This window comes from Mytilus edulis, chromosome 4 (genome assembly GCF_963676685.1).
Source record: "Mytilus edulis chromosome 4, xbMytEdul2.2, whole genome shotgun sequence".
In the NCBI taxonomy this organism is placed as follows: Eukaryota; Metazoa; Mollusca; class Bivalvia; order Mytilida; family Mytilidae; genus Mytilus; species Mytilus edulis.
Genome location: NC_092347.1, coordinates 86,294,684 through 86,582,974, shown reverse-complemented (window position 1 = coordinate 86,582,974; position 288,291 = coordinate 86,294,684). Strand labels below are relative to the sequence as shown.

At 32.1% G+C, this 288,291-nt stretch overlaps 11 protein-coding genes and 2 long non-coding RNA genes across 26 annotated transcripts; 7 read left to right on the top strand and 6 right to left on the bottom strand.

Moving 5' to 3' along the window:
- Positions 1 to 1,596: 1,596 nt before the first annotated feature.
- Positions 1,597 to 12,335, bottom strand: LOC139520880 (THO complex subunit 3-like). Its single transcript, XM_071313902.1, has 6 exons — positions 12,133 to 12,335; positions 4,892 to 5,048; positions 4,045 to 4,249; positions 3,229 to 3,390; positions 2,492 to 2,592; positions 1,597 to 1,996 (listed from the first exon to the last, which is right to left on the bottom strand). Exons 1-6 carry the CDS (start codon positions 12,307 to 12,309, stop codon positions 1,830 to 1,832), a joined length of 969 nt encoding a protein of 322 aa, XP_071170003.1. The 5' UTR covers positions 12,310 to 12,335; the 3' UTR covers positions 1,597 to 1,829.
- Positions 12,336 to 12,517: 182 nt separating this feature from the next.
- Positions 12,518 to 29,887, top strand: LOC139520878 (CDK2-associated and cullin domain-containing protein 1-like). Its single transcript, XM_071313901.1, has 9 exons — positions 12,518 to 12,722; positions 14,926 to 15,052; positions 15,854 to 15,962; positions 16,867 to 16,965; positions 17,925 to 18,027; positions 18,436 to 18,525; positions 20,334 to 20,475; positions 25,590 to 25,684; positions 26,464 to 29,887. Exons 1-8 carry the CDS (start codon positions 12,617 to 12,619, stop codon positions 25,639 to 25,641), a joined length of 828 nt encoding a protein of 275 aa, XP_071170002.1. The 5' UTR covers positions 12,518 to 12,616; the 3' UTR covers positions 25,642 to 25,684; positions 26,464 to 29,887.
- A 32,685-nt stretch (positions 29,888 to 62,572) lies between these two features.
- On the top strand, positions 62,573 to 67,383 carry LOC139520877 (uncharacterized). Its single transcript, XR_011663966.1, has 4 exons — positions 62,573 to 62,850; positions 64,953 to 65,019; positions 65,542 to 65,601; positions 66,748 to 67,383. It is a non-coding gene; the product is annotated as an uncharacterized lncRNA (long non-coding RNA).
- Positions 67,384 to 75,470: 8,087 nt separating this feature from the next.
- On the top strand, positions 75,471 to 110,052 carry LOC139520875 (delta-1-pyrroline-5-carboxylate synthase-like). Of its 4 annotated transcripts, none has more exons than XM_071313899.1 (15): positions 75,471 to 75,568; positions 82,719 to 83,062; positions 83,367 to 83,507; positions 85,070 to 85,174; positions 85,894 to 86,046; positions 87,581 to 87,796; positions 97,991 to 98,150; positions 99,571 to 99,714; positions 100,581 to 100,798; positions 100,915 to 101,052; positions 105,618 to 105,813; positions 106,524 to 106,645; positions 106,940 to 107,126; positions 107,903 to 107,998; positions 109,802 to 110,052. In XM_071313899.1, exons 2-15 carry the CDS (start codon positions 82,727 to 82,729, stop codon positions 110,020 to 110,022), a joined length of 2,433 nt encoding a protein of 810 aa, XP_071170000.1. In that variant the 5' UTR covers positions 75,471 to 75,568; positions 82,719 to 82,726; the 3' UTR covers positions 110,023 to 110,052. The 4 variants fall into 4 exon arrangements, with proteins under 4 accessions (XP_071170000.1, XP_071169999.1, XP_071169997.1 ...); XM_071313898.1 differs by lacking the exon at positions 75,471 to 75,568 and adding an exon at positions 81,420 to 81,498; XM_071313896.1 differs by lacking the exon at positions 75,471 to 75,568 and adding an exon at positions 81,420 to 81,773.
- On the bottom strand, positions 93,340 to 95,893 carry LOC139520876 (uncharacterized). The gene is made up of 2 exons (XM_071313900.1): positions 94,147 to 95,893; positions 93,340 to 93,989 (listed from the first exon to the last, which is right to left on the bottom strand). Coding segments are annotated over exons 1-2 (1,692 nt in total). The 5' UTR covers positions 95,837 to 95,893; the 3' UTR covers positions 93,340 to 93,987.
- Positions 110,053 to 144,164: 34,112 nt separating the features above from the next.
- LOC139520873 (GRIP and coiled-coil domain-containing protein 2-like) lies at positions 144,165 to 232,294 on the top strand. Of its 11 annotated transcripts, none has more exons than XM_071313884.1 (40): positions 144,165 to 144,355; positions 154,747 to 154,911; positions 156,639 to 156,686; positions 157,286 to 157,426; positions 158,484 to 158,654; positions 159,757 to 159,828; positions 160,683 to 160,799; positions 162,751 to 162,879; positions 163,832 to 163,915; positions 165,983 to 166,048; positions 166,670 to 166,780; positions 183,035 to 183,157; positions 184,275 to 184,418; positions 185,286 to 185,948; positions 187,496 to 190,564; positions 193,206 to 193,312; positions 197,704 to 198,028; positions 199,683 to 200,594; positions 201,130 to 201,408; positions 201,766 to 201,837; positions 202,580 to 202,640; positions 206,178 to 206,368; positions 207,790 to 207,852; positions 214,838 to 215,321; positions 215,662 to 215,813; positions 216,169 to 216,234; positions 216,802 to 216,864; positions 219,828 to 219,923; positions 220,589 to 220,735; positions 221,448 to 221,624; positions 222,147 to 222,314; positions 222,704 to 222,826; positions 224,735 to 224,830; positions 225,328 to 225,453; positions 225,951 to 226,137; positions 226,465 to 226,743; positions 229,158 to 229,255; positions 229,740 to 230,093; positions 230,506 to 230,571; positions 231,308 to 232,294. In XM_071313884.1, the coding sequence occupies exons 1-40, from the start codon at positions 144,275 to 144,277 to the stop codon at positions 231,344 to 231,346; spliced, it is 9,915 nt and encodes a 3,304-aa protein (XP_071169985.1). In that variant the 5' UTR covers positions 144,165 to 144,274; the 3' UTR covers positions 231,347 to 232,294. The 11 variants fall into 11 exon arrangements, with proteins under 11 accessions (XP_071169985.1, XP_071169983.1, XP_071169986.1 ...); XM_071313882.1 differs by having other exon boundaries at positions 229,152 to 229,255; XM_071313891.1 differs by having other exon boundaries at positions 144,181 to 144,355; positions 163,832 to 163,954; positions 229,152 to 229,255.
- LOC139520874 (uncharacterized) lies at positions 209,187 to 213,515 on the top strand. The gene is made up of 3 exons (XM_071313895.1): positions 209,187 to 210,530; positions 212,195 to 212,234; positions 213,417 to 213,515. The coding sequence occupies exon 1, from the start codon at positions 209,272 to 209,274 to the stop codon at positions 210,526 to 210,528; it is 1,257 nt and encodes a 418-aa protein (XP_071169996.1). The 5' UTR covers positions 209,187 to 209,271; the 3' UTR covers positions 210,529 to 210,530; positions 212,195 to 212,234; positions 213,417 to 213,515.
- A 1,094-nt stretch (positions 232,295 to 233,388) lies between the features above and the next one.
- Positions 233,389 to 236,756, bottom strand: LOC139520872 (uncharacterized). The gene is made up of 3 exons (XM_071313881.1): positions 236,611 to 236,756; positions 235,660 to 235,786; positions 233,389 to 233,542 (listed from the first exon to the last, which is right to left on the bottom strand). Exons 1-3 carry the CDS (start codon positions 236,699 to 236,701, stop codon positions 233,413 to 233,415), a joined length of 348 nt encoding a protein of 115 aa, XP_071169982.1. The 5' UTR covers positions 236,702 to 236,756; the 3' UTR covers positions 233,389 to 233,412.
- A 2,044-nt stretch (positions 236,757 to 238,800) lies between these two features.
- LOC139520871 (uncharacterized) lies at positions 238,801 to 240,019 on the bottom strand. Its single transcript, XR_011663965.1, has 3 exons — positions 239,884 to 240,019; positions 239,325 to 239,439; positions 238,801 to 238,939 (listed from the first exon to the last, which is right to left on the bottom strand). It is a non-coding gene; the product is annotated as an uncharacterized lncRNA (long non-coding RNA).
- Positions 240,020 to 241,927: 1,908 nt separating this feature from the next.
- LOC139520869 (prostate-associated microseminoprotein-like) lies at positions 241,928 to 247,004 on the bottom strand. Its single transcript, XM_071313880.1, has 3 exons — positions 246,881 to 247,004; positions 242,976 to 243,087; positions 241,928 to 242,361 (listed from the first exon to the last, which is right to left on the bottom strand). The coding sequence occupies exons 1-3, from the start codon at positions 246,960 to 246,962 to the stop codon at positions 242,238 to 242,240; spliced, it is 318 nt and encodes a 105-aa protein (XP_071169981.1). The 5' UTR covers positions 246,963 to 247,004; the 3' UTR covers positions 241,928 to 242,237.
- A 5,211-nt stretch (positions 247,005 to 252,215) lies between these two features.
- On the bottom strand, positions 252,216 to 263,672 carry LOC139520868 (transforming growth factor beta regulator 1-like). The gene is made up of 10 exons (XM_071313879.1): positions 263,523 to 263,672; positions 259,793 to 259,839; positions 258,924 to 259,017; positions 258,113 to 258,183; positions 257,380 to 257,555; positions 257,052 to 257,194; positions 256,585 to 256,731; positions 255,112 to 255,209; positions 254,040 to 254,257; positions 252,216 to 252,427 (listed from the first exon to the last, which is right to left on the bottom strand). Exons 1-10 carry the CDS (start codon positions 263,670 to 263,672, stop codon positions 252,339 to 252,341), a joined length of 1,233 nt encoding a protein of 410 aa, XP_071169980.1. The 3' UTR covers positions 252,216 to 252,338.
- Positions 263,673 to 267,817: 4,145 nt separating this feature from the next.
- Positions 267,818 to 269,077, top strand: LOC139520867 (G-protein coupled receptor daf-37-like). Its single transcript, XM_071313878.1, has one exon. It carries the CDS (start codon positions 267,850 to 267,852, stop codon positions 268,864 to 268,866), a length of 1,017 nt encoding a protein of 338 aa, XP_071169979.1. The 5' UTR covers positions 267,818 to 267,849; the 3' UTR covers positions 268,867 to 269,077.
- Positions 269,078 to 273,979: 4,902 nt separating this feature from the next.
- LOC139520866 (acanthoscurrin-2-like) lies at positions 273,980 to 277,689 on the top strand. The gene is made up of 4 exons (XM_071313877.1): positions 273,980 to 274,178; positions 275,816 to 275,881; positions 276,230 to 276,775; positions 277,542 to 277,689. The coding sequence occupies exons 2-4, from the start codon at positions 275,821 to 275,823 to the stop codon at positions 277,550 to 277,552; spliced, it is 618 nt and encodes a 205-aa protein (XP_071169978.1). The 5' UTR covers positions 273,980 to 274,178; positions 275,816 to 275,820; the 3' UTR covers positions 277,553 to 277,689.
- Positions 277,690 to 288,291: the final 10,602 nt, after the last annotated feature.

Below are 288,291 nucleotides of genomic sequence, written 5' to 3'. Positions count from 1 at the left end.
TAACTCCTAAAGTGGTCAACTGACCATTTTGGTCATGTTGACTTATTTGTAGATCTTACTTTGCTGAACATTATTGCTGTTTACAGTTTATCTCTATCTATAATAATATTCAAGATAAAAACCAAAAACAGCAAAATTTTCTTAAAATTACCATTTCAGAGGCAGCAACCCAACAACGAAATGTCCGATTCATCTGAAAATTTCAGGGCAGATAGATCTTGACCTGATGAACAATATTACCCCTTGTCAGATTTGCTCTAAATGCTTTGGTTTTTGAGTTATAAGCCAAAAACTGCATTTTACCCCTATGTTCTATTTTTAGCCATGGCGGCCATCTTGGTTGGTTGGCCGGGTCACCAGACACATTTTTTAAACTAGATACCCCAATGATGATTGTGGCCAAGTTTGGTTAAATTTGGCCCAGTAGTTTCAGAGGAGAAGATTTTTGTAAAAGTTAACGCCGGACGACGGACGCAGGACGACGACGGACGACGGACGCCGGACGCCAAGTGATGGGAAAAGCTCACTTGGCCCTTCGGGCCAGGTGAGCTAAAAAATAACTAACTTGCTATAACTCAACTTTACCAAGCTACAGACCAATTATTTAATCATTTCCCTCCATAGAAGCCAATAAAACTGACAGACAGACAGAGTCAAGTGGTTACCAAACCTGCTTTTGCCCTCCGTGATGCAGGTAAAAATGATGACCCCTGAGAGACAGGTATGTATACCTTAACAATCCATCAGACCATTTAAAACTGATCTGTAAGTCAGCCTTTTAAAATTACCTAATCCTAAAATCTTCATCTGAATCAGTACTGCACCACAATGGATATATATGTACTTTACAGCTTGTCATCTTACATGTAAATGAAATGTTAATATGAACCTTTGTGCTAAACAGTCAGGTACAGCAAGATTTGTGTGTTCATATCACCTATAAACCAGGTACTGTATGCTGACTCGTCTACCAATTTTTTCTCTTACAACATAATTCTGTGTACATGTGCATATCAGAGAAGGAACATATATCAGTTTTAAAGTATAATGCATAGTTTTACCCATCCAAGGATCACACACAACCTATTAAATCAAGACAAGAATGCTTTAATGAGACCAATGAGGTAGAACCAATTATGAAGGTACAGCTCAATGTTGTGCCAAGATTGCTTTGATATCGGACTGCCTTTTTAAGACTTGCTGGGGCCATGGGACAATATTGGACTAATCTCAAAAGGAAATCTAAAGAATAAAAGAAGCAGATTTATAATTGGTGATACTTTGAAATCTTTTTCAATAAAAACATAAACTTAATATAAGTCCTTTAAACCCTGAAGAAGAGGTAAAACTGAGAAGTCCCTTTCCAGACAGGCATACATTGAATATCAAATATATTGCACTTAGATGCAGCAACTAAGAAATGATATGATATAATCAATAAAACATACAAATTACAAATGGATGTGAATTACCAATAATATTGCAGCATTGGTCTTTTGGCTCGGTTTATGACATAGTATACTACCTGTATTATGGGTTTAAAATCTTTTTTTTTTATCCAAAAAGTAAGATATAATAACATGAATAAAGAAAAAATCTTTCCTTACATTTTATTCTGTTCATTTGATAACAAGCTGCCATATTCAACAAATATTACAACAATGATGTAAAAAGATCCTGCAGAACATTGTTTCTACCACTGGTCAAGATCTTACATTGTACATGAGATAGACACAATGATATCTGTCTCTTTGATCACCAGACCAGTTCATCCTTGAACTGCCTGTACAAAGTACTTAATTACTTCCAGTATAACTATAATAAATCTTTCAGTCACTTGGGAAACCAAATACTCTAACAGTACCCACATCCCTGTCTCTGTCTCGTTGATCTCTCTCGTACTTGTCGTCACAAGCATAGGCCAATAAATATCTCTTAGGATGCCATGCTACAGTAAAGGTAGGTGTCTCACACGTCACTTCTGTTACCTTTTCACCTAAAATAAATAGTGTTATGTGCATTTACAATTTGTTAATTAAAATCAAACTTTTTTCGATCACTAAATTGCAATGATTGTTTTCATTCAGCTAAGTGAACTTAATTAAAATTGGAGTTATCTTCCTTTGTTTATAGTTTAGTTGAACTTGCACAACTTAATATAATTAGTAGTTATAACTTATACAACTTTGTTTGGCTATACACATCATTTTGTAACATAAAAATCTAAATAACTAAATTGCTCTACATTTATTGAGAAGGCGGGAAAGGATGTTGCAGGTATTTTGCTCTTCTACTTCGTGAAAAACATAGCATTTTTATTGTAATTGCAAGAATATACATGCAAAATTGTCTCCCCTTGCCTGTCTATCATGTATTTTGTTAAAAATTACAAATCTGGATTTAAAAATATGTTCAAATGAAATCCAAATAGAAATTAAAGAGATGTGTCTATAAATCATGCTTTATTTATTGTTTTAAGACCTCTGCCTACCGGTTTCTACATCAGAAATATCAATCACAAGGTCCTCTGAGGCTGAGGCTAACATTTTACCATCATGGCTAAAACTCAATGTTCTCACTGGCCATTCTAACCTACAATCATTCTAGACAATCATATATATATTCTAAGTGTATACAGTAATGCATTGCTGTATATAAGACAGTGTACATATATAATTTACAATGTACCATTTTTCTTATCATAAATTTCATGAAACTTGCTGATAATTTTAAACATTCAAAAAAATTTAATCATTGAGATTTGTATTAATAGCAGACTTCAAATAATAAAGTGGTTGATTCTGGGCTTTTTCATAGAATTTTGATCAATATACAAAGATCTTAAACACTTTTTCTGCAATTTCAAAAATAATAGTTCTTTTCAAATAATGGGGTCATGCATAAGTTATGTCCCTTTGCATCAAGACATGTTTGTATACAATTCAATACTGATAGATTAAAATAGAAATTTTTAATAATATATCTATCATAATAGATATAAGAGGATAATAAAATTTTAGACAGATCAATTAAACAGAGATAAAATTAGCTAAGAATTAGATAGAAAACAAGTTATCTGCCTAACTGTTCAATTAAAATAAAATTTAATGTATTTTCATATATATTCTACTTCAATTGAATAATTCATTGAAATTCAAAAACAAATAATAATAAATACAAATATAACACATTGATTAATCTCTAAAAAAAATAAATACCAATATTTACCTGGCAAAAGTTCTAACACAGACGAGTTCTCCCACATCCCAGAGACTACACAGAGCATCGGCACTTCCTGTGGCGAAGTATTTACCCATAGGATCAAACTCTATACAGATACAGTTTGCTGGGTGGCCATGTAGTAGGTGCTGCATCTTTAGTTCTGGATAACTGAAGTTAAATAAATAATTTCTGTCAATTCACTCAATTCAGAAATGCTTTGCAATGCTTTTAATAATAAATACATGCAAACGACATAGGTTTTGTAATAAAAAATATAAAGTTTCATATGAAAATTCATGGCTAATTTGTATGCAGCTTTTCCTGATTCAAAGAAACAATTGTTTCTCAAGTTCTGTCCATTGTTTACCAATAACAAGCAATAAGTGTACATATTTTTTTGGAATGAATAGTTTTTTATTTTAAGCAATAAGTTAACATGGTAACAATGACATAATAAATGTAAAAATTATAATAACTCCCAAGTAAATGTACGTTAATGGATGAAACCTAAGTGGGTCTCATTGGGGCCTAAGCGTGATGCAAAATTATCTGATTTTTCTTTAAAAGTGACACATGAAAGTCAAATTATAATGAATAATAACAGGAAAATAAGTCTTGCAGAACAATTGAAACTACAAGCTGGAAACAGGATTCTCAAAACAACCAAAAAACAGATTTGGGATCATAACTAAACCCTCCCCTAATGACCCCCCAAGCTAAGAGAGACTGCCATGGAGCAATATCTTATCATCATACATCATACCACAACTATATAAAGATGATTACCAGCAAAGCTTGAGTTAAAAATACACACTTTATTACCTCATTATATGAATGTTTCCTTGACCACTCGTTAAGAAAAATAGGTCTCCATCATTGTTCCATGAGATTTCATTGATTTCAAATTTAAACTGTTCTTCAGCTTTTGATCTGTGACTACGTACATCTATAAATGTTATCAGATCTTCTTTGTTTCCAACAGCTATTGTAGTGCCATCTGGTGACCAGCAAATATTAATGTTTTCACCTGCAATGTTAAAACATGGTAAAATAAAAATGAGAAAAAAAGTACATCAAAATCCTATGGACTAGACAGTAAGGCCATAAAAAAGTATAGGTTTGTTTGCCCAAACGCTACCTACCCAGAAAAAAGCTGCCTACTCAAATTCTTTTATTGTCCTGATTTGAAGAAGTTTTTTTTAATCAGATAGGCATGAAGACTAATATACACCCGATACTTCAATTTCTCTTTAAAAAAAAAAATGTCTCAACCTTTGGGTAGGGTTTGGGCAAACCAAAATATTTTTAATTGTGGCCTAATTATCTATAGGTATAAAGCTCTTCAATGACTTCAGAGAATGAGTTTTTAATCTGAACTTGAATTATGTCAATCATTTGGATGGACTTTTGGAAATAAAGTGTTCATGATCAATTGATGGTCAACCATCTGATCAAGCAAACTTTAGCTATGAAATTAAAACTTCAACTTCAACTTTATTATTTGATTACAAGCATTTATTGTTTAAGAACCTGAAAGCTAATATCTATTGACTTACAATAATCCTTCTACGTTATGCTACATGTACATTACATATATACAATTTTTAACAGCTTATATGTATAGAACCCATCTACATGATTTCTCATGTTCTGATAATATATGTCATACCTTTTGTGTTCACTGTGGCAACAGCCTTGTTTGTTCTAGCATCCCAGATTCTGACAGTTTTATCTCCACTGGCTGTTACTAGCTGATCTGGATTCTTAGGGTGCCAGCAAAGTTGGTCTACACTATCACCATGACCTCTGAAGGTCAAATCTTTACTCTACAAAAAATAACATGTACTATTATAAACTTGTGTATTATGCTTTATATTAATAATAAATAGTAAATGTTTATTTCTATTGTTGTAAGCTCCCTTTTGATTTTTGTAAGTTTTAGATTTTACGCTTCCGAGTTGAACAAGATGCTCCGCAGGGCGCATCTTTATACGATCGCAGAGGTAGAACCCTGAACGGTTGGGGCAAGTATGAACACAACATTCAAGATGGATACAGCTCTGAATTTGGATTGTGATTAAATAGTTGACACAGCATAGGTTTCTGACATAGAATGAATGTGGTCTAATGAACTTAAATTTTTTTTTGCTTAAAATGAAGAAAAATTAACAAAAATTAATGAAAATTGTTAAAATTGACTATAAAGGGCAATAACTCCTTTAAAAGGGGTCAACTGACCATTTTGGTCATGTTGACTTATTTGTAGATCTTACTTTGCTAAACATTATTGCTGTTTACAGTTTATCTCTATCTATAATAGTATTCAAGATAAAAACAAACTAGAGGCTCTTAAGAGCTTGTGTCGCTCACCTTGGTCTATCAGTATGTGCATATTAAACAAAGGACACAGATGGATTCATGACAAAATTGTGTTTTGGTAATGGTGATATGTTTGTAGATCATACGTTACTGAACATTCTTGCTTCTTACAATTATCACTATTTATAATGAACTTGGCCCATTAGTTACAGAAGAAAATATTGTTAAAATTTACAAAAATTTACAAAATTTATGAAAATTATTAAAAAATGACTATAAAGGGCAATAACTCCTTAAGGGGTCAACTGACAATTTTGATCATGTTGACTTATTTGTGGATCCTACTTAGCTGAACATTATTGCTGTTTACAGTTTATCTCTATCTTTTATAAAATAGTATTCAAGATAATAACCAAAAACCGCAAAACTTCCTTAAAAATTACCAATTCAGGGGCAGCAACCCAACAGCCGGTTGTTGTATTCATCAGAAAATTTCAGGGCAGATAGAAGCTGAAGAATTAATAAATCATTGGTTTAAGATGATTAAACAACCATTCTGGACAAAGAAAGAGAAGTCCAATTTATTGTCTTGACTACAAAAATGCTTGTTTTTGGCCTCTTTTTGGTCCTTTATTCCTAGACTGTTTGCCCCATAAACCCTAAAATATATACAATGTACAGTACAGCCTGTGACTTCCTCTTAGTTATGTCCACCCTCTTGCATGGTCAACATCCAATGGTGAACATTTATTGGGGTATTCAATCTTGAGATGTTAGCCATTTATTGGGGGTCATAAATCATGGGCAGATTTTTTATATCTAATGATGTTACCTGTTAAAATCAATCAGGGTTGAAGTTCTCAGCTGGTATGTTTCATTAAAATTTACCTGTACAGGTAACTTGGGTTTCTTTTAAAATTGACATTTCACCTTTTTTTGAAAATGTAGAATAAAGTATTGTTTTACTCTGTTAATTTATTATTATTTTTTGTCTTTAATGTTATTTAAATTTTTTATTTTTTAACTGTTTTTTTTTTCATTTTTGTTTGTTTTGTTTCTTACTTTTTTGTTTCTTATTCTTTTAATTACTTTTTAGTAAGAATCTTGAGTCGAAATGGCAAAAGTCAAAGCCAAAGTTATTGACTATAGCATTTGAAATAAACAGACTTTTAATTATTGTTTTTTAAGTAAAAGGTTTATATAAATGTACATGATGTACATTGTATTCAATTGTTTGTTAACATTATTAAATGATTTATCACTATTAATAATAACTAATAATCATGCAAGTGATATTTTAAATAAAAAAAATGAAAGTAATTAAACAATTTGGTTTCTTAACAAAATAAGATGATCAATATCAATCCGTTTACAATAGATTTTGATAACATCTAATATTATTCAGGAAAACTAAAAGTACCATTATATGGTTTAGGAAAAACTAATTTTGTTTATCTAAATTTTCTTCAAATCTCAAAACAAGAGTTGTGCACAAACAATCACCGAAAAGACTTATTTTCCAAATGTCCACCTAGTTATCATCAAATTTTGATAATTGTTCTTTAAAAATGCTAATCATAATGAAAAATGTTCTTATATATCTGAATCAAGTGAATCTTATGAAAAGAAATTATTTAAAGAAATTGTCTTGAAACTTATTAAATATGTTATCTTCAGTTTGGTTAATTTCTTTCAAAATTTGTCTCCAGAAAAAATAAAGTGACACTTTAATGGTCTATTAATTAAATCATTTTTTTTTCCAGTGTATTATATTGTCGATAGTGCTGGACTGGCATGATACATATTCTTGGTATACATTTACAAAGAATATTTCAATCAACCTAGGCCTTTTAGATAAAGTTAATAATTGCAGGGACTTGAATGAATTAAGACTTTTAAAGTCCTTAATAAAAAATGAATTTAAAGAAAAATCTAAAAATAATAACTTATGATAAAAACTGTATTAAAGTTAACTTGATTGTGTCAATTAAGGTAGAGAATTTTGGGTCATAATTTAGAAATAGAAAATAGTGGACAATATAAAATTCCTAGAAAGGATAGAATGTGTAAACTGCCTCTTGTAGGTCAATGAAGAACACCTATTCCTTGACCGTAAAATTAACAAAACAACTTTGAGATATAAATCCATTTGAAAATTATTTACCTTCTCATTATAATGTCTCTAACCCAAGAACAAAAAGTAAAAGAAATGCTTAACCTCTAAAACATGGATCATATTTAAAAAATCATATGACAATAAAAATATTATCAAATTTTGCTGTACTGAATATTTCTAATACTTATAAATATTTTATTCAATAAAGAAATATTGAATTGCCTTAATTTTATTTAGCGCAAGTCCTAAAGACAATCTTAATCATATGTTAAGATCAGTCTATCTACAATAATAAACCATTTTGATTTTTTAGAAAATTAATTTGAGAAACACCTTGTCAATAGAAAAAGGCAGGCATTGTAAATGTTTGCAGTATATTTGAAAATGAGATTTATTTATTCTTCACTACCAAAAAAATAGACTTAATATAAAAAATAACTTAAATTGATCAAAAATTATTTAAAAGGTATAATATCAAAACTAATAGTCAGGAGACAATTATTTTTTTTAATTAAGCTGTTTGTTCAACTACAAAAAGTAGTTTTATTGTTTCATTTTACTTTATTTTTGAATTTCTTGTCATAATCACAGTTATTAAATTTGACAAACATATACATGTATATTTTACCTGAGACACCTGACCTGTAAGTTATATAATTTTAACACTTCAATGCATTCAAGATTTCCCTTTATCCTTGACTAGTTTTTGAGTAATACCTTGTGTATTAAAAAAGCAACAGGGGGTATGACGATGGACATATAGGGCCACCATGGTGAACATATTTTTTATGGCCACCATTAATAAGATAAAGTCACAGGTAGTACTGTACCAACCTTGAGGCATCTACTTATGGTATTAAACATTGTGGTACAATTTCAGAACAATTGAAATACTTATACACAACTTATTGTCCTGACACCAGATAAATGCTTGTTTTGGGCCCCTAATTCCTTAACCTTAGGGACCATAACCCCCAAAATCAATCCCAAGCTGCCTTTTGTGGTTATAAACATTCTATTAAAATTTTAATGATTTCAATTTACTTATACTAAAGTTATTATTCGGAAACCATCCGTCTTAGGACGACGCTGATGACAATGACAACGACGTGATACCAAAAATTTTTGCGGTCGTATAAAAATCATGAAAATTTTATAAAAAAGGGGTGATTTTCAAGTTTTTGGGCAATAAATATGTATATATGTAGGACTCTAAAGTGCGATGGTCACGCTAAAGTGCGATGGTCTACGCTAAAGTACAATGGTGTCTCACGCTAAAGTACGACGGTTGTTTGTTTGCTAAAGTGCAATGGTATTGCTCGCTAAATTGTGATGGAACAAAAGAGAAAGACTCAAGGCCACTATAATGTTAAAATCAAGTCTTTTAATTTTGCAAATTCTAGTTTGCTATGATATAACATATAATGGGATAGACTTTTACTTTACCCGTAGTCTTGTGACTGTTTCTAAATTTAGAAGACTTAAACCTAGTAATACTTGCTAAAAAGGTTATTTAGGTGTCACAAAATACTATTATATTTCCCTTAAATGAATTTTTGACATTTAATTTAAATGCGAAAGAAAGGGGTTGTTGTTCGAGCTTTCACCTCTTTCTTAGCAAGTAAATGTTATATTTTACTACAATGTACACACTGATGTCTTATGGACAATTTATGATTTATGCTTGAAAATGTGTACCTTTATTTTACCGACGTTTATACTCGTCAATAAAATCGACAATATTTCAACGTAAACGTAAACATTTTAATTTGAACTGTTCGCTTCCATTATTTATTTCATCTTCCGGCATGTTAATTTTTGGTTTGTATAAGCGACTGTTAACGTCATAATTCAACTACGTTTCGGATGTCTATACTTTCGCGAACCATCGCACTTTAGCTTATGGAGGCATTGGACTTAAGCGTAGACCATCCCACTTTAGCATGACCATCGTACTTTAGCGTCCCTATCGCACATTAGAGTCCTACATATATATCATTAAAGTGATTAGAGCAGTTTTTATTTAGCTTAAACTGACTGATTTATATCTATTAAGATAACCTCCCTTTAGTTTTCTTATAAATTTCTGATATACATGTAGCATTGAGAAGTTATTGAACTTTATTGACATGATTGAAAATGCAACGGGCGTGTCATGGGCTCATAGCACAGATGTTTATTTGAGATGCTGATCTATCATATGCCTAATAAATGTTTTTACATACTTTTCATTTGTTTGTAATTTGCCAGACAGATTTAAAAGATTGAAGTGTAATTCATGTCTAACAGTCTTTTAATTCACATAATCCGTAAATTACCAATAATTTCATTGTATATTTCACATGTCATTCAAGATCTGATAAACAAGATGCAGGGAAGTGTTAGACCCAATTCTTCTGTTCCTATAACATGTACATGTATAATGCATATATTTACTAATTTACATTTGCTTTTTATTAATTTTGCTATTTTCTATTTTTTTTATTAATTCTTTTTGCAATATAGACAGAAAGCAGTGCCCATTCATAACAGGAGATCGCGGACAATTTGTTTACGCTCATTTTTTGCTTATTCTGTACTTGTCAGACAGCCATGTCTGTATACACTTATAGCATGTATAGATAAACTGTTTTCTACATTTTTGTGTGCCTTTCTATGATCAACGATCTTTCGGAGTCCAGATAGTCCACCTTTTTCAACATACAATACAATCTACATTTGTAGTTTCATTATCAGCAAGTCTGACATCTTGAAATATTTCGACCAATCAACGTTGATTTCTGGTAATATATGATACGAAAATATAAACTTTATTGTAAAATGTATTTCTTCAAAAAAAAAAGTTGACCAGACGGAATTCACATTACCCGATGTATGAAATATATTAAAATGATCTACACAAGTGTTTAGTATCTCTTTTTTTCTCTTTTTTTTATCATTAATTTAAACCAAGAAATCTTGTTAAGTTTTGTTTTCTTTACTGAAGGTGAGCGGTCAGTAAGAAGTATCTAATGATCTTGCCTGTCACAGTCACCATTATCAGCAAACCTCAATCTGTAAGTAGATTTCAGAGTTACATGTATAAAGCCTTCTGTTTTGAAGGTGTTTTTAACTTGTCTGGTGTTTTCAACTTGTCTGGTGTTTTGGGTGTTTTTGGAGACTGAGGTTCCAAGGGTAACTCAAATAATTGTTACTCCTTCAATGTTATTAAAAGGTCATAATGCAATACAATGTTGTTGTTTTTTCAAATGATTCAAGTTAATACCGGGATATTGGTGGTCTCACTTTAATTTAATTCATGTCAGCTATCTAGTTTTATCTACAAAATGAGAGCCAGTTTTGTATTCTTAATATTCAAATTTTCCAATTCTTTATTAACTTTGAGCCTTACGGCTCATCAGTATAAACAAGTACATGTACAGTGTATACATATGGCATAATACACACCCTCCATTACTCCTAAATCACAAAAAATACAATTTCTTTCATTTCTATTAGGGAGCTACCATGTGATTTTTATAGGGGGGGGCTAGGATGAAATTTGAAAAAAATAGGCAGGACAGGAATTTTGAGTAAAAAAAATAGTCAGGATGAGACACTTGCAAAAAAAAAAGTCAGGACTACAATTTAGGTAATAAAAAGTCAGGATAAACTAAAAAAAACAAAACAGCAGGACTGAACAGCGTGAAAAATAAAAAGGCAGGACAGAGATTACAGCTAAAAAAAATGCAGGACAAAAATTTTCATCCTAGCACCCTCCCCCCCCCCCCCCCCATAAAAATCAAATGGTAGCTCCCTTAGTACAAACAATAGTTTCAATACAAAGATTATGTGAAGACATTTACAAAAAAGTAAAGGAATTCAATTTTGCAATAAAGTATTCATTCATTCATTCAATTCACTGTAATCTTGAACTTTATCAAATTTCTTCTTTGATTGGATTCTAATTGCCAACTGATTATATGAGGTAATTCAATTAAATGAATTTGATAATGTATCTCAGGTGTGAAAACTTTAATGACATGTTTATTGGCTTGATTGGTGATTTATGACAAGTGTCAAAATTAGATTGTAATTTAATTAAATATCAGGTCTTCAAGTGTGCTGGTGAACTTATTCAATTCAACATTATGGGTTAAAGTTTTTATTATAAAGTATATATTTTTGTATAAAATATTTATTCTCTGTACTTATTGATCGAGCTTATTTGTGCGACAGTAAGTATAGCATGTATAGTATAACTATACAAATCCTTGATCAAATTGTTGAGAAATGGTGCACAATTGTAAAACTGACAAGTAGAAAAGGTGATGGATTAATTTGCCAGGAATCTTGGGTTTCATTCATTTTTATTCCCTGGTATTTCAGTGATAATTTGGGGTCTAAAAATAATGTCTACTCAGTGTTTGTGATCGTTCAATGTGTGTTTGTGATCGTTCAATGTGTGTTCTAATTTGTTTCAAGAGCAAACCAACCATCCGTTCTCTATCCAAAACAAATACATTGACAGTTTTGTCATATGACCCAGAGGCAAGTCTTTTCCCATCACTATTCCATGCAACAGAATGAACTTTTGCTGAATGTGCCTGAAGCTCTCTGATTCTGTTGTTACTGTTAAAATATTTTCTCGTGGTTTCATGGAAGGAAGCCATAGTTCTATTTTGAGTCCGTTGGTTCCGATCAAGCTACTTTTTTTAACACATATTTCATATTTGGCGAATATTTGACGTATGAAAATGTACAATATTTCATCAAACAATTGAATTCAAGTTTATGTTGTATTTTTATAAAGCATTGATTAAAAAATGGTCTAAGGAAAAATCTTCACGGATACGAAGTTTGAAATTTAGGAAGACCAAAGGATCTTTTCCGCAACCGACATTTTTCTTCAATTAGTTTAATGACTTCCGGGGAAAAATAAAAGCAAAGTAAACGAAAATCTTGCCACAAGTTTTAACGATGGATGAACCTATGGATGCAGAGGCTGACTCTACACAACCAGAGCTAGGCAAAGAAAATGTGTCCCAAGCTGAAGAACATCCACTTCTGCGACCTGGTAGTATGGGTATGTCTACATCGCCCTTCAAAATAAGTGTTTACCCATTACTTTCATATCATATGTAAACACATTTTTCCAATCATTTGTTGCCACAAGACGTTATTGAAATGACCAACCAACTGTAACTGGGATCATGAATGTCATTATTAAATTCATTGTCTCAAACATAAATCGAACCCAGGACCTCTGTAGCGTGGGTCTGATAATTTTTGGGGGTCTGATCCTGGATCTTGCTTATTGTTTAGTCATGAGAATCCTGTATCCGGCTTTTCGTTGCCACAATAGCGCATGTTATTTCACGTGTCTCATCTGACTTTGTATCCGGTTTTTACATTAAATTATTTTACTTTCATGTGTCACGCTTAAAACAATTAAGCCAATCCCACATCTCACTTAGCACCCAAGGTTTACATTACAAGGCAGGGTGTCTACGGAATGATGCTAAAAAAGTACTTCATTAGCTCAACTGCTACAGCTGATTGGTTATCAAATGTGTTTATATATGCACAGTTCCTCTGGCTGCTGTAAATGGAGCACTGGAATCGCTGACCAAACAATCATGTGACTTCTATATCTACAAGGATGGAACCAATATGAAATAGCATAAAGTTTTCCCAAAGTTGATGACTAATGTCACCAATGTGTTGTCTGTCATCCTTCAATATTTGATCTGAAGCATATAGCAGTTATACTGTTTGTTCATCTCTCCATCTGTCCCTCTGGGAGTTGGTCCTAAGTAAAAATATCCCTTGATGATCAGATGTAAACATGTTATCTCATTAATGATTGATAATTATTGCTTAAAACTTTACACACTTCTTAGTTATATTAATCTAAAGATCTGTATACTTTTTTATTTTTGAGTTATGAGGTCTTTTGTTAAAAAAAAAGGGGGGGGGGGGGGTCACATGTAAAATACTGTAAATTCAGAAATTATTGTGTGCATTTATTATTGCGATTTTGTCATTTTAAACTGTAATAATAAAAACAGTGCAATAATTTCTGAATTTACAGTAGTATTTTTTGTTAATTTTGGAACTTAGTATAGCAACTTTACCTGACCATATAGGAAAATAGGTATTTAGTCGGATCTTAACACGTACTTGTGATTTGGTTAAAACCGGTTTTGTTCAAAATATACGAAGAAATGTCGAAATGTTCAGGACTTAATTAAAACCGTATTTCGGTAGGATGGTGCAAGCATACGATTTTTATTGCGTCTTACACTTTGAGAAGCGAATAATCTTCAACTTCTTTATTCAAATATTGTGTAAAAACGTTAATTTTGAGCTATGAAAGTCAAGTGGCTCGAGTATTTTTCTAAGGAAGTTTTAAAAAATTGCAAAGAAATATTTTTACATTGGGTTAGCTTTCATTAGTCTTAACTATCTATAGATTAACAACTTTTGGTTATATTTATAATTTAGAATCATCATTGAAGGTGGGGGACGATTTCGCAGATAATTAATTATATTGATGTGCCATTTGTATGCAAGAGTGACATTTCGTTGTATTATGTGCCAATTCGAAAAAGTTATGCGAGTATTCTCTCCCCTTAACAGGTTCATTATTTTATAATTAAGTTTAGGTTTCTGATATAATTTTGAATAATTACAAAATGTATCAATTCAATATATTTCAGTTTTTGTTATTGGTGTATCAAAAACATTGATGTACGAATATAATTTCATAAATTTGAAACGTTTAAAATGATTACATACCAATATAAAGAACCGTTCATCATTTTTGAAAAAGACTATGAACGAAAATCGATTTATTTATCTTCCCTTGGTGACAGATTGATTGGGAAATGAACCAGCGTAATATAATGGTAATCACAGAGAGGGACCAGCAAGCATTTTTTAATTGTAGCTTATTCAACGTTAAAACAATTTTCCACTTTAAACGAATGTTACTTTATACAAATATAAGGACTTTGTTAGCTAAATCTACACATTTTATTAGATATTATGATGTTTTATTGCAATAGATTAATATGCTACTTAGTAGGAGATAATAGCATGTGTATTAGATAGTGGGTAAGTAATATAACTTATCCTTACATCTGAGTTCTCAGATTACCTACCTCTGAGTTTTCTGAGAAATAAGATTGAGAATAGAATTTTGATTTATCCTATCTCTGAAATCTCAAAAAGATCTTTGCTCCATACTTATGAGTTCTCACATTGAACTCATTTGATTTTTGTAGTGATGATGACCTTGACTCCTGGTGATTACGAATCTCAATATTGGCCAAAATTAGAGGAGGCAATAAATCATTTGCTGACCATGGCACCAGGTCAAGGAATACCTATATCTTATGAACAAATGTACAGGTAAATAACATATATTATTTTTAACTTTTGCATTTAAAAATTCTTTCATCATGTTCATAGCTGAGCAATACATATGAAAACCCATAAACAGATTGATTGACTAAATATTGTATAAGGTATATATAGTCATAGTCACATTAATGACAAAATATTATAAAATTAGCTTTAGCATTTCAAGATTCAATTTAATCATTGACCTATAACGAAAAGGCACTTGTCTTTTGTTGAAGACTATGTTGGTTTTTTTTTTATTTCATTGAGTTTTACCAAATATCTCTTTTAACTCATCATATCAAGGTACAGAAATGAGACCAGATAATTGCAGACAAATTTTAATTTGAATTTCTTTCTTTAGTAGCCTAAATGAACATGACGAATGAAATGTGCTTAAAACTCCTGTAACTTACTCAAATTTTGATACTCATTTAAAACTGCTCAACTTGTATCAGATTTGCTTTAATCTATCACACATTGTTGTGGATTGTCAGTGGTACACACTTATTAAAATAGCACACAGTAAATTTAAAATGTTAAGTATTTGGTTAAGAATTTTTAAGGAATTATGGTACATGGAACATGATAGTGATACATTTGTGTTATATATGATATACTAAACATTTGTTTATACAGACTAGCAAGAAAAAACAAGTACAGAAATATTCACCAAAAGAAATTAACCACATACAAATTGTATGACAACACAAAACTATACCACTATAACTATAGATGACACTCAGAACAAAACTGATGGCTTTATACTTTGTATACATGATGGAATGACATGTTTCTTCTTCTTTTCAGTTGTGTATATAAATGTGTATGTAAACAATTTTCTGAAAGGTTGTACTCAGATCTGATGCAGTACATGTCAAAATATCTTGAAGGAAAGAATGAGGAATTCCAGGCATGGGTATGTATTATTTTGGGGGACATCTGTAAAAAATAAAGATTTCCTAGATCACATCAAGTTATATTTTCCCCACACTCATTCTCATGTATTACAACTTGTAAGATTTCTTAGCATGTATCTGACATTTTTATGCCCTTTGCCGTAGCGGAGGGGGCATTAAATTTTATCCTTGTTTTAATTTGCTGTAACATCATGTTACACCCAGGGCCTTTTAGCATCATGGTAATGTGATATTTCTGAATGTGATGCTATCTGAATGGATTTTCTAATAGATTGTGTTATTGATGTGATGCTATAATTTTTAAAAACAAGATGGTATTTCAAATTTCCTTAATTAGCAGTATGCTATATGAAATATCTGGGGAGAACACTGACACGCATATTGTAGTCCGTGAATTGATGATTATAAGATAAAAAAATATTTTATATACTTAAATGTTAATAGGTTAAATGAATAATCAATATAATTGTAAAGATTTAACTCCTTTCCAAAAACAAAGATGAATGTCTTGAAATTATTCAAGCTTTCAACATTAATGTATCCGATGAAATAGACAGGTTGGGAATAGCATTTTATTTTAAATAATGCATGAGAATCAGTGTGGGAAAATAAAGTATTGCTATTGCTTTTGTTATCACTAAATATGATTCATGTTATAAAAAGGAATTATTTTAATCTGAAAAATTGATCAGAAATATATGATAAAATTTAAATGATATATGGAGGGTTCAGGTTATATTCAGAGATATCTCAGTACAAACTCTCTAATCCCTAGAAGATTTAATGGTCTTGCGTGGATGAATATTGCATCACACTTGATACAATGGTAGAATCTATATATATATATAACCATGAACATTATTTGTCTATCATTAATAAATGCAGGGTTATATATACTTGCAGGAGAAAGAAGATGGGAGACAATTTTTAGAGAAATATTATTCTGTATGGAATCAATATCAACAGGCATTAGCTGGTATTGTTCCAATATTTAACTATATGGTAAGAAAGCTTAAACTGAATACTCAAGGTGCATGCTCAATTTGTAAACATGTTTGAGGTGTATTCATGCTAGAGATTTATGCTCAATGTATAAACCTGCTTGAGATGTATGTCCAATCTGTATTCTTGCAGGATGACTATATGCTCAATGTATAAGCCTGTTGGAGGAGCATGTTCAAACATTGTTTAACATTTGTCATTCCTGGGCCTTTTATAGCTGGTATGAGTTTTGCTTAGAATGACTTATAGGTGTTAACTTCTTTAATTTGTCATGAGATCTCTTATTTGAACTGATTATCTATTTTCTGTAAGTCTGTACATTTATTAATATTGTCATGTAGTCCATCTAAAGTATTGCCCTTTTGGTCTGTATTAGTGATCTATCAATATTATTTCCCACCAAGTTATATATATAATGATGTACCCCATGGTTGTCTAAATGTTTGTACAGATTTGTTGGTCAAATTATGACAGTTTTTGTTAGATTTCTTTGTCAATAAAGGCCCCAAAAAAGTCTGTTGATATTATTACATGTGTCTGTTCATATAATGCACATATGTTTGTCACACATATAGTAAATATTTACTCTAAAGCCACTGCTACAGACTTTATTAATCTTGTAGTAAGCTTTGAGCTTTTACGCTATGACAGCAATTATTTGCATAATAATCAATTGAGTCTCATTTATAATTTTCAAGTGTTTTGGTTTTTGATGAAAAAAAATAACTGAATTATGATATCTTTTCTTCAAACATTAAAAATATCTTTTAAATTTGATGCGAGAAAAAAAGTTGGTTAAGGGGAGACAATCCTTTCTGAATATTGTGTTTGATGTACCGAATAAAGAAACAATTAAATGCATACAATAAGAATCTAATAGATAACTTATATATATATATCTTAGTACTCTAAATATAAATGTATCATATTCAAATAAAAATTTTGTTTTCTCATTTCAGAATAGATATTATGTAGAATCAAAACTGAAAACAAATTTACATACAGAATTAAAGAAACTGTTCCGAAAACACATTTTAGAAAAGCACCTAGCACACTTATTTTGTAAGTAAATGCATATCAAATTTAGGATCATAAGATCATAACACTTTATTAGATGATTGAATTCATATGTGATAATAATATATAAATAAACGTAGATAAAAGAAGTTTATAATCATTCATACAAATGTCTGTCTGGCAATGTTCCTTTGACCTTGATTTTTTTTCATGGATCATTGATAAGTATATGTGACATCTATAGTAAAACCTTGATCTCAAAGACATACAAGTTGACCATGATCAGTAAAGTATTCATTTGACCGTGTGTACTCTTGTTGCATGTCATAGTTCGATGGATTAATTTTCTATTCATGACAGAATCCTTGACATAAATTTTCATATTTAAAAAAATCCTTCCTACATATTAACTTATTTTCTTGAGTATAAATTTAATGTATTGATATATTTCAGCTGTCCTTGAACAAAGCAGTAACACACCTTTTATAATTCCTCCAGCCTTGATGTGTAATACAATACAAAGTCTTCATTCCATTAATCCAGGTAAAATACTCATCAAACATATACAATGTTTCTAATTAAGAATGGCACCTTTGGTATACATACAACTCTTCAGTGGCACTTCAATCAAAATAGTTATAAAAATAAATCAAATATAAAGTACACAAGCAACGAAAAAAAATCAGAAAAATAATGTAAAAAGGGGTAATCGTCCCAAATTTATATAAGCATACATGGTATAGCTTTAGAAAAAGATTAATAAGCTAATAAATTGTTATGTAGAAAATAAGTTTTTAAAACAAAACAGAAAAGCAAATGCTTGAAATAGAAATTATTTGCATTTATCATGTTTATGAAATGATACTTCAAAAAAGATAAGGCCAATTAAAATTAATTGCTAGATTTTCATCCCCGCCCGCCCCTCTGAAATCGTCCCGCCCCGATCTTTTTTATTTAACAAAAAAAAATACGATTTCCGGATTTGGTTCATGTCCGTTACAGGGAACCATCGATAATTTCGTTTCATTCAAAACTTCTTGTTTCAAATCGTTTTTGTATTTCTTCGAGTAATCTATTGAAAATGATTAAGTCGACATATTCTGCTGCTCTATGATGACAACATCATCTACCGAGAATAGAGATTGATAACGAGAAGGGCATGAAATATTCGAGTTATGAGTAAAACGCCTTGTCCTTGACCGCAAATTGCGGTAGTCACAAGTGAATCGAAAACCGTGTTTTTTTTTTATTTATTTATACAATGACTTTGTGTCAGGAAATTTGGACTGTGAATGATATCCAAAGCGCAAGAATCGTAAAACAAATTGGTACAAAAAACATGACTGGATTAAAGAAATTGACACAAGCACGAACTTGTTTGATTTATGACCGTATATTGAGGAAAAAAGTCGACAAACACGCGCGCGGTACGTGTTTTAATTATATTATAACAAGCCCTTATATTTACCCATGGCTGTTGTTTTTGTTGACAAACAGCAAACACCCTCTGTAACTGTCCCAATGCCCTCAATGTAGTCATTAAACAACAACTACTTTTAGGTTAAGTCCATGTTTTACATCATAATTACTTTCAACACTGAGTTTACATTTTATTCTGTACTCGTAATACTTGTGTTGCATACAATTGTACCAATACATTTTATTGATTTTATGGGGACTAAAAACCATTGCTTAGAACGCTAAATAAATTTGGTGTAGGTATAGTCCAACTGAAGAGAGCATTTATCTTCTTTTTGATGTATACTATAAATAGGTTTTAAAGCAGCAATTACATGTATAACAGTGGTTGCCAATCAGGGATTTTTATTTAAGAGTTTAAAAAAAAGTGTAGGTTTCCTTTAATATACAGCATGTATATACATTATACAAGCTTGTTTTCCACTAGCATATACCCCGCGGTATGAAGAACTCGTGACGAGGGTTTCATATGAAATAAAATTTAAAAAATAAAATCCTCCCACCCGGCCCATTTTTTTCAAAAATTTGGATGAAAATCTACTAATTAATTTTATTTGGCCTAACATGAAAAAATATGGCACAGCACAACAAACAACATCAGTATGGTTATGTGAGAATGGCAGATAATCTTATATCAAAAGTTGATAAAACAATTAAATTCTATGAAACATTAGATAAATAGAATCAAACTTCATATTTTCTTTTTGTCGCCTTGTATGTAAAGAGAGCAAGCTAAAAAAATGTCTTCACTATTATATGAATTCAAAATGCCATTTAATTTAAATGTTTCATCCATTCAAGTATGCCTGTTATTTGACCAATTGTGTATATTTTAAGATGTTTGATATAAAAGCCTGTTTTATCTTTTTCAGAATATGCAACATTAAAGCCTGAATTATTTTCGCGATTTATTCCAAACGTTCTACCTCATACATCAGTAACAGAATTAGACAGATATATAGAAGAAACACAAAATATGCAAATTGAAATGAGAAAATTAGATGGTTTTAATTCGTAAGTGTGTTGTATGCAAAATATGACATTGATGTTCTCAACAGTAAGAAAATAAATTTATCAGATTTTTTACTTTTGCATTTGCCCAGAAATGTGTTCAGGTTTAACATTTTTATACGACCGCAAAATTTGAAAAAATTTTCGTCGTATATTGCTATCACGTTGGCATCGTCGTCGTCGTTGTCGTCGTCCGAATACTTTTAGATTTCGCACTCTAACTTTAGTAAAAGTGAATAGAAATCTTTGAAATTTTAACACAAGGTTTATGACCACAAAATGAAGGTTGGTATTGATTTTGGGAGTGTTGGTCCCAACATTTTAGGAATTAGGGGCCAAAAAGGGCCCAAATAAGCATTTTCTTGGTTTTCGCACTATAACTTTAGTTTAAGTTAATAGAAATCTATGAAATTTTGACACAAGGTTTATGACCACAAAAGAAAGGTTGGGATTGATTTTGGAAGTTTTGGTTTCATCAGTTTAGGAATTAGGGGCCAAAAAAGGGCCCAAATAAGCATTATTCTTGGTTTTTGCACAATAACTTTAGTTTAAGTAAATAGAAATCAATGAAATTTAAATACAATGTTTATGACCACAAAAGGAAGGTTGGTATTGATTTTGGGAGTTTAGGTCCCAACAGTTTAGGAATTAGGGGCCAAAAAGGGACCGAAATAAGCATTTTTCTTGGTTTTCGCACCATAACGTTAGTATAAGTAAATAGAAATCTATGAAATTTAAACACAAGGTTTATGACCATAAAAGGAAGGTTGGTATTGATTTTGGGAGTTTTGGTCCCAACAGAATAAGGGGGCCAAAGGGTCCAAAATTTAACTTTGTTTGATTTCATCAAAATTGATTAATTGGGGTTCTGTGATATGCCGAATCTAACTGTGTATGTAGATTCTTAACTTTTGGTCCCGTTTTCAAATTGGTCTACATTAAGGTCCAAAGGGTCCAAAATTAAACTTAGTTTGATTTTGACAAAAAATGAATGGGTTGGGTTCTTTGATATGCTGAATCTAAAAATGTACTTAGATTCTTGATTATTGGCCCAGTTTTCAAGTTGGTTCAAATCGGGGTCCAAAGGGTCCAAAATTAGACTTAGTTTGATTTTAACAAAAATTGAAATCTTGGGGTTCTTTGATATGCTGAATCCAAACATGTACTTAGATTTTTGATTATGGGCCCAGTTTTCAAGTTGGTCCAAATCAGGATCTAAAATTATTATATTAAGTATTGTGCAATAGCAAGTCTTTTCAATTGCACAGTATTGCGCAATGTCAAGAAATATCTAATTGCACAATATTGTGAAATAGCTTTTTATTTTTAATTAGAGTTATCTTTCTTTGTCCAGAATAGTAAGCAAGAAATATCTAAATACACAATATTGTGCAATAGCAAGAATTTTTTTTAATTGGAGTTATCTTTCTTTGTTCAGAATCAACTTAAATCTTTGTTTTATACAATATACAATGTATATTCACTTTTTACTACCAACTGATAAATTAAAATAATCTTTACCATTCAGTGATAACAAGCAGTTTTTTTTACATCTTAATATTTTATGATGTATTTAAATGAGAAGTTATTGTTGCAAACTCCATTAGAAATTTTAATTGAGATTAGTTTTGGAATAAGGGAAAGGGGGATGTGATTAAAAAAATTGGGTTCAATTTTCTCATTTGAAATTTCATAAATAAAAAGAAAATTTCTTCAAACATTTTTATACGACCGCAAAATTTGAAAAAATTTTCGTCGTATATTGCTATCACGTTGGCGTCGGCGTCGGCGTAGTCGTCGTCGTCGTCGTCCGAATACTTTTAGTTTTCGCACTCTAACTTTAGTAAAAGTGAATGGAAATCTATGAAATTTTAACACAAGGTTTATGGCCACAAAAGGAAGGTTGGTATTGATTTTGGGAGTTTTGGTCCCAACAGTTTAGGAATTAGGGGCCAAAAAGGGCCCAAATAAGCATTTTCTTGGTTTTCGCACTATAACTTTAGTTTAAGTTAATAGAAATCTATGAAATTTTGACACAAGGTTTATGACCACAAAAGAACGGTTGGGATTGATTTTGGAAGTTTAGGTTTCAACAGTTTAGGAATTAGGGGCCAAAAAAGGGCCCAAATAAGCATTATTCTTGGTTTTCGCACAATAACTTTAGTTTAAGTATATAGAAATCAATGAAATTTAAACACAATGTTAATGACTACAAAAGGAAGGTTGGTATTGATTTTGGGAGTTTAGGTCCCAACAGTTTAGGAATTAGGGGCCAAAAAGGGACCCAAATAAGCATTTTTCTTGGTTTTTGCACCATAACGTTAGTATAAGTAAATAGAAATCTATGAAATTTAAACACAAGGTTTATGACCATAAAAGGAAGGTTGGTATTGATTTTGGGAGTTTTGGTCCCAACAGAATAAGGGGCCCAAAGGGTCCAAAATTAAACTTTGTTTGATTTCATCAAAATTGAATAATTGGGGTTCTTTGATATGCCGAATCTAACTGTCATGACTGTGTATGTAGATTCTTAACTTTTGGTCCCGTTTTCAAATTGGTCTACATTAAGGTCCAAAGGGTCCAAAATTAAACTTAGTTTGATTTTGACAAAAAATGAATCAGTTAGGTTCTTTGATATGCTGAATCTAAAAATGTACTTAGATTCTTGATTATTGGCCCAGTTTTCAAGTTGGTCCAAATCGGGGTCCAAAATTAAACTTTGTTTGATTTCATCAAAAATTGAATAAATGGGGTTCTTTGATATACCAAATCTAACTGTGTATGTAGATTCTTCATTTTTGGTCCTGTTTTCAAATTGGTCTACACTAAAGTCCAAAGGGTCCAAAATTAAACTTAGTCTGATTTCAACAAAAATTGAAATCTTGGGGTTCTTTGATATGCTGAATCCAAAAATGTACTTAGATTTTTTATTATGGGCCCAGTTTTCAAGTTGGTCCAAATCAGGATCTAAAATTATTATATTAAGTGTTGTGCAATAGCAAGTCTTTTCAATTGCACAGTATTGCGCAATGGCAAGAAATATCTAATTGCACAATATTGTGAAATAGCTAATTTTTTTTTAATTAGAGTTATCTTTCTTTGTCCAGAATAGTAAGCAAGAAATATCTAATTGCAAAATATTGTGCAATAGCAAGATTTTTTTTAATTGGAGTTATCTTTCTTTGTCCAGAATCAACTTAAATCTTTGTTATATACAATATACAATGTACATTCACTTTTTACTACCAACTGATAAATTAAAATAAATAACATTCAGTGATAACAAGCAGTTTTTTTTACATCTTAATATTTTATGATGTATTTAAATGAGTAGTTATTGTTGCAAACTCCATTAGAAATTTTAATTGAGATTAGTTTTGGAATAAGGGAAAGGGGGATGTGATTAAAAATATTGGGTTCAATTTTTCTCATTTGAAATTTCATAAATAAAAAAGAAAATTTCTTCAAACATTTTTATGCCCCACCTACGATAGTAGAGGGGCATTATGTTTTCTGGTCTGTGCGTCCGTCCGTCTGTCCGTTCGTTCGTCCGTTCGTCCGTCCGTCTGTCTGTCCCGCTTCAGGTTAAAGTTTTTGGTCAAGGTAGTTTTTGATGAAGTTTAAGTCCAATCGACTTCAAACTTAGTACACATAACCCCTATGATATGATCTTTATAATTTTAATGCCAAATTAGAGTTTTTACCCCAATTTCACGGTCCACTGAACATGGAAAATGATAGTGCGAGTGGGGCATTCGTGTACTGAGGACACATTCTTGTTTTGAGAGGATTAATATTCAACAGCATAGTGAATTGCTCTAAGAGAAAACAAAAATTTTAAGTTCATTAGAACACATTCATTCTGTGTCAGAAACCTATGCTGTGTCAACTATTTAATCACAATCCAAATTTAGAGCTGAATCCAGCTTGAATGTTGTGTCCATACTTGCCCCAACCGTTCAGGGTTCAACCTCTGCGGTCGTATAAAGCTACGCCCTGCGGAGCATCTGGTTTTGAGAGGATTAATATTCAACAGCATAGTGAATTGCTCTAAGAGAAAATAAAAAGTTCATTAGAACACATTCATTCTGTGTCAGAAACCTATGCTGTGTCAACTATTTAATCACAATCCAAATTTAGAGCTGAATCCAGCTTGAATGTTGTGTCCATACTTGCCCCAACCGTTCAGGGTTCAACCTCTGCGGTTGTATAAATCTACGCCCTGCGGAGCATCTGGTTCAAAATATTTTACCTACAACATCAGGAAAACAAATACCATTTCCCACAATTTTCTATCTGATTACATCATAAAGGATGCTAAATAAGTTTAAGAGAAAACTACACTTTGATGATTGATTATGGATCTTCAATGGCAGTTGGCTAAAATTTCTGACTAGTTAAATAGGTTGATTTTATCAAAAAGATTGAAAGTTTAGAATTTTGAATGAACTGCAATATGAAGAGAGCAACACTTACAAGCAACACGACGGGTGCCGCATGTGGAGCAGGATCTGCTTACCCTTCCGGAGCACCTGAGATCACCCCTAGTTTTTGGTGGGGTTCGTGTTGTTTATTCTTTAGTTTTCTATGTTGTGTCATGTGTACTATTGTTTTTCTGTTTGTCTTTTTCATTTTTAGCCATGGCGTTGTCAGTTTGTTTTAGATTTATGAGTTTGACTGTCCCTTTGGTATCTTTCGTCCCTCTTTTCTCTTCTTTTACAATCAAGTCACAGCAATTTTAAAAATAACAATATTTATTTTTATTGAGTGAGACAGAGAAATGATATGGAAATTATTACTGTATTTACATGTTTGTCTTGAACAAGTTTTTGTCATAATTGGATGGTCACTCAGTAAACTGGACAAACAGAAATATAATTTGTGAAAAATGTATTGCTGGATTGTGAAAGAACTATGTAGAACAATGAAAAGTAAAATCACAAAAATACCAAACTAGGAAAATTCTAAGCGGTAAGTCCCTAATCAAATGGCAAAATCAAAAGCTCAAATACATCAAACGAATGGACAACTATCATATTTCTAACTTAGTACAGGCATTTTCTTGTGTAAAAAAGATATTTCATGATGTATTCATCCTACTTTATTATTTATTATAGATGTGAGTCAACGAGAAAAAGATACAGAGAAGAAGAGGGACCAGTGAAGTGATAAAGGATACAAAATATACATCCATTCATCTGTGATCAATTTTGTAAGTGTGCAATTAGATTTTATATCTGTACGTTCTACTCTTAGAAGATTTAGTTGCAGCAGTTTGTGACCTTTGATAGCTTTTAAACTTTGTGGAAAGCTTTGTTTATTGACAATATCTATTGAGGTTAAATCAGCTCTCCCTATATCTTTGGTGATTAATATGCCTTTAGGTCAAATAGACCCTCATTGATTTTAAGGTCACAGGGTCAAAGTTTAAGGTTACAGCAGCATTTGATAGACTGGAATTTGGGCAAATAGTATTTTTTACCTGTGATATCTTTTGAACCATACATCCAATTATTACTATATTTATTGAGAGGCCACTTTTGATTTTTAGATCACTTGGCGAAAGGTGTCAGAGCAATCATTGACTTAAATTTTAGCCTTATTTTGAGTCAAGAATATATTTCTTCAAGAATTTAAAGGTTCCTGTTCCAGACAATATCATTTAAGACCTCATGAGGTCACTACAAATCATGGTTTCATTACATGTTATTTGCAGTGAAAAAGACCATTGTTGTTTAAGGATCTATTAGTTAAAGGTCAAGATGATAGCAGACTAAATATTTGGTATTTTCCAATCATTTTACATTAATTGTTAGCAAACTTTTTACAGTCAAGTCACTTAAACAGGTAAAAACTGTGCCTACATCGCTACTGTGTTTTACTTCTAAAATCTATGAAGATTGCAACTCATGAACTCTTAACTTCTGCATATTCATACATTTTCACTTGCAGTTTAATCGTAATCAAATTTATATTGGTTTTATTTTTCAGATCTTTTAGACGTATTGCTTGTGCTGTGACCATTCTGTAAAAATCCAACCATATAACACACTTTTGACATCGATATCTGAACTATATAATTATTGATTGGAAATCCTATAACAACAAATGACCATGACCCAGGATGCAGCATGTTTAAAATCATGTTATTATGTAAATACTATTTCGAACAAAGTGAAAAACTTCAATGTGAATGTGACCAATAACAAGAAATGTTTATTATAATCTTTATATTATTATGTGCATGGACTTAATACAGAAACTAGTGTCCTAATGAAAATTGAACTTAATGGTCACTAAAAGCTTTGTGTGCTATTTTTCTCATATATATAAGAGGGTCGTAATGGGGGTGGGGTACCTTCATGATGAAGAACAGTTCTTGCCAAATGACATAAATGGTAATTTTTGTTGTATAACAATAAAATGTACACTTTCTTTTAGACGATAAAAACATCAACTGATTTTAACGAATAACATTACTTTTTTCCAAAAATGACGGTAACCATAATTATTTGAGACCTCTGAAGAATCACGGTAAAATTTTAACCAATTTGCAGCTAACTGTAGCCGAAATGACTGTTTGACGCCTGATGTTAAAGGGCATTACTTACCCTAATATAAGTACAGATATATTTAGAGTTTTTAATATGACATTAATTTTAACATCTGATGCTTGTGAATATGTGAATATTTTTTATTATAATAATGTATCGTTTATAAAGATTGAAAATTAATATCATACATGGATGCTCATAAAACAAGGTTGTTTTGCTTCTTAAAATTAATGAGTGTTCTATGTGGTCAGCTGTTCCATCACAAACAGTTCTTAAACAGTAGTTGCCTGTCACTCCTGACATTAATAGTTGAATAAGTTTTAAAAGAATATTCATTATTTTCAGAGTTTACATGTATATATACTTGAATGGCTATGTTTCACTATAAAATATGTGTACATGGATTTTCTTTCAAAGGAAAATTCAATTATTTTTTGCCGAGTTAAATCAGCAAATAGAAACTCATGAAATATAGATAAAAAATTAAACGCTTATTGCATGGTTTATTTTTCACATGCTCCATAATTCTGTGTGGATTGTTAATTAAATTATTTAGCATGAAAAGTTTTCATAGAATGGAGTATTTTTTTGTCAATTATACATTATGGATAAGTAATAATTGTAAAAACTTGTGCTCAAAGGAATTAGTTTAGTATATTTACATGCATGCATTGATTCCATAATTTCCTAATCATTATAATTTCAAGAAACTCTTTTCATAGCTTGAGGTGGTACCTAACACTACAGGGAGATAACTTAAAAACTTCTAAACGTTTTAATTACATTGTGTTTCAAGGGAATATTAAGCTTCTCAATGATCAAAATAAGTGTTTGTCAAACTGCTATATAACAAGTGTATTTTATTCTAATAAAACAGTTGGTTCAATTTTTTTGAAATTTTTATATTTTTGTCAAGGGTCAAAGTAAATGCTTTGTCAAAATTTTATGAAAATTAAATGAGCCAAATTAATTTTAGTGAAAGTGTTGGGTACCACCTTAAATTATATATTATGAATGTTCAGTTGTGTTAAAAAGCCAATGTTTACCTTGTTTTAAAAACGTATTAAAAACAATTTGTAAGTTACATACACTAAGAAATGAAACCAATTGTATAGTTTGATACTATTTTTTGAATGAACCATGTATTTTTTTTTTTTTTTTGTTATTACATTTTTTCTGCTGTTCTGGAAATTTATGTTAGTTTAAAATCATGTGACAATTTGTTTAAAGAATTATAACCTTCATTTCACGTTTAGTGTTCCTATTTTTCTTCATATAATTGTACTTTAAGAGTGTCAGCATTATTAAAGAAATTCATTCAGAGGATAGTAAATGATAAGAGCCATCTAGTCAATAGAATTCTAGAAATTCTAAAGATCTGCAAATCTTTCAAAAATATTATGGAAATATTGTTAAATTTATGTGAATTAAAGTCTGTACTCTTTAAAACAGATGTGTTATATTTTATGTTACTATCTGACATACTGACTATAGTATATAGTTTGGGTTTTGTTCATTGTTGAAGATAGATCTGGAACCTTTAGTTGTTTATATCGACTTCATTTGAACAGTTTTCTAATTGGCAATCATATAAACTTGTTACACATATTTTTTTCTATCGCAAAATTAGATATAAGATACCTAAACATATACTTTTTCAACATAAAAATCTTTGTATTAGACATTCTGAAGGAAAATCTGGTAGGTAAGGCTTTGTTTCATATCTTAGTATTAAATACAAAACTTCAAGAAGAAAACAGTTTTAAACCTTAAAGCAAATGTTTCAAGTCATGAAATAATGTACTGATATCTAACAGATTGTAATATCTTGTGAGTCTATTCAATAGATTTATATAATATAATACTTTTTGATTTTTTATATTTAATTTAGGCCTTATCATATTTTTTCCTTTGGTTGGACATTGTTGGGTTTTTTTCAAATCATATTTAAAAATGTTCCCAAAACAATTGTCAGAATGACATAGTTTTGCCCCTTTTGTGTGTAGAAATATCATTAGTGATGTCACTGAGGTTTCAAAGACATGTAAAACAAACATAGTTGACATAAAATTGGCATTTTACATATTTGTTCTAATAAAAGTTTCATTATTATGTTAAACTCACATTAACCTTTTTGTTTAGATAACTTTAACACTATGTTTTAGGGATATATATGTTTAATACATGTATATTCAAATATTATTAAGAAGATGTCAAACTGAGGATACTAGTATTTTAAGAGTGTTATTAGTTTTGACTTAAAGGCAACAGGTTTTATGGCCGAAAACAAATACATGTAAGAGCAATATCCAATAGCATGACTACTGAGTAAAAGAAATGTTTTTGACCATGTTAAAAATGACACTTGAGAGTAAAATCCTTGAATGCTCTTTTCTTTGGAAAATTTCTGTACCAAGTCAGAAATATGACAGTTGTTATCCATTGGTTGATAAAGTCTTAAAAACATTTGATTATGCTAGGTTTTATGGATTTCCTCATTTACGAATTTTCCTTTTATTTCAGTATTTTTGATAATTCTTTTTAGTTCTTTTATTTTACTTTATTGAAAACCTAAAGCTAGATACTTATAACAAACTGTATGACATAATGTATATGTATTTTTTTCAAATATGTCTTTTTCAATCTATTGTTTGCCTATTCCTAAGTAGAATGTGAAAATCTAGGCATTTATTGTAACTTTTAGTGTAACAAAGGTTATGGAATAAGTTTTATGATGTGACTGTCCAAGCATGGAAATGGCTTGATGCTATAAGAAATAACAAAAACACATTGTTATGGTATTTGAAAATTGTTATTGTTATATATTAACATGAGATAAATAAATTATGAAGAAAAACAAACTTGTTATTTATGCATCATATTCAAATTTATTGTAGGTTTAAAGGAGTTAACATCCTATTTCCTTGGTCTTTCTTTAGCTCAAGTCTTCATTAAATTGTAAGAGAAAGTTTTGTAACATAAGATATATGTTTATCTTGTGCTTCCTTTGACCGTCAGCTCACTGAATAAAAAGGTCCTTGATTCAAAGCTGACATTTTACTGTATAAATCAACAGAACAACTGATAATTGGTACGTATGAGGAATAAAGTAGACCCTTTATTTAATAGGAAGTCCAATTTAACCTTTGAAAGAAGATGAATTTTCAGGCTTCATAGAAAGATATTATTTCACTGACTGTGTCTAAATTAAACCACACCGGCAAAAATTGTTCGGACTCAATGGTATCTAACATCTGATAGGTTTCTCATTATTTTCTTATTTTTTAGCTCACCTGGCCCAAAGGGCCAAGTGAGCTTTTCTCATCACTTGGCGTCAGTCGTCCATTGTCGACGTCGTCCGTTGTCGTTAACTTTTACAAAAGTCTTCTCCTCTGAAAAAACCGGGCCAAATTAAACTAAACTTGGCCACAATCATCATTGGGGTATCTTGTTTAAAAAATGTGTGGCGTAACCCGACCAACCAACCAAGATGGCCGCCATGGCTAAAAATAGAACATAGGGGTAAAATGCAGTTTTTGGCTTATAACTATAAAATCAAAGCATTTAGAGCAAATCTGACAGGGTTATAATTGTTTATCACGTCAAGATCTATCTGCCCTGAAATTTTCAGATGAATCCAACAACCCGTTGTTGGGTTGCTGCCCCTGAATTGGTAATTTTATGGATTTTTTGCTGTTTTTGGTTATTATCTTGAATATTATTATAGATAGAGATAAACTGTAAACAGCAATAATGTTCAGTAAAGTAAGATCTACAAATAAGTCAACATGACCAAGATGGTCAGTTGACCCCTCTAGGAATTATTGACCTTTATAGTCAATTTTTAACCATTTTTCGTAAAGATTAGTTATCTTTTACAAAAATCTTCTCCTCTCAAACTACTGGGTCAAATTAATCCAAACTTGGCCACAATCATCTTTGGGGTATTTAGTTTAAAAAATGTGTGGCGTGACCTGGCCAACCAACCAAGATGGCCGCCATGGCTAAAAATAGAACATAGGGGTAAAATGCAGTTATTGGCTTATAACTCAAAAACCAAAGCATTTAGAGCAAATCTGACGGGGTTAAATTGTTTATCACGTCAAGATCTATCTGCCCTGAAATTTTCAGATATATCGAACAACCCGTTGTTGGGTTGTTGCCCCTGAATGGGTAATTTTAAGGAAATTTTGCTGTTTTTGGTTATTATCTTGAATATTATTATAGATAGAGATAAACTGTAAACAGCAATAATGTTCAGCAAAGTAAGATTTACAAATAAGTCATAGTGACTGAAATGGTCAGTTGACCCCTTTAGGAGTAATTGCCCTTTATAGTCAATTTTTAACCATTTTTCGTAAATCGTAGTTATCTTTTACAAAAATCTTCTCCTCTGAAACTACTGGGCCAAATTAATCCAAACTTAGCCACAATCATCTTTGGGGTATCTAGTTTAAAAAATGTGTCCGGTGACCCGATCATCAAATCAAGATGGCTGCCACAGCTAAAAATAGAACATAGGGGTAAAATGCAGTTTTTGGCTTATAACTCAAAAACCAAAGCATTTAGAGCAAATCTGACAAGGGGTTTAATTGTTTATCAGGTAAAGATCTATCTGCCTTGAAATTTTCAGATATATCGAACAACCCGTTGTTGGGTTGCTGCCCCTGAATGGGTAATTTTAAGGAAATTTTGCTGTTTTTGGTTATTATCTAGAATATTATTATAGATAGAGATAAACTGTAAACAGCAATAATGTTCAGCAAAGTAAGATTTACAAATAAGTCAAAGTGACTGAAATGGTCAGTTGACCCCTTTAGGAGTTATTGCCCTTTATAGTCAATTTTTAACCATATTTCGTAAATCTTAGTGATCTTTTACAAAAATTTTCTCCTCTGAAACTACTGGGCCAAATTAATCCAACCTGGGCAACAATCATCTTTGGGTTATCTAGTTTAAAAAATGTGTCCGGTGACCCAACCATCAAATCAAGATGGCTGCCACGGCTAAAAATAGAACATAGGGGTAAAATGCGGTTTTTGGCTTATAACTCAAAAACCAAAGCATTTAGAGCAAATCTGACAGGGTTTTAATTGTTTATCAGGTCAAGATCTATCTGCCCTAAATTTTCAGATGAATCAAACAACCCGTTGATGGGTTGCTGTCCCTGAATCAGTAATTTTAAGGAAATTTTGCTGTTTTTGGTTATTATCTTGAATATTATTATAGATAGAGATAAACTGTAAAGAGCAATAATGTTCAGCAAAGTAAGATTTACAAATAAGTCAACATGACCTAAATGCTCAATTGACCCTCTAAGGAGTTATTGTCCTTACAGTCAATTTTTAATAATTTTAATAAAATTTGTAAATTTTTATTAGCATTTTCCACTGAAACTATTGGGCCAAGTTCATTATAGATATATAGAGATAATTGTAAGCAGCAAGACTGTTTAATAAAGTAAGATGTACAAACACATCACAATCACCAAAACACAATTTTGTCATGAATCTATCTGCTTCCTTTGTTTAATATTCACATAGACCAAGGTGAGCGACACAGGCTCTTTAGAGCCTCTAGTTTTATCATATGGAAGAACATATATACATATACAACTATTTTCTATTGTGAGATGCAATATTTTCTACAACCGTTCTATATTAACGGAGAAATAAGTAAATAGTTATCAAAGGTACCAGGATTATAATTGAGTACGCCAGACGCGCGTTTCGTCTGCATAAGACTCATCATTGACGCTCATATCAAAATAGTTTTAAACCAAATAAATACAAAGTTGAAGAGCATTGGGGATCCAAAATTCCAAAAAGTTGTGCCAAATACGACTAAAGTAATCTACTCCTGGGATAAGAAAATCCTTAGTTTTTCGAAAAATTCAAAGTTTTGTAAACAGGAAATTTATAAAAATGACCACATAATTGATATTCATGTCAACACCGAAGTGCTGACTACTGGGCTGATGATACCCTCAGGGACGAAATGTTCACCAGCAGAGGCATCGACCCAGGGGTGTAAAAAGTTATCAAAGGTACCAGGATTATAATTTAGTACGCCAGACGCGCGTTTCGTCTGCATAAGACTCATCAGTGACTCTAATATCAAAATAGTTGTCAACCAAACAAATACAAAGTTGAAGAGCATTGGGGATCCAAAATTCCCAAAAGTTGTGCCAAATACGTCAAATACGGCTAAGGTAATCTACTCCTGGGATAAGAAAATCCTTAGTTTTTCGAAAAATTCAAAGTTTTGTAAACAGAAAAATTTATAAAAATGACCACATAATTGATTTAAATACACGTCAACATGACGAATTGAGTGAACCTTGCCTCGAAATTGATTAATTTCTCGTTAAATTGTTCACATTGTATGGAAAGAAAGGTACGGGAAGATAGATACTGACACGGAGATTGCAAAACTAGTAATTATAAAAATCTCAATACTTGTATTTCTGAGTATGGAATGAAAGAAATGGGTCATGTTAAAATTGAACTGGCCGGTTTTATCAATGTTTATCACCCTGTTTTGTCATAGACTTCACAATGCATAACCCGGTTTGGTCAAATAAAATAAAAAAAATTGTAATCGCATCATGTTATAATTGATAATTTAACTTCAGCGTTGAAAAGGAGTTATGTGGGTCGTTGGGAAAGAAGTTCTTTCACAGGACAACGGCTTATTATTTATATGATCAGTCTCAGATTCAAATAAATAATAAGCAAACACTTAAATTCCTACTCTTATAGAACACAAATAATTTTAATTTTACTTTGCAAAAATTTTTTAACAGCAGAATAGATAGAAATGAAGGTTATAACGCAAATTGAGGTTAAAGCTCTCAAATATGCGTTTTCTATATATGAATTATGGAAAATATGTTTAAACTTGAATTAGAGTTTACGGTTTAAAAATCAAAACACACAACTGCATGCCAGTCATCGATAAAATTCAATAATAATTATTTTGTTGACCCAGTTAACCTTACTATAACTGTATATACATTTATATTTTGCTTTAAAAACCGTTAAATACATGAATCAATATAGTTTTGCAATCAAAGGTGGGGTCGGAGGCGTGCAACATACATGTATACGTCTTCTACATGTTCTAGATTCGCCACTTATCTTATAACGTGTATACCGAATTAAAATATTGCAAGAAAAACGAAAATAGGGACACCCGCGAAATCGTATTATGTGAGTATGATTATGTTTATTATAAACATTCTCATTGATATTTTTAAACAAGCGAGACCAAGTGATTCGAATTCATAGCGTTTTGACTGCATATGTCAAGAGTTAGAAGGTATGACTCCAACATGTACAAGTATGGAACACAGATCTAACGAATTTTTTTTTCTATTTGCCATATGTCCATTGCCCTTGCCCTTGACCTCATTTCTATATTATTCTTCCTTTGGCCACATTACGATTCATGGGATCATAAACTTATTTCCTTGATTAATTGGTGAATGTTGTTGGTTTTAATAATTATAATGTGTTCATGTCTATCTGGCAGGATTCATTAGACCTCGACTTAAATGAATCCATAAGCAATCGGTTAAGTTTCTGTGATCATTTATTTTATCTTACAGACCTTCAAAATAACTTGAATTGCGATCATTAAAGCATTTGTGACATGTCAGTGCGTACACTTAAAGTATAAATGATATGTCTTTTTTTGTTGTTGAAAAAAAAACGCCAGTGAAGTTGTTTGCTATGTCCGATTTTCACATCTAAAATCACTAAGCTGCATTTAACAAACCTTCTCTTAAATCATATGCTTTTTTTTTAAATTATAATTAGGATATCTGGTTTTAAAAAGTTTATTGTGACCCCGCTTGTCAGCAAAGATGGCCGTCATGGCTAAAAAAATAAACATAAGGGGACATGCAAGTGCATGATGTCAATAATTTAAAAACAGCCGTAGACATAGAAAATTCGAAAGGGCCAGATGATTATCTTCAAAATGTTGAGCTCGTCCATTTGTCCATTTACTTCAAAGCTTTCACATTACTTATTAACGGAGTTATTGCATTGCCCTTAAATTACGAATTTGAAGTTTTTTTTTCATTCCTTTGCGGTTTTTAAATTACACGGCCGTCACAATTTTGACAGGACGTCGTATTATTGTATACATCCATCCGTCTGTCCATCCTTCCATCACGGTCCGTACTTTCCTCCATCTATCAGTCATTCTGTGCGTCCGTCCGTCTATCTATCCGTTTAACCTTCTGTTCAGCGTAAACCTGTCGCACCGTAACTTGAGAACAGCTTATCTAATTTTCATGAAACTTAACAAAAAGCTATTTCTTATAATGGTCAAACGATCTGTAAAACTTAAGTGTAAATTAAATCTGTTTGAGTTAGAGGACTTTGTATACATGTAAGTAAAACAGGAGTGTGTTTTTTTTTAACATGTCGCGCCATATCTCAAAAACGATTTATCATTATTGTATCAAACTTTACACTTCTAAGTTATATGAATCTTAACTTCTGCATACGTTTTGGTGATGTTTTAAATTTGGTTTAAGCGGGTTTTTTTTTTTGGTTTTTTTTTTATAAAAAAATGGGGGGTCACATATTGCGATGTATCTCAATACCTATAAAAAAAAAATACCATAATGTTATAAAATAATTAGATATTGGTAGTGTTTGCTATTGAATATTTATATTCCTTTTAAAATTAGTTTGAAGATAAGTGAAATAAGGAAAATGTGTATTTAATTTACTATACTGATTACCTATATCCAACAGTGCCGTTTAAAATAAATTTAAACACGCCAAATTTACTTTGCAATAAATATATATTCAAATTCTGTCGACAGACGAACGCCAAAAGACGAGAAAAGCTCACTTAGCAGGGCCAGGTCAGATAAAAAAAGAACTCTCGCAAAGTATACCACTAAAGACTAAAGCAGGTCTTAGTACCAGCAGAAAACGACCATGACAGCAAAACATTGAATGAATTGTTCACTATAATTGTATCAACTAAGAAGACATCAACTAAATGGTTTCTTCCCGATTGTCCCACTTTTTGAAATTACAGGTAAAAAAGTAATGAAAATAATTTATGGGACAATCGGAAACATGCTTGTGGGACAATTGGGAAGTTTAAATGTGGGACAATTGGGAATTGTTTTGATAGTGATTAACTTATATTCATAGTTAGTAGAATAATGAAAATAATTCTTATAAAATATGAAAAATATGAAGAAAAAAAACATGAAAAAATTAATATTTACATATTTTATTTTGTACATAGTAGCAGAAGTCCACTAGTAATGGACTTCTGATAGAAGGTTTAATTGAAGTATCACCAAACATGGAATACAATATGAAAGTCATAAAATCTAAGTGGCCGACCATGTGTACTCTTTGATCCCATTTGAAGAGATAAGCCGGCCCCTTCAACTGTTTTTATAGTTTATTCTTATGTTGTACTGTTACAAACGGTCCCATTTTATTGGGAGGGCTAACACTCTAAAATAGGTTTAACCGGTGACATATAGTTTTTAATTTCTGTGTCATTTGGTCTCGATCTTGTTGGCAATCATACAACATCTCTTTTTCTACAATCATTCTGAATGTGTCTGTCCCAAATCAGGAGCCTGTAAGTTAGTGGCTGTCGTTTGTTGCTGTGTAACATATTTGTGTTTCATTCATTAGTTTGTTCAAGACTAGGTTGTTACTTTTCATGTTTGAATTGTTTTACATTTTTCATATCGGGGCCTTTAATAGCTGACTATGCTGTAAGGGAATTGCTCAGTGTTGAAAGTCATATGGTGACCTTTAGTTGTTAACTTCTATGTCCTTTTGGTCTCTTGTGGAGAGTTGTAACCATCTAAATATGTACCACTAAATAAACCATTACATCCAAAATGGAAAGACATAATAACTTAAGTATGGACGAGAACAAAATTAGAATATGGATTCAATACATAAAAGGTATGAGGTCCAGAAGAAATAGGCCATGGAATGTAAAAAAATATCCATAAAAAATATAAAATTAATTAGCAGCTATCATATCATTATTCACCAATTTTTCAACAATCATCAATACCAGCTTGCATTTTTGATACCCGATGAATGGACAACATGAGACATTTGTGCATTTCCGAAAATGAAGTATCTCAAACACGCATTCTCTGCCAGATGCTGCAGCATATATAGTATAGACAAACATAATGTGTTACCGTCTAGATTATTATACTATCATCAATGCTTTACGTCTTAGATGCACGATTCTTTTATTAGTTGTTAGTGGCCTTGCAAAAGCTGTCAGTTAACTGTGAGTACTCTCAGATCTGCACCTAGTGTCTTTTTGTTATTGGGATGTACAAGTACCCGGTCACGTCCACTTGTATTTGTGTCCATCTGAGTAGTTACGCCTTTTTAACGGATTTTTATAGTAAGTTCGTTCTTATGTTGTAATGTTAGACCACTGTCCCAGGATAGGGGAGGGTATAGATCCTGCTAACATGTTTAAGCCCGCCACATTCTGTTTTTATGATAATGTGCCTGTCCCAAATCAGTAGCATGTAATTCAGTGGTTGCCGTTTGTTTATATATGTTACATATTTGTTTTTCTTTCATCTTTTTTTGTATATAAATAAGGCCGTTAGTTTTCTAGTTTTAATTGTTTACATTGTCATTTTGAAACCTTTTATAGCTGACTATGCAAAATTGAGAGGAATTGAATTTTCAGAGAAGACTTAAGTGGCATAATATTTGAAGCAGCGTAGACAATTTGATTTTGAAAACCTTAGGACATGACGACGACTAACATGGTAAGGGCACTGTGCAAATCGTGTATATCCATGTAGGCTACTAATTGTTCGCCACTTTTTGCACATCAATTCGTATTTATTGATTGAAATTCTAGGAGATATATAATGCTTTTCCTATGTAAATACCAAACAGCATACTTCAGTATTGCGAGAAAGACTTTTTATAGTGAGAGATTTTGTCTAATTTTTTTTCTCATAAAATTAAAGTATATACAAGTTTCTATTCTAGTTCCCTGGTTTCCATATATCGGATTTTGTCCATATACCATTGTCCTATTAGGTTCCTTTTACGTTTTCTTTCCGTTATACAAAAAAAGATACAACGAAAATCACCAATACAGAACAACGCAACAAGATACACCACAACACCCATCTTGATTCAAGGCAATTAAGAAAGAAAAAATAATGCAGAGGATTTCCCCAAAAGTGTATTACTTGACAACCTATTTATAGAATCGAGGCCAATGTCAATCTTTTTTCGGCCTATATAGATTTTTTTTTGTGTCGTTGTGTTGCTATCTTATTGATATTGTTGAAACTTTTTTTTTTAAAGAAAAGTCGAACAGACTGTCCTGAATCGCACGAACGACGCACACATGACTTTTTATCAAATATTTCAAAAACATAGTCTCATCATCTCCTGGTAATTATTTCAATACTTTATGCTTTAAAATCTTTTAAATGCAATCCTCTGTTGTTTAATTTTCTTGTGAACATGTGTAATACTATATAAAACATGCCTATGTAGATAAAATAACCAAAAATAAAAGATGTTAATTCTTTCCGCTGTTTCCGTTTTCCGTTTCCGTTTCGTTTCCGTTCCGTTTCCGTTCCGTTTCCGTTCCGTTTCTGTTCCGTTTTCCGTTTCCAACGTTTAGCAACACCGGGTGGGGGGGGGGGGGGGGGGTCATAGGACACACATTTGTTCTTAGTCGACTTTAATATAAAACTAGCTTACTTTCCCATCTAAAACCATAGGCGAATCCAGCCATTCCCCCTTTTGTGGGAAAATTTTGGTTGGTTATATAGGGAATCACGGAAGCTTGACTGGAGCGGCCCCCTCTTAGGGCAGCACCCCCCTTCCCATCTTTATAAATATTTCTGGATCCGTCTCTGAAAACAAGAGTAAGTATCAAAACAATATTTTTACGAATGATTGTTATAAAATGTTTATATACTTTTTTTATTGGCGCTCTGTTGGATATACCATTTTTTAAATTTGATAAAGAGAGGTTGAGCGCTCACAAACATGTCAAACCATGCCAAATAATTTGCATGCATATCTGTATGGTTGCTTGCAGTTAAATTGTTACATCTGTTTTCCGTTTTATCATTGATCAACGCTCCCCCTTTTTGATATATGTTTTACAGATTGTAATGTTTGACGTTCAGTGACCTGTAATTGCTTTTTGTAACTATATATTGACATTTCATCCAACATTAGGAAAGACGTAGGCTGTGATTATATGATTTCAAGTCATGCCTTCATCAGTCAAGCTATGTTATTTTCGCTATAAAGATTTGTTTTGATTCCTATATTTAATTAGATGGTTCTTAAAAGCATACTATAAATTTTTTTTACAAGTAAATGTATCACTCCCACAATTTGAGTATCACTGAGGCCCAAAATCATGGAGGCGCACGTGTCAAGACAGAGGCATATATGAGGGTAGTAATGCCCTTTACCGTCAGTCGTCAAACGGTCATTTTCGGCTACCGTTAGCATCAAATTGATTAAAATTTTACCGTGGTTCGTCAAAATATCCTTACCGTGACTCGTCAGAGGTCTCAAATAATTATCGTTACCGTGTATTTTGTAAAAAAAAAAATTAACGTCGATTATTTCTTAAAATCGTCTAAAAGAACATGCACATTTTATCGTCATGCACCAAAATTTACCGTCAACGTCATTTGATCTCATTTGGCAAGAAATTTTACCGTTATTCGTCATGAAGGTACACCCCGCATTACCACCATCATAATTATATATACTATTGACGTGAACCTGGACTACAGGCGGACTGGTTTTGTCTTTTGTTTAAATGTGCCAAAGATACAACAACCCGACCGAAGAGCCAGTGGCGTAGCTAGGTCATTTTCAAGTGTACGCCCGAACCTCGGTCAGGGCCTAAAGGCCCTATTGGATCTAGGCCAATGAACCAGCTGGTAGTAGATGAGCGGGTGCTAAGCCTCCGGAAGTTTTAAAGTTATCGAGAATGACATACCATTCCTGTCATTGAAAACTCATATCGAATAACAACATTCTTTACAACAATTTATAGATCCTTTTTGAAAAATATTGGTGGCCCTGAAAAGGGACGTTATGTATAGATTCAAAATGGTTATTCTTTTTATGTTTAATCTATTCCTTGTTATTTAGAACTGTAAATGAACATGAAATGATTAATTTTCTGAGTTGTTCAGGTGCAATATTAAAATGTGTAAATAGAACCCTGGTTTACTTTTCGCCTGAAATTTCTCCCCGTAAAAGTTTATTCATTTATCAGTCCATTACAGGATTTAAATAAATCAAATATTTTCATTTAATTTCTGCATAAGTTTTATAACAAAATATGGAGGTTTATAAATTTATCATATAAATTAACTCGACATCATAGATACCAGGATGTGCTATACGCGTTTTCCTCCAAGAAAGTTTCATTAACTTTGACCACGGTTTTACAAATAATTTATATTACCAAATTTTAACCTCAGAATGTATTTTTTTCAAGAGATTCCTTTTAAAAATCCATAAATTACGGGAAAATTCATTATATGTAATTTCGTCATGGTGTGCTGGATACTCTTTTGACCATAAACAGTTTTTGTTCAGCTATCGTAAAATCATACGACGGTTTGACAAAGTTATTAATATATAAAACTTTAATCACATACTGAACCTACATCTACACAGTTATAATTAAGAAAAATGCAAACCACATTTCGAATCTAAGTACATAAGGAATTGCTTTAAAAAAGGAAAGCGAGTATAGAAATCACGGTAGATTTATTAGACTTTGATAGAAAATGAACAAATATATCTTATGTATAGATATGACACCAATTTTGTCATTTTTATTCGAAATTACAAGCAACTGAAGAAAGACATAGAAGGTTGATGTACTGTTAACCAATTAGATAAAAAAAAACATTTTTTTACCAAATTCAAGTGTACGCCCGGGCGTTTTGACCATGTTGACGTAAACGTAGCTACGCGCATGAGAGCAGAAACTCAACAGTCGATAGAATCCTGTTTTTTTTTGTTTGGTTTCACCGTGCACATTTCCCTATTCGCGGTCTATTAAGCCGCTTTCCATCTATTGGTTAATGTATTTGGCGGGTAAATTCTGTCGAGGCCGGAAGTCATGATCTATACACACTGGAACTGCAAGAAAATCTAAAACACGTATTTACGATTTAATAACTTGACTTTGTGGTTGGAAATTCATTATATTATCAGTCAGGTTAGTGTTTTTCTTTCTCTAATGACACAAAATGCCCCTGTTACTGTGTAATTTAATGTTAACCGACATTATGAATGTTTAGCTTGAATGACGAGAACAAGTAAAAATTTGTATGATATACCTCCTCTTTATGGCTAGATTATGTCTTATTTTTAACAGTCCAGATATTCATCTCAAGTCATAACTCCTGCCAATGAAAGTTAAATGATCAAATATGCGAAAATTAAAGTTGACATGTTTGAATGAGCTATTATATGGGAATCGAGTAGACCGCTATACATGTGGATGTTGATTTTGATTTTAAATTTTAAAGTGTATTTAAATCGATAAGTGTAAATAATTATATAAGAAATAAAATCACTTCACTCTGTTATTTTGTAGAATAATTATTTTTATAATCAACTGAGCAATACAAATTGCAATTTATACTACCTAAAGACTTCAGATTTTTATATAAGACCACAATTAAAAATGTTTTGGCTTGCCAAAACCCTACTCAAGGTTGAGACAGTGGGTAGGTAGGTCATTTTCAAGTGTACGCCCGAACCTCGGTCAGGACAAAGTCCTCCAACAAAGAGAAAAGGTTTTAAAAAATTGAAGACAGAAGAAGCATCAGAAAGTTAAAGACTTGAAGAAACAAAGTCAATGTAAGTATGATTAAATGATTTTGCTGCTGTTGGGGTTTCCTCAAAGTAGCTGGTTGCCTCCAAATGAGATGTCAGTCATGGATGTTGAGAAAAACATGCATGAAAAAAAGGGAAAAATGTCAAATGCACTTGGTCTACAACATTGTACAACAAAGAAATCTTTTTTTTTTTTTTTTTTTTTTAATTCCAATTCTACCAAGGAGGACAGAAGAAGCAGCTAAAGACTTGGAAGAAATAAAGGTAATGTAAGTAAACTGATTTAATAGAGATATGTTTGGTTGGCTTTTTATAAGTTATGTAAGTGAAAATGGGTTTGGTTTGTAAAATGAGAACATAATTAATTGCAGTGTTTTATTTCAAATTTAAAATCAACACAGAGCAAATATATTCGAATTCTTTTCAGTTTTTGGTATATTGAATGCATCGTGATAGATTGTAAAACATTTAATTGAAACTGATTTAAACAGTTGAATAAAATAAATTTTGCTCTTTTAATTTTCATAAAATTTTGACAAAATATTTACTTTGACTTTTTGACAAAAATATAAAAATCTCAAAAAACTTAAGCCACACACTTAATCAGAAAAAAATCATTTGATATATTGTCGCTGTTATGCAAAAACCTCTTATCTAAGGTTTTGACAATTTTACACCAAGCAGTAAAAACAGAAATCTTTTTATCGATTATTTAGAATTAAATATGTATGTTCCACTGTATGCAAAAATATCTGATCTTTTAACCAATCAATTACCAAGACGAGCAAAAATTTCTGCACCTATATTGTATTTTCAAAGCTTTTCACTATTTTTAAGCTAATATATTAGCTTTGAAAACCTAAAATTGATAAAACTGTACCTGTTATAATGTCAGCTGCAGTGTAAAGTGTTTTTCTTTTGAGATACAATATTTTCGCACAATAAAATGTCTTGCCAAACGAACTACACTTTTTCGTCACATGTCAGAATTTGGATTAATGATTGGTTAGAAGATCAGATATTTTCGCATACAGTGGAACATACATATCTAATCCTAAATAATCGATAAAAAGATTTCAGCAAAAAATTGAGATACAAGGTTTTTGCATAACAGCAACGATATAGCAGTTTGACAAAGACTATTTTTATCATTGAGAAGCTTATTTCTTCAACTAAAGAATGTGATTAAAACCTTCAGCTGTCTTTTATAGAGTTATCTCCTTACTATAATGTAGGCGTCAGACCACTAGTTACTCCCTCAAATTTAGAACGTATGTAAACGAAGGCCTACTCTAACACAAAATAGTGCTTTTGATGTCATTGTTTACTTAATTTAACCAACAAATTTGCAGAATGAAACTTTTGGTGAAAGAGAAATATATTTCAACAATTTTGAGCCAAAATTCACTTGTCTATCAGTTTGCATTAAATTTCAGCATTAATGTGCTCCATAGTATACTAATTTAAGATTTCCAGAAAACCAGGGCTTATGTTTGGAGTACCTCTGTTTCTAAGGTCAGATGTACCACCTTAATAGTAGAATTTTGTAACCAAATATTTATCTTAATTTGAAAACAATTTGCCATTGACAAAACAAATATCAAATGATCATTTCAGAAATACATTGTGCTTCAAGTGCAAAGTCTTTTCTAACAATTAACAATTAACATAGTTGTTTTCTGAGCTAGTTCTGATTGGTCAGGTTTTATTGTCTGTTTCTTGCTTTTGTTCTATGAATAGTTCAGTGGTATCTTGTTTTTCAGGATATGGTGTGTGTTATTCAGAGGGATCTTTTTATGTAATTTTGAAATGATATACTTTTGATATTTGATAGTAATTGAGATTGGGCCTGAATTAATATATTGTTTGTTTCCCCAATTCTGAACCTGCCAAGCCAGGTGTGGGTAGGTAGGTAGGAAAATAATTTTATTTTTCCAAAAAGCTTGAATATTATTGGACGATCTGTCAAGCCTGAAAATCAGAAATGAATAAAATAATATTCAACTTAGATTTGACAATAAAATTTTATGAGTAGCACCATTTTTGCAGGGTCGGTTGGGATTGGGGAAACAAACAATATTTTGTTTTAGGCCTTGAAAAGACCAAATATTATAGTGCATTAAGGTGGTACCTAACACTACAGGGAGATAACTCTGTAAAATCAGCTAAATGTTTTAATGACATTGTGTTGTTAAGGGAATATTAAGCTTCTCAATGATCAAAATTAGTGTTCTGATAAAAAGGTTGGTTCAAATGTTTTAAAATTTTTATGTTTTTGTCAAAAGGTCAAAGTAAATACTTTGTCAAAACTTTATAAAAATTAAACGAGACAACTTAATTTTAGTGAAGGTGTTGGCTACCATCACCTTTATTATGCTTTTAATTTTGTTTATAATTATCAGAATAAAGTTAAAAAAACATTTTGAATCAAAATCTAACATTGTGCATGTTGAAAAATGCGACTTAAACAATCATTAAAATAAAAAAATTTGAAGAAAAAAAAAATTTATGTTTTAAAAGTGAGGCTTGAAATTTTAAAATTTCACTGTTTTCAACAATTTCTCCAATATAAATTTTTATAAGGGCTGGTAATTTTTTTAATTTTTTTTAAACTAGGCAATGTCATTAGTCCTTTCTTGTCATATTGGAATTAATTATTTTTAAGGAAATTCCTATTTAATGTCAAACCTTTTTGGTTGGTTAATGGGTTTATTATTGGTTTAGTCATAGAATTTGTAATAGATTCTACTCTTTATAATATTCATATTCAAGTTCACAGACCAGTCCTTCAACAATGAGAAAATGTTTAAATAAAAAAAATTGTGTATAAAAATGTTTTGATTTGTGTACATTAATCTGAATAATAATGACTTTCTTTTATTTCCAATGCTACCAAGGAGGACAGAAGATTACCAGCCTACAGAGAAAGACTTGAAGAAATATAGGCAATGTAAGTATGATTAAGTGATTTTGCTGCTTGTGGCGTTTCCTCAAAGTAGCTGGTTACCTCCAAATGGGACAACAGTCATGGATGTTGAGAATGGCCCACGTCGCAGACTCGCGAGGACAGGCGGCCTCGGATGTTCGCTTGCGGCCTAAGACAGCTACAGGCTTTCCGCCCATGCCTGAAGAAGGGGACTTTGAGATGTCATGCTGAAGTTTTCTGGAGATTATCTGGTTTCATTTTTGGGAAGTAGTCCACATGGGAAAATGATGCAGCCAAACTAAAGATGCGCTCTATTGGCTCTGTTCTAACATCCCTGTTAAAGAAGCAGGAAAAAATAGACAAATAAGAGATGGAAAATGCCAAATGTACTTGGTCTACAACAAAGAAACGCTTTTATTTGAATGCTGTTCTTCATATTCAAGTTCACAGACCAGGCCTTCAACAATGAGAAAATGTTTAAATAAAAAAAAATGTGTATAAAAATGTTTTGATTTGTGTACATTAATCTGAATAATAATGACTTTCTTTTATTTCCAATGCTACCAAGGAGGAGAAGATTACCAGCCTACAGTGAAAGACTTGAAGAAATATAGGCAATGTTAGTATGATTAAGTGATTTTGCTGCTTGTGGCGTTTCCTCGAAGTAGCTGGTTACCTCCAAATGGGACAACAGTCATGGATGTTGAGAATGGCCCACGTCGCAGACTCGCGAGGACAGGCGGCCTCGGATGTTCGCTAGCGGCCTACGACAGCTACAGGCTTTCCGCCCATGCCTGTAGAAGGGGACTTTGAGATGTCATGCTGAAGTTTTCTGGAGATTATCTGGTTTCATTTTTGGGAAGCAGTCCACATGGGAAAATGATGCAGCCAAACTAAAAATGCGCTCTATTGGCTCTGTTCTAATGTCCCTGTTAAAGAAGCAGGAAAAAATCGAAAAATTAAGAGATGGAAAATGTTAAATTTACTTGGTCTACAACAAAGAAACGCTTTTATTTGAATGCTGTTCTTCATATTCAAGTTCACAGACCAGTCCTTCAACAATGAGAAAATGTTTAAATAAAAAAAATTGTGTATAAAAATGTTTTGATTTGTGTACATTAATCTGAATAATAATGACTTTCTTTTATTTCCAATGCTACCAAGGAGGACAAGATTGATTACCAGCCTACAGTGAAAGACTTGAAGAAATATAGGCAATATTTTTAATGTAAGTATGATTAAGTGATTTTGCTGCTTGTGGCGTTTCCTCGAAGTAGCTGGTTACCTCCAAATGGGACAACAGTCATGGATGTTGAGAATGGCCCACGTCGCAGACTCGCGAGGACAGGCGGCCTCGGATGTTCGCTAGCGGCCTACGACAGCTACAGGCTTTCCGCCCATGCCTGTAATAGGGGACTTTGAGATGTCATGCTGAAGTTTTCTGGAAATTATCTGGTTTCATTTTTGGGAAGCAGTCCACATGGGAAAATGATGCAGCCAAACTAAAAATGCGCTCTATTGGCTCTGTTCTAATGTCCCTGTTAAAGAAGCAGGAAAAAATCGAAAAATTAAGAGATGGAAAATGTTAAATTTACTTGGTCTACAACAAAGAAACGCTTTTATTTGAATGCTGTTCTTCATATTCAAGTTCACAGACCAGTCCTTCAACAATGAGAAAATGTTTAAATAAAAAAAATTGTGTATAAAAATGTTTTGATTTGTGTACATTAATCTGAATAATAATGACTTTCTTTTATTTCCAATGCTACCAAGGAGGACAAGATTGATTACCAGCCTACAGTGAAAGACTTGAAGAAATATAGGCAATATTTTTAATGTAAGTATGATTAAGTGATTTTGCTGCTTGTGGCGTTTCCTCGAAGTAGCTGGTTACCTCCAAATGGGACAACAGTCATGGATGTTGAGAATGGCCCACGTCGCAGACTCGCAAGGACAGGCGGCCTCGGATGTTCGCTAGCGGCCTACGACAGCTACAGGCTTTCCGCCCATGCCTGTAGAAGGGGACTTTGAGATGTCATGCTGAAGTTTTCTGGAGATTATCTGGTTTCATTTTTGGGAAGCAGTCCACATGGGAAAATGATGCAGCCAAACTAAAAATGCGCTCTATTGGCTCTGTTCTAATGTCCCTGTTAAAGAAGCAGGAAAAAATCGAAAAATTAAGAGATGGAAAATGTTAAATTTACTTGGTCTACAACAAAGAAACGCTTTTATTTGAATGCTGTTCTTCATATTCAAGTTCACAGACCAGTCCTTCAACAATGAGAAAATGTTTAAATAAAAAAAATTGTGTATAAAAATGTTTTGATTTGTGTACATTAATCTGAATAATAATGACTTTCTTTTATTTGCAATGCTACCAAGGAGGACAAGATTGATTACCAGCCTACAGTGAAAGACTTGAAGAAATATAGGCAATATTTTTAATGTAAGTATGATTAAGTGATTTTGCTGCTTGTGGCGTTTCCTCGAAGTAGCTGGTTACCTCCAAATGGGACAACAGTCATGGATGTTGAGAATGGCCCACGTCGCAGACTCGCGAGGACAGGCGGCCTCGGATGTTCGCTAGCAGCCTACAACAGCTACAGGCTTTCCGCCCATGCCTGTAGAAGGGGACTTTGAGATGTCATGCTGAAGTTTTCTGGAGATTATCTGGTTTCATTTTTGGGAAGCAGTCCACATGGGAAAATGATGCAGCCAAACTAAACATGCGCTCTATTGGCTCTGTTCTAACGTCCCTGTTAAAGAAGCAGGAAAAAATAGACAAATTAAGAGATGGAAAATGTCAAATTTACTTGGTCTACAACAAAGAAACGCTTTTATTTGAATGCTGTTCTTCATATTCAAGTTCACAGACCAGTCCTTCAACAATGAGAAAATGTTTAAATAAAAAAAATTGTGTATAAAAATGTTTTGATTTGTGTACATTAATCTGAATAATAATGACTTTCTTTTATTTCCAATGCTTCCAAGGAGGACAAGATTACCAGCCTACAGTGAAAGACTTGAAGAAATATAGGCAATATTTTTAATGTAAGTATGATTAAGTGATTTTGCTGCTTGTGGCGTTTCCTCGAAGTAGCTGGTTACCTCCAAATGGGACAACAGTCATGGATGTTGAGAATGGCCCACGTCGCAGACTCGCGAGGACAGGCGGCCTCGGATGTTCGCTAGCAGCCTACGACAGCTACAGGCTTTCCGCCATTGCCTGTAGAAGGGGACTTTGAGATGTCATGCTGAAGTTTTCTGGAGATTATCTGGTTTCATTTTTGGGAAGCAGTCCACATGGGAAAGTGATGCAGCCAAACTAAAGATGCGCTCTATTGGCTCTGTTCTAACGTCCCTGTTAAAGAAGCAGGAAAAAATGGACAAATTAAGAGATGGAAAATGTCAAATTTACTTGGTCTACAATAAAGAAACGCTTTTATTTGAATGCTGTTCTTCATATTCAAGTTCACAGACCAGGCCTTCAACAATGAGAAAATGTTTAAATAAAAAAAATTGTGTATAAAAATGTTTTGATTTGTGTACATTAATCTGAATAATAATGACTTTCTTTTATTTCCAATGCTACCAAGGAGGACAAGATTACCAGCCTACAGTGAAAGACTTGAAGAAATATAGGCAATATTTTTAATGTAAGTATGATTAAGTGATTTTGCTGCTTGTGGCGTTTCCTCGAAGTAGCCGGTTACCTCCAAATGAGACAACAGTCATGGATGTTGAGAATGGCCCACATCACAGACTTGTGAGGACAGGCGGCCTCGGATGTTCGCTAGCAGCCTACGACAGCTACAGGCTTTCCGCCCATGCCTGTAGAAGGGGACTTTGAGATGTCATGCTGAAGTTTTCTGGAGATTATCTGGTTTCATTTTTGGGAAGCAGTCCACATGGGAAAGTGATGCAGCCAAACTAAACATGCGCTCTATTGGCTCTGTTCTAACGTCCCTGTTAAAGAAGCAGGAAAAAATAGACAAATTAAGAGATGGAAAATGTCAAATTTACTTGGTCTACAACAAAGAAACGCTTTTATTTGAATGCTGTTCTTCATATTCAAGTTCACAGACCAGTCCTTCAACAATGAGAAAATGTTTAAATAAAAAAAATTGTGTATAAAAATGTTTTGATTTGTGTACATTAATCTGAATAATAATGACTTTCTTTTATTTCCAATGCTACCAAGGAGGACAAGATTACCAGCCTACAGTGAAGGACTTGAAGAAATATAGGCAATATTTTTAATGTAAGTATGATTAAGTGATTTTGCTGCTTGTGGCGTTTCCTCGAAGTAGCTGGTTACCTCCAAATGGGACAACAGTCATGGATGTTGAGAATGGCCCACGTCGCAGACTCGCGAGGACAGGCGGCCTCGGATGTTCGCTAGCAGCCTACGACAGCTACAGGCTTTCCACCCATGCCTGTAGAAGGGGACTTTGAGATGTCATGCTGAAGTTTTCTGGAGATTATCTGGTTTCATTTTTGGGAAGCAGTCCACATGGGAAAATGATGCAGCCAAACTAAAAATGCGCTCTATTGGCTCTGTTCTAATGTCCCTGTTAAAGAAGCAGGAAAAAATGGACAAATTAAGAGATGGAAAATGTCAAATTTACTTGGTCTACAACAAAGAAACGCTTTTATTTGAATGCTGTTCTTCATATTCAAGTTCACAGACCAGTCCTTCAACAATGAGAAAATGTTTAAATAAAAAAAAAATGTGTATAAAAATGTTTTGATTTGTGTACATTAATCTGAATAATAATGACTTTCTTTTATTTGCAATGCTACCAAGGAGGACAAGATTACCAGCCTACAGTGAAGGACTTGAAGAAATATAGGCAATATTTTTAATGTAAGTATGATTAAGTGATTTTGCTGCTTGTGGCGTTTCCTCGAAGTAGCTGGTTACCTCCAAATGGGACAACAGTCATGGATGTTGAGAATGGCCCACGTCGCAGACTTGCGAGGACAGGCGGCCTCGGATGTTCGCTAGCAGCCTACGACAGCTACAGGCTTTCCGCCCATGCCTGTAGAAGGGGACTTTGAGATGTCATGCTGAAGTTTTCTGGAGATTATCTGGTTTCATTTTTTGGGAAGCAGTCCACATGGGAAAATGATGCAGCCAAACTTAAAATGCGCTCTATTGGCTGTGTTCTAATGTCCCTGTTAAAGAAGCAGGAAAAAATAGACAAATTAAGAGATGGAAAATGTCAAATTTACTTGGTCTACAACAAAGAAACGCTTTTATTTGAATGCTGTTCTTCATATTCAAGTTCACAGACCAGTCCTTCAACAATGAGAAAATGTTTAAATAAAAAAAATTGTGTATAAAAATGTTTTGATTTGTGTACATTAATCTGAATAATAATGACTTTCTTTTATTTCCAATGCTACCAAGGAGGACAAGATTACCAGCCTACAGTGAAGGACTTGAAGAAATATAGGCAATATTTTTAATGTAAGTATGATTAAGTGATTTTGCTGCATGTGGCGTTTCCTCGAAGTAGCTGGTTACTTCGAAATGGGACAACAGTCATGGATGAAGAGAATGGCCCACGTCGCAGACTCGCGAGGACAGGCGGCCTCGGTTGTTCGCTAGCAGCCTACGACAGCTACAGGCTTTCCGCCCATGCCTGTAGAAGGGGACTTTGAGATGTCATGCTGAAGTTTTCTGGAGATTATCTGGTTTCATTTTTGGGAAGCAGTCCACATGGGAAAGTGATGCAGCCAAACTAAAGATGCGCTCTTTTGGCTCTGTTCTAACGTCCCTGTTAAAGAAGCAGGAAAAAATAGACAAATTAAGAGATGGAAAATGTCAAATTTACTTGGTCTACAACAAAGAAACGCTTTTATTTGAATGCTGTTCTTCATATTCAAGTTCACAGACCAGTCCTTCAACAATGAGAAAATGTTTAAATAAAAAAAATTGTGTATAAAAATGTTTTGATTTGTGTACATTAATCTGAATAATAATGACTTTCTTTTATTTCCAATGCTACCAAGGAGGACAAGATTACCAGCCTACAGTGAAGGACTTGAAGAAATATAGGCAATATTTTTAATGTAAGTATGATTAAGTGATTTTGCTGCTTGTGGCGTTTCCTCGAAGTAGCTGGTTACCTCCAAATGGGACAACAGTCATGGATGTTGAGAATGGCCCACGTCGCAGACTCGCGAGGACAGGCGGCCTCGGATGTTCGCTAGCAGCCTACGACAGCTACAGGCTTTCCGCCCATGCCTGTAGAAGGGGACTTTGAGATGTCATGCTGAAGTTTTCTGGAGATTATCTGGTTTCATTTTTGGGAAGCAGTCCACATGGGAAAATGATGCAGCCAAACTAAAAATGCGCTCTATTGGCTCTGTTCTAATGTCCCTGTTAAAGAAGCAGGAAAAAATGGACAAATTAAGAGATGGAAAATGTCAAATTTACTTTGTCTACAACAAAGAAACGCTTTTATTTGAATGCTGTTCTTCATATTCAAGTTCACAGACCAGTCCTTCAACAATGAGAAAATGTTTAAATAAAAAAAAATGTGTATAAAAATGTTTTGATTTGTGTACATTAATCTGAATAATAATGACTTTCTTTTATTTGCAGTGCTACCAAGGAGGACAAGATTACCAGCCTACAGTGAAGGACTTGAAGAAATATAGGCAATATTTTTAATGTAAGTATGATTAAGTGATTTTGCTGCTTGTGGCATTTCCTCGAAGTAGCTGGTTACCTCCAAATGGGACAACAGTCATGGATGTTGAGAATGGCCCACGTCGCAGACTCGCGAGGACAGGCGGCATCGGATGTTCGCTAGCAGCCTACGACAGCTACAGGCTTTCCGCCCATGCCTGTAGAAGGGGACTTTGAGATGTCATGCTGAAGTTTTCTGGAGATTATCTGGTTTCATTTTTTGGGAAGCAGTCCACATGGGAAAATGATGCAGCCAAACTTAAAATGCGCTCTATTGGCTGTGTTCTAATGTCCCTGTTAAAGAAGCAGGAAAAAATAGACAAATTAAGAGATGGAAAATGTCAAATTTACTTGGTCTACAACAAAGAAACGCTTTTATTTGAATGCTGTTCTTCATATTCAAGTTCACAGACCAGTCCTTCAACAATGAGAAAATGTTTAAATAAAAAAAATTGTGTATAAAAATGTTTTGATTTGTGTACATTAATCTGAATAATAATGACTTTCTTTTATTTCCAATGCTACCAAGGAGGACAAGATTACCAGCCTACAGTGAAGGACTTGAAGAAATATAGGCAATATTTTTAATGTAAGTATGATTAAGTGATTTTGCTGCTTGTGGCGTTTCCTCGAAGTAGCTGGTTACCTCCAAATGGGACAACAGTCATGGATGTTGAGAATGGCCCACGTCGCAGACTCGCGAGGACAGGCGGCCTCGGATGTTCGCTAGCAGCCTACGACAGCTACAGGCTTTCCACCCATGCCTGTAGAAGGGGACTTTGAGATGTCACGCTGAAGTTTTCTGGAGATTATCTGGTTTCATTTTTGGGAAGCAGTCCACATGGGAAAGTGATGCAGCCAAACTAAAGATGTGCTCTATTGGCTCTGTTCTAACGTCCCTGTTAAAGAAGCAGGAAAAAATAGACAAATTAAGAGATGGAAAATGTCAAATTTACTTGGTCTACAACAAAGAAACGCTTTTATTTGAATGCTGTTCTTCATATTCAAGTTCACAGACCAGTCCTTCAACAATGAGAAAATGCTTAAATAAAAAAAAATGTGTATAAAAATGTTTTGATTTGTGTACATTAATCTGAATAATAATGACTTTCTTTTATTTGCAATGCTACCAAGGAGGACAAGATTACCAGCCTACAGTGAAGGACTTAAAGAAATATAGGCAATATTTTTAATGTAAGTATGATTAAGTGATTTTGCTGCTTGTGGCGTTTCCTCGAAGTAGCTGGTTACCTCCAAATGGGACAACAGTCATGGATGTTGAGAATGGCCCACGTCGCAGACTCGCGAGGACAGGCGGCCTCGGATGTTCGCTAGCAGCCTACGACAGCTACAGGCTTTCCACCCATGCCTGTAGAAGGGGACTTTGAGATGTCACGCTGAAGTTTTCTGGAGATTATCTGGTTTCATTTTTGGGAAGCAGTCCACATGGGAAAGTGATGCAGCCAAACTAAAGATGCGCTCTATTGGCTCTGTTCTAATGTCCCTGTTAAAGAAGCAGGAAAAAATAGACAAATTAAGAGATGGAAAATGTCAAATTTACTTGGTCTACAACAAAGAAACGCTTTTATTTGAATGCTGTTCTTCATATTCAAGTTCACAGATCAGTCCTTCAACAATGAGAAAATGTTTAAATAAAAAAAAATGTGTATAAAAATGTTTTGATTTGTGTACATTAATCTGAATAATAATGACTTTCTTTTATTTGCAATGCTACCAAGGAGGACAAGATTACCAGCCTACAGTGAAGGACTTAAAGAAATATAGGCAATATTTTTAATGTAAGTATGATTAAGTGATTTTGCTGCTTGTGGCGTTTCCTCGAAGTAGCTGGTTACCTCCAAATGGGACAACAGTCATGGATGTTGAGAATGGCCCACGTCGCAGACTCGCGAGGACAGGCGGCCTCGGATGTTCGCTAGCAGCCTACGACAGCTACAGGCTTTCCGCCCATGCCTGTAGAAGGGGACTTTGAGATGTCATGCTGAAGTTTTCTGGAGATTATCGGTTTCATTTTTTGGAAGCAGTCCACATGGGAAAGTGATGTAACCAAACTAAAGATGCGCTCTATTGGCTCTGTTCTAACGTCCCTGTTAAAGAAGCAGGAAAAAATGGACAAATTAAGAGATGGAAAATGTCAAATTTACTTGGTCTACAACAAAGAAACGCTTTTATTTGAATGCTGTTCTTCATATTCAAGTTCACAGACCAGTCCTTCAATAATGAGAAAATGTTTAAATAAAAAAAATTGTGTATAAAAATGTTTTGATTTGTGTACATTAATCTGAATAATAATGACTTTCTTTTATTTCCAATGCTACCAAGGAGGACAAGATTACCAGCCTACAGTGAAAGACTTGAAGAAATATAGGCAATATTTTTAATGTAAGTATGATTAAGTGATTTTGCTGCTTGTGGCCTTTCCTCGAAGTAGCCGCTTACCTCCAAATGGGACAACAGTCATGGATGTTGAGAATGGCCCACATCGCAGACTCGCAAGGACAGGCGGCCTCAGTTGTTCGCTAGCAGCCTACGACAGCTACAGGCTTTCCGCCCATGCCTGTAGAAGGGGACTTTGAGATGTCATGCTGAAGTTTTCTGGAGATTATCTGGTTTCATTTTTGGGAAGCAGTCCACATGGGAAAGTGATGCAGCCAAACTAAAGATGCGCTCTTTTGGCTCTGTTCTAACGTCCCTGTTAAAGAAGCAGGAAAAAATAGACAAATTAAGAGATGGAAAATGTCAAATTTACTTGGTCTACAACAAAGAAACGCTTTTATTTGAATGCTGTTCTTCATATTCAAGTTCACAGACCAGTCCTTCAACAATGAGAAAATGTTTAAATAAAAAAAAATGTGTATAAAAATGTTTTGATTTGTGTACATTAATCTGAATAATAATGACTTTCTTTTATTTCCAATGCTACCAAGGAGGACAAGATTACCAGCCTACAGTGAAGGACTTGAAGAAATATAGGCAATATTTTTAATGTAAGTATGATTAAGTGATTTTGCTGCTTGTGGCGTTTCCTCGAAGTAGCTGGTTACCTCCAAATGGGACAACAGTCATGGATGTTGAGAATGGCCCAAGTCGCAGACTCGCGAGGACAGGCGGCCTCGGATGTTCGCTAGCAGCCTACGACAGCTACAGGCTTTCCGCCCATGCCTGTAGAAGGGGACTTTGAGATGTCATGCTGAAGTTTTCTGGAGATTATCGGTTTCATTTTTGGGAAGCAGTCCACATGGGAAAGTGATGCAACCAAACTAAAGATGCGCTCTATTGGCTCTGTTCTAACGTCCCTGTTAAAGAAGCAGGAAAAAATGGACAAATTAAGAGATGGAAAATGTCAAATTTACTTGGTCTACAACAAAGAAACGCTTTTATTTGAATGCTGTTCTTCATATTCAAGTTCACAGACCAGTCCTTCAACAATGAGAAAATGTTTAAATAAAAAAAATTGTGTATAAAAATGTTTTGATTTGTGTACATTAATCTGAATAATAATGACTTTCTTTTATTTCCAATGCTACCAAGGAGGACAAGATTACCAGCCTACAGTGAAGGACTTGAAGAAATATAGGCAATATTTTTAATGTAAGTATGATTAAGTGATTTTGCTGCTTGTGGCGTTTCCTCGAAGTAGCCGGTTACCTCCAAATGGGACAACAGTCATGGATGTTGAGAATGGCCCACGTCGCAGACTCGCGAGGACAGGCGGCCTCGGATGTTCGCTAGCAGCCTACGACAGCTACAGGCTTTCCGCCCATGCCTGTAGAAGGGGACTTTGAGATGTCATGCTGAAGTTTTCTGGAGATTATCGGTTTCATTTTTGGGAAGCAGTCCACATGGGAAAGTGATGCAACCAAACTAAAGATGCGCTCTATTGGCTCTGTTCTAACGTCCCTGTTAAAGAAGCAGGAAAAAATGGACAAATTAAGAGATGGAAAATGTCAAATTTACTTGGTCTACAACAAAGAAACTCTTTTATTTGAATGCTGTTCTTCATATTCAAGTTCACAGACCAGTCCTTCAACAATGAGAAAATGTTTAAATAAAAAAAATTGTGTATAAAAATGTTTTGATTTGTGTACATTAATCTGAATAATAATGACTTTCTTTTATTTCCAATGCTACCAAGGAGGACAAGATTACCAGCCTACAGTGAAAGACTTGAAGAAATATAGGCAATATTTTTAATGTAAGTATGATTAAGTGATTTTGCTGCTTGTGGCCTTTCCTCGAAGTAGCCGGTTACCTCCAAATGGGACAACAGTCATGGATGTTGAGAATGGCCCACGTCGCAGACTCATGAGGACAGGCGGCCTCGGATGTTCGCTAGCAGCCTACGACAGCTACAAGCTTTCCGCCCATGCCTGTAGAAGGGGACTTTGAGATGTCATGCTGAAGTTTTCTGGAGATTATCTGGTTTCATTTTTGGGAAGCAGTCCACATGGGAAAGTGATGCAGCCAAACTAAAGATGCGCTCTATTGGCTCTGTTCTAACGTCCCTGTTAAAGAAGCAGGAAAAAATAGACAAATTAAGAGATGGAAAATGTCAAATTTACTTGGTCTACAACAAAGAAACACTTTTATTTGAATGCTGTTCTTCATATTCAAGTTCACAGACCAGTCCTTCAACAATGAGAAAATGTTTAAATAAAAAAAATTGTGTATAAAAATGTTTTGATTTGTGTACAATAATCTGAATAATAATGACTTTCTTTTATTTCCAATGCTACCAAGGAAGACAAGATTACCAGCCTACAGTGAAGGACTTGAAGAAATATAGGCAATATTTTTAATGTAAGTATGATTACCGGTAAGTGATTTTGCTGCTTGTGGCGTTTCCTCGAAGTAGCTGGTTACCTCCAAATGGGACAACAGTCATGGATGTTGAGAATGGCCCACGTCGCAGACTCGCGAGGACAGGCGGCCTCGGATGTTCCCTAGCAGCCTACGACAGCTACAGGCTTTCCGCCCATGCCTGTAGAAGGGGACTTTGAGATGTCATGCTGAAGTTTTCTGGAGATTATCTGGTTTCATTTTTGGGAAGCAGTCCACATGGGAAAGTGATGCAGCCAAACTAAAGATGCGCTCTATTGGCTCTGTTCTAACGTCCCTGTTAAAGAAGCAGGAAAAAATAGACAAATTAAGAGATGGAAAATGTCAAATTTACTTGGTCTACAACAAAGAAACGCTTTTATTTGAATGCTGTTCTTCATATTCAAGTTCACAGACCAGTCCTTCAACAATGAGAAAATGTTTAAATAAAAAAAATTGTGTATAAAAATGTTTTGATTTGTGTACATTAATCTGAATAATAATGACTTTCTTTTATTTCCAATGCTACCAAGGAGGACAAGATTACCAGCCTACAGTGAGGGACTTGAAGAAATATAGGCAATATTTTTAATGTAAGTATGATTAAGTGATTTGGCTGCTTGTGGCGTTTCCTCGAAGCAGCTGGTTACCTCCAGATGGGACAACAGTCATGGATGTTGAGAATGGCCCACGTCGCAGACTCGCGAGGACAGGCGGCCTCGGATGTTCGCTAGCAGCCTACGACAGCTACAGGCTTTCCGCCCATGCCTGTAGAAGGGGACTTTGAGATGTCATGCTGAAGTTTTCTGGAGATTATCTGGTTTCATTTTTGGGAAGCAGTCCACATGGGAAAGTGATGCAGCCAAACTAAAGATGCGCTCTATTGGCTCTGTTCTAACGTCCCTGTTAAAGAAGCAGGAAAAAATAGACAAATTAAGAGATGGAAAATGTCAAATTTACTTGGTCTACAACAAAAGAAACGCTTTTATTTGAATGCTGTTCTTCATATTCAAGTTCACAGACCAGTCCTTCAACAATGAGAAAATGTTTAAATAAAAAAAATTGTGTATAAAAATGTTTTGATTTGTGTACATTAATCTGAATAATAATGACTTTCTTTTATTTCCAATGCTACCAAGGAGGACAAGATTACCAGCCTACAGTGAAAGACTTGAAGAAATATAGGCAATATTTTTAATGTAAGTATGATTAAGTGATTTTGCTGCTTGTGGCGTTTCCTCGAAGTAGCTGGTTACCTCCAAATGGGACTACAGTCATGGATGTTGAGAATGGCCCAGAATACATTCAAATTTTTTTCAGTTTTTGGTATGTTGAATGCATCGTGATAGATTGTAAAACAGCATAAATTTTTGATTAATTGAAACTGATTTAAACAGCTTGAATAAAATTAATAATAAGTGAATAATAATTTGCTTTTTTAATTTTCATAAAATTTTGGCAAAATATTTACTTTGAGTCTACCATAAATATAAAAATCTGAAAAATCTTGAGTCACACACTTTATGAGAAAAAGTTCATTTGATATATAGCAGTTTGACAGACTATTTTTTTATCATTGAGAAGCTTAGCTCCTTAGTGTTATGTAGGTGGCTGACCACAAATTACTCCTTCAAATTTAGAACGTATGTAAAAGTAAGCCTACTCTTACACAAAATAGTGCTTTTGATGTCATTGTTTACTTAATTTAACCTTCAAATTTGCAGAAATGAAACTTTTGGTGAAAGAGAAATATATTTCAACAATTTTGAGCCAAAATTCACTTGTTTATCAGTTTGCTTTTAAAATTCAAGCTTAATGCACTCCATAGTATACTAATTTAAGGTTTCCAGAAAACCAGGGGTTATTTTTGGAGGATCCCTGTTTCTAAGGTCATATGTACCACCTTAATAGTAGAATTTTGTAACAGAATATATTTATCTTAATTTGAAAACAATTTACTATTGACAAAACAAATATCAAATGATCATTTCAGAAATACATTGTGCTTCAAGTGCAAAGTCTTTTCTAACAATTAACATAGTGGTTTTCTGAGCTAGTTCTGATTGGTCAGGTTTTATTGTCTGTTTCTTGTTTTTGTTCTATGGATAGTTCAGTGGTATCTTGTTTTCAGGATATGGTGTGTGTTATTCAGAGGGATCTTTTTATGTAATTTTGAAATGATATACTTTTGATATTTGATGGTAATTGAGATTGACAAGACCAAATAATATAGTGCATTAAGCTTTTAATTTTGTTGATAATTTTCAAAATAAAGTTAAAAAAACATTTTGAAACAGAATCTATTTAACATTGAGTATGTTGAAAATGTTACATATCCAATCATTAAAATTAAAAATTTGAAGAAAAAAATGTTGATGTCTAAAAAGTGAGGCTTGAAATTTTAAAGTTTCACTGTTTTCAACAATTTCTCCAATATGCAAGCTAAAGGCTGGTATAATCTTCTTATTTATTTTTGAAAAAAATAGGCGATGTCACTAGTCCTTTCTTTTCATGTTTGAATTAATTTTTTTTAAGGAAATTCATATTTAGTGTGAACCTTTTTGGTTGGTTAATGGTTTTTTTATTGGTTTAGTCATAGAATTTAAAATAGATTCTACTTTTAAATTAACTTCAAATCCAAAGTTTAAAGTGAACTATTTCATTTTTACTTTTAAGTAGGGGGGCATGGAGGGACACATTCTTTATTTATTTGTTTAATATTTAGCATTTCTATGTTTTAAGGGAATTACTTGCTTACCATTTAAATAATTTAACCACAACAATAAGGAAATGTGTTAAATTACCATACAAACCATTGGTTTTTTTCCCCATTTGAATGGTTTCACAATAGTATTGTTGGGGTCTCTTTATAGCTTGTTCTGTGTGAGCCAAGGCTCGGTGTTGAAGTACCTTGACCTATAATGGTTTACTTTTATAAGTTGTTATTTGGATGGAAAGTTGTCTCATTGGCACTCATGCCACATCTCCTTATACCCATCATAAGTTCGTTGATATTTAGAAGAAAAAATTTGGTAGTTTTGAATACATTTTGTACTTTGGTTTTTTAAAGACCATATTTTTCTCAGAGCATAAAGCATCTCATCCTTGGAATCTAAATTAAATCATTTTAAAATTATTGCAAAATATTTTGTAATGAGATTTTTTGTATATTTATTTAACTTTACTTTCAATTTTATTGACACTATCTCTATATTTGTAGAAGACCCAATCTTTTTATGGCTATACCATGAGTATGTAGAACTATTTCATATCTAACTGCAGTATTTATGAATCAATGTTAGTATGATGGAATAGAAGTGGTATTGTATACAACTGTTCTTTCAGATTTAAGAAATGGTAGATGATTAATATTTTAAACGATTCAATTTTGCTGTGGGGACCTCGGTGGCAGAGTGGTTACTACTGTAATCACTAGCTATTCAACACTGAGGTTGTGAGTTCAAACCTGCTTCTGTGGGTGCGCTCAACTTCAATCTTAATAGACTAGAGAGTTGCCAGTTTCATTATCAAAGGTCAGTGGTGTCCTCCTGGCACTCCGGCTTCCTCTACCAATAAAAACTGGTCACCACGAAATATCCCAAAATTGGTGTAAAAACGCCAACAATTAATCAATCAATCAATGTTGCTATGCATTTTTTTTTTTTTTTATTTTTTTTTTGTCTAGTGTTGAAACATTTAAAAAGACACTTGACAAAATTAATTGATTTTTAATTTCATATCACCAACATGTTACTAACTAAATGTATCATACAAAAGCCTTTCATAACTGGTGATGTATTTCGGTTGTTGTGGTATTGAGTCCTAGCAAATTTCATAGTAGGTTGAAATTAAGGGGAGGTAATACCCCCTGTTTACTACTCATTATTTGATATTTTATGCATGAAATATTTAAAAGGTATTGGGTGCTGAGAAGTTATTTGGTCCAGTTAAAAAAGGTCAAAAACTGAAGCTGTCAAACAGAATTTTAGACCCCCTTAACATAGAATTGTCAATATTTCGAGTTTCAGCTGTTTAGCTTGTCAACAGTTTGATATTATTTATAACCTAAATTATTATAACCATAAGCAGAGTTCTAGATGATAATTTCTAAGGGTGGAAAAAACTAGTTTACAACGTATTTTTTGCAAATTTTCAAAATATTAATCTAATATTTTAACCCACACCTGGTACTTAATATGTAATATTATAATTTAATCCAATAAATCATCATGATTTGAAAAAAGAAATGAATTATAGCAAGAAAGAAATAAACATTTTTGTGACAAACTGTATATAATAAAATAATGTAAATACAGCTGACATTTCAGTTATTTAAATGGACAGTGGATTTTGATAGCATAAAAACCAATGTTGAAAAGCGCTTCAAAACAGCTTGAAATCAATATCAGCTCTAAGACAGATGGTTAGATCTTCAATCAAGTCTGAGGCTTAACCATGAACCAAATCGGGCAAGTATATTTAAGGGAGCTACCATTTGATTTTTAGGGGGGGAGGGGGGGGGGCTAGGATGAAATTTGAAAAAAATGGGCAGGACAGGAGTTTTGAGTAAAAAAAAAGGCAGGATGAGACACCTGCAAAAAAAAAAAGTCAGGACGACAATTTAGGTAAAAAAAAGTCAGGATAAACTATAAAAAAAAATGGCAGGACCGAACAGAGTGAAAAATAAAAAGGCAGGACAGAGATTTAAATTTTTCATCCTAGCCCCCCCATAAAAATCAAAAGGTAGCTCCCTAAGCCATACAATTTTTATAGATTTTATAGAAATGTAAATGCACATGAAAGAACACAAGACATCAAACAAGATATTTATTTGAATGTGTTTCATTCATATCTCCAAAAACGAGTGGATTATATAGGGAACTACTGAAGCATGACTGAAGTGCCCCCCCCCCTTTTTTTTTGGTCACTCAGTGGGTCCCCTTATAAAAAGTACTGCATCTCCCGCTGAGTAAACATGTTTGTGAATGCTGAACAATGCACTAACCTGGCACAATAAGAATAAACTGAAAAAATATGGTTCTATTGGCTATACACACTAGATTGGTACAAGGCACATAAATAACAACTAATATAGAAAGTAGACACATAGAAATAATGTTTTTTAACTGAAGTATCATTAGTATTCACAGACCAATTGATTTTCGTGGGTTGGAGCCAGGGATTTTATATGAAGCTAGATTTTTAAACAAGACAAAACTGTTTTTTCATCATTCATATCCTTTTGCCAAAAATAAATACATGATATTTTTTTTTGTAACTGAATATGTAGGTCATATTAATATTTGTTTAAACATTACAGATTAGCTTTTGGTTTGTCCATAAGGATTGAGACTGGAAATGACAATTGAATCAGACTTTTAACGTAAGTTTTAATCATTACATAGATTTTTGAATTACTGAACTCAAATAATTTAAAATGTGAATTTGTGTGGGGTATAATGTTTTTGACCTGTCTGTCCTGTCCATCAACCTGGTTCTTGTCATTACAACTTCTCTGAAAGCACACAACAGAATTTCATCAAAGAATTGAATAGCCCTGAGGGGAAAGACGGCCCTTGTTTCTATTTGATTTTTGATTTTTTTTTTTGGGGGGAGGGGGAATCTTTTGATAGTCTTCATATAAAGAATATAAAAAGACCAGCTAGAACATGAAGAAAGGTTGACACTATTGAAATCAATTTTTGTTTAATGTAATTTCGTTTCCTTAGTTTAGGATTCAATTTGGACCAATGGAAGAGATCTGCATCTTCTAAATCTAAACATTTGATTAAAGTTGATAGTTAATTATCTAAATTCAACTGAATTCTGTTATTTAACAAAAACTACAATATTTTTTGAAATCTTAATAGTGTACGACTGAACTGCAGGCTAGGGCCATTTTCAATTTTTTGTGACAGTACTCTTTTAAAAGATTTTTATTTTTTTTCTAAGAAAGTTAGGACTGAAAAATCTATTCAGTTTTAAATTTCCATTGATAAAGTTCCCAGTTACAACTCTCATCACTGGGATACAGGTAATAAAAAACAATATGATTGATGTAAACTGTGTGAAGCTTGTTTCCAAATCCTACATTTTGAAATATTTGTAAATTTATAGGTTTAAACTACAAAATGCAAAATTTGTAATTTAATTTTTGTTTGTTACAACTACAATGATTATGTTGGTACACAAAATTTAGTTTTAATGGAAGACTACTAATCATATACTAAATGTCACATTTTAAGTGTTTATTTTAGTGGATAATTACTCATCAATTGAGGTGCTCCTGAATTGGAGGAATATTCTCAAAACAGAGTTTTACAGAAAAAAAATGAAAAAAATCGTTTCTCTCCCCAATCTCATGTATCCCCACGGATTTTTTTACTTTGAAAGTTGTTGAACTACAAATTAAAGTATTGCATGTTGATGTTTGAATCATTTACAGCAAACATAATTATGTTTAAAGGAGTAAGTTCAGTAAGGGCCATATTTGGCCCCAATTATAAAGTTCATAGTTACAAGCCAATAAAGGTTTTATGTTGCCTTAAATACATGTAAGAAAGTTAAACAGAACCGTTTTTGTCAAAGTTTAAGTCTAAGAAATTGATTTTTACATCCCAAAAAGGTCAAAATAAAGGATTCTGGTGAAATTTGACAGAATGAGCTGGATTTCAACCAAACTAAGGACCAGGAAACATAGAGCGCAGGCGTTGACAAGCTTAAAATTCAAATAAGACATGTGAAATGTCTTCACACACATTATTTTAAAAGATCCTTGTTGTCGACGTATGCCCTCTATGTTTCCTGTCCAATAATCTATTGAAATTTACCATTTTTCATTGATTTTTTCGTGAAAAATCAATATGAGTGCAACTTGGGACATCATATTATAACGTAGAAACGTAAAGTTTTCAACAAAATAACTTATTTCCTATTTAGTCACTATATTAGCTTTAATTTATTGTGATATTGGTCAATAAATCCAAATTTGAAATTTACACTAAAAAAGGGGTCCAGTTTATGACCTTACTGAACATACTCCTTTAACAAATACCATTTTTATCTCACCTGGCCGAAAGGCCAAGTGAGCTTTTCTCATCACTTGGCCTCCGTCGTCATCGTCGTCCTGCGTTAACTTTTACAAAAATCTTCTCCTCTGAAACAACTGGGCCAAATTTAACCAAACTTGGCCACAATCATCATTGGGGTATCTAGTTTAAAAAATGTGTCCGGTGACCCGGCCAACCAACCAAGATGGCCGCCATGGCTAAAAATAGAACATAGGGGTAAAATGCAGTTTTTGGCTTATAACTCAAAAACCAAAGCATTTAGAGCAAATCTGACGAGGTAAAATTGTTCATCAGGTGAAGATCTATCTGCCCTGAAATTTTCAGATGAATCGGACATTTCGTTGTTGGGTTGCTGCCCCTGAAATGGTAATTTTAAGGAAATTTTGCTGTTTTTGGTTATTATCTTGAATATTATTATAGATAGAGATAAACTGTAAACAGCAATAATGTTCAGCAAAGTAAGATCTACAAATAAGTCAACATGACCAAAATGGTCAGTCGACCACTTTAGGAGTTATTGCCCTTTATAGTCAATTTTTAACCATTTTTCGTAAATCTTAGTAATCTTTTAGAAAAATCTTCTCCTCTGAAACTACCGGGCCAAATTTAACCAAACCTGGCCACAATCATTATTGGGGTATCTAGTTTAAAAAATGTGTGGCGTGACCCGGCCAACCAACCAAGATGGCCTCCATGGCTAAAAATAGAACATAGGGGTGAAATGTAGATTATGGCTAATATCTCTGAAACCAAAGCTTTTAGAGCAAATCTAACATGGGGGTAAAATTGTTTATCAGGTCATGATCTATCTGCCCTGAAATTTTCAGACAAATTGGACAACCAGTTGTTGGGTTGCTGCCCCCGAATTAGTAATTTTAAGGAAATTTTGCAGATTTTGGTTATTATCTTGAATATTATTATAGATAGAGGTAAACTGTAAACAGCAATATTGTTCAGCAAAATAAGATTTACAAATAAGTCAACATGACCAAAATTGTCAATTGATCTTCTTAAAGAGTTATTGCCCTTTATAGTCAATTGTTAACAATTTTCATAAATTTTTGTTAATTTTTGTAAATTTTTAGGAAATATTTTACTCTGTAATTACTGGGCTTAGTTCATTATAGATAGAGATAATTGTAGCAACAAGAATGTTCAGTAAAGAAAGATCTACAAACACATTACTATTACCAAAACACCATTTTGTCATGAATTTATCTGTGTTTATTGTTAGTATGCACATAGACCAAGGTGAGCGACACAGGCTCTCAAGAGCCTTTAGTTTTTGGTAGATAAAACTAGATAGCTGACATGATTTAAATTAAAGTAAGGTCACCAATTTCCTGGTATCAAATAATTTGAAAAAAAAAACCAATAATGTATTGCCATATGACCTTTAACATTGAAGGGTTAAACTTGCATTCATTCATGTTCAGACCTTTTAACAGAAAATAAAGGAATATGGAGTACAAGTATATTGCATTTATTATTTGTTTATAGGCTGATGCGAGGATTGATTTCATGGTGTTTGAAGTAAGAACTGGGGATCTGATACTGCTAACATATGGTAGGTATACCCAAATTTTTATCCCCCACATAACGCATAATCTTGGGACAAGTTCTATAATGGTGGACAATCAACTTTTTTTTTAAAGAGTTGTGCCCTATGGAAATATTAAATAAGTGCAACAAGTGGGACATTGGAACTATATTCTTTTATTTTAATCTAAAAGTGTTTTATGTCAATTTAATAAAGGTTCAGGTATCATGAAGATATCATGGAGATATTCAGCTCCAGAGGAAAGGGTTACATAATTGTCCAAGATAGTAAAGATACTGTCAAGCTTTGAAACAGAAATTATTTTTTGACTTTTTTTCTACTTATCAAGATTCAAACTAAATATCCACTGAATTTCTTTAGTAATTATGAACCACCAACTTAAATGTTTAAAGTATCAATTTTCTATCAACCAACTTTCTATCAAATATCCACAAAAATCAAAGTTTTCCTCAATCACAATGAAAATCATTTAATCCACTGTAGATTTTTTGAAGAGTTTAAATAACTGATTCAACTTTTGTATTACAGGTTAGCATCACAGTTTGTTCTTTTGGATACTGTCTGGAGTGGAATTTGAATCTTTTTGAGGTGAGAATATATTTATTTGTCCACATACAAGAGGGTGGTAATGGGGGTACCTTTATAACCAATAATGGTAAAACTTCTTACTGAATGACATTTACTGTAAACTTTGGAGCATGCAATAAAATGTAAAGTTTAAGATGATAAAAAAATCCAACATTAATTTTGACGAATCAAGTTTACTAGTTTTTATCCAAAAAATAACGGTAACAATCATTATTTGATGCTAACAGTAGCCAATGATGACTGCTTGACGCCTGATGGTAAAGGGCATTACTACCCTCATACAAATTTTATTAATTGATGTTATCTTATGGACAGTTTAAATTTCTATAAATCTTTATTATTTACAAACATATTTCATCTTTATATTTTCTACTGCAGCCTTTATAGATGTAAATCAGATGTTTTAATGTTCAGAAGGTTTATAGTTCTTTTTAACTTCTTTCTCTTATACCATTTTCAAACTATTACCTAATAACTGAATCAGTAAGAGAACCATTGTTTTTATAATATTAAAGAATTGTGAATACTTGAAAAGGGGAGATAACCTCACATTTATTTGCAATGAAATGGCAAGTGCTGTCACATAGATAAGATGTCTTAATCATATCAAACTTTGTTTCTTATTCAGTTCTCAGATTCAGTTTTGTATTTCTTTCAATACAAATTTCTAAATAATTCATTTCTTCATTCAATATATGGAGAAAAACAAAGTAAATGTCATAAAACTAAAACCAAACGATGAAAGATTATCAAAATATCCTAAATAATAATTTTATCATGTATGTAAATTTTTTCAAATTTTCAGCTTAATAGATTCTGCTCTTGTTTGGCACTCAATACATGATTAAATCGATATTAGTAATAGTGATTTGAACACCTTGAAAATCAAAATTAGCTTATTAAAATGGCTAATTTCCATTTTATAACAAATTAAGCTGCACAATCTCTATTGCAATATTTTTTGGTAAATCAATAAATATGAATAGAAAACAAGTATTTTTATATACAACAAAATCTATCTATTTTTTTAAAAGAAAAATTACCACTCAAATATTTAAACATTAACTTATTCATATATTTTAACATTACTTAAAAAAATTACTATGGATTGTCAAGAAATGAAATATCATTTTATTTCTTTTACAGGTGCCCTTGTGTGGTCAATCCAATGGACAATAACAATCATGCAGACCAGATATATATTGCTTTTTTGTTTAATAAAATCTTTTAAATGATAATTTTGAAAGCCAAATGATTCATTTTTTTATGTTGTTCTTTTTTCTATTTACTGTAAATTAACAAATTATTGTTTTTACATAATGCTGTTATTTGTTTGGCTCAAATGTAGTATACAGATATTTAGTTCCAGCTTTTGATATGTATTCCTATTCAAATAAAAACTTGTATTATAGTTTTAAAAATAGTTATTTAATACTTATCATTTTATAATGTAAATTATTATTTGATGAAATGGAAAATTATAATTGTAATACTAATGGTTGACAATTTGATAGAATAAAATAGTCCTTTATGGTTGACTGGTAGACAGGTGGACAGGTTGGCAAGTCAATGCCTATTATGGCTATATTAAGGAAGCTTGCTTGTCATGTTTTGGAACTTGGGTCAGATTTGTGGAATCCTCTGGTTTTATCTATTTAAATGCCTTAACAAATTTTGCCCGGTGACCCCCATTTTCCTTTTTAATTCTTTTACATGTATAATGATATGCTGTCTGTTAAAGTCTTATAAAATTTTAATTATTTTTTAATAGTTTTTGAGGACTTAAACTTGTCGATGATGAAGCTATGAAATGTCAAGAGAGAACATTTTCCCAGCAAACTTTCAATGGCTAATATATCAAATCGAGCATGGTGACCTATGTATTTTTTTTGCTCTTTGGATTCCTTTATTATTTCTCTATCAATATAAACTAGTCTTTTGAAAAGTTAATTATTTTGAAACAGAGAAGCAAACTCCCTTAAAATATTCTCTTTCTTTTTTATCTCACTAAGTAACAAAATATAGGGCACTTAAGGGGGTAGACCTTGGTTCAGGGAGATAACTCTTTAAATCAGTTAAGCGTTTGTAAAAGTCAAGTTCATCCATGTATTTTAAGCATTTACCTGAAACAGATTGAAAATAATCTATGTAAGCTAGAAGCTTAGAATATATTTATGAAAATGGGTGACACAAACGTACTGATGATTTTAAGAGTTATTTCCCTTAACCTAGGTCTACCTCCTTAATTACACATTAATAGAGCATTTCCTTAACCCTTAAACTCACTATCATTCTTTACTTTAACCATAACCCTCACCCTTGATCTAACCCTTAGGGAAGTTTGCAGCTCAGTTTTAAAATAAATAACTTTCCAAAAAATTAGTATATATTGATAGGGGAATAATTGAGGAATCAAAAAAGCAAAAAAAATATAGGGGTCAATGTGCTTGTTTCAAGATATTAGCCATTAGAATTTTGGCAGGAAAATGTTCTCTCTTGATTTTTCATAGCTTTATCATTGACCAGTTAAAGTTCTCAAAAACTATTAAAAAATAGATTAGATTTTATAAGACTTTTACAAATGGCTTATAATTATACATGTAAAAGATTTATAAAAGGGAAAATGGAGTTCTATGGGCAAAATTTTTAATGGATTAAACCAGAGGATTTCGAAAATCTGACAAAATTTCCAAAACTTGACAAGCAAACGACCGTTCAATATTTACCAGATGGATGGGCCAGTGCATACTTAATATTGTTTTATTAAAAAAGTTAATGCCCATCCTTTTAAATTCTGAAAAAAAAGTCCTTGCCCATCTAAAAAAATCTGTAAAAAAAACCCTCTAAAACTATAAGACAATCAATAATGATTTAAATTCTTTTTCTAATTTAAAGATTTTAAATTTCAATGTCTTGAAATCAAAGAATGACTTTGGTGTTAATATAAAATTTAAAATGTGCATGTTAATTCCATATATATGGATATATTTATGTGTGTATCAGAACCATACATTTTATTGTTTTTTAAAACCAGTATGAATATACATGTACAGATTTGATTTTATATGTGCCGCCTCAAATACAATATTGATTTAAAATAAAGGAAATAATTTAAATTAAGGGACAATAACTCTTGGACTAGTAAGCATATTGTCATATGCTGAATTACTAATTATTGTCCTAATAACAGAGCATGTTTATAGTTCAAATATCAATGTTACTTTATCTATTCAACTTTTCAAAAAAGAAATTATGGTCTTTTTAAGGAAATATAGGCAGACATGTTTTTGACTTCGATGCAGCCTTTTTCACCTATTAATTCCCTAAATTTGACAGCTAAACACCAAACTATCAAGCAACCTGGCATTCTGTAAGATTGATATAAAAATGAGATAGCTGTACAGTTATATGAAAATCTAAGTTGATTTGAAAAAGTTATAAAAAAAATTACAGGTGACCATCTGAATTTAGTTTAAACTTAAAATAGTAGCTTTATTTTTAACCTATTAACTAAATACATAAAAATGACAACAAAAAATTAAAGTACTAAACAGCCTGGTATTGAGTAAAATCAATATAAAAATGATATAGCAGTTGAGTTTTGTGAAAATGCAAGTTGATTTGAAAAAGTTTAAAGATGACTATCTAGAATTAGCCTAAACTAAAAATTTGAGCTTTTTTAAAACCTTTTTATTTAATCCTTAAGAATGACAGCTAAACACCAAACTACCAAACAACTTGGCATTCTATAAGATCAATATATAAATGAAATAGCTGTAGAGTTTATGAAAATCTATGTTGATTTAAAAAAGTATTTAAAAAAAATTAAGGATGACTATCTAGATTCAGCCTAAACTTAAAATTATAGCTTTTTTTTTTTACCTATTTATAAAATCCATAAAAATGACAGCAATACACAAAAGTACAAAACAAAATGGCTTTCTGTAAGATCAATATATAATTGAGATAGCTGTAGAGTTTTTTAAAAATCCAAGTTAATTTAAAAAAGTTATAAAAAATTTAAAGGTAACTATCTGATTTCAGCCTAAAATGAAAATTTGAGCTTTTTTTTCTTACCTATTTTAAATAAATCCATAAATTTTACAGCAATACACCTAACCACCAAACAACCTGGCTTTCTATAAGATCATTATATAAATGAGATAGCTGTAGAGATTTATAAAAATCCAAGTTGATTTGAAAAAGTTGTAAAAAAATTCAAAGTTGACTATCTGAATTTAGCCTTAACTGAAAATTTGAGCTTTTTTTTTCTACCAATTATTTAAATCAATGAATATAACAGCAATACACCAAACTATTAAACAACTTGGTATTCTTTAAGGTAAAAAAAAAAAAAGATAGTCCGAACAGAAAATTCTAGCTTTGTTATTCCTCAATTAAATTGTTAAAATTAACAGAAATGAACCAAGCTACCGGTTTGTTGAGACATGTTTTGAGTGCCAGCAAAACAAATTTCCTACACACCAATAAAATTGATGGTAATTTTTTTCCTATAAAATATGTTCTGGCCCATCCACTCAATATTTTTTTTACAGTTCTCTCCCATCCAAATATTTACACAAAAAAAGTGCTTACCTCGCCCTATTTTGCACTGGCCCATCCATCTGATAAATATTGAACGGTCCCACACTTGATGCCCTAACCCTAAGCTTACCACTAACCCCTGGAAACTTGTCGACCTATGTAGGTTGACATTTATTTGTAAAAGTTAATTTGTCGACCTGTCAACCAACGTTTTTGTTAATGTTAAATTGTTGAGCTGTGAATGTAGACAATTTTTTTAATGTTAAATTGTCTTCCTGTGAATTTAAATATTTTTTTAAAGATTCATCTGTCAACTTGACAACTGTATCACATATTTAACAAAAGAAGATAGTCAGCAAGGAACTTACTACATATACTCCAGTTTATCCATTTATTTTCCAATGACTAAAAAATTCACATTTTTTTGGTACATTTGTTTTTTAATAAAAATTGCTACACCAGTATAGATTTTACAAAAATAAAATTATATTGTAAATTTCGATAGCATGTTTATTTTGAACATGTCCTTAAATGACAACAATTATTTATTCTTTTTGTCCAATGTCTAACACATTACCAAGCAATAATTACTTGGAAATTTGGTTTGAATTTACAGTATATATATATATGTTTTTATTATTTATATATCCATGATATTATTGTACATTTTATTTTGCTTTATAATAAACAAAATTGTATAATAATTGTTATTTGAGAAACACCTTTTTTACAAAACATCCTTGAGACTTTCATCAGTTTACAGACTTCATTAAAAGTTTTGTATGTTGGCACAATGGAACAGGGTGTGTCCGTTGAAGGGGGTGTTGCTAAACGGCGGAAATGGAAAACGGAAACAGAAAGAATTAATATCTTTTCATTTTGGTTATTTTATCTACATGGGTATGTTTTATATAGTATTACACATGTTCACAAAAAAAAACATTAATGAATTTAAAATAAAAGATTTTAAAGCATTCAGAGTATTGAAATAATTACCATGCAGGAGATGATAAGACTATGTTTTTAAAATATTTGACTCGAGTTTCATGTTGTTAGTAAACATGCATATTTAGAGTCAAAATATGCCAACTTTCCTATTTATTTGTCTTTTGTTCATTGATTGCCCTTCTTTATTCTGTTAGCGTTGCATTCATTTTGTAATCAGTAATTTTGTTATTAACTAGATCATGAGTTTAAAACAGCACTCACAGACTTAACTATGTGAATTACATTTTTGCTTTATCTTGCATATTCGTCTTTTGATGTTGTCCCTGGAAACTTAAAAGTCTTACACTGAATCTGAGACCAAAATATTGTCAAAAAGTTATTCAAAACAGAACTTGCATTTTCAGTTTAAGAAAGGATCTGGGGAATACCCAGAAAGCATGATTTTGCATTATTTGTACTATAGCTTCTCGGGCCTTCAGCGGTTCCAAATCCCTTCAAAATTTGTTTGCCTCACTCCACTCGGCGAAACAAGTTTGCCAATAGTTTTAAAACAGCCTAGTTACAACCAAACTTTAATAATGTGTATGTATGCAATACATGTTTATGCAGTTGGATATATAAAAGATTCATTTATGCAGAGAATGATGATTAATTCTGATTAAATGGTACATAATGACTTGACATGTATTAATTATTATCAACAAATATTTAAAAGTTGTATGTTTTCGAATATTATAAATATAGTTGTGAAAATAAATAACTTCAGTCCCTTGCTTTAATGAAAATGAAAAATCTTGCTGCAATAGTGCAGAAAATAGATATGTCCTCTTACTAGTTTACAAAAATAAATAGCCGATCCAAAACAAATCCTCCTGCCGCTATTATTGGTCGAGGTTGTTTTTGATGAAGTTGAAGTATAATCCACTTGAAACTTGGTACACATGTTCCCTATGATTATATTATGATCTTTCTAATTTTAATGCCAATTTTACTAAAAATTGGAACACATTCTTGTTAAAGTATAATACACAATGATACATGAGTTTATTTCAGTGGTATGATATATATTATGACTGCAGAGTGTGGCACCATTTTAATGAAACTAAAATGTAAATATTGACTGTCAATGTACTTGATTTTACATAGAACTGTTAGGGAAAAACTGGTTTTATGACCTCTTCATTCCAATGAACGGTATAACACCACATTCCTCAAATAACAAAACAATAGCAAGAAATAACCACAGTTCCTTACATGGGACAGGCAAATGAGATTTCATTTGTTTTACTTTAATCAGTTGAATAACAAAAAAGATATACAAACACACTTTAAACTATAAAAACTATGAAATAGATATGAAATAGATACATGAAACAATTGAGCAGACAAGCTCAGTGTACTCCACCTAATCTAAAACTGATTTAGATAATTGATCAAAATCAGTCTTGTGAAAAACAATCAAAGGGTTTGGATATGTCCACCAGTACTTTTGCAACCTATTCATTTACCAGTATTATATATAAAGAGACTTTTAATATATAAATACTAGACTACTCCTCAGAATTTAAAAAAAAACTGTTTTTGTATGTCAATCTTATTAGATCTACTATGAATGTGTTAAGTGGATAATAGTTTACATGTTAAAGTATTGGCAATATTAAAATTGAGAATGGAATACATTATTATCAACATTTGCATTATACTGTCAAAATTATATACAGGTGAAGCATCTCTGTGTGTGTCAAAAGTTTATTCCATTTTTTTTATTTTTTTTTTAAATAAAAGTTTTATTTTAAAATGTGGCACCCACCATGCTGCTCATACAAGTCCGGTAATAAGTTTTATTCGGTAATGTCTACTCTTCATGGATTTAATCAAAATTATTGTATTAAAAAAGCTCCTGAAATATTTCATGACCTCCATAATTCGAATTCAGGATATCTATAAATCATTTGAGATCTTGTGAAATATGTTGGGTTACCCTGAAATCAAATTTAATACGCAGATCCTGAAATATGTCTTTGAGAATCATCAGAGACATGCATATATTGTATTATATGTCTCTGGAACCATTGATGAACATGTAATGCATTTTCTTTTAAAATATCGATTCTTGATTGGTCCACACAAGAGGGTGACATTCAAAAAAATTATCGGGGTATCTCACGCCCCCCCCCCCCCTTTTCGTGGGTAAAATTTTGTTGATTATATAGGGAATCATTGAAGCATGACTGGAACGGGGCCCCCTTAGGTCAGTCAGTGCCCTCTCCCCTTTAGGAAAGTTCTGGATCCGCCACTGATTATGCTGTTCTTGATCTGGTTTCCCAGGTGTTATACCCAGGTGTTATTTCAGGGATCAGGATCCTTTTTTTTAAATTTTACAAAACATGTATAGAGAGGTTCAATTTTCAGTAAAGTTCAGTGAAGGGTTAACACAATCCTTCAGCTCCACTGTTGGTGTAAAGCAAGGGTGCATTTTAAGCCCTACATTGTTCTCTCTTTATATAAATGACTTAGTTAACATATTTGACAGCTCTTGTGACCCTACTGTATTAAAATGATAAAATGTATCTTGTTTGTTATATGCAGATGACCTAGTATTAATATCGGAATCAGAGTCTGGCTTACAACAATGTTTAAACAAACTCAACACTTACTGCGATAAGTGGAATTTAACTGTAAATCTAAACAAAACTAATGTTATGATATTTAATAAATCAGGTAAAGTCCTGAAAAATTATAACTTTAAATTTAATGAACACACAGTTGATTTGACTAATGAATATAAATATTTGGGTATTTTATTTAAGCCCTCAGGAATTTTCACTTATGCTGTCAATCATCTGTGCAAAAAAGCTTCCAAGGCAATGTTTTGCATTAGAAAGCTCTTATTCTCAGATAAACTTAATATTCATCCACATTTAAAACTGTTTGAAAGTTGTTTAAAACCTATACTACTTTATTGCAGTGAAATATGGGCACTTAATATGTTAGTTAAAGATAATAATTCAAGTCTTGAATGTAGATATTTGTCTTTTTTACCATCAAAATTTCAAATAAAATTTGCTAAATATCTAGTTGGTGTAAATAAAGCTGCAGTAAACACAGCAGTTTTAGCAGAAATAGGTATGTTACCTATTGCTATTGATGCTGTTAAGGCTTCTGTTGGCTATTGGTGCCATTTGATAAATGCAAAAAAAGATAGTTATGCTTCAAATGCCTATAAATGTAGTTTAAATTTAAATAATGGTTTTGCAGTCAAATTAAAAAATGCTCTTTCAAAAATAGGGTTTAATCATGTATGGGAAAATCAAAGTACGTTCTCTAAAAATGCCTTATAAATGCTGTAGGTAAAAAATTAGCTGAAAGGTATACAGATTTTTGGAAAGACAGTCTTTTTAACGACCAAAATAACCCTAATGGAAACAAATTAAGAACATACAGAAAATTAAAAAAAGAATACAAATTAGAAAAAATTTTATTAATAGATTTAGATAAGATACATGATATCAAATTTTATAAAAATAAGAATAAGTAATAGTTATCTAAATATTGAACAGGGTAGACACCGTAAATTACCGTTGGAAAAAGATTATGTCCTCTCTGTAAAAAGGATGTAGAAGATGAATATCATTTTACTTTAAAATGTCAAATTTTAGAAAAATGTAGACAAAATCTTTTTCAAGAAGTAGAGAATATAGTTCCAGATTTCACCAAAATGTCTGATGAGGAAAAATTTGTATTTTTGTTTACTTTTAATGAGTATGACGTAACTAAAATTATTGTCAAGGGAGTTAATGACTTATATGTATTAAGGAACAGCCTAGCTGATAAGAAAAACTAGTGGATGTAAAAAAAAATTATGTGACTATTTTATATTTTCTTATAGTACTTGTAATGATATATTTTATAACAATTGCATTAATATGATTGTTTGTACTTGTACTTTCAAATTTGCAAAGGTATCACCTCCTCCAAAACATTTGAATATATCTATAATACTAAAATTACGAGGTCCAATTTGTTAGCCGTCATCACGTAAAATTAATATTTGGATTTTACACCAATAAAATGATTTGATTTGATTTGATTTGATTTGGGACAGACCAGTCAGTGTGGCCTCGATTGAAATCACCACCTAGGCTACTTATATGTTACTAGTTGATGTTTGATTCATTCTGCTTAATGATAAATCTAGTTGTTTAATGGAGTAGATAAAAAAACAAATAAAAGGTACTTAAACCTAAATTTTCTTAACATCACGAGCAGCTAGGATATACATTTATCTAGTGGTTTGTTAACCCATCATTACACAATTTATACGATTTTTTATGCACAATTTTCCATAAATACACTAGCAACGTGTCGGAATCAATAACGGTAATAGTGTGATCACGTGATAGACAGCTGATTTAGAACACTTATTGCATCATCACAATGATTTTAGATTTATAGATACTACTATTTCTAAAAGGTAAGTAGATAGGCTAATTACACTACTGTAATGTTTTATTGGAAAATCTTTTATTTTTTTATTAAATATTTGTTGCATTTATTGTGTAAGGAATGTTGTTATAGTCAGTTTAAAAAAAACAAGAAACAAGAATGAGGAGGTGTGATGCAAATCATTATTGAGCCTCTGAAATTTGAAAAAAATAGTATATATGTAATCGATCATTTTAAAATTATAGATCAAGTTCAATCGGCAGTTCAATCTTTAAAATTAGTTTTTAGATGTAGATGTGTTATGATTATTAATGAGACAACGGTCAGCCAGAGTTCAAATGAGAAAAATAAAAAAAATTGCAGGTCAACGTACTGCCTTCACCGACGGGAAATCCCATACAACCTGTATTGACATGTAGATAAATAAATGAGACGGCTCAATTTATAGCGGCTTAATTTATTAGTGTATGTGTCATCCGTTTGAGTGTTTGCTTCAACCTACCTTCCATCATAAATTAATATAGCAACTCGTATCTTTAATTTTGTTCTTTTGAAGTGAATCCTGTTGCAATTTTAGTACAATTAGAAAAATTTCCACATGTTGATTAATGTAAAAAAAATCTTAACATAGTGAATACAAGGTAATAAAGTGAATACAGCGACAGCATAAAAAAAAACCCGCCCCTTTTCGTGGGAAAACTTGAAAATTGTTTGATTATATCGGGAATCACTGAAGCGTGACTGGAGCGGGGCCCCTTAGGGCAGTTAGCAGGCCCCCTCTTACAAAAAGTTCTAAATCCGACACTGTAAATAGTCTGTCATTCGTATATATATGATTAAATCACGGGAATTTCTGTTGTGGCCATAAACTGTACCACAGGCACTTGTCTCAGAAACACATTTAAGAAAAGTAAATTCTGAGGCAGTATACCCTTTGCATATACATTGGAATGTGAAATACAGTTATACTGCAATAGAAACCTAATAGACAACTTTTTATATATTTTGACAACAACTTCTGATTTTCTTTTTCGGAGTTCGTGTAACAAATAGGAGGATACGAAATATATATTTTTGAAATTAAAATCTGTTATATTTTGAGAATTATAGCACTCAAACTGACTGTATTGATCAATGAAAAAATAAGTATGGCTCTTCAGTGATGGCGGAAGCATAAACAAGTTGAAACCTTGAAAGATGGTGGGGTTTTTTTTTGCCTGCATCGTGTAATTCCGGGTCCCGTCACGATTTTGAAACTACTAGTAACTGTCCTTCGTTTTTCTTATATCTGTGCGTTATATACAGGGTTAACAGTACTGTTTTTTTTTTTCGATTTTAACTCCCAAAAACTTCCCAAAAGATCTTGAAATGAACGCATGATAAACTCCGCTGGTCATTAAACATTTGTTGTATGAACAATATTCGTGGATTTTATGACGTGTGAAAGAATAAAACGAGACACCCAATTTCAATTCAATACAGATACATAGATTACGTTTATCAAAACCTAAAACGTACAACAGACCAGACACGGGCATAGCACGTGTCACGTTTGGTTCCAATTTAGATGTGTACCAGTAATCTTTAGACTCATAAAGGTCATTAAACGAATGGTCTGCCAGACTGGTGTTTATATCTATAAATATATTATCTGTACTTACATTTTAAACCTTTATTTTAAACTTATAAAGTAAAGATTCGTCTTTTTAGATTGATTATGAAATAAGATTGCTTATACTTTATTCAGTTTTACATTGGCTAGATGTATAGGGGGAGGGTTGAGATCTCACAAACATGTTTAACCCCGCCGCGTTTTTGTGCCTGTCCCAAGTCAGGAGCCTCTGGTCTGTGTTAGTCTTTTATTATTTTAACTTTTAGTTTCTTGTGTACAATTTGGAGTTTAGTATATGTCGTTCATTATCACTGAACTAGTATATATTTGTTTAATGGTCAGCTGAAGGACGCCTCCGGGTGCGGGAATTTCTCGTTGCATTGACGACCTGTTGGTGACCTGCTGTTGTCTGCATGCTCTATGGTCGGGTTGTCTGTTTGGCACATTCCCCATTTCCATTCTTAATTTTATTCTCATAACAGTAAATGAAAGTAACACTGCATATATAAATTTAGGGGCTTCCAATGCACATTTATGAATTTACTTTCACTTACCAAAGACGATCATAGCGGCCAAAAAATTTGACAGCCAGGGATTTATATATATAAACTTTAGTTGCTGTATGACTAGAAGGGGCCTAAAGAAAAGAGCAACTTATATAGAACCGTATAGATTGAAATGTGCCTAGTTTATAGCCTTAATTTATGTCTGTTTGATCATACAAGTGAGAGGTTTAGCCGCTTTAAAACCAGGTTCAATCCAACATTTTCTACATTTGAAAAGCATGTTCCAAGTCAGGCATATGACAGTTCTTGTCCATCCGTTTGATGTGTTTTGTTATTTGATTTTGCCTTTTGATTATAGACTTTCCGTTTTGAATTTTCCACGGAGTTCAGTATTTTTGTGATTTCACTTCATAGAATCATATTCAAAACAGTGTAGCTGTGGCCATTGATTGACAACCTTGAATTATCCCATTTACTGGGGCAGATTATGTGAACGTTTGTCTGTAACAACCGCTGCTCACTATGTACTTGTTAAAAGCACTTAAACTGTGGGGTCACAAAAGGTTCTCAACACCTAAATAAAGAAATTAGAAAAACTAATCAGGAATAACACGATGTTTTGATTTATATCAATAATATAAATCAAAACATAAAGTTATTCCTGATTAATTTTTCGAACTATTTTAATATTAAAGGCGTTAAGAACCTTCGGTGACCCCACAGTTTAAATTCTATAATAAGTAAGTAGTGAGCAGTTGTCGTTGCAGACACACGTTCACCTAATCTGTCCCAGTCAATGGGATACTTTAAGGTTGTCAATCAATGACCACAGCTACACTGTTTTGAATATGATTCTATCAGAAAACGGGAGCGATGAGAGATCGGTTTTTTTGTCGAGCCTGCAACTTTTGTTGCAGAAAGCTCGACATAGGGATAGTGATCCGGCGGCGGCGGATACGGCGGCGGCGGCGGCGGCGGCGGTGTTAGCTCACTTCTTAAAAGCTTTATATTTTAGAAGGTGGAAGACATGGATGCTTCATACTTTGTATATAGATGTTTCATGTTACGAAGTTTCCGTCAGTCACATGTCCAATGTCCTTGACCTCATTTTCATGGTTCAGTGACCACTTGAAAAAAAAGTTCAATTTTTTTGTAATGTTGAATTCTCTCTTATTATAAGTAATAGGATAACTATATTTGATATGTGCGTACCTTGCAAGGTCCTCATGTCTGTCAGACAGTTTTCACTTGACCTCGACCTCATTTCATGGATCAGTGAACAAGGTTATAATAAGTTTTGGTGGTCAAGTCCATATCTCAGATACTATAAGCAATAGGGCTAGTATATTCAGTGTATGGAAGGACTGTAAGGTGTACATATCCAACTGGCAGGTGTCATCTGACCTTGACCTCATTTTCATGGTTCAGTGGTTTTAGTTAAATTTTTGTGTTTTGGTCTGTTTTTCTCATACTATATGCAATAGGTCTACTATATTTGTTGTTTGGAATGATTGTAAGGTGTACATGTCTAGCGGGCAGATGTCATGTGACCTTGACCTCATATTCATGGTTCAGTGGTCAAAGTTAAGTTTTTGAGTTTTGGTCTTTTTATCTAATACTATATGCCATAGGTCAACTATATTTGGTGTATGGAAATATTTTATGATCTCAATGTCAGTCGCGCAGGTTTTATTTGACCGTGACCTCATTTTCACGGTTCATTGCACAGTGTTAAGTTTTTGTGTTTTGGTCTATTTTTCTTAAACTATAAGTAATGTGTCAACTATATATGTTGTATAGAAGCATTGTTAGCTGTACATGTCTGCCTGGCATGGTTTATCTGACCTTGACCTAATTTTCAAGGTTCATTGGTCTTTGTTTAGTTATCTTGGTTAATGTTAAGTTTATGTGACAGTGGTAATAAAGCTTAGCTTTATACTTTGGACTATCAACATAATATCAATGATTAGTATAGAAGGTGAGACATTTCAGTGTGTGCACTCTTGTAATTAGATTGGTGTCGCTCACCTTGGTCTATATCATGCATACATATATTAAACAAAGGACACAGATGGATTCATGACAAAATTGTGTTTTGATGATGGTGATGTGTTTATAGATCTTACTTTACTTTCTTGCTACTTACAATTTTCTCTATCTATAATAAACTTAGTAACAGAAAAAAATATTTTGTAAAAATTTACAAAAAAATCAATTTCTTTAAAAATTACCAATATGGGGGTAACAACCCCATAACCTGTTGCCCAATTCATCTGAAAATTTCAGGGCAGATAATTATTGACTTAATAAACAATTTAAACCCTTGTCAGATTTGCTCTAAATGCTTTGGTTTCAGAGTTATAAGCCAAAATCTACATTTTGTACAATGTTCAATTTTTAGCCATCTTGGTTGGTTGGCCGGGTCACCAGACATATTTTTTAAACTAGATACTCCAATGATGATTGTGGCCAAGTTTGGTTAAATTTAGCCTAGTAGTTTCAGAGGAAAAGATTTTGGTAAAAAGTTAACGACGACGGACGCCAAGTGATGAAAAAAGCTCGCTTGATCCTTTGAGCCAGGTGAGCTAAAAAAAGTTAATCCAAGGGGGGAATATGGACGGCTATATTTATTGAAATCATAAGGAAAAGGGAAATATGAACACTCATATCTACCGATAAAAGTATCAACTGTTAAATCCGATAATGCAGTTATAAAGTTTTTGATGGAAACTTTTGTTCATTTCGCTCAGAATTTTAGTATAAACTTGATATTGGAGGCAAAACATATGACATATGAAAATGAATGTGGTCAGAGACATATATACGTGTATATGTCTCTGATGTGGTATACGTGACTTTCATTTTGATCAATGAATGAATTTAATACCAGTGCTGATTAAAGCAGATGAGTCCATAGTGCTAACATTTCCAGATACTCGATTAAATTTGTTTAAATACTAGTCGATCAAAAATTGACTTTTAGTCTGCAACTGGTTAGATATTTTCTGGCAGCAGTCACAGACACAATTACAGGATTTGTTTGTTTTGCCATGTTGAGTCCTACTGGCACAAAAGTGGCCTGTATATAAAGAGGCATACGGCCTGAGGTGGGTTTCTTTTCAGATGCGGAACGTACAGATAAGGTAATAGGTAACAGGTAAATATACTATTGGTATCGGTAGCGGACTCGACCCGGAACTTCTTAATTATTGGCAATATTAATTACGTGGAAAACAAAAGGGCCTGGAGTGGTGTAATTTTTAATCTACACCTTTGTACTATATCAGTTATATATAAAGTTGAATTCTGTGATTCGTCGTTTTTACGTGATGACGGCTAACAAATTGGACCTCGTAATTTTAGTATTATAGATAATTAATCATTGCCGAGCGGAGATTACAAATATATTTTGGGCGAATTTATGTTAAAAAGTCATATAGATCACGTGAAATATGAGACAAACAAACAAAAAAATGACCAAAGAATGTGTGTACTCCCTCTAAAGCTATTTTGGGGTTAGTAACTTGTCTCTGGTAACTTCATATCCCAGGACATATTTCGCGGCAAACAATACAACTTGACATTTCGAATGTTGTGTTCCCGTATGGACTGATGGCGTTTTATTGTGTTTTGAATTTTACAATAGACAATTTTAAAACATATCTTAAAATATTACCCGTATCTTGTTTGTTTTTGCTCTTAACAATAGTTGGTCATAGTTATGATTATTTTTTCCACTTAGAAATCCGGAATCATTACATGTCCTTACCTTCTTTTTGTTTCACTTAATTAAATATGTCTGTTGTGAAGAAGTACATTTGTAAAACAGGCATATTATAGGTTATATGATGATTGTCAGTTCATTATTTCTAGCCTCGCAAGTTTCCCTAGTTTGCATGGATTTGGGCAAGACCGGGTTTAATACTTGTTTGTAGTGAAAACTGTTGTATTTGCCTTATTCCGGTACTCCTATGCCGGTACTTCCCTACCGATACTGGTCTAGACCAGTTAACTTCAGAATACAGAAATTTGGTGTATATATTGTCATGATTGTTATACACACGAATAGTAACCAAACCATAGACTCGGATACTAACTCTTTTTACAACTAAAAGGTTAGTAGTGGGTTGTTTTTTGTGCATATATACTGGGTGAGTAAATTTATCCTTTCAGCTGTTCAGGTTTCCTTTGTCCAGGGCATTTTTATGATTTTGGTAAACAAGCTGGAAACAGTATACATATAACATATATGTTCCAGTAAGTAAGTAATTTTATTTTTAGAGGGTCACACAGCTAGCATCACGTAAGGCAATTTACATTTAAGCTTTTAAAATTTTAAATCAGTATATGACACAGGCACTTGTTTTCTATCCATGGGAAGATCTACGTACTATCCCTATTATTACGAGTAATATATAGGGATAGTAGATCTTCCCATGGATAGAAAACAAGTGCCTGTGGTACATGAGCTCTGGGGTGAATTTAAAGCAGACAAAAGAAAATCACTAAACTATGCATATCAAAACATGCACAAATACTGCTAAGGACAGCTAAACTAACCATGCTAACCCTGATACAGCTTTTGTCGGAAAAAAGTTGTTAAATATAATATGTAATTCCTATACATTTTGCTATAGGGAATCACTGAAGAGTGACTGGAGCGTATCACCGTTTAGGCAGTCAGTCAGGGCCCTCAGTTGTGAAATTTTTCAGAAACCCTACACTAAATAGGCATTTAGATAGTAAAACACATATAAATAATCGCAAATGACTTGCCTTGCTAAAATCAAAGCACATTGACCTTAATTTTTGTATGCCCCACAAGGGGCGTTATGTTTTTCAATCTGTGCATCTGTTCTGCTTCAGATTAAATTTTTTGGTACATTTGTAGAAGGTAACTATTTTGCTGGATAGGTAGGGTTAGTGCAAAAATATAAAGTATATTCTTTATTATGGCCTTGATGCTTACCCCGCATCTCATTTTATTCATATTAATAATTAAAAGTTATAAAACTATAAATTAAATAATGAATTGTATTGTATAAATACTATTATTTCAGTTTAAAAGATGGCGCAGGCAAATACCAGACTACTTAAACTATGGCCACACAATACATTATGCCAATGTTATCAACAAAGCTCCTGGCCATCGCTATTATCGTATCACAGAAATTCTCACAGACACCTTAGTTCAGTCTCCAACAAACCAATTCAACTTTACAACCAGAAATCATACCCAAGCATTAGTGTGATTCCTAAACAGTTTTACAGTGGAATAAATTTATCTACAAGAGCAGATCTGCTAGAAGCCAAGAGAGTAATAATCAAATTAGGTAGTGCTGTAATCACCAGAGAAGATGAATGTGGGCTGTCCTTGGGACGATTGGCCTGTATAATAGAACAGGTATTTTTATGTTATCTTGAGAATTAAGTAATATTTTATTACAGCGACAAAATTACTGCAATTTGGATTTGTTTTTTTCCCAAAAATGCTTACAGTGAAGAAAATAAGTGTAGTACTGATATTTAAATATATTTCCAAGATCTGCAATTACACATTAATTTAAAGTCCCTTAAGTTTTTCACTGAACATGTATTCAAACTTTTTATTCTTTATATATACAATTCAACTCAGTTTGTGCGATAACACTGATGTAAATGTAAAACCCTGCAGAGAAGTCTTCATTATGGTTTTATTTTGTTACAAGGTTGCTGAGTTACAGAATCAAGGGAAGGAGATGATGATGGTAACTAGTGGGGCTATAGCTTTTGGTAAACAGAAACTACAACAGGAAATAATCATGTCCATGAGCATGAGACAGACACTTACATCAGCTGACAAAAATAAGGTGAGCATGAGACAGACTCTCACATCAGCAGACAAAAATAAGGTGAGCATGAGTAGACTCAAACAGAAGCTGAATTGAAGGTAAGCATGAAACAAACTCTCACATCAGCTTGCAAATATAAGGTGAGCATGAGTCAGACTAACATCAGCTTACAAAAAAAGATGAGCATGAGTCAGACTCTCACATCAGCTGATTATAAAAAGTAGGCACAAGACAGACTCTCACATTAGTTGACAAAAATAAGATAAGCATGAGTCAGACTCTCACATCAGCAGACAAACATGAGGTGAGCACGAGTCAGACTCACATCAGCAGTCAAAATAAGGTGAGCATGAGTCAGACTCTCACATCAGCAGACAAAAATAAGGTGAGTATATGACAGACTCACATCAGCAGACGAAAATAAGGTGAGCATGAGACATTATCTCACATCAGCAGACAAAATTAAGGTGATCATGAGTTAATATCTCAGACACTCACGTCAGCAGACAAAAGTAAGGTGAGCATGAGTCAATATCTCTTATCAGCAGACGAAAATTAGGTGAGCATGAGTCGGACTCTCACATCAGCAGAAAAATCAGGTTAGCATGAGACACTCTCACATCAGCAGACAAAATAAGGTGAACATGAGTCTGACTCACATTAGCAGACAAAAATAAGGTGGGCATGAGACAGACTCTCATGTACATCAACTGACAAAAAAAAGTTAGCATGAGTCAGACTCACATCAGGAGAAAAATAATGTTAGCATGAGACAGACTCTCACATCAGCAGACAAAAAATAAGGTGAGCATGAGACATTATCTCACATTAGCAGATTTAAATAAGGTGAGCATGAGTCTGACTCTCACATTAGCAGACAAAAATAAGGTGGGCATGAGACAGACTCTCATGTACATCAACTGACAAAAAAAGTTAGCATGAGTCAGACTCTCACATCAGCAGAAAATAATGTTAGCATGAGACAGACTCTCACATGAGCAAGAGTCAGACACACATCAGCAGACAAAAATAAGGTGAACATGAGTCAATATCTCTTATCAGCAGACAAAAATAAGGTAAGCATGAGTCAGACTCACATCAGCAGATAAAAATAAGGTGAGCATGAGTTTGACTCTCACATCAGCAGACAGAAATAAGGTGAGCATGTCAGAGACAGACTCACATCAGCTGATGAAAAAGGATAGCATGGAATAGTTGCTCATATAAGCTGACAAAATAGAGTTAAGTTTTAGACAATCCCACATCAGTTAACAAAATGTAATGTTAGAATAATTAGACTTACTCTCACATGAGATGACAACATTAAGGCTGCCTTGTAAAAGACAAAAACATTTGAGCATGAGACTGACTCAAACATCAGCTGACAAAGCTAAGATGAACTTGTACATAACAGAATTATTATAACCATTATACAAGTATTCTTATCAATAAACCAAAACAAACATGACTAAGGTGGGCTTGTGAATGAGAAACAGTTCAGCACGAAACTGACTCACACATAACACAAAAAAGAGGTTTCTTTGTAACCAAAATAAATAATGTTTATTTTATTTTTGTAGCAAGGTTTATTTATTGCCCCAAGAGCTTGTGCAGCAGTTGGGCAGAGTGGTTTAATGTCACTATATGAAGCCATGTTTATGCAGTATGGAGTCAAGGCTGCACAGGTAATTTTTCATAGAAAATTCAAGTGAATGAAAGGAGATATGGGCAAGCATGACTGGAAGCAGCAAGCCAACAGTACAAAAAAGTCATAATACATCTAGGTCTGTACAGGGTCTTCAACAGTAGACAATTATATACACTATGTAAAGCTTTAAATGGTCCAGAGTCAATAAGATGTGAATGAATTTAACATACAATAAAAATCTGCGTTCTGTTTAACACCAATTCAGAAATCATTATAGTACTAAAAAAGTTCACCAAGATCATGACTTTCAACAGGCATATAAACTTGCAGAGGAGTATATTTTGACTTCAGATTTTGGGAGAATTAATATCAAAGAAAATGTTTAATGTTTCTTTCTTGAAAATACATTGAGATCAGTGTGTGTGCTTTTGAGATCTGTCAGACTCCTATTTCTTGTTTTCCAGTACTACAAATTAAGATTAAGGGTATGCTACAATGGACAACACATGCATTCCTTTTTCTTGGAATATATTAAGTCATTCAAAACCAAATAAAATTTATCAAAACAGTTAAACATTTCTATCATCAGTTTGATTTCAGTTGAAAACCTAACACCATGTAAAAGTAATTTTATGCTGAAATTCTTTACACATTTCGTGTGTTATGATTAAGCACCCCTTTGTTAAAATGTCTCATTGAGGCATTCAACAAGGAATACCAAAAAGAATAATTTTAAAACATTATACTATTTTGTAGGTACTGATTACCAAGCCAGACATAGATGATCCTGAAAGCTGTAAAAATCTATGTGGAACATTGAATGAGCTGTGTCGTCTGAAGATAATTCCTATTTTAAACACAAATGACGCAGTGGCGCCACCACCAGCCCCTGATAAAGATCTTAAAGGGGTAAGTAACTAGTTACTGTTTCTTCGATTTTATCACCTATGATACTGTTGCCTACTATTTAACTCAGTATTTATTGTAAATACATGTATTTGGTCTTGTCCTGAAAAGCAAGAAAAAATAGCAGCTGGCCGCTGGTCTTAAAAAAAGAATAATAAAGCAATCAATCAAATTTGAAATTTACATAATTTGTCCTTGACTGCTTTTAACTGGATTGTTATAATTTCATATCAAGTCTTTTCCAGATAATTTGTTTTTTCTGTCATTTAAGGTGGTACCTAACACTACAGGGAGATATCTCTGTAAAGTCAGCTTAACGTTTTAACTACGTTGTGTTGTAAAGGGAATATTAAGCTTCTCAATGATCAAAATTGGTGTTTGTCGAACTGCTATATAACCAGTGTAATTTTTTCTGACAAATCGGTTGGTTCAAAATATTTGAATTTTTTATATTTTTGTTTAAGGGTCAAAGTAAATACTTTGACAAAATTTTATGAAAATTAAACGAGCCAAATTAATTTTAGTGAAAGTGTTGGGTACCACCTTAAATAAGATTTTACAGCTGTATGTCTTTACATAAAGTTTAATGGGATATACCTGAGGCTTTCTTATTAGTCACACTTCTGAAATTAAAAACTGTTGTATGCCATTTAAAGGTAAAGAGATGTGATGTATTTAGAATTTGAATAAATGCTTTCTGCATAATGAACTACAGTAACAGATTCAAGATAAGCAACCAATCTTAGAAAATACATTTTGAATAGTTCGAAGATGAGTATATATGCTCAATTAGGTGTGAGCATTCCAGTATATTATTAAAAGGGATTTCCAATAATATGCTTGCTTCCAATGAATTTCTTTCCATCAAAGTATTTGGTTTTAATTGCAATATAATTTGTGCATCTGTTGGTCAGTACAATGAGCAAGGGATGAATATCTCGATTTGGATAATTTATTCATCACAGCATACATTAATGGGATGCATGAAAAAATCCAAGTATTTCTGATTGATTGTTGGTTGCTTAATGTCCAGTGGCAAATATTTCATGCATATTCAGGACGACCAAATATTTCTGTTGCAAGGGTTTAATAATGAATATAAAAATATAGATGGATGCTTGAAAAAGTTGGAACAATGACATTATCAGTTCAAGAATGTAAGGATTCAGTCTGCCTATAAAACACCAAATAATGTGTGAAAAAAAGGGTACAGTACTGTGGAATCATTATTATTTGTTAGATACCAATTTTCGTAGATTTCCTGGATACTGATGAACCACAAATATAAATGTTCAAATAAATACAAATTTCTATAAAGTTGTTTCCAGACTTTTTCAGATACACGAAATTACTTATCTAATGCAAGGTTTCCGCAATCCACGAAAATTAGTACCCACTGGTATAGATAAATCCACAGTATAAAGAATTTTTCTGGTAATAGACATGATACTGTTATGTATCAAGCTTATTGATTAACACAACTGCAATCCTAGCATTTACAAAAAACAATTTAAATTGTACTTTTTCATTGCTTCAGGTCATTAGTCTGAAAGATAATGACAGTTTGTCTGCTAGACTGGCCAGAGAAGTCCGAGCTGACCTTATGGTGCTGATGACTGATGTCAATGGTATATATACTGGACCACCAGGACAGATTGGGTCCAGACTTCTCCACACCTATAGTCCAGATGATAGGACTAAAGTTACATTTGGTGCAAAATCCAGAGTAGGATTGGGTGGAATGGAGTCTAAGGTTAGTGGATAATGATTTCTAGTCTAGTAATAAAGTATAGCTCGCATCAATTATTTCTTAAATGTAAGATCTGGAAACAAGCTTCACACAGCTTATATCAATCATATTGGTTTTTATAAGTACATGTATCCCTGTGATGAAAGATGTAACTGGGAACTTTATCAATGGAAATTTAAAACTGAATAGATTTTTCAGTCCTCACTTTCTTGAGAAAAAAAATAAAATCTTAGAGTACTGTCACAAAAAATTAAGAACGGCCCTATCCTGCAGTACAGTGGTACACAACTAAAATTTCAAAAATATCGTAGTAGTTGTTAATAATAGAATTCAGTTGAGATTTAGATAAATGTAAACTTTCAACTTTAATCAAATGTTATGATTGAGAAGCATATCTCTTCCATTGGTCCAAATTGACTCCATCATGAATTTTTAACTAAGGAAATGAAACTACATTAAACAACAGTTGATTGCAATATTGTCAACCTTTCTACATGTTCTACCTGTTCTTTTGTTCATTCTTTGTATGTAGACTATCAAAAGATCCCCCCCTTCAAAAGTTTTTTTTTATTATTTTTTTTTAGAAATAATGGCTGTCTTTCCTCTCAGAGCTCTTCAGCCCTTTGATTATTTATGGGGATCTGTAATTATAGAGTTTTTTAATTTTCTAAGCATACACCTTTTACTTTTGATGACTCATATGTGTTTAGTTCCAGTAGCCTTTAAATGACATTTATCAACAACTAATGTAATGTATATCTTGAAATTGATAATTATTTCATCTGGTGCTAATATTCTTTATATATAAATATTTGAAAGCAGTGTGCAATGGTTTTTTTCTGTATAAACTCTGTTCTATGGCTACATTGAGGTCAAGTTATATCTCATATACTATAAGTTATAGGTCATCTATATAAGGTTTATAGATAGATAACTTTCATCTGACCTTGACCTCATTTGCATTGTTCTTGGGGAAAGTGTTGTGTTTGTGGTTTGGTCTATTTATCAGATATTATAAAACATAGGGCTACAATATTTGGTGTAGGGAATATTCATTTCTGTCTTGAAGTTTTATATGACCTTTAACTCATTTCATGGTTCAATGGTCAATGTCCAATTTTCATGATTATGTCAGATTATCAGATACTAAAAGCAATAGGTCAACAATAGTTGGTGTATGGTATTATATAGTACCTATATGTCTGTCTGGGTTCATGGTTTATTGTTCAATGTTAAGTGTTGTGTTTTGGTCTGTTAATCTGGTACCATAGGCAATAGGTGAATTTTATTTGGTGTATGGATTATAAAATGTACATGAACATCTTTCATCTGACTTTGACATTTTTTGGTTCTTCGGACAATGTTTTCTTGCTATTTGTATTTCTTATACACTATAAGCAATAGGGCCACTATATTTATATATCTATTTAGTCAGATAACTCTGACCTTGACTTTGAGCTTTGACCCCTATGATAGTAAAACTATGTCTGAGCCATATCTTTTGAATTGTACAACTTTTGTTACCGAAATGTTATATGCTGTTGCATCATGAACTGGGGGTTTGTGTCATCTAATAATGTCATGTCGACCTGACCTTGACTTTGACCTTTGACTCCTTTGATAGTTAAACCTTGTTCAATTCTTGTCTGGTGCATATACTTTGAACTATAAAACTTAGGATACTATAAGTAATAGGTCATCTTTATTTTGTGTATGTGATTATTGCATGGTTAACATTTTGTCTGGCAGGGTTCATCTGATGTTAACATCCTTTTAACGGTTAGTCAGTCAATGTTCTTTATTTGAATTTGGATCTTCTTCTAAGTTACTATAACCAATAGGCTAACTATATTTGGTTTATGGTATGTTTGCAAGGTGTAACAGTAATAACTGACTGTCTGGCTGGGTTCATTTGACCTTGACCTCATTTTATACATTGATGATGTTTTAAGTGTATGAGATACTTGTTGTAAAACCATCATATTACCACCTTTATCATTTGATCATGTACACTCTTGTTATTTCATCAAAATGTGATATCAGTTACTCTCTAAAGGTAGAATGAAAGAAAATTTTGGGTAAACCTCAATGAAACTGGATGAAAATATAACAAATAGAAATCTAGGGTGCAATACACAGTCTTAACAATGGATGCTTGTGGGTGTCAATACATTTATCAAAAACAACCAAAGATCTGCCATAACTACAGTATTTTCCAAATTAGCAGCAAATAATGAAAAACATTTAGATGTGATATAAAAAGACTATTGATTGATTCCCGACCTGACAGTCACATGAAAATATGACTTTGTATAACAGGCTTTTATTTCAGTGTAAGCTTTTATCATCATTAGTCCTTTATTTGTTTTTGATAGTCCATTTAAGGAGGCTCGCCGGTACAAAAAAATCAGCAAAAATTAAACATTTGTTTTCATTACAAATTTTATTTATTACACTTTTAGTTATTACTTTATAACATGGTACAAAAATCATCCAGACAAATCGATTTGGTTTGGCCACAGATGACTTTAAAAATGTTTATATCATTGAAAAGGCTCCAAATTATTGCCTTTTGGTGCAAAACTGTCATTTTTAACCGGATTTTTGTGACAAAAATGTCGGTTATTGATTTGGGGATGTACGTCGGGGTGGGCGGGGCGCTTTAGGCGGGCGGCAATCAAATGTTGTCCGTGCATTAACTCATGAACCATTCAACCAAAGCTTTTAAAATTTTAATATGTTATTACTGACAACTATACAAAGGTCAAGTTCAATAATGGCGATTTTGACTTTTACCGTTCAGGAGTTATGGTTCTTGAAAGATTGAAAAATGGAGTTTCCAGTCGTGTCCGTGCATTTACGCATGAACTGTTCTACCGAAGCTTCCCAAATTTTAAGATGTTGTTACTGATGACAGAATGGAGGTCAAGTTCAATAATGACGATTTTGACTTTTACCGTTCAGGAGTTATGGTTCTTGAAAGATTGAAAAATGGAGTTTCCAGTCGTGTCTGTGCATTTACGCATGAACTGTTCTACCGAAGCTTCCCAAATTTTAAGATGTTGTTACTGATGACAGAATGGAGGTCAAGTTCAATAATGACGATTTTGACTTTTACCGTTCAGGAGATATGGTTCTTGAAAGATTGAAAAATGGAGTTTCCAGTCGTGTCTGTGCATTTATGCATGAACTGTTCTACCAAAGCTTCCGAAATTTTAATATGCTGTTACTGATGACAAAATGGAGGTCAAGTTCAATAATGATGATTTTGACCTTTACCGTTCAGGAGTTATGGTTCTTGAAAGATTGAAAAATGGTGTTTCCCGTCGTGTCCGTGCATTTTCTCATGAACCATTCAACCAAAGCTTTTGAAATTTTAATATCATGTTACTGATGACAAAATAGAGGTCAAGTTCAATAATGACGATTTTGACTTTTACCGTTCAGGAGTTATGGTTCTTGAAAGATCGTAAAATGGCGTTTCCATTCACGTTGTTGCATTTACTCATGAACCTTTCAATCTAAGCTTTTCAAATTTTAATATGTTGATACTGATGACAAAATGGAGGTCAAATTTGATATTGACGATTTCCACTTTCACCATTCATCAGTAATGGTTCTTGTGATATTGCCAGGACACAAATAAATGTTAATAAATCCGGTTTGCTGTCGATGTGACAGCCTCTTGTTGATGTTTAAATTGAAATATCTTTTTTAACTCATCAGTGACCTATATTTTTTTATTATTGTATTCAAGCAAGCTATACATGAACTGAATAATTGTAAAATTTAAGCGGTTTCTGTAATTAAGTTCTTTTTTTATTTCAATATTACCAATATTTCTCAACCTTCATCCTCTTTAAGTAGAATTCACAAAATATACATTAAAGGACTGTTTTCTACTCTTTGGTCAGGTTGTTGTCTCTTTGACACATACCCCATTTCCATTCTCAATTTTATTAAAGAACATGCATTAAAAAGCAGGACAGGTAAGTGATTTACTAGAACTATATTATTCAGAATATTAATGCAGATTATGCTTATATGTATACCAGAATATGACCACACTATTTTGCTGCTTCGTTTAACCAGGAAAAAAAGCTAAAACCACAGACATAATATAATTATTTATTCAACGTTAGATAAAGGTAACTAACTCTAACATACATTCTATTGGTATAAGAAACAGGCAAAGATAATCCATCTACATGTGTAATTATCATCAATCAAAAAACTTATTGATTCAATGTACAGACTTTTATTATACAAAATATAGCAATAAATAGGTACACACAAAGTAATAAATTTTAATTAGATAATCAAAATGATAATTTTTTGGGATACGATTGCTTTCAAGCAATCTGTAGACTTATACTTAATTAATTTATAACTCATGGGATCTTTTCTATGTATGTCTGCTATTGAGGGTTATTGTTGTTGCATAATTTTAAATCATATGCGTCATTGAGATTAAAATAAATATATTCCACATCGTAGAACACCCCTTCAGGCGAAATGGAGTCTTCCATATTATCGTTTCGAGTTGTCTCCCTTCCGGCAGTAACTTCCGTGAATTCTGAATATAAACAAGACGTCGAGTATTAGCTCGTTCTGTGAATAAACGTATTATATTAAAAACAAATGCAATTTAAACCGATAAATGTGTACGGAAAGGATCCATGATGACTGAGTGACCCAAAGGAAATTAAATATTTAAAGAGTTAGGAATGGGGTTCCTCCTAGAATAGTCCGAGATTACTCTGACGTCCAAACGGCTGTTTTGCCAGACTTGCAAAACAGCCGTTGGACGTCAGAGTAATCTCGGACTACTCCTAGAATTAACGTAGGAAAAAAGGTGATAAGATACGAATTGAAATCTACATCTACTATTCTACATCTACATCATACGACGATCCATCAGCACATTGATGACTATACGTCGGCGCATCGCTAACAGACACTTAATAAAATATAATAACCAATGAGTGAAATAAAATACCTTCTCTGACATCTCTCACTCAGAGTCAGTCAGTGACTGCTGTGGAAAGTAAATTTGGTATTGATAGTACAAAAATAAAACACAATAGACCTAATTACATTGTTCATACACTTTTATCCGGGTTTGGCTATTTTGTAACTATTTTACATGTCTGTTTGTCATTTGAATTATTTTTGAAAATAATATTATCCAGCTACATGCATATATGTGTCAATGAAACAATGGCAATCGTATCCCTCAGAGCAATCTGCTCTTTGATTTTTAATTATTAGTACAAATTTCAAGTCCAATAATGTGTTCATACAGACATGTTGTAATGTTAAATATTATAAAAGACAAAAAATGCAGCTTTTCTCATGTATTAAGTTGCATATGAGTTAAAAATTGTTGCACACAAATTGGATATTAGATGAATCTAATTTGATTAACAAACTTTAATTTGAAAAGATACTTACACAACATACCACAAGATAAAAGATGTTATATTGAATGCTTTTTTTTTTTTTTTTTTTTATCATTATTCATAATTTTGAAAAACTGGGGGTGATTTTGAGCATGATATGTAAAAAAAAAACACCTGTGAGTTAAAGAATGTGAGTTATCTTCTTACTGTCTTTTTTGTTCTTTTCTGTCAATGAGTTGTTTCAATGACATATACCCCACATGATGGCCACATCTCCTTTGATTTCTATGAAAACTAAAACTGCACAGCTTTACATTCAGAAGCTAGAACATTAGTTTTATTACAAACAGTTTCAACTGTTTTGGGATTTCAGAGGAGATAATACATTAATTTAAGTTTATACAAGCAATGGACCATATTGACATGCTGGTACAAATATACTATCTATTAACTGTTACACTGGCTCAAGTGAGATTTAACTACATATGACAATAAATGTAAATGTAAACAACAAGTCATTCCAGGGGTTAGCAGTTTGAACATTTTGTTATATTGTCCTTAATCTAGAAATAGACTAAGTGTGTGTATTCATTTCATCTGATTAAAATATAAAAATCTATTTGTAATTAAGGATAGGATTGAATATTGTGTTACTCATGTACAGCCATCATCTTCTTTTGTTTATATATAAAAATGAAACAAAGTTACAACACAATTGCTGTCAGAAAATACATAATCTACTCTCGTTTACTGGTAGAATTGAAATATAAATGTTATATGAATGTTTTAATATCCTAAAATGGTCACTTCATACATATTTTGACATCCTTGGCTGTACTGTGTAATGGTCTACTATATCCTATGTAGAGTTGTCCTGTGAGAGAAAGCCAGAGAATATGGTAATACTATACATGTATATACATGTACATGTTATGTGAATGTTTTGTCAACATCCTGGTATGGTCACTTCATATAACTTGGCCTCCTTGGTTGTACTGCCTGGTGGTCTCCCACATCCTATGTAGAGTTGTCCTGTTGGAGTGGATGCCAGAGAAAATGGGAACATTATGTTTATGTCACTTGTTTTATAACATGTCATCAGTAGGCCAGCATTGTTCAGGATATGAAGTGTATGAGTAACGACATCAGCCACAATAACATTGTCTCTAGGTGTTGTCACTATGCCACTTGGTAAGAATGGTTCATCCTTGTTGATCTCTGTATCTCCTGTATAGATATTGATTATATCACCACCCTGTCCTAATACTACTACTCTCCATCTGCCTTTACTTACTTCATCCACCACATGAATATTGCCATTACTGGTACTGGTTATCCTCCTGGGATAGGTAAATATAGGTTGTTTATGTTGATCATGTCCATACACTCTCTCATGGTCTCCATTCTGATTCATTTGTATTACAACTCTTCTTCCTGGTTTAGGGTAGTCACTATTAAAACCTCCTACTAGAACTTTATTGTCATTGGTAACATGGACTGCAGTAGGAAGGAATGGTGACACATCATATAAGGAGTCTGTTGGTGTACCTGCATCACCACTGATTTGTTTTAGTTTTGATTGCCCTGTAGATATAAGTAGATTATTTGATTGAGTAACAGCCATTCTGTGTATCTCGATATTATAGCTGTTGAGTATTTTCAGTTTGGGTCCATCAGGTTTGACTTTTTGAACTAAACCAAAAGTACCAGAACTTAACCACAAAGACTGATCAATAGAAGAGCATACATTTACTACAGACTTCAGTTCAGTTTGATATTGTTTAATTATTTTCAGATTAATATTTGGTTTATAAGATAAATTTTCATCAAATTCCAGCACTCCAATGTTAGACTGGGTTATCTCCCCTGGAATGAAGTTTGGTAAATAGCCATAACTTGATCTTGATTTGGGGATTTGGATGTCAATAGATTTTTCTAAATTGTTGATTTCTGTAAAGAACTTGGAGGCATTGCTTATTTGAATGAATTCCTGGACATCATTGTTTTTATTGTCAGCTTGCTTTAGTATAACTGAGACGGCATTTAAATCAGACTTGACTGTGTTAAAAACAGAGTTGTGATTCTGATCTAATTTATCTCTAAGTTCTTTAAAATGCCTTTCTACCTCTGCTTTGACAGATTTTTCATGCTTAAGAACATCTTGCTTAACCTGGTCATATTTAGAATTTTCTGATGATAAAAGTTGGTTAAGCTGTTCTTTTCTTGAAACAATTTCTCTCTTATCTGTTTGAATTTTAGTTTGTCCTTTTTTCAACTTGTCTATTTTTATATCATATCCTTCCTGAATTTCTGTTAAATCATGTTTCTTGTGAACTTTTGACACACAGGTTGGACACACAAGAGTGTCACATGTCTTACAATAAAGACATGTATATTGTCCAGTATGGTCCTGACAGGGAATATTTGCAAAATCTAGTTCTTCTTTATATAGCCCAATTTCTTTGATATCAATTATTCTGTGATCCTTTGCAGTTTTTACTCTTAAATGTACCTTCTCCTTACAATGGTTACACAATAAAAGGTCACATTCTAAACACTTCCATTTAATGGGTCTATCAGTTTCACATAATCCACAATTTATAGGAATTTGTCCTTTTCTGATTGATTGTGAAAACGCCATTTTTAAGATACAGGTATATTACTTCCTTGATTGTGATCAGGTTACGTCCTTGATAACTTTATCCAGGGTTAATTATTTTTAGAAACATTTCTCAGTTTATTAATATAGAATTTTATAGATTGTTTGAATAAACTTTAAATCAATATTTAAAGTTTTATGACTGTTGTAAGTGATATGCATACATTTGTAGAATCTAGCAAATGATATGTTGGATGCATGAAAAAGAATACATTGTATTATAATAAACACAAAGTTTATTTGATTGATAAGCTTCTCAATGATCAAAATTAATGTTTGTCAAACTGCTGTATATCCAATAAAAAATTTCAGATAAAGTGTGTGGTTAGATTTTTTAGAAATTTATATATTTTTGTCATAGGGTCAAAGTAAATATTTTGTTCAAATTTTATGAAAATTAAACAAGATAAATTAATTTTAGTCAAGGTGTTTGGTACCTGTTACCTTAAAGATAAAAGATTTAGATAAATATTATAAAGGAGAAGGTTCACGAAGGGTAAATATTGGCCCTAAATTTTTGATGTTTTTTAAATCAAGCCAAAAATTTAGAAATTTTACATAGAAATACTATTAAGACAAAAATATATTTGTTTTCCACCTTCCTTTAAAATTTAAAACAAGTTATTATATTTGTGAATTCTGTATCAAAATTGGAATCGTTTGGTAACACAACATTTCAGATCTTACGTGACGGCCAAGGTTTTTCTAAAGCTTTTAGGTCTGAAAATTGTACAAAATCATCATATTTTGACAAAATGTCCAAAATGGACCTACTTTGGAGAATATTATGTACTTTAATGGAAAGAATTGATTTATTTAGCATTTAGGCTTTTAAAATAGACCCATTTACAAACCAAATTACGACCTTTGTGTTGTTTTATGATAAAGTTGATATTTTAGGCCATTTTGTGCCATGAGTGAACCTTGTCCTTTAAAGCTTTTCTGTTAAGTTAAGTTATAATTTAACTGTGGGGAAATATGTTTAGGATATCAGCTTGCTTCATTAAAATAGATTGGAGATAGGTAAATAACTTATTTTACATCAATTCCCCCTAAAAAACAAGTGCAAAGTCCTGAGTATTACTGTAAATGAGGATATTTGAAATAAATTTCTGTATGAAAACAAAAAGAGGTAAACTGCTATGCAAGGTTGGCAAAAAAGGTATCCAATTCCATGCCAACTGTAAATAACAGAAATTACTGGCATATACTGGTAATATAAATGTCCCTCTCTGGTCAATAACTGGGTAAATGGACAGATAACCACTTAGAATTAGGTTCTCTTGCGCTTAAAATTAGCCATGGAGATTTTTAAAAAGTATGCATGACTTTAAAATTGTTTGAATTGTATTAAAGTGTTATAATCTGGCGTCAGATATTAGACAGTGATCAGGAACTTTGAATAGTGAATTGAACGTTGTTTCAAAAACATCTTTTGAATTGTTTAAAAAACTTGACATTGTCACAGTTGTTTGTGATCTAGGAAGTTTTATTCAATTGCAATAAACACAAACATTGAAATACTACATCCAAGCATCCTTAATTTATAAGTTCATTCAGAGAAAAAAGAATGGGTTTCAGTACAACTAGAATCAAGTACATAAAATTCTTAAAACCAGAAAATGTATTCACAATTTTAATTTTCAAATGCATTTTTGCCTCAAATCCAATTGCGACACAAAGGGGTTACAATCCTTTGATGGCGGAAATAATTTGTATCAAGCTTAGAATTTCAGAAGGAATACGACCTGGATGCTTTATACCTTGTTTGTGGATACCTTCTGTTATAAAGTTTTCCTCTGTCACATGTCCGTTGTCCTTGACCTCATTTTCATGGTTCAGTGACTTGAAAAAAATACATTTTTTGTCATGTGAAATACTCTGTTATTATGAGTAATAGGATATTTGTTATCTAGGTTTCTTGCAAGGTTTATGTGTCTGTCGAGGTTTAACCTGACCTCAACCTCATTTCAAGCATCAGTAATCATTGTAAAGTTTTTATGGTCAAATCCATTTCATTTGATACTAAAAGCAATAGGTACACTACATTTGGTGTATGGAATATGTCCAACTGACCAGTTTCATCTGACCTTGACATCATTTTACTGGTTGATTGAATGTTTATTTTTATTTCAGGTTAAGGCAGCAGAATGGGCGTTAGACAATGGTGTTGCCACGGTAATTTGTAATGGTAACCAGGATTATGCCATCAGAGATATATTTGCTGCAAAGAAAATTGGCACATTTTTTACTAAGACCGAGAGTTCTGCTCCTGTAGAAGTTCAGGCTATAAATGGTATGTACAAAGTAGGAATGTAGTTATGCTCAACTGGACAGCAACCCGACTAAACAAGTAATCAAAAGACTTATAAAGGGCAACATAAAGTCTTGAACAAAAGACAGGGGTCATCATAAGATGACAACAAATTTAACTTAATTTCAAAGGTGAAAATGCACATACTTTTTTTCAGACTTTTATTCATGTATCTCCCATCAAAATGAGGTCAGTGGCATCTGTAAAAGCACAAGGGCTTAAGCCAGATATGGGAATTCATCTTTTGTCAAGAAAGAGTGTATTTGATTTCACAAACCTTTCATTTCAGAGTCACTAATATTTTTCAAAAAGTTTACATTTGTTGAACATATCATGTCAAGTGACAAAAAGAAAGCAGATAGGTGATCCTTCAGTTAATTAATTTCATATGAAAATAAAAATAACATTTTCTGGATTAAAAAGTAGCATGCAGGATAATCTTTGAAATAAATAATTGAAAAAATTGTTTAGCCATGTGAATATCCAAAAATGTCAAACTTCCAAGAGAATTCCTTGAGAGCTGTGCCTTCATGGAAATACCCTTTCATGTTGATAATTTCAAATCAAACCCTACTTAAATTGATATGTCAATATTACAAATGATTGTTTTGGTTTTCCTTTTATCACCCAAATTTGGGTTTTTCATGAATAATCTATACAAAATCTAACAATTTTGCTCAACCTGTACCATAAATAAAAAGCAGGGTGATTTCTGTTGTCATTTTGGTCTCTTGTGGACAGTTGTCTCATTGGCAAAACATACCACATCTTCTTTTTTATATGGTGACCCATACTTTTTCTTATTTTTGAAAAAAGGCATGATGTAAACTTTAATTTGACAAATTATCAAAAAATTCTATAGATTTAAATTAAGACCTTAAACTAATGTGTCAAAATGAGAAATGATTATTTTGTTTGAAAATATTTGTTTATTAGTTTGTCTTATCCCTTTCCTCCATAATGACGCCTTTTGACGCCACCCCCTTTACTCCATAACGACGCCTTTTGATGCCACCCCCTTTACTCCATAATGACGCCTTTTGACGCCACCCCCTTTACTCCATAATGATGCCTTTTGATGCCTGTGTAGTGCCTCAGTTGAAACGTTGTGACTACATAAAATCTGTATCAAACTTGATTAAATTTGGATCTAATATAAAAAGGATATTCATGAGAATATCTGACTAGAATTTCATTGATGAAATGTTCGTTTTCGCAATGCATTGATACTTAAACCTGATGATTTTTTTTTATTGAAAACATCCTATGCGAATCAAGTATGTTAAAACAAAAATTCAATGAAGGAAAGGGTTATTTAGTACAGTATCTTAATGTGTAAGACAAGAAAAACAGAATGATATAAATAAGAAGTTATTTACACTTTGATTTGAATTTGTTTCAGCCAGAGAAGGAAGTAGAGCCTTACAAGCTTTGACTGGTGAACAGAGAGCTATTATAATAAACAAACTAGCTGATTTATTACTGACAAGACAGACAGATATATTGAAAGCCAATCAAATAGATGTAGATAAAGCTTATACTGATGGTGAGAACTAATATAAATGTCAAATATGCATCACCTCTTGTTCATGCTGAACAATCAAAATTTGAAAATTATTATGGATTAAAGGAGTTGTGTAGTATAAGTCAATCAGACAGCAAGCTAACAATACAAAAAAAAAAGTAGAGGTCAACATACAGTTTCCAAAATAAAGAGAATTGTCTTTGAAATATAACAACAAAAAAATTCCCGCACTTTAACTTTAGTTTGCCTCATTTGTGTAGTGAGTCGCTTACTGTTCTATAGTTTTGCCCATTTTTTAAGTTGGAAAAGTGAAAATCTTGAGAAGGGGCATTCTTATTTAATTGATTTGTATGTCTATTTTCAAATGGATTTTTTTTGGCAATTATATGTACTGGTAGTGTGTTAATTATTATAACAAGAGTAGACAATGTGTTAATTGTTATTACAATAGTAGATAATGTGTTAATATTTTTACAAGATTAAACAATGTGTTAATTTAATAACAAAAGTAGACAGTGTGTTAATTTTTCTTCCAGGAGTAGATAGTGTGTTAATTTTTATGCCCCATTTAGGGGCATTATGTTTTCTGGTCTGTGCGTCCGTCCTTTCGTTCGTATGTTCTTTCGTCCGTTTGTTCGTCTGTTCCGCTTCAGGTTAAAGATTTTGGTTGAGGTAGTTTTTGATGAAGTTAAAGTCCAAGCAACTTGAAACTTAGTAAACATGTTCCCTATGATATGATTTTTCTAATTTTAATGCCAAATTAGAGATTTTACCCCATTTTCACAGTCCACTGAACATAGAAAATGATGGGGCGGATGGGGCATTCGTATACTTTGGATATATTCTTGTTATAACAAGAGTAAACAATGTGTTATTTATTATTACAGGAGTAGATGATGTGTTAATATCAAGACTTGTGTTAAATGAAAAGAAGCTGAAGACATTACATACAGGACTGAAACAGATAGCTAAAACCTGTGATTCCATTGTTGGCAGAGTAACCAGAAGAACTCAAGTAGCTGAGGGTTTAGAACTTTGTCAGGTTACTGCACCAATAGGTGTACTGATGGTCATATTTGAATCTCGTCCAGATGCACTCCCACAGGTATGCCATCCTTCCCAGTACTTAAATGTTTTAAGCATTTTAGAAAAGATACACAATTTGTTTTATTCTTGCCTTATTTTATATGATAAACACTATATATGTACATCTATTGTTAGGTTGCTGCCCTGGCTATTAGTAGTGCTAATGGATTGTTACTAAAAGGAGGAAAGGAAGCATCTAACAGTAATAAATTATTACATGAATTGGTGGAAGAGGCATTAGAACCTTTTGTTCCTAAAGAAACAGTAGCTCTGGTAAGTTTATATACTCTGTCAATCATGGGAAATAGTTAATATACACAATTAATCATGGAAAATGATAAACAAGTTGTTGATACATGCAATTTTTTAATATTCATATGTGTTTTAAAAAAAAAATCAATCGTTATGTGCTACTCCGATTTATGAATCAAAAGTCTTGTTTTATCAAATTATATTGACCTCAAATGATAGCAATCAACTTTGTCAATCCTAAGCACTAATATAAACATTGATTGACTTATTCATTGCTTGCTTTTGACATATCCTAACTACTTTCAGCTTACGATCTAGCATGATGCTTTTACTAGATAAATTATTAATGACTGAAAACTTATTTTAATAAGGAATTTACTTGTCAAATCAAGAAATTATAAAATTGTTAAAAAATACTATTTTGCTGTGACAGTTTAACTGAATCAACATACTGTGCTGTTTAAAGTTTGAATAATTTCCTATTATCTGGGCCATTTTGAGTTCAAAATATACCTTCTTTTTCAAAACTAAGTTCAAGTCATGAAATACTTATAATATAAAAATATGATGTGGAATGATTGACAATGATACAACTGAAAAGACCAAACAACTAAAGGGCAAGGATGATAACAATAGCAGGTCACATTATGGCAATCAGCATTGAGCCAAAATCCTAACAATATACATCTAGAAAGGACCCTGTTAAGGATGTTCGCTGCTCTTTTTTTTAGCTCACGGGGGGGCCCCTTTGGGCCCCATGTGAACTTATGTCATCACTTGGCGTTCATCCGTTGTCTGTCGTCGTCATCTGTCTTTGTAAACTATTTAGAAAATCCTCTCCTTTGAAACTACTGGGGCAAAATACCTTCAAACTTTAACTAGATGTTACTTAGGGTATTTAGTTTATAAATTGTATCTGAAGTTTTCATCCATCATCAAACATGGCTGCCATGGCTAAAAATTGAACATAAGGGTCAAATGCAGTTTTTTGCTTATATCTCAAAAACTAAAGCGCTATAAGAGCTAATCTGAAATGGGATAAAATTGTTCAATTGGTCAAGATCTAGAATTAATTGCATAACAGTGTGGTCGACAGTAAAACGTTTGTAGGTTGTAACTTGTTTGTCAACGGCTATGATTTTATGCTCACCCAGTCTGTCAGAGGCCTTCCAGTGGGGATTGAAATATTCACTTGTTACACATTCCGATACATAAAATGAAACTTTCTTTTTACAAAGCTTGAAAGGAATTTGTTTTAAATATTTATTATAATCATCACATACAACCGTGTCATTTATAAGAATAATAATGTTCAGAGATGATATTATTTAATAATGATAAAAAAATAGGTTTATCCATTGTAAAAAAAACTATTAAGTTGATGGGGTTAATTCACAAAATATCTCATTGATTAAGAGCACAACTACTTCTACGGTGTGATCATTTAAGAATGGCCTACTATTTATTCAATGCGTATACATGTGGGTTTTGTTTGTGAAGAGTTCTGGATAATTAAAAAATCATTTGATTTCTTTGTTTAAAACCATAAAACGATTCATTCTTTCAGATATTTGTCACTTTGCCTTATCTTCAAGTCCAACACAATTTCTCACGTTTCTTACAAAACTTATATTCTTGTGATGTATTCTTTTGTTGAAAAAAAAATGTATAGATATAGGAAGATGTGGTATGAGTGCCAATGAGACAACTCTCCTCCCAAGTAATAATTCATAAAAGTAAACCATTATAGGTCAAGGTACGACCTGCAACACGGAGCCTTGGCTCACACCGAACAGCAAGTTATAGAGGGCCCCAAAACTACTAGTGTAAAACCATTCAAACGGGAAAACCAACGAGAAACGAAAAACACATATGAACTACATAAACAGATGACATCATGCATTGTAACTTTTAAAGCCAATTAAGTAAAAAAAATAATCTGAAAGAACGTGCGATATCATATTAGGAAAATTGATGGTCAAACCATAACAAAAAATCAAGTAAAGAATTTTAAGTATTCAACCTTTATAGCTTGCTGTTCGGTGTGAGCCCAGACTCCTTGTTGAAGGCCATTTTTATTTATTTTCAAATTACAAAGGTTATTCCTGATTAGTATTTTTAATTATTTTATTTAGGCGTTTAGAACCTTTGGTGACCTCACAGTTTAAATTTCTATGATAAGTACGTCGTGAGCAGTGGGCATTACAGACGAACGTTCACCTAATTTTCCCCAGTCAATGAATGGCCATAGCTACACTGTTATGAATTTCATTCTATCAGCCCTGAAATATTCAGACAAATCAAACAACCCATTGTTGGCTTGCTGCCACTAAATTAGTAGTTTTAAGGAAATTTTGCAGTTTTCATCATTATCTTGAATATTGTTATAGATAAGTATAAACTGTAAACAGCAATAATTTTCAACAAAGTAAGATCTACAAAAAAGTTTTTGACCAAAATTGTCAAATGACAGCAATATGGATTTTACATAAAATGTTAAAAAATAAAAAGTCTGAGATTATGTCTCTGACAGTTTAAAATTAAACCTCAGAATTTATTTTTTAATTAATAAACTGAACAGCAAATTCTTTTAACTCGTTTTCAACTGAAAAAGGAATCGCAACTCCAGTTTTAACAAATGGGGCAACACATTTCATTTTCAGGTTGAAATGGTTTTGTTTTTAAGTATTTATTGCCCTTTAAAGACAATTTTACACAATTTGTTCATCAAGTTTGCTTACATCTTAAAAAAAAATCCTCTGAAATGCAGGTGAGCGATTTAGGCTCTTGAGAGCGTCTTGATTACTATTTGTCAGATATTTGAAATCCTCTGATTTTACCCATGTTGCAGTAATACAATTAAAAAATTTGCCATAAAAAAAAACCTGCTTTTTTGTCATAACTCAAATTAAATATCCTTTAAAGCCATTTTTGGTAATCTTTTTAAATTCTTCTTATTTTGTCCGACATAGTTTTTGAAAAAAAAAAAGTGCTTATTTGATATATATAATATAAATCAAGAGAAAACCATTTTCCTTGAAATTTCCTATTGCTAAAAAAAAAGACTATTTTATGCCCGTGCCTTAGATGGGGGACGGTAGATGGGGGAAATTCAGTTTTACCCTTATCCATCTGTAAGTCACAAAGGTTCTCTAACTTTAGTTTGACTCAACCAAATGTTATGAAATTTATACACCATGCTTATTTCCACAAAACACAGATTGAGTTTGAATTTTGGGTTGTGCACTTAAATTATTCTAGAGTTATGCCCCTTTACGTATGGAAAAATTGCTGAAAAAATTGCTGAAGTTTTCATATCTGTTTGTTTACTTTAGTTTGCCTCAACCAAATGTTATGAAACCTATACATAATTCTTATTACCATAAGACATAGATCTATTTTAAATTTTTGTGGCGTCACATCTACCAATCAAGATTTATGCCCCTTTACAAATGGAAGAATTGCTGAATTCATCGTTTTTGTTTTTTCACTTAAGTTTGCCTCAACCAAATGATATGAAACTTATACACAATGCTTATTACCAGAAAACTAAGATCAAGTACAAGCGGGGGCATCACCATGGACACATTCCCCATTTATTTTTTTCTACTGTATAAGTTCTATTATTTATATACTATCAATTTTTTCTCTAATTCTTACTTGATTTATCCTTTTCTCCTGACATCAATTTTTCTTGCTTTTGTTCTGAATTTCCTATTGTGACAACAGATTCCACCACCAAATCTTGCAATACAATACTTATCTGCTCTGGTCTGTTAAATTTTAGATTTTTTAAATGCTCAGTAATTTAATTGTCTAGAGTGTAAAATGTTAAATCACACTCCATGCAGTGGTATAATCTATATATAACAGTCTTTTATAAAGCTTGCTTTTTCGAAACAGAGTAGCGAACATCCTGTAAAAAAGGTGACAACGGTCTGAATTAAGTAATTTGTGATTTTACAGATAAATAAGGTACAGTAAAGAAGGGAACAAGGGATAAGTTTCAGATGCTTATTTAAAAGCTATATATACTCTGAATTTAGATGCTTTAAAACAGCTTTGAATTACTGGTGGCGGAATGGATTAGGATAATTGAAAACAATCATTGAAATATGTCACAATACTCAGATCTTACCTCAATTTCTCTTTTTACAATAACAACCTTTTCCATTCAAACTTATTTTCATATTTTTGATATTATATAAAATTCGGCTAACCAATTGAAAAAATTTTCTTCAGCCTGGTGATCATGAGGGATAAAGTTTGAAACCTGCTTTGATATTTCCTTCATTCTTTACAAATCTTTTTCGTCAATTCATAGATGACATACAAACAACAAACTGGTAAAATGTATGTCAAATATAAATGATCGTAAACCCCCAAAAACCTGACCATTTCAAAATATCACTCCTATAGCAAACATAACTTTTATTCTTGGATTTCATTCAATTTTCATATGCACTAGGCCTTGGTTTACTTGCAATTGTATACAGGCTATATATAAATAAAAGAGGTGTGGTAAGATGGACAATGAAATAACAAGCCACCAGAGATCTAAGGACTGATATATTTGATATTTACAGGTGAGCAGGAAAGAAGACATAGAAGATTTATTACAGATGACAAACTACATAGACCTTGTGATACCCAGGGGATCTAGTGATATGATAGCGAAGATCCAGGCTGCCAGTAAAGGGATACCAGTCCTCGGACACAGTGAAGGGGTCTGTCATGTCTATATAGATAAGGAAGCCAACCATGACATGGCACTCAAGATCGGTAAGTCCTCGGACACAGTGAAGGGGTCTGTCATGTCTATATAGATAAAGAAGCCAATCATGACATGGCTCTCAAGATCGGTAAATACTATTTCCATTTCATAATATAAGTCTGCTTAGAAAGGAAAGTGGAGAGAATGTTGAGTAAAGTTATTTTTATTATGCCCCACCTACGATAGTAGAGGGGCATTATGTTTTCTGGTCTGTGCGTCCGTTCGTCCGTCCGTCTGTCCGTCCGTCCGTTCGTTCGTCCGTCTGTCCCACTTCAGGTTAAAGTTTTTGGTCGAGGTATTTTTTGATGAAGTTGAAGTCCAATCGACTTTAAACTTGGTACACATGTTCCCTATGATATGATCTTTCTAATTTTAATGCCAAATTAGAGATTTTACCCCAATTTCACGGTCCACTGAACATAGAAAATGATAGTGCGAGTGGGGCATTCGTGTACTGAGGACACATTCTTGTTGAATTAAGTTTTATGTACCAACCATCTTATTCCAATACCTCCATTGTACAGTTGGTAAGGTCAAATGTAATGCTTATAGGTACACTTATAAGATCAATGGAAAATACTCAAGAATGCATATTCCAAATTGCTAAAAATAATATGTATTTCAAAGTTAATTTCTGTATAAATCACCTGGTTCAGGAGAATTTTGTAATAATTTCGCTTGTTTTGTTGAGTATATTGAGCTGACTTTTATTTTTCAGTGAGAGATTCTAAGTGTGACTATCCTTCAGCATGTAATGCAGTAGAAACCGTCCTAATCAACAAACATCTACTAAAGTCAACTTTCTTTGAGACACTTTTAGACATGTTAAAGAGCGAAGGGGTAGGTACATTATAGCAAAATAATTACACATTAATTAAAATTTAAAAGTGAATACCAAATTTTGCCATACAATTGTTACTTCTATGCAAACTGTACATATTTTTTTTTTTCCAAAAGTTACCAAAATCCAAGGAACTAAGAAAAATTGAATATAAACCTTTTAAAGATAAAAACATTACACATGCATAATTATAAAGCTACATGCCATTTGTAAAGTGGGGCTTAAACATCTCTGACCTATTTTACATTTTTCCTCTACAATATGCATATAAGTTTCTTTATCTGTATTGTCAGGTGAAGATATATGCTGGACCTAGAATGTCCAGTGTTTTAAAGTTTGGACCACCACCTGCTGTTTCCTTACATAAAGAATATGGAGGACTAGAATTAACCATGGAAATCGTAGAAAATACCACCGAGGCTGTAAACCATATAAATAAATACAGCAGTTCACACACAGATGTTATAATAACTGATAATGGTATTATTTCTTCTTGTTTTTAAATGATTTTTTTGCAGATACCAACTACCAGTTTAAAAAAAACTTTAAAAAATACAAGGCTTCTTATTATTGTTTATACTATACACTCATTTCAGCTTTACATGACTCATCGGTGGAGCTTCAATCAAAAGGCATGCCAAATTAATGAGGCAAGACCATTCAAAGGAACTCTGCATGTACAACATATAAAGTCAATCAAAATCAAAGAAAAGAGTTCTTGTTGCACATAATTTAACTATCCAAGGGCAATAACTAAAAAAAAAACTGCAATTTTTGTTCTTTAAAACTTTTTACAAATATCTTACAGAAATGCAGGCTTGAAAGCAAATGCAATACAATTTCCAATAAAGTTTATTATTCCAAGTAGCATAACTCTTTAAAAAAAATGATCAGCACTGATTTTTATATGCCTGTTTACTTGACATATTATTGTATACCAATTTCTGTCTGGCCGTTGACTATATGAAGGACAATAACTCAAAAAGGCTTCAATCAATTTGCATGAAACTTTGATGAAAAGTTTATATCGAATAAAATAAGCTCTCTTTTATTTTTATGAATTTAAGATCATACGTTTCCACGTTATGGGGTTTTATCTTTTTTTTTAAAGGGGGATTTTCCAGTTTTTAGACAATAACTCAAAAATGTTTTAAGCAGTCTTCATTTTTTAACACTTTTAAATCAAGATTGTAAACAGCCTCTCATCCATTGTTTATGTAACTTTCTGGGCTACACGTTTTTAATCAATTTTTCAGAACACTATGCTAGTGAGTTTTTGAAAGGTGTAGACAGTGCCTGTGTATTTCACAATGCCAGTACAAGATTTGCTGATGGTTACAGATTTGGTCTAGGTAAGTACTGTTTGTATGAAGCTATCCTAATTGTAAACTGGTACTTATATTGAATACTTATTGACTGGGTGTGAGTGGATAGTAAGTTTATTGTCCTGGGGCGTAGCAGAGGGCAATAGTTGTATCCAAGGGACAATAAACTTACTATTCCACGAATATCCAGTCAGTAAGTGTTTTATTATATTGAGAAAGACAACAGACAATAAATGACTGTGAAAATAAACTATTGTAATATAAAAAAGCAGAAACCCAACCAAAATGTTTACTTCATAAATATGTTCAAATGGTAAGGCTAAGTCTTGCACTGACGTCAACCCTAGAAGCAATAGGTAAAACAGGATGTCATTACTCCTGCGGTATTTTCAAAATCCTCCAATCGCGTAGCTGCATTAAAAATTGTGCGAAATATAATGACGCATGCGGTCAAATACTTTCATTGAGGTCCAATAGTTGGAAACTATTGACCACCGGTCCAATAGTTCAACGCTTACAATTTGAAAAATATAGTCAAAATATTGTGTACTTATTTTATATAGAAAATGATAACTGAGGTATAATAAATACTAATTATCTAACTGTTTCTTCTGTGTATAGATATTGAAAGTTTGGTTGATTTCGTGCTCCCACAGAAAATATACCCTTTTGAAAAAAATGTAGATGGTGAAGAAATTTAAATCATGAATACATGCATGTTACAAATCTCTAAAATATTTTCATTTTTAACAAAAGTTATCATCAATGCTTCATTCACTGGAACCCTGTTTTGAAAGTTTTTATGGTGAGATGTTTCAAATACCCAATGTAAATGTTGAATTTTCCAGAAAGGGAGTATTTTTGTTTTTATGCAATCATGTGATGAAATGCAGGAAAATTAACTCTCTCAAATATATTAAAGTCCCTAATGATATGAAAGGTGAACTCATCTTGAACACCTGTACAAAATTGAAGTTCTAGAAATATTTTACTACATGTAGCTTTATTCAAAATTTGAAACCCATTGATGTAATAATGTATAACTAGCTAAATTTGTCAATCAATATATTTTACAAAAGACCACTTTCAATGTTTTTGTGTTCTGTTAAATTGTTCCTTTTAAAATTGTTACACGATGATGATTGCTGTACCCATATTTTTACTATTTTATTTATTGTGTCTGTTTAGTTAACGAATCATTGTAAATATAACGGAATTTGATGAGACTGTCATCAAGGTGAGAGGGTTAGCGCTATAAAACCAGGTTTAATCCACAATTTTCTACATTTGAAAATTCCTGTACAAAGTCAGGAATATGACAGTTCTTGTCTATTCGTTTTTGATGTATTTTGTTATTTGATTTTGCCATGTGATTATGGACTTTCCGAATTGATTTTCCTCTAAATTCATTATTTTTTGTGATTTTACTTTTTTTGGTTTGTTTTTTGGTCAAAAAATTAGGTTTTAATGAACATTGTTTGAGTGTTTAGGGGCATCATCACTTCTTTCCCATGTTGAGAGACCGGCTGAAAAAAATGGTGCTATATTGCACCAACTATTTGGTCAACTAAATTCTTATAAATGATTATCAGCACTGCTGTCATTAGGGTATTGTGATTAAGTACCTACAGAACAAACATTATTTCTAGTTTATCCTGCATAATGACAATCACCAAATATTTGATGGATTTTAATAGTGCAGGGATACAGGTGATCCCCTCTATCTGGTAAATGAGTAATTAAGGCGCCAATAATTGAGAGAACTCAAAACTGATCTATTAGAAATAATTCATTCAGTAAATTCATTGTAACATTATATTTGTTCTGTAGGAGCAGAGGTAGGCATCAGTACAACAAGGATCCATGCTAGGGGACCAGTAGGAGTTGAAGGGTTACTAACATCCAAATGGCTTTTACAAGGACATGGACAAGCAGCCGCAGATTTTGCTGACGGACAGGAGCAATTTATACACAAAAGTTTACCATTAGACTACAGTGACAAAGTGTCGGACAGTTCAGACGATGACAATTCTACTGAAGGACAGCAATAGAATTAGTCTTAAAATAAAAATAGCAACCAATAATAATGTTTAATTAAGGTGGTATGGGAGTCTAAAATAAAAATGATAGAATTTGTTCATACTTTGCCAAAACGTTGTATCTATTGATACATGTTGAAAAATATAATAAAAATGATAGGGCACCGCGCATTTTCTCAAGCTACAGGACGGGACAAGATGACACATTTTGTATGGATTATACAGGAAAAAACACCATTTTGTGATTAGAAACTAAACAAAATGATAGAATTGTTAAATACTTCAGGAAAGGATAGCTTTCAGACACAGCTTTGAGAATATCAAAAGAAAAAATAGGGTCACCGTACGTTTTTTCCGGCTAAAATACAAAATAGGAAAATTCCATACAGAATCCTTCAGAAAATGCACTTTTTTAGAGTAACCTCCCCTTAAAATGCCATTTTAAAAAAAAAATTAAAACAACCAAAAATAATTAACATTTGCAAAAATATCAATATTTAGAAGTTATATTCTTATAAATTGGTACTTTTAAATGAAAATGTACATTAAACATCTGCATTACTGCATCAAATTTTGCTAACTTGATGGAAAATCTGGATCTTTGATTCTCTGTTTTTTACAATCCAAGATGGAGGAAGACACCCATACCACCTTAAGTGTTTTGAATGATTATTTTAATAGGTCATTAATTTAAACTTTTGAAATAGAATTTCAATCTATTGATTGATCACACACTCTAAATTTTTTGAGGTTATTGAGATGGTCATATTTTAATTATTAACATTTTCATTTATATTTGGCCTAAAAAGCTAATTGTAAGTTACTTGAATTTCCAAAATTTCCTAAAAAAATAACCAAAAAGAGAAAATTGCATTAGTAGCTATTTTTTGTTGACTTAATATATGATGTCATAGCTGAAAGCCAGGTTACAGCCAAAATTTTCACAAATATTTTTCAGATTAAAATATATAGCACAAGTGTAGCCCAGATTTTTTTTGTCACCAATAAGATAATGCCAGTATACTTATTTTCTTCATCTTAATGTGAGTCATATTAAAATATTGTAAATAATTTAGCACTTTATTATATTCCTTGTCATTTCATAAAAATTAAATCCGGATTTTTTTTTAATTTGTTTGTTTTTTGGACAAATTTGGTCTCAATTCCCCCCCCCCCCCCCCCCCCCCTCCTGTTACTTCTTTTCATGATAAACTCATAAAAATGACAGCTCCATGGATTTGAAATGTAGGAAATCGTAACCTCTGTATTTTTCACATTCATAATTGCTTTGAAATTTTTTCATGTTGGCATAAGGTTCTAAAATGAAATATGCAACCTGCAATTATGATGTTTCTACAAATATCGACACTAACCTTTGTTATGGTGTGGAATGGAGATATGGTAAATCTCCTAAAAAAGTCAGAGGAATCTCAATCTTATCTACACTTTGAATGTTTGAAAAATTGACACTTATATATAAGACATTTTAGTCTAATTTATATCCATACTTTGATGTTCTAGTAATTTCTTTGTCAAGTAAACATCCACTTGTTCAATATTTCTTTATCTACCAATACAATTTTTTCAATATCTTTTTTTAAAGAAAAATGTTTTTTAATGGGTCATTGATTGTTAAAATTTTGTTGACTAGTTTTCTTTACTTTGCAGTACTGTACAACAGTAACAGAAAATGAAATAGATAATGTATACTTTGTTAACAATGAATATCTGTGTGCTTTGAGTAATTGTGGATTGTGTAGCTATAGTCTGCTCATTCCTGCTAATGTTAATTTTACTACCTCTTTTTTCATAGATACTTTTATCAGCATATATGTACATATATCACCTCACGAGACTTCATGTGTTTGTAGGAAAATCACCTGTTTTCTAATTGAAATCCTGTGTGTCTAGAAATATTGAATTACACAGGTTATACATGCTAATTATTGTGGCTACCATATTTTATTGTTATTGTGCTAATATGCTGTCTCATTTGAATTTTACTTGAATAGCTCTTCAATCATATTCTTAATACAAATAATTCGTATATACAATATTCTCCATGGTAATGGCTAGATCTGTTTATATTTTACTATACATAAATTGAAGTGCGTATTATATTGTCCTCCACCAAGCATTAACTTCAAGATCTGAAGGAATTTTTATATTACAGCTTTTTCCATCTTTTTACCAGATGACGAAAAAGGACTTCTCTGTTATCAAGCTTGTTTAAATAAATGGTAACTAAATATTTTGACAATTCATTGAAAATGCACAAACTTATGTGTAATATACAAGATATATGTTTTATTAAATGTACGTAATAATTATGACTGTAAGATTTGAAATATTTACAATGATATCAATGATCTTTTCCTGATTACCACATCACTAGTCTAAGTCATAGTCTTGTTTTCAAGCTTTGTTTTTTTTATACAACTTATAACCAAAAATTAGAGGAAAACCCTTGAGAGAAAAGGTTTTGTTATGTTTTCTTATAATAAGCTGTATTCTTTGATGGGTTTTTGATAGACATGTGGTGCTGGTACATTTTGTTTATCTTTTATATTTCATATTTACATAAAATTTTGAATTATATTGTTATTCATGTTACTATAATTTTGTATGATTGTTTGTGTTTTTCTCTCTTTTTTAACATTAAACAACAATATATATTGCACACTTTGTTACTGTGTTGCTGAACTGGTTTAGCCATCTCAATGAAGATTGTATGAATATTTGTGCATTAAAATCATGAAAAGTTTAAACCTCACGGTAAATAGATGATTGATTCATCCTAGAATATCTAACTGTAACTACTGGAATAGTTTACTTTGTTACCCTAAATTAATAAAGAATTTTTATAATCATTATCGGTAGAAAAAACTGTTATCAAATTTCACAAATAAAAGACCTTTTCTTATTTAAACAACTGGTTCCAGCTTTGGACTATGTCATATATTTTAAGATATTGGAAAGTTCATTTGTGCTTAACAATTTATAGAGTATTTGTATAAAAGTTTCATATTTCAATCATACTTATATCAAAGTTTTGTAACTCAGGTGCTCTAAATAATTACAGTAGTACATATATGAGACTTAAAATCTTCAAAATTTAATATTAAGAACATTTAATTACATCATTCCAACTTTATACTGATAAAAAAAACATTCTTGGGCAATCAGCTTAATTGTTTAACTTCTTGGTAAATGACAGTATGATTTAAATTAAACTATAAATTCCAAAGTCTTTGCCCATTTTTATTGTGAAAGGGTAAAGTACAGTATTTTTATAAGGGATGAATTGTATTTTTTGTTGTTAACTGTCTAATGTTAAAGATCTGTATGTTTGATTAGAATAATATATGTATTGATGAAAATTGTAATAATATTTTTGCACAAAAGTAACATGTACTACTGTTGTTTATGTTTAATTGTATTGAATAGTTTGTAAACCTTTTGACAAAGCGAAACCTGAGACAAAAGTAGATCTCAGTTTATTGTTAAATTGAGAATTTGTTCATGAGACTACTGCACATTAAATAAATATTTCCATAAATCATGAAATTAAATTATTTTACAATTACCAGTATTCTAATTTATTAAATAAAGATAAGATGATTTGAAGGATAACATATTTTGAAACAAATGATTTTTGATTAAAATTGAAATGGTATTTGTTGTGATTTATAATTGTCTGGTATGAAGTTCAGCTACTGATAACAGACGGAGAAGTCCCTTTACTGTACTAGATATAGTGGTGTGACGTTTTTTGTACCTTTGGTTAAAAACAACTGTGAAAAAAATAGGTTCAATTTCCCTTGTATTGGTTATATAAGTTGTCACCTCCTACTAGAAATTGAATACCAAAGAGTCTAATTTAAAAACTGAACTTTTTGAATTAAAACCTTTAACATATAATATTTCCATAATTTCAAAAGTGCTACATGAATATTTTACCTGTTTTAACAAATTTTACATCAAAGCACCTCAATTACCAAACGGATTTAATTTCTACATTTCTATGTAGCAACATAGTATATTCCAGTAGCACCTGCAAATGAAGTATATATATCTCCCAATTGATACAATATTCCCGGGTTTGTATTTCCTATCATGATTTCCTTGATAGAGGGTTGCTGCTCCCAAGGAAGCTTTTAAACCAAGAGTTGCAAGTGGTAAAAATGAAATGAACCCTTTATAAAATTTAATGGACACCATCATGAGTTGGTTGAACGCTATGGAATATCTGTTTTACAGATAATATCGGATATGTTCCTACCATCATGAATACGACCCTGTTCTTATTTCATGAATGTGATCTACTTAGACTATTGACTGGGGTTTGTAATAACATGAGCAACACGACGGGTGCTTAGCATTTAGTTTTCTATGTTGTGTCTTGTGTACTTTTATTGTCCGTTAGTCTTTTTCTTTTTTATCCATTGCAGTTTTTTTTTATCTATGAGTTTTAATGACCCTCTGGTATCTTTCGCCCCTCTTGTTCCTGAAAGAAGGTACATAGTTTTATTTCCAACAGAATTTGTATTTCCTTTTACCTTTCCCAAATTAAAAAAGTGACACAATTTTCCAACATTGCCTTTATTTTCTATTTTCATGAGTTTATAATTCAGTTATCTGTTAAGAACCTTAAAAGTACATATATCAGGCTGTGATACTATTTATTTTATAAAATTCAGTGGAAGTTGTCCATATCTCGTTTAAAAAAGCTTTCTTGGTTCTGAATGAAAATAAATAGAGTATTAGTGTTTGGCAACTCAGTTCAAAGAATCAATTTAAACTGATTGTTTGATCTTGTAAACTTCCAGTATATCATTTATTTTACATCATTTATTTTGATTTTAATAAAATTGAGAATGGAAATGGGGAATGTGTCAAAGAGACAACAACCCGACCAAATAAAAAACAACAGCAGAGGGTCACCAACAGGTCTTCAATGTAGCGAGAAATTCCCGCACCCGGAGGCGTCCCTCAGGTGGCCCCTAAACAAATATATACTAGTCCAGTGATAATGAACGCCATACTAATTTCCAAATTGTACACAAGAAACTAAAATTAAAATAATACAAGACTAACAAAGGCCAGAGGCTCCTGACTTGGGACAGGCGCAAAAATGCGGCGGGGTTAAACATGTTTGTGAGATCTCAACCCTCCCCCTATACCTCTAACCAATGTAGAAAAGTAAACGCATAACAATACGCACATTAAAATTCAGTTCAAGAGAAGTCCGAGTCTGATGTCAAAAGATGTAACCAAAGAAAATAAACAAAATGACAATAATACATAAATAACAACAGACTACTAGCAGTTAACTGACATGCCAGCTCCAGACTTCAATTAAACTGACTGAAAGATTATGATTTCATCATATGAACATCAGGCACAATCCTTCCCGTTAGAGGTTTAGTATTATACCATCATAACATATATGAGAAGAACATAACCCGTGTCATGCCAATAACTGTTTTTAGAATAAATGTGTTTAGCTCCGATGCAAAGACCTTATCAGTGACTCAATATTAACGCCAAAATATGCAATTTGTAATGACTTGACAACAGTATCGTAATTATATCCCTTCTTAATAAGTCTATTCAAAGGTTTTGTAAGTTTCTGAGGTGAATACTGACACCTTTGTGCTTTATAAAGAATATTTCCATAAAAAATTGGATGTGAAATACCTGAACGTATTAGAAGTCGGCATGTTGAGCTATATTTACGAATGATGTCTTTATACCGATGATAAAATTTAGTAAAGGTTTTGACTAGTTTGTGATACCGAAAACCCTGGTGTAATAATTTTTCAGTAATACATAAATTTCTCTCGTTAAAATCTAAAACATTGTTACATACACGAGCGAATCGTACAAGTTGAGATATATAAACACCGTAAGATAGTGACAAGGGAACGTCACCATCTAAAAACGGATAATTAACGATAGGAAATGAAAAATCGTCCCTTTTATCATAAATTTTAGTATTCAGCTTTCCATTAGTGATATAGATATCAAGATCGAGAAAAGGGCAGTGGTCATTGTTAGTATTAGCTTTATTTAAAGTAAGTTCAACAGGATAAATTTCATTAATATACATACTGAAGTCCTCATTATTGAGAGCCAAAATATCATCCAAATATCTAAAAGTATTATAAAATTTGTTTATCAGATGTTGTTTCGATGGGTCTTTGCTTATTTTTGTCATAAATTGTAACTCATAACAATACAAAAACAGGTCCGCAATAAGTGGTGCACAGTTAGTTCCCATTGGAATTCCGATAATCTGACGATATACGGAATCCCCAAAGCGAACAAAAATGTTATCTAGTAAAAATTCAAGGGCATATATAGTATCAAAGCATGTCCAATTAACATAGTTTTTTTGTTTATTGCTACTAAAAAATGACCTAAAAGAGTTTGAACATATATATTCACATTCTAATTTTTGAATGCCCATTTAATTAGGTGTGTGAATTTTTTCTTAATGAGAATGTGAGGCAATGTGGTATACAGGGTAGAAAAATCAAAACTTTGAACAGATTCAAAATCACCAATATAAGACCCATCAAAAGTAAAACCCAGGAACTGGCGATAACATTAACACACATAAATATAATAAACATATGAACCCAAAACCACTTTGCAACAAACAAAACAAAGAAAATTGCATCCCCGGGATCATACAATAGAAGTGCAAATTTCTTTATACACATACACACAACAGTATTAGTCTTACACTCTTTCATTGACCCGGTATACCATATTGGAATATGGCGACTTTGGTCAAAGGATCAATTGTTTGACCTTCTGAAATATTTGTTATGATACATACACCATATTTTTTCTTTTGCTTCATGCATTTATCTCCTAATATCCAACAAAAAATGAAAAAGTGCAACACACAACTGATAACTATAATGGTGATCATGTCAAGTATTCGATTCAGTTACATTTAAGTTAAAGTTTAACCATGGTGCTGGCAAGTTTTATGTACAGTTCTACCAAAGTGACATGCGATAACTTATTTCTGTTACAGTTAAATCAAAGAAATGTCGAACATTATTGGGATTTTATCAATTCAGGAAACACATTGTGTTATATGAAATCCATGGTAATGATAAGTATTCAGTTCTTTAATAAGGACATCGTGATCTCTCAAGTGTTCCAGTAGTTCATTTTAGTTATTTTAAAAGTGACAATGTCAAATGTTCTGCGCAGTTACCGGTAGACCACAATGACATAACTATCTTGTTTGGTCCGGTAACACATGGATGTTATAGTTTAACAATGGACATATTCAACATATATCAAAGATGATACCGAATCCAGAAGGACATTTGAATATACTAGTAGGCTAAAATCCTCTAAATTTCAGTACGAACTCAAACAATATATTAATTTAAATTGTACTGAATCTGACCAGACACAAGTTGGTTCCTTTTTCCTTTTTCCTTTTTCGATATTCAAATTTTGAAAAATATTACAAGTTCAAACTAAAAATTTGTTTTCCTTCAAAAAAAATTTTCCTCAGAATTTTTTTTTCCTCAAAATTTTTTTTTTCCTCAAATTTTTTTTTCCTCAAAATTCCTCAAAAATTTTTTTCCTCAAAATTTTTTTTTTTCTCAAATCTTTTTTCCTCAAAATTATTTTTCCTCAAATTCTTTTTTCCTCAAAAAGTTTTTCAAATTTTTTTTTCGTTTCCTTATTCAGTTTCTTTTTCCTTATTCGGTTTTCATTTCCTTATACAGTTTCGATTTCCATTTCCTTATTCGATTTTCATTTCCTTATTCGGTTTCTTTTTCCTTTTTCAATGTTTATTTTCTTTTTTCAGTTTCTATTTCCTTATTCGGTTTCTATTTCCTAATTGAATTTTCATTTTCTTATTCGGTTTCTATTTCCTTATTCGGTTTCTATTTCCTTATTGGGTTTCTATTTCCTTATTGGATTTTCGTTTCCTTATTCGATTACCATTTCCTTATTCGATTTCCATTTCCTAATTCGGTTTCTTTTTCCTTTTTCAATATTCATTTCCTTTTTCGGTTTCGATTTCCTTATTCGGTTTCTATTTCCTTATTCAGTTTCCATTTCCTTATTGGATTTTCATTTCCTTATTGGATTTTCATTTCCTTATTGGATTTTCATTTCCTTATTCGGTTTCTATTTCCTTATTCAGTTTCCATTTCCTTATTGGATTTTCATTTCCTTATTGTATTTGCATTTCCTTATTCGGTTTCCATTTCCTTTTTCGATATTCAAATTTTCAAAAATATTACAAGTCCAAACTGAATTTTTTTTTTCCTTCAAAATTTTTTTCCTCAAATTTTTTTTTCCTCAAAATTTTTTTTTCCTCAAAATTTTTTTTCCTCAAAATTTTTTTTTTCCTCAAATTTTTTTTTTCCTCAAAAAGTTTTTCAATTTTTTTTTTTCGTTTCCTTATTCGGTTTCTCTTTCCTTATTCGATTTTCATTTCCTTATACAGTTTCTATTTCCTTATTCGATTTCCATTTCCTTATTCGATTTTCATTCCCTTATTCGGTTTCTTTTTCCTTTTTCAATGTTCATTTCCTTTTTCGGATTCTATTTCCTTATTCGGTTTCTATTTCCTTATTGGATTTTCATTTCCTTATTCGATTTCCATTTCCTTATTCAATTTCCATTTCCTTATTCGGTTTCTTTTTCCTTTTTCAATGTTCATTTCCTTTTTCGGTTTCTATTTCCTTATTCGATTTTCATTTCCTTATACAGTTTCTATTTCCTTATTCGATTTCCATTTCCTTATTTGATTTTCATTTCCTTATTCGGTTTCTTTTTCCTTTTTCAATGTTCATTTCCTTTTTCGGTTTCTATTTCCTAATTGGGTTTCTGTTTCCTTATTGGGTTTCTATTTCCTTATTGGGTTTCCATTTCCTTATTGGATTTTCGTTTCCTTATTCGATTTCCATTTCCTTATTCGATTTCCATTTCCTAATTCGGTTTCTTTTTCCTTTTTTCAATATTCATTTCCTTTTTCGGTTTCTATTTCCTTATTCAGTTTCTATTTCCTTATTCAGTTTCTATTTCCTTATTGGATTTTCATTTCCTTATTGGATTTTCATTTCCTTATTCGGTTTCTTTTTTCTTATTCGGTTTCTATTTCCTTATTCAGTTTCCATTTCCTTATTGGATTTTCATTTCCTTATTGGATTTTCATTTCCTTATTCGGTTTCCATTTCCTTTTTCGATATTCAAATTTTGAAAAATATTACAAGTCCAAACTGAATTTTTTTTTTCCTTCAAAATTTTTTTCCTCAAATTTTTTTTCATCAAAAAGTTTTTCAAATTTTTTTTTCGTTTCCTTATTCGGTTTCTTTTTCCTTATTCGATTTTCATTTCCTTATTCGGTATCTATTTCCTTATTCGATTTCCATTTCCTGATTCGATTTTCATTTCCTTATTCGGTTTCTTTTTCCTTTTTCAATATTCATTTCCTTTTTCGGTTTCTATTTCCTTATTCGGTTTCTATTTCCTTATTGGATTTTCATTTGCTTATTCGATTTCCATTTCCTTATTCGATTTCTGTTTCCTTATTCGGTTTCTATTTCCATATTCGGTTTCTATTTCCTTAGGTAGCACTCCACAGTTAAAAAATAAAATTAAAAATGAGCCACAAAATGATTTATCATCTCCTATTCCTGGATTTCTAATACATTAACCTAACTGTTTGTGTTGTACATGTGCATATGTATGTAATCAGTATCTTCCATAGATTTGAATTTCAAAAGTGAAAAGGGTGAAAATTAATTCCTTTTATGTGTATCCATGGCAACATTCTGCATTTATTTCCCATAAAGTATTGCAAAAAGGGGGGTGAACATGTCACATTTCACCCAAAAATTTGGATCAAACTAGAATTTCAATGCCTTTGAGTGATACCTTTGCAGAAACTGTTTCCCTAAATCTTCCTAATGATCAAATAAAAAATGGGTGTCTTTCGCCTCATTTTTTCGTAAAATCCAATCACAAAGTTCGTGCGATAAAAAGTTGGAAAAAAAACATTGCAATAATTGCCGGACCAGTATATGGTAGGGACATGCAAATACGGACTGTCATACAGAAAACAGCCTATATTACATACATTACATAACCTTGATGTTCATATAAACCCAATACAAAGATTATTTTAATACTCAGCTATCCAAAAATGAATTTTATTGCACACTAGCTCTCATATTTGAAAAATTCACAGGGGCCAAAATGCGAAACTACACATCTAACTGTGGAGTGCTACCTTATTCGGTTTCTATTTCCTTATTCGGTTTCTATTTCCTTATTAGGTTTCTGTTTCCTTATTTGATTTCTTTTTCCTTATTAAATTTTCATTTCCTTATTCGGTTACTATTTCCTTATATTTACAACTATCAAACATCAACACACACCAAACTGGATGTAATTGAAAGATATCTAGAGGTCAATATACAGGCTCGAACAAAAGACAACAAAGGAAAAATATAGCGAGTTTTTTTGGGATGAAGATGTAGTAAAGACCGAACGTCAGTTTTAGTCGGATATACTTTAATGTTAGTCTTACATGTTGTTCTGGAACTCATTCCTCATTTATTCGTCAAGTGATCATCATTTTATATTGTTAACGTTTCACTGCGTACATCGCTTAATGTGCGCCAGTTTTAGGAGTTTTATACAGGACAGTGTAGGAATCCATGTTACTTTCCCCTTTCTCTAAATAACGAAAACTGCTCAGCGGGTCATGTGCACAACTACAAGGAACATTCAGCGGACACGTTGTCCAAAGGAACAATTCATGGCTAACCACAGCGTGAGTTACATTTAAAACATTACAAATTTTGTATTTACATCAGCCATGAACTGTTTTAATATCTTTTCTTATGTTATAAAGAAATTATGAACATTTTACCGTTCAAACTGTTCGTATGTGAGATGTTACAACTTAATTCCAGACAGAACCCGACGTGTGCAAGAATATTTATCTATTTATTATTATAAAGAACTTTAACGGCTTTATATATCTACGAACTGTTTATCCGTATATGTTATGGACTTAAATTATCATTGAACACATTGTAAAATTGTATTTATATTTTATTTTCAGTTTTTCATCTTTTGGATTGGTAGTAAAATAAAAGTCAGCTCCTGATTGTTTTATCCTTACATTAACCCAGTCATCTTGGTTACACTCACTGGTCCGGCCAGTACACATGTATAGATGTGTATATATATCATTGATTCAGTGGCGATGGCAAATAGACACTGATAAGTCTTAAATAAAATTTTATAGTTTTGAATGTTTCTTCATCTGTTGACTAAAAATAAGTGGGGGTATGTTCTTATTGCCGACAAGAGAGGCGCTCTACCTATATTAATTTGTGCTTAAAGCGATTGAAAGTTGTTAGATACTGAATGCTTTTACCACAAATGCGCCTAAGTTTTAATCTGTGTATATATACTTAAAATACGATGATAAAATTCATGTCTTGTTCAGGATTTCTGTCAGATCCAACCATGTAGAAGTCATGTTTGTGAGCTATGGTTTTAGTCGATGATGTTCATGAAGGACCTGTAGTACAAAGTATATCACTGGATTGAGCTCTCTGTCTAAGTGTATCATTAAAGTGCTTTGCTTTGAGCTGAGTTCATTGCGGTGCAATTCATTTTTTGTGAAATAAAGATTTGACAGACAACTCTCATGTACAAGGATTTGTCAAAGTAGTATTCATTCTATGTACAATGTATGTAATCACTGTGCTTAAACGGCCGTGGGTAACTTAAGTTACCTACAGCCCAAAATGGAGCCGCCTGGCTTCGGTTAGGAAGTTTGCTCCTATATGATAATAATACAATGAATACAAAAGAAATGTTCAGTAATTAAAAAGTTAGATAAATCTTTTAAGAAAACTCTGCAATGTAAAACGTGGTTTATTACTACAAAATAATTGATTACAGCACGATTTTCCAAAACACTTATGATGTCCGTAACTTCAAAACAGCTCGTCCGTAACTTTTTTCCTTATACCAATAGGGCTGTCCGTAACTTTAGCATGATGTCAGTAATTTTCAAAGAATCTTTATTCGTAGATGTAATTATAAAAAAAAGAAATGATAAATAACAAAAATACCGAACTCCTAGGAATATTCAAACGGAAAGTCCTTTATGGAATTATGTTCAGATCCTTCATGAACATCATCGACTAAAACCATAGCTCACAAACATGACTTCTACATGGTTGAATCTGACAGAAATCCTGAACAAGACATGAATTTTATCATCCACAGATTAAAACTTAGGCGCATTTGTGGTAAAAGCATTCAGTATCTAACAACTTTCAATCGCTTTATGCACAAATTAATATAGGTAGAGTGCCTCTCTTGTCGGCAATAAGAACATACCCCCACTTATTTTTAGTCAACTAATGAAGAAACATTCAAAACTATAAAATTTCATTCAAGACTTATCAGTGTCTATTTGCCATCGCCACTGAATCAATGATATATATACACATCTATACATGTGTACTGGCCGGACCAGTGAGTGTAACCAAGATGACTGGGTTAATGTAAGGATAAAACAATCAGGAGCTGACTTTTATTTTACTACCAATCCAAAAGATGAAAAACAGAAAATACAAATATAAATACAATTTTACAATGTGTTCAATGATAATTTAAGTCCATAAAATATACGGATAAACAGTTCGTAGATATATAAAGCCGTTAAAGTTCTTTATAATAATAAATAGATAAATATTCTTGCACACGTCGGGTTCTGTCTGGAATTAAGTTGTCTCATCGCAGATACGAACAGTTTGAACGGTAAAATGTTCATAATTTCTTTATAACATAAGAAAAGATATTAAAACAGTTCATGGCTGATGTAAATACAAAATTTGTAATGTTTTAAATGTAACTCACGCTGTGGTTAGCCATGAATTGTTCCTTTGGACAACGTGTCCGCTGAATGTTCCTTGTAGTTGTGCACATGACACGCTGAGCAGTTTTCGTTATTCAAAGAAAGGGGAAAGTATCATGGATTCCTACACTGTCCTGTATAAAACTCCTAAAACTGGCGCACATTAAGCGATGTACGCAATGGAACGTTAACAATATAAAATGATGATCACTTGACGAATAAATGAGGAATGAGTTCCAGAACAACATGTAAGACTAACATTAAAGTATATCCGACTAAAACTGACGTTCGGTCTTTACTACATCTTCATCCCTAAAAAGCTCGCTATATTTTTCCTTTTTTGTCTTTTGTTCGAGCCTGTATATTGACCTCTAGATATCTTTCAATTACATCCAGTTTGGTGTGTGTTGATGTTTGATAGTTGAAAATATAAGGAAATAGTAACCGAATAAGGAAATGAAAATTTAATAAGGAAAAAGAAATCAAATAAGGAAACAGAAACCGAATAAGGAAAAAGAAACCGAATAAGGAAATAGAAACCGAATAAGGAAATAGAAACCGAATAAGTAAAAAGAAACCGAATAAGGAAACAGAAATCGAATAAGGAAATGGAAATCGAATAAGGAAATGAAAATCCAATAAGGAAATAGAAACCGAATAAGGGAATAGAAACCGAAAAAGGAAATGAATATTGAAAAAGGAAAAAGAAACCGAATAAGGAAATGAAAATCGAATCAGGAAATGGAATTCGAATTAGGAAATAGACATCGAATAAGGAAATGAAAATCGAGTCAGGAAAAAGAAACCGAATAAGGAAATGATAATCGAAAAAGGAAAAAGAAAACGAATAAGGAATCGAAAAAAAAATTGAAAAACTTATTGAGGAAAAAAATTTTGAGGAAAAAAAATTTTGAGGAAAAAAAAATTTAAGGAAAAAAAATTTGAGGACAAAAAAAATTTCAGGAAAAAAAAATTTTGAGGAAAAAAAAATTTTGAGAAAAAAAAAATTTGAGGAAAAAAAAATTTAAGAAAAAAAAATTTGAGGAAAAAAAAAATTTGAGGAAAAACATTTTGAGGAAAAAAAAATTTTGAGAAAAAAAAATTGGAGGAAAAAAAATTTGAGGAAAAAAAAAATTTTGAGGAAAAAAAATTTGAGGAAAAAATATTTTGAAGGAAAAAAAAATTTGAGGAAAAAAATTTTGAAGGAAAAAAAAATTTGAGGAAAAAATATTTTGAAGGAAAAAAAAATTTCAGTTTGGAATTTGAATATCGAAAAAGGAAATGGAAACCGAATAAGGAAATGAAAATCCAATAAGGAAATGAAAATCCAATTAGGAAATGGAAACTGAATAAGGAAATAGAAACCGAATAAGGAAAAAGTAACCGAATAAGGTAATGAAAATCCAATAAGGAAATGAAAATCCAATAAGGAAATGGAAACTGAATAAGGAAATCAAACCGAATAAGGAAATAGAAACCGAAAAAGGAAATGAAACCGAATAAGGAAATGAAAATCGAATAAGGAAATGGAAATCGAATCAGGAAATAAACTGTATAAGGAAATGAAAATCGAATAAGGAAAAAGAAACCGAATAAGGAAACAAAAATCCAATAAGGAAATAGAAACCCAATAAGGAAATAGAAACCCAATAAGGAAATAGAAACCGAATAAAGAAATAGAAACCGAAAAAGGAAATGAATATTGAAAAAGGAAAAAAAAAAACAAATAAGGAAATGGAAATCAAATAAGGAAATGGAAATCGAATAAGGAAATGAAAATCCAATAAGGAAATAGAAACCGAATAAGGAAATAGAAACCGAAAAAGGAAATAAACATTGAAAAAGGAAAAAGAAACAGAATAAGGAAATGAAAATCAAATAAGGAAATGGAAATCGAATAAGGAAATAGGAACTGTATAAGGAAATGAAATCGAATAAGGAAAAATAAACCTAATAAGGAAACGAAAAAAAAAAATTGAAAAACTTTTTGAGGAAAAAAAATTTGAGGAAAAAAAAAATTTTGAGGAAAAAAAATTTTGAGGAAAGGAAAATTTTTTTGAAGGAAAACAAAAATTCAGTTTGGACAATAAAAGGAAATGAATATTGAAAAAGGAAAAAGAAACCGAATTAGGAAATGGAAATCGAATAAGGAAATGAAAATCGAATAAGGAAACGAAAATCCAATAAGGAAATAGAAACCCAATAAGGAAATAGAAACCCAATAAGGAAATAGAAACCGAAAAAGGAAATGAACATTGAAAAAGGAAAAAGAAACCGAATAAGGAAATGGAAACACTACACGAAATCCCGGATTTGAAGAGGTATGCAAATGTTATGTAAATGTATTCAGAGACCGACATTTACATATATTTATAAACCACTGCATTTAGTTTATCTTGTCTTTACATGTAGTAAATATCAACATTTATTGTGCTATACCCTCCTATGGGCGGTTATGAGAGACCGCGGTTTATAAAATATATTAACACCTAATCAAACCATTTTAAAGTTTAGAATTTGCATATATTTATAACCATCTCAAAACTTTCGCAAACTTATGTATTTGTATGCCTCTGCAAATTGAAATCTTTGTCATGTATTTTTCTATGATGTAAATTCATCTGCAAATGTGTTTCTTTGTCTAGGTAGCAAAGCATCATCATTTAAATAATTTTATAGGGGTTATAAAGTGTAAGGTGCATCTACATTTGCCTGGTATGTAAACCAATTGAAAACGAGAACTTTATAGAGGGGTGTAAAGCATCATTTCCTTTATTCTGCAGAGACCTGTCAAATGTATTGTAAAGGAATATTTTTGTTAGTCTTTATAGTCAGCTGAAATATATGTCAAATCAGAACATATCAAAAGCCTTTGAGCTTATTCCTAAATGTATGGTAAATACATAGATTTGCAGACAATTTGTTTAATTAAGAAATGTGGCCAAATGATAATATCAATGACATGTGTAAATATATTGGGCATATGTAGCTTTGAATACATATGCAAAGAAATGATAAAGAAAGATATTTCAGACAGCTAGAAATGTATGTGTAAATATATTGGGCATATGAAACTTTGAATATGTATGCAAAGATATTATAAAGAAAGATATTTAAGACAGCTAGAAATGTATGGTAAATAGTTATATTTGCTTTTAGTTTGCTGATATATTTGAAAGGTGCATATTATATGGACAAATATTGCCATAGCTTTACTGGTAAAGCTATGATATGACAAATATAGCTGCTTTGGGATTAGTTTGGCATATTGGTAATATCATTTATTATACATGTATTTTAATAATTTCGTTTTAATAAAAAAAAAAAAATCGGGTCTACAAAATCGGTTCTTGATCTCTTGATGTACTGCGTGAATGTCTTTATCCATCAAAATCTTCTACTCTCGGGAAGTTATGAGGGTTCATTCGCGTAGCATAACACGATCGTTTCCTTTGAGTATCTTTTTGAAACTTCTGGAATTGCAAGAGTCATAATTCACTCTGTTTATAAAACATAGAATTTACTTTTTTAAAAAGAGACATATACTACAATATGTATTATATGTTACTGCAGAGACATACATGTATATATATACTATATATATATGTCTCTTGTTACTGGTAGAAATAATACACATATACAAATTAAGCCAAAACATACTAGATAGTAACAAATTTAAAATCGGTAGCATTCGGAAGGTTATTGAGCGATTTATCAAGTTTTTATAAAAAGTCCAAGTTTCTGAAATAGTGTAGAAATATTCCTTCATCTGTAGTAAAGTTGCCACATAATATTTGACACAAAACACATCTTGAGAGAATGTTTTTTTTTTTAAGAATCGGCTAGTTTGCACACATAACTATATAAACGTTAATCTATTGACGAATATTTTCCTTATCCGTTAGTCCTGTCACGAGATGTTGAACTCCGTGTGCTTCATGAAGTGTCCTCAGCAAAAACTTTCTTGTTAAAGTTAAAAATTACAAACAAAGAACCAGTGAGTCACGTGTCATAATTGACACACAATTTACCAATGAAATCAAACAAAATCGATAGATAATATTCCATCGACGAGATGTCGCCCTTCCTCCGATCAACGGGGTTTATCAGCAGTTAAGTGTGACAATTATCACCTTTTACAGAAAGATCTGGTCCGAAAAGATCAATAGAAGACAACCGCTAGTATCAATATCCATCAATATAATAAGGCACAAATAATTATCATTTCTTTATGATTTATAAATTGTCTTAAAACAATGCTCCCGTTGTCATTTGATTGTGTTATTTAAATACGCAAAACTTAAACTTAAAACAAGTTATCGAACTATCAGTCATTCGAAATCTCATTTACCGCCTATTTTATCCTAAAATTTTACAGCGTTCATATGTACTTTGACAGGAATCGGTTTTTTTTTATGCGCCCGTTTGTGGGACGTATTATGGTATACCGTTGTCCGTCTGTCCGTCCGTCCGTCGTCAACATGTCGGACAATAACTCAAAAAGGCTTGACCCAATTCCCACGAAACTTTGGTGAATTGTTAATATCTATTGACGTGAGCTCCCTTTCGATTTTTATCAATTTTAGATTTTAAGTTTCTGAATTTTGGGTTTTATTTATGAAAAAAGGGGGGATTTTTCAGTGTTCGGACAATAACTCAAGAACACTTTCACCAATTTGCACGAAACTTTGGTGAATTAATTTTTTCTATTGACATGAGCTCCCTTTCGATTTTTATAAATTTTACATTTAGTTTTAGCGGAAATGTATATGATTCGTGTTTGAATAAAGGAATATCTTGCACTTCTTTCTTATACATATTTACGCAAAGTCTTAAAATAACTACATGTATCATTGTACTTGCTTTCCACAAAGGCGGAAAATAAGGAAAGAGGGGCAACAAAAATAAACTAACATTATTGTTAAATCGCATTGATAAGTGTTTAAAACTCTAAATAAGTTGAAATATTTTCCAATAAAAGAATAAAACAAAAACTTTTATTTTACATACTCCTCCGTTCACGATGTTGTAATACCTATGCAGGTTGAACTTCAATTTAAAGGTTTATCTATTGAAGTTTTAGTTCTTTGGGTACCAAACGTGACCTTTTTAAATAAATTAATTTGTAATTAGTTAATTATGCAAAGTGCAAATCTGGCAGAATCTATCAATGCAAATGCCCATATATTCAAATTACTATTCAAAATGTGAGGTTAGTTTATAAATTAATAGTCATTGTAAAAAATGCTTCAAAAAAAAAAAAAAATCACAGGTGGCTCAAATGTAAAAAGAAATGTTAAAATGAATTGCTTTTGGCAAGAGACGCACACTCATTTCATGACTGTATCTACTAATCAATGCACATAAGTTATGGACTAGTACTGCACCCGTATAGACTAGCATTGGGGGTCGCAGGTCATAGTCCAGGTACAATGTACTAGCAACAGTGATTTTTCTTTATTGTTTTTTTGGGGGGGTGGGGTATGTGAAATACTGCTTTCCTGTGTTATGTCTCGTAAACTTAGGTTCTTAGTTTGTTAGGACAACAGGTATGCGCTGGGGAAAAAAACTGCAGTTGCTATTTTCATTAACTAAGATAAAGATATGGGTGCCCCTGACCACTCTCGCAATTTTCTGTAAAGTTTTCAGTAAAAAAAGAATGTTGACAAATATCATATGCTATGAGAATTCAAAGACGATTTAAGTAGAGCAAATAAAAAATTAACCAATCGTTCCGAGAAGGGTAAAGAGTACTATAAGGGTTGCAAGCGCAACATGAGTTTAAAGGCTGTCAATCCTTCTAAGATTGCTACTAGATACACTCTTAGCAGATGAGATTAATCTTTAGCACTAAGATTGTGCCAAAACTAATTTATGACAGACTGAGTGCTTCGTTTTTATCAACCAAGTTTCATTAAGCATTTACACAAAAAATTAAGTGTGAACGTTTACAACACAAAGACAAAAGTACAGAAATGAAAAATGCTACTCAGGACGTCAGAGTAGAGAGGAGACATGCAACAACGCCAGCGGATGAATACAATGAACGAAATGGTCCACAAAAGTAAAAAATAACCTAAGACTAGAACTATGTTATATGAAAGTCATAAAATGAACTACCTAAATATAAATCTTGTTCATTGTAAATAATAATAATCAAACTTAATACGTACGTAACTTTTTTGTAAATCGTGACTTTTTTGTCATGTGATTTCCTGTCCTTGTAATTTTTGTCCCTTATTCGTAAAATGCACTAGTAAACTAAACTCTGTGATTCGTAAAATAACGAATAGATATCAATTTCATTTGTAATAATAAGTATACCTAGTTGACAATGTTTCCAACTATACAAAAGACTTTATGAGAAAAAATAATATTTTTCAAATCTATTTGTTCCTATGAATTACGGCGCTTCTTTCTTTTAACAGTCATAGGATAAAAGAGGGTCTGGAAAAGGAGGGAGGTGGGTGTTCTTCAATTCTTAATATTATTTACGCCATTTTTTCTCTATTCTATATAAATTTTGCCCATTATTCTCTATTTTTTATATTGTAGAAGCCCACTATTCTCTATTCTTAAATTTTTGGCCTATCCTTTTCTTTTCTATTCTTTATTTTTTTAGCACATTATTCTCTATTCTGTAAACTCCATCCACACCCTCATATATATAGAAGATACCATTCTAGTTATCTACGTCTTTTTTTATTTCACTAAATTATTATGATCGTATCTCTTAATGTTCATTTTTTTTTATTTCTTTTTTAAAAGTAGTGTCTTTTTCTAACCTAGATTTGTATACATGTTTAATTTTGCTCCAGATTTTTTTTCATTTTCAATGCAGTTTCGTGTTCCCCTCTAAGTGGGCAATTTTTCTTCATAATCCAAAACTGTGTACTTATATTTCAAGATAACACGACACCGAATGGCATATCTCCCGATTTCTAAAATTTTTGGCACACTTGTACTTTGAATCGAGTTACATCGGAATATGTAATAAAAAAAAATGGGGGTCACCACTTCTGTTTTTTCGTAAATTTGATTAGAAAACGTCAATTTTGACGACAAATTTACACAGGGAAAATGCTTTGTTTTAACTTTTCTTTTTTTAAATTTTTTTTTCAATAGATGGCTTTGTTCTTATATACGGAGAAAACTAAAAACTAACATAATATCCCGGATTATGCCTCAAAGGTGCATGCTTTTTGTATTAGTTGTTATTAGCTTTCAACTAGCTGTCAGTAACTGCGAGTACTCTGTACTTAAAGTCTTTTGGTTGTTGGTATGTATAAGTACCCTTCCACGTCCACTCTCTTTTTGTAAGATGTATTCTATTTGCATCCATCTGATGAGTTAAGCCTTTTTTAACTGATTTCTACAGTTTATTCTCATGTTGTACTGTTACACCACTGTCCCAAGTTAAACTGGTTCGTCATTCCATCTTAAGCTTCGCACCGTTAGTGTAACGATAAGGGAACACAACAGGGGTCCAGTTTATGTCCCAGGTTAGGGGAAAGGAGGGTTGGCGCCTTTAAACGAGTTTAACCTGACCACATTCTGTATGTTCCTGTCCCGAGTCAAGTAGTCTGTAATTTAGTTTGTTGCTATGTAACATATTTGTTTTTCGTTCATTATTTTGTACATAAATTAGGTTTTCTCGTTTGAATTGTTTTACATATGTCATTTCGGGGCCTTTTATAGCTGACTATGCGGTATGACTTTGCTCATTGTTGAAGGCAGTACAGTGACCTATATATGTAAATTTCAGTGTCATTTTGTCTCTTGTGGAGAGTCGTATCATTGGCAATCATACCACATCCTTTTATTTTTTTTTATATATATATAAACACATATGTCATCATCCTTGTGTTTTATATACATTGCTTCAAAGTTAACCGATACGCTTAGAATTTGACAGAAAACGTGTGACGTTACAGAATAAAGTAATTTGGTAAACAGTGATATTGAGGTACAATTTGAATTGATTGATTGATGGTTGCTCAACGTCCGGTGGCAACTATTTCATGCATTTACAGGACGATACAGTGTAATTTGAATTGTTGTGTCTGAAAAACACATTTGGTGCAGCAGTCAAGAAAGGTTAAACATTCTGTTATTTGTGGAAATTAAAAAGAAAATCAACATCCTGATACAATACACAATCTTAATATAGCATGCTTTGTACATGTATGATGTAAACGTGTGGGTTGTGTGCGTAGTTAGTCGGACCATGGAAGTGGAAGTATTATATACTTCCATGGTCGGACAAACCTTGCAAACTGTATGCAAAATTTCACTCAAATACACCAAGTTCAACATTCTGTCGTTCGTGAAAAATTATTAAAGAAAAAAATGATCCCGAGAATATATATGCACCCTCAATATAGGTAAAAAAATATATCGGCCCAATATATTTAAAAATGCCAAATTTAGCAACATGTCATAAAAAAACAAAAAAACCATTGACAAGATGAGAATCGTTAGTGTATGTACTAACACCAGGTACATCATTTAAAAGTTTAAGCTTAAAAACTGTACATAATCCTACGAAATCAGCCGTATAATCCTATACTAGTATACCAAGTGCGGGACTGTCGAAAGGACACTGGTAAAACAATATGATCCCAGTATTTAGCCAAGGGCACACAATTTATATTAGCATATATAATGATGTTCTATTTTATAAATTATTAAAATCATTTGGTGACAAAATATCTTTTTGTATAAGCAGTTCATAGTGGATGGTAATTGGGAGATATCAAATATAGCAAACTAACATGTACGTCATTTTGACTTTGATGGAAAGTTGTTTAATTGGCAATCATATCACATCTCCTTATGTCATAATGGTTTGAGTTTTTTCAAGACTAACAAATACGTACTAGGAGAATAAACTATGTTGCTGTTATAGATTAAATCTTACTAGTGTTGTGCACATGTGATGTTATAATTTGGTAGATTAAATACTTGCTATACTAAATATACTTATTTCGGGGCCTTTTATAGCTGACTATGCGGTATGGGCTTTGCTCATTGTTGAAGGTCGTACGGTGACCTATAGTTGTTAATTTCTGTGTCATTTTGGTCTTTTGTGGAGAGTTGTCTCATTGGCAATCATACCACATCTTCTTTTTTTATAATTATAAACTTTCATATTCAAGAGAACCCAGCAAATCTTTACTAAAACTACCGTAACAGATAAGCAGTAGAAAAATACTTGTCCATTCTGCATTAGTCACGTGTTATCTATAGGTCTTTGGTTTTGATTGTCGTTATAATAATTGGCCGGTTGCTGTGATGTGTATATCCCACATTTCCATTTTTGCAAATAAAGAAATAGCAACCCTTTTAATTTACATAAACACTCGTATACTTGTTAGAAAAACTCCTTATAAGACTGTGAATGCCCTCGTGCTTTTCCCGACGCCCATGTGACCAATATGCCCCCCACAAAAAGGCACATTTGCTAATCGCATGTGAGTCGTTTTGTCTCCCCACTTTGTGAAAAGGTGCGTTTTTTACCAGCTGTACCAGGCCTGTATATCATATCTAACTCAAAACACCAAAAACACACCCATCTCCGAAGACCAAAGTGCAAATTAATATGAATCTAAATTCAAAATGATTTTAAGATTAGTCCCTCGCGCGACGCGTTGATGTGGACATTGAAATATCGGGCGTCCGTCCTTTCGTCCGGTCTTGTTAGCTCTCTAACGTGTACAATTCTTGCCAGATTTTTATAAAACTTATATATCATGTATATATCAGCCTTGTTGCTGACAAGTTTCAAAATCAGTGCCGACTAACTGCTTATTGCATTGAGTAAAAACAAAAAGCGACTCAAAGACAAACACCAGTTTACAAGTATACGACATAAATATGAAGATGTCAGAATGTGACAGTAAACCGAATTTATTTTACATTTATTAATGACTTGCTATTTTTATTACCGGATTTCCAGTCCCGTTATTGATTTATTGTTGTACTGCAGACGAGCAGGCGGACTGCTCCAGTTATTTCCGTGCGATGACTTATGAACCTTTCATCCAAAGGTTTTCAAATTTTGATATGTTGTAACTGGTGAGAAAATGGAGGTTAAGAGTTCGATATTGACGATTAACTTTACATCATTCAGCAACAACATTATTTTGATTTGAAATGAAATGCTATTGCTAAGAAATATTTTAAAAATTTTTAGCCTTCGATTAGAACAAATACATGTACTGGGATTTTTTTTGTATCATTATACCTATAAATAGGATAAAGTCAAGATTGGGAAACCAAAGGGCACCAAGATATTTTATTAAAATTTTGAATTGATTGAATACTACCATATATATCTTCAGAATAAAACTGATACAGGAGCAGGAAGGTTATTGAAATTGATGTAGTTTTTTTTCCATTAATGTCGGTCATTTTTATTCTTGTTAAAACACGAAATACAGAGATTACCTGATTCAAAAATTAAATTACTTGCTTTGCATCGAATTTATTGTATCTGCTACATGTATGAGAAGCGGGGAAACGAGAATGTTTTTTTTTATATACAAAAGATAATTGTTTAAAAACAGTTTTACTGTATAAAATATTAAAAACATATTTTTAGATACAATGTTACAGTAACTGTCCTTATTTCTCTTTTAATTTTCAAGCATATAAACTTTTAAATTATCTGCGTTTTTCAATAATACAATATTTTATTACAAAGTATTAACACGTTTTCACGAATATAATCTGCATGTTTAATGATGTCTTTATCTGGCAACTCTTGGCTTCCGTAATTGGTATAATCTGTTTACAACGTCTGGATTTAATTATACACAATTAGCGTTACATTGTATTTGATCAATTTTGGTAATTAACACATACGGTTTCCCTTTTAAAGTACTCTGTAGTGTTAAAAGATGAACCATTTCACAGTCAGGAAAATCCCTTCATTTACATACAAGTGACACATTTACCACCTATTAAGGGATAGTTACATAATGTAATTCATGCTCTTTCTTCGCAGTATTGCCAGTCGAGGTCGTTAAAAACTCCCATCATCATCATCTCTTTCTTCATTGTATTATTAGACATTTTCAATTGTAAACATAAACATTCTGACAACATTCTGATAAAATACATGTATGTGCATACTCGTGTATTTTCAATTTATAGGATCATGCAAAACACACGCCTTGGCTCAAGTTATATTGAAATAATTATTTTTCCACTTGTTTAAAATAAAAAAAAGATCACAAATAAGCAGAAGCTAAACTAACTTTTTTCCAAGTCCACATCAAGATTGGTAGACTTAAGCTTGGGTTGAGAAAACGTACCGTGTTTATCGATTTGATCTTATTTATTCTAGTTTAGAGTTCATTCTTAATGACATCGTTGTTTTCATATTTTGAAGTACAAAAGGAAAACCTGCTTACAATTTAGTACAGTGTTATTATAATAGTGCATTTCTCCCTACACCTGAGATTCATGTAGTATTTGCAACTGGACGTTTACACAAATCAATCCACCTACCCATTTATTATGTGGCTATAAGATTTAAAAAAAATATTTATTTTTTCCGTAAATGCGAAATAATCGACACATCTTACAGCATTTACTAGGGTCTGGATGGGGTCTTTCATATCTGTATTCCATGATAATTTAGATCATATTTCTCTATTTTTTTTTATATTTTATGCCCATTGTCATGATTATTTTCTATTCTGTATATATATTAGACCCTTTTTATCTAATTTTTTGGGAGTAAATTATTTTCTTTTTTTCTTCTTTTAGCTCTAACCACGACCCTCATTTACGTTTGTTGTGCATGCGAGATATAAACTGCAGTCTCGCAAAGCTATAGCTGTGTGAAGACAACTTAACAGTATCAATGTTTCATATACTAACTATGAAGTAAATAAAATGCATTTCTTTACGTACATAAATACATCCGACAAATGTTTTCAAAAATAAGCAAATATTTGTCAGCATTTACTTTGGTTGTAAATGTTTTATAAACCGCGGTCTCTCAAAACTTTGCATACGTCTATAAAGATATGTTGCAAATATTAATATTTATCAAAATAACTATGATAGTGGAAAGTATTAGTAAATAAAATACATGTCTTTACATACATAAACTATATCGACAAATGTTTACAAATATAACACAAACATTTGACAGCATTTACATTGGTTGTAAATGTTTTATAAACCGCGGTCTCTCAAAACTTTGCATCCGTCTGTAAAGATATGTTGCAAATATCGATATTTATCAAAATAACTATAATACTGGAAAGTTTAGTAAATAAAATACATTTCTTTACATGCATGAACGATATCAAAAAACGTTTGCAAATATAACATAAACATTTGACAGCATTTACATTGGTTGTAAATGTTTTATAAACCGCGGTCTCTCAAAACTGCCCACACCTCTGTAAAACATTTATGTAAATTTTAAACTTTGCATACATCTCCTATCCTGGAAAGTGCATGCAAATATAAGGCCTCTCTTTACATATCTTTAGAATATGAATAAAGATATGGAAATAAAATAATTATCTTTAGCATATCTTTGAGAACGTCCTAAATAATGCCAAAGGAATAATGCATTTACATATACATTAGTAGGTCCGCAAATATATCTGGCAGAAAAGTAGTTACATTTGTCAAACATTTACATGATTACCCAAATTGTTGTAAATCTGCCTTTTCGTGTAGTGAAATTGAATAAGGAAATGGAAATCGAATAAGGAAAAGAAAATCCAATAAGGAAATAGAAACCAAAAAAGGAAATGAACATTGAAAAAGGAAAAAGAAACCGAATAAGGAAATGAAAATCGAATAAGGAAATGGAAATCGAATAAGGAAATAGAAACTGTATATAAGGAAATGAAAATTGAATAAGGAAAAAGAAACCGAATAAGGAAACGAAAAAAAAATTTGAAAAAACTTTTTGAGGAAAAAAAAAATTTGAGAAAAAAAATTTTGAGGAAAAAAAAATTTTGAGGAAATTTGAGGAAAAAAAAATTTGAGGAAAAATAAATTTTGAGGAAAAAAAATTTTGAGGAAAAAAAAAATTTGAGGAAAAAAAATTTTAAGGAAAAAAAATTCTGAGGAAAAAAAATTTTGAAGGAAAAAATCTTTTTAGTTTGGACTTGTAATATTTTTTAAAATTTGAATATCGAAAAAGGAAAAAGGAACCAACTTGTGTCTGGTCTGAATCTGAAAGAATCATTTCGATGATTTATTGGCTCATATCCATTCACACATGTCCTTGTAAATAGTTAAATAATATATATATAACAAAGATTCCGAACTCCAAGGAATATTCAAAACGGAAAGTCCGTAGTCAAATGGGAAAATCAAAAGCTCAAACACATCAAACGAATGGATAACAACCGTCATATTCCTGACTTGGTAAAGGCTTTTCATTTTTTATGTAGAAAATGGTTGATGAAACCAGGTTTAAAAGTTAGCTATACGTCTCACTTAAATGAAAGTCGCATACAATTCCATTATATTTACAACAATGTGTGAACTTAACTAACAGACATTAGGTAAAAATGTCAAAAATATTGGTACAGTAGTCAACTTCATTGTGTTATAATCTAAATCACTGTAAATGCAAACAAATATGTAACAAAGAAACACAAAAAGACATGTAATCAAAGCACATTAGCAAAAGCAAATAATTAGAAGGTTTTTTTAACCTCTAACTAATACATTGATGCTGTTTAATTTGTGTTGATTCAGGTTTATTGAATTTTAATAGTGTAACCGTCTCAAGGAATATGGCGTAACAACGGGGTGTTAAAAAAAGGTATAACAAAAATACCGAACTCCAAGGAAAACACCAAACGAACGTCCGCTATCAAATAGAAAAAAAATAAGCTCAAACACGCCATTCGATGGAAAATAACTGTCACATTTCTGACTTGGTACTGACATTACCTTATGATTAAAATCAGGTATTTTACCTGGTTTTATATCTATCTAAACTGCTCTTTAGTATGAAAGTCGCATAGAATTCTATTCGACTGACAACAATATGTGCACACTGACAGAGACAGATAGATATGTGGTGTCAACAAGCAAGTTACAATCATGGGGAAACGATCATGTCTTCCTCTCAAACTATGATGTTATCAATCTGCTTAAAGTAAAATCACAAAAATATTGTACTCCGACGAAATTTAAAACAGAATGTCCCTAATCAAATGGCATAATCAAAGCTCAAAAAGATAAAACATAAGGATAACAACTGTCATATTCCTGAATTGATTTTCTTTATGTAGAAAATGGTGGATTCAAACTGGTTTTATAGCTAGCTTAACCTCTTACTTGTTTAAAAGCCGAATAACACTCCATTATATTAAGACCGATGTGTGAACAAAACAAACAGACATAATAGGTAAAAATGTAAAAATAGGGGTACAGCTGTCAACATTGTGTCATTATCTTAATCACTACAAAAGCACAAATATTTAAACAAAGAAGCACAAAAGGGCATATAGACAAAGCATATTAGCAAAAAATAAGACAATAATACTAAAACTTACTATAGCGTAAGTCATCACGTCATTTTTGTCATAAATGAGCCAGATTTTAGATATTTTGGGCATCTAATATAGCAAGAGTATGATATGTGTTCGGTACTCATAAGATTGAACAAACAAAAAAAAGGAACAGGCTAAGACTTATATGCTGTGTTTGGCAATATATATCCTTTCATATGTTCTTATAAGATCTTGACAACCCAAGGTCGCAGTCTTGACTTATGATGAAGATGTTTACCATATTGAAATCTTTATATTTCGTTCACAATAAAGACACAAATTTAAGTTACATTACTATGGTAATGTCAAGTGTTCTGTACAGTTCTTCCATAGTGACATCATTATGATCTTATATTAGTAAGTGTCAGTAAAATTTGTTGGTTAAACATATGGTAAACCCAAGTACTTTTCACAGTTTTCTAATAGTGATAGTGTAATATCATATGTTTGGGTAACCCATTCATGTTATAGTATAACCATGATAAAGTATTCTGCACAAGTCTAATATAGTGACATCATGATCATATGTGTTCCTGTTATATGTTTGAGCTATTGAAAACACGTGGTTATGTTAAGGATTTTGAAAATCCTTCAATATCGAAATGATTACCTTATATGTTCAAGTAACACATTAAAGTTAAAAGTCTAAGTTACAATAAAACCATGGTAATGTCAAATGTTATATACAGTTCTGTTACACAAAAACTATGATAATGTAAAGTAGTATGTACAGTTCTTCTACACAAGTTGCAGTGTAAAATGTTTTCAATATTAATATCAGTGTTATGTAACGTTTTCATCTCGGGTCGACATTCGTGACAGTATGATCTCATGTATTCTTGATATACATTATCAAAAGTAGAATTAAGAGTATTTTTTACAGTTCATTATAGAGACAACATGATCTCATGTGATCGAGAAAAAAATGAAGTTACAGCTGTACAGTAAATAAGGTCAACAGAAGTATACTCCTGTTCAAAAGTCAGAAATCGATTAAGAGAAACAAAACCGTGTTACTAAAACCGAGGGAAACACATCAACTATAAGAGAAAAACAACCAAACAACACAAACACTGAAGGACAACACACACAAAACGACAATGCAACATATATAGAAACGAACTATTTGAAAACAGCTGCCATATTCCTGACTTGGTACAGGACATTTTAACCCCGTGTTGTGGCGAGTCAAACCTCGCACTTTATGGCAATGTTAAATACACCGCTGAAATGACATCATTACATGACAAATTAATGCAAGAACACTCAGGACATAAATACATAAATGAATAATATAATAACTATTACATTTCGACATGTTAAACACAGAATAGCTGGAAATACAAAAGTTGTTTTCCATTCGTTCCATCAGTTGGTATAGTCAACTACTGACATTTTGTCAGATTTAATGGACGACGTTCTCCTTTTTGAATTTATCTTGAAGATATTTTTTAATAGAAACGCAAAGATAATCTCAAGTGTTTTTTATAAGTCTCTTGTAATGGAATTGTGATATCCTGTGTTCCAGTGCTACATTTTTTTAACTAGAGTAAATCCATGATCATGACAAGCAGTATCTGTTTTGAAGTACTGACCAAGTGTTGTAACTTTGTATGTGATCAATTATCAAAGATGACCGCCAGTAGGGGACTTGGTTTAACAAAGGACACTATGGACAGTACAAGCAAATGTCTCTTTTTAGAATACCCCTGTATTGAATGAAACCAAACATGACATGGATAATACTTATGAGGTGATGACCAAGTTTTCGTACTTTGAAGCAGATCCATCATCCAAGATGGTCGCCAGAGAGGGACTAGGTTTAAAAATGATCCTAGGGGAAATATATACAAATGGCGTTTTTAAAAGAACCACAAAATGGAATGAAATAAAATATAGCATTAAGGTTCCTTATGAGATGTTGACTAAGTGTTGTAGCCTTGTAGGCCACCAATCATCCAAGATTGCCGCCAGCGAAGACTTAGTTTAACGTATGACCCTATGTACAATATATACAAAAGTCTTTTTTTAGAGAACAACTAAACGGAATGAAACCAAACATGGTATGAATGTTCCTTATAAAGTGCTGACAAAGTGTTGTTAATCGTTAGCAAATAAATAATCCAAGATGGCTGTCAACGGGAAACTTAGTTTAACAAAAGACCCTATGTGAAATGCATACTAAAGTCTTATGTTAAAGAACCACTGAATGGAATGAAACCAAACATTGCATCAATGTTCATTATGAGGTGCTGACCAAGTGTTGCTACTTTAAATCAAATCATCAACCAATATGGCTGACAGCAGGGGACTTAGTTTAACAAAAGACCCTATTGGAAATATATACAAATGTCTTATTCTAGAAAAACCGCTTTGTAGCCGAACAATCATCCAAGATGACCGCAAGAGTTGATCACAAGACCCGATCCACAGCAGGAAATATAGGACTGTTCCCTAGAGTAAACCGGAACGTACTGCTTACATCTCACTCATTTAACCATCTACTCACATTCGTTGGTTTCGTTTGGTAAGCCAGGCGCAGAAATGGTGATATTAGGTGCACTACCTCTTTAAGGATTCGAGTTGATAAGAAGCAGTTGATAAGAAGCACTACCTCTTTAAGGATTCGAGTTGATAAGAAGCACTACATCTTTAAGGATTCGAGATGATAATAAGCACTACCTCTTTAAGGATTCGAGTTGATAAGAAGCACTACCTCTTTAAGGATTCGAGTTGATAAGAAGCACTACCTCTTTAAGAATTCGAGTTGGTATCATGTCTGGTCCTATCATGGCTTTTGATGTGTCAAGCTTTCTAAAAAGTTTGTTTACGTCATTTGCTGTTACTCTTAGTTTGTCTTTGTCTTCGATATTGCTGTTTCCAAGAAAACTCAGATGGCATTGTTTTAGTGTTGCTCTCCACCAATTGCAACGTATTCAAAATTCTGACCAAATTGCAATTTATTTAACTAAACCAAATTGTTCAACTGGTCAGAATATTAAACAAATTGTTCAGCCAAAATGTGAAATTGCAAAGTAATAAAATAAAACATACTTACAGAGAATACAGTCCTGTAAGACTTTTTTTTTTTTTTTTTTTTTTTTTATCTTTATTCAATTCTTCAACATATATATACAACAGATATATTACATATTACACAAAAATATCACAAGGCAATGTTTTTAAGTATAATCATATATAATCAGCACAATAATTAGAAATTAAATGTTATGACACCTTCGGTTTCTTGTACCAGAATATTATTCTTTAAAAAGTGTTTCTCAAAAACATTTCTCATACACCTTGAATCACACAAATATCCATACAGGTAAGTTATATAATATTTTACAGTGTATTTAAATAGTCTAATAAGATCAACATTACTGTTTAAATTTTTAAGTAAATTCCTTCTGAAGATACAATATCTTGCTACAGATAACATGAAATTGACAAAACTTACATTTACGCCTTTGATAGATCCAAATAACCCAAACATAAATACCTCATCAATTTAACTCCACTTTAATAATGATATGACAAAATGTGTCTATCAGTTTGTATAGGTATATTATAGTCATTTCCATGCTGAAGGAACTGTTATTATTTTGAATTGCTATAAAAATGTCCAAACTAAGCTTTCATATAGTTTTTCTTTCTAAAAGTATTCTATATTCATAAGAATCAGACATTATGTGAATTAAAACATTTCATATTCAGTAAAATTTGTGTAAAATAACAATATGCCATTGATAAGTTTCCATGGGGAGATAACCTAAAATATTATTCTTTTGAATAAAAACTTTTCGAGAAAAAAAAATGATTATTTCCCCATGGAAACTTCCTACAAACATATTGCAAACATATTGCAATTTTACACATATCTTACTGAATATGAAATGTTTTAATTCACATAATGTCTGATTCTTATGAACATAGTATACTATATGAAAGCTTAGTTCGGACACTTTATAATTACACTTCCTTCAGCATGGAAATGACTATAATATACCTATACAAACTGATAGACTGATTTTGTCACAACATCATTAAAGTGGAGTAAAAGTCTTATAGGATTGTAAGTATGTTTTATTTTATCACCTTGCACTTTCATGACTTGGCTGTAGGAAACTACAGCAGTTAGTTCAAATTTCTGACCAGTTGAACAATTTGATTTTATAAAACAAATTGCAATTTGGTCAGAATTTTGAATAAGTTGCAATTGGTGGAGAGCAACACTAACAGTCAAGTCACTGTAAGTATAGCAGCTTTCCCTTTACTGCGAGTCTATTACTTCTGTTCCTGAGCTGTTCTTCAAGGTTGATATGTTGACTACTGTATATATATATATGCTTTCAGTTTTCCTGGACTTGATGTATGCCAAAATTTCTTTCCCATGGTAGCCCTTTTCTGTTCTTCGTCATACAGCCCTTTCATCGTTTAATATACCCCTGATCTATCTATCGTGTTTGTGTTTCCCTGGTGTTTTTTTTTCAAGTAGGGGACAATGTTTGTAACAAAGAATCAACATGTATTTAAGTCAGTACCGTGAATCCACCTCGTATCCACGGCCTATACAACTGAATGTTCAAACGATTTAAAATTTTAGAAAACAAATAATCAACTGATTTTGGAAAAAAAGGAGCACGGCTAAAGAAAATTTCCTATGTCCTAGTTACAATGATTCACAGTACACCGAATAAAGAAGGCAAACTTGAAGAGTTAAACAATCAACCAATCTCAATAATAGATCCGGTAATTCAAATACGTGAACCATTTCAAATTTAGTTTTGAGACATCCGGTGTGCATTTTGGCTGGAAAAGTTGACAATTTTAACATTTTAATGCTCAGGTTAATGACATGTGTCGGGTAGATCGGGTCGAAAGGGTCCTAATCCCGTAATCCCGGGCTTAAAAACATGAAATCTAGAAGTCCCGAATTTAAAGAAATTTAAATCCGGACAACCCGAGAGAATTCCGAAATCCCGAAAGTATAAAATCACGAAATCCCGAGCTTAAAAAAACCTAAATAAAGGTCCTGCCCCGCCTCATCATTGTAACAATGTGTGAATTGGTAACAACTTTAGACTATTGTCCCATATGTGAAGATTTACCTATATTCACAAATATTTATTATGGTGATTACAGTGTACATAACATTTGGTCCTTCAGAATGTGGACAAGCTTAAACCAAGTTATACCAGACTTGTTTTTCAAATTCTCTGTAAGAAAATATTTTGGTTGCTTATTTCACCCCTCATTATCATTTGGTTCATTCTATAGAGCTCAACATTGAAATAATGTGTGCACATTAAAAAGTTTGAATTTTATTCACCAATTAACTTCTTTAAGAGGCTCCTGCAAAATATTGTGCTATTTATTATTTTGTTACCACTACAGCAATTCAAAGTATTCCGATCTGACTTTGTATTTAAAGAAAAATGACAATAATAACATAAAATCATTAAGAATTGAAAAAGGACCAGCCAAGATTTGACAATTTGTTAATTAATTAATAAGAGGTATGACATGAACATTTTGAAAATAATTTGTATTTTTGTGAATGCAAGATTTATAGTAGTTAGTCTCAATTGTCCAGTTTTTAAAAAGAACTTAAGAAAAATGAAGTCTTTCATATTTGAAAAAATGTGAATATCTTTTCTAAAGTTCCTTGAAATTTCATTATTTCTTTGTTCTGACAATGATGTGAATCATTCATTTATTTCCTATGGTATAAAGATTGTCCTAATGATAGCGCCAAGGATTTGTATATAGCGCTATGTATTTTAATTATTAGTCATTTTAACATCTGTTTCTGAGAGGCAGATTATTATTACATAACATTATAAAAATAACCATAGTGTTGAAAATTATTTATAAGAATTTAAAACCCTTAAAATAGAAAATGATAAAAATCAATTCCAAATTGTACAAAAATACATGCACAAAAAATGTACATGTACTTAGTATTAATTAATAAAGTTTATAAATCCTTGCATAAATGTACTGTGTATAATCTACATCTATAACTTAGTTCTTTTGTTTCTTTTTTATATGCCTCTTTTGTATAATATAGGTTAAAAAGCTAAATATAAAATTATGGCATTTTACTCAATATAAAAATTATGGCATTTTGCTTTAATACTTCTAAAGTCCATTAAACATGGTAGAAGTAGAAAATATATTTAAACTGACTTTTGAAGAAGAAGTAATCAGTGATAAATCTGTCATGATTAATTGTTAATCAACTTGAATATCAGACTATTGCAAAAACACACAATCAACAGTAACAGATGAAACAGTCTGCATCATACTGGGAGGTATCCAGTAGGGAACATTTGAGAAAATTATAGGAAAAAAAAATACAATTAGATTTGACTTTATGAATTCACCAAACAGTTTAACCTTAATTGAACATTTTAGTCTAGTTAAATTATCATTACTTTAAAATTATTTTTTTATCCATGATTTTAATTTTTAGAAAAAATACAAATTCCCCCTGTTAGGTGCCTGTTATAATTCTAATGAAAAGAGTGAAAGGAATAAAGAAAATTTATGCAGTGTATGTAAGTTATAATTAGTTAAATTAATTCCATTATTCTGCCTCCTGTGAGTGCATGAGCATCATATACAATTAACTGCCAAATTCCTAAAACTGTTTATTTTATAGCCAAGTATTTTTTTATCCTCTTCTCTCCATGGCAATCTGATTTTGTGCCAAAGTTTGTGATTTTTCGTCAGTAAGAACAAAACCCTGCTGTAGTCAACACCCCTCTGTTATGGTGGTATGGAACTGTGTCATTCTGAAGGCTATGACGAGTGTCATGTGAGACCTATTTATAGTACATTGGGACATCTTATCGCTATTGTAAGTTTCTTTAAATTTTTAATGTCTAAAAATAACTTTTTATTTGTTAAGTGAAAACAGTTTAACAGGGAGAATAAAGATACATATATGTTTGAAACAACATTATATAATTCTAAGGAAGTTTTGAATTTTGAGGACAATTTTCTCTCAAAGAAAAAATAAATAACTTTTATTATAGAAATATATATAGTCATGTGATTTTAGTCAAAGCTTCATGTATATTATATATACATGTGCTCTTTCTTTTTCTTGTAAATATACATGTAGTGTATAATGACACTCCCATCGTTGAATATAAGTGTGATGTAAATACTCGGGGGGGGGGGGGGGGGGGGGGGCACTTCCTATGTAATGAGTGGTAGGGTTGAGCCGCTGGAATAGGTCACTATTTCATGCTTCATGATATATGAAAAGGATGAGAAATTCAGATAAATTATATCAATAGGTTGATATTATCACTTGCTGGATTATATCATAAGTATCTGAAACTAATCAAATGTCGTATTTATTTTTGATGCAGTTAAACCACAGTCCTAAATGCATCAGCTATTTGTCATTCAAACCAATTAAACTTTATTTATTCAATGTGGTATTTCCACTGAGGTTATATTAGTTATATAGATGCAATAAATCTGATCATTTTGAAATTTGCACCTTATTAACTTTCAAAGGTTTGTATGTATACATGAAACAATTATTTAAAGAAATTCCATATGATAGTGTCAGCGTCCTTTAAGAGGGAACAGCAAATGTAACTTTTTTAGAGTTTTTAATTGATGTTAAACTCAGTAAAAGTCTCTGGAGTGTTACTACATTTATCTGACAAATATATTATTTTGAAATTGAAATTTCTTCATAATTAAAGATATAAAAGGGGCAAATAGAGGAAAGTGTTTAAGATGTGACGAATTTGTTGGAAAAGCAAGGTGTGATTATTGCGACTGCGTTGCTTTTAAACAAGAACTTGATAATGACCTCAATTTTTTTTCATATACTAAGGTACCAGAAGATAAAAAATATCCAAATATATCTATAGGTCTGTTTTTGTTAATTAATATATGACAAGGTATATATTTTGGATAAACAAAATATATGAAAAGGGTGGGGTGCTTGATGTCTCAGCCGCTCATCCCTACCAAAAAAAGTTTGAAGTCCCCTCCCCCTCCCCCTTCCCCCCACCCCCCGAGTGTAAATATTAACAATCATTTACCAAATAGAAACTCCTATTAACATACATGTATATAAATATTCTTTCCATATCAAAATGGTTCTTTGTCATTCTTGAGCTACTAGTATGAGCACATACTTGGTTACGAAAATATCCTTTTTATTCTAAAAATTCCGAGCACATAGTAATCACCCTGTCTGTCGGTTTGTATATATATCCATGTGCCTTTCAAGGACAGCTTCTAACAAGCTGAACAGATAATGGTGAAACTTTACACAGCTGAAGAACACTATTTAAGGATAAAAATAAAAGAACATAACCCTGCCTGCCCATGCAGCATTTTAAAGGGTATAGATAATCAAAGTTGTGGGGCGTGGTATCCTTTTCTGAGTTTCTTTGCAGAACTTTAGAAGTTGACACTTTTAAGCTGTATAATTGGGTGAAATTATCTTGGAGGATTATATAATTTTCACACATGTAGGTTAGCTAAATTTAGTTAAAAGAATAGTTTTGGGGTGCACACAATGTTTTGCAGCTTGATAATGATGAGATGGAGGTTTAGTTTAAACATATTTTATTTGCTGAATTAAAGCAAAATGGATTAGACACAAGTAAATCATACTTATGAAGTCTTTTCCATAATACAATATAAAGTTACAATAATAGTATAATATAATGGACATGCATATAAAACAAACAGTTTATACAATATAATACTAGCTTTCATAGGTGAACAAAGAGGAGACAAAGTAAAAAAGGAAAAAGAAAGTTTGAAAAATCGTATACTTCTGTGACGATGACTTGTGGATTGATGGCAACGATGACGTCCTGTGTCAGCAATAATAATGCTCTATCAAGGCATAAGAAATCTGTTTGACCTTTTTACGTAATTCTGAACATGTTTGAAAATTTGAATATTTTGTTCGTTCGAAAGTTCCAAGTGTCCGCAAATTAATAGTTTTGTATCTAAAACAAAGTTTTCAGATAGCCAGTTAAGGTTATCGAATAAGTTTTTCCTACATAATGTGTATTTTGGGCAAACGAAAAAGTAATGGTAGACATCCTCAATATCGGACCCACAATGACAAGAGGGATCATTTATAATGTTAGCTCTAAATAGGTCATTGTTTAAGGATGAAGCGGAACATCGCAATTGCGTTAAGATAATATTTAATTTCCTTGGGCCGTACAAATAAAACGTTTCAATTTTACATACTAGACTATCGTTTTTTAATTCTTTCTTAAATTTAGAAATAGAGTCGACACTGCGAATTTTTGGATCAAGTTTATTCCATTCACGTATAGTAGAGGGAATAAACGATTCAGTAGTAAGGGAAAGTCTACAAAATGGAACAATAATATCTTGACCATTTCGCAACGGGTAGTTGGTTGTACTTTGTACACAAGGAGGTACAAGATTACATAGATATTCTGGTGCATGCTTTTGGTTCATGTTATAAAACATCTGTAATTTTCTTCTTCTTCTTCTTTCAAAAAGAGATTCCCAGCCAACCTCAGAATATAAAATTTCAGTTTTTGTAAATATTGGTAGACCTGTTACTATTCTTGCGGCCTCCAATTGTAAATTTTCTAATTTATTTGAGTAGCCTATTCCACAATTATCCCACACTTCCGTGGCATATTCGAAAATGGGTCTAATAAAAACTAAGTATAGTTTTTCTAAATTATTTCGAGATAATCGATATTTAAGTTTACGTAAAACATTTAAGTGTTTCTTTACACTTGTAATTATACTTTCAATATGATTGTTCCATTTTGCGTCACTACTGAAATTAACTCCAAGGTGCTTATGAGATGTACTTAAAGGTATATTTTTACCATTTAAGGAAAAGCTGAGGTCTGGAGTCTCAATATTTGAAAAAATCATAATTTCGGTTTTATCTGGGTTGAATGACATAAGCCATTTAGAAGACCAAACATCCAGCTCTTTCAAGTCGCGATCAATAACAGATCTAATCTGTTCTCCATCGTTACCAGAATAGTTGAATGATGTGTCGTCAGCAAATAGCCGACACAGTGAAGTAAGCTTATCAGCAATATCATTAATATATAAGACAAAGAGAAGAGGGCCCAGAACTGATCCCTGGGGGACACCAGCTGAGACATTACAGAAGGAAGAAGACGAGTTATTTAATACTACTCTCTGTTTTCTGTCGTGTAGATAATCCTGAAACCAATTCAATACGTTTCCGTCAACACCATAAGCTTTCATTTTATATATAAGACCCCTATGCCAAACTTTGTCAAAAGCTTTAGAGAAGTCACAGAATACAAAACAATTTATATCCTTTTTTTCCAAGGAGTTTAATATGCAATTATATATTTCTAAGAGTTGATGAACAGTTGAATTTTTAGGGAGGAATCCTGATTGATACTCATAAATTAATTTATTAGCTTTTAAATGATTGTATAAGTGCTTAAACACCACTCTTTCCATAACTTTTCCTACACAACTAATTAAGGATATCGGTCTATAATTTGATGGCAAAGATGAATCTCCCTTTTTGAAAATGGGTATCAGATTTGCTATCTTCCAGCTAGTTGGGTATATTCCCTCTCTTAAGGATTTATTAAATATAATATGGAGTGGAACTGCTACCTTTTCTGGACACAGCTTTAGCATCTTATGACTGATCACATCAGGACCAGATGCTTTGTTTGGATCTAATATCTGAATAATATCTATTATTTCTTTTATATTTACTTGAATATCTGAAAACTTACTATTAGTTTTTGTATCAAATTCGGGCAAATCAACATGATCTTCATCTAATTTTGAAATCATACTAAAATATTTGTTCAACAAATTACATTTCTCCTCATCTTCATATACAGTATCATTTAGTTCATTATCATTTATAATATTTTGGAGAGGGGGTATGGTTTCTGAACCTTTTTTGGATTTAATTAACGTTTTCATTAATTTCCAATACGTTTTTGAGTTTGAGGGTTGTTTTGATATTAGACAGTCCAAATTTGTTTCAAAATTTTCTTTGGCGATTTTTTTCATATTATTTACCTTATTTCGTTGTTTTTTGTACTTCATAATATTATTTTCACAATTATATTTAATCGCTTTTTTTCTTAATCTGTCTCGGATTCGAATTTCACGTCTTATGTCATTATTGAACCAGTGTTTGTCATTATGTCGTACTGTTACTATTTTAGTAGGAATGCATTTTTTAGCTATTTTCAAAAATTCTATTGTAAAACATTCACACATCTCATTAGTGGTTTTACTTTCGGGAAGCATAGTATTCCAGTCTATTTCGTCTAATTTCTCAGCAAATTTGGCTTTATCAGCCCGATCGTATAGCCATACTTCTCTTTTAAAAGATTTAAAATCGGACATTGGACATTCGAGAAATGCAACAGGTGCATCATGATCACTAATTGCAGATGGAGTTTTTAGAACATTTGAAAAGGAACATGACATAGAGTCACTAATAATAATCGGATCTAGCAGAGTACTACTATGGTCCGTTACTCTAGTAGGTAATTCAATAACATTGGTTAAATTGAACAAATTTAATGTGTCAATCAGTTTGTTATTATGCGTAGTAAGTAAGTCAGAGTTCAAATCGCCCGTTATTACCATCCTCTCATTGACCTGCAAACCCATCCCAATTGCATGATTTAATCGTGTCCAGTAGTTATTATCTGAATTAGGCGATCGGTAAGTGTGACACAATAGGAAGCTTTGACCTTTAGCATGGATATTGACAAAAAGGGATTCGTCTTCTTTCGTTTCGAGTGCATTTATTCGACTAAGTCCGATACCATCTTTGACATAAATGAGTAAACCACCACCAAAGCTATTTCTATCTTTTCGGACTATATTTGAAGAGATCAGTTATGCTTCAGTAAACATGTTACCTTGTTACCAGTGATGCAGTTCTAGACCTGATATTGGTCTTGCTAAAGACTTAAAATGCCAATCAATAAGTTTTAAATCATCAGATTTTGAGCAAAATATATTAAAGCTGCACAACAGATGCCACATGAGGAGCAGGATCTGCTTACCCTTCAGGATCATCTCAGATCACTCCCTATTTTGGTTGGGTTCATATTGCTCTTTGGTTAGTTTTCTATGCTGTTTTTTGTCTGAAACTACTATAACATGTACAACAAACAGATATATGTCAGTAGTCTAAGATTTGTCTACTGTTGTTTGTCTGTAGTCTAAGATTTGTCTACTGTTGTTTGTCTGTAGTCTAAGATTTGTCTACTATTGTTTGTCTGTAGTCTAAGCTTTGTCTACTGTTGTTTGTCAGTAGTCTAAGGTTTGTCTACTGTTGTTTGTCAATAGTCTAAGATATGTCTACTGTTGTTTGTCAGTAGTCTAAGATTTGTCTACTGTTGTTTGTCTACTGTTGTTTGTCAGTAGTCTAAGGTTTGTCTACTGATGTTTGTCAGTAGTCTAAGATTTGTCTACTGTTGTTTGTCTGTAGTCTAAGATTTGTCTACTGTTGTTTGTCAGTAGTCTAAGATTTGTCTACTGTTGTTTGTCAGTAGTCTAAGGTTTGTCTACTGTTGTTTGTCAGTAGTCTAAGATTTGTCTACTGTTGATTGTCTGTAGTCTAAGATTTGTCTACTGTTGTTTGTCAGTAGTCTAAGATTTGTCTACTGTCTGTTGATTGTCTGTAGTCTAAGATTTGTCTACTGTTGTTTGTCAGTAGTCTAAGATTTGTCTACTGTTGTTTGTCAGTAGTCTAAGGTTTGTCTTCTGTTGTTTGTCAGTAGTCTAAGGTTTGTCTACTGTTGTTTGTCTGTAGTCTAAGGTTTGTCTACTGTTGTTTGTCAGTAGTCTAAGGTTTGTCTACTGTTGTTTGTCTGTAGTCTAAGATTTGTCTACTGTTGTTTGTCAGTAGTCTAAGGTTTGTCTACTGTTGTTTGTCAGTAGTCTAAGGTTTGTCTACTGTTGTTTGTCAGAAGTCTAAGATTTGTCTACTGTTGTTTGTCAGTAGTCTAAGATTTGTCTACTGTTGTTTGTCAGTAGTCTAAGGTTTGTCTACTGTTGTTTGTCAGTAGTCTAAGGTTTGTCTACTGTTGTTTGTCTGTAGTCTAAGATTTGTCTACTGTTGTTTGTCAGTAGTCTAAGGTTTGTCTACTGTTATTTGTCAGTATTCTAAGGTTTGTCTACTATTGTTTGTCTGTAGTCTAAGATTTGTCTACTGTTGTTTGTCAGTAGTCTAAGGTTAGTCTACTGTTGTTTGTCTGTAGTCTAAGATTTGTCTACTGTTGTTTGTCAGTAGTCTAAGGTTTGTCTACTGTTGTTTGTCAGTAGTCTAAGGTTTGTCTACTGTTGTTTGTCAGTAGTCTAAGGTTTGTCTACTGTTGTTTGTCAGTAGTCTAAGATTTGTCTACTGTTGTTTGTCAGTAGTCTAAGGTTTGTCTACTGTTGTTTGTCAGTAGTCTAAGGTTTGTCTACTGTTGTTTGTCTGTAGTCTAAGATTTGTCTACTGTTGTTTGTCAGTAGTCTAAGGTTTGTCTACTGTTGTTTGTCAGTAGTCTAAGGTTTGTCTACTGTTGTTTGTCAGAAGTCTAAGGTTTGTCTACTGTTGTTTGTCAGTAGTCTAAGGTTTGTCTACTGTTGTTTGTCAGTAGTCTAAGGTTTGTCTACTGTTGTTTTTCTGTAGTCTAAGATTTGTCTACTATTGTTTGTCTGTAGTCTAAGATTTGTCTACTGTTGTTTGTCAGTAGTCTAAGGTTTGTCTACTATTGTTTGTCAATAGTCTAAGATATGTCTACTGTTGTTTGTCAGTAGTCTAAGATTTGTCTACTGTTGTTTGTCTACTGTTGTTTGTCAGTAGTCTAAGGTTTGTCTACTGATGTTTGTCAGTAGTCTAAGATTTGTCTACTGTTGTTTGTCTGTAGTCTAAGATTTGTCTACTGTTGTTTGTCAGTAGTCTAAGATTTGTCTACTGTTGTTTGTCAGTAGTCTAAGGTTTGTCTACTGTTGTTTGTCAGTAGTCTAAGATATGTCTACTGTTGATTGTCTGTAGTCTAAGATTTGTCTACTGTTGTTTGTCAGTAGTCTAAGATTTGTCTACTGTTGTTTGTCAGTAGTCTAAGGTTTGTCTACTGTTGTGTCAGTAGTCTAAGATTTGTCTACTGTTGTTTGTCAGTAGTCTAAGGTTTGTCTACTGTTGTTTGTCAGTAGTCTAAGGTTTGTCTACTGTTGTTTGTCTGTAGTCTAAGATTTGTCTACTGTTGTTTGTCAGTAGTCTAAGGTTTGTCTACTGTTGTTTGTCTGTAGTCTAAGATTTGTCTACTGTTGTTTGTCAGTAGTCTAAGGTTTGTCTACTGTTGTTTGTCAGTAGTCTAAGATGTGTCTACTGTTGTTTGTCAGTAGTCTAAGGTTTGTCTACTGTTATTTGTCAGTAGTCTAAGGTTTGTCTACTATTGTTTGTCTGTAGTCTAATATTTGTCTACTGTTGTTTGTCAGTAGTCTAAGGTTTGTCTACTGTTGTTTGTCTGTAGTCTAAGATTTGTCTACTGTTGTTTGTCAGTAGTCTAAGGTTTGTCTACTGTTGTTTGTCAGTAGTCTAAGGTTTGTCTACTGTTGTTTGTCAGTAGTCTAAGGTTTGTCTACTGTTGTTTGTCAGTAGTCTAAGATTTGTCTACTGTTGTTTGTCAGTAGTCTAAGATTTGTCTACTGTTGTTTGTCAGTAGTCTAAGGTTTGTCTACTGTTGTTTGTCAGTAGTCTAAGGTTTGTCTACTGTTGTTTGTCTGTAGTCTAAGATTTGTCTACTGTTGTTTGTCAGTAGTCTAAGGTTTGTCTACTGTTGTTTGTCAGTAGTCTAAGATTTGTCTACTGTTGTTTGTCAGTAGTCTAAGGTTTGTCTACTGTTATTTGTCAGTATTCTAAGGTTTGTCTACTATTGTTTGTCTGTAGTCTAAGATTTGTCTACTGTTGTTTGTCAGTAGTCTAAGGTTTGTCTACTGTTGTTTGTCAGTAGTCTAAGGTTTGTCTACTGTTGTTTGTCAGAAGTCTAAGGTTTGTCTACTGTTGTTTGTCAGTAGTCTAAGGTTTGTCTACTGTTGTTTGTCAGTAGTCTAAGGTTTGTCTACTGTTGTTTGTCTGTAATCTAAGATTTGTCTACTGTTGTTTGTCTGTAGTCTAAGATTTGTCTACTGTTGTTTGTCTGTAGTCTAGTTTTGTCAGTTTGTTTAAAACTTCAATGTCCCGTTGTTATCTTTTGCTCTTCTTTTTCAGATCTCCCCATAAACTCTATTTAAATAAGTATGTAACTAACACAGAAATACTACCTGCTACAGTACCCTACTTTTCTCATGTATGAAACCCTTAACACACATAGTTTTTTTTTCCTTCTTATAATTGTCAATCTTGAGCACGACCTCTTTTCAAGGTCAATGCAATTTTAAGAACTTACATACATGTATCATGCATATGTGACATAATGTCAGAGTATCCTTTACATGGGTAATGCATTCATGGAATAAACTACAGTTGGTTGTTAGCTGTATACATGGTAAATGTCTATCTTGTATTAGTTTACTAATTTAATATTTACAGTTTTAAAAAATGATACGATCATCATGAAATGTGTGCTTATGTTAACTTTGGGTTCACTATGAGTACTTTGTAATTGTTTTGATTTGTTAACAGGAGTCTTTTAATTTCACTGATGGTTATTTAGGATTTGGATAAGTGTTTCCTATATTTTCAAGAGAATCTCAATCCAGTGGCGTAGCTGGTTCATTTTTACGTGTACACCTGAACCTTGGCGAGGGATATGAGGGGTGCCAACCGCTCAATGTCAAAGCACCTGTTGGTAGTGGGTTCGAAAGGGACGAAGCCCCCGAAATCTATCCAGAATGAGATACCATAATGATTCCTGTCAGTAAAAAATCATTGATAACAACACACTTTTGAATCTAAATGGTTTATTTTTTTTTAAATTTTGTAATATGTTAACTTATTCATCGTGTTAAACTGGAAGCTAGGCTAATGGTCATTGGTTTTAGAGAAAACGTCCAAACCAATATTACTTTTTTTAAAATAAGTTTAAATGGTGCCGTGAGTGAGCATACAATCAACAAAAGCCCCTTTTAATGAACACGGAAAAAAATATTTTTAAGAGGTGCAATATAAAAAAAATCTGGAACACCTAGGATTTCTTCCACAAAAAGTAAATCAATCTATCATTCCTTTAATGAAGGTTTATAAATTGACCATGTAAAACAATTAATTGCGTAAAGAAGAGTCCGGCTAACTGTCTATCAGATATCAGAAAAGAACCGAAAAATGAACGAAAACAAATGATTTTAAAATTTTAGCTTTAGACATTAGTCATAGAAAAAGCTTCGGCATTTTCATAAATTTCGATGAAGGTTCGACAAGTAGTTAATGTAATTGAGAAATAACAAAATGTAAGCCCAAACTGCCCAAACTGCGACTGGCCACTTATTAATTACAGAAAGAAATACATTTTGTCCTTAAAATGCGGCAAAAATTAAAGATAATTATTATATTGCTCTGAATACTCTTTTGATCATAAACAGTTTCTGTACAAATTTCGTTAAATTTCACGGAGAGTCATTCAAAAGACTTTATCCACATTCGGAACCTAAATATTGACGCCGTTTGTCTCGTTTTTGGGACATACATCACAGGCTCGACAAAAATACAAACAGCATATCGAATCTGAGCAGATAGTGAATTGCTTTAAATATAAGAGTACGTAGAATTCATAGTGGTTTCAGACTTTTACAAAAATTTCGAACAAAATATATTAAATTGGTCTATTTGAGTAAATTAAGTCCCTTTTTATTCAAAATTACAATCCATTAAAAAAAGAAGCACAAGGCTGATGTGCTTTTGACCAGTTTTTCTTATTCTATGTCGATTATTTGTTTTGTTTTCAAAATTCAAGTGTACGCCCGGGCGTTTTGACGTAAACGTAGCTACGCGCATGCAATCTATATATGTCTAGATCATTATGTTCATAAAATCAATTAGTTGTATGTGTCTGTCTCGTAGGGATTACTGGACTTTGACAGAATTTTCATCTTTAAAAGTTTTCATCTAATTTTTATTGATACTTGCCATAAGCCCTTTATGACACAAAACTGTCAACATACTCCTATGTTAACAATTAATCAAATTATTTATTTCAGTGTGTGAGCTTTAATGTTTTATTTCTATTTAGAACTTTTGAACCATTCTATTTTCAGATAGAAAAGCTGAGAAATGAAGATGATCCCGACCCAGACCTGCCCAGGAATACAATAAAACTATTGCTGGAATGTGAATCATGTCTTGATAAGATGGCTGCCCAGGGCAGTTCTGGGATAATGGCTTTATCACAAGTCCAATCGAGGACTTCAACCTCCCAAAGTGTAGGTTTTAATTCATTAGAGTAATCATTGTTACAGAAACAGCTGAGATAAGATTGCCCTCAAACTGCATGAAGTACTGGCCACTGGATGTTAAAGCATTCATCAATCTTGATAAGGCAGCAACCATTTGATTTTCTGGGGGGGGCTATGGATTTTTTTGGAAAAAAAAGTTTGTTTCCAGTTTTGGGAGAAAAAAATAATTTGTTTCTGATCCTGAGGGAAAAAAAATGTTTCTTTCACCCTCAGCTGCCACTATATGTAATGCTAAAATTGAAAGAAAAAAAATTGTTTTCGACTTCTCGCCAAAAAAATAGATTGTTTTTCGCCAGAGGCGAAAAAAAAAAGCTTGTCCAGAAAAAAAATTCAAAGCCCCCCCAGAAAATCAAATGGTTGCTGCCTAAAGATCGAATAATATATAGATTCTGCTTATTTTGAAATTTCTAAATGGATACTTTATTTTTACCACACCAAACCAGAAGGGTTAAGCATGTTAAGTGAGCTGTTCTTGTCTGTATATTAAACTTTTACAAAAAATTTCTTCTCTGAAATTGCGGGGCCACCTCGAACCAAGCTTAGACACAATCATCATTGGGGAATCTTGTTTGAAATATATGTTTCTAAATAAGGTTTGACAATTATCTTTAAAGGTGATATAGATGGAGAAAATCTTAAAGATACATAAATGTTTATTTTATTGTTCATTTGTATTAAAACATCTTATATGATTATATTGTGGTGGTCTGATAGCAATCCACTCCTATGAAAAACTAGCCCACTGATCCTTTGGTCTTTCAAGAAATTCTTCTTTTTTGAAAATTTTCCTTGTTTGTTTCTTTTAGACATTGTTTAGCAGACGATACAATAATTTTACGATTGTCGTGATTTTATAACAAAGAATCATCATTCAAGGATTTACAATTGCATTGACTAATGCTGAACGTACCTTTTACATACTCACCACTTTATCTCTTTCTTTGGGTGGATCTACGTGTTGAAAATTAGTAATACAGCTTAAAAATATACCGAAATGAATACAAATTATAACAAACATTGATAGTCATTCTAGTATAGATATAAAAGCTGGTTACTTGTCAAAATATTGAAAGCAAGTTTCTTTCCGAGATTCCAAAATGGCCTATCTCGATGTCAACAAACCGTAAAAAGGTCGACTTTGAAGTTTTAAATACCGTCCTCAATTTAATTTCTGTGAATTATGAATCGAAAAAACACTAATCTAGAACAGAAATAGCTAGTGTTTTTCAATTGTTTATAATTAAGAAGAAAGTAAATATTTTGCGACGTTCGAACCGATTACCGTAATGGCTGCGCACCAATCGACTCAACGGGCGCGAAAATTTAAACCCGCGAGCCCCCTTAAATATGGAATTTTTCATTTATGTCTGTTAGTGGCAAAAATGACCAGCAAGAAAAGATCTATCAATTTTTGACAAAACTGTGATTGATAAACTAATTGTACAAACAGAAAGAATGATTAGTTAGGCAACATCAACAAAAAGAGATTTTAGGCAGGAGTTATATGCATAACATACTAGTCTGAAATGTTGGAGAGTAGTGGTAGGCCAAGCCATTGTTGAAGATACACATAGATCAAAGCAAGCAAAAAAGACTCTAAGGAGTCTCAAGTTTTATTTCACTCTCACATTGAAACTAAAAAGAAACATAAATATCCTTTATTGTAACATACTAGTATAATAACTTTTTTTTAGGAAAGGGAGTCAATTAGTTCTGAGCTTGATGTAAAAAATTCAACCATGGTAAGTTAACTCTAGAGATAGATTTGTTCTGTAATCAAGAATAACTGATGATTCTCCTTTAGCAATTAATATTAAACTACGAAAACATTTGTATAGATGCTATATCTAATGAATTCACAAATGAGTATATTTGTCCTCCTAATGAGAAAAAAGGGGGAGTGTTTAGATTTTAATTAAACTAATTATTAAACCCTGGCTCCATATGTTCATGTGCCTGTCCAAGTCAGAAACTGTGTTTGTCATCTTACTTACTTAATCCTCTTCGTGCATACTTGCACATGAGGCCACTTTGTCATTTGTCATCTTACATCATATGTTAATTTCAATGTGAATGAATTTTGTGATAATGAGAGTTCCTATTGTTCACCTCTCAGTAGACTGGGAAATTTAGAGCTTAAAATATATTGTGTACAAATCCATTTGTTTTGAATCCATCCGCCCCTAGCCTGGTAAGAAACTTTTTTAAATAGAAAACCTCTTAATTTGAATTCTAAGATTTTAGCAAAACCAGATCTTTCTGATACATATGGGATATAATTATGGGTATAAAGGTTTTGGTTATAGATATATTCTCTAACATGTAAGTTTATATTTTTCAGAAGTTAAAAAACTGTGAACAGAAACTGAAAAACTTTAAAGAAAAGAATAAAAAGTTTCTGGAGAAGAATATAGAACTGACTACTAAGAACAGAGAGCTAGCAGATAATATACAAACAATTACTAAAGACTACAATAAAATGGTAATGACTATGGCTTACATCCAACAGTACTGACATATTGTAAACATATTATATATACAATGGTTAATGATTTATTTAAACTTGTTACAAGTACATTGAGGAATTTGGATTTAGGAAAGAGTTTGACACCTCAAAATAAAATATGTGGTATTTAACATGATCCTTAATTATAAACATTGCTATTGTTTTACCAGTAGAACTTTAAGATCCACATTTGTGATGTATCACTTTCAATGCACTGACAACTGGGCATATGCTTTCCTTGAGTACTGATAGTCCATCAGCAGCTATACTGAGCCAATGAGAAAAAAAACCAAATGTAATTTTTGCTTTAGCAACACATGTTTCTGAAACAACATTCATCAGATATGCTTGAAACCAAAGGTTTGATGGCCAAAAATCTTAAAACATTTAAGAGGAGTGAAACAAATGGACACAAACAGAACATTACAAACCCACTTAGATATGCCTTCTAGAGTTGTAATCTTAGTTTAAATACAATTACATTATTTATGAAATATAGATTTACAGAAAAAATGTATCATGGTCTATATGCCATTTTGTGCTTCTTTGTTGCATAATTATTTTTTTAGTGATTAAGACTATACTAGAATGTTTGACATTTTTACTTATGATATCTGTTGTCTTTGTTCATGCATCATTGTTAATATAATGGAAATTGATGCGACTGTCATACAAGTAAGAGGTTTAGCTAGATATAAACCAGGTTCACTCCATCATTTTCTACATTGCCTGTATCAAGTTGGGAACATGACAGTTGTTATCCATTTGTTTGATGTGTTTGAGCTTTTGATTTTTGCCATTTGATGATGGACTTTATGTTTTGAATTTACCTCAGAGTTCTGTATTTTTGTGATTTTACTTTTTAAATCATGTTGGTAACAATATGACCAAATCGCTGGCCACTTTGAGGAGTTCATTTTATTAGCCTGACATAGTCTTTCTCATGTAATTAAAAATCTGCAAAAGTTGGAAACCATATTAATGTATCTTTTCACTATATTTAATCAAGTATTTTTATATTTACATTTAACAGAAGGAGCAGCAGGAATACTCAAAGAAGAGAATAAAACAGTTGACTCAGCAGATTAACCAAGAGAAAATGACCAATGGAGAATTGGAGATAAGACTCCAAGAGATGGAGAATTTAAAACTGGAACTGACTGTCCAGAATAAAGCTGTCACTGCCCTCAGACTAGTGTGTGCTGTAAGTAATATACATTGGTCAAGGGAGAATAAATGGGGGTGGGGAAGGGAGTGGAGAGATTGTGTTGTACTGTTATACCACTGTCTTAGGTTAGGGGAAGGGTTGGGATCCCACTAACATGTTTAACCATGCCACATTATTTATGTATGTGTCTGTGATTTTGTGGTTGTCGTTTGTTTATGTGTTACATATTTGTTTTTCGTTCATTTTTTTTATATACATAAGTTCGTAAATTTTCTCGTTTGAATTGTTTTACATTGTCATATCGGGGCCTTTTATAGCTGACTATGGGGTATGGGCTTTGCTCATTGTTGAAGGCCATACGGTGACCTATAGTTGTTAATGTCTGTGTCATTTTGGTCTCTTGTGGACAGTTGTCGCATTGGCAATCATACCACATCTTCTTTTTTATAGCATGACTTTTTTGTGCTGTAGTTTATATATATAAGTCGAGGGATGAGAATTGAGGGTAAGTGGAGAGATTGTCCTAAACTGGAACTGATTGTCAAAAAATTAAGCTGTCTCTGCCCTCAGACCAGCATGTGCTGTAACTTATATACATTATTCAGGATAGCAGAAATGAGGGTGGGGAAGGTAGGTTAAATATTGACTTCAAACTTTAAAAAAAATATTTGTGAAAAGTAAGCAAGTGATCATTAAATGAATATTTATATATAATTACATTAGATGTATGTTTCATTATGATACTTTATTCTGATTGGCTAACTGCACATCACGTGTTATTCCGTAAGCAATTGCATTGCTCAATAAAACTTTTCATTCATGATAACACGTGGTCCCACAATAAAGAGCTTAGGTGAATTAAATAAAACAATAATAAAATTCGTGTTTTCATGATCATTGCTAAAAAAATGTAATTATAAGTATTGAATGCTTCTTTTTGTAACTTCATAGGGTTGTAAAAGCGTTGACCGTGCGCACATTTTTAGTATGAAGCGCGGAACCAAATGTACTTCGGTCAACGCTTTTACATCCCAATGAAGTTACAAAAAGAAGCATTCAATTCTTAAATAAATGGAGTTAAATGCACATACATTATAATTTGAGAGTCCATTGTTCATTATTGTTTGTTTGTTTATAGGAGAAAGACAGAAGAATTGAATTATTGCAACACAGAAAGAAGAAGAAAAGACAGTATAGAAATGCAGAAAAGGTAATTAGTTTTTTGAAATTTCATGGAAAAACTTAATACATTTACAATATTGTTTAGATATTCAGTCAATATAATTATTTTACACTTTTAAAGTCTCAATTAATTATAGTGACTGGTACAAGGAGAGATGATATTCAAGTTAATGAAGTCAATATCAAAAAATAAAATACCATTTTTATCAGCACTTTGTATTAACTCTATGTTTTTTGGTTGTGAATATGAAGTAAAACAGAATATTTTAAGTAAAACTACTTTTAATTATACAAAATGTTGGGATAGTTGGTTAGTTGTATAAATTTCAGTAATAAATTGATGGGACTGGACTTGACCATGTGACATTACTGCATTGGTAATTTATGTCATTCCCTAATCATAATTCACATTGTCTGATATTACCCAAAGATTTTTTTCATGACCTTCACCTAACATTTATACATCTATTCAAGATCTGAATGGCATCGGGTATGAAAACTGTAACTATGAAGTTTTTTAAGTGCACTTTTCGCTAATGACTATCATAGCAAGTTAATGATAAGTAAACTAAGTAGAACACCTGAAAAATATACTTATTTTGCAACATAAAGATTTGTAAATGCTAAAGTAGCCTGTTTTACAACGAAAATCTCATTATGAGTATCATCTTTATCATTTGAAAATTCCTTGTGTAAGAGTTCTTTATTGTTGTACAATATTTCTAAATGTCTCTATGTCATTTCTTTAAATGCTTTTAATTTGACCTTGAAATTTCTTCATTTGTACATGTAGTATAATATTTTTTGTATAATGTTTTTCCTGATATATTTTAAACATTGGGAGGGAAATGCATTTTAACCTTATTTTATGCTATAATTCAGAGTTCTCGTGGTGTAAAGGAGACATTTTTCGGTTATGAAGAAGATTCTATAGATTCTTCCGAGACATCATCCATATTGTCTCAGGGCACCATATCTGATGAGGAACTTTGTGATGAGGTATGTTGAGGATTATAGTAATTGTGTTTACAGGTTTATTAAAAAATTAAAATTCTGTTTTCAATACTGTCTATAACATAATCTTGTAATGAAAATATTTAACTGACAGTTTGAAAAGATTATGTTTATATGTGTTTCACTGTGGAATTAGAATTAACAAAAAAAGAATGAATCAAAACCTTCTTTATACTAGCCTCTATATATAGGTAACCCTAGATAAGCAATCAGTTTTGAAGGCTTTTTTCCCTCAAAGAAGTATGTTTGATAAGGCCCAAATCATTGTTCCTATTTGTAGATTAAATTTCAAATAAGTATTTAGTAAACCATTACTGCAATGAATTATAGCTCTAACAATGACCTGACATTTGGCACAAATTTTGATTTTCAAGGATATACAATGAAAACAGTTCAATTTTCTTCAAGCCCCAAAAAAAGAACTGAGTCAATAAAAGTTGAGGATAAATATCAGCAAAAACAACTGAAGATCTCTGGTATCAATGTTTAATGAAAAATACTGCTGATCAATCTAAAAATAAGTTCCATTAACAATTTAACATGTTATCAAATTGGTAATTTGATGGGTGTTGATCAAAAAGATTAAGCGTAAAATAAATAAATAAAGGCTTCTAGAAAATTATAAATTGAAGACTATAATTTAATTATAAACAACAGCTTTCAACTCAGAATTTAATTATAAATAAACAACTTTAGACTAAGTCTATTATATAAAAGATGAATTAAGTTTATTTTTGAAACATATAAATTTTGCCAAGTTACTTTGGATGGCTCCCAAATATAAGAAACATTCTTAGTTTTATCTCATTCTCCTGGAATATAGATTACTCCGGTAACAATAAATTATGAATCATCGTACTAAAATATAAAGTTCAATTTACAAGTCTAAATTGTTTTTGATAGTTATACACTGATTGATTAAAATTCTAAGACTAATGCTGATGCATTATGCTAGCTACATGTAAAAGTCTACCACACAGTGTCAACTCATATTTTGATTACCTTGACCGGTATACCTAGGGACCATTTGTTTTAAATATCACATTTTATAAATCATTACCACTTTTAGGCCAACTTAGTGGCATTATGTTTTTTGGTCTGTGTGTCAGTTGGCTTGTCTGTCAGTCTGTTAGACCATTATCTGTCTGTCCTGCTTCAGGTTAAAGTTTTTTTGTCAATGTGGTTTTGGGGAAGTTGAAGTCCAAATTAAGAGTTTTGACACCAATTTTACAGTCCACATGACATAGAAAATGAGTGTGGATGGGGCATCCGTGTACTATGGACACATTCTTGTTAAGATTTCATATGGTATTCTAATAAAAGCTATAATTTCACCTGAACTGTGCAGGATCTTCTAAAAAGTTTCTTCAGTCACTGCTAACTGAATGAAAAATAGTTTTTGCAAGAGGAAATCTTTGATTCTGAATGGCCAATTCAACGAAAGTTCTGCTCTGACACCTACACTAAGTTACAGGAAAAGAGGAGTTTTAATGAAACTGTAAGAGATTAATGTAATTGAAGACACTCAACTGAGATCTCATTTAATATTTATAAGTTGGCAAACATGGCAGCAGTTTTGGTACACAATTGAAACTGAAACTTTTTGGAAAAATGTTATTTCATTTTAAGCCTGAAACTACTTTAAACTCTAACCAAACTTGACTGAAATTATCTTATGAATTCTGTTACATATGATCGTTAGTTGGACTATTAGTTAAAAATACTGCCACCTACATTATGAGTGTCTTAAATAGTCCCCATGCAGATCATGAGTGTGTTAGATAGTCCTCATGCAGATTTATTACTGATAAGACCCAAAATGTCTGCTGATATCTTCCATTGGTTGTTGTCAAAAAATGAATAAAAATGTAAAGTTTTGCAGTTAGCGAAATAGAGGAATAAAATTCAAAATGTTGATATGAGGATTATGTTTTAGTTATCAAGAGAAGAGATAGAAAAGAACTACCAGAGACTAATGAAGGAACATTTAGAACTTCAAAGATTACACAACATCTTACAGAGATATTGTGGTAGTAGCACCATGGATCCAGAGAGACATTTTAAGGTATTTAAAAGAGGAGGATTAAATGTGTTTATAACTAAAAATCAAAAAGAAATACCAAGTCATTAAAAAAATAGGCTTAATTTAGCCATGTTCAATGCTTTATCATGCAAATTTTAACTTTTTGCCACTAGTTGTGAAGCCAACAACAACCAATCATCAGTTATATAATACAGATTGCTGTATTAAAGTAATATATTGTCATGTTTGTTGAGAAATATCTATCTTACATCTACATGGACCAAAGACACAAAAACAACAGGATAAACCTAAGAGAGCTTAAACTTGCTTTAATATGAAAAAAAATATGGTGTAATTGCCAAATGTCACATAAATTAACTACTATAGATCACCATATTGCCTTCAACAATGAGCATACACCACAATTTATAAATCAATCTTTGTCAAGTTGCTGATACAAGCAAGCAAGGTAATTGTATGGCCAAAATGGATGAGAGATTACTTATATAAGATAAAACCAAGATAAAAAAAAGTGCTTCTATTGCTGTTCCATATCTTGACAATTCAAAAAAGTTCTTTTAGGGTGAACAAAACAGCTCACACAACACATCAATACCAAAATGAGTCTAAGTGAAAGTTATTAACAAATAATTGAATGTAGAACCAGTGAAGTACTAAGCTAGAACAGTTTGTTAAGTACCAGTACTGTGGATTCATTTATTTTCGTGGGTACCAATTTTCGTGGATTAATGAAAACTTGCATATTCGTGGATATGTAAATTCGTTGTTTTGGCAAATTATGCATACATTCTTTTAGAAAATCTGTATTTCGTTGATCATTTAAATTCGTGGTTCCTCTGTCCCCACGAAATCCACGAAAATTGGTATCCAACGAATATTAATGAATCCACAGTATATAAAATTTAAAGAAGACTTATTTATATATGTCATCTGGATGTTGATATTTTTATATCTCATGATACCTATATTTTAGACTTGTAAGCAGTTGGAATCTGATTTATTTGATGCCACATTGAGTATAGAAAATCTGAGGAAACAAATAAAAGAAAGCAAGGAGGTATTGTGGCATGATCTGCATGTGTTTAATTAGCACACGGTATGTTGGAGTGTTACTTTTTTCCTGATTTCATTTGTTTGTGTGTTGATTTTTGTTTTGCATTGTTGATTTATAGTTTAAAATTTTATTTGCACTTTTTATAGTTTCTGAAATCCATGTAAAAATGTTTCAAATACTTATTTGTCATTGTTGTTGTTTTGTTTGTTTGTGCTGTTGTCATGTGTTTTGTAGAAGTTATTGCATGTTTGTTAGATGTCCCCAATGAAATGAAGGAAAGCACTGTCACATCTCAATAGAGCATTATTTTCCTTCTAAAACCACTTCTGTGGCAGTTTGAACCCACTACCTCTAGCACACTAAACACAGTAAACCACCATTCAACTAACTGAGTATAGAAGAAGAAAAGTGGTTATACATATACTATGAAAATAAGAAGATGTGGTTTGACTGCCATTGAGATAACTCTCCAGTAGAGAAAAACTGAAGTAGAGGTTAACAAACTATAGGTCACCATTTCATTTGCATGAATATAATATTTTGTTGTATTAAAGCAAGCTCTCTAAAATGTGGTTGATGTACTTAATTAATGGTATTTTATTGGTTTAGGCCTATCCAACATTTGTTAGCTATTCATCTCTTGAATAGACTTGAAAATCCATCCAAATCTTTGGTCTATGTTCAGTAACCTTAGTTCCAATAAGGAAAATATTTTAAATTTGGAAGTAACAAATTATCACAAATCTCATTTGTCTCTCTTTTGGCACGGTTTTCAATCTTTTCAATAGCTGGAAATAAGGATACTTTGTGAAGGCTTGCACACATAAAATGTTAAACTTGGCTATATTTTACTTCTGTAGTTTTAATAGAAGCCAGCAAAGTATCACAACTCTTTGAGTAAATAACATATTTAGCAAAACTATAACAGTGATAGATGAAATATGAAATAATTTACCAGAATTATAATTTTAAAACTTACTAAAAGTAAGACCTACTGTAAATTCAGAAATTATTGTGTGCATATATTATTGTGATTTTGGAAAAAAAGACAAAAAAGCGAGATTGATTATTGCGCTTTCAGGTAAATCTGGATACAGATATATGTATCAGATATTAGAGATCTTATTATTGGGATACTCAACCAGTCACATTACTAAAAACCCTTGTAATAATTTCAGTATTAAATATTTAACCAGATTTCCAAAGCTAAATTCCTTTATTGGCTTGGGGATGTACGGCTGGCGATTGCCAAACAGTGTACTTTCATAACAAAATCTTTTCAAATTTAGATATATTGTTTCCTGTGACTAAATGAAGGTTTCATGATTGATTTAAGCTTTTATTGTAATTTAGTTGTAGAATGCAATTGCAACACGTTTTTGTCCCAAAAGAAAGATTACTACCAAGTTTTCACATTTTTTACCAAAACTGTATGTAGTCATAGAAGACAAAACATATTGAAATGGAGGAAGTTGTCAATTGCCAGTTTATAAGAGTTATTGCCCTCTTATAATGATTTTTACTAATTTTTTTTACAAATTAAAAAGTGAAATAAGCAAAAGACAAAAGTAAACAGTAAAACAGGTTGGTATGAAAAAATCAACAAAAAAGAGATCCTCTTCTTGAATTTTGTTCTAGATGTCAATGTTGAAAATACACACCAATAATGGTGAAAGTCAATGGCTTTTATTTATGGTAACATAAATTACTTAGTTATCTTTTCCATTTTGGGTGGATTTTTATTTTGTGGAAACCATAGTAGTAGAAAGAGAGAAACTATACAAAACCAAAATTACCAGAGAAGTAAAATTTACAAATAATTTAGTGTGACCGAAATCATCGGTTTACTTTTAATTGGAGTTATTGTTCTTGAATGGGTATTTGTTTACCATTTTCTTGGAAGTTGGAAATATTCAAATTGCATAAAAATAATTTGCCCAAAGTGAGTCCCTTGGATACTCTAGTTGTTTGCTATTGATATATAGCTAATGCTAACTTAACATATACAGAAAGTTTATTACACCAATGAAACAAGAGTATCAAGTTTCATATGGGATGATTTTTTTTCAGGAATCAAGCAAACTAAAAACAGAAGTTAAAGATCTAAGAAGATCTGAAAGACAATTGAATGAAAAGGTAATTAGTACCTAAATATTGTACATGCTAATTTAATGATGGATTACCTGTTAACAAGGCCATGCTGCACTACTGTCATCAGGCAGTTTCAGTAACAAGTACCTTCTTTGATGCAGACATATGTACTTATGCTGGGGATTTGCTATACTTAACTGTCATTACATTATGCCTGAGTCTTATGTTCTTAAGGTACTATTAATTATATAAATGTTAATGAAACTATGTCAACTGTTTGTTGTCATTAGTATCTGGTTTTAATTGAGAGATATATTGCATTATGCTGAAGAAAAATTACTAAATGGAGAAGACTGGTCACTGCAGTGAAAAAGTTTAACAATCTTTGTATATTTAAATAAATTCAAATTTATAACTAAAATGGTATCCATTGATGATTAGATTGATTGGTGTTTGCTTTAAATCACCTGAGCACAAAAAGGGTATAAGGCAGCAAGAGCTATTTTCAAATAGTGTGTAAAAATGATATTAAAAAAATGGATTATTATTAGGAACTACTTTAGAAAATTTCTAATTTAAGAAAAAAATAACATAATATGTGTCTTACTCAGATATTTTTGTTATATATTCTTATGATTATTTTTCTCACAATGTTTTGCCTTTTAGAAGAATGAGTTGCTATTAGAAAACTCCAGATTAAAGGATGAGTTAGTGGAGGCTTATGAGAAGATAGATGATTTAGAGTTCAGAATCGTAGAAATAGAAAGCCAGAATCCTGTAGGTTCTTTATTGACTATTCTTTTGCATTATTAAATATTTATCCACCCATATGTCCTTAAATTTAATACACCTTATCTCTTTTCGTCTGCAATTAATTGAAATCACAGATGCTTTCTTTAATTCAAAGTTACAGGAGAAATATTGGACACCACAAAGGTAAAAAATGGGATTGTTGTATGGTATCAATGCTTAAAGTGTAGCAATTAAATTGTTTGATCAAATGTCGCAGAATCCCTATTATTTGAAATGCCCTATTAATTATGCTATACCATGAAATAAAATCAAATTTCAAAATAACCCCCGCCTAAATTAAATTAGGCTTATATACCCAATCAGGCTAATATGCCCTCTGGATTTAAATCTCAAATTATCAACTTTTCTTATATGATCAAAGGGACACAACTTAGAATATATTATTGACATTTTAATAAATTTAGTAATTTGTTGAAAATTTTACCTCATTACCTGGGGCGTAGCTCCATATACGCTGTCACGCCATGGCGTGCACATCGCGGGGTCTAAAAAAATAATTTACGCCGAAAATTGAAAACCCTAAAGGGCAAACGTTAGACATTTTTTTTCTCTCACAAAAACGCCTACCAACAGTGATAGTCATACAGAAACACAACCAGCAACAAATCAGGACAATTTAGGCCCCTGAAACGTCAAAAATTGACGATGAATGATTGAACTTAGCTGCCACATCAGTGTCGTGTCAAAGCCAGTACAAAAAAATCTGGGACCATCTTATCCAGATATTTCTTTGTTGAAAGATTCGAAATCCTTAGGAAAAGATATAAAGTTACAACTTTTGACCGACAAATGGAAAGATGTCCACACCTTCAAATTTCCGACAACGTATATTAACTCCATTTCAATTAAAAAAATATATAATGCGCGTCGTTGAACTAACAGGGCTGCAGGGGTTGTAAACCCACGTTTTTGTTTAGATAAGGGTTGTAAATTTCGTACATTATTTTGACAAAAAAATGACCAATTGACTTTTGTTCACTTTTTATCTCTTAACTTTGGATCCGACCCTGAACAATTTAATGAATTACAGTAATTATTTTCAATGAGTTTGACTGTCCCTTTGGTATCTTTCGCCCCTCTTTTATATGTAAATTACGATAACGGTAAATACAAATCTGAATTCCCTCTTTAAATTATTGTTTTGAAAGGCTACTTCATATTGTTCTGTTTTGACACCTTCCTGTCGAAATATTAAGGCGTCAATGCATTAAAAATAAAATAAAATAGCCTTTCAAGACTTCAGTCCGCAGTACTAGTCCGTAACTGAAATGTTGCGTTCCGAGCAAAATGATGATAATGTTTGGAACGAGCTATACCAAACCACTCTAGATATAGCAGAGCTTTTTGGTATAGATGAAAATGTTCCTAGGTGGTGTGGAAGACAAACCTCGAGTGCTAACCATCCAGCCGAAACCCCTAAAGATTACTGGCGAATTGTTCTCTACTATCCGTTTCTGGGTCATATGATCACGGAACTTGATTCTCGACTTCTGAATTCAGAAAACCGTTTTCATGCACAATATCTTCTTCCGTGGTCGAACAAATAACTAATGACCAATTGACCAATACTGTGTGTTCTCCTAACAATGCCCTTTGTTAGTGCTACAGCTGAAAGGTCGTTTAGTGTACTGAAACGTTTTGAAAACGTACATCCGTTCCACAATGAGAAATGACAGATTATCGGTTTTGGGTTCCACCGTGATTTTGAGGTCAATTTAGACAAGGCCATGGACGTTTTTGTTGCAGCTAAAAATACGAAGGGCAGATTTTAAAAAAATATTCAGGATGTTTCTCAATAAAAAATGATCAAATACAGTCTTAATAATTTGCTAATCAAACCAATTTTAGGCCCTCAGAACGCACCATTTTGCGTCTAGCCAAACAAAAAATCTTGGGGGGAGGGGGGGGGGGCAACCCCCCCTGGTTGGCGTGCACTTCAAAGGGACCCAGCTACGCCCCAGATTACTTCTATTTTAAAGCTTCAGTGATATATTTAATTACAAATTTTAAAGCAATTGCAAAACATGGTCTCTAAATCGAATGAGGATGGATGTTTCATAATATGTCACTTCTATGGCACAAACACTGATATTTGTTAGATATACATTATGATATGTTTAACGTTTGTCTCATATATTTTTATTTTACCATCTAAGAAAAATTCTGTTTTTGTATTTCCATTTCTTTTTCAATAGGTATACTAATACATGTACAAAAATAAGTGTAAGTGGATTTGATATTGTGTTCAATGATTAACTGACACAAATGCTGGTTTGTTGATGTAACATCAAAATATGCTGCATTTAAAAATATGCTATAATAATATGAAATGAAGATTTTGTTCTTGTCCTTTTTCACATTGATGACAACATAAAATTAACAGTAGGAAGAACCACATTCCTAAAAAAAAACAATCAACTATCATTTAGGGTAAGGCTGTTGCCAAACATTGTACCGGTACATGTAGAATTAGTATTTAGGTCACTTATAATGTGACAGAGACAACACAAGTGTCATTCTACAATTAACTAGACAGACTGTATGTAAGCCTGTAGCCAGGATGTAGCCAGATTGTCCCTGATGGGGGTTATTTCATGTCATAACAATTTGATTTAAAAAAGGCAAACTTCTGTCTGAAACTGGACTCTATTTATAGTCTTATATTTTCAAGGTGTTTTGACTAATCCCCCTTCTCTCACTATTGGTGTGAACATTGCTGATTCATTTACCAATAAAATCAATATAAAGTTGAAAGCAGTTAGGTATTACAATTGTCAAATAATAGTTGTTGTCTTTACTACTCCTGGATTTATCATTAATATTATTGAAGGCACTTTTTGTTCATAATGGTGTTGTTTTTTAGTTATTGAAATATTCAGTCGGTCAATTTTTATAATTTTAACTAGATAAAAGTGAAGTTAGGTTTTGTCTTGCTTTTGACTTGTAATACTTTATGTGTTTTAAAATTAAAAAAAAACAACTTATTGATTCAATGGACTAAACTTCTGTTTAGGGTCATTTGGAGTGGAGATTACAGGTTCTTTTTACCGTAGGGTAAGCTGGAAACTAAAAGAAATATGCTTGCAACACATTTGAACATAATCAGTTCATGCATATTAAAAGTGTTTAAAAACATCTGTTTATAAAACATTAAATTTTGCTACCAGTTGTGGTATTTTTACAAACTTAAAGCTCAGAAATGTGAACATTCAATCAGTTTCAAATCTGTTATTGTATTTTATCAGCATCTGTCGATTAAGTAAAGGAAGCAAATATTTGATGTTAGTATTTCTATCTGAAGGAGGCCTTGAAATGTAGTATATATATTTTCTTTGTGACTCACCATACAGTATGTCAGGATATTGCCAAATCATAGACATTAGAAAGATAACAATCTCTATAACTCAAGAATACAGAATGGAAGTTTAGATTCTTGTTATTATCAAGTTAATTTGAAATACTGAAAAACTAGAGGGGAAAAACAGATATATTTGGCAAGGAAACAAATTGTGATAACACATACATTTCAATTTAGTAGTAGTTTTATCTTTGGCTAAAGGAAAGATATTTGCTGTTCGAAAATTTGCAATTCCAGACCTTCTAATATTTTGTAAGGCCATGCATAAAAAAACCCATAATAAGACATTTAGGAGATAGCTGTATTGTATTTTAAGCTCCGACGGCATCAAGTGGGGATTTGATGGTTGCAAATTAAGTTTACTGGCGACGCATTAGCAGAGACAGTAAACGGGTATTTGCGACCATCAAATCCCCAATTGATGCTGTCAGAGCTTAACATACTATATTGTTATCTCCATTCTAATGAAACCAACATAAAATAACGTTAAAACATGTATTTAAAATCTGTCATATGCCGTCTGCGCTTGCCCGTACAACCCATAGCATTAATTGTCAATTGATGCCATGTAAATAAGTGACGTTATCCAATCAAAATGAACGTTACAAATGTTGTTGCATTAGAATTCAAGATGACATATGTTTTCAGACTTAATTTTGACTAGTCATGAAGCTTTTAGTGAAAATAGTGTTTAAAAAGATAAAAATCTATCTAGAAGTGGAAAGTATGAAAATGGACCCATGGTCTGTCTCCCTGTAACCAGTAAAAGTAATTTATTTTATTTCAAAATTCGTCTGATGTCGTGATAGCTACATGTATGCACTTAATTGTCCTCACTATAATCATTTACATATGAGTAGTTCAATAACTTTAACTTCAATATTACATGTATATGACTGTGTTTTGCTCTTTCTGCTTGTTTTGCTACTATAACTTTATAGATGTGGTGCCTATTTATACATTTTTTTAGTTTCTAGCTCGAAGAGGATAATTGTCAGTAAAATAGTAAAGATAATAGATATAAGCTTTTCAACAAATCTACCTGTACCTGGATTTTTTTCTAAAGAAAATTAAGAAAATATTAGGTGAAAACATTGACAGATAGTAAAACAGTTAGAAAGATGGAAAGATAAGATTATAAAAGAAGATATATAAATTGGCATGGTTACAGAGAGTTGATTAGTGTAATGTAGATAACATATGTCTACCATTAGTGTAAACTATCTCATTAGTACTGTAGTAACTAGTCATTAGTTATAATTATACTGTGTAGATAGGATCTTTATTGATATATTTATATGTTGATGTTAGAGGTCTTTAGTTCAGATAGTGGACAGAAGCAGACTTTGGTCAGGTGGATAGTTGTCTCAATGGCAATCATACCGTCTCTTCTTATTTCCTTACTGTTCAGTTGGCTTTTTTCCCCATGTGTTTTTAACTTCAGGATGTTAACACGTAGTTGCGACATTAGTAAAATGTAGGTCTAGATAGAGTAACTGGTATTTTGAAATCGTGCATATTGAAGGATTGGGGACTTTTATTATCTAACCAGTACCCATGAAATGTTTGTCACTGGTTTTGAAAATATATGCCAATATTGTTGATTTAGTCTTACTATCTATAGAAAAAAAGTTTGTTTTTTTTAATTTTCAGTTTAGTACCTTCAGGAAATGTTTACCAGTAGGTATTTCAGACAGAGATTCACAGCAGCTATTGTCTGCAGATGATCATTAATCAACACTTAAACTACTGTATTTCTATTTTCTGAAATATTCCTGACATCCTGGCTTTCATTGAGGGATATGAGTATCTGTTGTATGTTTTTCATCGCTTGTGCTATTCCATTATTTCCCCATTAGTTGCTGAACCACACAGAATCTGTTCACTAATTACTTTATAATTACTAACATAAATCTTCTCTATAACAGATGACCCATACATACAAACAAATATAGGATGTAGAGAATTCAATATATTGGAGGGCCTTTGCTCATTGTTGAAGGCTGTACGTTGACCTATAGCTATTCATTTCTGTGTTATTGGTCTCTTGTGGAGAGTTGTCTCATTGGCAATCATACCACATTTTCTCTATTATACATATTTTTAAAACTTTTAAAATGGACTTAAAAATTAATAAACAAACAAATAATTAATTGAATATACATGTATGCATGAATTGATATGAAACATAACATTAATATAAGAAAATCTAGCAATAAAATTAAATTAAGGAAATGACGTTTAGATTTTAAAATGAGAGACTCAAGATACCAAAGGGACATTCAAACTCAAAAGACCAAAATAATCTTCTCCAGGTCATCGCAAAAAGTGAAGGAAAAACGGCCCAAAGAGAAACAGCAGTACACAAAAATTTTAATAGGAATTATAACAGATTTGGTTAAATCAACATATACAAAATATTGTATGGTTTATACAATATTACTTCAGATTTTTGGATGATTTCACTAATTCTTCAGCCAGACATGTTTAAATAATATTAACCAACTGAGAGTCAACTAACAGAATACATGGCTGAAAGAAATTTTGAAAGCGATATGCTGTGAAATTGACAATTCAACTTTTAAATGAATAATATCAATATTGACAATGTAATATAATTCATTGTCACCTTTAAAGATATAGCCATTAAACCTGAAAGTCAATTTAAAAAGAAAAGTAATAAAAGTTATGTCTTAATTCCCTATTTAAGTTAACAAGATTAAATACTTCTTATTTAGTTTAAGTAAGTAATTCGATGATACTCTTCTTTACAATTACCCAATACACAATTATCACGAAATAATTATCTTTTTAATCTGATCACCATTTAATCAGTTTTTATGTAAAAAATACGTTAATTTAATGTCAGGTATGTTGTTAGTACAACAAACTTTCAATCAAGCTGAAAATGATAAATAATGTTGTTAATTTCCCCAGGTAAAATTAGGTCATTTCTAGAATTACGTCCCCTTATGCCATTCGAATGGTAGAGAGATAAGAGAAATGAACATCTCTAGCTGGTAGGAAGCAATCAATTTTATACCTGGATATCTTATAACAACTTTATTGTTTTCTAATAATGTGATTTTCCAGGATAAATATATTCTCTCTGAAGATTTATTTATGGAATATTTTATATATTAGCAGCAGGTTTGTTATTTTTCTTCAATAATTCAATGTTTTAGCCAATATTTTTTAACCCAGTATGCAGCAATTGTAATATTTGTTCAGGTGTGTATAGATTGGTGCATCACAAATATGTTGTTTATTAAATGATAACCATGTGGTGTTACTATTATTAGACAAATCTTTTATTATTTTCTTTTTTGAATAGAAAGAATTTAAGATCATTCAGAGGGATTTAAATTTATAGTTAAAAAGATGAAATATAATAGTACTGAAAAATGTTATTATGTATAAATTTGTAAGTCTTAAATAGCAAAGAACTTTAAAAAAGAATATTTGAAAAGAATAATTGGTAGGGAAATAATAGAAGAACAATTCAGCTGTTGAAAATAAGGGTAATTTTAAAATGATTTTTTGACAATTTAATTCCATGGTAACCTTTGTAAGACATTAGTAGTTGTTAAGCATTTAAGTGTAATTTTTACCATAACTCTGAACTCTTGTGATAATTTGAAACAAATTACACAACAATGGCTTGTATTTTGACTGATGTTTGGGTTACGACTTTAGCTCTGTGTTTAATGATTTTGTGTGGGTTTCATAGTCTTGAAACTTTATACATTGCAAAACAATTACTCATATAGTGCAAAAAAATATGAATGAATTTTTATATTTTGCTTGAAAATTTTAACTGTCTTTAATTTGGAATAGAAAATTTTACGTTTGATTTTAACAGTAACTAAATCTTTTGTTTAACATAGACAAAACATAACGAATTTAAGTAGAAATTGATATTGTAAATCAGTCAGTTGAAAACTTAACAGTAGATTATTGTTACAAATAGCAGATATTGAATGTTATATATATATAGTATTTATGAAATGAAGGAATAATTCGAAAAGATTTAATTACCAAAAACAATTTTTCTTGGTATAAAAAGTATTTCATAGAAATTCAAAGATCCAAAGTTGGACATTGACTGAACGTTTGACTGTATACCCCTTTAATTGAAATTATAGTATTAACTTTTAGAACCTGGTTTCAATTGTATGCAATCATTATATTGAGACAGTTAATATTGGGTATATAAAATAAGTCAGTCTCTTTGATGAATCAATCTTATGACGAATCAATCTGTGACTGGCCTAGCTATGATGAAATGGGCTAGTTTAATAATGGACTTCTGTAGTCCCCGATTATTGACATAACCTAGGAAACATGAGATAACTAAGAGTGGATATGTGGGGTATGACTTATCTCTAACCATACAAGTGGACATTAGAAGTATGTCTATAAACAAACATCTTGTTACGCTTTCAAAATCTTAGTTTGAGATTATCAGCTAAAATAAACACCACTGAATTAACATACTTAATTTAAGGGATGAAGCTGTATAGGATAGAAGTATGTATATATATATTAAAGAAACTTTTCGTAATTTGATAGGCAAACAGTTTAAGTTTAAAAATAGCTGAACATTCTAAAATATCATAATACCCCAACGTTTATGTATTTATGACAAAGGATCTGTATGAATCTACCTTTATTTAAACAGCTTCATACAAGCCTATTTCATTTTTTGATGACAATCTCCTTTTTGGAATTTTATTACTCAAATATTGGAAAAAAGAGTAAAATTGATAGGAAAGGTAGATTCAAAGAGAACTGTAGTCATTAAATTCTACTAACATATGTGTAAATGTGTTGTTCTGATCAGATAGTAGTTTACAGATTATTTTTTCTGCTCATGGCAAGGTAGACAAATTACTGTACAAACATAAAATTGTCCACCATGTTGTTGATTGGACCTTAAGGACACTTTTACCTGACCATACCTCCATAATTACACAGGCCATTCATCACGTATCTGTCAGACCCTCTGGTTAAATGTCACCACCACTTCTAGGAAGGGACGATTGCTCGTGTCCATTTAATTTCCTGTTTACATACAATATTTTTAGGAGAATTTGAGTGTTTTATAAGATTTTCCCTTCCCTCTTAAGCTGCTTAATATGTACACAAAATATTGACACTTTTGAGAAGTTATTGACTTCATTTTGATTTTATTCACATTTATGTATTTATTGGGAGGGGAAAGTGGAAATTCTTTAGAAATGATAAATACTTTTATTCAATCTTCAAGTATAAAGGATTGATATAAATATTTGCTTAAAATTGGAAGATAAACCACTGGCATTGTAATGTTAGATTTTATAGGTTATTTTTAGAAACTTTTCTTTCCAATTTGCATAATTTTAATTATACTAATTACTCATGGTTTTGTGCATGAATTACCATGTCTAATGAGTCGTAATTAAATTGATGTGTCTGCTATACAGGCCAGATCATTGCAATTATTTACCTATATGTCTACTCAATAAATGAACTACACCATTGCAATGTCTCTTATGTTGATGCACCAACAGAATATTGGTTAATGTTAATCGAACCAATCGGTCAATGTTTGGATAATTATCAATGTTAGGACCAATATTTGCTTCATTCAAGGCCACTTAATTCTGGCTGTTTCAGATTTGTTTAGGCTTCAAGTAGGTCTGGAATAGGAACAAATTGTTGGACTATCTTGAATTGATAGAAATGTATTATAACATAGACTTGGCTTTACTTCTTTTACACAGTATTTCCTTGCTATACTATTCAACATTGAAGAGTTCCATACTATGGATATAAAAATGTACGAGACCTACGCTAGGACTAATACATTATATCACCCATGATTTTTCATTATTAAAATCTTTTTTTGACAAGTAATAAAACAAGGATTAACTAGTCAAACAAAATGGGAGTCTTTTCAAATAAAAACAATTTATTTTATATCATAAATTTCTGATATATATTTGCACAAGATGTAATAAACATTTTTTAGGATAGACTTTATAGCTTGTATACCCCTACCTTGATAAACCAAAAACCTAGGCAGTTTCAATATCACTAAAAGACTATTGTTTATTGCTTTTTAGCATGTAATCTTTTTAGGCCAGAATAGTTCACATTCTGAACTATCTTAAAGATTTGAATTAATCTCTTATATCATAGAAATACTTCCTTTAATTTTCGAAGACCTTTGAACATCGGTTAAAACAAAGTGAAAAGTGCATATCTGATAACTGTCAAAGTTACTTTGTAGAGACTTGAGCTTTATTTTCAGTTTTGCACAAAAACTTGCTATATTTGATATGATGTTTTGTTCAAAGAGGGTTCTTAGAGAGTACTGCTGATGGGAAACAAAAGACCACAAAGTAACAATTGTAAGAAAAGTTGTCAAATTGAATTGGAAAAAATCCTTATTTTAAAATGCTTTTGTCAGAGATATAAAAACATTGAAATTGGATGTACTTTAAGTATACAAAAACAAAGAATCATTCGTGTATGTCCCCTGAAACATTTAATCTTTCTATATAAATGTACTAACTGAACTTTAACCTTGTGAAGCTAACATATGTATAACAAATGAAGGGAAATCTGTATATCTTCAGATCAGGAACTATCTATACTTGTTCTGTAGGACATATGTTAAATTGAAAAATGATTTATTCATCGAGGCAAAAAATAAATGCACACGCATAGATGTAATTTGTTTCCAGCTAAGTCAAGGTGTTATTTTGTGTGCTACAAATTATGTGTGACACAATTGTTGTTTTAGTAGTAATTTATCTTGATTGATTAAATTGTTGACATGTATACCACAGAATTTACCACATTGTAAACAACATATATATATATATATTTGATGGATTTGAAGATGACAGATTAGTAACAATTTGTAACAAATATTTGACATATTTTAAAATGATTTCTGTCACTAGTTATAGATCATAGCATTGACCATATAAAAATAAGATGTGGTATGAATGCCAATTAGACAACTCTCCACAAAAGACCAAGGACACAGAAATTAACAACTAAAATTGGATCACTGTATGTCTTTCAACAATGAGTAAAAACCCATACTGCATAGTCAGCTTTAAAAGGCCTAAAATGGCAAATGTAAAACAATTCAATTGCAAAAACTTTAAGACCCTTTAAGGCTTTTTTATGACCCCTCTGCAGTGGACGAGACTGCAGTCTTTTGTATACTACTTTATTTAAATTTTGATCTGTAAAGATGTTCCTGTCCATATCCAACATTTCCTAATTTTCTAGAAGCACAAAGTGGGGGAACCAGCATGAAAAGCAGGATTTTTAGCTGGAAGCTTCTTGTCTTATTTATTGTTCAACTTGTTCTCATTCTGAATATTCATGAAATATTTGCCACTGGGCTTTTAGCGAATAATCATATGAAAACTATCATGTAAAAATATAAAACCAGTTGTACAAGATAGTAATTGGATAACTTTGATAAGGAATTATCAACCTGACTAAATAAGAGTGTCTAACCTCAGGACAGGATTCACCTAGACAAGAAATAAATTAGGGAATAAAGAGGTTCTATAAAGAGTGTTAAAATGAATCTGTCCAAGTAGAGATATAAAAGTAAAAGTAAATTGACAACATGAATGCGAATGTGAGTTGATAAGTTAAAAAATATATGGGATGAAACATTGTTACATGCATGACAGGGAATTGCAAGTTGATTTTTATATCTCAGAATTACCAATGCTGGGTTGAAATTACAGATATTAAGAGAGTGGATGTTTATACCATATTCTGATAATCAATGCCCAGAGTAAATCCCCATGCTAATTCAATATTATTCTCTCCTATCTATCCTGTGCAGCCTTAGATGTTCAAAGTTAAGATGATTATACAGGTGATTCAGGTGTACTTAGATGTTACTAAGGTAAATAGGTTTACTCAAGAAAGGGAGTGAAGTGATCATTAATTATTGAGAAAAAAACCTAGTCTGACAAACTGTTACCATGACAATACCACAACAAAATAATTATCTCAAGTTCTGAGGAAATTTACATAAGGGGTTGTACTTGTGCTTTACAAACAGTGATTTCTATTAACTCTAAGTTTTTTATAACTTTGCTTTAAGAAAAAGTAACGGACCTATGAAAATACATTTCGGATATAAGCATACTCTGCTTTATTGCATAATTTTGTCTGACAAATAGGCTATGCAAATAACCGGAATCTACTGTAGTATCATTTGTTTTGGGACATTTTGACCCACTTAGTTTTGAACCCACAAAGGTCATGTACTATAGAATAGGGTATTGTGCTTTCCTATCTCTAGTTCCTGTTTCTTAAGTTAGTCTCTCCTGTATCAGGATAAAGTTTTGAACTTGAAACTTAGTACACAATTTCATTACAAAATGAACTTTTTAAAAGAGATTTTCCAAATAAGGGTCTTGTATATCATTGAACATGGAAATTAAATGGTGCCTGTGGGGTAACATTGGTGTCCTATGGAACTCATATTCTAATTCTTGACTATAAATCATATTTCCAGTAGAAATTGGAACTAGCATGAATAACTCATGAGTAAATTTTTGAATCATGTGTTATTGGCTCTCTCAGAAGACTTCATTGCATATTATTACATAGGGGGAAAGGAAGTAATGTTGTAGTTAAAAGTAAATACACATGTTGACATTTCTAAAAAAAAAATAATAGCCAACAAAAATTCTTTACATGTTTGAACAAAAGATAAAAACAACTTTACCAAAACAATATTTTTGTTGTAAATTTTTAATTTGACATGTAATATGTCTGTATTTACATTCACCATGTTAACAGATGCACACAACTTTGAAATCAATATATATCATACTACCATGTGCTGATAAACTCTGAGCTGACAAATCTACAAAAAACACCACATAAATGAAGTATTACATTTTACAATAGTGATACATTTCACCGAAAAATGAAAAAAAAAATGAGCCCTGAGCACAGGTGAACACTTTGATTATAGGAGAAGATCTACCATCCACCCTATGGCCGTTAGTACAATAGTAATTATTGACCTATGTTAGGAGGATTTTAAATTTCTACATTAAATGTCTTTTTGTAACAGTATCAGTAAAATAATCGACAAACTTTAATAATAACATTACCCACCACAAAAGACAGCTGACAAAATTATTACGATAATTATTTCTCGGCACACATACAGTATACTACGTTATGATGGTGTGATTTTTACACATGGATTTTCAGGTCAGTTTTACACAATTTTACTATAAAAGAACCTACTGGCTACACAATCACTAATATGCTCATCTTAACTAACAATTATTGTAATGACTGATATTCTTACAAGTAAAAGAGATGTGAGACGGCAACCCAACATATATACCTGAAAGACATCATGAGGGCAATATAGTCATCAACTATGTATACAGATGTCATATGTCTATTAAATATGTCAAGTTCCAAATTGCCTCAAAGTCTATTTTTAAGTGTAGAACACCTCTTAAGTTTATGTCTATTTTTAATGCACTGCTGCAAACCATCTTCACAAGACCAACAAGAAGCAAAGTGCAGTGAATTTCGAGAATAAATATCAAGAGTATATTTTTAGTGTTTTGACTGAACACAAGGTCAGGAAAAATTGTGGATTCATTTTTAGAGGGCTGTTATAGCAAGTTGTATTGCCTTTCAGTGTGGGATTTTTTAGTCAAAATCTGATAGAAGATAAGAAAGCAGGCAAATTTTTGTTTTATTCTTTGTAGATGAATTGTTGTGTTTTTAAAAGTCTTAAAATTTACCTCAGGACATCCTGCAGGATAGCTAATAGAATGTTTCTCTTGTTTTGTTAACGTTCATGTAATTTGTAAACAAGGAGTTTGTATTGCAGAAATAAGCAAGGTTTTACATTAAAACATATCTGAAATGAGAAGAATTTTACATTGCTACAATCAGATAACTTAAATGTGTAAACAAGGAATGAAATAGTATTGTGTTTGTTTGAGATGAGATAAACTGTGACATTTCTTATTGCTAAAACTGAGTCATCTTTTCTCAATTGTGAAAATTACGTAACATTTTAATCCTGATCAATCTATAGTTTGTTTTATAAATACTTTTTTCATGACTGATAAATTGACAAATTTTATTGTCACCAAAATAAGCTCTCATACAATCAGTTTTGCTATAGTTTTATAGTAATGGAATGTAATTGAGAATTTTAAGCCCCATTATTTTGCGTAGTTTCTAAACTAGAGCATGTAGTATGTGACAAAAGCTGCAATAGTAAATTTACCTATGCTGACAATGTTTTATTTAATTTCTTGAATTATTAATTTATGTGTAAATCTACATAGATTTTGTGGAATTTTGGGACAATTGCATCTCTTTTTGATTTTCTTCTCTTCAAAATATAGGAAATCTCCTAAAACTTTTTAACCTTTCATGATTTCAAACTTATAAACCTGCTACAAGAGACAAACAGATCAGTTTATTCATATATTGAAGGTCAAATACAACTTGATTAAATCGATATAATTTTGATGCTAAACAATGCAGCAAATAATTGATAGTGTGATGTTTTTATTTTTTTCACCAAACCCCTCTTTTGATATTAGAGTTTCATACTATTATGCCTACTTCAACCTGTCTGCAATGAGTTTTCTCATAAATCATGTAGGTAATATTACCTCCTGTTTATAATATTCCCTCCAAGGTAGATATAACTTATGTTACCTTCATCAACTAATCCCGTACATACCTACTGATCTGGACATATTTAGTTTCACTCACGATAAAACGATGGCGATATATAGAAATATAATTACTGCTAGGGTCAGTTTCCTTTATGCATAAGAACGTGAGATTTCTAAACAAACAAATATATTTGTAACTTAAAATGTTTAAATAAGAGGATATAATATCTTTGTATAGTACTTATTCATTGATCCAAGCTGTTTAGCCTGTTTTGACACTGTTTATAATGATAAAATCTTATTATTAAGATGTTTAGATCAAAATACCAGTTAGGTCTTGGTAAGTTGACAATTAAATATAATATAAAGGTCATCAGACCTACTAAACTAACATCTTCAAAGGTCAGCGGACCAAAAAGATGAACTCATATAGGTAAATAGATTACCCCTAAGTAAGCTGAATGTACCTTCTGACATCTCTTGGCTTGAATTCTTTTTGACACTTTTTAAGCAATGGTTTATAATATAGATAAGTTGATGCTTTTCCCACATTTCCACCCAAAATTGATTAAGTATTGTATTTTTGTCTAGGGAACTTGATATAGTTTCAAAATTCTAATATGTTTGTAGCAAATGTAATACAAGTTTTGAAAGTATACTTATCACTGTGAAGCCTAATTATTTATATAAAAAAAGATAAAATTGACAATTATGTGTTATAACTAAGAAGTTGAGACAAAGGAGATGTTGTATACACAAGGAACTTTTTGTTGCTGTTCCCTTACTTGAGTTAGCATCAACCAAATGTTATAAAACTTATACACAATGCTTATATTACCACTTAATACTGATCAAGTTTAAATTTTAGTGATGTCACTTTACTGTTTTAGAGTTTGGCCCCTTTTCAATTGGATCATTTCCATTCTCATACTTTAGTTTGCCTAAACTAAATGTTATGAAATTTATACACAATACTTATTACAACAAAACTCAGATCAAGTACAAATTTGGGTAGCGTCACTTTTACAGTTCTTCTGAAATGTCCCTTTATAACTTTATATAATGTTTTAGTGGGGGCATCATCTGTGTCCCATGGACACATTCCATATTTATTTTATTTCTACTTCAGAGAATATTTCAGACTTTATTTAAGATTTTTCATTTAAGATGACTTAAAAATCCTAAGGATTGACATGAAGAAATATTTAGGATGAGTAAAAGCTGATAAATTAATAAATGTTAAGTTCCTCATGATCATAAGCTTTAGATGACTTGACTCAGCACATTTTCGTATTAGAACAAAATGTAATGCCAGAAATATTACATAACATTACATACTTTTCTAATATTCTGGCACCAGATAATAAAAAAATACTGCTCTGGAATCTTAGACTTTAAGTAAAGATATCTGCAGTTAGTTTGTAGATGTGTATTTCCGTTCATGTTGATGATTTCAAGAAATTTAAAGTTTCATCAATTAGATTCAGGTGTAAAAAGGTAAAAAGCTTCTAAATGTTAAATGGAAAGTAAACAGTGATGGTTTGTGGTTTACTTTATACTTAAATAACTGTTTGTTTTTTACAAAACCCTGCATTAAAATTAAAAAAATAATTTTATGAAAATCGTAGCTCACTATCCATTGAACATATAGTGAAGCTGAAGTTGGATTAACATGCGATTGATACAATATGCAGAATATTACATCTATTACAGTCAGTAATTAAATGTCTGGTTTTTATTGCTGTAACATAATTTCATTCAGCATGAAGGAAAGTGAAAAATCATATTGCAGAAAATCTGGGAGGCCAAGTTTTTCAGAAACTATAATCACCTGAACAGTTCTATTGCAAGAAACTGTTTTGTCTTTTAAAAATTAACCCCTTCCTAACACTAGAGAGGAATATAATATGTGTTGATAATGTTAATTGATCTCAAATTCATCTGTTGTGTTCAAAGAGAATGGAATATATAAATTAACATGGTATTTAACAATAATTATTTTCTTTGCATTTGCAGATTTACCACTGCTATCATTACAAAAGTTAATCAACAATTGTTTATACTTTCAAGTCATTAGAGCTGCTGTTTTTTCTAGAGTTCAGTTTAAGTTATCCTGTATTAGAAATGTTCAATGCTTATGATCTCATGTTTATTTTTCAGAATCCTGACAGCTACCATGAGAGTGGTGTGTTGGAAACCATTCTGGAAGAACCTGGTGAAGTTGATATAAACATGGATAGTAACTCTACAATTGAGAACATGGACAAAGATAAATTAGTTCAGGTAAACAACATGGAAATGAATTCAAAAAAACAACATATGTTAAAAATAACACAGAATGATATTAAATGGTAAACCTGTTTTCCACTTATCATTGCAAAAATAGTGCTTGTAATTTCATATGTCACATCTGACTTCGTCTCTCTGTTTCATGCAAAATAATTTGACTTTCACCTGTCAGGCTGAACTTAAATTGACCTATCCCACATCACATTTGGACCCCAATGAGACCCCCATTGAGTGGTACACAATGTTAGCTATTGGTAATACATCAGACTTTTACAGCCATCTTAGACCTGTAAATAGTCAAAACTTTATTGGTGCAATACTTAACCAAAAATTCTGAATTTGAACACATTGTCATGGACCACAAAATACAAGTCTAGTGCTATTTTGATAGTTTTGGTATTTGTCATTTAGGAGTTATGCTCCTTAGTTACCGTAGAAAACTGGATGATTCTAATTGTTCAACTGACAGAATCTGTTAAGGCCACAATTAAAAGTATTTTGGTTTGCCCAAACCATACTCAAAGGTTGAGACAGTGGGTAAGTAGGTAGGCATTTTCTTTTTTTTTTTCAACATAAAGAAATTATAGTATCTATGGTTTATAAGTCTTCATGGCTATCTGATTAAAAAAAAACTTCTTCAAATCAGGACAATAAAAGAATTTGGGTAGGCAGCTTTTTTCTGGGTAGGTCGCGTTTGGGCAAACAAACCTATTTTTTTTTATGGCCTAAAACAATATTTCATGTACTCTTTTAACAGTGGATATTATTAAATCATTGTGCTGCATTGGGTTTATCTTTGATCACAAGGTAACCTCATTCTTGTTTTTAAGACGAACACTGTCATACTAATGTACTCAAATTATTTTGCTAAAAAGTAAATGTTAGCTTTTGAAAGTACTGTATTACCCGATACATAATGTATACTATTTATTATAAAGTTTGGTTTACTATTTTTAACTTACATCAGTGAATAATAATGTTCAAAGTATGACATCAATTTATGACACAACACGAAAAAATGATTTTTGAAAACTTTTAAAATACAAACTATTGCAAGTCCCTGTTCCCTTACATATATATAACAATGATAGTATTAATTATTTTCTTTCAGCATGTCCAAGGTCTAGAGCAAACTGCCAATGAACTTCAACAGAAAGTAATTACTTTACAGCAAGAGAAAGAAACCATGGAAACTAAACTAAAGCATCATGGGACTTTGGAAGAGAGAGAACAAATGGAAGTGATGGAAGCTAAGGTATTGTTAGGTTTCTGTCATCAGTCACCCACTTCAGTGTTGTTATCAATCTTTCTAGATTTGCCCTCTTAATTTTAATTACTTTCAAATATTGTCTGTTGAAGATTTCTAGAAAGGTTCATAATTATTCCTAAATTTGCTCATCTGATATTAAAATCAGTAATATATATTTCAAAGCTTAATTTCATTTGTGCTGTATCATTGTGTCTTTTTCATGTACATATTATATGTACTTTTATTTGAAAAATCATATAATTTTATCTATTCATTAAAGAAAATATAAACTTATTATTGAATTAAATATTTGTGGTGAATGGGGTCAAGGGGAGATAATTACACATATTACTTATTTTAGATATGTCTGTTTAAATAAGTTTTATGTGTTCCCATTTTTCAAATATTTTAAATATTTAAGCACCTCACCTTTTGTTGTGAATAATTTAAACACATCTTTTCTTTATCTGATGTGTAATTAATTATTTAAATAATTATATTCTTTTATAATTTAAATGCTAAAAAGAGGGTATAAATACAGAATCAACTAAAAGGAGAAACATTTTCCCAAAAAATTCACAAAATGCATTCATGCTTTTCTTCCATCGATTATGCTTTATAAAATAAACTGCTTTGCTTTCATCTTCTATCTACAAATTACTACAGGTACATTGTATAAGCTAGTTAGATATAAACTTTATTATTATATTGTTAACTTTAGACCCTCTTTGAGCAATATCATTATCATTCATTTCATTGGCATGAAACATCCATTGATTACATTGGGTATTGATACATGCTGGGGCGAGGTTTATTTGGTGTTTGGTATAACACCTACTAACCTAACCTGTCAATTTAACACTGATATTACAGGTTCAAGAGGTCGAGGAAGATGGTGGAGAGGCTTCTCCAAGGCATAGAGCTGGTTCTTTTGATTCAAATTACTCCTCTAGAGATATGAGCAATACTAGTTTGGACTTAAGTGGCGAGGCAAATCTTTCTTTTATGTCAAATACTGACCATAGCAATGCATTTGCAGAGAACTGTGTTGATTTTGAAACATTGAGTCGTGAGACAAATTCCACACTGAGTCGTATTTTTGACACTCAGAACATGTCTTCCAGTGACTTGTCACAGCTGAAACTTCATCTTAATATGCTCAGCCAAGAGGTTTGCAAAATGCATGCAGGAAATGTTTCGCTTAAAAATGAACTGCATAACAGTAGCGTGCGACAAGAGGAACTTGAACAAGATGAAAATAAATTAGTCCAAATTATGACACTTTATAAATCTTTACAAGATCAAGTTAATCAGTTTGATGTTACTGAAAAACAACTGCGTGAAAAATTAAAGTTAACAGAAAATTCTTTAGCTGAGTTAGAACAGAGCGAATCTCAGTTACGAGAGAGGACCTTGAAGGCTGAGGAAAAAGAACATAGCGCTAGGAGACAGACTCATGAGTATTTATCCAAAATTGGGGAGTTGAAGGAAATTATATTAGATAAAGATATGGTGGAAAGCAAACTGAGTGAGAAGGTACAATATATGGAGCATGCTCAATGGGCAGCATGACCCCTGTTAGTAGTGAACTCGCAAGCGCATCTTGTTTAGATATATATCGCAGTCTCCTTTAATAGATTGTTGATATTTTTAGCATCCAATGATTGAATGAGAGTGTGAAATAGATATAGCATAAAATAGTCCCTTATTTGTTTTTTAGCATTATGTTTTTGCATGTTAGCTAATAATTTGATTTCTGAGAGAAAAAAGGAAAAATATGTGTGAGCATGGTTAATACATTTAACTTTTAATTAGATGGGAGAAACATAAAAAAGGTTTTGTGGTGGAATTTGACCTAGTCAAAAAGTCTTGCTGCATATCTTAATTTAAGTTTCTTGTTTGGTATTTGATAAGTTTTGTGTGATAATTTTAGTGTAATAATTCATTATTCATCTTGCATGACTTCATAAACATGACATCATGAATTATAACATACCTATGCTTGAGTGTGCATGGCATTCATGTGATTTAATCTTATCATTAAAAGCTTTCAATAAATGCATGTATCATAAATAAAAATCATTTTTATGACATCAAATATTACACAATATTTACATTACTTTAAAAACATTTAAAATGACATTTTATTGACACAATATAATGTGTTCCTTTTATTGACAAAATGAAGATACACCTTTGAATTAATAAATTGTATTTAAGGAAATAGTTTGATATAAACTGATTTTATCTCAGTATCTCAATAAGGTTTTTATTAAAATATTCAAAAATTTTCTGTTACTGAATTCCTAGAGGGAATGTTTTAGTGTATGTCGGGACAAAGACTATAAAAATGTAGATATTGGGAATAAAAGAAAGTCAGTACATAAAAAACTTGAAAAACTAGAAGAAAAAAGTAATCAATCATTGAATTAATAACTACCATAAGATGTTCACAACACCCTGGAGGTGAATGTAATGAAAATATTATCAAAATTTGAAGAAAATATATTAATTTAGTCTATTAGACTAAAAAACAAAAATAACAGTCAGAGTATGTTTGTTAACTAGACCAAATGTCTAACAAGTAAGATGCCAGCTATCTACACCCTCATGAACTCATAATGATATTTTATAATATTTAATCAAACTCAGATTTTTTAAAATTCTAAAATAGAAAGGAAGTTAGTGAAATGCCATGAGACAAACTGTAACACAGAAAATAGTAGACTATTTCATGTTGCCACACAGTATTTAACACTTAAAAACAAAATCTGTGTCCCGCATGTTAGGAAAAAAAACAGAATTTCGGTTGTCAATTTCTCTGAAGCTTACAAATGGATAAAGTGAAGTAAAAGATTAAGGAATTATTTCAAACAACTGAAAAATATTTTAAAATACAACACGTTTGCAAAACTATATTAACCATATTGATATTGTCACTTAAAATCAAATAACTTAACTTTATAAAATGTATTGATAATCACTTGTTTATAATTCTTATTCAATTTCACTTGTCATAAACAATATTTGTTGAAAGGGTTTTTGACAGCACATTTAAATATTTGAACTCCTGACTATTTTAGGTTACTATCTTGGGTAAGGCAGAACTGATATCCACAGAAAAAATAAAGGAGTTAGAGACTAGGAATGATGAATTGAAACAGAGGCTTGATTTGAAAGAGGAATTTGAAGCAGACGTTACTTTTGAGAAAAATCTTAACGACACAATATCAGAACTTCAATCTGAAAATGATTCTTTGACAATGAGATGTTCAGAACTGGAAGAAAATGAAGAAATATTAAGAAATAATTGGGAGAAAAGTGCTCAAGAACATATCAATAGGATACAATCTTTAGAGGATAAAATAGAAAGTTTAGAGTTTAGTAATATTGAACTGAAGAGTAAATTGGAAGAGCAGGATACTGAAGCAGACGCACATCGACCATCATTAGCTCTTGAGCTTTCAGAAGTTGACCAATCAAAAGGTGATTCACAAATTAATCAAACCATTGAGTTTTTGCTCCACCGCATAAATAACTTGGAAAGTACATTAAGTTCATTGGAGGAGGCAAAAAATACAAAAATTGAAAGTTTACAAGAACAAATTGCAAAATTGAAAGAGAATGAAATTAGATTGAGTGAGACTGTTAGTGAAATGGAACGTGAAGAAAAAGAATTGAAAAGTCAATTACAATTTAATCAAGGGAAAAGGTATTCAAATGATGCTGTTGTACAGTATGAAGGGAAAATCCATGAATTACATCGGTCACAGGAAAATCTCCTGGAGCATTTAGATTCAATGGAAGATCACGAGTCAAACTTGAAAGAAAGGATGAGAGAAATGGAGGAAAAATATGAAAGAAAGATTGAACATTTAGAGAAAGAAATAGCAAACTACATAGAACAGGAACAGGTATTTACAGAGAAAATAAGTGAATTTGAGAAATACGAAACAGAAATGATGGAAAAATTAGATGCTGCTGATGAAGAAAATCAACAATTAGCAGAAGAAAATCGACAACTTATTGACAAAGTGTTAAAAACCAATCACCTTGATAGCGAATTAGAGGAAAGTGAAACATCTGGAATTAATGGTCAAACTGAAATGATTGATCAATTAAATAATGAATTAGGTGAAATAAAAACTGAAAAGTGTCGTGTAGACGAACTCTTACAAAGAACTGAAACTGAGCTGCAACAAGTCCAGTTGGAAAATGACGATTTAAATGAACGCTTGATAGAACTTGATTCATCCGAGCAGGAATGTTTAGAAAAATTACATAAATACGAACATCAAGGTGCAGAATTAACACACCTCCGTAAAAAGGTAGATGTACTAGAAGATGCTGAGATCAAGTTAATGGATAGAGTGACTGAACTTGAAGAGATAGAGCAGGGCCTTAGGGCTCAGTTAGACAATAATAACAAGGATGTTCAATTAGGTGTGTATGATCAAGAAACTGACACGAATGACCTGAATGATAACATTCCATCATTGTCGACAGAAGGTGAAATCCCTCTTAATGACACTTGTGTTGAGGAATTCTGTGTTAAATCCCTGGCTGTAATCTCCGAAAGTAAGACTGACCACTTACGTTGTGATAAACAAACTGATACCATTGATCTTATGGATGTAAAAAGTGACGGATCAAACAGTCCTGGTAAGGTCACTGGACTGTTTGAACGCTTACAAGATCTAGAAAATGAAAATACAAGTTTGACGGAGAAATTGTCTAGTTTAACATCGACTGATAAACAAGTAAGACAGTTATCGGAAAAAATTAAAATGTTGGAAGGATCTGAGGATAAATTAATGGAGAGAGTCATGGAGTTGGAAGAAATTGAAGATCGTGTCAAGGGAGAGTTAAAACGAGCAAAAGCAGCGGAGAATCGTCTTGTTGAAGTTGAACAAGAATTGTCTGACGTACAAAAAACAATGGAAGATATGGAATACAAAGTGGAAAGTTTAGAATTAGAAAATAACACGTTAAGAAATGAACTTAATTCCTCGGGTGTTAGCCAAGTACATAGTGAAGCAAACATTGAAAAGATCCTGGAACTTGAGCATGCTAAAGCTTATCTGACCAAAGAGAGAGATAACTTATTGTTGCATTTATCTGAGGAGAAAACTAAAGCTTTGAAAGCTGACAATGATTTAAAGGAATTGCAAAATAAATTCAATGAAATTCAAACTAAACTGGATGAAACTGAAATTTCAGAAAAAAGTTTGAAAGAAAATCTGAATTCTTTAGAAAAGGAAAAAGAGAAATTGTTAGACACTGTTGATGATTTAGAACATAAAGTTAAGACATCAGAAGAAGACATAGAACAATTTGATTTATTAAAAGATAAATTGGATGAAAAAATTCAAAGACTTGAAAATGAATTGGCTCAAGTGGAGGAAAGTGAGTTTGCATTGAAAAAGGACAATATTGAGGTACACAAACTTAATGACCAACTAACACAGGGGAATAAGGACTTGGAGGGTCAATTGGAGGAGACCAGAAATAAGTTACGTGTGACAGAGGATGCTAAAACAGAGACAGAATCAAAACTGGAAAATTCCGAAAAATCAAATTTTGAATTACAATCAAATTTAGAAAGTGTTCAAAAATCAAAAGATGAAATTGAAAAAACAATTAAGGATGCAATTGAATCAAAGAAAACTGCAGAGAGAAAAATGGAATTTGCCGAAATTTCACGACAGCAAATGGAGAATAAACTTAAAGAGATGGACAAACTTTATGAAGAAGTGCAATCAAATTTAGAAAATTCTAAAAAGACAATTCTAAGTTTAAAAAGAAAATCTTTAACGGCTGAAACATCAGGTATGGAATTTCAACTTAAAGTAGAGAAAGCTAACAAGGCAAAGAATGATGCGGAAAAACAATTAGAAATAGTACGAAAGTCAAATAGCTATTTACAATCAAAAGTAATGAAAGGATCGGGATCAAGATTTAGTTCTGATAATAATCAAAACTCTGTGGAAAGTATCCACACAGATACATGTATGACATGTGGATCAAATCTGAAACTTCCGAAACAGTTATCCACATTCCAGGGTGGATTAGATGATTTAGTTCAGGACTATAGGGACCAATTAGAACTGGATACTTCTTCATCCACTGACTGCACACTCCCAAGTCATCTGGTAAGTTAAAATATACATTGATTATCTATACTTTATAAAATATATAAAATCAACTACCAAAATTTTCTAATGCTAATACAACCACTGACATCTGAGAAAACAAACAAAGAGCTGCCTCAATACAATTTTTTTTTTTTTAAACTGGAATTGAATTCAAACTAAAACTTATACAGCATGATCAGTGCAATTTATAATTTTAACTCAAAGACTGAGATATGTATTGAAAGAAATAATAGTAAAATAAAGGATGTGGCCGGGGTATCCATCCATCAATGTATTTTATGCATCTCTCAGTTACCTTAGAAAAATATTGATATAAACAGATTATTGTGGTCTTCAAACTTGAGAAAGTTTCTCTAATGCATTTCATTTCAGAGCTATCACCCTTCAATGAGATTTATAGCTGAAAAATTCTTCTTGTATGCAAACCTAGGATAATCTTTGAGTATTTTTCTCTCTCTCTATTTTCTGATATTGTTATTCCCTGTACAACCCTTCTTTTTGTAAGGTACAGGTTAATAACACTAGGATATTATTTACATTGTCCTGCTGTGTTACTGTATTATCCTAATCATTAGTGTAAAGTGATCATTAAAACATTTTAAAATATCAGTAATATTACATTGACAAGGAAAACTAAAACAGCAGGGGAACTACTTAAAAATCTTCAGTGGACAATCAAAACAACAACAAATAAACATCAAAACATTGTCCTTCAGTCAGACGCAACCTGTTATAAAGGTGTAAACAATTGTCCAGTCATCTAAAGGACATTCATATCTGTTAAAGTATTGGCCTGAAGCTGGATGTGATAACATAGTGTCTGGATGATCATAGGCTATCAAATTAATTTATTGGATTTGGAAAAGAAAACAAACTTTAAGGGATTGTCTGTAATCAGTATAAACCTTTAATAAAAAGACCTTTACATTTTAATTCTAGTGCAGTGGGTTTACATTAAATTTGCTATTTTTGTCTATTAGTGTATTTTTTTTATAAGTTTTTGAAGTGTTTTTCTGATTTAGATAGTTTGTTCATAGTGAATTATTAAAAGTAATAAGAGTAAATCAGGTGAGAAAAAACATGTACTTTTTTCATCAGGGAAGGAAAAGAAAACTGATATTAACAGATGTATTTTGTATGTCCTTTGTCAATCAGGTTTCTCTTCCCCATGTCATGTTGTTTGTCACAGTTCACTCAGTTGAATATTGATTTATTTTGACAAGTTCAGAGACAAGGTCATAGGCATACAAAATCAAAATATTTGTGGAACATTTCAACATTTTACTATGAACTGATATTTGTTTTAAAGCGATGTCTTAAAATTGTCTGCATCACCTGAGTTTTTTAGCTGATCTAAAAACATTGTTGCACTGATCATATGGGCCCTGCATCTAGGATGAGGAAGCCCCTATGTTTTATACGACCGCAAAAATTGAAAAATTTTTGGTCGTATATTGGTATCACGTTGGCGTCATCGTCGTCGTCGTCCAAAGACATTTGGTTTTCGCACTTTAACTTTAGTAAAAGTAAATAGAAATCTATGAAATTTAAACACAAGGTTTATGACCATAAAAGAAAGGTTGAGAGTGTATTTGGGTGTTTTGGTCCCAACAGTTTAGGAATTAGGGGCCAAAAAGGGCCCAAATAAGCATTTTTCTTGGTTTTCGCACAATAACTTTGGTATAAGTAAACAGAAATCTATGAAATTTTAAAATAAGGTCTATGACCACAAAAGGATGGGTTGGGATTGATTTTGGGAGTTTTAGTCCCAACAGTTTAGGAATTAGGGCCAAAAAAGGGTCCCAAATAAGCATTTTACTTGGTTTTTGCACAGTAACTTTAGTATAAGTTAATAGAAATCTATGAAATTTTAACACAAGGTTTATGAACACAAAAGGAAGGTTTAGATTGATTTTGGGTGTTTTGGTCCCAACAGTTTAGGAATTAGGGGCCAAAAAGGGCCCAAATAAGCATTTTTCTTGGTTTTCGCACAATAACTTTGGTATAAGTAAACAGAAATCTATGAAATTTTAAAATAAGGTCTATGACCACAAAAGGATGGGTTGGGATTGATTTTGGGAGTTTTAGTCCCAACAGTTTAGGAATTAGGGCCAAAAAAGGGTCCCAAATAAGCATTTTACTTGGTTTTTGCACAGTAACTTTAGTATAAGTTAATAGAAATCTATGAAATTTTAACACAAGGTTTATGAACACAAAAGGAAGGTTTAGATTGATTTTGGGAGTTTTGGTCCCAACGAATTAGGGGCCAAAAGGGTCCAAAATTAAACTTTGTTTGATTTCATCAAAAAATGAATTATTGGGGTTCTTTGATATGCCAAATCTAACTGTGTATTCAGATTCTTAATTTTTGGTCCTGTTTTCCAATCGGTCTATATTAAGGTCCAAAGGGTCTAAAATTAAACTTCGCTTGATTTTAACAAAAAATGAATTCTTGGGGTTCTTTGATATGCTGAATCTAAACATGTACTTAGATTTTTTATTATGGGCCCAGTTTTCAAGTTGGTCCAAATCGGGGTCCAAAATTATTATATTAAGTATTGTGCAATAGCAAGAAATTTTCAATTGCACAGTATTCCGCAATATCAAGAAATCTTCAATTGCAAATTATTTTTTTCAGATGACCTTAGACGAACCATTCCAAGTGATAATGAAAGATCTTATGACATGTAAACTTTGTATACAGACCAGAATTACTGGTCTACAGGAACAAGAAAAGTCACTCAGGTAGGTCTTTCTGGTTTGCAGAAACAGGACACATCACTTTAGTGCCTGCATAGCAGGTAAAGAAAAGTCTCCAGGGGGATTCTAAACAAGTCACTCCAATTGGTTTCAAAAGAAATCAAGACAATTAAATCATTTGACTTAAAAAAATTGGTCTTCAAATGTAGTCAATACAGTTGTCTCTAAGAGAATGGGTCATAAGATATAGCCCTACACTCTCAATGTAATGTCTAATTTCCAGGAATAAGACAAGTGTAAGAGTTTGAGACACTTAAGTATACTGTTTTGATGGGGATGGGATCTAGTAGAATTAATGTCTTGATCATTATTTAGGCTATTGGAATATGTAATGTCCATATACAAATATAAACCTAGATTTTTAGTATAACTAGATAAATGAAGGAAATCTTGGTACACATGTTCTAAACTTGGAAAAGTGAAAGATGTAAGTTAGATTTGTTTATACATCCCACTTATTATTATTATAGGCGAAACCCTATTTAGTAGTCCATTTAATAGGCTGGATGGTTGTGGAATGTACATGATTCATTTCACAATTCAACTTTGTAATTTACTTTATATTCTAATATGTATGGAATGCAAAATTATGTGATAATAAAAATGATGATATTAGATAATTAATATCTAGAAGAAAGTTGTATATAGTATCACTATCGTAATGGGTGGGGTAGATTTTGTGGTCTGATGAAATTTGATGGTTGAATGAAAGATACATATTTATGTCGTATCTAAAAACATCTACAGTTTAAATTACATGTAGCCATTTGCTGAATCAGGAGATTTGCCAAAATTGTACGAAGTTCAGTATTTTTTTTTTAAACCTTAGTTATGCATGCCAAAGAATGTCCCACTGATAATTAGCTTAAGATCTAATGAAGAACTTTTAAATAACTGGATATTAAAGTTTAAAATATTACATGAAGTTATTCAGTAATTCTTTATACAGTACTAAATGACCAAAAACTTTAAAAATAAAGTAATCCAGCTAGTTCCATTATGGGAAACTCATTCTAAAAATAGATATTAAATGGAAATAGAAATTGGATCCCACCCCAGCAGTCTGTAACTTGGATATTGATCTTCTACCTGTATTATTAATTAACCTTTAATTAAGTAGTCATATAAAAGAATAGCTTGATATTTGGCATCAGTTTCTTCTAGGTCAATAATTAATGTCTTAAACAAATAAAGTATGATTGATTATTGATTTGACTTTAGTTAATCTTACCTGTCCAGGTAATCAAGGTGTATTAAATGTTTACTAGGTACATGCTGTATCTTGAAAATCAAACACTTGGAATTTCACTCTCAATCAAGGTAAACTTTACTTATCAGTTGGTACATTTTACAAATTTGTAAACAAACTTGAGAAATTTTTGAAAGGATGAATAAATTTGCAATGCTGTGGCATGCACGATGTCAGTACTTGGTATTCTCTAATAAGGCTATTGTAATAATATGTAATGTCAGTTCAGAATGGTTTTTCGTAAACAGATTTCATACCAAGCATTGTGTTTACTTTTTTTTTCATATTCAGATGTTTGACACAATAGACAGTAACACTAGATGCTATTTTTTTTTTATTTACCGGTAAAGTGTTGTCTGGGGCTTTTAAATTTATTTAGAGGTAAAAGTGTTTGTGTCACACTAAAAACAGTTTTACTTGATGACCTAGATAATGACTTTTGCTTTCATTGAATTTTATTGAACCAAAATTTTAAAACAAAACGTCAGAAGTAATACTTGTAAAAATTAACTGAAGTTATTGTAGAATAAAGATAAAACATGTATATCAAGTATGAATTGCTTCCCTCAAAATAATTCAAAGACATTTGAAATTATCTTAAGATTCTCATCTTCAAATAGATCTGAACCCTAAAAAAAATCAAAATAAACGACACCCTACAGTTTAATGACGTTGAAATCTAATTTAATTGTCATTTAACAGGTTGAATATCAAATGCAGCAAAACATCCTTATTAAAACAATGCTTTGTGTTAAAGATTTTAACCTACTTTGGCCTGTAATGGTTTACTTTAAAAAATTGTGATGGAGAGTTGTCTCATTGGCACTTATAACACATCTTCTTATATCTATTTACATTACATAGGGTCTATTGATCTTTGAAAAACCAAATTTTCAAATGTATGTGATCCCTGTTTTTGTTGTTGATGTAACAAACTTCCTTTTAATAAACTGTCTTTGAACAAGTTCAGTATATTAAGATCTAGTTAAGTATGCCAAGCAGTTATAAAATGATCTTGCTGACAAACCATTTATATACCTGACATAGTTTGGTAAATTTCTTTTGTCAGTCAAAATTTTAAAGGAATTTACAACACCCTAGCCATTAAAGGAAAATAAGACACATTTAGATAGTTTAAATGCTTGTTTACCTTGTGAGATTGAATACCTGAAGGTATTTAACCCAGATCATTATAATCAGGGACAAATAGTCCAGGAGATGTACCAAAATATTTAAACTGAAAGATGTATCCTTTAATTTCTCTGAATACCAGAAATATATATATAACATTTGTAAATTAAAAGCTCTTTTATGACTGCAAATGTTTTGTTCCTTATATTGCAATTCATAAATAATTATGATCAAATAATTGTTTTATCATTAAACTTTAAAACAGGTCACTTTTCTTGAAATTTGATAAACAAGTTTTGTTCATGAGAAGTTCAATTGATAGAAGAATTAGTATAAACACTTAACAATCTAGTCCAAATTGCTTAGTTAGCTAAAATAATACACATTTTTGTTTAGCGGCCAGTGGAATTACGCCTCCAGGTTTGAGATTTTTTCCTCGTGTTGAAAACCTATTATTGGCCTTCACCTCTTTCAAGTCAGGTTGTTGTCTCTTTGATATATTCTCCATTTTGAATTCTCAATTTTAAAAGCTTTTTTTGAAAGCTGTACATATTCAAATCCATTATTTCAGGTTAAGGAGTAGTTGTAAATACTCAGTGCCTACAGACAAATTCCAACTGAATTGTAGGAACAAACACATAATCCCTATAGACCCATCCCCTGCTAATGGCAAACAAAAAGTCGTCATGTTCAATAATCTGATTAATTTGATTATTAAATCACTTGATTTTTTGTTTGCCTTTTATTAATACCTTATAGAAAGTCTTATTAAACCTGATTAAAGGGAGTTTTATTTCTTATCAAGAACTTCATGTCAATAATTATATAGAATTCTCATATTGCATTCTCACATGAATATGGCTGTTGTTATAAGATGCATGGGATATGACCTTGTTTCATAGACAAGATGAATAGAATGATGGTTATTTAACACCACCTTTTATAAAGACTTCATAAGTTACTTAGGAACCATAGTTCCATAATAGGTACTTATGTATTCCAGTAGATATATAAGGTCTAGTTGGTCTTTGGAATATGATTAAAGGAATACATGTTAAGTGAAAAACATGGATTTTATGAATATATTCTGACCATAAAGGTACTTTTACAGATAGGCATTGTGGAATACAGTTTTATTTATCATATTGTAAGTAAACTTTAGTTTACCAATTAATTATTTATGTTTTTGGATCATCACATTATCCAGGAACTTATCTATTCCTCCAAGTCATTCAAACAAAAAGGGACCTATAAACTTATTGTAAAACTTCTTCAGTAGTAAACTTTGGTAAGAGTTGCCATATTAAGATTTTTTATCTGCTCAGTAGGATGTTTAACATTTCTATTCTAAAAATCTAATAACCCATAGAAATGCACTATACACTATGCTATTTAGCTGAAAATCCATAGAAGTGCCATAAAAGAACCATGTATTTTTTCTGGAACAGGCAATTATGTTTATGTGACTGTAACCAGTCAGGAACCTTATTCTCAACATTTTAGACTGTATAGTAATAAAAGGGTTATATGAAATGTGCCCTTGGGACAGCAACCCAATGACAGAAATAACCAAAAGATACAAATATATGAGATATGTGTCACATCATACGTGTTGAAGAACTAATTAAATCTAACACCAGGTTCATGTGTCTTTCACAATTATGAATCTCAATGGTTGCCATTCATTATCCCCATGTTCTTGTCATTCTGGGAATTTGACATTAATGCAAATTTATGTTAATTTATTCACAAGTTTCCCAGACTGTGCATTATAGAATTGTACATTCTGTATAGATGGTTGTCTATTGTTCAAGACAGTGTGTTGACCTTCAGATGTCTTTGGTATTATGGATGTCATTGAGTTTGCTCTCTTATTTGTATATACCTTAAAATATATTTCACTAAACAGAAAAAGAATAAAGATTTGTAAAATTTTGACAATACCTTCAGAAAAAAATGATCATACAACAATTTAACTTAAAATTTTGTTTTTCAGAGATGCTAACAAATTGTTAGAGAACCATTACAAGTCTGAGATAGAGGAATTGAATAAATCTATAGCAACAGTCCAAAAAGATAAAGTTACACTCCAGGAAGAATTATCTGTGTTAGAGGAGAAAACACAAGAATCCTGTCAAAAATTAGAGGAAAAATTACCTCAGAATGTAGAAACTGTGGACAGTTCTAGTCAAACTGATACCTCAGAAGAAAACCAAGTCAGAGAACCATTAACCATGACGGGGGAGATGGAAGAACCAGAAGATATTCTTCGGCAGAGAATCATGGAGTTAGAAAAATTAGAAAAACATTTAAAGAAACAGGTAACGTAGTCAATTACATATATTTAATTCATACATGTATTTTAATAAGTGTGATAAAAAGATGTGGTGGTATGATTGACAGTGAGACAACTGTCCACCAAATAATAAAGGACGAACATGTTCTGCATGAGTATAATGTATGGATAAAACATTATCATGTTCCAGACAGGTAGCTCTGTTTATACTTGGAAGAAAAGGAGAATATTGTGTAAAGGTCAGTTGAAAAAAGAAACATTCTGATTAAAATACATATCCTGTGTCCACGCTATCATAACATGGATCTGACAACACTTCTGTCTACTGTCTGTTCTGGTAATTATTATATCAGCCTAAAATTTTGAAAGATGTATTTACAAAAAAAAACAGAGGATCGAGAAAGGTCTTTAGATCAGAAAGTAGAACTAGCATGACTAGTGTTGTCAGATCCATGAAAGTAAAGCCTGGACAGAGGATTTGTATTTCAATCAAATTGAGACATGAAACAAACATGATGAAGGAAAATTATCATGCACTGTATCATAAGCCTTAAAATTGAAAAAGAAGATCTGGTATTATTGTCAATGAGACAACTCTTGACCAAATGTCACAGAAATTAACAACAAAAGGTCTCTGTTAAAACAAGTTATTTAAAAAAAGAGTGGCTATAGACATTTTTTCCTTTCCTTAATCTACAATAAAGAAGATGATTTTGATGGGCTGGTGAGGGTGAAATAGTCTACCTATTAGTAATTAACAAGAATAATGTTTGTTTTACAATGTACTCTACATAAAACTGGGTTGATAACATTATGAGAAAAGCTAAGCACACTATAAGTTTATTGATGTTTTGACAAAAAATGACTTGCACTGGGATATTTTACCTAGAAGATTTTTTTCAGGAATCTGTGTAATATAAACATCATCACGTGAAATAGTTATTGGAGAATCATTTGCTGCATTATTTTCTGTTAGTAAACCAAAGAAAGCAAACAAATTGTTCATAAAAACTAAGAATAATATTAGGATTGTGCTTTACAACATCAAATACATTTACTTATCTAATATGAAACTCTTCTAGACAAAACAATACAAGGCAAAAAAGTATAAAACAGATGATAAGTGTCTCGAAAAAAAGTTTAAAACATATGTATGATCTATTGTTTATTACAGAAGAAAATTTTTGAAAAACAATACATTGTATTTTATTCCTAAACAAACTGCATAATTTGGCAACAGAAAAGGCCAATATAAAATCCTTTGCAAAACATTTCCTATCTTCAACTTTTATATTGATGGGAGAGTGTTACATCTGAAGAGACATGTATTGTCAAAATGCGCATCTGGTGCAGGGAAATTGGTACCGTTAATGTTATTAATGCTGAAAAAAAATGAGATGATTTCAGTACTCTGTACAACTTTTTTTAGGATGCTTCATGATATTATTGAGGGTAATTAATGGTCACACATTTAACTAGCTATATATAGTCATCTTGAGTATGCATGAAATATTTGCTACTGAGCATTGAGCAATCAATAATTAAATCGTGCATTTTCAGATGGCGAGATGATAACTATTGCTAATTTTTTACTGAAAGGATTTCAATTTTCAACAGGAAATATATCAAGATGATATCAATATTCCTTAATAAAAACCTATAATTTTTTGTTTTTCAAGGTATCAGATTTAGAGAGTGATAGAGAGGAATTACACGATATTGCAAGGAAAGATAAAGCATTAATCCATGAACAGAATGTCAAAATAAGGGAACTACAACTAGCAGAGAAAACATTAAAGGTGCAAGTCTCTAGTTATGAAGCCTCGGAAAATAAATTATACAAGAAAGTTGGAGAACTTGAAAATGAAATAAGCAAAATGGAGGACAGGATCAGTGATCTAGAAATTCTAGAAATGAGACTGAAAGAACTTGTAAGGAAATATAAACTAGATGAAGAAGTGTGGTTATCAAAATCTGTCAATTTGGAAACATCAGTCTCAGAATTAACTGTCTCGGAATATAATTTGAAAAAGCAATTAGAAAGTGTTCAAAAGGAAAAATTAAGTTATTCAGAAAAATCAGAATATTTGGCCTTACGTTTGAAGGAATTAGAAAATGCTGAAGCTAATTTAGTTCAAAGAATGAAGGACCAAGAAAACAAAGAAAAAGCTCTGAATCAAAGACTTGGGGAATTAGAAAGTTCAGGAAGTAGCACAGAAGCACAAGCTATGGAACTTCATAATTCAAACATAGTGTTGACACAACAATTAAATCAAGCTATTCAGGAAAATGGTGCCTTAGTCCATCAGACGTCTCAGTTGCAAAGTCAGCTGATCATGTTAGATCAGCAGTGTGTTTCCTTACATGAAGCTTACTCACAACTAAAAGAAGAAAAACATGTGTTAGAAAAGTCTGAGAAGGATTTGGAAGGTAAAGTGAAGGCAAAACGATTGTCTGGAGTTGATATCGAGGAACAATTACATAAACTAGAGGAAAATGAGAAAACATTGAAAGAAAAAATCAGTACATTACAGAGAAGTGAAAATAGACTGAAGTATAAAGTTCAACAAATTGAAAGTTTTGACAGTCAGGTAAGCTGTGAATTTTATTTCATTTGGAAAGTACTATTTGACATAGTATTCAGAATATCAAACCAAAACATGAAGTCTATGCACAATAATATTGTTTGTAACTTGTAGCTTTTGTAGATGCTAAATGCTAGGACACTACTACAGTTTTCTTTTGATTGCCTAATAACTATTTCACATTGGTTTAATATGTACATGCAAGAAAGTGAAGAAACAAAAGATAAAGTTAATGAACTGAACTCAATGTCTTCATGGTTTTTTTTTATGACCACAAAGATTCTCCAACTCTCTATTTCTATGAGGTTTTAAAAGTGTTTTTTTTTCAAACACCCCATACACAGAGATATAAATTGCATTTATTATATGAATTTTACAAAAATTTATTCTGGTCCCATTGCCGTGATCACCTGTAAGCTATAGGACGTAGTATAATTTGCCAAATTTCAATATAATAAGGAATAATGAACTAACAACTTAAAGTTAATATCTTTTAAAAAAATCAATGTATACATCTTAACAAAAACTTTCCTATTCACAGGAATTATCAGAGGTGTCTGAAAGTAAAATTCCTCACAAACTGGAGGAATGTCAACAAAGATTGGTCATTCTGAGGAAACAGAATATTCACTTGAAGAGCAGATTACTGGAGTACCAGAATCTAGCATCTTCAAAGTCAGTAGTCAAACTCCCACAGAGGGAGTATAAACAGATGGAGGCACGTGTGGCCCTGATAGAGCATACAGAAGCTCAGTTACATAACGTTGAGCAGATGAATGCTCAGTTACAACAAAGAGTAGACCGGCTGCTACAGGGGAAGGTTTGTACCAGTTATTCCATCTTGAAATTTTAACATTAAATGATTATTTAGTCCTCCTTGCAAGATTGCCCTAGGTAGTAGGTGGTAAATTGTGTATACAAATCACAACCTCAAATAAAGCCATGATAAAAAATTGTGCAGTACAGTTAATCTACTGGGATGTAATAGATTTTCCACATTACCTTTTATATTGATCACACATTTTGGGTACTTAACGTAGTTTAAAATCATTTAAAAGGTATAAATACCAATGAATAGTGTCTTACAAATGGCCATAACTTGAAAGTACAAAAAATGTTTATTAAATTTGAAAATCTTTTGAATTATAAAATGCAGTTCTCTGCATGTTTTTTGCAGCAAGCCCCTGAAACTGAAGAAGAAATGAAAATTTTAAAGGAAAGATTGAAACAGAATGAAGTTCATCTTCAGGTAATACATGTAATGATAGCATTTGTTGGGTATTAAGTTTTTATAAATAACTGAATACATTTCAATTAATTTGCCTCAGAATCTACTATAAATGCAGATTCTTGTTTCCAAAATACTCTAGGCTCTTGTAGGCAAATATTCAATAAGCTTTGCCAGGAACTTGATGAAAACCTATGAACATGAATGAATCATAGTAAGATTATCCATCTTTCCATCCTGTTTTTATGCCCCACCTACGATAGTAGAGGGGCATTATGTTTTCTGGTCTGTGCGTCCGTTCGTTCATTCGTCCGTTCGTTCGTTCGTCCGTTCGTTCGTTCGTCCGTTCGTTCGTTCGTCCGTCTGTCCCGCTTCAGGTTAAAGTTTTTGGTCAAGGTAGTTTTTGATGAAGTTGAAGTCCAATCGACTTCAAACTTGGTACACATGTTCCCTATGATATGATCTTTCTAATTTTAATGCCAAATTAGAGATTTTACCCCAATTTCACGGTCCACTGAACATAGAAAATGATAGTGCGAGTGGGGCATTCGTGTACTGAGGACACATTCTTGTTTCTAAATATTTTTAAGAATGAGATTCTGTATGAAAAATCTTTTCAAATAATCAGTTCGTTTTTCCTTTAGGTTGTATAACAATACATAAATTCAATTAATACCAAATGTGGTTTTATGCATAATGATTAAGTTGTACAATAACACATACTTTACATTTTCATCAATAAACATGTGTACATATATTTCAGATTTTCAGACAGCTTGCTATAGATGGTCAGTGGGATGAGATTCTCCCCATATTAAATTCAGGTAATGTACAAATTTTTTTTTTTTTAATTTAACTTTTGAAAGGAGTAGGCTCAGTAAGACCCCTTTTTGGCCCAAAAATATAGCAGTTTTATAAAATTGTTAAAACGTAATCTTTTAGCTATTTACTGGAAAGTAGAATGCTTCTGCTACATAACTATGATCTGTTTTTGACAAAACAATGCACATATATCGGGTACTAGCATCATTAAGTCATGCTAAAATACTGAAATCTTCACAATTTTAGCATTTTAGTTAAATTTTAGACGGTTTTTGTGTTCATTCATAATATTGGAATGTAAGTTGTATTTGATGATATTACATAACATATATAAAGATTGAGGATGAACGCGGATGCGGCCACTTTTAATTTTGACAAAAATACCATATGAAAAGTGACGTTTTTTTGCATATTTGATAGATTTTTCACATTTAAGCTTGAATCAGAGCGTTTTTATGACTAGATCAGTTAAAATCTTTCACATAAACTAATTGAATCAATTGAAATAGACACTTAAGTGTTTAAAAAATGTCCAAAATCTTTTGTTAGATGAACCTGAAATTTGAGGCCAAAATCGGCCTTTACCGGACCTACTCCTTTACTACACTGCAATGACCCCTAAAACTTGCAGTGAAATCAGACTCCATCAAGAGGTGATTTCTGACTACAAGAATATTTAGTAGTACTGTTTTGGAATGCATATGGCTACTACTAGGATTTCAGACAGCAAAGATAAGACACTGCATATATGTGGAGAATTTCAAATGAAAAAGGCCATTATTATGCTGACTCTCATCCTTTTTTACCCAAAACCTGTTTTTCTTTTCTCTGCAGCCATATAATAAAAACATTTCAAAATTGTCATTTAAATCATAAATACTTCAAAGTTTCAATTACCTTTTTATTTATATAGAACAATTTTAAAAATAAAAAAAAATAAAAAAAACCATGATTTAAATTTTTCCATGTTTGTGTTTATGTAGATGGTATATTATAGTCACTCTTTTTATTTGTTTGTTTTGATGTTGAGTCATTCAACAAAGGCTGATTATTATGACCAAATAATAAACTATAACACTTTCTCTTGATCATAAAATAAACATAACTCAAGAATTAGCAAACCTTTTATCCTCAATTTTTGAAGGAATTTGTTGTAAAGTGAAAATTTTATTTTTTTCCAACAGATTGTTATGAAATGTTTATTGATATTCCCATGAGAATGTGTAGAGGCAGTGTTTTATTTATTATTTATGTCATTGATCTATATAAGGCAACAGATGCTGGGAGTGAACCAAGGGGAAATGTTAAGGATTACCATATTTGGTCATTGATCAAATCATTTGTAATTTGGATATCTTATTAAACTATATGTTCTTTTTGTTAAAAAAATAATTTTATACAAGGATTATTAAATGACTTCAGTGAATAGAATAAGATTTATAAAACAAATAAAAATTAAAGAACCAAGAAATATAAATCTTGAAGAACCCAATGAACTTTAAGATGTGGGAGTAAGAATATCATTCACGAAATAGATCTTAAAAGTCCTAAGCATAAACCCATGCATTATTCTACAGATTTAAACACTTAATCTGGTTTTCTTAACATTGCCCTATCTATAATTAGACCAGGGTACTTAATATAGATGATTTCGGTTGGCCATTTATTTTTATAGCCATTAATTTTCCTCCATTTCCATGCATAAGTTGGAGGAACATCTATATAACATCAGGATTATGAGTGAGCTATTGTTGCTGGGATATTAACCTACCAGAGACCTCATTTGGACGACACAATAAAGCTTACACTGTCAATATCTTACACCCATATGTCTTTAATATATGTTGACAGGTTAAATACCTTTTATACCAGTGGGATTTAAATATTTTATTAACTGGATTATAATTATTGTATCATTACAACCAAGGTTTTGACTTGTAAAGGAATTTTATAATACAGTAATAAAGGGGACCATGTTGTGGACAAATTATTGTCAAAACTTTCAGGTCAAGATCAGTTCATCCCATCAAAGATATTGCATAAACTATACATTAAATTATTTGCTTGGCAGACCCTGAATTTGTATAGGTGGTGAATTATAGAATTACTAGAGTTATTGTTAAGTTATCTTTTGTGATAAGCTGGTTTAAGCCTTTTAATACAGATTGATTTGACATCTTTTTATGGAAATTTTAAGATATTAGTATGATATAGGATAAAACGAATAAAAAATATAGTTTATTTGTAATATTAGATCTATCTTATTTTAGTATTGGCCTTTTTACTTGAGATGATAATTAATTAATTAGTTTAGCTATTGATTCCACTAAAACATGAAATGTCAGCTTGGAAAATCCTGTTGCTGAATTATTAATGACCATTAAAGTAGCTATCTGATCCAGGGGTGATGGCCAATGTAAATGTTACTATCTTAATTAGGATCATACCTTGTATCAAGATGCTTGAATATCTTTTTTACAATCTATTTATGGTTACTGTTTTCAGCAGTCAACATTCTTTTTATAGTACGGACTTGTTGATTTAGTTGTCCTTTTCAAAGCTAGTGTTATCCTTTAAAATTGTGTTCCTGTAAGTAAATGATAGCCTTTCTCTAAATAAATCAACGTCTTGCCACTTCTGTTCTGTTAAAATTGAAATAAAGGATACCTCCAGGTACAAACAGATCTGCTTAGCATTGAGGATCAGTTTCTATGTACTATTTATGAACTAGTTTCTCAATCTGACTAGTTATCCATCATCCAAAACAATAATTTTACAAAGACCACTAAAATCCTTGTTTATCATACATGTACGATGGATTTTGTATATAATTGGTATGTTAGTTTTATATATTATGAATATTTAAGAAATAATTCATGGGGGCTTGAATATATCGTTATTTTACCACGGGTTGGCCCTTTATGACAAATATTTTACCCTGAGCGATAGCGAGGGGTAAAATATCGGCATAAAGGGACAACCCGTGGTAAAATTTAGATATATTCAAGCCCCCATGAATTATTTCGATTCTGATAAGACAAATATAGCAATTGTTTTGGTTCAAAGCGCACTACATGGAGGCAAATATTTGCCGTTCCCATAAATTAACCCACTTTAAGATTGGCGGTAAAGAACGGAGCAAACAGATTTAGTGACATGCTCAAACTATTTACAATAATATATTTAGATAGATTTGGATGAATTTTAATGATAATTTACTTATATATCTTCTATGTATATAAAAAAGGGCTTATACCACATTTTAGTATTGTTTGTTTACGTTTCGTTCTGGTGATGATTTTCGGTATCAGAAGCGTGTATTTTCCCGAAAAATGCTTAAACTATTACGTTATCATTCTATGACGTCGTGTACTCCATCCATAAACAATCATATGACGTGGGAGTACAATCAGAACAGCCCAACCAATATATTCATATTTTACCACGGGTGTGTACTCAAAGCGTTTGAAGGACGTCATGTTAGAATTGTATTTACAGTGTGAATTTTTGTTATATTTGTAAAGTTATTGTATTTTTAGTGAATTTAATAAAAGGCTATCGACCTGTGGAATCAGCTGGTCTCCCAACAGAGGGACGAAAGACTGTTACCTCTATGGCTGGTCAACCTTTAGAAGAACTGACCAAACAGATGGTCAGTACTGACCTACATATGGCCAGATACCCTGATGACCAGTCAGATGATAGTATGGTAGATGAGTATATAACTCCGGTAAGTTTTATGCACAGGGATTGATAATCAGATGTTAAGAGCTTTAGTTAGACACTGGTGAATGATTTAGTCAAAATAATTGGAGTGAGAATGAAAATGAAAGAAAAAGAAGTAAAATAAGAACTATAAATTGAGTCAGAGCTGATGTGAAGTACTTTAAAGGTGTGTCATACTAGATTGATCTTACACATTAGAATGAGCTAATACTCTAAATTGAAGCATGTTGAAGCATGTAGGTCATTTTAAAATGTCATTTTATGTATTAGCTGCTACATACAAAGTAACACTGACTGTTATGTGGACAGATGCAACTAAATTTTATTACTGCATCTTATATTGGTAGGGAAGTGGGGTTGTAGGTCTATAAAACAACTTCATCAAAAGACCCCTCAAGGATGACATGTAACAACATAAAAGTGTCTTACAATATCTGAAGCTTTTAATTACCAAGAATTGTGAAAACATTATGAAGACTATCTAAGATCTGATCAAATTCCAAATTTAACAAAAACAAACAGTGAGATATGGCAAAAGACAGTAAGGTGGTTAGGACAGTCTCATGAACATGTGACTGTAAAACTGGTGTAGTAATATCTCAATCTCCCTTTTTAATCATTGATCTGTGGACATACAATAGGTACTGTAAATTCAGAAATTATTGTGATATGTTTTTATTTTTGCGATAGATGTGACAGTAATCCCAATAACTTTTGAAATTTTTTATATGAATTGAACAGGATTTTTCTCAATATGGCTAAAATTAAAATCTCATTTCAGTCTAAAATGACAAAATCGCAATAATAAATGCAGGCAATAATTTCTGAATCTACAGTAGGTCCGAGTACACAGTTATTTCGTAGTGCATTTCTTTTAGACAATAAATGAAAATTTAAAAAATCCCACCTGCGCTTTCCCAATAATATTTTTACAGTGTGTTGTACTACTTTTGGGACAAATTATATCAAAATTATAGAAAACTTCATCAGCTCTAACTCAAAATATGGACAATCTTATGTTAAGGGGGTCTTGAAATCTTTTGACAGCTTCCGAAGTGCTAATTTTTGACCTTTTTTAGCTGGACCTAATCACTACTTTACATTAATATTTATGACCCAACTTTTTTTACAGTGTCATTTCACCCCCCCCCCCCCCCCCCCCCCCCCCCAACTTGCTATATGAGGCATAAAACATGGAGATATAAATTTGGAAGGGGTATAACAAAAATTGGCAAGTAACACACTGTCCACACTAAGGACTATATTCGTGGACAACGAAAATCAAAGGACGATAACTGTGTACTCGGACCAGTACACACAAAAAACTAACTATACAAATTAGCATAAAAAGATCTAAACTCTACAATCAGTAAAGCAATTTAAAGAATATTTCACAAGTTTTGATATATAACCTTCTGATAAAAGGTAGAACTAAGTTGTGCTGAGTTAGAGGTAACTGAGGACGGACATTTTATTCTGTTGAATCAGGTAACTTGCTGCTTTGGAGAAGGATAGCATTAGCATGTCAGGGTAGCTCTATTAAACATTAAAATTATTTGCTTAGCTGCAATGCTGCCGCAGTTTTATTTTAGTATTACAAGAATTTTAATTGGGTCCTCAAGTTGAATTAAACTAAAATTTATTAGTATTTAAAGAACTATAGTATTAGTGTGTTTGTACACAAGTAATATCAGTACCCATAACCAGTAATCTTATGCCATTGATGAACAGAAGTGTTTTATCAATTAAGTATAAATAAACTGTGTAATACTTTTTAACAGGATTTTTGTGACAAAAATGTTGGTTACTGATATGGGGATGTACAGCAGGAGGTCGGGCGGGCGGGCTTCAACCAAATGTTGTCCATGCATTTACGCATGAACTGTTCAACCAAATCTTCCCAAATTTTAATATGTTGTTTGACGATTCTAACTTTTACCGTTCTGGAGTTATGGTTCTTGAAAGATTGAAAAATGTCGTTTCCAGTCGTGTCCGTGCATTTACGCATGAACTGTTGAAAACCAAATCTTTTCAAATTTTAATTTGTTGTTACTGATGACAAAATGGAGGTCAAGTTAAATAATGTATATTTTGACTTTTACTGTTCAGGAGTTATGTTCTTGAAAGATCGAAAAATGGTGTTTCCATTCATGTTGTTGCATTTACTCATGAACCATTCAACCTAAGCTTTTCAAATTTTAATATGTTAAACTGATGACAAAATGGAGGTCAAATTTGATATTGACGATTTTCACTTTCACCGTTCATCAGTTATGGTTCTTGTGATATTGCCAGAACACAAATAAATGTTAATAAATCCTGTTTGCTGTCGTTGTAACAGCCTCTTGTTAAAATAATCATACAAGGGTTTATAGAATTATTTAAAAACAAGTTTTGCACAGGTGGCAAAGTTTCCGATGACAGTAAATCCTTTTTCATTTGCTCTAACATTGGTATATATATGTTGTGGGCAAGTTGTCATTTTTTTAAGATTGAAAAAATAAAAATAATTTATAAATATAAGCTTTTCTGTAAAATACTATTACGGCTGTACTTGCTTATCACAAATAAAATGCTTTGAAAATATTAAACATTATATAATAATTAGCTAGAAATAGACTGGAAATAATTTCAGGGATATTAAACTGGAAAATCAGACATTCTATTACAGAAGCCTACAGCTTCTTGGTTAAAGATGAATATCTTATTCTACAGGCTAGTAACGACCTTGTTTTACAGTTGAGTGATTTTAAATCATAATCACCTGTACAAATCCACTCATGCGCGCATATATAAACCCGTGCACACCTGTATTCTGTCTCATTTTATTCTAAGGCTAGAACGAGTAAAGTAAAGTAAAAATAAAATTGCTGAATCAGCAGACACGACTCGTGTCTATACTTTATAATGTCTAGTACTGAAGACTCCGACTCGGGTCTTTCCCAGTCCAGCCAAGTGGCGGCGGACATTATGTCCATTCTGGCTTCGGGGGACGAAGCTAGTTTCTCTGGGTTTTCTGCAGTGGCTGATGAGTCAGTACACTTCTCACCACCCAAAAAGAGACAATTAAAGTCGGTCGTGGTTCCCCCAGAAAGTGTTAAGAAATTAAAGAAAACTAGCACAAGTAAACAAAACAATGAAAGAGGCCCGGGTAAGGGACCTGGCAAGAACAGGAAAGGAAAGGCTCCCGTAAAACGGGGAAACATTGCAAAACCTTCAGATAAAGATAAAGAAAGAGAAGATGAATTCAGAAGAATTTATTCTAAACTAGAACTCTTGTTAGACAGGCAAAATAGTAATGCCGACAGATATGAATTAGCGAGTGCACCGGAACACCCGGTTGCACCGGAAGAAGACGAAGGTGAAGGTGAAGTTGACTTTAGTCAATATGACATTTTTGGAAACAATGCAGATGATGAGTTTGAGTCAGAGGTAAACAGCGAGGAAGAGTTCGCTTATGCTATACCAAAAATTTTTGAAGATGATGACAAGTTTGGTGACGAAACACATAAGAGTATCGCTGCTCTTGTAAACGCTGTGACAAATCGTAAGTCTGTTATTACAGAAATAGCTAAGGATTATAAAGTTCCTTCAAATAGCAAGTCTTTGGCACCTCCTAAAGTTAATCCTGAGATTTGGCATCTATTGAATCGCCAAGCCAGAAGTGATGATCTGTCCTTTCAAACCATACAAAGGATCTTGGGTTTTGGCATTGTACCAGTAATACGTACTGCAGAAGCACTGACCAAACCAGATGCAGTAAAAATGGTGGCTAAAATGAGGGTCAACATTAATAATGCCCTGTCAATGCTTTGTGCAGCATTTTTTGAAATATCATATGTTAGACGCATGACACTGAAAAACAATATGGATCAGAAGTACCATCAACTGTGTACAAGACATTTAGACGTTACCGAATATTTGTTCGGAGATGATGTGTCCAAGAAAGTTAAAGATATTAATGATGCCCAGAAGATGAAGGGAGTTGTTAATACAGCTACTTCAAAAAACTGGAGACAAGGGGGTTGCAGCTATGGTTGCCCCCCAGGTATAAACAGGGGCAGAGGAAGATACCAAAACAACAATTATGGCCAAAGAGGCATGAGAAACTCCCGCTACAGAGGGAGAGCTGGTTACAGAAACCAAAGAGGCAGGAGATATTAGAGGTAAAAAATCTATCTCCCACTTTTATAGCTGGGTCTATTCGTTTTGGTTTACATAATTGGGAAAAAATATCATACGATCCTTGGATTCTTAGTCTAGTTCAAAACGGTTATGAAATTGAATTTGAAAATAAACCGGTTCAATTTTTTATGCCAAAAATTATGAATTTTGACAAAACTGAAATAGAACTAATTGATAATGAAATTCAAATTTTATTGTCAAAAAGTGCAATACAAATTTCGAATCATGAGAAAGATGAATTTATATCAAATATTTTTCTTGTTCAGAAGAAGAATGGGAAATATAGGCCTGTAATAAATTTGAAAGGTCTGAATCAATATGTGAAATATTTTCATTTCAAACAGGAAAATTTACAGTCTGTTCTGTTGAATATTAGCAAGAATGATTATTTTACATCAATAGATTTATGCGATGCATATTTTTCAATTTCAATGAACAAAAAATGTAGAAAATATTTGAAATTTGTTTGGAAAGATCAGATTTATGAATTTACTTGTCTTTGTTTTGGGTTAGCAAGTGCACCTAGAATTTTTACAAAACTTATGAAAGTAGTTTTTTCTCATATAAGGAACCAAGGAGTAGGGTCTTTTTTCTACATAGATGATTCATTATTACATAGTCCCTATGAGAACATTTGTTATGAAAATACTGTCATGTTGAGAAATCTGTTACACTCTCTAGGGTTCTTAGTAAATAAAGAAAAATCAGTATTCATTCCAACACAGAGAATAATTTTTCTAGGATATTTGATTGATTCTGTGCAATTTAAAGTGTTTCTGACAGAAGAAAAAATACAAAAGATTTTGAAAAGTGCAAACAAAATCTATAGTTTATACAATCCTGTTATCAGGGAAGTAAGTTCTTTAATAGGTTTATTTACTTCAGCTTCATGTGCAGTTTTATTAGCACCAATTTTTCATAGATATTTAGATATTGAGAAAACTTTAGCTTTGAGCAAAAACAATGACAATTATGATGGTATCATGAGTCTCTCCGAGAATTCAAGAAATGAAATTTTATGGTGGATTAAAAATGTAGATAGGAATGAAGGGAAAAGTATAAGCTTTGGTACTCCTACTGAGTATATTGAAACTGACGCTTCTAAAATTGGATGGGGAGCGGTTTATGGTAAAAATAAGACTCAAGGAAGATGGATGAAATCTGAAAGCATTTCACACATTAATATATTAGAACTTTTAGCTATAAAATATGCATTTTTTTCATTAGGAAAAAACATTTCAAATTCTCATATTTGCATTAAATCTGATAGCTCTACAGCAGTTCAATATATAAATAACATGGGAGGTAGTGTTGTAGCACTATTGGAAGTAGTAAGAGAAATATGGTTCTGGGCTGCTGATAAAAACAATTTTATAACAGCAGTCCATATTGCAGGGAAAGATAATATTACTCCTGATCAATTGTCAAGAAATTTTAGTGACTCTTCTGAATGGAAGTTGAAAGAAAATATATTTAGAAATATTTGTGGGCATTTCTTTCAACCAAATATTGATTTATTTGCTTCTAGACTTAATAAACAGTTAAGTAAATATGTCTCATGGTTTCCAGATCCAGATGCTATGGCTTCTGATGCTTTTTCTTTTTCTTGGAAAAATTATTTACCATATGTTTTTCCTCCTTTCAGTATCATAGCAAGAATTTTGAACAAGGTAGAAGAGGAACAGGTGAGAATGGTTTTAATGATAGTTCCAACATGGCCATCCCAACCTTGGTTTCCAAGATTATTGAATTGTTTGGTCGATTATCCTGTTATTCTCCCTTTTTGTCAAGATCTTTTAAGACTTGTACACAACAATCAAAAGCACCCGCTAAACATGAGAAAGTTATTCCTAGTCGCTTGTGTAGTATCAGGCATTCCCTCCAAAAGAAGGGAATTTCAAAATCAGCTAGAAACATCATCACTCAGTCATGGAGAGTCTCTACCTCGCGACAATATGAATATAGTTGGCGGAAATGGTATCTTTGGTGTAATACACAAAAAATCAATACCACTTCACCAAATGAAGTACAAGTATTGAATTTTCTCGCTAGACTCTATGATGATGGCAAATCTTATAGTTGCATTAATATGAACAAGTGTTCTATTGGCCAGACTCTGGCATCAATTGGCTGTAATACAGTAATCAATAGTAATCTCATTTCCAGATTTATGAAAGGAATTTTTAATGCAAGACCACCTTTGCCTAAATATTCCATCACATGGGATGTTGGTAAAGTTGTTCGTTATTTAGAAACTTTATTTCCACTGGAAAGTTTAAGTCTCAAGATGTTAACTTTAAAAATTGCAACTTTATTAGCTTTAACTACTGCTCAAAGAGCTCAAACTTTGACAAATTTGAATTTGAATTACATGGAAACATCTAGTAAAACTGTTGTTTTTACTATGAACTGTTTACAAAAAACAGACAGAATTGGTAGGATTAACCAGAACATAACTCTGGATACATACAAGAAAAAAGAACTTTGCCCAGTATACACATTGAAATATTATTTGAAGGCTACCAAAAAATTGCGCAAAGATGATTATCTCCTGGTGTCTTTTAGAACATGGCGTAAAATATCAACCTCAACTTTAGCTCGATGGTTAAAAATTGTCTTGACTTCATCTGGTATTGATGTTACAAAATTTCAGGCGCATTCTTTCAGAGGCGCCTCTACATCTGCAGCTTTTAGTGCTGGTATCACTCTAGATATAATTATGAAAACAGCAAATTGGAAATCTGCAAAAACATTTAAGAAATTTTATCTAAGAGAGGTTGAAGCTAAAAGAGGTGTAAAGACAGGTAAAAAGAAATTTATTAATGCTGTTTTGTCTGTTTAATGACAACCTAAATAATATTTTACAGGAGTTCCATTCTTTACAGAAACCGATAACTTTGTACGTGGATTGACCAGAGCCGTCGATTTTTCCAGGATTGTGTTCAGGATGTTGTGTTGGATATATATAAATGAACTTTATGGACTTTGTGTCATGATTATGTGATTATGATAATTGTAATATTTATGACAGCATTAAATGTGGATGTTTCAAATCTTATATTTGTGGCCATTTTTATCTCATTTAATTGATCTATTTGCTTTAAAGATTCATCTTTAACCAAGAAGCTGTAGGCTTCTGTAATAGAATGGACCATCATCCAAACATCCATAGGATGTGATGGATGATGGACATTCTGTAAGGAAGCCGAAGGCTTCGCGGGTTAAAGACCCGCCCTTGATTTATGGCCCACCCATTTTATATACAATTAAATGAGTTTTTTCGCTCACATCCTTTTTCGGGATACTTTAAAATGAGACAGAATACAGGTGTGCACGGGTTTATATATGCGCGCATGAGTGGATTTGTACAGGTGATTATGATTTAAAATCACTCAACTGTAAAACAAGGTCGTTACTAGCCTGTAGAATAAGATATTCATCTTTAACCCGCGAAGCCTTCGGCTTCCTTACAGAATGTCCATCATCCATCACATCCTATGGATGTTTGGATGATGGTCCATTTCATAAATATGTTTCAACATTTTTTGCCTTTTTGCATGTTGTATGTCTCTCAGTGGTCATTTTGCAATGTGTTAAGTTTGATATTCAAAAGAAAAGAACAGAAAAATAAAGGAAAAAAATAGATAATGGAATTCAACTTTGAATCTTCCTAAAGAAAACAACAATTTATCTGCCTAAAGACTATATATAAAAACAAATTCACATTTGTCCAGTTTCTTTGCCACTAGCAGGTAAATGACAAGCTATACAAATTACAACCTTCGCTTGTGTAAAGGGATACTGTACTATAGAAATAGGAATCAGCTTTATATTGTTAGAAATAGGTTAGGTTTAGTTTTAGGACTAGAATTTCTGTTAGGATTATTTATCGGTTATCATTAGTGGTGGGATTTGATTAATTTAGTATAGTGGTATAGAAAAACAAAGGATAAAACAGGCTATTATTTGAACTTGGAACAAAGGATAAGATGTATCCATCCATGACACAAAAGGATCAATTCATACACAGCAAATAACACACAAAAAGTAAAGGACAGCTCTTTTATTGCTGTTCTTGATTTTAAAGTCACAATGAAGCCTTTGACACGGACCCAAAATATCTTTTTTAAAATTTCACTGCAAGTCCTAAGACGACCCCTGCGGATGGGTTGATCAGTTACTCTAAAGTGAATGGAGGGATGACATACTAGCTACTTTTCTGATTAACATATATAACATTGTTTTAGTAATTTGATATTGATAGTAATTAAAGTTGTTTTGATTATAGAGTAAAAGGGGTACAGATCAAAGTAAACCTACAGCAGAGGAGAAGAGGAAATTAATTAATGATCTTATCAGCCATCTTGATAAAGATAGTGACGACCTTGACAGCTCCATAGAGGAGATTCATTGGAAAAAGGTTGAATCACTCCTCCCTGTGAAATCACAGGAGAGAAAATGGATAACAGTTGGGCAAGCAACTAGTTTACATTCCAGCAAACCAGGTGATACCAGGAACAAAGAAGAGGAACTGGTTCTTGGTATAGAATTACCTTCAGAGAGTGAAGGAATGACACAGAATGGCACAGATTCCAATACATCAAGTCCTGTCCTGAAAAGGAGGAAGTTCCTTTCAGCAGACAGCACTGATATGTTAAAGTCACACTCAGGACAACACCACACGATGCCTCCATCTACAGTCTCTAAGACTCCTGATAGTTTATCGTACTATCTACCAAGCTCAGAACAGAACAGTGGGGATGATATGCATGGTAAGAACAGTTTATATCTGGTCGTTTCATTTTGATTTATCAGGCAACAGCTGATTGATATTTTCATGTTGCTCCTTTAATTGAAAAAATAACTGAGAAATTGACAAAAAATGTGTTGATAGAAAAATAAGATCAAATAATTTAAACATTATTCATTTCCTCATTAAAAGCTGCAATTTCCTTTCAAAATGTTACCTGGTCAATTACAATTCACGGTTTCAGCAACAAATTTCAAAATGCCATACTTTCTGAAATTATTATTTATACATATTTTATTTGAAGGGACATGATTTGACACTAGGATGAGTTAATTCTGAAATAAAATTTGTATTTATTTCAGGTTTTGTAGAAGAGATAAAAAGCCATGCTGCCCCTGTTAATTATGCTGCTCCAAGACCATCTAGTCTCCATGACAGTGGTCATGTGACTGCCTCGACAGGAAGAGGCACATCACTTCGGGAGCGAATTATGGAAATTGGAAAAACTCTGGAGGTAAATTTTTGACTATGTTAATTAACAACTATGAGAAACTAAAGAGAAAAAATAGGGGTGAAAAAAAGATTTAAACAGATGGTCAGAATTCCCTCCTCAGATTATTCAAGTTATAATCTTCATATTAGATGTTCAAGCCTTTTTCTCAAATTTGCTAAAACAATAAAGAGAATTTTGTCTTTTAGTATGTGAGTTTCTCCCTCGAAAATTTGTAAACCTAGTTTGCTTGAAACATTACAGATTTAGAGATTATGGTGTTAAAAATAATATCGCTTACACACATAATAGGCATTTTCTTTTGTTTTCTCAGTAATTTTAAAATGTATCAAATTTAAATTTATTTTGTCTATTCTAGAAAAAAACAGCTCCTTATTCAGAAATATCAGATGAAGAAGAGAGTCTGTTTACATGGAAGACAAAGGTAAAATAGGCCTAAGGAAATAGATATTTAGGTTATTGAATGGCTCTAAGGAATTCTAGTGACATGCTACATTATGTGCATGCCTCCCAAAATAAAGAGTTTTACACAAAAACATTAAGCTAAAGTATGAATTTTTGAGTCAATTTAAAAATTCTAGAAATATCAAGGATGTAACTGTTTGATATTTATAATTGGAGTTACCTTCCTTTTTACTCTGATTGCAGATGGGCTAACAACAATTTTGCACAAAGGAAGATATTTCTGTTCATATTATTGCCTTTCATATTATTTAATACAATGCAATTCTAGTTCTACTGCAAAATGAATGCAATATATAGCTTTCAGCGTTCACTTTAAGAAATGGATTTAATCACAAATTTACTATAGTCAGTATTAATGCTCCATGTGCTAGGAAAACAGCATTGTACAGGGACAAAAGTAATGCCATATTTATAGATTCCTCCTATTTCGATGAGAAAAACAACCTGTACTAGTACAATAATAAACAATGGTGAGCATTGATGCTTTTCTATATGTGAATGAATGTATGGTTTATTTATGTTTTAGGCTTATGAAGCCAGAAGAAATTTTGATAATGCAGAGAAAGAAATGAAACACAGTAAAGATGAGGTACTACTATGCTTAAGCTGTCTGATTTCTGATTTCATTCATGCTAAATACATTATATTACATCATTTAAGATAATGCTTGTGTAAAGATAGTATTTAACTTGCCTTTTCCTTTTGTATACCAGTAATAATGTAAATAGTAAGAAATGTTTTAGCTAGTGGCTAAAAAATTAAAATTCTTCAAGAGTTTTAATACAAAAGAATGGAGAGAGCTTATCTTGCTAGTAGCAATGAAACAAAATATTCTTTAGAATTGTGATTGAAATATTTCGTTGTACAATGGGATGTCAATGCCTTTGTTAGTCTTGTATTATTTTAATTTTAGTTTCTTGTGTACAATTTGGAAATAAGTATGGCGTTCATTATCACTGGACTAGTATATATATTTGTTCAGGGGCCAGCTGAAGGACGCCTTCGGGTGCGGGAATTTCTCGCTACATTGAAGACCTGTTGGTGACCCTCTGCTGTTGTTTTTTTCTATGGTCGGGTTGTTGTCTCTTTGAAACATACCCCATTTCCATTCTCAATTTTATTATAATATATATTTCTTCAATTTATCAGGCATTCTCCACACACAAAAATGACCAACAGATTTTATGAATCAACAGTGATTCTTTACACGAACAAATCTAAAAGTTGTAAGAAGACCTTAAGGACATTAAATAATTTATAATCGACTGTGAATAGAATAGAATAGAATATCTTTTATTTCCATAAGAGGTACCCTCAAGGGGCATAGTGCATATACATTCATGACAATATATAGTTACAAACAATTACAAATACAATAAAGCAAAACAACAAAACAGTATGCTTTAAAAAGTTAGACATTTTAAATATTACTTACAGTATCCCAGTGTTATATTATAAATGTTTACTCAAGGCAGGTGTTTTGATAAGAAATAGCCAAGTTGTTTTAAAATATTAATAGACTCACAGTTTAATAGCCAAATAAATTTATTGACCATATCCAAGGAGTAAAAATTTTTACATTCTTTAAATATCAGATCAAATAACATGTCTCTATCCTTAGAGTATACAGGACATTCTATAAGAAAATGAAGTTCATCTTCCACTTTATTCAAATCGCATTTATCACAAATTCTTTGATGAACTTCTAATTTGGAATATCTCCCAGTTTCAATTTTAAGTCTATGAGATGAAATCCTGAATTTTGTGATAGCTTTTCTCAAATCAAAATTTTGCTTTTCTCAAATCAAAATTTTTCAAGATATTTAAATAATTTTCTTTACAAAATGATGTTTTAAACTGACAATATGTTCTTAGTTTTCCTTGGCTATTTTGGCTATAAGCATTTTCCCAAGATTTGACATAGGATACTTTTAAACAATTAAGTAAACATTTTCTGAATTTGTATTTACTAAAATTAATGAAGTTACTGGGCAGGTCAATAATTTTACATAAGTGTCTGACACTGCTATACCAACTATTGTGATTTTTATCAATTTTATTGTGAATAAAACTACAAAAGTAAAATCCACAATTTTCCATTTAAGAAGGTAGTCTGATAACCAAAATACTACAACAGATTTTATTATGAGGTCGATTCAGAGTACTGACACCATTAACCGTAAGATACACAACGTAATATTATGGGTTGATAGCCATTAACATTATTTTCCAAGCTTCCTCCTGCCAAAAAACGTAGACAAAGGGTATGTCACATGTTGTCCACATCACTTATTGTAAAGCATGTTAAAAATTTGCACAAATATTTACACTGATATTTAAATGGATATACATGTAATTATTATACCCCCGCTTTCCCCCGCTTTAAAAAAGGGGGGGTATACTGTTTTACCTCTGTCTGTCCGTCAGTCCGTCCGTCAGTCCGTCCATCAGTCCGTCAGTCCGTCCGTCAGTCCGTCCGTCAGTCAGTCCGTCCCATGAAACTTTCGTCACATTTTTCTCAGGAACTACACATCCACCCTTTCTGTAATTTGGTATCAACATTTATATATGTCAGCCATACCGTGTGATGCGTTTTCAGATTCATCACTTGACAACTTCCTGTTTACCGAACACTTGTCTGATTTTACACATTATAGCCAAGTTGAAAATTTTCGTCACATTTTTCTCAGGAACTACAATACAAGGATTTCTGAAATTTGGTTTCAGGATTTATATAAGTCAGCTATACCGTGTGATGCGTTTTCAGATTCATCACTCGACAACTTCCTGTTTACCGAACACTTGTATGATTTTACACATGATAGCCAAGTTGAAAATTTTCGTCACATTTTTCTCAGGAACTACAATACAAGGATTTCTGAAATTTGGTTTCAGGATTTATATAAGTCAGCTATGCCGTGTGATGCGTTTTCAGATTCATCACTCGACAACTTCCTGTTTACCGAACACTTGCATATTTTTACACTATTAATATTATCCACTTGCGGCGGGGGTATCATCAGTGAGCAGTAGCTCGCAGTTTCACTTGTTTTCTTTGTTTATGAGCTGAGTTTGTTTTATAGAAATATAGTGTTTGGACAATCTCATACAGTGTTGTTTGATATGAAGATTTTCATTGGACATCATCATTCTATGGTCAAACTTTTAATATTTGCTTGATGGAGACCAATGCAAACTGTAATTGACTTTTCTATTGTAGAAAATTTATTTTATGAATGAAATTTGTAGAATCTTGAAAAGTATGGTGGATAGATGTTTCTGTATCTTGTATATGTTTTATTATATAGTTTACTGTAAATTGTGGGTGCTATATAAGTTGTTGATTGTACTATTAAGTTCTTGCGTATATGTAGTTTCATTTATATTATGATTGTAATTCTCACAGGATTATTTGATATTCTTGAAATTTCCCAAATTACACTATGGTCAATGCAAAAAACAGTTTTGATACAAAATGTATCATGCAAAGGTAATTGAGCATCATTTCAAAACAACCTTTTCAAACTAGTAACCTTTTTTTTTTATTAATAGATAAACAAGTTAGAGAAAGAACTTGAAGAAAAATGTAGACACATAGAAATATTAGAAGCTTTTGTAGAAATGTTACAGAACCTACTTTGTAACAAAGTAAGTAGTCTTAAAATAAACAAGTATATGCATCTTTAAAATCACAAATGTTTTCCTACATCATTTTTACAGTTTTTCACGACTTTTTATTCCAATGCCAAATCTGAGAGGGCATTTAGTTTTACCTTTGTCTGTGTGTATGTCCATAAGTCCCCTAATTGGTATCCTTTCTCTAACTTTGGTTTGCTTCAAGCAAATATTATGAATCTTATACACAATACTTATTACCACAAAACCCAGTTTAAGTTTGAATTTTATTGTGTTTTCTTTTACCCTTCTAGAGTTATGCAATGTGTGTTCTCTGGCTTATTTTTACCTCAACTCAATATTAAGAAACTAGCAAACAATGCTTAAGACAACAAAACTCAGATCAAGTTCTTATTTTTGTAGCTTTCATTTATACTTGTCTTGAGTTATGTCCCTTTATAACATTATATGCAAGCGGGGGCTTCATCTGTGTCCCATGTTCACATTCCCCATTTATTTTTTGTTCTTCTATTTCTAATTGAATTTGTGAATCTGCTAACTTCATGATCATTGTATTATTTATATGCTGTTTTATGCATGAAGAATAAAAAACAAGATAAATTATTCTGGATTTTAACTAAACCTTTACCTGATTTCTACAGCAGTGTAATGAATTTATGGATTTTTTTCTATTGAAGGAGAATAAAAAAGATAGAGAAGTGCTCAATGAAATTGAAGTTGAGGTGCACAGAATGAAAGAAAAACTTACAGATCAAGTGACAGGTAGTACAGGAAGTGATGTCACAACACAACTCAAACGTAAAGACAGAGAACTTCAAGCAAAGGTATATAGATTTATAAGTATTATCTAATATGAGATTCCATTAGAAATAGTGGAACATACTACATTGTATAAACTTCTGTCACAATAAAATTACCATAATGAGCTAAGATTCCCAAACTGATTAAATAATTGGCCAACATTTATAGTGTTTAAATGGAAGCTGATTTTATAGTTTAATAAAAGTTATACCAAATGTAGTGGACTCTTTTAGTTGAGAACATTTTTAACTATAGGTGTAATACCACCATTGATTTTCCCCTATTATTCTTTGTTAAATTTGCACTTTTCAAAAAAATGTGTGGAATTTATCTTTGTTTCAAATAAAGAAAAACTTGGCATGAGTAAAGTTTTATCCTGTCCAGTACTATAGAAAAAAAATGACATAAAATTACACTGCATATAAGAAAATAACCATCACTGGAAGTTAACAAATCAAATTTCTACCCTTATTAGTCACCATGTAAACTCATTAAAACAAAATATTCTATAGAAATCCCAAATAAAAAAATAATGGTGCTTTGAAATACCAAAGACATATTTTTATGACACAGAAATCTTTTACTGCAATAAAATGTAAGATTAATTACCTACAACTGTCAAATTCAAGGGAATATTTATTTTCAACCTATTTTCGTATACAACGGGATGTGACGTACCATGATTTGATGGTATTACACCTATACAAAAATTATAATGTTTGGTCTTTTCTGCAGACAAATGAAGTTGACAGTTTACTGGTGGAGTTAAGACAATGGCAGGAGGAGTGTAGAACAATAGAGGATATGAGAGTTAATGCCCTTGAAGCTTTACATTGTCTAGAACAAGAAGTGTCAGAAACACACATATCAGAAAAACACCTGAAACAAGACTATAATAACCTGCACGAACAGGTAAATTATATAAACATTTCACTTTTTCCTGTTTCTTACAATTTGACAAATCTATATAATATTTTCTCGGAAAGCTAACATTCAGTTTTTTTAACTTGAGTAATTTGAACTCCAACCAGTAAGATAACATCTATTTCATTTCTATCTCCTTTTGTATACTTTTAAACTTAAGCAAGTGTTGTCTTTTTGGACTGGGATTATTAGGTCTAGTTGAGATAATAGAAATATATGTGTACATTCAGACACTTTACTGGATTGGCTAGTGTGTGGCTGAGTAACAGCAATTATGTGATATTATCCTTTAATGTGTAAAACTTAGTAAAAGGTAAAAAATCACCCATTTCATAGTATGCTTTGTTTATTGGAATTTAGGTTCCAGTCAATGACAAATATATGTAATGTTCCACAAAGCAAAAATTTAGACTATACTGAAATGAATGGAAATATGAACATTTTAAGACATACAAAATCACTACTTTTACTAACAATATAAGCTGTGAATTCTTTATCTAACACTATTAGCTGCAATTCATGGATAGTGAAGCTCGTTCATTGAAAGTTGAAAGGGATCAACTCAGATTTGAAATTATTCAGTTGAAAGAGAAAGCCAAAAACTTTAGTCATCTGGACTTTGAGAAAAATAGCCTTGACGACAAAATGCAAAGTGTTTCAAGACTTTTAGACGGCAAGGTATTATCTTTATGTGATAAATACAAATTATCCACCTTGAATTTAGTATTATATTTAGCATTAACAAAAGTTCAAAAGTTAAATTTTAAAGATACATGTATTTGCTTTCTTTTGTTGTCAGCTGTGGATTCAATTTTAATTCTAGAAAACTTAACTGTTAAAAAATGATTAAGAAATGTCTTTTAACTGAAATACATTTGAATCTTGTAAGACAAGCTGATAAAAGCATAAGATAAGTATGTGGTATGAGAGATTTATTTTTAAATTTCACTTTCTTAGAAACGTTATCAAGGAATGTATGCCACTTGCAGATCAATAAGATTTTTATTGGTTACTAAGTAATCTAAAATGTGAAACACTTTGCAATTTGTATATTTAAAACTAAACAGACTGAGACAGTTAACAACCAAATGAAGGAGGTTAAAGAACTGAAAGTATCGATTATCTCCCTTGAGGAAGAGAAATATCACCTACAGAGAAAACTACGGGATTATGTTAACATTCAGACAAGGGTACTAATAAGTGTTGTTGGCACTTGTAACAATTATACTGAATGTCACATTTACTTATATATTAATATCAACTTGATTTGTTTTAAACATTTATCATGTATTATGTTTCTTGTCACTTGTGTATACAACGTACTATGTTGGCATTTTAACCCCCCAGGGTTTCATGTTTTGCAATAAAGAGTATTATATTGTATGTTACTGTACCCCGAATTATTTGGTCCCTCACAGTGATCAATCTTTCCTACTTTCAAAAAATGTAGTAATCATAGATCAGCGGAATATAATTAATGAATTATTCAGGTTAATGTTACTGAAAAATTGTTTGTATTATTATTTTGAAACTAGTTGGAGGTATTAGGATTTTATGGTCAAAAGTAGGACACAATTCATAGTTCTTGTCTGCTTCTATGCTAAGGAAATGGAGCAATGATCAAGTTTGGGGTGTTTTTGTGGAATGTTACTTTGTTAGCTAGCATGGTGAAACTTCATTTCAACAAGTGAACCACTACAAAGTGGAGTTAATATTCATATAACATTAAAAGTTTATTTCCTCACTATCCTTCAGACAACTTGCTGATATTTTTTTTAATTTTGTAACCAATTTATTTAAATGGGGATGTCATTTCCACTTTAGATTTAAAAAAAGGAAACTGCAAATTTTATGGTATTTAGTTTTGAATTACAATTTAAACATCAAAATTGGTGGTGGGTGGGTTAAATGTCACAGAAAATTGCCAGTCAATTGCAAAATGTAAAATCTCTGTTTTTTTTTTGTTTTTTTTTGTGTATTTATATGTGTATGCATCAGTCAAAATTGTGTGTTGGGAAGTTTTAGCAGCTATAAATCACGGCTTACCTATTTTTTATCTCTTAATTGATTTGTTTATCAGTAAATCATACTGTGTAATATATTTTATATACTGTTTTATGTATTTATGTTCTCTCTATACACAAAAACCATATAGGATATTTGTAACAAATGAGATTTCCACATTTTTTGTCAACTTCAGTAATTCCAAGGCTTTTTATTAAACACCTTGCTTCATCTCTGTTGGTTACAATGTGTAGTACATTTTCATTGATATTTAGGATCCTATAGGTAAGGTAGATCTTGGCTTCATTTTCAACCAAACTGCTTGACTGCTTAATATTTCAAGACTAATATATTAACTTGCCTGATTCTTTTTTTCAAAATTTATATATTTACCAGGGACATATCTAGGGTTAAAGGAAAGGGGCATAAGTGTCCCTTTTGGTAAAAAAAAAGCTGAGCTACGCATATTTTTTTTAAGATTAAATGCTGAAAAAGGAATTATTTTCCTATCAAAGGGTATCTCTATGCCCCACCTGATTTCCCTTTGTTTATAAAATAAGTATAGGAGTTAAAATACAGTACGTGTTGAATGTCTGCTTTGTGTGATGTTTTGTATATAAAAAAGAAGATGTGGTATAATTGCCAATGAGACAACTTTCCACAAGAGACCAAAATGACACAGACATTAACAACTATAGGTCACTGTATGGCCTTCAACAATGAGCAAAGCCCATACCACATAGTCAGCTATAAAAGGCCTTGATAAGACAATGTTTATCAATGCAAATGAGATGTATGCATGTTAAAGTATGTTGTCAGAGCTCATGTGTTATTGAAATTGTTGTCATCTGTATATGTATGCAAACATAAATTAATTTCTCAATTATTTACTTACTCACTGACTACTTTTAGAGTTGGATTTGTATTTTTGAAGGATGAAATTATAAATTTAAGACTGAGGATTGTATGAATAAAGTTGGAGTTAGTTGGTGTATAGTCAAATCATGTTAATTGGTCTTTCAACAAAAAGTTACATAATAACTAAATGATTGATTAGTAATTTAATACATGTTATTCTGTCTTTATTTTCACAGATATCAACATTAGAAACAAATAAAGAAGATTTAACAAAGAACATTGCTATTTTAAAAGCCAGGATTAGTCATCTGTCACAGAAATGTAAAGAAAAGGTACTGATGCAAACACTTCAAGTTAGGCTTTGTAAAATAAATTATCTGCATCATGTGTGATGGGATATTCTGATATTTGAATTAGATAAAACTCAGTTACATTTTATTATATAATTATCTTATGTAGACTAATATTGAATCTCACTGGATGTTGTGGTCAAATCTAGATGTACTCATAAAAATTACTTGATATTATAACATGACGTCCTTCAAATGCTTTGAGTACACACCCATGTTAAAATACAAATATAAATAGCAGGTGGTAAAAATATTTGACATAATAGGCCAACCTTTGATAAAATCATGATATATTCAAGCGCCCATGAATTATTCTCAACTAACTTTATAGGAAAATCAACAGAAAATTACAAAGGCATATTTTTCAAATCAAGCCTATATATGTCCAACAACATAAAAAGTTTTAGTTCAGCTGTTTTATTTTGTATCTATACAGAAGGTAGTGATTTGAAGAAGGATTTGTTTTGTTATATTTTCAGGACAGCCTTTTACGGCGCCTTAAAGATGAATTTTGCCAGGGATCTGGGAAATCATCAGCTCTGCTAGAGGAGCTTAAAGTTATGGAATCTTATATGGACAAACAAGATAATGAAAGTCCATCAATGGTATGTTATTTAGTTATAAAAGAGATTTTTTCTAAAAATAAGATATGAATTGTTTTAGATTTAAAAAATCAAAAGAATTTTGGTGATATACTATAATCAAAATTATTTCAGATGTATACACTCTGTGACAATGTTATCATAAACTCAGGTATATTCAAGACAGTATAACTGACAACACTTCAGATTTAGGGTGAAACTTCCTTTTTATTTATAAATATAAAATACCTATTGGACCTGTACCCTGACTACTTAATTTTGAATGAAAATTCAAAAATGTTGTCAAGAATTATCTCCCCTTAATCGAGCTGGATGGAGATCTTCCACATTGTAGCTCCTGAAGGTGTGCAGGTATGACAAAGTTTTTTATCATGTTTTCTGGTTTGTCCATTTTTTTTTTGTATGCACATGATTTTGTTTAGGTTCCAAAATTAGTGGAAAAATTAGTCTAAATAAATCTTATATATAGCTACATGTCAATTTATATTTGTATTTTATAGTTATCTAATGGTAAAGTCCCTGACCAGAATGACAGACATTTAATATCAGAACAGTTTGTACAAGGAGAGATACCAAAGAATCCACACTTCACAGTAGTATCAGACTACGATCCTTCTATGTTTTCTAAAAGTAACAGTCCTCGACTGGAACTACAACTGAACAAGGGAGATAATGTCCTTATTACAGGTAAGTTCTATATTTTTAAAAAAGGTTTTCATTTCATAAGGTAACAGTCCTTAATTAGAAATGTGACTTGAAAAAATTGGGATATATTTTCTTGTACAGGTAACTTATCCATTGAAATAATAAGAAATTTATGTTTTTCTTTTAAAAAATCATGTAATATAATTTACTAATGCTTTTGGTAAAAACCATGACAATATTTAGGGAATTAATAAGTAAAAATAAATACAGATATTGTATAAAAAAAAAAAGAACACTTATTGCTGAAAGTAAATAGGAACTATAAAGTAAAGATATGAAAATTAAATGACATAGATTATTGTTTTACAGGTCCATTAGATGACAGAGGGTATTTTGAGGCTGAGGTTAATGGAAAAGTAGGACTGGTACCAGCAGCTTATTTAGGTAGAGCTCCTGTAAATGGCCACCATTTTCCCACAGCTAATGACAGGCGGTGGCAACAGTATGAGAAGCCACCAAACCATCTTGATACCTCACCAGAAAATATTGTTCAGATGTATGGCCAGTTGGTTAAACAAGGGAAATCTGGATGTTCCAGTCCTAAGTTTAATGGATTAAGGAAAACAACAGGTCAAAACATCAAACAAGGTAATAATTTACTAACTGTTGGATATGTTTTAAAAGCAAACAAATCTACAGAAATTATTTGATATTCTGACAGCTTATATACATTTACATTTTGCATATGTTTAATTTTTATATGTTAACAGATTGAAAAATTGTAAATGTTAAGAACTTGCTGAACAGTTTTTATACGACCGCAAAATTTGAAAAAATTTTCGTCGTATATTGCTATCACGTTGGCGGCGTCGTCGTCGTCGTCCGAATACTTTTAGTTTTCGCACTCTAACTTTAGTAAAAGTGAATGGAAATCTATGAAATTTTAACACAAGGTTTATGACCACAAAAGGAAGGTTGGTATTGATTTTGGGAGTTTTGGTCCCAACATTTTAGGAATTAGGGGCCAAAAAAGGCCCAAATAAGCATTTTCTTGGTTTTCGCACTATAACTTTAGTTTAAGTTAATAGAAATCTATGAAATTTTGACACAAGGTTTATGACCACAAAAGAACGGTTGGGATTGATTTTGGGAGTTTTGGTTTCAACAGTTTAGGAATTAGGGGCCAAAAAAGGGCCCAAATAAGCATTATTCTTGGTTTTCGCACAATAACTTTAGTTTAAGTAAATAGAAATCAATGAAATTTAAACACAATGTTAATGACTACAAAAGGAAGGTTGGTATTGATTTTGGGAGTTTAGGTCCCAACAGTTTAGGAATTAGGGGCCAAAAAGGGACCCAAATAAGCATTTTTCTTGGTTTTCGCACCATAACGTTAGTATAAGTAAATAGAAATCTATGAAATTTAAACACAAGGTTTATGACCATCAAAGGAAGGTTGGTATTGATTTTGGGAGTTTTGGTCCCAACAGAATAAGGGGCCCAAAGGGTCCAAAATTAAACTTTGTTTGTTTCATCAAAATTGAATAATTGGGGTTCTTTGATATGCCGAATCTAACTGTCATGACTGTGTATGTAGATTCTTAACTTTTGGTCCCGTTTTCAAATTGGTCTACATTAAGGTCCAAAGGGTCCAAAATTAAACTTAACTTGATTTTGACAAAAAATGAATCAGTTAGGTTCTTTGATATGCTGAATCTAAAAATGTACTTAGATTCTTGATTATTGGCCCAGTTTTCAAGTTGGTCCAAATCAGGGTCCAAAATTAAACTTTGTTTGATTTCATCAAAAATTGAATAAATGGGGTTCTTTGATATACCAAATCTAACTGTGTATGTAGATTCTTCATTTTTGGTCCTGTTTTCAAATTGGTCTACACTAAAGTCCAAAGGGTCCAAAATTAAACTTAGTCTGATTTTAACAAAAATTGAAATCTTGGGGTTCTTTGATATGCTGAATCCAAAAATGTACTTAGATTTTTTATTATGGGCCCAGTTTTCAAGTTGGTCCAAATCAGGATCTAAAATTATTATATTAAGTATTGTGCAATAGCAAGTCTTTTCAATTGCACAGTATTGCACAATGGCAAGAAATATCTAATTGCACAATATTGTGAAATAGCAATTTTTTTTTAATTAGAGTTATCTTTCTTTGTCCAGAATAGTAAGCAAGAAACATCTAATTGCAAAATATTGTGCAATAGCAAGATTTTTTTTTAATTGGAGTTATCTTTCTTTGTCCAGAATCAACTTAAATCTTTGTTATATACAATATACAATGTATATTCACTTTTTACTACCAACTGATAAATTAAAATAATCTTTACCATTCAGTGATAACAAGCAGTTTTTTTACATCTTAATATTTTATGATGTATTTAAATGAGTAGTTATTGTTGCAAACTCCATTAGAAATTTTAATTGAGATTAGTTTTGGAATAAGGGAAAGGGGGATGTGATTAAAAAAATTGGGTTCAATTTTTCTCATTTGAAATTTCATAAATAAAAAAGAAAATTTCTTCAAACATTTTTTTGAGAGGATTAATATTCAACAGCATAGTGAATTGCTCTAAGAGAAAACAAAAAATTTAAGTTCCTTAGAACACATTCATTCTGTGTCAGAAACCTATGCTGTGTCAACTATTTAATCACAATCCAAATTTAGAGCTGAATCCAGCTTGAATGTTGTGTCCATACTTGCCCCAACCGTTCAGGGTTCAACCTCTGCGGTCGTATAAAGCTACGCCCTGCGGAGCATCTGGTTATTGTTTTATTGATTATTTTTATTTGAAGACTCATCCAATTTTTCAAAGATGACTTATTTTTTTTAACATGAATTACACACAATAAAAGCAGTTATGTGGTTTACATCAGCAACTCATCAACACCCATTACCAAAACTAATTTGAGATCAACATAGTCTTCATCAATAGAACAGTGTCTATAAAACATGTAAAGGTCAAAATCATTGAAAAAAATATATAGTTCATAGACATACAGAGGCTATTCAAGATCTGGCTTCAACATTTTTTTTTTTAGTTACAGTCGTTCCTGATCCACCACAAGATTTCCAGGCCGTGGAAACAGAAAGGGGGATAACTCTGTCATGGAAACCTCCTGCAACACCTGTTACTGGATATAAGGTATTATTTTCAAGTCTTTGTGGTTAAATAATAAACCACGGATTCTTAATAATTGGATGTGATTTTGTGGGTAAATTTTTATTTTACACGAAAGCAATATATGACATAAAAGTCCTGATTTTAATGGAAATTTTATCATTTAGTGGTTAGATTCATAATTTGACAGTAACATCTACTTGTACCTATAAATATCATGCAACAACTGACACTCTAGTTACCAGTTTTTCATTGCTTAGAAAAAGAAAAGTTGATGTTAGAGTCTGTGGTGTTAAACCTAACTTTTGGTAGTCATAAGCATGTTACAATAATATCTCTAAATGAGGTTCCTGTTCAATATTTAAGAAAAAATACTGAGTTTCTGACAGTAACTGGTACAACACTAAAACAGGCAGTTCATATTTCAATTTGAATTGCTTTATATAAATAATCTATAGAAAGCTATGAACTAAGCTTGAAATCTTTATAACGTGTATGGTGTTTGTAGATATTTGTGGATGGCAAACTTCACCGACACCTTACCAAAGCAAGCATAACCAGACTGGTCCTCCACAGTATCAGTATGGACAGGGACCACATATTTGGTATCGAGTCAGTCTGTGACAGACAAGTGTCAGAGATTATAGATATCTTCTACGGAGACAACGATTCTAGAGAGGACAGAGTGTTAACAAGTCATGAATTTATTAAGTTACATCAAAGACAATACTTAGGCATCTATGATTATGACCCACAAAAACAGTCTCCTAGAGCTGATACGTCACAGGAACTGGCATTTAGTGCTGGAGATTCCATAACGATATACGGAGAAGAAAGACGGGATGGATACTTTTATGGTTGTGTAAGTAATTGTTAATTACAAAGTTCAGATGAAGATAAAACTTGTACATCATAATATAACTACAAATCTGGAATTTATATGTTTGAAGTCAGCAGATCAGAAACTGTTAAATGTCTTTATGTTTATGAGAAAGCATGCTGATTTGGATTGGAAATAACCTGCAATTCTTAATGTTTTGATCTCTTTTACCACTGTAATCAATTACCCAGAAACAAATAGTATTTTTTTTCTCTCTTTTAGTAAATGTGTGTTCATTGAAGAGATTTGCTTAATGAATATATTAATTGATTTAAACTTTTTAGTTAGTTAAGATTTGTTTTAAGCTTCATTGATTTACATTAGTTAAAGCCTTTTAGTTTATTCATAAGTAAATATGCTTCATTTTTAATTTTTTATATTCTTTTATTTTTAGGTTGATGGACATTATGGTTTAGTCCCGTCTTATTTCGTTGAAGAAATTCCAAAGACAAATAGACAGGTAAATAGTCACATCATTAACCCCTTCTTTAGACATCAGATAGCCTTTTCAGATTCCCACCCTCAACCATACATTTTCATCCAATGCATAAATAGTTAAATACAATAAAGGATAAACCAGTTGTAGACCACATTATCTATATCTTTCATTATAAGTATCTCAAACCAAATTCATGTGACATAAAAATTGGCTTGATATGACGGCCATAGTGTAAAAATTTTAAAATATATAAAAATTCAGCAATAATAGGCCAGACGATCATTCTGTCTACTTAGACCAATCAGTGACATTGGAATCACAACAGTAAGAAGACTAAACAAATAGAAAATTGAAGAGGATCAAAAAGGAAAATTCCTTAAAAGTTGTGCCAAAAATGGGTTAGACAATCAATCTCTGACTGGGTGCTTTCAATATTTATATAAAGTAAATTTATAGGAAATGAAAATATCAATGATACCTGCTTAGGCAAAATTTCCACTAGCAGTCAGTTGCAATCACCCAGGTATGCCAGAGGTGCATTATGCCTGCAAAAGACTCTTTAGTGAATCTTGAGTCTCTAATCAAGACAGTCCAAAAAACAGAGCTAATGTAAAGTAATAGTGCATCAAAATAAAAAATTATGCCAAATATGGATACGGCTAAGGCAATAAAAGCCATACTAAGTTTTAAAAAACCGATTTGTTTAAATTTTTTATGTATACATTAGATTTGATATTATTATTGATTTTTATTACAGAAATTTAATGTTGATTCTCATAAATACAACACTAGATGACATCTCACATAAAGCAGTTAAACAGTGCTACACCCAACTACTCAGGAAGATTAGAATTGGTCACATGATCCAGTGCTGACCAATGACAACAGTGCTATATAAACAGTACTAAAGAATGGGCCACTGTGCATTAGATTCTGTATCATTGTGTTGAGAAATCATTGAAAAAGTGCAATATATAAACATCTTAATTAATTATAACTTTTACTGCCAAACCATTAATATCTGTATTTATTATATGGCATCATTATGATAGTTTAACTTGACTTATTTCATTTTTTGTTTAAACCAACAGCATTGTCAAAGGCCAAACCATACAATTCATTTTAACATAGAAAGGATTGTTATCTTGCCAAAAATAATTTGTTACAGTATCTGCTGATATTTAATTTGTTATCAAACTTTCAAAATGAAAAGTTAGCCCCAAAAATGTTGGTTAGGAAATGGAATTTTTATATATGATTTTTACACAATTTATTGTCTTGTTGTTTAATATTTTGTTAAATTTTGCTATGCAATACATGTTTATGTTTTGATTAAGAAATTATATTTTGTAATCTAAAATATATTTCTAATACTTGTATATTGTTATGAATCAAACATGCTTAAAAGTGTATATTTTGTGAAATATATTTATAAGTAAAGTCTACCATTTTGTGAGTCCATTGCTTCCGATTTAAGTAAATCATTGTCAAATATTTATAAATAATCATTATTTAAGACACCTTGTAAAATCTTCATATTCATTTATAAATCATTTAATGGTTGTATCAATAAAAGAAACATTTCGGTTGTGATAATGATGATATGAATTAATGTTTCAAGGGCACATAACTCTGTTAAAGCATCGAAAGAAGATCATGTGTTTTGCAATCTCTTTGTTACAAAGCTATTTGTTATTTATATATTTTTATAAGTAAGTAATAAACATATTTTATGAAACAGAAACTGTGTGTTCCTTATTTTAAGTAAAAAAGAATAATAGTGAATATAAAAGAAAAAACATCCAAGACTTTGATCAGAAAAAAACAATATCCAATGCTTCAATCAGAAAAAAAAATCAGCCAATGCTTCAATCAGAAAAAAAACACCCAAGAAATAAAAACTTATCATAAAGAGCAACAATGAAAAGTACCTTCTGTATTTTGACCAAAACTGTCAGACCACACCTTTAAATAGAAGAATTGTTCCTTATAAAACACTGATTTTTACAATTTGTGTTCTACTTTGATGGAGTCAAACAGCAAGACTTTATAGTCATGCTGTTTCTGGTCAACTATAGGTTCTGACTGTTCAAACCTTTATTTTTTAGTTTGTGATTAGGTCAGTGTATGGGGAACCACTGACATTTGGTATGCAGTTGTTTTAGCATTAGCTCATCTTATTTCTATTAATGATGATTTGGCCTTTCTCCATCAGTCTTGGTCTATTAACTTTAAAACATTTGTTAGTTTAAATGTTAAACAGAACCACTGATGGTAAATCAGTGATAATTAGTATGCACTTGTAAAAAAGTTGGCATATATTCATTCTATGGTCTTGTGACTTTGGAACTTTTGCTTTGTATACATTTTAAAGTTTGCGATAAATCCATTTTAAGGGTACCATTTATGATAAATCAAAGATATTTTGTATTCAGTTTTATAGGCATTGACACCTCTTTTTGCCAAGGATATTATTTGGCCTTATTGACTATATCAGTTTAATGCAAAAATATTATGCGAGTTATATAGGCTCTTAAGGGCCTCTAGTTTGAATTAACAGTCTATTGAAGTGTCAGGTCAAAGCAGGCTGTCTGCTTTTTTAGAACTTTATAAAAACTCGTCAAAGATGACTGGTTAATAATTAAATATGGCAGACATATGTGTGTGTTCATAAAACAAAAATTGGAAAAAAAATATTTTGCCCATTGAAAACCAAAAACTAGAAAAAAAAAGTTCCACTTAATTTGGATAAGGTTATCTATGCCTTGGAAAGAAAAAAAAACAGATAATAATATTAACTGTTAAAAATATTAACTGCCATTAGAAACTAATCACTCATTTAAAAATCTTCATGTTTTTTTATTAAAACAAAAGAGCAGTGATTCCATCATGGCATATTCTGTTATGGTTCCATATATTGACTGCCAACTCATTACAGCCATGTTGTATCACATGACAGTCATGTGGATGATGTGTTATATGTACACCTTCACTGAAAAGAGAAAAAAAAAGAATTGGCATATATAATGTATCTATATACATTTTGTACTTGTGTGATATTAAACGTCTTATTATGTAACATTACTAGCACAAAACACCATATAAAACCACAATATGTTTTTAATATGACTGATTATTGGTTTCCCTGATTTTGTTTGTGATGAAACTATTGTGTGACTTGTATCTTTTACTTGTTCAAAATAGGGAGACACTAACATAAAGTAAATAAGAGCAAATGTTCGATTTGTTAAAACAATTTTTTTCTGCATCATTAAGTTAAAAAGTTTAAACTTGTGAATATCTATTGTCGATAGCCTTTTTCATATGATTTTAAAAAGTAGTTGTTTGAATTCTATCAATTGATTAATGTAGTCATGTATGTCAGTTTCCTGACTTAGAGGAAAATAACAACAGAAACAGTTATAATTTCATAGTTTTATGTGTTTATACCAATCCTTAGAAAACCGCACAGTTAAGAAGATTGACGGAACGTAGCAGGTAACTAGGGTTAAAACCATCAGGTTGAGTTATGATGCTGATAATAACTACAATAAAGGTACATCAAGATTGTAAATTGTATACCGGTATTCACTTATTAATGGCAGTTACCAGATATCAGTTTTGACTACTTTACATTAACCAGCTGCCTACAGGTATTGACTTCTTGATGACAGTAACCACATTCTACTTCTACATCTACCAATACGCTTCCATCATCAATAAGTTGATTATTTTGCCACTTTTGGATGCGCATTTAAGATTTGGTAGAAGTACTGACATTTATCACCTACCCTTTGGTAGAAGTACTGACATTTATCACCTACCCTTTGGTAGAAGTACTAACATTTATCACCTACCCTTTGGTAGAAGAACCGACAATAACAAGATAGTCGCATTGACTACTTACTGACATTATCCATCTTCCTATATTGACTACTTACTGACATTAACCATCTTCCCGTATTGACAACTGACTGACATTAACCATCTCGCCGTATTGACTACTTACTGACATTAACCATCTTCCCGTATTGATTACTTACTGACATTAACCATCTTCCGGAATTGACTACTTACTGACACTTACTATCTCCCCGTATTGTCTTCTCACTGACATTCACTTTCTCCCCGTATTGACTACTTACTGCTACTAACAATCTTCCCATACTGACTACTTACTGACATTAACTACCTTCCCGTACTGATTTCTTACTGACACTAACTATCTTCCCGTATTGACTACTTACTGACACTAACTATCTCCCCGTATTGACTTCTCACTGACATTAACTTTCTTACCGTATTGACTACTTACTGACACTTACTATCCACCCGTATTGACTTCTCACTGATATTAACTATCTACTCGTATTGACTACTTACTGACATTAACTATCTATCTGTATTGACTACTTACTGACATTAACAATCTTCCACTATTGACTACTTACTGACATTAACAATCTTCACATATTGACTACTTACTGACATTAACAATCTTCTCGTATTGACAACCTACTGACATTTACCATCTTCCCGTATTGACAACTTACTGACATTTACCGTCTATGTTCCCGTATTGACTACTTACTGACATTAACTTTCTTACCGTATTGACTACTTACTGGCACTAACTATCTCCCCGTATTGACTACTTACTGACATTAACAATCTTCCCATATTGACTACTTACTGACATTAACCATCTTCCCGTATTGACTTCTTATTGACACTGACTATCTCCCCGTATTGACTTCTCACTGACATTAACTTTCTTATCGTATTGACTACTTACTGACACTTACTTTCCACCCGTATTGACTTCTCACTGACATTAACTATCTCCCCGTATTGACAACTTACTGACATTACCAATTTTCCCGTATTGACTACTTACTGACATTAACCATCTTCTCGTATTGACTACTTACTGACATTAACTATTTATCTGTATTGACTACTTACTGACATTTACCATCTTTCAGTATTGACAACTTACTGACATTTATCGTCTATGTTCCCGTATTGAATTCTTACTGACAGTTACCATGCATCTTCGCATATTGACAACTTACTAACATTAATCAGATAATTGTATTGACTACTTACTGACAACACTGCATTCCATTTCTAACACATGTACACTTCTCACATAAGTCCCGGTTCACTACAGAAAATCCGTGTGCTATCCATTTTCCACCATGATGACAGCGATGCATTCCAAGTATTCCGAACCCTGTTAATACAGTTGTACTTATGTGTTAAAACATGACCTGATTCGTTACGTTATACATGTAGTATATAAATAAAAGAACTGTATAATTGAAGAAAACATTGAAGAAACTAAAAACTAGGGAGGAGGACAACAATGCTGGTTGGACCAATTATCATCTAAAGCTAGCCTGCAGTTGCTACATGGGTTTTGGTTAATGTTTTGAATTGCTTGAAATCTTATCTTCACGAAGATGTAAACATGAGTTGATTGACTAGCTTAACAGACTGGCACACGGCTTCCGTGTCCCAAGTGGAGAACCCGGCTCGTCAATATTTGTTGCATATCTTATTTAATGGTTTTCATTATTTGAAGAATATAGTGTTAATGAAAGATCTTAGATTGTTTATGTTACAATTTACACCTTTTATAGATTCGGGACGACTTAGGGCTCGGCAAATTGAATAGACACAGTCCTGTCTATTGTTGGGAACTATATGTTGCCCTTTAGATGTCTTTTTTGTCGTTGGGATGCTGTCTCACTGAAGTTTATCCCACATCTTTTTAAATTCACATGTACCTTTCGTACTAGTATTCCATTGCTAATTTCAGTATGATTATATAAAAATAAGGAAATGTAGAATATATCCATTGAGTCAACAATCCGATTTTGTTTAAAATAACAGTAACTTGTTAATTTTTTTTTAAATTCTACATAAAATCTATCGGGCGTATGACATTTGCGCCGATTTTGAAAATTTTATAAAAAAAATCTATCAAATTCAAAAGAGAATGCACGTACAATGCCGAATCTTGACTAGTCATTTTCATATCAGAAATTACATTACCTGGACGAAAAGAACAATGCAGACAGCAATGCCCAGACACCATAACAGTTAGAATTAACAGCATTGTGGTTACTGGTAAAGTAGATTTCATCTTCCTTTCCTATCTGTATACGTCTATATCAGATTTATATGACCGTCGTTTTAGCTATGTGCATCTATGTATGATGCCCTGTTGTTTACCAATACAATGTTATCAAGCTTAAGCATTTTCAAATGATTATTTTTCTTCTTAAGACCATTGCTTAACGTTTAAGAACATGATTTCTATTTGAAACAAACTTTATTATAGGCTAAGCGTATATTGATGAGTGCGATCATTTCAAATGACCATAAGTAAAATGAAAACAATTGTAGTTTAAAAAGCTGTTGTATGTCTTAGTACTTTTTTCGTTTTTACATAGGTCAATAAGTGGACTCGGTAGTTTACTTGGCATATTCATATAATATTTTTCCTACCAAACATGGACACACATTTATATGTACACAGTTTCGACAATAAAGTTTATCGACAGGTTGTAAGTATTCAAAAAGGCACTTATTAGGACCCTTTTTATAGCTGATTAATTTCTATTGTTTTATACATCACAGTGTATGGTCAAACTCTATAAATATCAATCTAAATTTCATATAAAGATAAAAATTTAAATAGAAGTCAGAGAGAAACGTTGCCATTATTTGGAAAAAGATCAATCACCATGAATCAGTCCAATCAAAAAACACCTCCCTACTATAAAAATCAGTATGTTCCTATCAATTCTAAATCCTATTTAATACCAATACTCCTTCTGCCACGTTATAACCTTCATCCTGTACATTCACAATAACACTTCTCGAAAAAAATATGTGTCTACCAAAGGGTCAAAATATAATGATGCTTAATTTATAAATTGGAAACACAAATGTAAACTAATTATGGATTCGAGGATTATGCCAAGGAATAAACAAAACGTTTGAAAAACATTGACACACTTTTCAATTTGGTATGTCATCCTTTTCTTTTCTTTTACATCACCGAAGGTGAATCATCCCCAAGCGTTTACCTGTAATCATAAACAGTTGTTCTGGGTGCCCTTCCGGATCATCGTTTTTTTGTGAAGTTCGTGTTGTTTATAGTCTTTTTTTGGAAGTGGGGTTAATATATAAATAAGAAGATGTGGTATGATTGCCAATGAGACAACTGTCCACAAGAGACCAATGACACAGACATTTACAACTATAGGTCACCGTACGGCCTTCAACAATGAGCAAAGCACATTAAGTCTGTTCTTTGGAAGGAGTTGCCGCTTTATCAAGATTGATGAAAGTCAAAATCGACGAAAAAAAACACTATATAATGTGGGAGTAGATTCATTGTGTCTGAACATAAGACTATAGTTGAGGTGAAATAAGATTGTTCTGAATAATAAAGTTATATTTGTAAGACACTGTTTATTTTTTCGGGTTCATCTCAATTCAATGAATTATAATGTTTTGGATTTTAATCGAGTAAACTTCTAAAATGAATAGGTCTGTTGATATTTAGTTTACCAGAGCACTTGCATTCTGTCGTCTCATGAGGGGTCAAAAAGATGTGGATTCATAAACATTCAAAAAAAGGTACAAAACCGTCTTCAAAACAATATAAAACGTTGACTCTATAACTGTCCAACTCTTAACCACTTTCTTTCATACTAACTTCAATGTGAATGGTAGGCGTAGATACAAGTTTCTTGTTCAAAGTCTGGAAAATCCTACTTATATAGTCCAGGACATTCTGATTTCAGTACAAATACACATTAGGCGGAGGTGTCAACATGCTGACATTGTAAACGATACCGTATTAAGGCTCCAGAATATTGATATTCCATGTACATTCTGTACTACAATGTGCTCTCATGATAACTAGTCAGCCGACTTCTAAGTGTACCCATTTGATTCTGATTTGATACTCAGGCTTTACATGTAATGTTTGATCAGCTTTTATTCAAAGAATTCTTACTCACCTTGGTACTGGTAACATCTTATTTTTGTTTTTGATGGTACAAATTAACCACAAGTTCAATTCAGGAGAAATAAAATTGAAAACGAAAATGGGGAATGTGTCAAAGAGACAACAACCCGACCAAAGGTCAGAAAATTTTGTTTGTATATAGATATACGAATATACATTTTTTTTATTGTATCAAATAAAACATAAATAAATTTCACTTTTCAAAACTTTTTATTTAGTTTTTGTGCCCTGTAGCCGCCACCATATCTATGTATGTTTTTCAGTTCCTTATACATAATTCGATGCAGCATTTTAACTGGCTTTTGTCGACATTCTTCTCCGTCCATTGCGTCACTCGCCCTGGAAAAGAAATGTAATGAAATTTAAAGTATCCGAAAGCAGATTTTGATTTCGGATCTTATGAATAAAAACATGAATATAAACATAGATATCGAAATAAACTCTTCTTCGTATAAGAAACAAAAGAAAAGAAATATGACTACTTTTGTAAGTATAACGCGGGCTATGGACTTGAGCAGTTGAACATGTAAAGCTTTTCATCAAGACAATCATCCGTATTATTATCTAAATTAACGTTCTCTCTACATCAACGTTCTTTCTTAATTTAAAAACGTTGACATTAAATAGTTGCTCTGATTAACTTTTGGACTTTTCTTCAAAGTTTGAGGTTGAACTTTGGAACCGTCCATGCTACTTTTGCCGATCCCTATCTGAATACACTTACGGACAACATCTGAGTAGTCCACTGTGTCTGCAGAAACAACTCATACAGTTTATCATTTTGGTTTTGTCATTGGGTATGTAGTCTCCTCCATAATAACAACCAAATGGAAAGGACACTATCTTGTAAAACAAAACAATACATGCATCTTAAAGAATTATAGAATAAATAAACAGAATATTTGAAGCATTCAAATATACATTTCTCTGTTTACTAAGGGAATGTTCATAGACAAGGAGTATAATGTGCTTTTATCAAGATAAAACAAATATTAAAAAAAATATTTATATACAAAAACGAAGATATCCCGCTCTGTGCTTGATTTGATCGTCTATATGTATGGTAATATTTTATCTATCGGGAGTAAATTCATTGTAATTTTTCACTGTCGGAATCATCTTGTAAAACATCACCAACACATCTATAACTAAAATAAGATGTTGATATGTGCCTGTGATTTGCTACAAGCTACATGTTTGAATGAACTGATCAATAGTTTCTGAAGGTGGCGCTTTCTTCTTTTTCGTGGAGCTTAAATGGTTTAAAATGAAAGTGTACATACCTTGCTTTTCGTAATACATGCACCAAGAGTAGCATTGTTTTTCAATTAGTACATAAAATAAAACAAAAATAAAAAACTTCATCACGTCGTAACTTCATCGATATTTTCGCTTCATAATCCATCGTAATACTATGAAGAATTGTACTTTGTAGCGGATTAAAATCATTCCAACCTGTTACACCAAATACGCAATAAAATAGTAATGTGTTCGGGTTTAACAATGAATGTTAAAACAAATAAGGCGACTCCTCCATTTAACAGTGTGCAATTTATTTTACGCGTGTCTCTAACGAAGAGTGTGTGGTCTATGTCTTAGAAACAAAGCGTCAGAGAATCTCCTCAAACTTAAGTTTGGCACGTTGAACCGCGCACGTGTAAGAGAGCACCGACATAAAAAGATGCCTTCTTGGATTCATAATTAAATTGACCTCAAGTCCCGTACTGAAGATGATATTACCTAATAAAACATCATGTATCTTAGCATAGACGAATCCAGCGAGAGGGGGGGGGGGGGGGTGGGGTTTGGTTGATTATATAGGGAATCACTGAAGCATGATTGGAGCGGCCTCATTTCGCACTTGTATATATCTACAAATGGATGGATCTTTATACTCGTTATCTGAATTACAGAGATAAGATACAAAATGCACGTGTTAATACATAAATAATAGTTCTGTAACCAGTTGGATAGACTTTAATTGAAGTATAATTTTTAATAAATCTACAAACTTTATGGTCAAATAATATTCTCTGCTGTGAATACTTTATTGAATTTAAGACTTTTGATATATGTATAGAACTTGTGTGTTAAATATCTATATCGCTTTAAAAAAAAAAGGGGGGGTACTAGACATTACATATTAATGGAATATATCGCTGATATTAGGAGAGAAGAAATTGTGGCATAATCTATCTAGTTTTGGAACATTATGCCATCACATGTCTCCACTCGCAGGCAGTGATTGCTACATCTTGTACATAATTTCATATTGGTTTCATTCCTGGCTATATGCTATTTTAAATAGCTTCATGTAACCAGTGCTTTCTTCTCCTGCTGAATTTTAAAACTTGATATAACTTCATTGATTTTTTCTGAATTATTATTCGTGTTCAAGATTTTAAAAGTGCTTTTATTTCAAGAGAATGTTAAATATTTTAAGATAATGCTTTTTTTATTGGAATTTATTTTGTGTTAATCTTATTAGATAAGCATGTGTTCTAATATCTTTATTTTGATGTGTATTTTTCTTATATGGTTCTTTTTTTTTATTGTAATGTCTTGTACATGTATGTATGCTATTGTCGATGGTTAAAGCTATCTTAAGGTCACGTTAATTGTTAACTGTACATTTGTGCAAGCTCTTAATAAAATGAACTTGCTTACTTGCCTACTTAATTTGAAAGGTCGTCACTCACAACAATGATTCGAATAAAAGACACATTGAATAAGCGTTAGGTGGTAAAAAATATACAATTCGCACTCTGGACTCATGGTATCTTTTTAATAAACCAACGATTGTGCATTGTATATCCTTTATTGAACGCTATTTAAGACAGAAACCAACAGCTAATTAGGTGTTATGGTGTAAACTTTGGTGGCATATCATTCTGTAGTGTGACATTTATTCCTCAAGTGAATCTTCGGCAAACCAAAAACTATGGTCTCAAAATTGACAATTGCTATCAACTAAAAGGGAGAAGGTACCAAGGGAACAGTTTGGGAATTTGGATGGTGGCTACGACATGTGGAAAAAGATACTACATACGAGTCATTCAATGTTTTTTTTTGTCTGTGCAGGTTTATTTAATACATTTTAACACTGATTTGTTACTATTTTTGTGATCTTTGTGTTAGTCCACGACAATGCCATTTGCTTGCACTCAGTGCATTGGTTGTTGCCTGGTTGAATTAAACCAAACAATGTTAGCACTGCATTTTTGCGTAGGCTGTGTTTGACATTCTTTCTCTGTTTTGGGGCATTACAGCGGTCAAGAAAAATTATGTATCACTGTTTTGTTTGGCGTTCAAAAGAAAACCAGACTGTTTTATATTTAAAAATAGTCTTTTTTAATGAAAACATAATAAAAAGAATTTGCTTGGTTTAAAGACCATATTTCGCTAAGTTCTGACGATCCAGAAATTGTATTTTGAAAAAAGTATTTAATACAAGTTAAATAATTCCACTATCTTGAATAAAGATAAGGCAATTAAATATAAAGCAAAACAAGTCGGAGTTGTACATAGCATGATAAACTTTTTTCTTTAAAATATTTTCATCAAATGAATGTTAAATTATGTCTCAACAGCATACGAAAAAAATCTGTTCAAATCAAATAAAGACAGGGAAACATTATTATCCAACCATAGCAAAGATTGGACACTCTATGGTATGATCCTTTTTCTTGACCACTCTAGCATAGCATCCATCCATTACTATCTCACAATCATCTGGGAACTCTGTCGGTCTACCTGCAGTTCTGTAAATATATATACTTTAATGAATGAACATTATTTTTTTTTACCAAATTCTTAACAAATATCAGAGGGTAATTAAGTATACATTGTGTTTTTGTTGTTGGGATGCTGTCTCATTGACATATACCCAAACCTCTTATCATTCTGATAAATTCGTCGATTCCGTTTTTGATGAAAGTAAACATTGTTTTTCACAGATTACAAATGAAAAATGGTATTTTAAGCATGTTATAATTGTACAGCAAATAGCGTCAAAGTATAGATTGTATACATACGAACAACAAGTATAGATTGTATACATACGAACAACAAGTATAGATTGTATACATACGAACAACAAGTATAGATTGTATACATACGAACAACAAAGTATAGATTGTATACATACGAACAACAAAGTATAGATTGTATACATACGAACAACAAGTATAGATTGTATACATACGAACAACAAGTATAGATTGTATACATACGAACAACAAAGTATAGATTGTATACATACGAACAACAAAGTATAGATTGTATACATACGAACAACAAGTATAGATTGTATACATACGAACAACAAAGTATAGATTGTATACATACGAACAACAAGTATAGATTGTATACATACGAACAACAATCGATTCCAGTAGCAACACATGCACAGTCTACACAATCAGGAGTCCACACTGTTACACTTCCCTTGGATGGAATAAGGAAGCCTATCTTATCATAGTAGCAGCCTGTAATCAATACATAACTTTATTAACTGGAAGATTCCACAAATAGTATATAACTATATTCAAAAGTCACTGGAAGATTCCACAAATAGTGCATATTTTTTCTAAGACGTTCGAACAACCTACCAATTGCTGACAAAAAATCTTTGGACTCTTTTTTTAATTCAGTAATGAACATAGTTGATATACGTATTCAACATTTTAAAGAACATTTTATTCTTAACAATAACCACAATAAACCTATTTCTCGTATCAAACATAAACCAAAAGAACTAGTCAAAGAATTTGTTTTTGTTCCGGCCGATAAAGCTGCTAATAATATTGTTATTGTTTGACGAAAATTTTACATTGAGGTTCTGAGAAAAGAAATCACCAATTCACCAACATTCCAACTGACTCCATTTTCAGAAAACGACATCTGTAACAAACATACACTTTTAGCTGTCGCTTTACAAGCAGAACCAAATACAATGAAAGTTCCGAAGCTACACAAAACACCTTACAAATATAGATTTATTTCGTCTTCAAGCCATTGTTCCACTACTAAATTGTCTATTCTTCTTACCAGTACACTTGGTATAATCAAAAACCTGATAATAAATTGTTCAAATAAGGCCTTCGAAAATAGTGGAATCAATTCCTTTGGAGTGTCAAGAACTCGTTGGAAATACTTGATAAATTGCATGCTTATATTGGTGATTTTGAATCCGTTCAAAGTTTTGATTTTTCTACCCTATATACCACATTGCCTCACATTCTCATTAAGAAAAATTCACACACCTAATTAAATGGGCATTTAAAAAGTCAGAATATATATGTTCAAACTCTTTTAGGTAATTTTTTAGTATCAATAAACAAAAAAACTATGTACATTAATTGGACATGCTTGTTGGCATGACACGGGTTATGTTCTTCTCATATATGTTATGATGGTATGATACTAAACCCCTAACGGCAAGGATTGTACCTGATGTTCATATGATGAAATCATAATCTAATAGTCAGTTTAATTGAAGTCTGGAGCTGGCATGTCAGTTAACTGCTAGTAGTCTGTTGTTATTTATGTATTATTGTCATTTTGTTTATTTTCTTTGGTTACATCTTCTGACATCAGACTCGGACTTCTCTTGAACTGAATTTTAATGTGCGTATTGTTATGCGTTTACTTTTCTACATTGGCTGGAGGTATAGGGGGAGGGTTGAGATCTCACAAACATGTTTAACCCCGCCGCATTTTTGCGCCTGTCCCAAGTCAGGAGCCTCTGGCCTTTGTTAGTCTTGTATTATTTTAATTTTAGTTTCTTGTGTACAATTTGGAAATTAGTATGGCGTTCATTATCACTGAACTAGTATATATTTGTTTAGGAGCCAGCTGAAGGACGCCTCCGGGTGCGGGAATTTCTCGCTACATTGAAGACCTGTTGGTGACCTTCTGCTGTTGTTTTTTTTCTATGGTCGGGTTGTTGTCTCTTTGGCACATTCCCCATTCCCATTCTCAATTTTATTTGATACTATATCTGCCCTTGAATTTTTACTAGATAACATTCTTGTTCCCTTTGGGGATTACGTATATCGTCAGGTCATCGGAATTCCAATGGGGCCATACTGTGCACCAATTAATGCGGACCTGTTTTTGTAATGCTATGAGTTACAATTTATGACAAAAATCAGCAAAGACCCATCGAAACAACATCTGATAAACAAATTTAATAACACTTTTAGATATTTGGATGATATTTAAGCTCTCAATAATGACGACTTAAGTATGTATACTAAAGAAATTTATCCTGTTGAACTTACTTTAAATAAAGCTAATACTAACAATGACCACTGCCCTTTCCTCGATCTTGATATTTATATCATTAACGGAAAGCTTAATACTAAAATTTATGATAAAAGAGATGATTTTTCATTTTCTATCGTTAATTATCCATTTTTATATAGTGATGTTCCCTTGTCACCATCTTACGGTGTTTATATACCTCAACTTGTACGATTCGCTCGTGTATGTAACTACGTTTTAGATATTAACGAGAGAAATTTATGTATTACTGAAAAATGATTACACCAGGGTTTTCGATATCACAAACTAGTCAAAACATTTACTAAATTTTATCATCGGTATAAGGACATCATTCGTAAATATAGCTCAACATGCAGACTTCTTATACGTTCAGGTATTTCACATCCAATTTTCTTATGGAAATATTCTTTATAAAGCACAAAAATGTCAGTATTCACCTCAGGAGCTAACAAAACCTTTAAATAGACTTATTAAGAAGGGATATAGTTACGATACTGTTGCCAGGTCATTAAAGGTTGCATATTTTGGCGTTAATTTTGATTCACTTATTGGGTCTTTGCATCGGAACTGAACACATTTATTTAAAACAAGTTGTTGGCATGACACGGGTTATGTTCTTCTCATATATGTTATGATGGTATGATACTAAGCCCCTTATGGGAAGGATTTGCCTGATACTCATATGATGAAGACATAATCTTTCAATCAGTTTAATTGAAGTCTGGAGCTGGCATGTCAGTTAACTGCTAGTGGTCTGTTGTTATTTATGGTTTTTTTTCTTCTTTGGTTACATCTTCTGACATCAGACTCGGACTTCTCTTGAACTGAATTTAATGTGCGTATTGTTATAGTTGCATTTACTTTTCTACTATACATTGGCTAGAGGTATAAGGGGAGGGCTGAGATTTCATAAACATGTTTAACCCCGCCGCATTTATGCGCCTGTTCCAAGTCAGGAGCCTCTGGTCTTTGTTAGTCTTGTATTATTTTTAATTTTAGTTTCTTGTATACAATTTGAAGTTTAGTATGGCGTTCATTAACACTGAACTAGTATATATATGTGTCGAGGGGCCAGCTGAAGGACGCCTCCGGGTGCAGGAATTTCTCGCTGCATTGAACCTGTTGGTGACCATCTGCTGTTGTCTAATCTATGGTCGGGTTGTTGTCTCTTAGACACATTCCCCATTTCCATTCTCAATTTTATTTTTATCACTATTGTTCAAGACATTTCCTGTGTTGAAGACCCATTGGTGGCCTTGCTTGGGCTGTTCGGTCGGGTTGTTGTCTCTTTGACATATTCCCCATTTCCATTCTCAGGTTTATTTGAACATCCGACATATAGTTCCTAGCTTTATCAAAGTTATTCAAACTTCTACATCAGCAGCGGATGCAGCATCTGTTTCGCCTTAGAAATTTCATTTCGCGAAAGTTGCAAAATGCATCGATTTCGTTTTTTGCGAACAGAAAATATCAGAGGCTCATCACGTGGAAATTCGGGTAGTGTCATAATTGCAAGTATTTTGCTCAGTCTTCATGTTTTTTTTAAGTTGTAGAGACTATTGTTTGTCTTTCCGTTGTTTTTTTATGTTGTACAGACTATTGTTTGTCTTTCCGTTGTTTTTTATGTTGTAGAGACTATAATAATTGTTTGTCTTTCCGTTGTTTACATTTTTTGCCATGGCTTAGTTAGTTTTTCATCGATATGTAAGTGTGAATATCTATTTGGTATTTTTTTACCCTCTTTATTTTCTTTCTTTTTTAAATATTTCTTTTGTCGGTTATCGTCCTTTTCCCTGATTTTGGCTATTGTCTTGAGATGTCCTTTTGTTAATTTACGAATTATAATTAAAATTTGAAAACTTCGTCTTTTCTTGGCATTCAAACCTATCACCTAAGTTTTAATTCCCATACTTTCTGTTCCCTATTTTTTGTTTGTTTACCCAAGCATAACATCTCCAAAACACTTCAAACGGAATTCCAGAAATAACTTACCTTTTTGTTGAATCATAAAACAAGCGCCCGTACACAGCCTAAATGAAACAGACAAAATACATAGCAAAACAAAAGCCCTCATCCTGCTATCGTGAGAGTGTCAAACCGATGAATAATGTCTATTTTCCTTACACTGTTTTATAGCGTTTTGGGATCACATATAATCCAAGTTTATTCGAAATCAAGTGTGTAATATGTCTTAAATACGTTATCCCTATTGATGCTAGTTTTAGTTACTTTTATTTTATTAATAAGGTTAAAAATAAAGAGAACTGTTACCTAAATACTCTGTTGTGATTAAACTGTGCATAGCGTCATCTTGAATCGAACTAAGAAATAGTTCAGGGCCTCCTATATTTCACCCAAATCCGTATCTCAACAGGCATATATATATATATAGTAGTTAAGCTTTTATCTATAGTGCTCACTAATGATACCACCGGTACTATAAGTATTTGTCAAACTTCAAGAAGTATGCCAAAGAGCATCACATGATAAAGCATGCTCACATGAAGCCTGCTATAAATAAACGAAGCCTGGACTTTTTTGTTGACAAAATGCGTCGAATAATCCATATACATGGCCATTACGTGTAAGAATATAGAAGTATTCGGCAATCAGGAAGTTAACGAGCAATAAATGTGAAAAGCAACACACAGAAAAGCATATTCATTTGAAGCTTGTCAACATCTGACTTGTTGTTCCGCTGAAAAGTGCGACGAAAATTTAATTGGGATGAATGTACGTAAACCACCAAACGTCCAACGTTGGGCTAGTGACTAGTGTATTAAAAGATTTTATGTGCACGTTTGTGCATTTTCCCAAACCAAAAGTCTTTGAATCACATTTGGCAATATAAATGATTGTATAATAGAAATCTGAGAGTACTATAACACACTTTTTATAGTGGTCTCAGTAGAGAACACATTTAAAATGGGTTTCATAAGTTTATAATTATTACTGTTCAGATGAATTCCGACTACAGTTTTATTCATAATAACTTTGGCACAACAGTTGGCGAATCACAGTGAAATACTATCGCTTAAGAATCTTCATAATACTAATTTGCCAAATGTTTTGTTCTTAATTGGTCAGACCAAAAATTAAATCAAAATTTCGAATTTTATCTTTAGGAAAGGCAATTTGAAAGACAGGACTCTGCATGAGTGTTTACCCTGATAACCAAAACTGTACCTTTCACTGCTAAAATTTCTTTCCAAAAATAAAAATAGATCGAAACAAAAATCACGATATTCTTTTATCACATACAGATCATGGACTAAGGTTTTATTTGGTTCATTTTTCTTAGTTGTACCAGGAACATATATATTGACTATATTTTATATATTTTATACTGAAAAGCCCATCAGATTTATTTCACGTTAGAACAAAACTGTTCCCAGGTTGTACCAGTTTATTTCGAATGGTCTTATTATACTTTCATGCACTGTCCTATATACAAATTATCTTGTTTTCCCGTTTTGACGGTTTTCAATCGTCACATGTTTACACGTCTGAATAACATTTTTAAGGGTAAAAAGTTCACAAGTCATCGGAATCTTACTTGACATGTTTATGGTTAGGCTGTTTATAAGTATAAGCATTAATAATCCTATTATTTAGTTGATTTTATTTACAACAGGAAATACAACTTTTTCTTTTGAAATAATGCTTGAATTAAAACTGATTTGTTGATTTACACTGTGCCAGATCAGGGACTTTCTATACTAAAGTATAGAAAGTCCCTGGCTAGATGTAAGGACAACTTAGTGTTTTTCAAACCAGCGTAGCATTATCATAATTAACATTTAATTTAGCTAGTGGTAACAAGAAGCACAGAAAAGAAATAAGGTACATGTAGATAAAAAAAATCCGTAAAACATACAATGATTTAAAAATAAAAGAAGAAAAATGATAAAGGATAAGACAGGTTTTGAACTTACCGAGATATTCTCTGATAGGAAATAATCAGTTCATTAGAAAAATGATTTTGAAAATTGAGGTCAAAGTAAGACGAACCCTGCAAGGCAGATATGTTCCACTTACCAACTATAATGTTCATGTTGCTTAAAAAGAATTAGAAAAACGGACATAACCACAATTGAATTAAGCAATGAACCATGAAATTGAGGCCAAGGTCAGATTAATCGTACCATACGGACATGTACATCTTTCAATCATTCCATACACCAAATATAATTGACATGTTGCATACAGTATGTGAGAAACAGTCCTAACCTCGTAACATAATGATGACCAACAAATTATGAAAATTAGGTTGAGGTCGGTGGAAACCCTTACCTACGGAAATGTACACCATACAATCAATCCACTTACAAAATATAGTTGACCTATTGCTTCTAGTTTCTGAGAAACGAACATAACCACAAAACTTTACATTGACCAATAAACCAATAAAATAAGTGAATTTGTGCTCTACTGTTCATTAATGATACTCTCGCCCGCCAACAGTATAAGGTAAAGTACAGGAATTGTTGAATGATGAATTTGAAAACGCATCACACTGTATAGACGACTCAAAAAAATCATGAAACAAAATTTCAGAAATCCATGTAATGTAGTTAATGAGAAGAATGCCACGAAAAATATACATGGGACAGATGTAAGAACTGATGGATAGACGAACAGACAAAGGTGAAACGGTATAACCCCAATTTTTTAAAGCAGGGTATAATTAGGGCAAGGTTAGATGAACCCTGCTATACAGACATGTACACCTTCATTTTTTCATCATTTTTATACAATCAATTCAGATCTCCAATATTGTTAAGCTGTTGCACATACACTAATGAACCATCTACATGATGTCAGATGAATCCTGTGTGAAAGACATGTATACCTTACAATCATACAATATACCATCAACATGATGTCAGATGAATCCTGTGTGAAAGACATGTATACCTTACATTCATACAATATCACAGATATTTACCAAAATATTAGTATGGTTATTCAGTTAGATCATAAACCTAAATTAGGTTATAATAATAAATCAAGATTCTTCATAAGTTGTTGTCATAAAATCTCTGCTTTTATTTTGATTTTTTGTTAAAGTATCTTTGTAACCTTGACCATGGACATGTAAATCTCAAACCCATTAAAATGATGGATACATGTGGAACGTCCAGCAGCAAGATATATACATATTCAGGACAAGAACATGTTAATATGATATGAATAGCAGCCCTGCTTTTGTACTAAACTGCAAAGCTGAGCCAGATTTTTAATCTGCTAGTTCACAATGTAACAGTTCTCAGGAAGACATATTACCCTTAACCCTTTTCTGCACTGTTATGGATCTATCTTAGTTTCTGTGACCTTAACCAGTTGCTGTTTAACAGAAAATCTGTGTTAAAAATATTCTTTTTTCATATAAAAACGTTACCAAAAGTTAGGTTTTAATCCTAGACTTTATCCTTTCATAAACAATAAATTTGGGTAACTGGTGTGGCAATTATTGTATGAAATTTTATGGTTACAAGCACCCATTACCATCCTTCCTAGTAAACAAGTCATCAAATACAGTTATATTTTGCAGTTTTGTGACAAGAAGAAAAGTTTGTGAAACTAAGTATTTGTCTTCATACTTTCCAAACCATATCATATGAAATGATAATAAAATCTTGTGCCCAAGCTTTGCTTACATGGATGTGACAATGCTTGGTTTCAATTTCTGTTCTGGCAATTATGATAAAAGCCAATGAAATTTTAGCATTTAAATTGTTGAAGGTGTGTATCATTACTACAAAACCAGTATCTCAAAAGGTTTCTAAAAGGAAATAGAATGTGGAGATGTCCACCATTGTTAGCTAAGTGTGGCCATAGGATTTCTATAGAGATGTCACACCCTTGTAAGCCAAGTGTGGCCAAAGGATTACTATAGAGATGTCACACCCTTGTAAGCCAAGTGTGGTCATAGGATTTCTATAGAGATGTCACACCCTTGTAAGCCAAGTGTGGCCATAGGATTACTATAGAGATGTCACACCCTTGTAAGCCAAGTGTGGCCATAGGATTTCTATAGAGATGTCACACCCTTGTAAGCCAAGTGTGGCCATAGGATTACTATAGAGATGTCACACCCTTGTAAGCCAAGTGTGGCCATAGGATTTCTATAGAGATGTCACATCTTTGTACACCTAGTGTGGCCATAGGATTTCTATAGAGATGTCACACCCTTGTAAGCCAAGTGTGGCCATAGGATTTCTATAGAGATGTCACACCCTTGTAAGCCAAGTGTGGCCATAGGATTACTATAGAGATGTCACACCCTTGTAAGCCAAGTGTGGCCATAGGATTACTATAGAGATGTCACACCCTTGTAAGCCAAGTGTGGCCATAGGATTTCTATAGAGATGTCACACCCTTGTAAGCCAAGTGTGGCCATAGGATTTCTATAGAGATGTCACACCCTTGTAAGCCAAGTGTGGCCATAGGATTTCTATAGAGATGTCACACCCTTGTAAGCCAAGTGTGGCCATAGGATTTCTATAGAGATGTCACACCCTTGTAAGCCAAGTGTGGCCATAGGATTTCTATAGAGATGTCACACCCTTGTAAGCCAAGTGTGGCCATAGGATTACTATAGAGATGTCACACCTTTGTACGCTTAGTGTGGCCATAGGATTACTATAGAGATGTCACACCCTTGTAAGCCAAGTGTGGCCATAGGATTTCTATAGAGATGTCACACCCTTGTAAGCCAAGTGTGGCCATAGGATTTCTATAGAGATGTCACACCCTTGTAAGCCAAGTGTGGCCATAGGATTTCTATAGAGATGTCACACCCTTGTAAGCCAAGTGTGGCCATAGGATTACTATAGAGATGTCACACCCTTGTAAGCCAAGTGTGGCCATAGGATTTCTATAGAGATGTCACACCCTTGTAAGCCAAGTGTGGCCATAGGATTTCTATAGAGATGTCACACCCTTGTAAGCCAAGTGTGGCCATAGGATTTCTATAGAGATGTCACACCCTTGTAAACCAAGTGTGGCCATAGGATTACTATAGAGATGTCACACCCTTGTAAGCCAAGTGTGGCCATAGGATTTCTATAGAGATGTCACACCCTTGTAAGCCAAGTGTGGCCATATGATTCCTATAGAGATGTCACACCCTTGTAAGCCAAGTGTGGCCATAGGATTTCTATAGAGATGTCACACCCTTGTAAGCCAAGTGTGGCCATAGGATTTCTATAGAGATGTCACACCCTTGTAAGCTAAGTGTGGCCATAAGATTACTATATCAATCAGACTGCCATCCATTCTTCTTAAAGTACCAGCATATTATATTTTCTTACAAAACAGAAAGTAAATTTAACTAACATTTATTTCTCATTAATATCTCAGTATCAAAATGTATTATGAACAGAAGTATATCTACATAACTAGTCGTTTTATTCAGATAATGTATGATAAAAACATTCCATCTTTGTCACGTCTGTCTGACTTTGGCAGTGTTCATTAAAGCTTTGTTTGTCAAAAGAGATCTTAAGTTGGATGATGGTTCTGGCAGTTTGGATCCTGAAAAAGAAAATAATATGAGAATGTATAAATTTAATCTTTATAAAAATATAAAGCATATTTGTTTATAACAGTTTACAATGACCAACATAGTTTTGAAACATTTGTTATACAGCATTACATTTTTAATAACATCTCATTAACTTTTAGTGTTTTTTAATTAACCTTTAACAAATTCTTTTCTAAAAAAAAATTGTTCCATCTTGGTTAAAATCATTTGTGGTATTCACAAAATTCTTTATGTAAAGATCATATTATGGTTATTAAGCAGAGACTTTGTGGTATTGTCAAACAAGAGTTTAATGCTACTTCAGAAAGTTCATCAAAATGTTTTTTGTAAAGATATATGATATCCAATTTTTCTTTGCAGTCATATTTGTGTAAACTCATACATGAAATTTATAAAAAGTGTATTATCAAATTAAGATTGTCAACACATAATCTAGCTATAGAGAAGGAAAGGTATTCTAATGTTAATAGAAACCTTAGAACCTGTACATTGTGTATTGATGATATTGAGGATGAAATGCATTTTATTTTATCTACCATGTCCATTATATTCAAATTTGCTTGAAAGTTTGATAAAACCATATTATTGGCGTAAGCCATCTGTTTATAAACTTTTACAATTATTAAGCACTAGAGTGAGGTGCTTATTTTCGCCATAAATTTCCATGTTTTCTACAGTTTATGTTCAGGTCTATATGTTTTTGAAGTAAACTGATATTTCTATATGAAGATAACTTCAAATGCGAAATATTCTTAAGCTTGAAAAGGTGTTTGTTTGAAAATAATCATCTGAAAAGTTAGATTAAAGGGTGTTTGAAATTTCTTGAAGTTTTGTCAATGGGGGACACATACTCGCCGTTTTTACACATCTATTTAAAACCAAATAACTGTAGCTTTAAACAATATTTATCAAATCAATTTCATTATAGATAAATAGCAGACATTTCAAAGGTGTAAAGAACTGAAATTTAGGGCAATCAAGTCAAAGAATAATTAAGAAATACTTCGTTGAAGTCGTGTTTTTCATTCAGGAAATTAGCCGAAATTGTTGTCTGTTTTTGGGTCCTTTGCGGTAATTGCCGAATCTTTGTCTCAGTTTAAAAAAAATAATCATGTTTGTTATAAAAATATAATTTACCGGCATATTTCTTCATTTCAGCCATCCTTTGAAGTTTTTACACCCCAAAATCATATAACGGCGATAGTGATTTTTACTTTTATTCCATATTTATGGCAAGTAGTTAGTGTACTCGAAACCTGACAACATTTTGTGCCTTTACTCAGCCAGACTACATCTATATATATGTTGATGATGCCTTTACTCAGCGAGACTACATCTATATATATGTTGATCATGTCTGGTTTGTTTATTGTTGTAAAGCTATTTTTCTCAGTCTCGTAGGTCTGTAATAATGACTAAGTTAATCCTGTTATCTTATTTTGTACTGAATACTCCCTTTACTACATACATATATGCGTAACAAATTTTATCATCTCAGTAAACAAAGCAAGTTTCTTGACTAACTCAAACTTATTTAAAACAATTTTAAGAGCTGTATAACCTACCATTATTTAATACAATTTTAAGAGCTGTATAACTCACCATTATTTAAGACAATTTTAAGAGCTGTGTGACTAGTTGTAGGATCAAGGGCATCCATTTCTACAGTGTCTGCATTTTTGTTGATTTCAAATTTGACCCATCTGTATCCTGTACAACGTTTAGAACCAGGACAACTTTGTATTAAGTTTTGTGTAACGGGATGTGATAAACCAAAGAAATCAGCTCCTTTTCCTGTTTGTTCTAAAAATTCTAATTTTCTGAAATCAGAAAAGATTGCATTATTATACATATGATTTGTTTACGTTTTCATATCCTTAAGCATGTTTAGACTAGATAAGACTTGGGAGTTCATTTACTATTGATATTCCCACTTGTGCAAGTTGTGCAAAATTGTATTACATCAGTTCCTATTTTTACATTTTTCTAACTTTCCCCTACATATAACCTATTATAGTTGTCTGTCACCACCTGGTCTTCTATTTTCTGAGATATTTTCTTACTGTTATTTCGACTTTTGACAAGTTCTTCCAGATAGTTATAAATTTAGACACTTGTAATTGTGTGATAACACTTGGCATTTCATATATTTGTTCCTTTTAAAAAATTTGGTCTAGAGAGAACCTATATTTTAGTATAATGTGCTGTTGACCTGAATATTTAATTGTAAGTTTATTTCGTAAACTATGCCAACCATTCAATGAACCATGACCAAATAATCTTCAAGGAAGTGAGATATGACAATGCTAATATCAGTGTATACTATTGACTTATATGAAAGAGGTTCTCCTTAAACTGACGTTATTACAAACTTGAACATGTACACTAAACAAAAGTTTCAAAGTGTATAGAACATGGCTGATGGGTGGGCAAGATTGTATCTCAATTGAAAGTCTAGTTTTCTTTTTATCTTTGTCAAGCAGAGACAAATAAAAATTACAACTAATATCATTTACTAAGTGTCCTGTGTATTGTCCAGTGGCAAATGTGTCATGCATATTTAGAACAAGTAGTAATATTTAAACCCTCCCTTTAACCATTAAAAAAAGACCCTGAATATGAAGATCCTCGTTGAACTTGACTTTGATGTCATATTTATCACACCAGCACTTACTTGTTTTTCTTAACTGCTTTAATTAGTTGATTATGACAATCAGATATTGATCTGCTATAGAATACCACACCAGGACTCTCTTCTGATGCTATCTCAAACTACAAAGACATACAAAGTATAAAATACAACCGAAGACATTTTTTATGATGCAATCTATCTATGAAAATATACACAAACTACATGGATCTAGTGTTTCTGTTAGATATGGATATTCTACCTACAGAGGGTTGTGTGTTTTGTTACCCAACTATTGATAGAGACCAAGTTTTTTTTCAATATTAAAAATTGATTCATTGAATGATTCAGTTATCTTCCTTGGTACAAATGTGAACAATCTCACGGTAGTGCTCCATACAAATGTGAACAATTCCATGGTAGTGCTCCATACAAATGTGAACAATCTCATGGTAGTGCTCCATACAAATGTGAACAATCTCACGGTAGTGCTCCATACAAATGTGAACAATCCCATGGTAGTGCTCCATACAAATGTGAACAATCTCACGGTAGTGCTCCATACAAATGTGAACAATCTCATGGTAGTGCTCCATACAAATGTGAACAATCTCATGGTAGTGCTCCATACAAATGTGAACAATCTCATGGTAGTGCTCCATACAAATGTGAACAATCTCATGGTAGTGCTCCATACAAATGTGGACAATCTCATGGTAGTGCTCCATACAAATGTGAACAATCTCATGGTAGTGCTCCATACAAATGTGGACAATCTCATGGTAGTGCTCCATACAAATGTGGACAATCTCATGGTAGTGCTCCATACAAATGTACAAGGGGTCAATATACAGAATATGTGCACATACATATGGTGTTCCAAATTTAAAGAAATAGATGACACAGATAAACACTTCAGATCTTAAATAAATTGTATGAAATTAAAGACAAACAATGTTTTTTTTCATATATACATTCAAAAATACTTCATTCTAGATAACATTTGTTCATTGAACCAGGACAAACATTACAATCAATGACAACTAGATTCCCTGAACAGAGTAAAATATCCTTTTGATATATCACATCACATATCCAGATTCTTTGAACCACAAAAATGTGAGTTTACATTTATTCTAAAAATGTTATATGGTAAGAACATATATACTTAGTTTTTAGTTGTAGTAACCACAGCATCATGGTAAACTCTGTTTAACAAAACATATAATTGCTTCTTTAGCGACTAATAAAAATACTAATGTTACTTAGGGGGAAAAATTTTCTTTGCAATTTCAATACAGATGCTTTCCAGCTATCCCCTTGTAACCATGAAAAAGCAGATACACGAATGTGTGTCGTTAATAAGCTGAAAATAGTTGATAAATGTAATAGGTTATAGCAGATTTCTTGTTTATTCAATTGAGGATTTAAAATTTCTTGCAGCCCCCCCCCCCCCCCCCCCCCCCCCCCCCCCTTTTTGGTACTCTGGTACTACAGAACCTCTCAGGATAGACTTACCACTGGTCCTTTTCCACCATCAGATATTTTACATGTGTACAAACATCTATTGTCTACATTATTAACATCAACATATACTCTGGTACTACAGAACCCCTCAGGATAGATATTAGATACAGAATGAAATCCTGGTCTGTCTACCACAATCTGTAAACAAAACAAAATGTATTATTTACACAGTGTCTAAACATACACTAAAACTATAAAGTAATGTAACCTGTCTAAAGTATCACAAAATAGTCAGTAGATGTCTGACCAATGATAAAGTTATTCTGTAGTATTTAAGGAATGTGTAATAAAAATTATCAGATCATTCAAAATATCGAAGTATCAGAAAACAGGCTGTACTTATAGTAACTCATAGATATTGAAAAAGTATCGGCAAACAAAAAAAGATATTCTACAGAAATTAAAAAATGCTCCTAATGACTTTACAACATGTGATGTGACCAGTGTAACATATATACCTCTCCAATGCTGTGTATTGTTAAGTCTCCTATAATCAGAGGAAAGACGGGTCTCCCTAATGAATCCAGCTGTAATGGAGGTATAACTTTCTTTGTTGGCTGATTTTTACCTCCTTTCTTAGGTTTGGGTGGAGGTAACCCTTCTGTAAGTACAATGTATTATTAAATTAATCATAGAAAGATATATGGCATGATCATATAAAACATTTCATTTTCTTCTTTAATATGCATTATCCATATGGTCAGCTTGTAAACTAGAATATAATGAATATAACAGCTTTGATTTCTTAATGTGTTGGTGTTATCCACAGCTCTCAACCTTAATTACCTAGTATTTGTTTAGTAGTTGGTGGTCGTTTCTTGTCAGGTTTTTTCTTTGGTTTAGCCTTGGTCTGTGTGTCAATAGGTTCTTCCTTCACTTTGACAATTGATGGAGGAGTTTTACTGATAGCAGCTGGAATATCTGACTGGGACTGATAATGTAGAACTTTCCTTAAAAGAAATCTGAAATGACAAAAAAAAAATCTACATCTTCATCATTTTGTCTATGGTGGATAGTTGTCACATTGGAAATCATACTATATTGTCTTATACTATCATTGTCAAGACAAAGAAGCCTCTTCATTAATATTGAGAGCTTAAAGTTAGGTATAACATTTGTTCACTGTTGAAGGTCTATGTTGATTTCTAGAAGTTTTTTCAGTTTAGGTGTGTTAATGCATATATGTACCATTGTTCTATAACCCACACTTCATTTAATTCAATAAGTGTATAACCTTATCACCATCTAATATATATACAAATATTTCTATAGTAGTATATTACTGTGCACTCATATTTATTTGTTCGATAACAATTTTTGTGGAATACATGGGTATTGGGAATAAAGAATCAAATTTCCAAAGAATTACAAATTTTCTTTATAAATATATGCAGTCTTTTGCAAAACCACAAAATCATATATCGATGACAAATTGAAATACAGTTTCCCTCAATTCACAAAATTTTGTACCGGTACCCATTAAAATAAATGAATATCTATTCCTATCCACACATTTTACCTCCTTTCTTCTTTGACTTTGGCAACTTTTTCCTCTACTCTCACAACTTCATCACATATGGCAGCATTAACCTGAAAAATACAGCAAAAATAATTATAGTTTAATTACAGCAAAAACTAACTTAAGATAATTTTGCTTAACTTGATAGCTCTCAGTCGCTAAAATACGCTCTCACCCCATATGGAATTTACTGACCCCATATATACTGTATTACGTCACTGGCACACTATGTAACGAATTTATCTTACAGACTATCTTAACGTGTGAAATTAAGACTAGTGATTCTCAAAACGAGCAAGTCTTCAATACTGTTAGCGCTAAAAAAATACTTCCATTGATCCTACAAAAACAGATGCCAACAATAACAACTTGTAAGGTTTAAATGTGTTTTATGAATTTGTTTCAATCTTAATCATCAATTTCTTCGTCTGTTGGAACTTTTAAGATTTTTTCTCAGTACTGTTTTGTTTTTTACAAAGGGACATAACACCATTACTAACCATGTATGAAATAAGCCCCGCCCCCTTCTTACCTAATAAGGAATATAAAGGGACGTAACTTCACTGCTAACCGTGTATGAGATAAGCCCCGCCTCCCTACTAACCTAATATCAAATATACACGGTTTGCACGCAGACGCTTTTAACCAATCATATTCCTGGAAATGTATAGGAGGTAAGATAATTATTAACATTTATGTTTATCTTTAATCATAAAACATGATTTAGCAGTACATGAACAAGCATCATCCATTCCTTTTGACATGTTTGAGAGGATGTCCTGGATTGTGCAGGACTTTTAACAATACTTACAAATATAAGATCTTTGACAACTTTCTTCAATCTTTTGAGTTTTCTGTAATACTGTTTCTGTGCAAGAGAACGTGATGATACTCCACTGGTTAATCTAAAAAAAAAAGGTTTGTAGCCAGGTTTCAAAACAAGTATTCATACATGTATAAAATTATGAAGAAATAATATAAGATAGCACCAGTTCAGTTAAAATGATTGTGTACAACACTTACGGTCTTGTTGAAAAAAAGTGGTTATTTAAATGAAGACTGTTACAGAAAAAAGTCATTAGCAATTTGCATGATGGAAGTTTTTGTCATTGAGAAAACCATACAAATTTCCATCCTTGATAAATCCATGCAAATTTTCACTCGACCTTGACAATTCCATGCAAATTTTCACCCAACCTTGATAATTCCATGCAAATTTTCATTCAACCTTGATAATTCCATGCAAATTCTCATTCGACCTTTGATAATTCCATGCAAATTTTCATTCTTGAAAAAAAAATGCTATTTCAATACCAACAATGACCAACAAAAACTTTCTGTATATATTGTTACTAGTGAAATGATAAGTATAATAGAAACCAATGTATCTCAACAAATTTATAATGATGATTTGAACACTGACCATTTCAATGTTTTCAATCGACATTTTTAAGAGGATGGGGGTAAGACCAAAAGTATGACAGTCATTTTCAAAATTGTAGTTTCACTGGAACCATGATGTTCATGAATTTTGAAAGAGGGGAATTTTAAAGTGTATAATGTAATAAGAATATCAAATTTAAAGAATTAAAATATTCAGTATGCAATAACAAAATTTGTGTGATTACCCTTTTTTATTATGAGGAAAGATAAATGTATACATTGTACAAACATATCTACCTTGAAGCTTGCTGCTGTAACAAACTACCAGGCAAATTACTTCTTATCTGAAACAAAAAAAAGATGTGTTGTTTATAAATAGATTCAAAGTCTACCACGCTGTGGTCAACTTAGGCATTATTCTAAAACAGTAAGTGCCCAAATTTTAACTCTATTTGAGTTTTGGTTCTTAGGATTGTGTACGAGTTTCATAAAATTTGGATGAAAAAAGCTAAGTAAGGGTGCAGAAATGAAAATGGGACAAAAGGAAGAACAAATGGACACTGGATGGTCAAGTTTTATTTTATGCCCCCTTCACTAGAGGGTAGGAGGTCATACAAATAAAAACAACACTCTATAAATTCCATGGGTTGGTATTGATTTTCTATATAACTAGTTTAGAAAAGATTATTGAATACCTAAATCATTATAAACATGACTAATGGGTTTCCTGTTAGGAATAAAGGCAATAGTAGTATATACATGTATATAGAGCTGTTCAATGGTCGTAAATTGATTAAGCAAAATAATACTGGGTAACAAACCAAGGGCACCATGCAATATGGATACTGTCATGACTGTCATCATCTTTTTATAAAATTTATTTTAATGTGAACACTACAAACATCCCTCAATTATTTCAAGAGCACCTCTCGAGAGCTTCATGGGTACAGTGGAATTTGTGTACAAATGTCCACTCCCTATCAGGAATAATGGAGATGTGTCATTAACATATAGAAATCAGAATTTAACAATATTCACATGTATAAAACTGTTTTGACAATACATTTTGTATCCATCATACATGTATCACAAAGGAAGTGCTAGGACACCAGGAAAAGTCTGTTATTATGTTGTAGGAAGCCCAAGTGCTAGGAAAGAATCGTTGGGATGCTTGGCAGGAAAAGTCTGTTATTATGTTGTAGGAAGCCAAAGTACTAGGAAAGAATCGTTGGGATGCTTTGCAGGAAAAGACAAATCAAAGAGATATCAACAGATTTATCTTCGTCTTGGGCCACTGGGGTACTTCTTCTGGTTCAAACTTGGGTCTTAGTACCAGAGATTTGTGTGAAAATCTAATGTTCTGAAATTTCCAAAGAATGGAGTCAGAATTGAACCTTGGACCTTCAGTACTGTATCAATACATGTAACTTACAAGTCTTATCCACTAGACCATGAAGTGGATAATTTTTTTTCTTTAGGCCAAAAAAAATATGTCTGTTTAAGGTTACATGCTTTAAAAAAGTAGGGTACATGTAGGTAGGTCAGTATTTTCATTTTATTTTATTTTTGTGACATGATTTTGAGTGTGCCGTTTCATCTTGTTGTGGTCCGAGTTGACCCGTAACTTTAATGATTGGATTATTTCCCTTTGTTATTGATTGGAAAAAATGGCGGCAAAATGTTTATTTCATCACACGAGTCGCAAATTTCCTTAAAACAGCTATCATATTCATGATTATGAACATTGGGATGTATCAGGCAACACTACCTGATGAAACAGGCTAAAATAAAAGCAACCGAACAGCAGGGGTTAAAAATTCCACTAGCCCGACGCCCGGGACTAGATCATTTACACCTCGGGCAGTTAAAATGTGTAACCCGATATGCCCGACTAGTAATAAAAAATTCTTGACGTTTCCAAAATAGAAGGCATCACTATTCTATGTTAGCCAATCCGATTCAATTAAGTCATCCGGGATTCTAAGAATATGAACTGGTTTGTACAGGTCCTGTTGTACATATTTTAAAAATAGAAAAACAACTCTGGCTGCTCGGTATCATGTGTTGATTGCAATTCTCATACTTTAAATGTCGATTTCTCATACCATGGCTTTGGGTATTGTACATTGCTAATGCCGAGATTTTCAATTAACGGTATTTGGGGGTATGATGTATTGATCAGTATTGACCTGTCTTGTTGCACAACTCTTGAGCACAAAATCATGCAACAAAATATTTTAATACGGGAACCCCAGGAACTTCATCAGTTTCAAAACGAAAACTGTAGATGAAGGGGGTAATGAGACTGACAAGTCATCCCCAAAAATGCCAAATACGACCGGGAAAAGCGGAAATGTTTTTGTAGTGTCCAAGACGGGAAGCCTGCCAAGTCCTTTGCGCGAGATTCACTCATTTTCATACTAATTTGAAAGCATTTGCCTTTGATCTATTGTTTTTTTTCTTTGATCTTTACAATTTGGCCAAAAACTCACGCATTTACCTTATTTACTACCTGTAAAAAACAGTTGGCAGAACTAGGACACAATGATTCCCTTGGCAAGGTTGGCTGTTGCTGATGACAAAAACAGACGATGCTCTGTAAAAATTGCCCTTAATTGCCCCAAGCACGCCAAAAAAAAAATCTGCTTTGAATGTGGGAACAACTAAGTTAGATTAAGCACCAGCCGAATAAATAGCAGAGTAACAAAAATATGAAATACAGTGTATAATGTCTCCTTCAAAACAAAGGACACACACTTTGTATTATGCAGTAAACTCTTGATTTGTAAGGCATACTATAGCTAGCAGGTCAGTTTTGACGGACTAGCAGTTCTTCCAACAGGGCTAGTGAAATCCTGCTGCCAATATATCCTGGGCTAGTTAGCTGTTACAAATTTTTTTAACCCCTGAACAGGTACAGAAAAGAGCAGCTAGATTTGTAAACAACAACTACACAGACCGCAAACCTGGCTGTGTAACAAAAATGGTAACATCTTTAAAATGGGAAAGCCTTGAAAACCGCAGGAAACAAAATAGGCTATGCATGCTGTTCAAAATCCAACATGATCTAATAGACATAGATAGGCACCAATATCTGACGCCAAATGATAGCTGGACCGGAGGTAAAAACCACTTCTTCCAAGAAAGGGCCATGACAGACACCTTTGGACAATAATTTTTTCCAAGCACCATTAGAGAATGGAACCAACTGCCAACATCAGCTGACACAGTTGATGGATTCAGAGCTACCCTGAAGGCATGCTCTGCTAAAATTTAGACAGTAACATCCTGTACATAGTTTTAATTGTATATATATATAGAGAACGTTTTATCATGTAAATAGCCAAGAGAAAACTTTCTGTGTTGTCCGACATTGCGTTAGTTTTCACAGGACCTCATACATTCAAATTTGAATTCGGTTCCTTACCTGGAAGAAGAAGAATAGTTAAAACTTTACAGTGTTTCGTCCAAATATCCTTATTGTGATTTGTCAGAGGTCTCAAATAATTATTGTTACCTTTTTTTTCAGGGATTTAAAGATTGTCTTAAAGATCAGGTACATTTTAAAGTTATGGACCAAAATTTACCGTTGTCGTCATTTGGCAAGATATTTTACCATAATTTTATGCCTCATGAAGGTTCCCCCATTACGACTCTCTTACATGTATGTCCTTGTTATAAATCTGTCATAAGCAAGAAAAAGTATTGTACCTGTATAACATGTTTATAATTTAGATATCCAACTGAATACTTCTATCAAGGATAAAGCATAAAAAAGGATAAAAATAAAAATAGTAACCAAAATTGTAAGTTCGAGCACTAATAAATAGTGCTGGCTAAACATTTTTCATCTTAATCGAATATTTTTGTCTTACTAGTCGACCTCTAAATCATGATGGATAGAAACAAGCCAGTCAAGTGTCTGTGTTTCAATTTTGATTTGTGTGCCATATATTTTTTTCTATAAATTAATAATTTATATGAACCATATACATATTTGGTGTGTTCGCCATTACATGGTGCATACCTTTCCTGACAATAGGCTTATTTGTTGTGGAGATTTCTGCACGATTTTCTGATTTGCCTGATACTCCATCAGGAAGGCCGAATCTTCATTGAAAAGTCGTTTATTTTCATGTGCCATGGTTGATTGATTTGAAACTAAAATTTCGATCATCAGTGCGCTTTAAAAACTTACAAAATTACGTCCAGCAACTCCGAGCTTGAACCTAAATTAGCAGGATCAGTTACCAAAATTGTTCATGTAATACAACCGTGAGATAATGTAAGACAACGCTAGAGGTGCTACTCTTGCTTTTCTGAAATTTTAGAGGTTTTGAAAGATAGAAAAAAGATCATTGTTCCAGATAAGATCTAATATAAAAACAAATCCATTGTTTTTGCCGCCGGGTTTTATAACTGTAATAGTCTGTATGATTAAAAAAAATTATTTACTTCTGCAGTAAGGATTTATAGAACAGACTCTATCAGACCATTTCAGGTCTTTAAAATAACAGCAAATCATCAGTTTCAAAGGTTTATATGCAGTCTTGACACCGGCCTGGCATCCTTGTGTTTCTAAGACTATTAGCGCCTTTATTTGTCTTTTCTTCATGTGCTTAGTTTATTGATAATGCTTTGTAATGCTTGTTTGTGGATAGTAAATATCACGGTAGGTATACTGTCTGGCTAGGATCGTGGTTTTTCGAGTGTGACCACTTTTTTCTGGTGAATATGAACAAAAATGTAAACAAACAGACTTAATCTCTAAAAAGACGTGATATCTATAGACGCTTGTCACGGTTTAATATACAAAGTTATATTAAAGTAACACTTGAAAAAAATGGACCGAATCACTCGAAAAACCTCGATCCTAGCCGGAAACTACACTTACCGTGAATATGCTTCCATGTTTTTATAAGCATGCCCTTAGTTTGTATTACCCATGGTGTGTTAACTATGTATTGCCTAACTATGTTTTTATTATATGTAATTAATTATGTTATGTTTTTATAATATATCAGCGTGTGATAATAGTCCTAATATAAAGAACCCATATTCCATGTTATTAAATGATATGAGCAAATAAGCCCTAATACGGATAAATCAGCATGTGCAATACTAAAAACGTTCCACTGTCGATATAAATCAAGATTTATTATTGTATGTAAATGTTTATTTGTGTTTTCGACTTTGAATAAAGATTACTTACTTGCTGATTTGTTTGTGATTTTTGCATTTTTATTCACTCAAGTAATTGTTACTGCCATATGAATTAAGTAGATTCTGGAATGTTAAATATATCATTTTGTTTAACTTCTAATACAGAAAAACTAAATATGCTAGGTTAAATGTAATTTTTCTCGTTGACAACCTCTACGTTCGTTTCGACAATAATGTGTATCGACACATATTGTATATTCATGTCACGTATACCAATTGCACTCCTTTAATAGTGGAGTTCTTCGTGCATTGCTATGAATCACAATTTATTATAAAACTAACTTAGTAAATATCGTCCCATGTTACATCTAATTGAAGAAAAACTTAAATGAATTACGCTCACAGTTAACATGATGAGATTATTGTTTTAAATAATCATTGCATTGGTTTTCGTGTTCCCCCCCCCCCCCCCCCCCCCCCCGCAGTAATCATGGCCGATTTTTTTCTCGTTTGAATTGTTTCCCTTTTTGTAAATTACTATACGGTATGTTCATTGTTGAAGGCTGTGGGGTAAACTATCATTGCATCATTTGGTCTCTGATGGATAGTTGTTTCATTGGCAATAATACCTAGTCTTCTTATTTTGATAAACATATCTATAGTCGAAACTACCAACTTAATATATAAAACACGTAATCCCAACACTTTGTCGTTTTGAATCGCCCCAGTGATCACATGCATGCATTCTCGCACGATGTATTAGGAAAAAGAAAGAGTGATCGTGTCGGATCTTTTAATAGTTTACCATCACAAGTGAGGACTCATGAAGTACCCTTCGGGGACTAATAACCCACTATTAGATATATCAAATGAACGAGGATGTGTAGCCTTCTGTTCCAATGAAAACAACCGTAATAAAGAGGCAGAAAAAGGATTGACATAGATACGGTATTAAAAAAAATACAAATGCTTTGGTTTTTTCCTTCGGAAGATCGTTTAAGGGGAAAGTCTTGAATATTTGATAAATATTAAGACGCATAAGAATCGAACCTTTATATCCGTTAAAACAATTCAACAAATGAAAGTACTCGTTAAGAGATGGGTGAAGAAAGTGATTTAAGTTAAATGTACTTATAAGTTAACGGATATATGTCATCGGACCTACCATCATTATCGACTATATATTTCACAAAATAACTTCTGTCATTCTTAAATAAGTAAGTGATAAGACTCATCAAGGTCATCCTTTGTTTTTAACTTATACATACTAGTAATACAGATGTACATCTTAATATTGTTTGCAGTTTTCCACTTTGCAGTTCCACGACACATTTGTAACCCATGTGATCCTCTAGAAATACCAATGCTTGATTTAGTTAAGCATGCTACAATTTGTGGCGCATGTGGGCAGTTCTATGGAGAAAGTATGGAGAACTGCTGCTTCTGTAGCTCTGATATAAGACAACTATGTAGTATCGCTTACAACTGAAATTCGACATGGCAGGATATCAGAAGAAACAGAACTTTGCGACGAAAAGAAAACCACAAGATCAGTTGATTCCATGCAGGCTGAAAAGTGATTTTGAAATCGTTCAAATATGAGCTGTGCCAAGGATAAACTTTGTTAGTGTTTTAAAGTTAACTGTATACACATGAAATAACTCATTATTTTCTAACAATTTACTTTTGTTGTTCCTCATATAAAAGAATGAAATATCACGGTGTCGCCTCATTAATCTGCATTTTCCCCTAATGCACAATATATACTTCAAGCTTTTACTTACTAATAATAATATAGATATTGGTAAAAGCAAGTTATTATTCGATGGATATGAAAACGCATCACACGGTAAAGCATGCTCACATGTTGATTGATACAAAATGTTAGCAAACTCTGATATTTAGTTTTTAAGGAAAATGCGACGGAAATGTCACGGAACGGACATACGGGCAACGGTAAACTAGTTAACACTCCCTATTTCTTCTGGATGATATTTAAAAAGGTTTTTATAATAAGTGATGTTTGAGACTTGAGTACTGCTGTATCATTTATTTAAGTGAAATGAGGCTACGGTAAGTCGATAGTCTTTCTGTACAAGTACTCATTTTGGCACTCATACCACATCGTCTTATATCTTTAGGCTCTACATTCACGAAAGTCAATCGAGGAAAATTGATTAAACATAGTCAATATGAGTTTAAAAGAAACAGAAACGTTGTATACCAATAGTCCCAGATATTCTTTACAGATTTTTCAAATGATGTTAAGACTAGTAACCCCAAACTGGCTCGCTCTCGATATTAATAACCATGTAACTCCTTCGTTTGAAAATATGAAATCAACTTTTATTTTGAAATTTTAAGCAAAGTAAACAGCAAAATTAAAAAGAACATCAATTAATCCAATGAATTTTTTTTTTTTTACTTTGACTTAAAATTTAAGCATGTATACGTGCCTGTCCCAAGTCAGAAGACTTGTAGATTAGAAGTTGTCGTTGATTCATTTCTGTCATATTTGTTTATCGTAAATTGTTTTACTATACATTGGGCCGTTATTTTTTTTCTTTTCAAATGTTTCATATTTTTCTGTCGTCCCTTTTTAGCCGACTATATGGTCTCGTCTTTTGCTCAACATTGAAGGCTGCGCGGTTACCCATCATTGATTACACCCCTTCACTTGAGCTTTGGTGGATAGTTGCCTCATTGGTTATTATACCACATGTCCTTATTTTTATATTAAATTAAGTTGTCTTTCTGTCGGAATTGTAATAAACTTTCATAATATATACTGCTTGCATCCACTTGTGATGAATATTTCTAAATACAAGGGTTTTGACAATTTATAACGAGTAATTTTTATTGTCAATGAATTGAAGAGTAAATCGAATAATGATTACAGCTTTCATCACCATTTTAGGTAAAGTATTATTATGTTGATTTTTTGGTTATTAAACAGTTGAATGCAAATAGTTGCGCCATTTTACTGTATTGTCGATAATGATAAGGTCCAATCAAGTTCAAACACACCTTTAATTACAATTTTACCATAAATTGCAATTGTAAAAGTCGTTTGGTCATCAAAACTACATTGTTTCAATAGTCTCATTAGTCACACGGTACTATCAAGTACGTCATTAAGCTGATATAAAAAAAAAGTAAAATAACAAGAATAAGACATTTGAAAAATAAAAATGACAACGACCGAATCTTTCGATTATTCTATGTTTGTTTTTCACGATATAACTCTATACACTGAATATGTAATCGGTATGAAACTGTGGAAATATATACCACCATTACTTCTTCTATTCGGAACTACTGGAAATATTCTCTCAATTATAGTATTGCGTAGAAAGAACCTCAAAAAGTCTGTATGTACCATATATTTCGTTGCTTTAGCGGTTTCCGATCTTCTGGTACTGTATACTGGATTATTGAGACAATGGATGTTTATGACATTCGACATTGATATCCGCCACATTGGAAATACATTTTGTAAGATTCACACTTGGATTCTGTATTTTTCGTTGGATTTTTCAGCATGGATTCAAGTGGCCGTCACCATAGAGAGGTTATGTGCTGTTTGGTATCCAGTTTCTGGTAAATACAAATGTTCACGACACACTGCTGTTGTAAGTTTAGTAGCTATAGCATGCTGTCTTTTAGCAATAAACAGTCATATTGTTTATGGAATCGGGGACTATGTAGAAATCATTAACGGCACGGAATCAATTACCAAATGTACTTACATGTCAAAAAGCTACAAGAAGTTTTTCACATCAACATGGCCCTGGATTTATTTAATTGTGTTTTTTCTTTTTCCATTTTGTATTTTATTTACTGGAAATTTGTTTATCATTATAAAAGTGGTTCAGCATAAGCGTGCGATCCATCGCCGTATTTCACCAGTAACAACGCCATCTAGTGTCACGCAGTCTTCGAAACTAGCATCAATGAGTATTACTCTGTTTACTTTGAACTCAGTGTTTCTCGTTTGCAACATACCAATAAGTATATATTTGATACAATATGAACATTTGAGGGATACATTAAAGGGAAGAGATAGCGCGTTTTTCAACATGATGTGGGCCATTGTCAACATTCTTATGTACTCAAACAATGCTATTAGCTTTGTGTTATACATATTGAGCGGAACAAAGTTTAGGAAGGAGTTTACTGCAATGTTCCGTTGTCGAGAATCCCAATGAAAACAGTTTATATACGTTTTAACATTTTAACATTTAAATGTAGTACGATTTGTCTTTATGTGTGTTTTTTTCATAGCAAAGTGTCTTCTTGTAACTTTATGTATTGATAAATCATGTTAACCACGATGTATTGTTTGTGATGATTTGTGATGTACAAGTTGTTGTGTTTTGATCGCTTTGTTTTCCATTATCAGTTATTTAAAGTATTTAACGGTAATTTTCATTGATTGATTTTCGCTTGCTTAACACCAAGCGGCAAATATTTCATATATATTCAGTTCGATAACAAATTAAAAAGTAATACATAAGGAAGGTTCTGAAAGGTAGATAGGGATTAAGTGCGCGGAAGAACTGCCGCTGGAAACTTGAAGTATATAGGCAGACTAATGTCATTTATGCCTGAGGAAGAAACTCCCTAGTATTTCGATTGAATTTTATTTTAACAGTTTTCACTTCATTTGGAATCATGTAAATTACCATATAAACAATATTTGGTTCCTCACTTCTATGCTTAGCTTCTGATTACTTCCTTCGGGTGCGGGATTTTCTCGCTGCCCATTGGTGGCCTTCAACTTTTATTTGCTCTTTGGTCGGGTTGTTGTGTCTTTGACATATTCCCATTTCCATTTTATTTTATTACTTCGGGAGTGATTATATCCTATTGGATGAAACGACCACCACAATGACAAGTAGTTTTGAAACCGTCGTCATGCTTTAACTGCTGGACTGCTGATTGATATAGCGACATGTAAATACATCTTAAAAGAATTGTGTAGTTTTTTTTTCTTCTCTTGTTTTTATAAAGATATTGTATTAAATTTGTGTCGTGTGAGAACAAGAACAATCCGGTTAGCAGGGTGCACATTCATGGGAATACTATAAACTAAAATTACTAGTATCCTGATTGTGAATATGATTAACATTGATTGCTCTCAAGTTATATGTATAAGTAATTTCCTTTCCAAAATAAATGATAAACCAACACAAAAAAATAAGTGTCGGTCAAAAATAAAAATTGAAGTGTCGGACAAAAACCAACAGACAAAAAAGAGAGGAGTCGGACAACACACACATGTATAAGGAAAAGGTGTCCGCACAAAAGCACTGTATCAGATGCATGTATATTTCATCTTCCATACAAATTTAGTTCTGAAAAAAGTTGATGACGTTACGGACACATGAAACAATTCTGTCTATGAGCTTATACTTTTTAATAAAAAGACGTGTCACATCCAAAATCAAATTATTTATTAATATATCGTATACATGTACACGAGATCTTAGAGTAATATAGATTTGAATGAGAGTTACAGAGTGCATGGGAATCATAAAGCAGTTCATATAACAAAACAATAATAACTAGTACGCAAACTTGAACTCTAAAATGGGGACTTTCATTTACGAAATAAATCCATTTCCTTACCCTCACAATTTCTTTCGATGCAAAAAAAAAAAACCAAACAAACAAAACTTAAAAAACAAAAAACGAAAAATTGACAATAGAAATAATAGAATAAAAAATAGAAGTAATAAGAAACCCAGAACAATAATATTTACAAATTTGTTCATTGACGTTTAAAGATATTGTATTGATGATAATAGTTGCTGATTTTAAGGTTCCTTTCATGTAATAATAGTTTCAAAGCAAATTCAAAGACAAATACGCTTTAATTTGCCTAAAATTGTTTTAAGGTCTGTAACTCCTAAATCAATATAAAATTTTTGCAGTAAAATTGGCCGGCTATTTCGAAAAATTGTAGATCGTGTATTATTGACCGTTTTTTTTGGGGGGTGTTTTTTGACAATCTAACATGATAGTTTTCTGGTTAAAAGGCAAAAATCAAAACACTAACTCTTATGGCCAAGGCTCCGTGTTGAAGACCGTACTTTGACCTGTATTGGTTTACTTTAAATTCAAAAATTGCGACTTGGATGGGGAGTTGTCTCATTGGCACTCATACCACATCTTCTTATATCTATATATAATTGAATTCTTATGGATTTTGTATTGTTTTGGGTTTTATCTCATTGGCAAAAAGGTCGCTTTCATATATTTATCAAAAATTGGGTGATGTAGAGTTTGAAAGCTAAGGTACAGACCATTCAACTTTTGTGTTATGTGGAAAATTAGGGGGAAATAATACGAAGTACTAGTAGTTAAGTTACATACAGCATACATATTTCCTTGTTCCTGACTATTATTACATGTTATTAGAGCCGAGACAGATAATCCATGTCCCCAACAAAAGATGTATGATCAGATGCAAACGTATACATTGTGAAGAAATAAAAAGATGTGGTTTGATTGTCAATGGTACAAATATCTACCAAAGACCACAAGACAAGGCTGTTAACATTCGTTTATTGTCAACAAGTACTGGCCATATACCAGCCTATCCATTTCTGTTCTTTCTTTTTATGTGTATGTGTGTGTTAGCTGCCCTTTTAGATTTGCTTATTATATGTTAGTTGTTATTCATTAATGTATTTATATCATGTCTACATTTCAACTGAATAATGCCAAAAGTTTCCTTGTGCGGGTAGATATATCTATTTGAAAGTCTGAGCATCACATATCGCACAAGATCATGTGTTTGCAGAATATTGTTAAAGGAAAATAATTTTTAAAAGACTGTCATTGGCGAACTTCGGGCACAATCGGTTGATCCCATAGGTACTTTAACCAATGACCAATAATTTTAGCCCTCTTCTTTTTTGACTTAAATCCGTCAAATGTTTAATATAGAGATGTTATCAGTGAATGCTGGGAATGGATACTAATTTGTTAATAAATGTCATTTTCAGATTATTTGTGTAAACATATTACAGGAAAACGCAAAAATAATTGAAATGAAAACAAGGATTTTTGAAAAAAAGGAGAGAGCTATAATGAATGGTCCTGTCCCCTAGTATCCATGGTTGATCATGACACTACGTTATATTTTCGAATCATTTAATAATTTGCAAACGGATATGCGTTGTGAATGTTGAGTAAGTTATTGATAACCGATTAGATGGACTTAGGAAATTGCGTATTTTCCCCTTTATATCATCAATTTAGCGTTAATGAAAAGAGTAAAACATACATTGTACATGTAAACAAAAGACAAAAGCGCAGTTACCTTCACCTGGTCTATATAAATAGCTATGAGGTCACTTTTACTACTAAGTATCACTATTAAACAAATTATACTTGACATGATAATTGAACTTGTCAGCCGCCCGCAATGAGCAACATATAAATTGTAGTTAATGACATTTCCTGATTAACAAGTAAAAAACGGCGTTAAAATGATTAATTACTAAAATTTTGTTCGGTTATTTACCTCTTCAAGAAAAACAAAAAAACGCGACAAAAGTCTCTGATTTCCAAATATTCGAAAAGAATGTCAAAGGACACGCCGGAATGTACCTGTATTCTTATTACACTATACTTAATTAAGTGGGTGGTACAAATGTATATGGTGATCGAGATCACTTAATTGGGGCCAGATCGTTTGTCCGTTTTTCCGTCATCCGTCCTTCCTGTCCCTCTATCATTTGCAACTACATGTACCCTGAATTTCTTCATATAATCTAATGAAGCTTTTACAACTTGTTTATTATATAAATGCACTTTCAACTTATATTTGATCTCATCTGAATGGCTATAGGTTTACTGTCTGCTTCTTCTCTTAAACTCAATATAAGAATTATATGAAATATTCAAAGAATCTTTACCATATATGGCATTGTATGCTTTTCAACATGAATATTTTTATTTTGTTTTCTTGTAAATTTGTTCATTCTGATGTGGTGGCAGGATATCCTTGTCATCTTTCTTCGCAGTTTACACAAGAATTATCTATGACAATGCTAATACATTGAGTTAATTGTTGTTAACGTTCAGTGGCAAACATTTTATACAGCCACAAAACAACAACAATGAATCCTTAGGTTTAAAATCGGTCGACCCGGGTAACTTGGATTAATGTCTAAAATTACTCGGAAGGCCTATTTTTATGACTTTCTAGGTCCCAAATTTCATTAAAAAAATGCCTAAGGCGTCAGAGCCTTCCAGACTACTTTGATTGTTGCTTTGAAAAGGGGTATATTGGACAGGGACAGAAAGTTTGCGTTGCAACAAATCATCCACTGTCTCCTCAATTGAAGTTTTGCAATGGACCTTTTGTGAACTGTGTTGTCTCTTTCAGCGTCGGATTTAACGTTCCATTTTGATTCGACGTAGTTTCTCCTCTCAGATTTTGAGAATTCTAGAAATAATTATACTTGCCTAGTCAAATATGAAAACGGAAAATTTTGCCAAAGAGAGGATGTACAGAATTATTCTGTAGGAAAACATTGTGTAAAATGTAGGAATTATAATTTTTACAGAGCAAAATATCAAAGCGGACCTAGGCATAGTTAAAAATGTTTTGTCCAACCTCCCCTCCTCGAATATGTATATAAAAAAGGTGGTCTCATATTCTTTAAAAGTATATCCATAAAAAAATCTAGAGCGTAATATATTTTTGAGGATTATGAAGTCTAAACTGGGCGTGTGTCTCGTAATGGTCCTTATTTCAAATTTTTCTTAAAGCCGGTAAAATTTCCAAAAAATTTCATGAAATAAATACTATTAGATATATGAAGTCTAAGGCCATTCTACAGTTATATCCAATTTAAAATTTCATCTTGTTTTCATATGATTTTTTAGATATATAATAAATAATTGACGATTGTGTTTTTGTTCTTATATATATTTTGTTCATCTTTAAGTTATTGCTACATTGAGTTGTCATAATTTATATTTACTACTGTAAAATAATTTAATGAAGATATCTTTTGCTTTTGTGTATCTGTAAATCCGCATTCACATACATGCTTTTAATTTTTAATTGCTTTACAAAGACTTTTATTAAGATTTGCGTTCTATTTTAAAACGCATTAAAATAAAATTTATGATAATGAATTTGAAAGGTAGTTTACTGTTAGTCATTGTAAAATTTTGGTATGTTAAAATTATCTTGTTTATAGCAGTGTCATCCATCTAATTGATCTTACTAGTTATCCATTCAAAAAAATAATTCTATCGATCTTTTGTTTGTTCATAATTTGAACTATTCATCCATAGGTTTTGCAAAAAGTCGTAGTACAAGCTTGTCTTAACATGACAGTTTACTTCCAAAAACACATCAATTGGACACGAGTATGGCTTGTGTCAAATTTGACAGCAAACACCAACTGTATACCATGCTATATAAAGACAATGTTTTCCGGTTTCGAAACAGTAATCTTCCATTCCAGAATTGGTCAATAGCTTGCCAGTACATGTAAGTACAATCTATTTTCAATATATAAGACTATTATGTACTAGTATTAGGTATAGTCTATTGAAGGGACAAATTACTAGTATTAAGTATATTCCATGTAAGCCACACAGTAATTTATCTCATAGATATTTTTAATATATAAAAAAAAAAGCTAAAAAACTCAGAGAATCACATGAACTCAAAAAGAAGTAAGTGATTTGATTAAGCTCGTGTTGGAGTTTTCAATTCATCATTTCAATACTCACACACATGTCTTTGTGATCATATTAACATGATGATTTCGTCCTTACCATTCGTCTCTTTGTAATATACCCTTTCAATTAATCCACTATGGGCCACCAACGTTCCTAAACGAATTCTGGGAGGCAAAATATTTCAACCCACTTCAACTGAATGACGCCCAAAGGATATCATTTCAAGTTATTTCGTGTTGAATTTGAATTACTATTATTTTCATGCTACAGGAATTCTCTAAAATATGTATATACTAGGGATAATTTATTTTCGTGGGTACCAATTTTCGTGGATTCAGGAAACTTTTCATGTTCGTGGATATTTATTTTCGTGGTTTTGCCGAAGTCTTCAAACAAGCCAATAGAAAATTTGTATTTCGTTGACATTGAATTGAATTTCGTGGTTCACCTGTACCCACTAAAGCTACGAAAATTGGTATCCAACGAACAATAATGAAACCACAGTGGTTTGCCGTGTAGATAATTCCAGAAATGCGCTAAGATTTTTCAAACAACAGGTATACACATATTCGTTTTCTAATTTGCATTAAAATGGGATAAGCTATCATAATCTTGTTCACCGATTAGACTCAAAGTTCTCATAATTGATTTATAACATTCTAAAACGTGTATCCAAATTACAATAAGTCTGAAATAAACGGTAAACAGTGCATTTATTAGATAGAACACGTGCTGTGTATTTTAGTCCAGACGCCATTTAATTATCTATTGAAATGATCTCAGAAGACTTCCGACGGTCAAATAAAACGATATAAGTATAAACATAAATATAAATAGACCTCGTGCAATTTGATTTTTTTTTTTATATCTGTTTGATTTCATGCTATAGGTTAACAAAATAAGTTAATCATCGTTTTTACCTGTATAAGAATGTTTTTTTTTCTTTCTATGAATCGAATCAGTCAACGAATGGTTTACCTTTGTGTCACTTTCAATGTTGAAATTGTTTCATTTTAGTAACTGAACACGACTAAAACATGCGTAACCAATCTCTAGCTTATGTGTTAAATCAAGGACGTATATTAGACGTATGTTAGTTATACGTCCTTGGTTAAATTGAATGTCACATGAAAACGGATTCAATGAGATGGAATTATTCACTTGCAATGTTTCATCGCTTATTTTGACAAAATTGAACGAAATTGGCTGCTGAAAGCGAATAATCATTCCATTTGTTTCACTTTTATTACTGATTGAACCATTCTTTGATTTCTCGTAGCTAATGGTTTATAGATTGGTTTATCCTCATGTTTATAAAAAGTGTATTAAATTATTTCAATAGTATAAATGTTTATTTCAATTGAACAGTTAATGATAAAAAAAAATTTTTTTTAGTAACCATTTGACCTTTTTCTAATGATTTCAGCAATTTTATTTTTTCAGATAAAATGAAGTGTATTCTGCTTATTCTGTCTCTAGCCATTGTGCTAATCAATGGAACAACCTGGGGTGAGTCAAACATTGTTCCTATAACGAAACAAGTCACTTTACTGGATTAACCAAACTACATGGTCGCAGAATTGCTGGATTTACTGTTTTTTCTTAATTCAAATACATTCAGTTCTCTCCCTTCTTTTACTGTTTGAAATGTTAAATTTTCTTGTCGTCAACATCTCGTTTCTCAATTATTTTTCAGTTTTATGTTAAAAAAAATCTGTTCTTAGTTGATAGTACTGAACATATTTTGTGAAAGCGAAATTTATATACAACTGAAATTTTGTGATATATTTTTTTTTATATATGACCAGGACCTACATATGAGGATAAGGACAAATTATTGAATATTTTTCATTATAGGATCTAGAGGAGGAGGTTGGAGAGGAGGGATGATTGGAATTGGTGGTATTGGAGGTGTAGGACGAATTGGCGGGGGTGGTATTTATGGTGGAGGTGGTATTTATGGTGGAGGTATCTATGGTGGCCGCGGAATTTATGGCGGTGGCGGAATCTATGGCGGTCGCGGTATTTATGGCGGTGGAGGTATCTATGGAGGTCGCGGAATTTATGGTGGAGGTATATATGGCGATGATGACAACTATGGCAGTGGAATGTATGGCGGTGGAATGGGCCGTGGAATGTATGGCGGTGGAATGGGCCGTGGAATGTACGGCGGTGGAATGTATGGCGGTGGAATGTACGGCGGTGGAATGGGCGGTGGTATGTACGATCCATATAGTAGTTATGGAATGGGCAGTGGATACAGAGGTTACGGCCAACAAGGATATGGTAGCGGTGGATATTATCCAGGTGGATCAAGTGGATACGGTGGATACGGTCAAGGAAGCGGATATTGGCCGGGCGGATCCGGAGGGCATGGTCAATATGGTAAATATGGAAAAAAGAGTAAGTAAAACTAAAAATAACATATTAGCGTAATCTCTGTGTGATAAATATAAAAATAATAAGATGTGGTATGTTTGCAAATGAGGCAACTCTGCACAAGAGAACAAATGGCATAGACGTTAATAACGAAAGGTCACCATACGCCCTTTAACAATGAGCATTGTTAGCATATTGAAAATAGATTAATTTAAAACAAAACTGCTCTTTCATGATACGGATTAAATTTTCGTCATAAGATGGATAGAATTTCATAAGCACAGTCAGTATGCATTCATATGTAATGCAATTAAAAAAAAACCACATTATATTAACCTACTAAACAAAAACAGAAAACAAACGAACGAAAAACAACAACGTTATTCTTACAATATTAACTGTGAAATTCATAGAACGATTTATCGGAAATACCAGCTAGCGTATAATCGTAAAATATGAATGTTTCTACTTCAAACATTTACTAGCCTTAAGTCTCAATTTAAGATGGTTCTATAGTTATATATACGGTTTCTTTTACTAGTTTTATGTCTTAGTTTAAGATGGTTTTAAAGTTGTATATACGGTTTCTTTTGCTATTTTTAGGTCTTAGTTTAAAATGGTTCTATAGTTATATATACGGTATAATGAATAGATAACAGTTGCCAAATACTATATCGTGATTAACTCTTTAATTGGCTTTAATTTAGTTTTCTGGTCTAACATATATTTTTATTTAAAATTGAAGTTTTATGATATATAAAATTAATTCGATTTGCTATTTGTTTTACAGGGTCTTACTGAGATCAAACTATACCAAAGAAGAACAATAGGCACCCTTAACTTGAATTCCAACATAATATGACGAACAATATAAACTTTCATTTCATTCATGTTTTTAACAATTTTAGTTGAATACAATGCATCTTAAGCATAACAAATTCTGTGTTTATTTTCTATTCCTACCCCAAATTATTCATGATGTGTAGCATTGAACTTTTGAAATTTAATTCATTAAAAACAATTGTCTGGAAAGTCTCATATAAAAGGTGAATGCATATTATGAATAAACAAGCAATTGTAGTTAGTTTGGATCGATCTGAGATTTTACAAGAAAAAACAATGTCTCGTCTGTGTGGTATTCATTGGTTTCGGAGTCAATATTTTAATACATGTAAGAAGATGTGGTATGATTGCCAATGAGACAACTCTCTATCTATCCAATTCACAATTTATAAAAGTAAACCATTATAGTGTTAAAATACGGTCCTCAACACGGAGCCTTTGTTCACAACGAACAGCAAGCTACAAAGGGCCCCCCAAAAATGACTAGTGTAAAACTATTCAAACGGGAAAACCAACGGTCTAATCTATATGTATATAAAAACGAGCAACGTGAAAGACCAGATACTCTTTTTTTTTATATATACACAATGACAATCTACAAGAGGTGTCGATAGTATTTTATTTTATGGCAGCTACTCTTTACAGCAAACAAACAAGAAACAAGCAACATAGATCTTCAACAATAGAAAAGTCTTCCACTCTAATTCAAAGCTTGACCTTATATTCACAGCACAATTTAGGAGTTGGATATTATATACAATGCCAAGGTGACGAAATATTCGGATCTCGGATGCTAAAAATTATCAATAGGCCTTTTATTAAATAAATAAAGCAGAAACTAAATATTTCTTATATGAAATATCCTTACAGAACAAACGATTGATAAGGTTTAATGATAACTAGTATGGAACGCTAGAGATGGCATGTCTGGTGTGGTACTCTTGATATTTTTCATTATTTGATGTGGTCATGTTATTAGGAAATGTGGTTTTAACACTACGTTATGTGTATGTGTCTTAATTTATGAAGTTGTTACATTACATGATGCTGTTTTGTTATTTCGTAATGATTATTTGCAAAGTCCTTGTAAATGGCTTTAAAATTACGTAATGATGTTTCCAAATTTGACGTTTTACACTACATGATGTTTTCGTTCTAGTATTTGATGTTGTTACATGATGTTTTCGTTCCAGTTTTAGATGTTGTTACATTATGTTTTCGTTCCAGTATTTGATGTTGTTACATGATGTTTTCGTTCCAGTATTAGATGTTGTTACATGATGTTTTCGTTCCAGTATTAGATGTTGTTACATGATGTTTTCGTTCCAGTATTAGATGTTGTTACATGATGTTTTCGTTCCAGTATTAGATGTTGTTACATGATGTTTTCGTTCCAGTATTTGATGTTGTTACATGATGTTTTCGTTCCAGTATTTGATGTTGTTACATGATGTTTTCATTCCAGTATTAGATGTTGTTACATGATGTTTTCGTTCCAGTATTAGATGTTGTTACATGATGTTTTCGTTCCAGTATTAGATGTTGTTACATGATGTTTTCGTTTCAGTATTTGATGTTGTTACATGATGTTTTCGTTCAAGTATTAGATGTTGTTACATGATGTTTTCGTTCCAGTATTTGATGTTGTTACATGATGTTTTCGTTCCAGTATTAGATGTTGTTACATGATGTTTTCGTTCCAGTATTTGATGTTGTTACATGATGTTTTCGTTCCAGTATTAGATGTTGTTACATGATGTTTTCGTTCCAGTATTTGATGTTGTTACATGATGTTTTCGTTCCAGTATTAGATGTTGTTACATGATGTTTTTGTTCCAGTATTAGATGTTGTTACATGATGTTTACGTTCCAGTATTAGATGTTGTTACATGATGTTTTCGTTCCAGTATTAGATGTTGTTACATGATGTTTTCGTTCCAGTATTTGATGTTGTTACATGATGTTTTCGTTCCAGTATTTGATGTTGTTACATGATGTTTTCGTTCCAGTATTAGATGTTGTTACATGATGTTTTCGTTCCAGTATTAGATGTTGTTACATGATGTTTTCGTTCCAGTATTAGATGTTGTTACATGATGTTTTCGTTCCAGTATTTGATGTTTTCGTTCCAGTATTAGATGTTGTTACATGATGTTTTCGTTCCAGTATTTGATGTTGTTACATGATGTTTTCGTTCTAGTATTAGATGTTGTTACATGATGTTTTCGTTCCAGTATTAGATGTTGTTACATGATGTTTTCGTTCTAGTATTAGATGTTGTTACATGATGTTTTCGTTCCAGTATTAGATGTTGTTACATGATGTTTTCGTTCCAGTATTTGATGTTGTTACATGATGTTTTCGTTCTAGTATTAGATGTTGTTACATGATGTTTTCGTTCCAGTATTAGATGTTGTTACATGATGTTTTCGTTCCAGTATTAGATGTTGTTACATGATGTTTTCGTTCCAGTATTAGATGTTGTTACATGATGTTTTCGTTCCAGTATTTGATGTTGTTACATGAAGTTTTCGTTCTAGTATTAGATGTTGTTACATGATGTTTTCGTTCCAGTATTAGATGTTGTTACATGATGTTTTCGTTCCAGTATTAGATGTTGTTACATGATGTTTTCGTTCCAGTATTAGATGTTGTTACATGATGTTTTCGTTCCAGTATTTGATGTTGTTCTGTCATTCTTTGATCTGGTTATCACTTTACTTGACGAAGTAAAACAAAGTGACTATTTGAGAAAAACTATATATATAGTTCTATTTTTAAAACAGACTTGTATAGCTAAAGCAAGTACAGATAAAAAAGTTTTTTTAATTTTGTTTTTTACGAATAAATGGACGTTTTTACAGTCAACATTACACTTTTACAATGACAGCAGCAATATCAATCAAGACACAGGGTTCTGTGGAAATCTTCACGAATTTATTGTTAAATGATTGATTGATTATCTTTAGTTCTCCATATATATGAAGATTTTACAATTAATATTTAAAATAAACATCAAAAACATTACACAAACAGACATATTCTAAACATTATACAAGTAAAACACCAATCAAACAAGAGGATCCCAAGAACCTGAATCGTTCAACTGTTATTTTTTTGCTTAAATCTTACATCAATGATTATTTTTGATTTACAATATGTATTAATGAGTGGCTTAAAAAAATGTCCTTAAAGGACAATAACTCCTTTAGGGGTCGATTGACAGTTTTGGTCGACTATAACTTTTTGTAGATCTTATTTTGCTGAACATTTTTGCTGTTTACAGTTTATCTTTATATTCAATATTATAATATTCAAGATAATAACAAAAAACTGCAAAGTTTCCTTAAAATAACCAATTTATTGGCAGCAACCGAACAATAAGTTTTTCGGTTTGTCTGAAAGTTTCAGGGCTGATAGATCTTGACCTTTTGAAAAAAATTACCCCATTTACCCCATGTCAGATTTGCTCTAAATGCTTTAGTTTCTGAGATATGAGCCAACTGCAAAAACTGTATTTGACCCCTATGTTCTATTTTTATCCATGGCGTCCGTGAATTAATTGTTAAATGATTGATTGATTATCTTTAGTTCTCCATATATATGAAGATTTTACAATTAATATTTAAAGAAAAAAATTCGGATGCAATTCATAAAAAAGAAGTATTAGGCACAATAGTTTTAGAGGAGATTTTAAAATGTTAGCAAACTTGATGAACAAATTGTGTAAAGCTGTCTGTAAAGGGCAATAACCCCTTAAGGAGTCAATTGACAATTTTGGTCATTTAACTCTTTTGTAGATCTTAGTTTGCTGAATATTATTGCCGTTTACAGTTTATGTCTATCTATAACAAATAAACTCATCATAGATACCAGGACTAAATTTTGTATATACGCCAGACGCGCGTTTCGTCTACAAAAGACTCATCAGTGACGCTCGAATCCAAAATAGTTAAAAAGGCCAAATAAAGTACGAAATGGAAGAGCTTTGAGGACCAAAATTCCTAAAAGTTTTGCCAAATACAGCTAAGGTAATCTATTCCTGAGGACAAAAAAATGCAAAATTTCTTTATAGATATTTCAGGGCTGAGTTATGTGGACCAATTTTTTCCAGTCAGATTTGCTCTAAAAGCTTTAGTTTTTGAGATATAAGCCAAAAACTGCATTTGACCCCTATGTTTTATTCTTAGCCATGTAAGTCGATGGAATACAATTTATAAACAAGATACCCAATGGAACAATTAGTTAAAGTTTGAAGGTATTCGGTCAAATTTTATTTTTATTTCGTGCTGCCTTTTTTAAAGCCTAAAAAATACTATCAGTAAAGCAATATTTTTGCGACTTACCGAAACGGTGCAATAAAAATTTAAATATGGGGAAAAAAATACCTTTTTTTTTTTTTTTTAACTAATCCTCATTCGATACATAATACATGTAATGAAATCGAGTGGACCTAAGGACAAAACTAGTTTACGTACTAAAATTGCAGCACGAATATCGCATTTAACAAAGTTTTGTGACTATTTCATTTTGTTTTCGTATTAAAATCATTTATATCTTCCATCACACTTTTAAATAACGTATTTAATAGTATTACGTTAAATCTTTAACTTTCATTTTGCGTTAATTGTTTTCCATACAAAAGTCATATAAATATTAAAATACAATAAAATCTATGTCATAGAAATCTCTATATATTTTTTTCAATTAAATATATATGTGTTAGGATGGTCCTAGGACCATCGTAGTTAGGACTGTCCTAAGACAGCTTTGTTTTACATCCTAAGACATGTCTCAGACACGTCCTAAGACCATCCTAAATAATGTCCTAAGACCTATCTTAGGACATATCCTAGGATACTTTCATTGACACGGCCCCTGATATAGTTTTAACATATAATCTGCTAGGTGGTACACCAAGAGACTCCATACATCAGCATTTAGAGTTTGCATGGTATGATTCATACTTCCAAGTAACGACCTTACAATTTCGTCATCATCTTGATTAAGGTTTATCATAACAAATGGACAAATATGGCCGTATTTTCACCTCAAAAACTAATCTGTGTACAGACTTACCTGTGCCGTTTGGAAAGTTTTAAGGCCTAGCATCCACTAGATATATAAAAGTTCAATGCATTTTGTGTTTAAGAAAGATAAAATCATTTTTTTTCCTTTCTGCAGAAGGTGTAAAAATAAACAACCACCTGAATTACTTTGATACAGTCCACTCACTGACTCAAATAAACTCTGAGTCATCACCATCGCCAACGATGAATACTGTATTGTTGTCAATATAATGAAATTGTATGCAAACTCTTTAACTCACCTGTAGTTGTGAAGATACCTCTTGTCCATTAAGGACAATCAAAACAATACAAACCGTTTTTTTTTACCTGAGGGAGCATCTCTAAGTTGTACCACAACTTACTAGTAGTTAATTTATGCATGATGGGAAAAAATGCCCATCAAAATCTAAAAGAGATTTTATCTTTCTGAAACACAAAATGCATTCAACTTTTATATATCTGGTGGATGATAGGCATACAAACTTTTCCAACTTCACAGGTAAGTCTGTACTCAGAGTAGTTTTTGGCATGTAAATACAGCCATATTTGTCCGTTTGTTATGATGAACCTGAATCAGATGTTGATACTTAAAATTTCCAAAGATCTTTTAGAGTACATACAATCTAACTCTCTTTCATCTTGTAACAGTATTAAAACATTTGACTTTTCTACTATTTACACAAGTATTCCACATTCCAAACTAAAAGACAAATTGAAAAAGTTGGTGTTGCTTTGCTTCATAAAAAAGAATGGCCAACGTAGATACAAGTATCTTGTCCTAGGGAGGAATAAATCCTACTTTGTAAAGGATCACTCTGATTCAAACAAAAAATTCTCTGAAACTGATATTATCAAGATGCTTGATTTCTTGATTGACAACATATTTGTTACAGACTGTCGGCATTCCAATTGGAACAAATTGTGCCCCTCTACTTGCCGACTTGTTTCTTTATTATTATGAGGCTGACTTCATACAGGAACTTCTTAGGAAGAAAGATAAGAAGTTAGCGATATCTTTTAACTCTACTTTCCGCTATATAGATGCTGTTCTTTCACTTAATAATTCAAAATTTGGTGACTATGTGGAACGCATCTAGCCCATCGAACTAAAGATAAAGGATACTACAGATACAGTTAAGCCAGCCTCATATCTTGACTTACATCTAGAAATTGACAATGAGGGTCAGTTGAAAACAAAACTTTATGACAAAATAGATGATTTCAGCTTTCCAAATGTAAACTTTCCATTTCTAAGTAGAAACGTTCCAGCAGCACCTGCATACGGGGTATATATCTCCCAATTGATACGATATTCCCGTACTTGCATTTCCTATCATGATTTTCTTGATAGCGGGTTAAGCTATTAAACCAAGAGTTCCAAATGGTGAAGTTGAAATCATCCCTTCGTAAATTTTACGGACGCCATCACGAGTTGGTTGACCGTTATGGAATAACTGTTTCACAAATGATATCGGATATGTTCCTTACGTCGTAACTACAATCCCCTTCCCTTTCATGAATGTGACCTACCGAATTAGACTATTTACCGGATTTGTTATCACATAAGCAACACGACGGGTGCCACATGTTGAGCAGGATCTGCTTACCCTTCTGGAGCACCTGAGATCACCCCTTGTTTTTGGTGGGGTTCGTGGGGTTTATTTTTTAGTTTTCTATGTTGTGTCATGTGTACTATTGTTTGTCTGTTTGTCTTTTTCATTTTTAGCCATGGCGTTGTCAGTTTATTTTCGATTTATGAGTTTGACTGTCCCTTTGGTATCTTTCGTCCCTATTTTAAAGAAACGAACGGAATCGTCTACGTCAAGAATATCAACTTTTTTGTAGAACATTTCTGTCCGAATTTGTAAAATAACAGATGTACAGCATACTATATAATGCATAAGTATATCCGTATCATACAAGTTTCACAGAAAGCATTTGCCTGTTGTCATAGCTATGGCTCCATATTTCTCAAGCGTCATAAATTTTGAATTTAAAGATGGATAAGTTACCGCTAGTCGTAACAAACGATGCTCCGTCAAACATGTATGTTTTTTTTATAGTGCCGCTTAAGTTCTTGTCGCCGTTCAACTAAGTGTTTCCATTTGTTTTCGTCGTTTATGTCTAAAGTCTGTTTAACGATTTTGCTCCACAGAAGTTTGTCTGGAAAGAAATTTTCAGCCACATAGTTAAAAAAAAATCGTATTTCATCAAAAGTCAATGATATTTGACTGGACTTACCGGTTTATATTTGGCCCATACGAAAATTGAAATCCGTCTATGTATTGTTGTTGATTTTGCACAACACAACCTTCGAACATACAAAATTTTCATTTTATCAATATGTCTTTCTTACCACAGACCAACTTTACTAACGCAAGAGTCAGTCAGACTGCGTTTATCAGGTTATAATCCTGGTACTTTTGATAACGATTATCCATCATTTGTATAAATTGAACGAAATATCTTTGAGCTCTTTCCAACATTTCAATTTCACTAGGGTAGCTGACCCCAAGTTTCACATCCAGAAAGTGCAGTTGTTAGGATAATTTTTTCCGTATCATGTTATTTATTAAAGCACTCATCCCCATCGATTAACAACAACAGTATAAAGTGAGTGAATTTTCTGTCCTCCATCATAATAATATATAATATTTTGTTTCTTTTAATAATCCCAATGTAGGTTACAGAAGTATGCGACAGTCTTTTTTTCTGGCGCATACATAACTTTTGGCAATTTTTCATTAAATAATTGACACCGGGCTATCGGGAAGCAGTATCTAATCTCTATCTTCAGCGATGGACATTAAGATTCATTCATACACTTGTGTCTATTTATTAGCTACTGCTACCTTATACATCTATGTAATTAGCAATGCAACGAAACAAAAGCAAGAACGACAAAATAAACACTTTTTTTACAAAAGTAAAACCACAACACATTAACGACTTTGGAAAAAAAAACCTCACAACTTAAGAACTCACGTGTAGTAAACAAAACACGAAACACTAAGATTTTTTTGATTTTTTTGTTCTTCCAAAAAACAATCACGATAGGTGTAAATAGGGCGCAAGTTCCATATCAGGGAAGTCGCCTCCCAAAATATCAATATAATAATAATATTAATCCTCCAGCATAAGTACATGTGCGTTTTCTATCGAATACAATATTACCTAGGTTAAGACATGATGCAGAGTCATTGTTGTTGCGAGTCTTTCTTGGTGGTGTAAAAGTCAAAACGCTGCTTTTCGATGCATTATATTTTACAAGTCATTTGAACGTATAGTTGTTAACAACGTTTGATAATGTATGAGCACCATTAAAAGTTGTGTCATCGGCTAACAAAATTGTTGGTATGCTGATCGGACCAATTACTAGTAATTCACAATTTGTCGACATGAGTTCACAAATAAAGTCATAAATACAAACAGAAAATAACCAAGCAGACAACACACGGCCTTGACCTACTCTTTGATCAATCCGAAACACATGACTTGTTAATCCACTATGCTACACATTGTGCTGTTGCAGTTGTAAACGACATTTATATCAGATTCTACAATTTACCTTGTATTCCTATTTGGTTCAGTTTGTATAATAGGCTATCTTGCCCCACACGGTCAAAAATCTTTCCTTTGTCAAGAAAAAAAGCATGAACAATCGAATTACGTTCTAGATAATAATGAATTGCTTCTTTGGGGGTATATATAGCCGGTATCGCACTATGTTCCTTTACAAATCAAAACTGAAGGGGATCCGGCATTCCATTTAATATTAACAAGGAGTTTATGAAACGATTCAAAATTATTTTATCAAAAAGGCTCCTATGTTCGTACCCGATCCTTGATTTCATCTACGGTTATCGAGAGTTTAATATAACCCTTTTGTATTTATGGTTGAAAAGATCATTGACCTTTTTGAAATTTTCCCGTGAAATCAAAGCCAATCCTTTCTTTTAAAGAGCATAAATTTTTCAAAATATTTCCCCATAACAGCATAATAATATCTCCAGGTGTTTTTGCTACGGTATCGCCATGAACAAGTTTATCTGGTGATGGTCCCTGTTTCCTCATTATACGGGGTGTTCTGAAAAATTCCCTTTGTCAACCTCGCCGCATTTTTAATGTCCTCGTACTTTTCTTCTAGCCATAATTTCTTGGCCTGGCAATTACCTTTCCTAAATATTTATTTGTTATCTTTTCCTTTGTAAATGCGGTTAGATTTGTTACGAGGCTTGTTATTATTTTTCCATTCACGACGTGCTTCCCGTTGTTCGTAATGAACTGTATATAAGTCATTGGATTTTCAATATGGTTTAAGGTAGTGACGAAACTTTCCATACGGAATATACGCATTCGCCGACATATGTAGTACATTATAATGTTCCGGATCTCTTATGCTACAACTATCGATTTTAGGTTTGCTAATGCTAAAAACTTTACCAATTTCTGTTTGATACATCTTTATTTCAAGTTCATTCGCTTTCGTCCATTTTAAATATGACGGCCTAAGTTGAAGCTACCTGACGAACCACAGAGCAGATCACTGTTCATAGACATACATATAGGGTAATGATCAGAAAAATCATATGGACTGTCATCTCTTGCCCCTTAATTTAAAATATTATATTCTAAAATTTCTTGTATACATATATAGTCTATGAACGATTTTTTACTGTAAGTTTTGTTTATGAAAGTATAATTCGGTTATGTTAAGTCATTCAACAAGTGGGCAACTTTAATATTACGACTTTCTAAAAAACAGTTCAAAGCATTACTTTTTGTGCTAACATTTTCACAAGATATATCAACATTAAAATCATCACCTATAAGTATAATATAGTCTTCGCGCATTCTATCATAATAACACGAGAACACATCTAAATATCTAAATATACATCTTGAGTATAATTAGTAGACGAAAAAAGAGTACGAATTACACATATATCTTTAAAACCATTAATTGACAATATCACACCACATATTCAGTCATTTTGAATTTCTACAGTCTTAATTTTAAAACCGGATGATTTTTCTGTTCACTATTGCTGTCCCATTCGAGCCACTTCAACTATTCTTACAAGAGCTACTATAAAAACGTTTTTCTGATTGCTTTAAGTAAAGTTTGCAAGTGCGACAAACACTGTACTACTGTAGGATATGTATTATCGCCAGTATACACCATCTGGCCATAAGTTTTCGTTCGACTCAAAGTCACTCTCAGCAATATTAATGTTAACACGCATTACATATGTAGAATATTGTTTTGCTTCACGCTTCTTTAGTCAGGGGCGTAGCTAGAAAGAAACGATGTGGAAGCAACTATCGAAAAAAATTTGGGACCCTATTATGCAGAATTTTTTTTCTCGGTTTTCGGTCATAGGACGGTTAAAAGAGGAGCTATATGTATAAATAAAAATTTATGAATGTAAAACTATTAATAAATCTTCTGAATATAGTAATACATAAACAACAAATATTTGTGATACAGAATTTACTCAAAATTGTCCAAAATCTGCTCTTCGGGTCTGGGCAGAAACAAACTTCTCTATTACTTTGTCAACATTCACACTGAAATCCCGATGAACATGCAGTAATCATGGTAAGGCTATGTAACTTTCGTTGTTC

Bases quoted from the DNA above. Each gene is read 5' to 3' on its own strand.
- LOC139520875 (XM_071313899.1), top strand. From the start codon at position 82,727: ATGGCGCAGGCAAATACCAGACTACTTAAACTATGGCCACACAATACA. The intron at 85,175-85,893 runs GTAATTTTTCAT...ACTATTTTGTAG, and splicing joins ATGGAGTCAAGGCTGCACAG to GTACTGATTACCAAGCCAGA. The intron at 87,797-97,990 runs GTTAGTGGATAA...TTTTTATTTCAG, and splicing joins TGGGTGGAATGGAGTCTAAG to GTTAAGGCAGCAGAATGGGC.
- LOC139520868 (XM_071313879.1), bottom strand. From the start codon at position 263,672: ATGATCGAAATTTTAGTTTCAAATCAATCAACCATGGCACATGAAAAT. The intron at 258,184-258,923 runs GTAAGTATTGTT...TGTATTTTTCAG, and splicing joins TTGTCAAAGATCTTATATTT to GTTAATGCTGCCATATGTGA. The intron at 254,258-255,111 runs GTAAGTGCTGGT...TTCTGATTTCAG, and splicing joins AAAGCAGTTAAGAAAAACAA to AAAATTAGAATTTTTAGAAC.
- LOC139520869 (XM_071313880.1), bottom strand. From the start codon at position 246,962: ATGAGGGCTTTTGTTTTGCTATGTATTTTGTCTGTTTCATTTAGGCTG. The intron at 243,088-246,880 runs GTAAGTTATTTC...TATTGATTACAG, and splicing joins TTTTATGATTCAACAAAAAG to GCTGCTACTATGATAAGATA. The intron at 242,362-242,975 runs GTATGTATACAA...ATATATTTACAG, and splicing joins ACTGGAATCGATTGTTGTTC to AACTGCAGGTAGACCGACAG.
- LOC139520872 (XM_071313881.1), bottom strand. From the start codon at position 236,701: ATGAAATCTACTTTACCAGTAACCACAATGCTGTTAATTCTAACTGTT. The intron at 235,787-236,610 runs GTAATGTAATTT...CTGTATTAACAG, and splicing joins GCATTGTTCTTTTCGTCCAG to GGTTCGGAATACTTGGAATG. The intron at 233,543-235,659 runs GTAAGTAGTCAA...TTCTCTTTTCAG, and splicing joins AATGGAATGCAGTGTTGTCA to TGAAGGTGTACATATAACAC.
- LOC139520873 (XM_071313882.1), top strand. From the start codon at position 144,275: ATGGAACTGTGTCATTCTGAAGGCTATGACGAGTGTCATGTGAGACCT. The intron at 184,419-185,285 runs GTATTGTTAGGT...CTGATATTACAG, and splicing joins TGGAAGTGATGGAAGCTAAG to GTTCAAGAGGTCGAGGAAGA. The intron at 200,595-201,129 runs GTAAGCTGTGAA...TCCTATTCACAG, and splicing joins TTGAAAGTTTTGACAGTCAG to GAATTATCAGAGGTGTCTGA.
- LOC139520867 (XM_071313878.1), top strand. From the start codon at position 267,850: ATGACAACGACCGAATCTTTCGATTATTCTATGTTTGTTTTTCACGAT.
- LOC139520878 (XM_071313901.1), top strand. From the start codon at position 12,617: ATGGATGAACCTATGGATGCAGAGGCTGACTCTACACAACCAGAGCTA. The intron at 15,963-16,866 runs GTATGTATTATT...ATATACTTGCAG, and splicing joins ATGAGGAATTCCAGGCATGG to GAGAAAGAAGATGGGAGACA. The intron at 18,028-18,435 runs GTAAGTAAATGC...GATATATTTCAG, and splicing joins GCACCTAGCACACTTATTTT to CTGTCCTTGAACAAAGCAGT.
- LOC139520876 (XM_071313900.1), bottom strand. From the start codon at position 95,836: ATGGCGTTTTCACAATCAATCAGAAAAGGACAAATTCCTATAAATTGT.
- LOC139520866 (XM_071313877.1), top strand. From the start codon at position 275,821: ATGAAGTGTATTCTGCTTATTCTGTCTCTAGCCATTGTGCTAATCAAT. The intron at 275,882-276,229 runs GTGAGTCAAACA...TTTTCATTATAG, and splicing joins AATCAATGGAACAACCTGGG to GATCTAGAGGAGGAGGTTGG.
- LOC139520874 (XM_071313895.1), top strand. From the start codon at position 209,272: ATGTCTAGTACTGAAGACTCCGACTCGGGTCTTTCCCAGTCCAGCCAA.
- LOC139520880 (XM_071313902.1), bottom strand. From the start codon at position 12,309: ATGGCTTCCTTCCATGAAACCACGAGAAAATATTTTAACAGTAACAAC. The intron at 3,391-4,044 runs GTAATAAAGTGT...ATTTAACTTCAG, and splicing joins GGAAACATTCATATAATGAG to TTATCCAGAACTAAAGATGC. The intron at 1,997-2,491 runs GTAGGCAGAGGT...TATTTATTTTAG, and splicing joins TATTTCTGATGTAGAAACCG to GTGAAAAGGTAACAGAAGTG.